The sequence below is a fragment of the Felis catus genome, chromosome D4 (genome assembly GCF_018350175.1).
Source record: "Felis catus isolate Fca126 chromosome D4, F.catus_Fca126_mat1.0, whole genome shotgun sequence".
Classification (NCBI taxonomy): domain Eukaryota; kingdom Metazoa; phylum Chordata; class Mammalia; order Carnivora; family Felidae; genus Felis; species Felis catus.
The window spans coordinates 53400790-53689147 of record NC_058380.1 but is presented as its reverse complement, the minus strand read 5'-3'; the positions used below and the strand labels follow the sequence as shown (position 1 = coordinate 53689147).

The 288358-nt window shown below is 35.2% G+C and overlaps 1 long non-coding RNA gene and 2 pseudogenes across 1 annotated transcript; 2 read left to right on the top strand and 1 right to left on the bottom strand.

Annotated features, from left to right (window-relative positions):
• Window positions 1-74274: 74274 nt before the first annotated feature.
• LOC101099667 lies at window positions 74275-75481 on the top strand (annotated as a pseudogene).
• A 45365-nt stretch (window positions 75482-120846) lies between these two features.
• LOC123381656 lies at window positions 120847-129407 on the top strand. The gene is made up of 3 exons (XR_006588943.1): window positions 120847-121139; window positions 124822-124912; window positions 129135-129407. It is a non-coding gene; the product is annotated as an uncharacterized LOC123381656 (long non-coding RNA).
• A 2642-nt stretch (window positions 129408-132049) lies between these two features.
• Window positions 132050-262916, bottom strand: LOC101099410 (annotated as a pseudogene).
• Between the last annotated feature and the right edge of the window lie 25442 nt (window positions 262917-288358).

Genomic DNA, 288358 nt, shown 5'->3' with positions numbered 1-288358 from the left:
CACTTATATACAACAGCCAGTGCTCATCACAAGTGCCCTCCTTAATCCCCATCACCTATTTAACCCATCCCCCCACCCACATCCCCTCCAGTAACCCTCAATTTGTTCTCTATAGTTAAGACATTTTTATAGTCCATTCTTCCTGCTCTCAGGCCCAGCAAGACTGACATTGTAGTCACTACAGATTAGTTTCCATTTTCTAGTGTTTTGAAAACAGATAATATTTGAAACCATATAGGATTTTTTTTTCCTATATGGCTTCTTTCATTGAGCCTAATGATTTTGAAATTCATCTATATCATTGCATGTTGGATTGTTTCAAGTTTGGTCTACTATTTAAAACCAAAGAAAAAAAATAATGAGAGGAGAAAATATGTATATTTGCATAGAAACAAAATTGTGAGAATTACTGATATCCTCACTTTAAACCCTATATTAAATGGAGTGAAAGCTCTGTATAGAACCATAGTAATATAGTAAAAATGAGCAGCAATGAAAATTTAACATGAAAATAAATGTAAATAAATATTTCATTACAAAACAAAACTTGAAATACACTTTGGAAGTTAAAATCCATGTAGCATCCAAACATGGAAAATAATATAAAATAATGTCCAAACTTGGACATACATGGCTATATAGTGTTCTAAGTTCCACTGTTATTAAGGTAGGATAAAATTAGCCTTTGGTTTATACTAGAGTTAGTACAGAATATATGTTTAAATCATAGACCAATTAAAATAACAACAAATAAAGTTGTTTTATTTTAAAAGAATGCAAAAATAATATTAAAGTAAAATAATAAAGTGTTTGATCCATCCAGAAGGAGGGAAACAAGGGGACAAAAAGAATAGAAGATAAGTTAAATATCGCACAAATGGTGAGAAGGTAGATGTGAAACCAAATGTATCACTAAGCACATCAAATTAATATGAGGCCAGAAAATCAACTAAAAGATGAATATTTCAAATTGGAATTTTAATATGTTGCTTCCAAAAGACAGGCTTTAAATGTAAGGAAACGAAATTCTTGGAAAGTGAATTGATGGAAAAAGATAAACCTTGTATATACCCACCCAAAAAAAGCTTCTGTAACTTAATATAAGATAAAGTAAACTCTAAGGAATAAAGCATTACTTTTGGCAAAGAGTAACATTTCATGTTGATGAAGATTCGATCCACCAGAAAGATACAACAATTCTACATAGGTATGCACCCAATTAACGTGGATTCAAAACAGATGACATTCAAAACGTGAGCTGGACACTGGGGTGTGCTGCTGTGATCTTCCTGCAAAGGTGTATTTGTGGTCCAGTCACTCAAATTCAGAACTTATTTGCCAGCCGCTACAGGAATTGCCTCTACAGCAGAAAGCCCCCTCACGCAGTGACTTAAGGCTAGGTTCCTTGGGAGTAAAATTGTGGGACATTGTTTAACCTGGTCCCTAGCCCTGCTTCATCAATTTGGCGGACACTGATTTGAGAAAGAACCATCTCTCTGCCTGATTTAAACAGCATTTGGAATCAAATCTTGTGGTATTATGAAAAAAAAAAAAATTTGCATCCGCATCTAGCCCTGTTGTGCTTCTTCAGAATCCATGGTTGGGGGAATAGCAGTTCATCATCTGTCATGATCAGGGGACTGAAGTCTGAATCTTGTGGCTGCTTCTTTATAATGTGGTAGACCAGTGATAATCAGTCTTTATCTGCCATCACTGAATGAGACCAGAATTCATTGACTTCAGGACTTGATTGGAGCTGTGCGTTAGGAAATAACATGTCATTTCTGAAATGGTTCTGCACTGCGGCCAAAATACAGTGAATCGTATTTGAATATGTTAAATCTCACCTCCCAGGTATGATTTAAAATTCAAAGTAAGGATATCCCTAAATGTGGTATTGTAATATTTGAAAGTTGAAACAAGCACCCAACAGTTTTCTCAATATATATCATACTCTGAGGCATTGGAATATACAGCAAGTCTCACTTATTCTGTAGGTTACAGGATAGTGAAAGTAGAGCTGTAGCTTTGCAGAGAAATGATCTAGGATGGTGGGCATAAACTAGATAGGAATTTGTGGGTAGACAGGCCAAAATTTTATTGGCTAAAACTAAGTCATGTTAGTATGTGGAGCTTTAAGATGGTAAGCAAATAGAATTATTGGAAAAGAAACCCTCCTTAGAATTGAATTAAAATGTGGAGTGATTTAATGGTGAGGCCTATAAGATCAGTCTTGGGCTACTCAAGTACCCATAAATTCCAAAATCTACTTAAAGTACTGAGGGAAAAGTTGAGTTAAAAAGAGAAACCAAGTATTCTCCCTGGAAGGGCAAAGATGAGACTACCAAGATCCAGGCTTGATTTTATTATAAGCCTGTGTGCCTTCAGGCTGTTTTTACCTGGGTCATTTCACCTTTATCAAGACCAAAATAATTTAGCTTAGTAGAATATGAAAAATATCAATGACTAATGAATTGATTATATAATTTGATCAGTAGTTGGAAACTGGTGGCTATTACACACAAACACACGGAGCCTCAGTGAAATAACCACTGTAAATATTTTCCTAGGTTACATTAGGCATGCATTGAAATGTTTCTTTCTTTAATTTTTAAACAGCTTTCTTCAAGTATACTTGATACACAAAGAACTGCACTTATGTAATGTGCACAATTTGATGAGTTTCAATATATACAAACATCTATGATACCATTATTCCAACCAAGATTATAGGTATATTCACCCCCTCCCAGAGTTTCCTTGTGTCTTTGTGGTGTGAGTGTGTGCACACGTGCACATGTAGTAAGAATACTTAATTTGAGAGCTATCATCTGGGGTGCCTGGGTGGCTCTGTCAGTTGAGTATCTGACTTTGGCCCGGGTCATCATTTCGTGGTCTGTGAGTTCGAGCCCCGTGATGGGCTTTTTCAGATTCTGTGTCTCCGTCTTGGGCTCTGCCCCTCCCCTGCTTGTGTTCTCTCTCCTCTTCTCTCTCTCTCTCTCTCTCTCTCTCTCTCTCTCTCTCTCTCTCTCAAAAATAAACATTAAAAGATAGGAGATACATCATCTTAGCAAATTTTGATGTGTTTAAGACGGTATTGTTAACTACAGGCACCATGTTGTATAGTAGCTTTCTAGGACTTATTGATCTCTTGCATAACTGCAACTTCATTATGTAATAGTTACCCATTTCCCCCACCCCATAGCCCCTGGCAACCACTTATTAAATTCTATCCATCCATAAGTTGGACTATTTTATATATCTCATGTAAGGGGAATCATGCAGTATTTGTCTACTTTGTTTCAATTAGCATAATGTCCTGTGGTTTCATTTATGTTGTCACAAATGGCAGGAATTCCTCCTTTTTAAAGGATGAATAATACCATGTATTCATTTTATCATATCCATGTAGTAATTGAAGTCCTATTTCTGAGATACTCTTTTATTTTTATTTAATGATTAAATTAGATTAAAATTGTGGACTCTTAAATCTGAATTCTTCATTGTCATTGCATTTAGATGGAAGGGACAGATGCATTCCCCATCATAAATTTAGTGGTACTTCTTATTTTAGATAGGTGATGCTTTGTGTAATTAAGTGATGATTAAATTTTAAGTTTAGGAAGTAGAAATATCCTCATTAAGTTACTGTTAATGGTCTTATTTTTTACTGTGGAGCTTTATTTGGAATCCACTGCAGATGTTTTTACTATAATCAGAGGACACTTCGCGAACAAGTGGCTAAATAAGGATGAGTACAACACTGACGTTAAGAGTATTGATATGGCGCTCCGTTTTGTGAGAGTATAAAATATTGACTTAAAAGAGAGAACTGTAACTATTGATTCCTCTCCAAGGAGAAGTATTTAAGTTTATGTTCCTTGTTTCATCTACAAATACTTAAAGTCTGAATTCTGCAATTTATAGCTGAAAAGAAAACACAAAAATCAACACACAATAATAACAAGTGCTACTTTTTATATAATGGTAAAGTTGCCTCTTTCTTCCTGCTGGTGAGACCCTTCAATATCATTAGTCTGACTGAGCTGCTGATCCTGTGCCTCTTTGCCGATCATTATTTTATTTTATTTGGTAAATCTCTATGACAGTTTTATTGCAGGCTGAGAGCAGAATTGATCTTAGCCCTAGTTTACTTAGAATGTCTTTTCAAAGGATACAGATATTGCCCATTAATGGGAACTTTGAAGAGAAAGGAAATTAAGGACAATCTCAGCCTAATCCAAAGCTCTTTTCTGTGCCCATTTCTTCTCTCGTTACGCAATATCAGCTCTTTCAGTGATGTATCCATTAAAAAGAAAGAGAACTTATTTAGAGTAAAAATTATATTAAGCATCTAATTCTTTACTTACATAACCTCAAAATGATTTTAACTTTTCTCATTCTATTTTGAATTTCACGTTTAAAAACTAGTCCATATGGTATGGAATACTGCATCTTGGGGCACCATAGCACCTGCAGGAGCAATCTGCTAACTTCAGTGAAGTTAGCAGAACTTACAGCAATTAAATGTATCTGCACACTTCCTAAAATAAATTATTTAAGAGTGGAGTTTGTGTCTTTTTTCTTCTTTCATGTAATAGTTAATAGAATGCTTGCTTATACTGTTACAGGTGTTATATCAGTAATTAAAGATACCTATGTCAATATCCTTGGTTTCAAAGATAAATGAACAGATATTTACCCGCCACTATGATAAATGCTTCAGTAGACGTTTGAAGAGTGTGCTATAGAACCACACTGAAGCATGTAACCGAGGATGGGAGGACACAGGGAAGCTTTCTGTAGAGAATGGTGACCTCACTGAAGCTAAGCACATATGTGAGAATCAGAGTCAGTCAGGTAAAGATCAATATTTAGAAATAAGGGCCCAAGTAATAGCCTGAGTGAAACCCTGAGGCATGAAACACCATAATAGATTTTAGTAACAAAGGAACTGGCATAATTCAGTTCAAGTATTAATTTGTGCTTGAACTAAATTAATAGTAATGGAAGTGTAATGAAGGGGCAATACTGAAGGAGCAATTATAGACAGACTTGATAGAATTTCATGAGTGGAGGCAGGGAATTAGACTTAGCCAATGACAGCTCAGTTTCTTAGCTTGAGCAGCTGGGTAGATGGAGTATAATTCAACAAATTCAGAAATAAATAAATGTGGGAGACGGAAGATAGCGTGATCAGTTTGGGAACACATAGGAGTTATCACTTAATATGCACCTTGGACCAGAAGTTGAGTGTGACATCCAAGCTGAAGAAAGATGTAAGTAATTTATTTGAATATAGATGGCAATTTAAACAATGGGACGGTGAATGGAGAGAGAGTGTTAGGAAGAAATATAAGGGGGAGCATCTAGAAAACACTAAAATGCAAAGGCCAGGGTATGGAAAAGGATGAGTTCCATGAACCATGATTATAGAAAGGAAAGCAGGAGCGACTACTACTGGAGCAGATGAGAGGAAATGTAGTTTCAAAAAGAAATGGATTGCCAATCAGGGGTCCTGAAGGCAACAGGTGGCAGACACAAATTTGGTAATTTGAAAATAACGAAGTAATTTTAAAAGATGTAGGCTATGTGCAGGGTAACAGAAGAGGTAGTACTATATCCCAGGGTTACAAATGGGGTAAGTGGGACCATGATTAACCCTCATATCCTCACTACTTAAAAGCCTAAGTGGAGGGAGGGGTTCTCTTAACTGGGGAGAGGCCACCTGATAGTCTGTGACTCTCTTATTCTGACCCTTCGTCCAAGTCTTCATGGGTGACCTTGATGAGAGTAATGGGAAAGTCTTAGGAGAGAATCTAGTTACAGTGAATTGAAAAATGAGTACGGGTAACTCTTCATCTTAATTAGCAATTTCTTGAAAAGTCCATTCAATTGTTAGAAGCAGCAGTGAATAATTACAAAAACACCAAGAAACATGACAAGTGGAGGCGAGGGCACACTAAGGATAATACCTTCCATCTCCATTGTAAATAAAATGTGGATGTAACTAAGTAATATTTTAGCATAGAATGGGTAAAGGTAGTAGTGTTTTCTTGTTTTTCTTTATGTTTCCTTGAGGTCATGGCATGGTAACAAGAGGGGAATTGAGAGATCAAAACAAAATAACCTGGGAAAAACATATTCTTAGATTTTGAATACTGTAAACTCAGCAAAGTCAACTAAGTTCACTTTGACCAGCCGTCATTCTGTCATTGTCATTTATTCACATTGGGCTTGCATTATGGGCAGTAGGGATAAAATCATTAACACTATTGTGTATGTATATAAATTTGGAAATCTATATCTATATCTGTATCTACTTATCTACCTGTCTAATCCCTGTGCATTAGAATACCTACCATCATGATAGAATTTACCATGACTTTGTCAAATGTAACAACCTTTCAACAATTTGGATAAAAATGACTTACCAATTCAGTTGAATAACCAGGCAATTTAATCAAAATGCATGAAGTAATACTATTTATATGCTGGAAAAATAACCAGTACACCTGGAGACACTCATATTTAGAAGAACTTAATAAAATGTCTTTGTTTTTCTCACCTACAGATCTAGGTCGCACTTTGTTTTTCCAGTTGTAAGCAATTTTTATGATGACTTCTTTATTTTATTGTAATTTAACTGAGAAAGAGAATACAATTTTTATCCTTTTCCTAAGAATTATTTTTCAGTTTTCCCAAAGAAGAAATATTGTAATATGTAAAAAAAAAAGTTGAGAAGGGATATACACTTATTTTTAAATAACAAGTGTATTAATAAGTATTAAGTGTATTATTATTGATTAATATTTATGGTTAATAAATATAATAATACATGTATTTTAAAATAATAAGTGTATTAATAAGTATTAAGTGTATTATTAATTATTGATTATTACTTATAGTTAATACGTAATAATACACTTATTTTAAAATAATAAGCAGTAATACTGCTTTAAAAGCAGTAAAGTGATAACTAGAAAAGTTACAGTCTCACTCTTGATTTCTTGGAACTCTTGTTCTTGGTCTTAAATGCTACGTGGATGTTCACACACATGCACACCGAAAGTTCCTCACACGGACTGTTATTACTACAGAAAAGCATAACACAAGAATTTCATTGACTGATACCATGTTACTGTGTTTCTGAAGTTGAACACTCCTCTAATTGAAAATATACTTATTTGCATTAGCATTTTCTTACGTTGCCTGTACTATTTCTTATTAAGCCTTGGTAAAAACATTGAATTCCCTTTTCTTGAGATGCATTTTAAAGAAATATATTCCTTCTTAGACATATTTTCTTCAGAAATTTAGAAGAACAACTTTGATCTTAGTCTTGTAAGCTTACAGTGCACACAATTAGAGATCTTAATTGTGTAAGATAAAAAATAAGATAAAAATAATTCTTATAAGAAATACTGAAACAAAGACTGTTAAAAGTCTTAAATTTGAATTTTGAGCCTTAAACTTGAATTAAAGTATTAAAAATATGTACAGAGAGTCTTTGTAATTATTTATATACATAATTGTGCAGGGGGATATATGTATGAATATTTATCCCTTTATTTTCTTTTAGTTATAGATAAATTTAATTATGCTGTCTTGAGAATGAATAAGCAGGGGTACCTGGGTGGCTCAGTCGGTTGAGCAACTGACTTCGGCTCAGGTCATGATCTCATGGTTTGTGAGTTCGAGCCCTGCGTTGGGCTCTGTGCTGACAGAGCCTGGAGCCTGCTTCGGATTCTGTGCCTCCCTCTCTCTCTGCCCCTTCCCCACTCATGCTCTCTGTCTCTCTGTCTCAGAAATAACTAAACATTAAAAAAAAATTTAAAGAATGAATAGGCAAAGGGGCGCCTGGTTGGCTCAGTTGGTTAAGCGTCCGACTTAGGCTCAGGTCATGATATAACAGTTTGTGAGTTCGAGCCCCGCCTTGGGCTCTGTGTTGATAGCATGGAGCCCAGAGTCTGGAGCCTGCTTTGAATTCTGTGTCTGCCTCTCTCTCTGCCCCTCCCCTGCTCACGCCGTGTCTCTCTCTGTCAAAAATAAATAAACCTTAAAAAAAAGAGTGAATAAGGATGAATGAATTTATTAGATCTGCAATAAGAAAAATATAAATATCTCCCAAAGAGAGGCTAGTGAGCATTACTATGTATAAACCAGTTCATACAGTTTATTTTAAATTGTAAAGGGTAATTACTATTATTTCTGTTTTTATTATTTTTCTCTATTTTCTTTGTAATATAACATTATAAATATCATTTATAATATTGTGCTTCTATGACATACATACATTGACATAATTTATCAACAAAAGGAAGCTGATAGAAGCTACATGTGAAGTATTTATCACATACTGTATTTTACTTTCTGAAATACGTGTGGTTTTTAGTCCTTATTGCCTAGGGAGAAGTTTGAATAAGAGCATATAGAACTTTTTCACTCAGATTAGTTTTATGGAGGATGTCATCTCCAAAGCATCCCTTTGCTAAGTATGTCTACTTATAGTGGAAAGAGAGGGAAAAACCTTATGTGATAGAAAGAGATAATAGCCAGATATGTGAATTTCTAGAGAAAGCCTGTTGTTTCCTAAGATAATGACTTTTTAGAACATAAAGGGAGAAAAAGGAGGTATGCAGACTTCAATTAAGTGATCTGCATAAGTGTCCATCCACCATCCATCCATCCATCCATCCATCCATCCATCCATCCATGTATTATACAATTTTTGGAAGATAAACTGGCATAGAACAGAAAAAAAGATAGTGCCTTATTTCTCTCATATACAGTTTTTCTACAGAGTAGTCATACAGGCAAAAAAAATAAATATAATATTCCATAATCTCATATGGGAGCGTGAAGTTCAAGAAAATGGAATAAACAAACAATAATGGAAGTAAAAGGATGCTTTTCAGAGAAGATGGCATCGAAGATGAGAATTAAAGAAATACCAGAAGCAAAGTTGATGTTTATATGTGGGGAGAATGTTTGAGCCAAAAAACCCAACATTTGCTGGTATCAAGAAAAAAAAAACCAAGATCCTGGTACAATAAGAGATCATATTTTTTTCTTTGTTTTTAACCACTTTGGCTTTTTGTGTGTATGTGTGTGTGTGAGTGTCCAAAAGAGTGATTTCAAACAGTTTTATGATACATGTGTAGTTTTTTCCTTCTTTATACTCTTTCAGTTTTACTGTTGAAAATGACTTAGTATACTTGAAGATTTGGCTCTAATCTCTTTTGGACCCAGAAAATCAATTGGTGAGTCTTGTAAAGCCTGGCATCATATGTTGTGCCAGTGTTTGAAAGGTGGACTCATCGAAGCAGGTATGATTACCCAATAAAAATTATGAGCACACAGAGCTTCATGGATTAGACGGGTCAATAGTCACACAAATGACTGAAATATATATGATACATACTTTAAAAAATTAAGATGACACTATCACAAAGGTCATTATAACGATTCAAAAGGGACCATGTAATGTGTCAAATTAGAATGTAAATAACTTGGCAGAGTTGGAGGAGATAATTTCCAAACTTCAATGAAAATGAATTTGTTAGAAGTAGGGTATAAAAATGAATGATTGTTGTCATACCTATCACAAAATTTTGCATTTCCTGAGAAAACAGAGTAAGTTAAAAACAAAGCAGATGCTATTTAGCATTGCGATGCTAGCCTATGTGCTGATTTATAATAGGATTGAAAGGAAGAAATGTGTTGTTTAGTAGAAATTTCTGTTTCTCGTTACCATTATATTCTTAAAATGCAAACACAGTAAGGTAAAATGGAACCATTAACTTACGAACTTCTTAGTTTAACAAAAACATTCAGAGAATTAGAAAAATATAATTAAGTTCCATTGAGATGTCTGAGATGAATCTATTTTGAAGATGGGGATAAAAGTAGGGAATGTGGGTTAGTCTCTTGGTACCATGTATGGTTGTACCTTGCTTTTAACCTTTGGAAAGATGCGGTCATGCATAAATCATAACATTTTAAAGGTTAAGGTAAATATCTTCAAACCTTAAAAGGATTGGATGTTACCAAATTACTTTCCAGTCTTAAAAGCTTTAGACTTATAATAAGATAAAGCTTACCGAAGATTAAATCACTTAAACTAAATAGAATTGAGGTATTTTATGAACATAGATGGCATTAAAATGATGTATATTTTAATGAGAACCACTCTCATAAGAGAAATATATTGATCTCAATATTGGAAATTATCAAAAGTTTACACCGATTTGTATTCATTAGCATGGTCGTTATTCGGGTTGTTTTCAAATTCAGTATATTTATATAAGCCACATGCTGCTTTCTCATTTTATCACATTGTGAAGGTATGAATAAAGATGGTCTATTTATAGTCTTATGAGATTTAGACAGACAATAAGTAAGGCTTAACATTTGGAAAAAGATTCAATTGGGATAATTTTTAAAATTGATTCATAATCCAAAAGGAAAAGTTAAGAAATTATTCTTAAGACATCAACTAAACATCAATACTATGAATATTTCTGAAAAACTGCACATATATCAAAACTAAAGAAGTGGGAATCTAAGTGAATGTGATGATGAATCATTTATATAGATAACAATGCTGTTTTTGTTTTTTCATTGCAAGAAAACTCCTTTAAGATCTGTACTCAAATTTCTTCTGTCTTCTACTTAGTAGGTTTTCTTATTGTTTTGATTTAAAATGTATTCAGGGGCACCTGGGTGGCTCAGTCAGTTAAGCATCTGACTCTTGATTTCTGCTTGGATCATTATCTCACCCTGAGTAGGTTTGAGCCCAGCGTCGGGCTTGCACTTACAACGCAGAGCCTGCTTGGGATTTTCTCTCTCCCATTCCCTTTCTGCTTCTCCCCTGCTCGCTGTCTCGCTCTCTCACTCTCTCAACATAAATAAATAAACATGAAAAAAATTAAAATGTATTCAAAGATGCTTTATTAACTTTTTTCTTAAACTTGCAAACTCTTGCGATACACTATTCAACATGTTATTGCCTCTTGATCAAGAGGAAAAACAAAACAAAAAACAAAACCATGTATATATATTGATAAATAGCACTTAAATGTATAAAATACTATGTAATTATGCATACTTATATCTATACGAAACAGTGAAAATATTAAGACATGGTCAGTAGAATCAGACTGTCGACATTGGGACACTGGCTCCCCTATTCACTAGATTAAGTAAGCTAGGGAAAGTTAACCTCCTTGCTTCAATTTCCTTACATATTAAATAGCAAAATTTTAGCACCTCCTTATTGCTGTCAGATTTAATAGTATTAATAAATATGAAATAATAAATAAGGAAGAAGTCACTAAGTGATAACTATTATAATACACAAATAGATAACTAGAAGTAGAACTTTCCTCGTGACTTTCAATTTATCTAATTAATTATTAACCTAATAAAATAGCTACGTAGAACATTTTGTTTTTATACTATAGTATTTTAAAATTGGGAAAAGAAAGTGAATAGATGTTTCAATAAATTATCCTGTTGTCACTTAGACCTTTGCTATATATTCTTTTTTTTAATTTTTTTTAATGTTTATTTCTGACAGAGAGACAGAGCATGAGTGGGGGAGGGGCAGAGAGAGAGGGAGACACAGAATCCGAAGCAGGCTCCAGGCTCCGAGCTGTCAGCACAGAGCCCGATGCTACGCTCGAACTCAGAGACCGCTAGATCATGACCTGAGCCGATGGCGGACGTTCAACTGACTGAGTCATCCAGGCACCCCTTTGCTATATATTCTTAAACGTTAATCCTTCTAGGAATTCACATTAGTAATAGTAAGGAATTAGCTAAGCATTCAGGTTTAGACTTTAGTTGTCATATAGCATCATTTCTGAAAACTAGCGTTCTGCCTATTACTATCAACTGTTATTTTTGACATTTTCAATAGTCAGCGATATTTGGATAGGGTTTCATGGTGACAGATGGCAGCTACCCTTGTGGTGAACATAGCATAACTATGGAGAAGTTGAATCACTGTGTTGTATAACTGAAACTAATGTAACGTTGTGTGTCAAGTATACTCAAAAAAATTTTTTTAATAAAGTGTTTATTGCAATTGGGAGCTCCAAATCTCTCAATTTCATCATTCCTGAATGAAGGAAAACGGCCGCTACCAGTGTGATCCTTAAAGCCAAGTATAGTGTCTGCATAGAGACCATTTTACAGATTGCCTGACACACAAAAGGTGATCCATTAATGTTTGCTAAATGAATTAATGAATAATTAAGTCACTGAATACAGATGGAATTACTAGGATTTTTCAATATGTTGCAAATGAAAGGATTCTGGGCAAGCTTCCAAAATTTAGTTGAATCTCTGCTCTGTACCTTTATTTTAAGATGAGTACATTCTGCTTAACCATCTAAATGAATTGATCCAAATGTTTCTTTGTGCTTCTTCTCAAGAATCAGATGGCATAACTGAAGTAGAAATTTTACCCCATTTGATGTTGATTCTCCATAGTTAACTATTTCCAGTAAGGGCTGTGTCACACAGGACAGTTTCTGATTAACACTAACCATAGGATATAATTAATATAGTAAAATATACAATTTCTAGTCTGAGGGATTATACACGTGTATGTGTTTATAATAGTATGGTTCAGTGCAGAGGAGTCAAATCCATCGATTATATAAATTTATAAAATAATGGATTAAAAGACATTGCATTGTTATCCCTAAGTGGATTTTTTAAATGTAATAATTTCGAGTATGTCCCAGATTTGGTTGAGAGTATGTCCCAGATTTGGTTGAGAGTATGGCATGTTACTAAATTAATATTATCCAAGAATGCTTTTATTATGAGTCTGTTTATGTATTTTCTTACTTATCAATGCATTTCTGTTGCTGACATTTGTTTCCTAGGAATCAATACGTTTATTAAGTCTTTCAGACCTAAGGGAGGCAAATAAAACCAGAATTTTCTTGTGAATTTTGATTTAGGGTCATACATTGGATTGGATTGTGCATGTAATATTATCTGGTCCTATTGAAGATGAGATACAGATTTACTCTAAAAGCAGCTAACAATGAAAGTATATTCAATATATTTGTTTTAGAGTTTGTTTTGATTTAATAAGACCCTAATATTTGAATGTAAGCGTAGATACAAATATTTTGTCCTTTTTCCTGGGATATGTAGCTATAGGAACTTTAGCAGGATGGAAAAAGAAAATTATATAACACGAATCAATAACCACAGATTCTCCTCTAGATCACGTTCTTATATAGTACAGTTTTTTCTCTTTCATCAATCAAAGTTAGTCTACTCTTCTGCCCAATGTCACAAGGGCACCATCAATCAAAAAGGGATGTTTTTTTTGAGCAAGTGAATATCATAAATGACTACTCACCTGAGAAAACCTTTTATATAAACTATTAGAGACACAAAAGAGCCCATTGAATTTTTCTCTAACACAGGTGTTAAAGGACCAGGACTTCTGATACCTCTAAAAGGAGTGAAAGTGTTTTGTCACAAGATTTTGAGCCTCATTGATAGTTAGGCTTATGACTGTAAGGTCATGCTTTGACGTACATTGAGATCAACCAAAGATGAGAAGTAGAACCATGTTTTGTTGTTTTTTTGTTTGTTTGTTTGTTTTGTTTTTTTTTTTTTGGTAATTTAAATTAATTTCTTTCTATCTCTGGCATTCCTAAATCCTGATAAATTGTGCAACTTGTATTATACATATTTATATTCTCTTTGAAAGAACTTTTGGGGAACTAGTATTATTTCTGAATATATATAAACCTTGAGTTACACAGTGAAAAATGAAGGAATAACCAGGGATTTTGTTTACACTGGCTTCTTCTTTGTACAAATGTTAAAGTTATGACATGACATATATTTACCACCTAATGTATGGGCTTCACCATTTTAGGTGCCACTGAGTCTTTGATATTTTAGATGTTCCGTGAGGAAAATATCTAAATCAAACTTTATCAAAGCAAATTTTTGCCCCATATTCCTATGTTACTGAAGTCCCAGATCATTTTTGTTTCATCCAGTGAAGCTTCACATTAATGGATGATACTTTGTTTTATTTTGGGGGTGGGGTCAGAATTCTAATTTTGTGATATTCTTTTTCTGTGGTTGGTATGTATGTATGTATGTATTTATTTTGCAATTTATCTATTTTTGAGAGAGAGAGAGTGAGCATGTGCATGAACAGGGGAGGGGGCAGAGAATGTGGAGAGAGGGAGAGAGAGAATCTGAAGCAGGCTCTCTGAAGCTTGACAGTGGGGCTCAATCCCACAACTGTGGGATCATGACCTGAGTGGAAATCAAGGGTAAGAGGGGTAACTGATTGAGCCATCTATGTGCCCCTCTGGGGGACTTTTAATTTCTACCTCTTGCATCCTTCTTTTTTTTATATATATAATTTTTATTTTATTACTGGTCCTCTGAGAGATATCTCCTCTTCAAAGATATTTTACCCTCCTCATGAAACATTGCCTTCCAAGATTACCTCCTCTTGTCCCATTCACTTTGAAGTCCTTTTCTTTGGGTTGTTTAATTGACACATATCTACTCTGTCAGATTCCAGACTAGTATTTGACATATAGGTTGAGACTCTCTTTTGAGGGTAATTATATCTGTGCTTTGCTTCTGCTAGGATTCCGCTGCCCCCTTCTCTGCACAATCTCTCAGACTACTTGTTTGTCTTGAGCTCTGAATCTAGTTCTGCTGATTTTACGTGTTTCCTTCACATGCGTATACAATGGCATTCTCCGCTTAGGTATATATTGAAGTTTACTGTTTTCTTTCTGATTATGATAGAGACCTGAACATTTGCATTTCATAAGGTTTTTTGAAGATTAGGCAGTTTTATGTCATGGAAAACTGGAAATTGAAAGGAACATACTAAGTCATTGCCTTTAGACCCGGGAACATTGTAGAGATACAATGATTTTAATTAGTTAAATCAATTTTTTAAGTTCTATAGAAGCACATCAATTAGAACACAAAGTTTAAAAGACTACATTAAAAGACAGGATTCTTCCTCTCTCCCTCCCTCTTTTCTTCCTTTTCTTTCTTTTCTTGTTTAAGTTGTTTAGAAAAGGTTTTTAGTTAGGAGAATGTGGATGAAATTATCAAAATGGGATATAATAAAATCAAGACCTCTATCTCTGTATGTATCAGCTTCTTTATTAGTCAAATGTGAGGCAAATGTGAGGTGTTTGTGTTTTAATTAATTATAGAGTATGCCTCTTGCAAGAGTTTTTGACTGAAAGCTCAGAAATAGTCTGTGAACCATAGATTTTTACTGATACAAACTCCCTCTTTTTTTTGTATTCTAAAGGCAGAGAAGACAAATCCTGTCATCATAGCAGCATTGCCAGAGTAACATTGATAAAATCCTCATATTATGTGACTTCTCAGAAAGCAGTTTGCCTTTTTCATACTCTGCCCAAGTGGTTCTTGGAGATTTTTAAGTAGCTTAAGCACATGTTTTCTGTTGTTGTTTGTTTGTTTTTGTTTTTGTTTGTTGTTGTTGGGGGGGGTTAAAATAGGCTTCATTACTACAATGAATTGAATGTGAATTGTTTGGAATTTCAAAATAAAATAATCCCCAATGCCAGGTAAAGCTACCTTCAAAGGTACCAGGACAGGTTGTTGTAATAGCAGCAGGCATAGTCAACTCCACTGAACATTTTTTTTCTTCCTGCTACTCTTAGTCTACCTACGAACAAATGTAATGAGAAGACTGCTAAAGTATGTTTCTGGGGCAGTGGCAGTGAAATTCTACTGTATAGGCATGGTTTACTTTTTTTTTTTTTTTTTACACTTATTTATTTTTGAGAGATGGAGACAGCGTGAGCAGGGGAGGGGCAGAGAGAAAGGGAGACACAAAATCCGAAGCAGGCTCCAGGCTCCAAGCTGTCAGCACAGAGCCTGACGCAGGGCCTGAACCCATGAACCATGATATCATGACCTGAGCTGAAGTCGGACTCTTAACTGACTTAGCCACCAGGCGCCTGGCATGGTTTACTTTTATCTGGTAATGGGAACTGTTTCTTAATAAGACTTTGAACATTTTTTGAAAAGACTATTTTTCCTCTCATTAAATTATCCTGGAACACTTGCAGGAAATCAATTAATCATATGTATAAGTGTTTATCTCTTGGTCTTAATTCTATTTTATTGTTACACACAAAGGACTGGTATTTTGATAAGAATTATGCTGAATTGGAAGCTAAATTGGGAAATTATTGCCATTTTTAAAATGCTGTCTTTCAATTCATGAAGATGGGGATCTCTCATTTATGTAGATCTTATTTAATTTCTTTTAACAGTGCCTTACACTTTTTAATGTAAAAGTCTTACACTTCTTTTTGTTAAATTTATTCCTAGGCATTTTATCCCATTTTATCCCTTATTCCTTTTCCATTTTATTCTGTACAAATGAGATTGCTCTGTTCGTTTTTAGCTGATTATTACTAGTGCGTAGATATACAACTGTTTTATGTATTTATCTTGTATCTTACCTTGCTGTCCAACTCATCTCTCAACTCTGTTTTATTTAGTAGATTCCTTTTGATTTGATCATGTCCCTTCAAATAGACATAGTTATAATTTTTCCTTTTCAATATGAATGTCCTTTGTTTCTTTTTATTGCCTAAGTGTGTTGTCTAAAATCTGTAGCAGAATGTTAAATAGGTACGGCAAGAATGGACATTCTTGTTTTGCTCCTCAATTTAACAGGGGAAGCATTTGGTCTTTTCCATTAAGTTTAATGTTAACCATAGGTTTCTCATAGATTCCTGATATTCAGTTGAGAGAGTTCCCTTATAGTCTTGGTTTGTTGAATGTTTTTATCATGAAAGGTGCTGGGCCTTTCTAAAATTGTATTTTGTGTGTGTGAATTCAAGTTATTCAGTGGCCTGACATTTCAATCTCAAGTACTTCTTTAGTTTTTCTTTCAGGGAAGTTTACTCTGTTTTTATACAAGAGTGTCAAATTCTTTTTCTGCTTTTATATTTTTCTGTCTTTGGTTTTTGTCAATGGGACTATCATAGGCCTAGGTGTGGATAGATTTTTCTGTGGGACTTTCACTATGTGTATGTTGGTATGTATGCTTTATCATGCCGCACAGGTCTATGAGGCTCTGTTTATTTTTCTTCATTAATTTTCTTCTACTTCTCAGATTGAAAAATACTGAGCTAGAGGGTGCCTGGGTGGCTCAGTCGGTTAAGCGGCCGACTTCGGCTCAGGTCATGATCACGCGGTCCGTGAGTTCGAGCCCCACGTCAGGCTCTGTGCTGACAGCTCAGAGCCTGGAGCCTGTTTCGGATTCTGTGTCTCCCTCTCTCTGCCCCTCCCCCGTTCATGCTCTGTCTCTCTCTGTCTCAAAAATAAATAAACATTAAAAACAATTAAAAAAGAAAAAAATACTGAGCTATCTTCATGCTTGCTATTTTTTTTTCTTCTGCCCAATTAAATCTACTGTTGAGCCACTCTAGTGGATATACCATCTGGTTATTGTATTTTCCACTGCAGAATCTTAAATGGGTAATTTTTTTTAATAATTTTTCTCTCTTTAGTGGCACTGTTTTGTGAGAAGTTTTTGGCATTCCTTCTTAGACATGGTATTCTTTAGTTCTTTGGACATGTTTAAAAAAGCTCATTTAAAGTTTTTTTTCCACTAAGTTCAAAATCTGAGCCTCCTCAGGGATATTTTACCTTTCTCACTGCCCCCTCTCCCCCATATACATACCATACTTTCTTGTTTCTTCTTCACATCTCATTTTGAACACTGGATATTCTAGGTAGCATAACAACTCTGGTGTCAGATTTTTCAACTCTTGAAGGTTTGTTGTTACTGTATTTTTTGGTCATTTTAAATATTTTGTGTGTGTGTGTGTGTGTGTGTGTGTGCGCGCGCGCGAGCGCGCGCATTGTTCCTGCTTGTTTATCAACTCTGTTGCACTAATTTTATAGATTCTGTATTCCTGGCAGTTTGTGGTCAATGAGTTGTTTATTAGCTAGTTGTTGTTCTTAAGTTCTTGTTTTCCCTTTTAAACCTGGCTTCTTGTGGGGCACACCCAAGTCAGTATACTTTAGTGTTCAGCCAATGATTACTCAGAATATTTCCTTAATTACCATGTCTATAGGTTTTCTACCCTTTGTAAAGTGATCTGTGTGAGAAGAGCACCTTCACATTTCAAGCACTTTTTTTAAATTTTGTTTTAACGTTTATTTATTTTTGAGACAGAGAGAGACAGAGCATGAACGGGGGAGGGGCAGAGAGAGGGAGACACAGAGAGAGGGAGACACAGAATCGGAAGCAGGCTCCAGGCTCTGAGCCATCAGCCCAGAGCCTGACGTGGGGCTCGAACTCACGGACCGCGAGATCATGACCTGAGCTGAAGTCGGACGCTTAACCGACTGAGCCACCCAGGCACCCTCATTTCAAGCACTTTATGACAGTCTTAACTTTTACTACTTGTGTAGTGTCTCAAGGTCAGCCTTTCCTTTTTCATGGTTTTTGGTTTTTTGTTTTGTTTTCTGGTAATACACACAGCCTTGCACATATAAGAAACCTTTTAGATCATCAGGTATGTGTTGGATCTTTCTAAAGTTCCCTGTTGTCATCTAGCTCTCCAGAATTTCCTTTACATTCTGGCCAAACTACTCCAATTGAAAGCACAGCTGCAGGCAGCTGAGATGTTGGCAGCAATTTTATTTTTTTCAGTAATGTTCTAGAAGTTGGCTCACCTTACCTTGCTGATCTGAATTCTGTGTCAAATGAAATAGGCACTACACCCTGAGGAAAAGATTTTCCAGGAATCCGAGTGTAGACAAAGTGTAGAGTATTTCCTGGGGATGGTGCTTTTAAAGGAACTCCAAAAGAGGTCAGTCATCTTCTTTGGCTAGAAGCCGTTGGCTTTTCTCTGCTCCCACACCACTGCTATGGGAGAGTGGGTGGGTGGGAATAGCTCCAAGTTAAAATGTCACAGACCCCACTGTCTTACCAAGATTAGTGTTTTCTCTGGGGTAACTGAGGTTTAGTTCATTTTGTAGCATTGGTTAGTTTCCAGAGTTCTAAAAAGGTACATTTTAGATCTTTTGTCTACATTTGTGTTAATTTTGAGGGAGAACAAGTTTATAAGTATACTTATTTGGCAATTCTGGAAGTCACTTGCAGCCCTACTTTTTTAATGGCACCTACTATGTCACCAAGTCCTAACTCCTTTCATTAAGTCTCTGTATCTAATGGGATCCAGATGACACAAAACATGTTTTCGTCTTGGTGGCCGGGAAACTCCTCTGCCTCACCTGAGGCCAGGGTGATCATCATGCTGTCTCCTGATGAGCAGATCAACACATTTTCTAAAGGGGTTCATTTTCTCAGTCACTTTAGTCTGGTCTTTTTTATACCAGTATTGATCAGGATGGACAAGTTTATGCTGTGTTGACATCTTAAAACTTAATGTAATAACTATTTATTTTTTTACTTACACTATTATTCATTTAGGTTGATGTGGAGGTATTCTGTTCCATATAGACACTCAGGGGCCCAGTGTGACAGAAACTCCTTCATGATATAGCTGTACCAGCTGGAACCTGCAGGATCCACTGGCTGCTGGTTAAGTGTTGCAAAATCAAGTTTAAGCCATTTCCTCTGAGTCTCCTCTGTGCATGGTCTAGCACTTTGCTTTTGAATGGGGGCATGCTCGTTATCTGTTATTTAATTGTTAATCTGCTGGTGCCTAAACTGGAATGAAAGAAAGAAAATCTCATTTTACTTTTCTGCTACAGACAGAAGAACATTTTATAGTTACGATATTTTCTCAGATGCCTTTTCAGAAACTGTCTTCACAACTGCCAGCAAAAATTGGCATGCTAGCCAACCCTAGTCGAGGAATGAGAGCAGTACTATTTCTTTTCATCTTTTTCTTCCAAACTGGTTCAGAGAATGAGAAGTTGCACTGATAGAATCTGACAGTCTGTCTGGAGGCATCTACCTAAACAAGAAATGGTTTTCAAACATTATTAGCAATAACTTTTGCATTGCTTTTCTAAAATTAATGTAGAGCCTTAGATCAGTCACTCTGTCCAATATAGAGCATTTAATTCAGAAAGACTATCCTGGCTAAACAAGCTTGCTTGGTTGCAATACATATGGGGCCTCTATCATCGATCATTCAATGATGCAGTAAACAGAGAGGTCTTGTGTTTCTACTACATGCTAAGGACTGAGCTACAACCTTAGAATATAATGAAATGTACACACATTATTCTCATGGAATGTTTAGTCTATTACAAATAATATTAGAAAATAAGTATAATATATCACCTTAATCAGTAATGCAGTAATTATGTATTTAATACATTGAACATTTATTAGATGCCAGCTTGTGAAATTTCAAAAGCAAATGTGGCATCGTCTCTGTCCTTAAGTTTTAAAAATTATGAAATCTCATTGATTTATTCATTTCCATTTACAACAACAAACAAAATCATATCAGGATTTAAATATGCCACCCAAAATTCCTAATATAACTCTATACAGATTCTGTTAATGTCCAGAAATTGTACTTCAGTTTCCTCTTGTATAGAGGGAACAGAATTTATTAATAGGAGAATACTGATTTTATTGACCCTCTCTCCAACAAAACAGCATTTAACTAGAGGAAATTAGAAAAAATATCATTTAGAGATGATAAAATTTTTCCTAAGTGCATATAGAAAATGAAGAAGTGTTTGTTTAAGAGAATCTACTAAATCTGGGGCGCCTGGGTGGCTCGGTCAGTTAAGCATCCGACTTCGGCTCAGGTCATGATCTCACGGTCCGTGGGTTTGAGCCCCGCGTCGGGCTCTGTGCTGACAGCTCAGAGCCTGGAGCCTGTTTCAGATTCTGTGTCTCCCTCTCTCTGTGACCCTCCCCCGTTCATGCTGTCTCTCTCTGTCTCAAAAATAAATAAACGTTAAAAAAAATTAAAAAAAAAAAGAGAATCTACTAAATCTTGTTAAGGACAGAGAGTCTGTGGCCTTTGAGCCCTCACCTACTCTCTTTGTCACCTCCTAGCCTGGTCTTATGAAAACTCTAGTTTGGACGGGTATGGTCAAGAGTATCAAGTTAGACTTAACAAATGAGATAGTCACTTAACAAATGAGATAAACACATAGCTTCTTACTCAGATAACTCAGAGTTAAAATGTTGAAAGGCAAACATGAAGAGAAAATTTGAAAGTATTATGAGAAAACCAACTCTTCACTTATAAGGAACCCCAATAAGATCAACATCTGATTTATCGTCAGAAAATAATGTGACAAGAGGACAATGGGATGATGTATTTAAAATATTGAAAATTTTAAAAAGCCAATATATTTATTGACAAAAATTTAATATCAATGATCATAGAATAACACACTTCAAAATACTAGTCTATTGCCAAATGAATTCTACATTTCCCAACTAAATGTTCTCCATACCACAGAGAAAAGAAGGCAATGTAGAGTAGTAGAAAGAACATAGTATTTACAGTTAAAGGAAACTAAATTTGAATGAATTTATTTCATTTCTTAGCTCTAATGTGGTGGGGAAAAGTTATATTCTCCATATCTCTAAAATAGGAATGAATATACCTATATCAGAGGGTCGTGATGAGAATTGACTATTGTGATGCATGTGTGGTGCCTAGCACAGGGTGGATGCCCAGTGAATGTTCTAGTAAACTATCCTTCTTAATAGATGATGTGCATTATACTAAGAACTTTGTATAAGTTTATCTCAATTATTTTACCTAAAAGCATTGGATGTATATTGATATTTATACTTTAAAGTAAATAAAAAACTCATCCAATATTTTATATTTATAAGACATTTATTATGAGGCTCCATATGCTTCTAAGTGCTGAGTTGTAAGAATTTGGTTGCTTTGTTCACTGCTGATTTCCCCCTGGTGGTTGATAACCGTAAGTATTTCTTGAGTGAATAAATGCAAATCTTAATCTCACTTCAGATATAACGCTGAGTCATGGTGAAACAGGAAATTGCTAAAAATTTTAATAATAAAACATAAGCTCTTTTCTTATTTAAATTAACAGAAAATCTCTGGAGGTTTCATGTATTCTTTTTAAATTTTGGCATATGTTCCAGTCAATATTCCAAAGAGTTAGTCTTTCTATAGTCCAGGAGAAAACAAAATCTAGCTATTCTGAATTTTTACCTGGCTTTACCTGAAGAATAGTTTGATTTTTGACCACCATATATTTACTGCATAAACTCCCCCCAAAATCTCACAAACCTCAACATGTCAACAACGTGATACCCACCAATTAAGAATGTGTATGTAAGATATATAATGGTATGTAAGCAATTATTAATTAAAAATGGACATTTCCCATTGGCTCACACTGGTATCATTCCCTGTCCTTGCTCCCACAGATGGTCTGAAGCTCAGCACATCACACATTAGTCCGTAAAATTCTTCAGGGAAACTATATCAAATTTTGTCTGATTAATGAACTGTCCACACTCAGGGAATTTCCACAAATGCTCTATTGCCAATTCTTGATTACAATACAGTGAGATGGTGTTTTGAAGTATTCTGAGTATTTCTTTATTCCATCATGTTTAAGGAAGCCCTAAAATGTGGAAATAAAGCAGGGCAGCTGGGTGGCTCAGTTGGTTGAGCATCCACCTTTGGCTCAGGTCATGATCTCAAGGTTGTGAGTTCGAGCCCTGCATCAGGCTCGTTGCTATGAACATGTAGCCTGCTTCAGATCCTCTGTCCTCCTCTCTATCAGACCCTTCCCTGCTTGGATTCTCTCTCTCTCAAATAAATGAACATTAGAAACAAATTAAATGTGGGAATAAAGCAAATGCTCTGTGGTAATTGACACCTAAAAATAAAGTCACTGGAATCCTATATCATGACTCAGCAACAGAGTATAAATCAGTACATGTGGTAATGGGCAGTTAAAAAAAATAGCCACTGGAATCCTATATCATGACTCACAGCAACAAAGTGTAAATCCATACACATTGACCATGACTTAGATCTAAGTTCTCACAGTGACTTCAAGCTTCTTCTAGAATATCCACTATCTTTTATTACTGGGCATCCAGAAATGCTATTCTCTGTCTTCTCTGTAGTTAGATGAGACCATAAGTCTGTGTTCCCACTAATGAAATAGAATTACGTGTGACATTCCCAGACCAAGACTTCATGAAGCTAGTGTGCCCACTCTGTATTTTCTTCTTCCCTGGTGGCATTGTGGGAATAGGAGAGTTATTAATGTCACTTTAGCTTTTTGTAGCAGCCAAGCTGACCCCCAATCAGATCTACTACTACTAATGGATACATGGTTGAGCATAAAATGTCTAGTATGTTTGACCCGTTGCATATTTTGGGATCTCTTTGTGTCTGATGTTTTTTCAATACAAACAAGGTGTGTATTCATAAGCAAGGCATTGATTAATACAAGCCCACTTTAACAATTGCAGTTAAAGGAATTTTATTGATCTATGGATTTGTAAGGTTTTTCATTGTATAGTAGTTACAGGCCTACTTTGTGTTAAGATTAGCATCAATATTACGGATAAAATAATAAAAAATAAAAAATAACTCTTGGTCCTAGCTGTCTGAAGATTTTATTATTTCATTCCCAGAATGAACCAATTCCTTCTAGTGACAACTCTACATTATGGAACAGTGAGCATGAATTTAAGTACACTGTCTCTGTTGCAGATATTTTTTACAGAGTCTATAGTAAACCTGTGGAGTACTTTGGAAAGATATATATTGATAGTTTCAAAGCGTTTATGTCTTCAATGTCTAATAAAGTAAGCACTCATTCAGGGGCCTTGGTTGGTTTAGCTCTTGTTTTAAAACTCTATGTCCAAAATAACCTATGTTAATATTGTGAGAATTATGAATTATACTAACTCCAGTCAAGTTGGACAACTATATGATGATGCTTCAGTGTGTGTGTGTTTGAAAGTGATCTAACAAAAGAAAAATGTCCAAGCTTAGTTTGGGGATGCATGATACATGATAAACTTCTATAATTTCAATGAACAGTAGAGTATTTATTGTATTATTTATGTTGGCAAAGTGAAATATTGCAAATTGGCTTTATTTCTGGTCTTTATTTAACCAGTCTGGAAAACAGGTGGAAATATATTGGGTGACAAATGGAAGAAAATCCAGACTTAAACTTTGAGCTGTATGAACAAGTAACATTCTATGTAAATATTTTATTTAAAGACAGAAAATAATATAATAGACTGAAAATTCCACGTAGAATGAAATGTTTAACAACAGCATTTTTCGTACACTTCTAGTTTGAGTGTAAATGATGAAACTACTTTGGAACTCTGTCAATTTCTTATATGTTTTAACATACAGTTACTCTAACTCTACATTTCTACTCCTAAGTATATATCTAAGAAGGATGATTAAGTCCATAAAACATTTTATACAAGACTGTCTACAACATTTTTATTCTTCATACCCAAACCAAGAAAAATTCTAAATGTGTTTGAATGGGAGAATAAGCAAATTATGATGTATTAATACAATGTAGTACTACATTGCAATAATAATGAGCAGACTAAACAGGTCAATGCAAATATGTTTCAAAAATGTGTTGAGTGGAATAAACTAAAAATAAAAGGAATTCAAAGTAGGATTGGATTCATTGACGTGTAGCTTGGGAACTGAAGAAATTAATTCATATTAATATGGCTAGAATGAACTCTCAGGAGATCGTTAACTGGGAAAAGGCATGAGAAAACTGCTCATAGGTACAAAAATACCCATTATCTTGACTTGGTTAGTGGTCACCTAGGTATGTTCATATGAACAAAGTAATTAAATAAAAATTAAAATACTTTTGGAAACATGGTATCACATCTTCAGTTGAAATGTCTGGGTCTCAGATGATGGATTTTGTCACTCAATATACATTAAATATTTATTAAGGATTTACTATGTATCAACCACTTGGCTCAATGGTGGGAATTTTAAAGTGAATAAGGTATTGATTCTGTCTTCAAGAATCTCCTAGTCTATGCAGAAAAGGAATAAAATAATTCATAACAAATCATTGATTCCTTATTAACAGTATTTGGTTGCATGTGGTACATCCCATGTAAAATGTGTGACTATGATGATGGCACAATGGAAAAATTGAGGCATATGGAACAGGTTTCATCCTCACTGTTACATAATGCACTTAATTATCACGAAAATAGCATCCTCCCAAAGCACAAATGTGGGAAAGCTATGTGGCTAACCGATCCTGTGTGTATTAGCTCCGTTTCCTTAGTTAAAACCAGTAGTCTCAAAATGAACCCCATTTCTTTCTAACAGCAGCCACCAGGAAAAATGGATTGCTCTAGAATGGCAGTTAATGAAAATGCTTCTGTAGACCCTAGATCTCAAATTCTTCATTGGAAATGTTAAGATGACATATTGGGGGAAAAATCCCTAACCAAATTTAGAACTTGAGGATTTAATAGAAACTTACAATGAAAGTATCTAAAACTAAATGACATAACCTATACATGGAGAAGATTTCCATTCTGGCCTCCAAAGGAAAAGCCTTCTTTCTTGCCATTCTACTCCTTTCTAGTCTAGAACACAAGGCCCATCTTCAATACTCTTTTTGCCAGCCCTCTGCTAACAGCCCTCAGATAGTCTGTTCCACTTATTTCTTTTAGTGGACTCCTCCCAGACCTTTTGTTTTCACTGCAGGTATTTACAGTTCCAGCACTCTGCATTTTCAGCTGCAATGAGAAAGGGCTGGATACAAGGAGGGCCATTTCATGGGTCCTTTCCAACTGACTCATGGTTAATGTGTAGTATTTCAAATTCCTTTTTCAAAGAGTAGTTTGAGTGTTGTAGTGTTCTGAAATAAAATGAGAACACATCGTTTATGCAAACTATAACCTCTCTGTCTTTAATTGCAACATCAATAACTTCAGTGAAAAATAAATAATTGAGCTAAGAGCTCTGGCAGGATAAGGGTTAGGTTTATTTTGAAATTTCTTTCTTAAAAGACCAAAGCATTAAACTGCATGGTTATAAACTCACAGCTCAAATAAAAAACCAAGTCATGCAAGGCAAATACTATTCCTGTAAAAAAAGTCATATAAGTAGAGAAAAGCTGAATCAAGTGCAAAGCTTGGCAAATATGTAAATATGCTAACAAAAGCTATTTTCTTACCAAAGCCAGATTGATGCTCCCTGTAGTTAAAAAACAAACTATATTACCACCTAGAAATCTCAAGCTTTATAAAAATGTATGGGTACAGAATGGCACATCATGTAATATATGCTGAATTTTACCTAGTAATGAAAATTGAAAAATGTAAAACCAAAAAACAGTGGCTTTCAAAGAATTTTTAGAAACAGCACTGAGTAGGTTCTATTGGTATTACCATTGCCAAGTGAGCCGCAAACAGATTCTGCACAGACCCCTGCTCCTTCACCCACTGTAAACTTTTCAGTGGCATACACATCACTACTGGCCAAGAAACAATCCACTTAAAGGCATCCATGAATGACGGGGACTGTGTATAAAGGCGGAGAAATAACTGTTACTTAATCTGTCAAATTGTTCTTTCAGAAGTTGTGTTTAGCACATTACCCTGGGAGCTGGGCTAGGGAACTTGATCTCAACAGGAAGTTGCCCCACTGTGTCTTCAGCACCTTGTTGTGGGCCAACAGTGGGAGTTTTGTTTTACCTCTTTCTTAATGAGAAAGCACCTCATGAATTTTCATCGACTATCCACACAGGCAGGCTGCTCTCTTGGCGGGGGGTGAGAGGGTAGCGTCATTTTAATAGGTACGGATGCATGCCCAGGAGGATTTGCTTGAGGTTTTGGGGATTTTTGTTGTCCCATTTGTTACCTGCTTCTCTAGAAGTGAAGAAAGTTGTCCCAGTATTTTTGCAAGGTCTTTTCTTCAATGCAAAAGAAAAAGCAAGGAATATTTCACTAGGGTGGAATTGATTCTAGACGTTTGAGTGCTTTCTTTAAAAATAAATACCTTCTTATCCTGGCGAAATCTTCAGTCATTTGGCAGCATGGGATAAAATGGTAGACTGTGTGAATAAAAGTGAGGTCTCCAGAAAGCCTGTAGTCTTTTCCAACCTATTCTTCCCAAAGTGCTTCCTTTTATTCTAGCAATCTCAGAGAAAGACTGGAAGTGCCCATTCGGCCTTTTTTTCAAATAAACATACAACGTATTATAACTCTTATAAATATAAACAGCAAAGTTTGTGTCCTTGCCAAGAACCCTCTCATTGTAGTACAAATTAACACTGAAGCAAAAGCTTTCACCTAGTTATCATATCTATTCCATTTATTCTCTTGTCTCCAGAGCCTTTCTTTTTTCTCTTCCTTCACCTCACTGCCAAAAGATTTTTACTTCTGAAGAAAACATAAATTTATATTGCAGAACTGAAACACTGCTGTATTGCAGATTGTCATTTAGTCATGGTAGACCAAGGCTCTTATAATATGTTCATAAAACAGAACATCAAATAGTTACATTGCCTACATGCAGTTTAGTGGAAATTATAGATTCTTCTATTTACTATAAGGACTGCTTATATTTCTTCAGTATCCCTTATATGAGCACTTATTCTTTTAATTTCTCTCCTTGGTTTTAGATGTTTTCACCTTGAAGAAAGGAGTTTCCTACAAATCCATATTTGTTTTCTGCTGTACTTGATAAATCACAACAGTATTTTATATAGTTTTAAAATTAAGCATGAATAATCACTCTTAATTATAAAGATGTATGCTGATGTTCTAAATCTATCCTAGTTTTTAATTATGCAGTTATTCCAAATAGAAAGGTTATTTTCATGAAAGGTTGCCAGATGTTTCACTGGCTTCTATACACTGAATTTTGATATAGTAGGAGAGGGGCACTTGGGTAGCTCAGTTGGTTAAAGCATCTGACTTCGGCCCAGGCCATGATTTCACATCATGAGTTGGAGCCCTGCTTCAGGCTCTGTGCTGACAGCTCAGAGTCTGGAGCCTGCTTTGGATTCTGTGTCTTCCTCTCTCTCTGCCCCTTCCCTGCTCACTCTCTGTCTCTGTCTCTCTCTCTCTCCAAAATAAACATTAAAAAATAGATATAGTAGGAGAATATATTTGGCGATAGTTTCTTTTTTTTTTTTTTAATTTTTTTTTCAACGTTTATTTATTTTTTGGGGGACAGAGAGAGACAGAGCATGAACGGGGGAGGGTCAGAGAGAGAGGGAGACACAGAATCGGAAACAGGCTCCAGGCTCTGAGCCATCAGCCCAGAGCCTGATGCGGGGCTCGAACTCCCGGACCGCGAGATCGTGACCTGGCTGAAGTCGGTCGCTTAACCGACTGCGCCACCCAGGCGCCCCGGCGATAGTTTCAAATTAATGGTGAATAAATATCATACGTTAAATAGGGACAGTACCAGGCTTACAGAGTTGATGAGTATTCTTTTTTATAAGAAATTTCCCCTTCAGGGGAAAAGTCATTATATAACATTTAATTTCTGATGAAACACCAATCAACACTTAAATCTATAACTTAAGTCATTGATTTCATTAAAGCACTCATACTTTCTTTTATTTAAGTGTCCATTTTAGCATGAATTGATGTGTATCCCTTTTTTTTTCTGGATGAGCAGAGAGTTTATTACTTCTTTATTACTTCCAGCGTTATATACTAAAGTTCATCCTTAGCAACAATTATTTGTTATTGGCCTTACCAATCCACTTTCTATCCGTAAGTAAGTTTACCCCTGCATTCCTTTTCTTCTCTATCCAGCATGTAGTCAGTAGTCTATCTTTATAAGCACTCTTTTCCAAAAACTGTTAGCTCCCTCCCTCTGTTTTTCCATTTTCCAAATTAGCAACACAGCCATCTCTTTTCTCTGTGTTCAAACATGCAGCTGAGTACTGATGTTGACAATTCCACAGCTCCAGAAAGTGATGTTTAGGTTCAGAGCCACAAATGTTATGGAAATCAAATAGGCAAGCAAAACTGCCTCAGTAAGATGACTCTCCTAATTTTAAAGGAGATTGTTTAACATCTTTTCTTATATCTAAATCTCATATCAACTTTTACTTGCAGCCAGTTTTAGCTTTACAGTTTTACATACAATACAGAGTCACCAGGTTTAGACTCCCTGGTCTTTCAATCAGCAATTCCAAGCTTTCCAAGTGCGATTCCATGTTAACTTGACTAAAACACCGGTCTTTTTTATTAGTTGAGCCTCTCCTGAGTCTTATTGTGTTTCTCTTTCCACCTGGTGCATTTGGAGACCACCAGTTTGCCTGGCACCTTGAATTCAAAGACAAATCAAACACAGTAATTGGAGGGTTGCTAGTGTCAGAATGGTACTATGAGCCATGCAACAGAAAAGGCAATAGAATGCTTGTTTAATTAATTAATTGATGACCCCCCCCCCCAAGATTAATGAAGGCAGGCATAGTGAGCATTTGTAAGGCTGTGGCAGAGATGTGATTTTGTTGTTTTAGCATGAATCATTGATTAGATAATCTGTTTAACAGATTACTTATTAGCCTCTATTCATTGTTAACAGAAACAAGGAAGACTTTAATCAATGATACAGTTGATGGAAAATTTTGACATTATTTTGGCTTGATGAGGAGCTATGCAAATGATAAAACCATCAATAAAACCAAGAGCTCTCTATTTTTCATCACTTAAGAATTTACTTGATGCCAGTCACTATGTAAGTGGTTTTGAAGTATTATATTATTAGATCTTTACTTCACTTTGAGGTAGATGCTCTTATTAAAATTCACTATCACACCACCATTTTATAGATGAATAGTTGATGGTTAGAGGCAGTATGTAACTCACCCAGGATCATTCTGCTGGTGAGAATACATCCAGGACCTTTGAATCCAGCATCCAAATTATTAATCATCTCTTCCTTACCTAATACTAAAATTTGAAAGTTCTACTCAGTCACATGGAGAAAGAACTTTATACTCTTATGTAGCTTAGAAAAGACCTACATTCAGATTAGATAGTAATGAGTACTGTCTAATAATTACACTTTTTTTTATGTCAACAATTGCGATATTCTCTCAATATAACCAGTGAAAGTTAATGTCTGAAACACTATTGTGTTCTAAATAATCTACTATCTTAAGACAAAGAGTCCTAAATGTAAATATCCACATATAGTGTTATCACATGAATTTGTTTCATTTTAATCTATTTCATTTATCTTTTAAATACCTAGGGATCTATGTCTCAGTCAATACTCTGATCTTTTCAAATTAAATTATCCTCCTTTAGGGAGATAGCCTGATAAAAGTGATTTAAGTAGCTCAAACAATTTGGGTTCATTTCCCTTTCCTAGTTTGAATCCTATTAAAATAGTTGGCTTTTTCACTTTTAAATTGAATTACTGATACCTGTAGACATTGCTCTGAATGACTAAGGACTTAAATTAGAAAAATAGACCCTAGATATTTAGGTAGTTACTTTTTTTTTTAACCTATTATTTTTTTTCCTGAAAGATGCTAGTGATTCTGTATGCTTTTTTTCTTTATTGTTTCACTACATTTGCTTTGCAGTTCGTAAAACCATGTTTCTGAAGATAATATAAATAAAATATTGTAGGGGCACCTGGGTGGTTCAGTGAGTTAAGCATCCAACTTCAGCTCATGTCATGGTCTCACGGCTGTTGAGTTTGAGACCCACACTGGGCTCTGAGCTGACAGCGCAGAGCCTGTTTTGGATCCTTTGCCTCTCTCTCTGCCCCTCCTCAGTGCTTGCATGCTCTCTCTCTCTCCCAAAAATAAATAAACGTTAAAAATAGAATAAGACTTAAAAACATAAAAGAAAATACTGCAGATTAAATGTTATTTTAAGCTTACCAAATTGTTGTTCTAAGTTTACCAAACTGTGTTTCACATTTGAAGTTGTCTTGAGATGAATTTTCTTCAGAAGCGGAAAATCTCTTTTGATAACCATCCTCATCAGTAAAATATAGGTTGTAAGTTGTGACATCTGGTTTAGTTAGTTGAGATTGTATCAGATGGATTTTGACTCTCCCTGAATATTAGATTTACTAGCCAATAGTTCATCTCACATGTACTTAATAAATAGAGCAGGTTCATATTTTTTTTTAATTTTTTTTAACGTTTATTTATTTTTGAGACAGAGAGAGAGACAGAGCATGAACGGGGGAGGGGCAGAGAGAGAGAGACACAGAATTGGAAACAGGCTCCAGGCTCGGAGCCATCAGCCCAGAGCCTGACGCGGGGCTCGAACTCACGGACTGCGAGATCGTGACCTGGCTGAAGTCGGACGCTTAACCGACTGCGCCACCCAGGCGCCCCTAGAGCAGGTTCATATTTTTAAGAGTACGACCTCCTGGGGCGACCTTCAGAGTCTACAATATAAAAAGAGAAGACAATGTAACTAATTAAATCAAATGGCAAAATAGTAACAGATACAGATTTTTCTCTTTAACCATAGTTATTAAAAATTTAATTTTTTAATTTAAAAATATTAGAGAAATAATATTGAAACATTGTTTTATTATGAGGTAGGATGTAGTTAAATTAAAATAACTCCTGCCCAGGTATAGCTTGCTAAAAGCTTTGCTCCCATGTATCTTATTTCTGCTGTTTAATGCTGACAATCAAGAAAGAATCATCATATGTTAATTTGAAACGAAATCAGAAAGACATGCAGAAAGTATATATGGGCACAACGAAAACCTAGGGAATGAATTGAATTTTAAAGGCTAACATTAAATATGTCAAAGTTTATGCTAGTTTTGTTCAAATATTCTCATATTTTTCTTTATATAAGTATAGGTAAATAGTTTGTTTTATTTTTTAATGTTTATTTTCTTAATTAATTTTGAGAAAGAGAGAGAGAGACAGGGACAGAGAGGGAGAGAGAATCTCAAGCAGACTTCACACTGTCAGTGTAGACCCAGATGTGGGGCTTGATCCCACAATTGTGAGATCATGACTGGAGCCGAAATCAAGAGTAGGACGCTCAACTGACTGAGCACCCAGGCGGCCTGATAGATAATTTGTTTTCATTGGAACTTGTAGAGTTATATTCATTTACTAATTCACTCCCCAAGAAGTGAGTTCTACAGTGGACCATTGAACTCTGAACATATTGACTGAAATGTCCCAAATTCTTTCTTATTTCAAAAGTTAACTGTAAAGGAATATCAGTGCAACTATAATATTATTTCTTATTTAACTTGTGAAGAATATGTGTTAGAGCAAACACAAATCCCTACCAAATTATACTGAGATATATTCAGTTAATGAGACTAACAGCTTGTTTCTTAAAATACAACAATATTTTTGAATTTTTGAACTAAAGGTATGAATGACTGTAAACTCACACACACACATCTAATATAAATACATGTTTGTAAATACTTAATGTTTGGAATTATATGGTTTCTACTGAATTTGACTACAGTCTCACTTAAATTTTGTAGTTGGTTGAGAAATTTTGTTTAAAATAAATTATTTCTGATGCAAGAAATTTCATTTTCAAGATGACTATATTTACGTTCTTTTATATGGTCTCTGAAGTCTCTAAGCAAGAGTTTTTAGCTTTTTTGGACCAAAACTGTGAATGCTCAAATCTGTACCTTTTTTTTTTTTCTCTTCTGTATAGTCTAGTGAATGGACAACACAAGGAGTGGTAATTATATCCCCATCCTAAAAGAGACATGCTGAGTTATCAGTTCAGTTGGTAGTTTATCGGGTTAATCTAAATGGTTAGTAATTTTTAATTTATTTTAATTTATTTTATTTTATTTTTTATTTTAGAGAGAAAGAGTACACGTAGGGGAGAGGGACAGAAGGACACAGAGAGAGAATCTTAATCTATACACAGCATGATAACCCACATGGGGCTTGATCCCATGACCCTGGGATCATGAACAGAGCCAAAATTAAGAGTTGGACATTCAACCAACTGAGCCACCCAGACACCCCTAAATCCTTAGTAATTTTTGAAGAGTTTGTAAACTGGCTTTTGTAAAGAATACAAAATAAATAATTGAGCTAAACCATGCCCAACCTAGAAATAAATATTACAATGTTCATTAAATAATTATTTTACCCAAAGTTGATCATCCACATCCCTCTTACCCATCCCTCTTAGTCCTGTTGAGTTTACTTTCTAACATTTGTTGAATCTTTCTCTTCCTCCTATATCCACTCTTACTGCTTTAGTTTATTATGCTGTCACAAACGTCCCTGTGTCCCTGCTTGTTGTATTTTGTCCTGATTTATTTCTCTAAATTTATAATCTTTTTTCTTCTATTTCATTTTGATTCCATTTTCCATTTTGTTATCAGAACAGTATTTTAAAAACACAGTTGTTCATTCTTTTTGAGAGGGGGGAAAACAAAAAAAAAACAAGAACAAAACTTGCCCTGGTTTAACAGTTCAATTACAATTGGTCTCTTGTTAACATGTCTTTAGCTCCTGCATTGCTCATACATTACCTGCACAAGGCAATACTCAATTATTTGATATTTCCCAAATATACATCCACATACTTTAATACTTTTCTATAATTTGCCTCTTTTCCAGAAAAGTCCTTTCCTTTCACATAGTTTACGTTCTTTGAGGCACTGCTTAACATACAATTCTCTGGAAACATTCTCTGGTAACCATACCTCTAATGGAAAACTCCTCTGAGCTCCAGCAACCCTTGAGCATACCTCTCAATATCAGTACCTCTTGAGTATTGATTGTGTTGTCATAAATGGGTCTTTGGAGTCTTCACTTCTGTATCACCAGCAAAGTATACAGCATCCGACAGGTCATAAGAATCCAAAAATATTTGTAGAATGTAAGATTTTAAAAATTGTATGTTTTACCTGTATGCTTTAGCGTGAGCTCATTGAGAATTAGCATCAGGTTTAATTCACCATTATCAATAATTGAGAAAGTATTGTTCTTTTTCTTCAATTTAAGCCCTATATAATTTTATGAATCAGAAGTAAAAACGTTCCATTTTCCCAATTTTCCCAGCTTTGCTCATACTCCTTAACTCATAACCCAGTCATCACCAGAAATAGTTTGTTAATAGTTGCCATAACTTTCTGATGTCTTCTCTGCCTATTCAAACAAATGTTTGCAAGCATACACAAACAGTAAGACATTTTTAATTTAAAAATAAATTTTATTGTATTATAATTATTATATATATGTGTGTGCATATATAGATAAGTATATATATATATGATTATGTATCTATATATCTGAAACTTGTCATTTTTCATTTTTATCATTTTATATAATAATACTAGACGCATTTTTCCATGCCATCCTATACAGATCAACCTCATATTTTTAGTGGTTTTTTAGTATTATATTATTTGGAAATGCCTTACTGCAGTTGTCCTGAGTGATAGTGAAAATAAATAGCTTTTTCAGTCATTTCTTCAAGATTGTTGAAGTGAGAAGTTTTACTTGAAAGTTATTTTTACATGATATTTTAATATTAGATAATACCACTTGGCTCCCTGAAAGTTTAAATTATGATTCTTTCATATTTTCCTCATATTTTTCTCTCCACCTCTGTTTATCATAGTGTTTATATTTATATTTCACTTGTAGCCACAATTTCTCTGGTGTTCAGTTATTTTTTTATTATTTGATATTTAGCCAACAATTCTTTGTTTTTCCTTTAAAAAATTACTTCTAGGCTTAATTTCATCACTAAATACATCAGACAAGAACATTCTGCGAATATATTCAAGTTTGAAAATATCCTCCCATTACAAAAACCCTGTCCAAACGTACTACAATATTTTCAGGTCATACTTTTTATCCTCTGGAACTTACAGACATGACTTAATTGCTTTGGGGCTTTGAACACTGCTTAAGGGAAGTCAGGGGCCAACCTCATAGGTAAGTTGTTTGACAACCTGGAAAACTGAAAAATCTTTTCTTTATTTGACAGTATATTCCCCAGAAGGACATATACCATGAAGCTAATAAAAATTAAGCTTCAAGATAACTCACTAACCGTGTATTCACATAGGTCCTATATTTGTGAAAAAAAAATTGGGAAAGTAAGATACTTGACTTTCAATCAGTTGAGACTTGGTGTCTTACTCTACTCTGACTTTCCCTTTGTTGGATAAAGTAAGGTGGTGTAGCCTTATTAAGCATTTTGGGAATTGGGTTAAGTAAAAATTTAGTTTGCTTTAGTTTTAATGATATTTTTATGTGATGCACAGTCAATTTTTGTGTATAGTTAATTTATTGACAGCTGTCCTGGTGTCACAGTTACTTCCAGGAATAACCCTACCTCTCACTCTAATGACTGACCAGGCATCAAGTCATTAAAATACAGACACATTGATAACAGTACAATATGAGTGTGTTCCGTAGCATCTAGTGACCGAATTATGTAGGTAGGAAAAAGGCAGTTTGAAAAGTATGAAAAAAGAAGCTACACTGTGAAAAACTCTTCTGAGTGTTGGGGGGAGGGGCTGCAAAAATCACCAAGAGTCCTAATAAATACATGACATTATTAATGACATGTTGAGAAGCTGAAATAAATTATATTTTCCAGTTCTCAATATTGAATAGTAACCTATACTAAAGGAAATTATAACCATTATGTTCTTTTAAAAAAAAAGTGGCAATATTGTTATTCTATGAAAGATAATAAAATTAATGCTATCTATAAGTGTAGGGGAGAAAAGTATTGTAATGGTATATCAAGAACTTAATGGAACTGCTATTTTGTTTTTGGATTTTGTGGTATTAGTCAAAAGATTTCAAATTTATAATTTTTCTTAGCCTGAATGTTTATACATAATTTTTTACTCGAATTTTTGTGGTCTTCCTCTTAAAAAGAGACATTAAATTAGATAAGCTTCAACCAGTCTCCCTCTAAATCTTTAAACCTCTCATGCTGAATTAAAATTTCTTATTTTAAGGTTTAATGTTTTTAATGTTTATTTATTTTGAGAGAGAGGGAGTGGGAGAGAGAGAGAGAGAGAGAGAGAGAGAGAGAGAGAGAGAGATGGAGAGAGAGAGAATCTCAAGCAGCAGCTCCATGTTGAGCATGAAGCCAGATGGGGGGCTCAGTCCCACAAACCATGAGATCTTGCCCTGAGCTGAAATCAAGGGTCAGGTGCTTAACCAACTGAGCCACCCAGACTCCCCAAAGTTTAATTTTTAATATGAAGATAAACTTTTTCTTTCATTTCAGTGAAATTTCTCTTTAAATTTCCCCAGTACTTTTTGGTTTCAGTTTCATTTATTGGGTATTCTACTTTGGGAATTATTTTTTGTTCTTTGCCCTTCATATATTATATTCTTCCACATAAATGCCTTAATATATATCTTAGATTATGGAGTTTATTGTGATATTTCTAGTCTTTTCTCTGTGTCAGATGCTGAAATTTCAGCCATATCTAATGTGTTCTTGGCCAGTACTGCCAAATCAACTCCAGGAAACTCTAAAAAATGGTCTCTTGCCTCAACTGCGGCTGTGTTGTTGTTTTTCTTTACCTGAGACTGTAAAGAATCTAATTTTTGATTGAAGTATATCAGTGAGAAATCTCAGAATTTGAATTTTCTTGTTGTCTTTTCTAAGAAGTGCTTTGTGGTATACAGGAAGAGATTAGAAACTTGTCATGGCAGAATTTCCATATTGGTGTTTCTTCATATGACCACCCATATTCTAAATGTTTAAAATAGATTTTTTTTAGCTTTTCTGTGTTTTTTTTTAGCTTATTAAGAAATAGAAAGCATTTGATAAAATTGTATTCCATCAAAATTATATGGATTTTTTATGGTTATTATCTTATTTTTCATGTATTTATGTTTAACCATACAAAATATATTTTGTTTGTGTAGATTTGCGTATAGTGTAACTCAGAGATTAAACTTTTTAAGATTGATTAATTGGCCAACTTGTGAATTTTTATACTGTTTTTTAATCATTTCTGTCTTTTAAGTAAAAAAAAATATCAAGTGTATTATATACTCGGTCTTCATTTTTCCAATAACTATACATGTACTTTCTGTTCCTTATCGTATTACAGAGGTTAAAGGAGTGATTTCTATAGTATGATCTGCGAACCCAAAGGTAGGAAAATGATGGAGCTTTGGGTTCATACTCTTGTTAAAGCTATGGCACTCTCACTCCTGTGTGATTAACCTATGACATCTACAAATGGTTTAATTTAACCAAAGTATTTAGCTGCAGAGTTGCTTATTTTTCATAAATAAATATAAAAATGATCTAAACAGTAGGCTCACAGCAGGAATTATTTTCTTTTCCATCTCTAATTAACATACATGTCAAGTATTTTCATATATTTTGGGAAAATCTTGATTTGTTTTCCTTCTTATAATAATTTTATTATACAGTTATTTTTGTTATGCCTCATAATCTCTCTTCGATGACCTGGACTCTGTTTTACTATAAGAGTACTAAATATTTACATTGCATATTAATTAATATTAAATTTTAATCAAATACACGTAAAATAAGCAATTAAGAGTTTGTAGCTGCCTTCCATTATGAACATATTCCCTTCATGCCTTCCAAATTCCTCCTCTTATTCAGTTACAAATTTTTTTTGATATTTCCTACTTGGAAAATTATATTTTCTGAATTATTAACAGATTATTCTGATTATTAACAGAATAACATATTTTCCATTTCTGCAAAATAGCCTTTTCTTGTTTGCTTCTTGTATCATTCAATTAACTCTCCTCCTATCCCACACCAAGAGTTTCACTGGAATAATTTGTGTGTGTGTGTGTGTGTGTGTGTGTGTGTGTGTGTGTGTTTGTTTTTATAATAGGTCTGAGTCACCACCAAATATTAGTTGATATGTTACTATGGAATAGTGCCTAAGCCATAGATATGTTGAGGAAGTTTTTTGAAAGTCATATTGGATTATTATTTTGCACATTATTATTATTATTATTATTATTATTATTTAGTTATTTGGCTATGATAAAGTAAGACTAGTACAATCTCACTCAAAACAACTTCCATATCATTGCACATGACTGTTAAACTACGTGGAAGCAACTTAGTACGTAGTGCTGTACATAGCTTGAATTGGTCATACAACAATTATGAGGATATATTTAATGATTTAATGTTAGTATTTCAATGCTGGAGTATGTTGGTTTTCAACAGTTGACACAGTGCAATATTGGTATATTTTTTGACCTATGGTTTTTGTACGTTCATTTTGGTGAAATGTTTTCAACATTTTGAGCTTCTTCACTTATCCACTGCAATTTTAGAGCAGTATATTGCCTCAGTAAGTTTTATGAGATAAGTTTCAGTCTTTGCATTATTTGAAAGACTTAATGGTTCACAGAAAATCAGAGATACATTTTATGTGTCTGCATTTAAAATATCCACTTCATTGAAAATGAAGCCAAAAAGAAACTGGATCTTATTATATTAGTGACAATGGTATCTGTGAAAGTATAATTTAGATTCATTAATGCAGTTTCATTAGAGACATGTTTATTGCGAACCTACCATTTTGCCAGGCACTTGGGATAGAGCAATGAAGAAGTGGTTAACCACACATATCCTGCTATAATGGAGAACATAAAGAGTATGTGTGTGTGTGTGTGTGTGTGTGTGTGTGTGTGTACACACATGTATATGGTGGTAGGGAATGATAAGTGCTGTAGGAGGAAAAAGGAAGCAGGAAGGTGGAGAATAAATTTGCAAAAGGGAGTTCATTTTTAAATAGCTTGCTTAAGGGAAAGCTCACTGAAAGCTCTGTGATAGAATAAAAATGAATGTGAATGAATGAGCAATGAAGGTATGTAGTAGAAATAACGTTCAAAGCTAAGAGCCAGCTCAAAGGTAATGATGTTGCAATATGCTGGGGGAAAGCCATGGAGGTCAATACAAATGTAGCCGAGAAAGTGAGAGAATGAACAGTAGGTGAATCCAAAGAGGTAATGGAGGACCCGACTGTCTTGATAATTGTGAGCAGTGATCAGATTATGAGTAATGGCATACTATTGCTGGTAGAGTAAAAATGGATAGACAAAGACAAGAACCGAATTAGACAGATGAATTGAAATATTATCATAATACTCATGACAAGAATTATAACTAATGTATCAACTCTGTGGTGAGAGAGTCATTGAAAGTTGTTGGGTTTTATATATATATATAAATATATATATATTTATATATATAAATATATATATTATTTTGTATATATGTATTAAAGTTAGAGCTAACAATTTTCTAATATATATATTTTCTAATATATATATATTATTTTGTATATATGTATTAAAGTTAGAGCTAACAATTTTCTAAGAGATTAGATGAGGGATTTGTGAGAAAGAGTGATCAAAGATGACTATAAGAATATTTTCACAAGAGTAACTGAAATCTGTAAGAACTTCAAAATGAGAAGGTTTTAGTTTGGGGTTAATTATTAAGGATCAGTTTGCATATGTCAGTGTTAAGAACATCAGGAAACATCTAAATGGAGATGTGTGCAATGTATAGGAACCTAGAGCTTACACATAGAGGCCTGAGATGAAGATATATATTTGGTGTTCATCAGCCCACACCCGTGAGACTGAATAAGATCACCAAGAGGCTAAATATCATTGGAAAAGAAAAGAAATCCAAGGACTGTATTCTGGTGCACTCCACATTCAAGAGATTGTTTGGATGAGGATATGGGGGGGAAAAAAGAGAAAGACAGCAAGAAAATTAAGCAAATGTGGTGTTTTGGCAGTCAAGTGAAAAAGGGTTTCAAAGACAAGTGAAGAGTTATATCAAATGGTGTTGATAGATCAATAAATTGAGGACAGAAAATAAACACTTTTTTAAAGGAGACTATTTTTCCACTTGATTATGGGTTTTTAATCCTTTATTTGTGACCCACCCATTTTGAAATGGCAGAATGTGAAAGCAAGTCATACGTTTAAGCTCGGAGACAAGGAGTAAAAAAATAAACTGCACCCACTGATGAGAGGACATTTAAATATACATTTCAAAAGAGTGGCATGCAGAATTGAGAAGAGTGATCAAGGCCATTTTTATAAGCACTGTAACATGAATTGAGATGCTATACATAGTAAAAGTTAATAAAATGACATTGTGGGCATTATGCTCAATATCAACTATTAGAAATGCAAATGAAAACAACAGTGAGATGCCACCACTTACCTACTGGCTGGAAAGTAAGTAAATAGAATGGTTAAAATTACGAAGACAGTACCAAATGTTGACAAGGGTATGGAGCATTTGGAAATCTCAGACACTGCTAGTGTGAATGTAAAAGAGTTACAGCTACATGGATAAATAGGTTGTCAGTTTCTCATGAAATTAAACGTATACTTACTATATGCCTCAGAGAATAAATTCATAGGTAGTTTTTCAAGAATAAGGAAAATCCATGTCTATGTAAAAGCCTCTATGTGAATGTTCACAACAACCTTATTCATAATTTTCAAAACTGTAAACAACCCAAGTATTCCTCACCATGTAAATCAATAAGTGAATTGTGGTATATCCTTGCAGTGGAATGTTACTCAGCTATAAAAAGACATATTAATACATACATCATCATGGGAATGTGAAAAGTACTCTGAAAATAAAAGAAACCAGACACAAAGGATTGCATACTGCTTTGTCTTGGAAATTCAATAAAAGTCAAAACCATAGGGAAAGACAGATTAGTGGTTTCCTGGGGATACGAGGTGGGGCAAGGGAATTGCCTCCAAAAAGGCACAAGATCACTATTTGGGGAAATGGAAATATTCTATATCTTGACTGTGATTGCTTTGACAGTATATATTTGAAAAGACCCATTGGTGAATTTTAAGATGACAAAACTATAGAGATTTCATATGAATTACCCTTGGGCAAAAATTACTCTTGCATTGTAGTGTGCATTTAAAGTGGGTGAAATTTATTATAGGAAACTTACCATTATTATAACTGATGACATGCTTTGCCTGTGTAACATAAACAAAACTAACATGTAACATGTTTAGCGCAAGCATTTTTTTTTAAGTTTTCAATTTTAATTACAGTATAGTAAGCATATAGTGCTATGGTAGTTTTAGATGTATAGTATAGTGACTCAACAACTGTATACGTTACTCAGTGCTTATCATGAAAAGTGTACTCTTTAGTCCCCTTCACCAGTTTCTTTATTTTTTTTCAAGTTTATTTATTTTGAAAAAGAGAGAGGAAGAGAAAATGAGTGGGGGAGGGGCAGAGAGAGAGGAGAGAGAGAATCCTGAGAAGGCTCCACACTCGTTGCAGAGCCCTACATGGGGATCAGTCTCATGGCCATGAGATTGTGACCTGAGCCGAAATCAAGAGTCGGAAGTTAAACTGCCTGAGCCACCCAGGCATCCCTCCATTCACCTATTTCACCCATTCCCCAAGCCACCTCTCCTCTGGTAAGCATCAGTTTGTTCTCTATAAGTAAAATCTGTTTCTTCATTTCTCTCTCTCTTTTCTCTTTGTTCATTTGCTTTGTTTCTTAAATTTTACATATGGTTTTTGTCTTTCTTTGATTGGCTTATTTTGCTGAGCATTGTAATCTATTCCATCCTTGTTGCAGATGGCAAGATTTATCATTTTTATGGCTGAATAATATTCCTTTGTGTGTGTGTGTGTGTGTGTGTGTGTGTGTGTGTGTGTGTGTACACAAAGACATATCACCTTTTGTTTATTCATCTATCAATGGGCACTTGTGCTGCTTCCATAATTTGGCTGTTACGAATAATGTTGCCATAAACATACAGGTGCATAAATCTTTTTGAGTGAGTGTTTTTGTATTTTGGGGGTAAATACCCAGTAGTGTGATTACTGAATCATAGGGTGTTTCTAGTTTCTATTTTCTATTTTTAATCTTTTGAGACACCTCCATACTGTATTCCACAGTGGCTGCACCAGCTTACATTTACACCAACAATACATGAAGGTTCCCTTTTCTCCACGTCCTCACCAACCCTTGTTGCTTCTTGTGTTTTTTATTTTAGCCATCTTGATGGATGTGAGGCGATATCTCATTGTGATTTTAATTTGCACTTCCCTATTGATGAGTGATGTTGAGCATCTTTTTATGTGTCTGTTGGCCATCTGGATGTCTGTTTTGGAGAAATATCTATCCATGTCCTCTACCAAATTTTGAATTGGATTATTGTCTTTTGGGCGTTGAGTCGTATCAGTTCTTTATATATTTTGGATGCTAACCATTATTGGGTATGCCATTTACAAATATCTTCTCCCATTCACTGGGATGACTTTTAGTTTTCATTGTTTATCTTGCTATGCAGAACCTTTTAGTTTGGGTTAGTACCAATAGTTTATTTTTGCTTTTATTTCCCTTACCTCAGGAAACATACCTAGATAAATGTTGCAATGGCCGACATCTGAGAAATTACTGCCTGTGCTCTTGTCTAGGATTTTTATGGTTTCACGTCTCACACTTAGAGTCCTTAATCCATTTTGAGTTTTTGTGTATGGTGTAAGAAGACCATCCAGTTTCATTCTTCACAAGTAGCTATCCAGTTTTCCCGACACCAATTTCCCATTGAGTATTCTTGACATTTTTGACAAAGATCAATTGACCATATAATCATGGGTTTGTTTCTGGGCTTCTGTTCTGTTCCATTGATCTATGTGTCTATTTTTGTTCCAGTACCACACTATTTTGATTACCACAACTTTGTAGTATAACTTGAAATCTGGAATTGTGATACCTCTAGTTTTGTTTTTCTGATTCAAGATTGCTTTGGCTGTTTGGGGTCTTTTGTGGATCTATAGTAATTATAAGATTATTTTTTGTAGCTTTGTGAAAATGTTGGCATTTTGATAGGGATTGCATTAAATCTGTATATTGCTTTGGGTGGTATGAACATTTTAACAATATTTGTACTTCCATTCCGTGAGCATGGAATATCTTTCCATTTGTTTATGTCATGTTCAATTTCTTTTATCAGTATTTTAGTTTTCAGAGGTCAGGTCTTTCAACTTCTTGGTGAAGTTTATTCGTAGGTATTTTGTTATTTTTGGTGCATTTGTAAATGGGATTGCTTTCTTAATTCTCTTTCTGTTGTTTCATTATTAGGGTATAGAAATACAGTGGATTTTTCTACATTGATTTTGTATCCTGTGAATTTATTGAATTCATTTATCAGTTCCAGTAGTTCTTTTGGTGGAATGTTTAGGGTTTTCTATATATAGTATAATATCATCTGTAAATAGCAAAAGTTCTACTCTTCTTTATTAATTTCAATTCTTTTTATTTCTTTTTGTTGTGTGATTTCTGTGGCTAGTACTTCCAGTACTATGCCAAATAAAAGTGGTGAGAGTGGACATCTTTGTCTTGTTCCTGACCATAGTGAAAAAACTCTCAGTGTTTCACCGCTGAGATGATGTTACTTGATAAATGGAACATTGCCAAACACCACCTAGAAAAGCTGAAGGGATAGCAGTTATAGTCAAACTATAAATCACCATCTAAATTAAGTAAGAAATAGTCACAATTGTTACTAGCTGAGCTTTGGGAAATCAATCATTAGTAAGCATAGCTGACGTATACATAAATCTATCTCACTCACTGAACCATTAGGTATCTCCCATTATAATCTGAGTTACATACTATGAGAAAGAGTTGAATATTAACAGAGAAAATTAAGCCTAGAGATTCCAGGTTTACATAGTTCAACAAATATTCACTGTATTCTTATTTTTAGGAAAGTGTGCTAGGTTATCCAGGGAGAACTGAGATCCATTTCTTGTCTTTGAGGAATTCATAATCTAGTGTGGAGAAAACTCACAAACATAATTACTTTAAGATGTGTTTCTGTACGTGGTTCAAGTGAAGCATAATTATGGTTCCAGAGGAGTACTAAGAAGGAAGGAGGAGATTTTCTCCAAATTTACTATGAAGGAAGATCTCATGAAATAAACACCATTCATAAAGGCTGAGGAAGGTTGTACTTGATGCTGAAATGGTTGTACTTCCCTCTCCTCGGTTGACCTAACTCCTTCCTTTGCTCTGTCTCAGTGTGTGCATCTGTTTCTTAGGGTGTCTTGCCTTGTTTTTTTTTAAACAGTTTTTTTAATGTTTATTTATTTTTGAGAGAGAGAGAGAGAGAGAGAGAGAGAGAGAGAGAGAGAGAATGAATGAATGAATGAGAGTGGGTTAGGGGCAGAGAGAGAGGGAGACACAGAATCCGAAGCAGGCTGCAGGCTCCGAGCCATCACCACAGAGCCCGATGTGGGGCTTGAACTCACAGAGCTGTGAGATCATGACCTGAGCCGAAGTCAGACGCTCAACCAACTGAGCCACCCAGGCGCCCCTTGCCTTGTTTGTTGAGAGTTTTTGGATGACTGATTCAGTTTCATTGCTGGTAATTGGTCTTTTCAATTTTCTATTTCTTCTTGATTCAATTTGGGGAGGTTATGTTTCTAGGAATATAATTGTTCATAATATTTCATAATATTCTTTTATGTCCTTTGTATTTCTGTGGTGTCATTAGTAAGAAAGAGACCCTACAATCAGGTGGAAAAATACTGAAGGTAGAGTTAAGATTGAAACCAAAGTCTTTTTTAATTTTTGTCGGAAAATCATATTTCACATGACTTAAAATTTCATAGCAATCAAAATCTTATCAAATAAATGCTGGAGTACTCATTTTACCAATTTTTTTTTCCAATTTAATATTCAGTGGGAAATGGCAAACAAGTAGAGTAAAACTAAAACCTAGTTTAGGGAAGAGGTCTTTTCTTCTCAAGTTACAATACCTTGTTGACTTAAAATTCCCCAATTTATTTTCAAGAATGAATGAAACATATGAATAGTCATATATTTGCATAACATTAATTATATAACTAAACATATTCAATGCTGACAAAACTGTGTCCATTTCAGGTGATTAAATACACATCTCAACATCTAAGCCGAGTTCATGTATCAGTTTTTAAAGTTACCATATTCAGAGCACGATTGCTTGTTAGAGTTAAACAAATCCCTGATATAAAATTATGTTCAGTTTAATAACATCTTCAGCATTATTCAGATATGTCAGGGACTTGACAAGCTAATTTATAGATTTGAAGTGTTGGAGAGTTTATTACAGACAGTCTTTTAAAGCCACATCTCATTAGAGTCTAGGAAATTGAGGACCAGGGAAATTAAATACTTTCTCAAAGATATAGAGATAATTAGTAATATAGCCAGCCTTATATATTCCGTTACCATTGTCTTTTTGTCTTTTCACGATACCTCAGGTGTGTATGTATGTATATGTGTGTGTGTGTGTGTGTGTGTGTGTGTGTGTGTGTGTGTGTGTATATATATATATATATGAAACATTATTGTCTCTGTTTCCTCATAAACTTCATTGGTTAAAGGGCAACTCCAGTAGGTTGACGCTGACCAGGATGACCTTAGCAAAGTTCTGTCTTTGTATAGTGCACCCAAAATCTCCATGCCATGTCTGTCCTGTTCTATCTCTGGGCTGGAAGAGAATTGTTCCAGTCCAGAATACTTTTTTTAAATCTTTCTTAAAAGGGGAAAGCAGTCTCAGAGGTCACTAAACCAATTTAGATTGAAATATTTTGTGCCTATTATTAAAAAAAAATAATCAGTTTGTACTTTCTCAAGAATATGTGGGTATTTTTTAATGACTATTGATGTGGAAAATGCTAATGTATAATGACCTGGCTTTTGTGAAGTGAAAGAAAATTTTGGAGTAATCAGGACTTGGCATATCAAGGACATGGTAATGTGACTATGGTACTCAATCCATAGCAGTAGCCTCCAACTTGATCCCTTTGAGAACAGATGAAACAATGTATGTTATTTTGGCTCTTCAGTGTTTGAGGCAACAGAAACTTCTTTGCTTCAGGAGATACGGACTAATTGCAAGGATACAAAAGTTATGTGGCCTGGCAGAGAAATGGAACGTAATTTATTTATATTCAGGATTAAATAATAGATCTGGGAGCCTAAAAATATCCTCAGTTCCTCTCCTCTCTTGTCATCTCCTCTCAAGTGGGTTTTACTTACTTTTTATAGTCGTGACTCGTCTGATGTGAATTTCAGCTTCTCCTGGAGTCTGATTTTCTTCCTGCCTATATGATTTTCTCTAACTTTGCTGCATTCCCTATGTGAAATTTACACTAAAAGCACTTGAGACGCTAAGGCTGATTAGAATGTCATCATCTATTTGGGGAGATTTACTTTGTTGGACACCTTAGTAAAACAAAGATATTATTTCCCTAATCCTTCTATGGTACTCTTTAGATAGCATGCTGGTTTCTGGTTTTCAGTCCCATGTGGCAAGGATAACAAGACCATATGACTGACTCATAGGCAAACACACGTAATTATGGTGATAATAATGAAAATGACTAATGTTTGTTAACTGCTTAGTATATACCAGCCACATTTCCAAGCATTTTGTGTATACTCTTCCATGCGATCTTTATGACCAATCTATGAATTTAGAACCACATGACCAATTTATGAATGAAGCTCTGGGAGGTTAGTACTTTGTACAAGATGGTATAAATACTGAGGGATTATTTTTCACTTAACTTTTTTTAACTTTTTGGCAGGAGACAGGAGCTCATTATTAAATTATGCTTAGATGTACACTCTTAGTTGTATCGTACTCTGCTGCTTATATTTATGTTCCTAAATTGTGCAATATCCATGTCCACACAAGAGCAAGTGTTCAGAATTTCTAATGTAGAAAACAAGAACAAAATGGGAGATATAATGGCCATCTGTTGCTTCTTTTCTTGGCATCTCTTCTTTTTTCTATATGTAAACAGCACCACTTCTTGTATGGAATAATCCACCAACCACCCAGTATGGTCTCGTTACAGTGGAAGTTAAAAAGCCACAGTATTCCACTTGTGGTCCAAACCTTGACAATCATGTTGCTGTTTCATTGCTTTCAATGCTCAGTACGAAAATGCAGACTTACAAAGAATCGTTCGTTCGTCCATTTCTTCTTGCACTTAGACAATATCTGATGCAGCAGTGAACAACAACAAAATGCCTGAACAGATGAGCTGTAAAAGAAATTATTATAAAGAAGGCATAAATTATATACAACAATCCACTAATAATACATAGGAAACCAAGAAAATGCATATATTAGTTTTTTATGCACTTTTATTAGTTCCTCACTAAGGGATTTGTGAAGCATGAGACAAAGTAATGCAAACTATAATACCCCTTTCTGGTCCTCAATGAAGCATTTCAAGTATTATATTTTTTCCCCTCAAGCTATTGTTTTACCACAAGGACCAATTTTATCTAATTAGTGTTCATTTACTATCTAAAAGTCAATAACTATCCATGGAACTGGGATTAAAGGAATCCCAAGATTCATTTCCAGAGTACATGATCAATGAATACAAAGATGGGAATTTGAGAATTCCTCTTTCTGGCAAATGAAACTTTATCACATGTAACTCATCCACCACAAGCTTGTATTCCTAAGCCCTTGACAGATTAAATGTTCATTGTCTAAAATTGATTGTATCTGCTTTTAAAATTTAATCTATATCGTCTTCTAATTTGATTTTAGAGGAACTGGGTTTTGTTATATTTTTCTTAATTTCAGAGTACGGCATATTTTGTTCCCCGCAGTGTTTTTCAGAGATGCCCATAACTGCCAAAGCATAGAATGGAATATATTAGGCCTTCTCCTCTAAATTAGAATAAATGGTATCTTTATATACACCATTTTATAGTAATAAGGAAATGGGTTTGTTGCAAAATCATACAAATTCTCTCAGAATCTGAAATCAGTAAATTCCAACTAATAATCTTAATCCCAAATTTGGTATAGCATATATTGTTTTATTTCACAAATATTCTTGCCTCTTAATTGTGAAATTCTAGAGATAAACCATTGATTACCAAGGTCAATGCCTTTATTATTCAAATGAATTACAGCTGTCATTTACACAGAGCTTTGTGTCAATCAGACTATTCACTGTGTTTGCTCTGAAATGAGTTTCACATTTACTCCCATGCCCAAGGGTTTTTCATAAATCCATTCTTACTCATGCAAATTTAGTCTACCTCTCTTTCTGCTTTCTTGGCATCAATACCAGTCAATACTGCCAACTCTTGATTGTCTGTGTTAATGAAGTGTAATATTAATGCAAATAATCCAGAACAGTGGCAAAATATCATGTGCTTTGGACGTCTGTTCCCACAATATTTCTTGGATCCTATGCTACTCAGGTGATTGTATAAATTAAGCTACATTCCCTTGACATAGAGCAATAGTGTGTAATATTGTCCTGGAAATGTTCTGTATGATTAGGACATCCAGTGTGAAATTAAACTGTTGGCATATAAACTCCTTCAGAAAATAAAACATTAAAATATGCCATATCTATATGACAAAGCTTGGCATAAAACATAAACTTTTTTGAAACTTTTTTGGAGGCATAAAAGAAAGAGGAAGTTATTGAGAGAGCTAAACTTCTTGACCTTTTTCATAGGTCTCTGTTATCCCTTGAATCTTTTATAGCTAAAATAAAGGCATATTCTAAGCATTGACTCACTGTGAGTTATCCTCCCCACTAACCCAGATTTCTTTATATCAACACACAATTCCTGCTACAAAACTATTTTATTTTTTCAAAACTTGACGTTCTCTACAGGCCTACATTAGGAACAAATACAGAAGTGATGTTATGTGAATGTCCCTGATTATTTATCTATCATGTTTATGAAAGAGAATGTTCTTTTCATCCACTGGTCACCTATACAAAAATAATTGACATATGGATTGGCTCCTGGTGTCCTGTCGAAAATCAGAATTTTAAGACTACCAGGACTGAGACTTGGGCAAAATTATCAGGTTAATACAGATCTGAGGGTTGCTCGTGTGCTGCTTATTGTTTCCTAGCTAGCACCTCTCTAATTTATTGCATACCTTGTTGCACTGCAGTGTCTCTATTACTTTAACTTGGAAATATTATATAAACTAATCTTGCTATTATGAATTTTATACTGAGAAGGGATATAGAATACCAAGATATTTAACATTAATTTTCCTTAAAATGATACTATATATAATGGAATTATTCTTTTTTTTTCTTTTTTGCATTTGATTACCTCTACAAGTCACTCAGAGTCATGAGCTTTTGAGGATTTATATAATTCAAAATTATACTAAAATCTATTTATTCGAGTATACATCAGTATCATCCTAATGGACAGCTTAACACCTATGCTTTTTAATCCATCTGGTCTTTAGATAGTCACCCTCAGGTGGAAAAACAAAACAAATACATACAAAGAGTTTCACTAGAAGAATAGTTCAATATAGTACTGTTTGTTTATTTATTTTTAATGTTTATTTTTAAGAAAGAGACAGAGCTTGAGTGGGGAAGAGGCAGAGGGAGAGGGAGACAGAATCTAAAGTAGACTCCAGGCTCAGAGCTGTCAGCACAGAGCCTGACCAGAGGGCTGGAACCCACGGACTGGGAGATCATGACCAGAGCCAAAGTTGGATGCTTAACCAACTGAGCCACCCAGGTGCCCCTATTTTTTTATTTTTTTCTTGTTTTTATTTATATTCTAGTTAGTTAACATATATGTTAAAATGGGTTTCAGGAGTAGAATTTAGTGATTAAATTTAGTGATCATAACACCCAGCGCTTGTCACGAGTGCACTCCATAATACCCATCACGCATAGCCTATCTTCTACCTAACCCCCTCCATCAATCCTCAGTGTGTTGTACTGTTGAAAATAACAAAATTTTAGGGGTGCCTGGGTGGCTCAGTTGGTTAAGCATCTGACTTCTGCTCAGGTCATGATTTCATGGTTCTTGGGTTCAAGTCCTATGCTGTCAGCACAGAGCCTGCTTTGGATCCTCTGTCTGTCTCTCTCTCTGCCCCTTCAGCCCTTGCACTCTCTCTCTTTTTCAAAAATAAGTAAACATTTTAAAAAGTAACACAATTTTATAGGAAAAATTTAATGTTCAACCAAAAAGGATAGGTTCAATAAATTATAGTCCAAGGGAATATTTTCAACTATAAAAAAATGAAATTATACTACTGACACCCCTTTATCATTGAATTACTAATTATATGAAGTAGCACACATTCTGAGACCTGGAGAGTGAGATGTAATTGTCCAAGGAAAAAACAAGAGGCGTGATGTGAAGAAGGGAATACTACGTGTAAGCCCAATCAGGCCATAGGGAGCATGGCATTTTCAACAGTTGGGAGAAAATCATACAGCTGCAGCATATAAAATAAGGCAAGTTGTGGGGGAGTCCTCACAAAGTGGCAGATTATACAAGACTACAGAGACAAAGTTAATGAATTGGGATTTTACTCCAAAAGGAACCTAAAGTCTCTAAAGGTTTTTTTTTTTCTTTTGGTTCAAGGGAGTACAAAAACAAGTTGTATTAATTGAATATTTTTTTGTTCGCTTCTCTAAGAAAATTGGGAAGTCAAGACATTTCTTGTTGTATAGACAGGAGATGATTCTAAGGCAGAGAAATTGGGAGAAAGGGAGATTGGGATTCATGACTAGATTTGTGAGATATATATATCTCACATAGATATATATAGATATATAGATATATAGATATATATGTATATATGTATGTGTATATATATATATATATATATACACACATATATATATATATGAGTAAAAGTATAGATGGTTTTTATTGTATCATTTTAATAATATCTGGAAGTCCACCTCATCAAAGTCATATAGTCATCCAAAAGTATAGTTCAAATAAATGCAGAAAAAAAGTGTAAATCAAGATCCTTGAGTTCACAATTTTGTGATTAAAGATAGGATTTTACTTTACAATTCACTTAAAAAATTCACTAATAAATAGGCATAGGGACATAGATTAAGTAATCTAGTAAATCAAGAGTTTTATAACATTTTGTTACAGTAATCAGTTCCATGTTTAATTCCTTATTTCTATCTACTGGCATGTGAGATTGCTCATTTAATCCAAATGACTTCTGGTATAGAACAGAGGCCTTGGCATTCATTTAATTAGAAAGATAGGTTGATAGGTGTTTTTGGTACAGTTGTCATTTAAGATTTGGCTTTCACCTCCATGTGAATAAATTTAATGAAATTTCAATATGTAGAATGTTAGGTAGTATTATTTTCTGAACTTTTCTTAGATGATGACATAGAGTAAATATAATCTGTATTATGTAGCTTGGGTTGCAGTCTGTTACTATATCACATGGTACAGCTAGGCATGTATTCACTAGACTGAATATAATTGCAAGGTTGCAGAGTTCATGTAGGGGGCTGACTGCAAAGCTGCCTGCCATTATCCTAACTCCTGATCTTCATACTCTTCTGTGATCTCCTCTCCTTAAGGCTGTGGGAATCTTGTGATTTGCTTTTAGCCAGTAGAACATAGAGAGGTCACAGGACATACTTGATTGTGTCTACATGATTATGAGATTATGTTACAGAAGACTGTTGCCCTCATCTTTCTGGAGTCTCTTGCTCTCCTTTGGTTGCTTCAAGGAAGCAAGTAGCCATGTTGGGAAATCCAGTATGCAAGAGAACTGTGGGTGGTCTCTAGGAGCTGAAAGCAGCCTCTCATCAAAAGCTAGCAAAAAAGGGGAAATCTTCCATACCCACAAGAAAGGTAATCTTACCAACAACGTGCATGAAATTGGAAGCAGATCTTTCTTGAGTTGAGCTTCAGGTAAGACTACATCCTGGCCAACACCTTGATTGCACAGGACTTAGCTAGGCTGTGCCATCTCCAGACTCCTAGAAACTGTAAGAAAATAAATGTGTGGTTTGTTAAGTGGTTAAATTCGGGACAGTGTATTGGCACAGCAATAGAAACTAACAGGGATGGCTTGTGAGGACCCTCGAGGACAAGTGAAATGATGGGCATGTATCCTCCAGCACAGTGACTTTACCTGACAGGGTTCCATTGGATTGCCAGATGGAGGCTACCTCAAACATGCTGACTCAGTGTAAACAGAGAAAACAAACAGTGATTTCATGCACGCTCCTCACATTTCCTGTTGCAAGGTGGTCACTCCAAATCGCAGGGTTGTTTGTGATTGAGATGCTCCTGGCAGAGACAAGTCCTTTTATTTAGCATTATTCTAAAGAAATGGCAACAGGAACTTCTTTACTTAAAGAGTTAACAGGGCACTTAGACGCACTTAGGACGAACAGCAGTTCCACATAAATTTTCACTGTCTTTTTATTATAATTATTTAAAGAAAAAAAACCATATAAGCAAAGGCAGATATGAATACTCTCTTTCCGGTAAAATTTCAGCCTGCACTGAGAAGAAAGTTAAATCTAGAATAAAAAGCAGTAGGGGATTGTTTGCCATGTGCTATTTGAAGCTTGTTGATAGTGCTGTGTCTCCAAAAACATTTTCTATTTTTCCTTATATGTTTTCTTTTCATTTACTTACATATAATTAAGATGCTTGCCATGCTTCTTGGGTTCAGCATCCAGTCCCTGTGATAATTACACTGAAAATGGAGTCCTTTATTTGATCACTGACACCTGAAAAGGATGACGAGCACAGGATTGATGTCATGATCTAGGCAAGGCAGGGAGCAAGACCGCTAATCCCTGCAAAGCAGCAGACATCGTTGGGTTATAGCACATGCAGGGCAGGCATAGGCCAAAGCGCATTTACAAAGCACCATGAAAGAGAGCAGCTGTGTGAAAAGCATAAGGGTATGTGATGTGTGATACCATGTTTGCACACAGCTCTGCTCTTTTTAAAAAAAAATTTTAATACTTATTTTTTGAAAGAGCGCAAGCAGGGGAGGGGCAGAGAGAGTGGGAAACACAGAATCCGGAGCAGACTCCAGGCTCAGAGCTGTCAGCACAGAGCTGGACGGTGGGGCTCCGACGCACAAACCACGAGATTATGACCTGAGCCAAAGTCGGTCGCTTACCCAACTGAGCCACCCAGGTGCCCCCACAACTCTGCTCTTTTCTACCAACCAGTTCTTGTTTCTGGAATTCCTTCTGTGTTGTATTCCATCCAGTAAACATCTACAGCAGTAGATTTTTCTATATTATTCAGGCATGGTTAATGTGTGTTGTCCTGTGGGTCCACAGTACTTTCTACCTAAACTCATTCTAATATTTGTAACAAAACTGTAGCTTTCTGTCTCCCTTTCAGTGTAGGAGATACAAAGCTTCATGCTTTTAAATCTGTTTTTAGCATGCTACCTGGCATTCAGTAGATACTCAGTAGATATTTTTTTAAAAATGTTCTTATTGCTGATTGAAAACCTGCTGTGCAGGAAACAGGAGTTCATACTAGATCACATTTGGCCACATCATATTACATATTCTTGAAAAAAATTAATATACATACACACTCCAGTACATGCTCAGATTTGTACTTTAAAATATCGGTTTGGAATATCAAGTGGTCACATTAGCTTTTTTTTTTTTTTTAAACTAGCTTTTACCTAATAAGAATGTTTGCAATCTTTTCTTTTTCTTTTTTATTTGAGAGAGAGTGAGACAGCGTGTGAGCAAGGTAGGGAGGCAGAGGGAGAGATAGAATCTTAAACAGACTCCATGCTCAGTGCAGAGCCCAGCAAGGGGCTCGATTTCACAACCATGAGACCACGATCCCAACCAAAATCAACAGTCCATGCTTCACCGACTGAGCCACCCAGGTGTCCCTAGAATGTTTGCATTCCTATGTGTTCTGAAAATGAATTATATTTCCAAATATATATTTCCAACATTATATTATATTCCAACATTATATTTCCAAAAGTACTAGGAAGATTATTCATAACTGAATAAATACATTCTCTATCACTAATTTTGGTTATAGACTTACATACTTCCTTATGGAAATCAAAATAATAAACTAACCTTTAAAAAAACCTTTTGAAAAATAAGAAAAAATATGCCGTCGCCTCACGTGCTTGTGAGAAATAAACAATATCAGATTTCTTCAGCCTTCTACCTGGTGTATAAATGCAATTTGTTTATTAATAGTATACTAAGAGTTCTTAATCTCTTTTATTTTTTAATTAAAATAATGTTTGCATTTCTCATAAAAATGTATACTCAGTATCAAAGGAAAATTCAGTAACCCATGAACATCATCATCTGGAAGTAATCCTTGTTTTTATTTTCATGTATTTATTTTTCTATTGTACGTGTAAACATATACCTTTAAATAGTAGAGATGATATTAGACAAACATTGTTTTTTATGTAACATTATACCATGAATAGTCTTCTGTCATTGAATTAAAATATTTTATCTTATATTTTCCAGATATTATTTGTATAAAAGGAATCTGAGTGGCATTTTTTATTTATTTGATGGGATTGTCTTTTTTAAAGAATTTTTTTAATGTTTATTTCTGAGAGAAAGAGAGAGAGATAGACAGAGTGTGAGCAGGGGAAAGGCAGAGAGAGGGAAACACAGGATCTGAAGTAGGCTCTAGGATCTGAGCTATCAGCACAGAGCTCAACATGGGGCTTGAACCCATGAACCATGAGATCATGACCTGAGCTGAAGTCAGACGCTTAACTGACTGAGCCACCAAGGTGCCCCAGGATGACTTTTTTAAAATGTCAGTATATTTTTTCTTTAAAATAATTTTTTTAATATTTATTTATTTTTGAGAGGGAGACAGAGTGTGAGCAAGGGAGGGACAGAGAGAGAGGGAGACACAGAATCGGAAGCAGGCTCTAGGCTCTGAACTGTCAGCACAGAGCCCGATGTGGGGTTTGAACCTACAAGCTGTGAGATCATGACCTGAGCCAGAATCAGATACTTGACCAACTGAGCCACCCAGGCGCCCCTGAAAAAATCTCAATATATTTTCATAATTTTTAAGAATGAATCCATGTGCAAGACATTGAAATGATATAAAGTAACAAGCTTTGTGCAAAAACATGTTTCTCTGTTTTGTTAATTATGACCATTTTGTTAAAAAGTATAAATATGTATAAAATCTTTAAGTATATTGCCAAATATCCATACATCTCACTATGTTTTTCCTGATCATATAAATTGCCAGTTTGAATACTGTATTCACACTGAAAAAAGAAACAAAGAATTCTTTTCCTTGAATAACTCATATTTAGATTACTCTGCCTATGACAAAATTGGTTCAAATTAAAACATTATGTAAGTCGTTTTTCCTTAATACTCTAAAATACCTTAATTTTCTAAGTCCAATGACAAATTGACCTAGTTTGCCTGAGACTGAGGGGATTCCCAGGACTTGGGAATTTCAGTGTTAAAATCAGGATAGTCCCAGGCAAGCTGGAAGCGCTGGTTGACTTATTCCTGTGTGAATGCTTCCTGCTTCTCAATTTTTGTGGCAGGGGTTGTTCTCTGTTCTGCAACTCCCTTTCTTCCTCTTCCTGGGCACACAGCTAGACTAGATCTTCTAGCTCTCATGCAGTTAAATGCAGCCACCTATGTGTAGAAGAGGAAGTGATGTACCCCACATTCGGGCCTGCCCCCCTGAGACCTCTCACAGGTGCTCCTTAAGGCCCTCTTTCCCTCTTGGCTGATTGGGCAGAGGAAGGGCACGGCAACCTTGGAAGTCACAGGCTGCGTAGCAACTTGGCCAGCCTGGGTTTCTGAACGACAGCTTAGAGCAGAACCTCTCCTCCAACATAAACCCCTACTTTGGACTGTGGCGTACGAGGAAATACACTTCTGTTGGGTTTGAACCACTACCAATTTTAGGACAGTATGTTACAGTAGCTGGAGTTAAAATATTCAATCAAATTTTTCACTATATACTTATTTACTCAGATACACAGACTATCACTCAGCTGTTTGTGAGGTTTACAGAGGGGAAGAGTGATCTGAGATTGCTACATTTTTTAAAGAAAGAAATCACTGTAGCTTGAAAAGGAAGTAAGTAGAATTAAAAGAAGCTAAATAATTGGAATTAGGCCAGAATGCCAAGGTTAAAAGCTGTTCTCTTCTATGTGAGATTTTTATTATTAGTACCAATAATATGAGCAATTTAATAGCCAGAAATCATTGGTATCTCAGTTGTATAAATTTGTTTTAAGATCACCCTTCACAATTCCATCTGTACATTTTATGACTTGCCCATAAAATTGGATTTAAAAATTCAGTCATTCAAAAAAGAAGTTCAACCATTACTGAAACTAAAAGCTTGTTCCCAAAGACCTCACAGAAAGCCACAGCTCTACTAATAGCCACAGAAATATGAGCTTTAGAGGAAAAAAAAAAAACTTTCAAAAGGCATAACCAAGAATAATGAATCAGAAAGTTTATTTTTGCATTACTTGAGAAGAATATTTTCTGAAGGTAAATCAATAGGATATAAATTAATAAAAAGATGAACAACCCAGATGTAACATTTATTTTTTTCCAAATGAAATGAAAGCTGTGTAGGGGAAATGTGGCTATTTTGTTTTAATCTTCAAGCTCCATTTTTTATTAAATATTAGATATGAAATTAACATTGAGGAATATAAACCTTCAAAGTTGAATAAAATTGACTGTATTTACAAATATTAATTTAAAAAATAGTTCAATCAGGGTGCCTGGGTGGCTCAGTCAGCTGAGCATCCCACTCTTGTTTTTGTCTTAGGTCATGATCCCAAGGTCTTGGGATGAAGCTTCGCATCAGGCTCTGCACTTAGGTGGAGCCTGCTTAAGAGTCTCTCTCTCTCTCTCTCTCTCTCTCTCTCTCTCTCTCTCTCTCTCTCTCTCTCTCCCCCTCTCCCCCTCTCCCCCTCTCCCCCTCTCCCTCCTTCCCTCTCTCCCCCTCTCATTCTCCCGCTTTCCCTCTCCCACACTTGCACACACACTCTCTCTCAAATAAAATAAGAGAACTGAGTCCTGGATCCTTAAAAAAAAAATAAATAAAATGTAGTTCAATCAATGAATTAACCTGATATGTTCTTACTGTGATTCTAGTGGTTTCAAATTTCTTACCAGTCTTCAATTTGATGATTATTTTTTCTGACTGAAAGAGAGATATGGATTCAGCTTTTCATTTAATATTTTTAGAGCATGCAGTATTTGTTGTTACGAATATAAGCAGTCCGGTGGCTCCATGGCTTCAGAAAGCTTCTTCTATTTTGTTTTATTTTTTCTTTGATACCCTTTTCCTGCCTGGTTTATTTCTAAGTCTCCATTCCAACAGCCTCTGCAAAATAATTAAAGGGAGCAAGATTGTTAAATAAGCAAAAGACCACAACTTGGATATTTGGAAAATAAGCATTTGAGTATTTATTTCTTTATTTAAATGTGTATAAGCAACAAGAAGACAGTCTAAGGCAAATGAAAAATATACTGCAGCACAATTAATGGTGCAGTGAGGAGAACCACGGCCAGGAAAACTTAAAGAGAATAATACCTCTGAATAAGCACGGAGGTAGAAAATAACAACAACAAAAGTTTCAGAGATCTGCTTTGCATTCTTAGTAAGTACAAGGTGATATTGCCTCTATAAAAATAAAACAGTGTAACATAAGACAGCAAGCGGAAATGCAAATACATAAATCTGAGAAGCAGGTTGCAAAGAGAGAAAGAACTTGCTTAATTAAAAACACAATGCAGGGGAATAAAAAATGCAATAATGATTATAATTCTCATTGGAGGCCATAAAATCTTGAATGGAAATTGAACAAATGGGAATAGAAATTTTAGAAAGTAAACTTTATTCATTCTCTTAGAATTATTGTAGTAAAAAAAGAGGCAAATATGAAAAGGCAATCTAATCAAAATCAAGGATTTGTAAGGAAAAATCCTCACTGCAAATAAAATAGCCCAATAAATACATGAAACAAACAAAAGGATAAAACAAAATAAATGGAAGTGAAGATAAAGCAAAAATATCTGTATTCTAAAATAACCTGAACCTGTAGGACAAAACTACTCATCTTATTCTCGGCAGAATCAATGCAAAATTAATGGACTCTGGCAAGATGCTTCGATTTTGAAGATTAAGGAAAAATAATCAGGTCAAGAGGTTTAACAAACAAACAAACAAAACAGAAAAAGAAAAAAGAATTCATTTCCCTTTGTGAAAAATCGATGTCAGCCAGCGATTTTCAAAATATTGCTGTTAACATTTGTAAATAGTAGAATACTCTAATACAGGTATTGAGTTATCACTTCTTTATCTCTGACTGTTCTCCACAAGCTCCCTGAGGTATGGCAATAGCAGCTTCCTTGCAGTTTGAACGTGGCAAGTGTCTTCCTGTCTCATTATCTTTGTACTTTTGTATTAGCTGAATTACCCTTTCTACAAATAGTCATCTGACTCCTTCAGCCGTACCCTTCAGATCTCAACTCAACCATCACTTTTGGAGAAGTCTTTTATGAATGTCTAGAGGGCATCCCCCCTCACTCATCATTTCTTATTTCTGCTTTGTTTATATTCTTTCAACTTATTGATAACTAGTGTCTTTTTAATGTATTTATTTCTGTTTTTCACAGAGATATTCACATATGAATGTTCACAGTTATATCGCCAGCACATAAAACAGTGTCTGGGAAATAGTAGGGATCAAAAAATCTTTGCTGAATAGTCAAATGAACAAAAGATATGTGGATGGGGGAATCACACAAATGAGTTTAAATACAGGCCAACTGGGGCACCTGGGTGGCTCATTGGTTAAGCGTCTGAATCTTGATTTTGGCTCAGGTCATGATCTCAGGGTTCCTGAGATCCGGCCCTGCATCGGGTTCAGGGCTGACAGCTCATAGCTTGGAACCTGCTTGGGATTCTCTCTTTGTGCTCACTTGGTCTCTCTCTCTCTCTCTCTCCCTCCCTCCCTCCCTCTCTCTCTCTCTCTCAAAATAAATAAACATTTAAAAATACAGACTAGAAGGATTTGTTAATCTTCCGGAGATTGAAAAAAATAGATGATTTAAGGTTATGGACAGTGTATAGAATAGATACTACCAAAGACAGCCTGATAAAAATAAGTAAAATTGTGAATAAAAGTAATTTACAACTTTTAAATAAACCACTAAGCTATCACTGTAATGAGGAATCCAGAAAAGGATTAGGATGAAGTGAAAGTCGGAACTTTAGAGGTTAGAAGATCACCAAGGTCTGGAGACTTTGAGGTCCTACTGCAGTGCTATGTTAACTGTAATACGTTTAAATATCTGTTTTCAGGCAGATATTTTCTGAACAAGAGCACTTAGATATTAATTTTAAAAACAACTAAAAATGCATATGTCAGACTTAAAAAATCAACCCTAACCCCAAATGAAAACACCATAATGGAAATAAGGTATTGAAAAAACTAATTGAAGTATTATATTTCAAAATGTCTGAAAGATAAAGTTTTACAAAGAAGGAAATATAGATTGTTCCTTTGAGAAAAAAGAAACACAATGAAGTATTCAGCTAAGAGTCCATAATAAGATATTAACTAAAGAAAGTAGATTCAGACAGTAGAAAGAAGGAAATAGCAAAACAAATTAAGTCATCAAAGCCAAAAGTAGGCTCTCTGAGACATATTAGATGAACTTCTTAAGACTGATCAAAATCAAAAGTGAAGATAAGCAAAATATAAATGAAAAAGGAGACACAACCATAGAACTCATTAAAAAATATAAATATATTTAGGCCAATAATTTGAATGTTTCAAAAAAAGAATTGCTTTGAAAAATACACATTTCTGAAAATGACTCAAAAGATGTTAAAAACACAAAATGTTTTTATAGCCATTGAGGTAAAATTTTGAGCAGTTAAAAGTCTTCCTGGAACAAAATACTAGGTTTAGCTGGCAAAATCAGTCATTTATAGGACAGCTATCATTTACACAAAATTTTAGCCAATAAAAGTAGAAAAAGGAATATCTTTACACTAAAAAAAGAGCATTTATAACACACACACACACACATTTTTCTATATCACATTTAATTTTGAATTAACAAATCATTTCCTTTCTTTATAGTCAAAGCAATTTAAAAAATGTTTATGATCCAACGTATCTATACGGCATTGTCACAAGAGAAATAAAATGTATAAAATTTGAAAAGGAAAAAGAAAAATATCATAATTTTCAAATTATCTTGTAGAAAGTCCAAGATGATTTAAGACATATTTTTAGTTATTTTCCCCTCCAGTTTTCTTATATGTGACTGACTTTTGTTGCCAGGACCTTCAGTATAAAACGTTGACTAGAAATGGCGGTAGTGGCTATCACAGTCTTATTGTTGACCTCGTAGGGACAGTTTTCTAAGTTCTGTCTTTAAGTACCATGTTTGCTTTAGTTTTTAAGATATATTTTATTGGATAATATAGTTTCTTTTTTTTAGTGTGGTAGTTTTTTTTTTTAAGGAATCAGTATTGAATTTCATCAAATGATTTTTTTATAATAAGATGCTTATATAATTTTATGTTTATCCTCTAAATATTGTGAATTAAATGTTTTGTTTCTATTTTAAAACTGCTTTTCTTTTCATTACATAAGAGTGTTGAGCATGTGATTTCATAACACTAGTTAGTAAATGTATCTGGAGCAAAATGACTGTGTCCCTGGAGTCACGTAAGGGCTGTGTATTGAAGCACTGTCCATAATTACCCAAAAAAGAAAAAGAAAATTGGGAAACAATTCATCATCTATCAAAAGCACAATGGAAGAACACAATTTTGTTATACAATGTAGCACTAAAATGGATGGACTTCAGCTAACATGTAGAAATGGAGAAATTGCAAAAATATTAAGCAAAATGAGTAAATTGCTGAACAATACATGTGCTATGATACCATTTTAATATTTATAATGATAGTGATATTAACTACATAGGTAGTAAAATTATGAAGAGGTAGAATAGAATTGGCAAAATATTTGTGATAATGGTTCCTTTTTTGGAGGTAGGGTAGGTAGTGCTTTGGGGGCGGGACACAGAGGAGGTGTGATGTGTATTGAGAAAATGTTACTTCTTAAGCTGGGTGTATATGAGTGTTGGTTTTATCATAAATCTTTGAATTATTCAACATTTATATGCTTTTCTAAATTAGCAATATATACCACAATAAAGACTTTAAAATAATAAATGTATGAATATATAGCTGACTAAACTATAGTATAATTTTATTTCAGTTAGAAAATAAGATTCTGTCGAAAACTAAATAGATAAATGTTAAAAATAGATACATCTCTGAAATAATCTCCTCTCATGTTTTCTTTGACATTTTGTCATAGATTTTCTTTATATATATATATGTGTGTGTATATATATATATATAAATTTTTAACTTGTTCTTGCCAGTCTTTTCCACAAATTTTTGTCTTCATGATGGAGATCTTGCCTGCTCTGTTCAACACATTGTACTACACATATACCATGTTGCCTGGTGAACAGTTGTTTGCTCAACACATATTTGTTAATTAATGAGAGGGATAATGCATAAAAAACTCATGAAATGCAAGTGGAGACATTACTAGATTGGTAAATCTATCTCTATGTAAGATATATATCTATATAAACATATCTCTATAGATATATCTATAAATAAGGCTCTCCTTATATTGAGCCTTATACCCTATTATTTAGGGATACTTAATTTTTCTCTACCCAAGGATAGATATTGTATAAACAAAGTATACTATGTCCTGTAGCCACAAAATGAGCCACAGTAAAAAATCAAAAATGTTTTCGGAATAAACTAGAAAATATAAGCTTACTTATTTAGCTGACTTTTTGCAGCTGCATTTCATAGTTCTCTTTGAATTATAGCCCAATTTAAAGGAGACATTAGCTTTCTGCAATGTCTGCAAAAATGTCTTTCTGCCATAAAACATTAAAACATCCCACATTTTCCTGGGGGAAATATTATTTCTCAATTTGTTATTGCAATAACGGAGACCATAGCTGTGAGTGATAATCTCAGAATGGGGAATAAAATTACTGATACTTTTTTTTCCTATAATGATGAATGCCTCAGCAGTAGAGTGGTTTTATCCCTTTTCAACAGAAGCGTCAACTCGTTTCACTGCTTATCTTTGTCAGAAGTATTCATATGGCCTCTGAGCATATACTGTAATTTCTGTTTAGATCCTCAATGAAAAACACGGAGCTTTAGTTAGTTGTGCCAATGATTAAACAATGATACATTTTCAGAAAGGTTATTCCAAAATGCATTTAGGGGTTTTGTATTAGGGGTTCTTCATTCTCCTTCATTAATTCTGTAAAGGGGAAAACATTGGCTAGTATACTTTCCAACTTCACTCTTGGCTCTTCAGCAAATAGTGAATTCAGTTGCTATGACACTGAGTTGCCAAATAATAAAGCTGCTTGCGACTGCCACATTAACATCGGTATTGGCAAGAAGGAAAAACCAGACATAAATATACCTGACCACATTAAGCTAATTAGGTACATTTAACCCTTCACACAGGGTTAGGGACACCAAGCCCCCCATGCAGTTGGATTCTGTGTATAACTTTTGACTCCGCCAACACTGAACTAATAGACTACTGTTGTCTGGAAGCCTTACCAACACCATAAACAGTCAATTGACACAGACTTTGTATGTTCTATGTATTATTATATACTGTGCTCTTCCAATAAAGTAAGCTAGAGAAAAAATGTTATTATGAAAATCACAAAGAAGAGAAAACACATTGATGATTTTGTACTGTATTTACTGGGGAAAAAATCCATGTGTAAGGGGACCCGCATAGTTCAAGGCCCTGTCTTTGAAAGGTCAGCTGTATTTCCTGAATATACCAAAGGTTTGGTGTTATGGTGAGTATTTTTTGTATCATAAGGAAGACATGGGGCACCTGGGTGGCTCAATTGGTTAAGCATCTGATTCTTGATTTCAGCTCAAGTCATGATCTCACGGTAGTGGGATCAAGCCCCATGTCGGGCTCTGTGCTGAGTGTGGAGCCTGCTTGGGAATTTCGCTCTCCTTCTCTCTGTGTCCCATGCAAATAAATAAATAAGCATTAAAAAAAAGAGTTCCCTTTTCTTCATGTACAATTGTATTCCACCTTCAGGAAAGGCTCCCTGAATTATAAAATGCAGAGAGAGAGATGGCCGCAGTTAATAGTATCCGGCTCAGAGGGACTGAGTGGTAACCCAGTTGAACGTACACGAGGAGGTAGAGAACAGGTATCTAAAGAATTAGTAGCGCATACTTCCTTTCCCCAGGACTCATCCTGTGGCTTGAGTTAATCCAATACCTGACTTTTCAAGTATTTATTAGGGCACAACCAAGGAAGACATGATAGTGTCTGCATCTAAGTAGCTCCCCCAAATAGACCTGATTCTTTGTTTGGAAGACTTTAAAGAAAGGGTGAGAGAAGTACAAAAATCATTTAAGACTCCAAGCACCAGTACATCTGTTGGAGAGTCCAAGAGAAGAATAAGTGGAATTTGGCGACAATTCAGCCTCTTGTAGGATTTTTAATTCTTGGTCCACCTCAGTAAATGCTTCTCTCGGTTGCCTTGCAGGCATTGGACAACAAAATGACCAGAAGATGGTAAAAGGGTCAGATGGTAAAAATGGTCAGAAGATGGAAAAAGCAAACTTTGCCCCAAGAACTTCTGTTTCATCAACATAGGGCCTCCTGGGAAGGAGAGCTAATGGGGTAGAGGTCATATGTATCTAGTTAGAGCTGAGATCTTGCATAAATGCACATGGGAGTTATTAATAAGTTTGAGCATCGATGGTTATATGAGCTCTTTGTACCTACAGATTGTCATGGCCTAAGGAAATTTTTGTTGCACTCATTTATAACCATATTCATATGAAAATGTTGTAAATTCAAGCCATAGTAATTTAAATTGTAGAATAATTGGCTAGAGTTAAATTTTACTGTAGTTTAAAGATACTGTTTCTCTGTAAGTCCTGTGCATTGATAATGCAATTCAGATATTGGTAACTGGTAGAATTTAAGCAAATTTCCTTCACTACACTCAAATACTTTATTTTATACATTTTGAAAGTTGCAGAATATTTCAAACAAAAAATGGACAGGAAATATATCAAAAACACCTTTGTACTCACACAATTTTGCAAATGTTTATGTATTAATATATTTACTTGAGATCTGTTTTTGAAAACAATAGAGATTCGATTAAGACAAATACAATCTTTTTTTTCCCATTATTTCTCCCCAGAGGCAACTATTATCTTAAAGTTATTAAGCTTCTTTGTGGCCTCTTTTTATGCTACCCATATCACTATGTTTCCACACATGATATATAACATTGCTATGTAAATTGAAAAAATTACATTTGCATTCAGAACTTATTCATTACTGCAAATTTGTGCCTTTTTACTGCCTTCTTCTAATCCCCTGTACCCCAATCCTCGGCCTTTGGTAACCACAAGTGTGATTTCTTTTTCTAGGAGTTGGGTTTTTTGTTTTTAGATTCCAAATATAGGCGAGATCATACTATATTAGTCCTTCCCTGTCTAACTTATTTCACTTAGCATAATGTCTTCCAGATTCATCCATGTTGTCACGAATGGTAGAACTTCCTCTTTCTTATGGCTGAGTAATATTTCAGTGTGTATGTGTGTGTGTATATATATACCACAACTTCTTATCCATTCATCTATTGATGGACACTTAGGTTTTTCCAAGTCTTGGCTTTTGTAAAGAATGCTGTTATGAATATGGTGGTGAAGATATACTTTTAAATTATTGTGAATATGATTTCATTTCCTTTGGATATATTCCCAGAAGTGGAATTGCTGGATGATATGGTAGTTCCATTTTTAATTTTTTAAGGATCCTCCATACTATTTTCCAGAGTGGCTGTACCAGTTTACATTCCCACCAACGGTGCATAAGAGTTCCTGGGGCACCTGGGTGGCTCAATTGGTTAAGCATCTGATTCTTGATTTCAACTCAGGTCATGATCTCACAGTAGTGGGATCAAGCCCCATGTTGGGCTCTGTGCTGAGTGTGGAGCCTGCTTGGGAATTTCACCCTCCTTCTCTCTCTGCCCCATGCAAATAAATAAATAAACATTAAAAACAAGAGTTCCCTTTTCTTCATGTACATGCCAGCATTTGTTATTTCTTGTCCTTTTGATGATGGCTATGCTTATAGGTGGGATATGACAACCCAGCGTAATTTTAGTTTGCATTTTCCCAACAGCTAGTGATGTTGACCATCCTTTCATATACCTGTCAGCCTTTTGTATGTCTACTTTGGAGAAATGTCTCCTCAGATCCTTTGCTCTTTTATTAATTGGGGTATTTGTTTAGCTGTTGAGCTGTTTGATTTCTTTATGTATTTTGGGTATTAACTCTTTACCCGATACATAGTTTGCAAGTATATTTTCTCATTCTGCTGATGGTTATGGTTTCTTTTGCTGTGTGAAAGCTTTTTAGTTTGTAGTGTCACTGGTTTAATTTTATTTTGTTGCTTGTGTTTTAGGTGTCATATCCAAAAATTCATTACCAAGACCTATGTCAAGGAGCTGTATTCTTATGCTCTAGGAGTTTCATGGGATCCATACCTGGATCTTCCTGCTTTTTTGTCTGAAGGCATTTTCTGTCTGCAGAACAGTGTTCCATACCTGCTTTTTTTTTTAATCTGAGAGCATTTTCTTTCTTTGGAAAGCGCAGCCATGATACCCCAGAAGTGCTAAAGAGTTAAAACCCTTGAAGAGTTAAAACCCTAAACAAATGAGAGATTACAGGAAAACATGAGGTTGATACATCCAACCATGATTTCATAGTCAGTATTTCCAGAAGGAGAATAAGTAGTTAAAGGATTTAAAGAACAATATTAACTAAATTATGCAAGGAGGATCACAGATACAGCAAAATTCACAAAGGTGGTTTGTGTGCATAATCTCGGAGCCCAAAAAAGATTTAATGCATGGAGGGGAAACTCGTCCAAGGATCAAGGCTCGGAATTATGCTGAGCTCCATCTTTAATTGATATCATTTTCCTATTGACGTATTCATTCCGCAAGCATTTGTTGATTCTAAGTTATATTTCACATCTTTAAGAGTTCCTAGAAGAAATAAGATTTGGCCACAACAGTGACACACTCATTTACACACCCTTTGTTGTTGTTGTTTTCTTTCCTTTATTCCTTTCTCGTTTTTCTACTTTTTCTTCTTCTTGTGCTTATCTTACAAACTACTTACACCCAAGTCTTTGCTTGATGATACATGTTTGTGTAATACCCCAGACTAAGGCGCATGATCTAAAATGCCTTCTATGCACTTACTCTCCTTTTATTTCTAGCCATTTGTTTTTAGCCCAGCCACATTAACAGTAACCATACAGAATATCATTTGCTGGTATTCTGGAACAGGTGATAGTAATTTCCATCCCTGTACTTTTGCCTGATCTCACATATGGTCTTCGTAGCCTAACTACGTGACATGTATGTCAGCAGTCAAGACAAGCCCTCACCCACATGCCTGTGGTGGTGCTGTGGTCATTACCCCTTGTCTGAAACGCCCTTTACCATTGCCTTTGAAGTCCTTCTTCTCCTTCAGTATTTCACTTCACAAAATAATTCTCAAAGCTGAATTATTATCTCCCCCTAATTTCCATACTACTTTGTCAAATTTTGGAATTATCATCATGTTTTGTTCAAGATACTGTCATTCAGTTATACATCTGTGCAAATTCCTATACATCAGGAATTTGTGAGTGCCTTGAGAGCACGAGCCGTGACTGCATCTATTCTGTATAGTTGTTGTAAATGTTGCATTGCTGTCTGTGAATAAGCTAATAATAATCTGATCAGATTAAATATCTATTTTGAAGATATTTTTAATAGTTTTGTAAGCTGGATTTAACTAATTAAATAGATGATAAAGTATAATTACAATTTTTGAATGCTTATTTATTTTAAGTAAGAAAGAGGGGAAGAGGGTGAGTATGTGCACGAGTCAGGGAGAGGCAGAGAGAGAGGGAGAGAAAATCCCAAGCAGGCTCTGCATGGTCATCGCAAAGCCCTCTGGGGGGACTCCATGTCACACACTGAGATCATGACCTGACCCCAAGTCAAGAGTCACATGCTTAACCTACTGAGCCACCCAGGTGCCCCTGTCATTACATTTTTTAATTTTAATATTGCTACTTGTCTTAACTATTCTGAAAAATAAAAAGTAACATGTGGTAAAATGTAAATCATATGATTTGCATAGTAGGCAAGTGTGTTAGATTGAAACTTTGTCCATAATCATTTATCTGTACCAACATCACACCTTTGTATTTGCTTTAGCATATGGAGAGCATTCCCCCTCATTTATAGGTTGTGGATTTAACTATGTTATTTGTTTTGGAAAGAAAGCATGTGTATGAAAATGGCAATGAACCATTGACGAATCAAGACCATAAGGGGACTTGCATGATTTTGTTTGTATGTGTGTATGTGCACGTCTCTATCATTACCATAGGAACAGCTTCCCTTGGTTTTTGACTACCCTTTGAACCCCAGCCCCAGAAAGATACAAATGGTGAAGACCAAAGCCATCTAGAACTGTATTCTGGAGAAATGAAACACTGGCTTGAGAGCATATGTCAGACTTTACCACCCGTAGAAATTCTAATAGATTTTATCATGTAAGAACTGTGAGTCTAAAAAATGGCATGATAAAAGAGTAAGTTTATTGTTAATGGCACTTTCCCTAATTTTATTATTTTTGCCAATTTTCTTTGATTAATTAAACTATCTACAGGTTCAGGTAAGTGTTAGCCAGGTCATGTTTTCACCAACTTTTTACAAAGAGCCTCAAAAAAGGTGAATTATCAGCTTTAATGACTCCATCTTTCAGTTAAAATCAACAGCAACAATAATATTAAAAAGCTCTAGATATTAAAAGGGAGATATTATCAGTTTCTATTGACTCACAGTTATAGGTTTATCACATAACCAACTATATTCCACTCAAATAATGCTTCTGGCACTGGAAAACTAATTATACTCTTTTTTTACACTTAATAAGTCCCATAAATCATAATGCTTAATTTTGTGGCACACTATTCCATCTTACACGTGACGAAAAGAAATGTAGCTATCCTTAGTGGGAAAATAACATAGCAAAACTATTATTAGTAAATAAAAATTAGTAAATAAAAAAATAGAAGTCTATAGATGCACATTATTAGTTTATTTCATTGTTTTGGCCGCTCAAGGTTAATGTTAAATCCTTGAATCCTTATTTTTCAGTACACTTCTTTATTAAAACTAGAATGTAACCATAATTCAAACTTAGAACCACAGCAACACTTAAGACAGTCACACCCATTTCAAACCAAACAATTCCGGTCCAGTTGGTCTCTGTAGGCTCATTCCTGCATTTCAAAATAAGACAACCCAGGGCATTTGAAACTAGCTGAGAGAGAGTAGCAGCCACGCTTTGAAAATGCTCTGTGGAAAGAGGCTGAGTGTGCAGTTTGCTGCTATTTGAGTTTCATATAGGTTTGAAAGAATCCTAAAAAGTTATTGAGTTTCAGAACTTGTTAGTGGAGATCTAGGAATATTTTTTAGTTTTTGCATCTTTTAAATTGTTCATGTTCACTACTTTCAAAAATACCTATAAATATGCCCCCCCCATTTTTAATTACAAATGTGTATTACCAAGAGACCAAAGTTATTTAGGATCATAGTGTCTCAGGGTTGGAAAACATATAAAATGTTATTTTTTAAGCTTTTCCTTCAGTCTTAGATTTCAAGGGTCAGCCAACTCCACAGCCTGAAGACCAAGTCTAGGTTGCCACCTTTTAGTGAACTTTTATGGGAACACTGTTACGCTTATATGTGCATTATATCTGGTGGCTTTTGTGCTACACTGGTAGAGGTGAGGAATCGCAACAATGCTGAATGTGCTACAAAGCCTAAAATGTTTACTGTCTAACCCTTAACGGAATATGTTTACTGAATCCTGCGGTATTCAGTAATATTCTATATACATATTTACTGTAGAATTGTACACAGTGCAATGAATAAAGTAAGAAAATTGGATAATTAGAGCATTTAAGTAGTTGCTTAAAATATATAGTCAACTAGAGACAATTCAAGTACTCAGCTGTTACTGCATAGTTGTGAATTCAGTGTTTTTCTCTACTCCAAGAATTGGAGATGTGCCTTGTTAAGCTTCATGAACTAGACTTCATTTAAAAATAAGGTATTTATAGGGGTACCTGGGTGGCTGAGTCTGTTAGGCATCTGGCTCTGGGTTTTGTCTCAGGTCATGATCTCACGGTTTGTGGGTTCAAGACCAAGAGGGGCTCTGTACTAATAGCATGGGGGCCTCCTTGGCCTTCTCTCTCCCTCTCGCTCTGCCCCTCCCCTGCTCATCCTCTCTCTCTCTCAAAATAAATACATACACTAAAACTATGGCACTTATAAAAATAGTTATTAGCTCTTTTATAAAATTGAGATTTTTATTTGTCTCTAGATTATTGTATGTATTTCATAAAATAAAGTATATTTTGATGATTGAATCATTTTGGCTACATGATAATCTTTATCGTGATAATTATTATTATGTTCTTAGTTGAAAGTAGCATCTCGTCCAATACCCTGATGTCAAAGCTTCTGACTATCGCATTTTGCTCCTGACCATGTATTATCAGGAGCAAAACATCACTCATAGATGCTGGATGCTCATTTGTGAAACAGCAAAATTATAGATCTCTCTCTGAGCTTTTATTATTACTCCAAATCTATTCCCTAAAAAACTGATATTTGTCTATCAAAGAATGCATATTCCTTTTGATTTGGAAATTTATTCCAAAGTATTTCCATCATAAGTTATTCTTGCACTTGTCCACAAAAGTATGTTTTATTTTGTAGTAGGGGAAAAAGATACCTGCCAACTACCTAAACGCCAATAAAAATAATTAAATTGGTATATCCAACTATTAAGAATAATGAATTAGCTTTTTATTAAGTTATATCTATAGCTGTTATGTGTATTATGTAATCAAAAGAGCAGGCTGCACAAGTGTATTTCTTTTCCCCTGTCTCCTGTCTTCAATGTCATTGTCTATGTATCTTCTTCTATTTAGCTTGAAGGTGTTGCCTGAGACAGGTGCTCCAAACAGAAACCCAGTCCCCTTTGTACCTCCGCAGCCCTTAGCTATTATGAGTCAGAAAGTTTGGTGAATAATGTCGCCAAAAAGAATCTCAAACACAAACTCAAACCTTCTACTTCATTCTGTGACAGCTCTTGTTTCTCTTTGCTGAGTTTCTGAACACCTGCAATAAACTCCTAAACCCTATCAGGAAGCAGTATTTTCTTCAGGTCTTACAATGAATTCCCCACAATGCCTTCAAGCAATTGTTCTGAAGAGACACTTGATTATGTCAATCTCCTTGTTCAAAACTTTGAATGACCCCACTGTTCCTTGCTACAGCCTAAGCTCCTGTCATGGTTTATCTTTTCTTTCATGACCTAGCAAGTGCTGACCTCTTTAGTAGGGACCACAAATCTCATATGCCGACAGGAACCAGGAAGGAGATGTAAATGAACAAAATGAACCTGATGGGGTGCATTTCCTGTTTCATTTGGAAAGCTGCCCCTCAGCATTGGCCAGTGTTGCCCTCTGAGTGTGCGTGTCCTGTTTCTGCCTTTTTGCTCACCGGTAACTACTGTTACTAAATAGGCAAGGCTAGCTCTAATATCACTTTACTTTCATAGCTGTCTGTGGCCAATGCTTCCTCTGTCTCCTGCCCAAGGTCAAATTAAAAGTCCCCTCATCTGTGTCCAGAACACTCCATATATAGTCTTAAGATTTTATTTATCACCGCGTATTTTAGTTTTTATTCGATAGGTCTTTCTTCCTAAAATGTGATCTCCATAAGAGTAGGAAGCATAACATTTATTTTGTATAATTCCCATTGCTGAGGCCTTGGATATATAATTTGGCATTTGAAATGTCGAAAAGTATGAATATGAGCAAAATGCTTCCAGGACTGTAGAGAAAAGGATGTGGTTAATTCAGTCTTAACATCAAGGGGGATGGTAAGTGCTTCACAGGGAGATGATTTTTCAAATGAATCTTGTAGAGCAAATAGGAATTTCCAGGAGAAGATGACAGGGTGAAGGATGGGGGAAAGTCACAGGAAGGGATTCTGCACTCAGGAAACAAGCATTTACAGACTGACACTGAGTGTGGCCTGGGCTGGTGATGACGGCCGTCCACAGTGGTCACTTGCATGGGTTTAAGAGAGTGGGAATTAGGGATGAGACAGCACTCTGAGTTCAAAGGGATGGGCACACTTTAAGTGTCAACATAAGGTCTTTGGATTTCATTTATGGGATGTGGGAAGTCAGGGATTTTGAAAGTATAATATTGGTGTGATTTATCTTGAATGTGTTACTTAGGAAAAAATAGTTCTTTCATCTATGCAGAGATTAGCTTTGAAGACAGAAACACAGGCTGGAGAGAGGACACACAGAGGGGGTTGCTGAAAATATGAAAAGTACAAAGGATGAACCTCTGAGTTTGAAGAGATCAGAATCACAGATGATAGACTCACTGAGCTTGCAGTGTATGAATTCTGCTGCCTTACCAAAGCGGACAAGACTTAACCAGATTTTTTTTTTTCTGGCTAGAAAGCCAACTGCTAACCCACATGCTTACTTCTTACTTATTCTTCAACACAGCCATGTCCCTTCTGGGAGGAAACATAAGAGGTATGAGCATCTTGAGGAAGTTGCCTGTGAGTTGATTTATAGCATCTTTTTTTTTGAAACTGTATTTATTTTTGAGATAGAGAGAGGGTAGAGAGAGAGGGAAAGAGAATCCCAAGCAGACTCCACGCTGTCAGCATGGAGCCAATGTGGCACTTGATCTCACTAACCTTGAGATCATGACCTGAGCTGAAATCAGGAGATGGCTGCTTAACCCACTGCACCACCCAGGTACCCCATAGTATCTGGTTTTAATACCAAGTGCTGTAGGTACCAATAGAAGTTCAGTGCATTAATAAATAAAAGCAGGACTGATGAAATAATTGTGGTAAATAGGAGACGCCAGATTGTTAATATAACTGGAGTTATTACTTTTAAATCTTTCTAGTTTTGACTGCCTTTCTGCTATTTTGCCTCAATGATTTGAGATAATGCTTTCTTTAATAATTAAGTGTACCAATGGATTGTTAATTTTTACTTAATAAAACACATATTGTGTTTTAAGTGCCACATCATCAAAAACCTGATACAGATTGAGCTTTGAAAATTTAATTAAATTTTCTCATAAAAGCTGTCTGAAAACTAGTCTGTGTAATGTAGCTATATTATAAAAGAGCTCATACTGAAATAGTGCTAAAGATTTTCAGTCAATTGAAGTAAAACCAAGAACAAAATTAAAATTTAAGAAGATAATTCATTTCTTTATTATTGAATTAAAATTACAGAAAAATGTACATTTGCAATCAATTAGCATATACATCATCTTCTATATATTTCAGCATATATTCCTTAATGCTTTAATATACACAATTAGGAAAGGATATTCAGTTCATTGTTTTTTCTTATCTAAAAATGGTTAGGGGTGCCTGGGTGGCTCAGTCGGTTGAGCCTCTGACTTCGGCTCAGGTCATGATCTCGCGGTCCGTGAGTTCAAGCCCCGCGTTGGGCTCTGTGCTGACCGCTCAGAGCCTGGAGCCTGTTTCAGATTCTGTGTCTCCCTCTCTCTCTGACTCTCCCCCATTCATGCTCTGTCTCTCTCTGTCTCAAAAATAAATAAACGTTAAAAAATTAAAAAAAAAATAAAAATGGTTAATCTTGTGAACTTTATCTGTTTAAAGAGGACTGTTTGTGTCATTTATGAATAAGCCCTTGGCATGTGTGAGCACCAGTTCTACGTGGCTGTTTTATGGTAACAGAAGTGAAATGAACACCATTTCTAATATATCACTGTTGCATACGTCTCTCAGTATGACCCAGCTAAACATCACCAAGGCCACTTTACTCATATCTATGTTTTCCTAATAATTAAAAAATATTATAGAATATTCATAACTAAAGTGGGGAAAATGAAATGTAAAGTCACTGTCCGTTTTGAGGGGAGAATGAATTGTTAGTGTTTTAGAAAACGTGGCAGTATATAACAAAAGATTTACCAAACTCTTCTGGAGAGGGTGTGGAGACAAACAGGCAGAGAGCATAGAGGATTTTTAGAGCGGTGAAAATATTCTGTGTGAGAATGTAAAATAGATATCTGTAATTATATATTTGCCCAAACCCATACAATGCACAACACCAAGAGTGAATTCTAATGTAAACAGTGGACATCAGGTGATTATGGTATAACAATGTAGGTTTATCCCTGGTAAAAAATGGTCCATTCTCGTGAGTGATGTTGATGATGGAAGAGGCCGTGTGTGCACCCTGGGGAGCAGGGGGTGTATGAGAAAGCTCTGTATCTCCTCTTAATATGGCTCTAAAAGAATGCAGTCTTTACCAAAATTATTGCTGGAATTATTTTTCATAATGCCAGAGCCTAGAACACGTATTTGTCTTCCCATCTGCCCAGAGAAACACTAAAGTGACTGTAACTTAGAGCTACAGAGTAATACTGAAAAGATTTTAAAAAATGAAAGTGAGAGAAACAAAAATGTCCTCTGTAGAGGAGAGACTGAGTTATTGTAAGAGAGGGAGCACATGATATCATTTTAGCATTTAAACTAGATGGAAACTTCTAGATTGATGGAAACTTAGTAGTAGATGTTTCCATCTAGTAGATGGAAGCTTCAGGTTGAAAATGAGACTGAAGAAGCTTTCAGAGAAGATGGGGCCTGTGTTTTTCATGGTGTCCATCCATTCCAAGATTAGGAAACCTTGCTAGCTACAGAACAAGATACAGAGAAGCAAGATCCAGTCACTTCGCGACCTCTGCACTGCAGAAGTCCTGATCTGGATCACCACTTCTGTGTCGGGAGGACTGCAGTAAGCAGGTCTCCTGCTTCGCTTGCTGAGTCCCTAGAGTCAGCTCTCAGCAGTGTCAGTGCAAGACCTTTCCAGCCAGATCATGTTGCTTCTCTGCCCAAATCCCACGAGTTACTGCTTCTCTTGAACTAGAGGCCACCTTCTTTGAGCAACCTCAGAGTCCCTAACCAGTCGACCCAGCCCGTCTCCCTGACCTCCTCACCTCCCACTCTCCTCCTTGCCTCGGCCCCTCTGGCCGGTGGCTTTGTTATATTCACATGGGCTGAGGATGCTCCAACTGCTGCTGTTTGAATGGACGCTTGTGTGGGCCCACACTGTTCTTCCCATAGGTGTTCGCATGGTTAACACTTGCTGCTTCCATGTCTGCACAAATGTTACCTTCTCAGTGAGATCTGCCCTAATTACTGGATTTAATAGAGAACTTCACCCTTTGTTAACCTCCACAAGCACCATGATGCTCCTTAACTTCTTTCCTATGTGTTTAAACTGTTAACATACTGAACGGTGCCTTTATTATACTTACTACGTTTTCTCTCTCTTGATGTAGTGTAACCTCCATAATGATAAGTATATTGATCTGCTGTATTCCATAGCGAGAATCCCAGAACCTAGAACATTCTTTGCACATAAGAGGCGTGTTACAAATGTCAAATCAACCAGTGGTGAAAGGATAACTTGAGCCTTTAGATTTAAAACCACCACAACAAAAAAAGCTCATTTCCTGTTTCTGTGCAGTTTTCCCCAGCTTTGGGTGGTGACCGCTGCTGGGCTCTGGCTTCTCGTTGGCCAGAGGGTGAGGTGGCCTGGACAGCAGCTCAGGCACCTTGTGCCCAGAGCCCTCTGCTTCTTGCTTCACCCAGCTGCCAACCCCCAAATCCCAGACATCACGGTCTGGTGGTGGGGGTGGGGCTGGAGGTAGATCTCACCTACTGACAGTTACACAACCAATGCATTTCCTGGAGAATATATCTCTGCTGCCTTTGTCAACTATTCTGTCAATGTTATGGCAGATGGAAAACCACTGAATCTGGGTTTAGGGGATACAGCCCGACATTAAGATTATGACAGATTACACCCTTTATCCTCTCTGCAAACAGATGTATTTCACTTGTGAGTCCTGCATCATTTGAAAATGTTCAAGTAAAGTGTTACCCTAAGGTGTAACACCACTGCCCCAACACACCAATTTTCCTGGTAGGGACTAACCTAGATCTCACAGACGACAAAGGCATGATTGAGAAACTGAAAGAGAAGAAGCTGAGTCCCATGATCCACCTGCAGGTTTTGGCCCTGGCTAAAGAGAGCAGCACTGTAAAATACCTGGAGGGCTCCACTCTCACTCACCAAGGCTTCAAGACAGTGTTTGATGAAGCTATTCAGCTGTTCTCTGTCTGGCTCCAGTCAAGACGAGAAAGAGAAAATGTCTGCTGTTGTAGATGTGTGGACCCTCGCCTGCCCTGTCCCCCTCGGAAGCTTTGTACATTTTGCTCAAAAATGATGAAGCCTTCTACTCAGTGCCTAGCTTCTGATACAGATTAGTTTTTTCATAGAACCATTTTGAACCAATCCACAGTTTTAGGTTTTATTTGTTTAAAGTATAAGACTTTACATAATTTGGCTATTGTTGAGAGTGCTGCTATAAACATTGGGGTACAAGTGCCCCTGTGCATCAGTACTCCTGTATTCCTTGGGTAAATTCTTAGCAGTGCTATTGCTGGGTCATAGGGTAGGTCTATTTTTAATTTTCTGAGGAACCTCCACACTGTTTTCCAGAGTGGCTGCACCAGTTTGCATTCCCACCAACAGTGCAAGAGGGTTCCCATTTCTCCACATCCTCTCTAGCATCTATAGTCTCCTGATTTGTTCATTTTGGACACTCTGACTGGCGAATTATGGAAAGAGCCTAAATGTCCATCAGCTGATGAATAGGTAAAGAAATTGTGGTTTATATACATGATGGAGTACCACATGGCAATGAGAAAGAACGAAATATGGCCCTTTGTAGCAACGTGGATGGAACTGGAGAGTGTGATGCTAAGTGAAATAAGCCATACAGAGAAAGACAGATACCATATGTTTTCACTCTTAGGTGGATTCTGAGAAACTTAGCAGAAACCCATGGGGGAGGGGAAGGAAAAAAAAAGAGGTTAGAGTGGGCGAGAGCCAAAGCATAAGAGACTCTTAAAAACTGAGAACAAACTGAGGGTTGATGGGGGGTGGGAGGGAGGGGAGGATGGATGATGGGTGTTGAGGAAGGCACCTTTTGGGATGAGCACTGGGTGTTGTATGGAAACCAATAAATTTCATATATTGAAAAAAAAATAAAGTATAAGACTTTAAACTTTCACATTATATTACATTTAGTCCTAAAATGGTAAGGTTTCTTAAGGCCTTTTGTTTTTTTTTTCCAAAAAACAAAACAAAACAAAAAAACAGAAAAACAAAAACAAAAACCCTATTGTTGCTCAGATTAAGAGTTGCCAAAATGCATTGTGAACCGAGTCACGTTGTTGTACTACGAACATCCAGCACTAAACCCTTGTTTTTAAGACCTTTGTTTTTAAGAAGAGATGACAGTGTGTCAAGTTTGGAAATGCAGACACTCTCTAACCAGTCTTTGCTAAAAAAGCAGCACAACCTCCTTCAAGAAATGTTGCCATCTAACCACCCGTAATTAATCAAGCAGTGTTCACTCCCTAACACTGTACTGTATGTCATAATGGAATGAGTGTAATGATTCAACTCTTTGGGTCAATCTTTTGATTGAGTGACATTAAAACAAAACTGTGTATTCACTTTAGCTGAGATTTTGAACAACCCTCTTACTCCCTTGTTTCTCTGATGAACCATCTGCTCTAGCGGTGGGCGGACCCAGGAACAGGGGGGCGGTGTGTGGGCAGCCCAAGTCCTGTCGTGAATGAAGAATGAAGACAGTATTTTGACAAAATATGGAGGTTAATTTATACTACATTGTACATACCATAATTAAACTGAGTAAAAGTGTCATGGGTAAAATTTTAAAAGGTTAATTTCTGTCTAGTGCAGTGAATGATGAAGAAAGGTTGGTCTTCTCACTGTGTGCTTTAAGTTTTTCCTTTTTCTTAGACCTGCCATCCCTCCTGAAATTGGGCATTTAATTCTTCTTTAAACTGGTTTTTCACATAGTTGCTTACTTAGTGCTTTTCTTACAGAAACCCTTATTAATGAGCAATATGCCTCCTTGTATTATAAAATCTTTCTGATAATGCATTAAACAATATTTTGTAGATTAGTAAAAGTACGTTCCAGTTTCCTTGTTACTTTATTCAAAGCTAATGCTTTTCTTAGTTCTCTAGTAACTAGGTGTAAAAATCATGTTTTGCAGCTTTACAGTTTTTGAAATCTTTTAGATATTCCTAAACTATGAACTTTCTTAACCTCACTATCTTGCCAGATCACCAACACTGTACTTGACTAATGCTGACCCTCCTCTTTGCCTCACCCCCTTCCCCCACCCCCCACCAGACACATACTTCTGTTGCTCTGCCTATCCATATTCCTTTGGGTCTTTGAGGTTCTATAAGCCTGTGCTCCTGCTAATGAAGTTCTGTACAGCTTATCCACTGTCAAGAATGCAAGGTTGGGCCTTTCAAACCCTAGCACAAATTTTTTTAAATTGACAGTTGCAGAATCGTAGAGTGTTTTTACAATTGATCTTTGGCTAATGCAATTAGCAGTGTGTTTTGCATGTATGACTTAATAAGTCTTTGAATCATTAAAAAAAGTGCCCAACAGAATGAATTAAAGAAAAGAGAAATATGTAGATTGTAGTGAAATTAAATAATATCTGTGGATAAACAAAAATGTTTAAAAAGCTTCCAGATAGAGAATCAGAATAGAATCATTTTGGCTCCAGATTTGTCCTCAACAGTCTGAGTCTTCAGGAGGCATTTGATCTGTGCTGCCCAGGTTCTAAGTCAAAATACATTGAAATCTAGACTTACATACTTTGGCAGATAGTAATCAAAAATGAATGCAGAATAAATATTGTTTTTAAGGTTCATAGGTTGAGGTAAGTTTTACTCTCACCAAACATATCTGAAATGAGTGTTAGTGAAAGGTATACAATACCAAAATGAAATTTTAGTCAATAATTGTGATTCAGAAAATAGCAAGTCACAACTAGAATGCAATGGAAAGTGAAGCAAAGCAGAGAGGGAAGCAATGGACCTCCATTGTAATTGGCTCAAATTAGCACACACAAGAGAACTCCAACAGATTTTTTGATAAAAGGACTAAAAAACCTTAATATTATAATTAAAAATACGTGTACATTTTGCCAATGAAAAGGCACTAAAAAGTCTCTAAGAGACACAACCAAACCACAGAAAATATTGAAAATATGGAGCAAAATCATGACACAATTTTGAGCTTTCACTGGTGTCTTAAAAAAACACACCCATTTGTTCTTCATGCCTGTGTTGGTTGGTCTCTTTCAGATTTCATAGGTACAGTTACATGAAATTATACACTATTCAGTAGAAAGGTGTATTTCAATTCTTCTAATATTGGGGCTATTTAAACTATTAAATATTAAACTATTAAACTATTAAACTATTGGGGCTATTGATGCTATTTAAACTGCCTTTAATATATATAATCAGCATTTATACAACCACAATAAACATACTTACAGATGAGATAATCAATTTTCTAAAAAAAGACATCATGAAATGGGTATATCTATCTTATATCTGGGTGGTAAAGAGGGAGATATAGTCTTGTGTAGAGATGATGCTTTTTCCTTCTTTTATAGTAGTGTGGAGTTACCATATCTGTTTAAAGATAATGATTCAAGATGGAAGTGTTTAAATATATGCTTACGGGGAACCCTTAGAACAGAAAAATAAAATAACACACAATGGGAAAAGAAGAAACTCACTGCACAGCTCACTTTTAATACAGAGTTAATAGAATGCATCTACACTTTATAACTTTAGGACAAGAGTCACAAACATTAAATGTAAAGTTATGGTGATAATTACCAGAAAAGCTGAAAAGAGAAATGGTTAACAGTTAACATAAAATATATGTTTAGCCTCTGAAGAATACATTAATGTTAATTGTGTTCTTTTCTAGTTGTGGCATTTCAGATGATTTCATTGATTTTTTAAAAACTTTGTGTATTTCTGTGTTTTTGCAATTTACAGCCAGGAAAAAAGTGATAAAATTATTAAGCTTAAATGTGTTCAGTCTTATAAAAAACCCTAATTTCAGTTCTAAAATTTATAGTGTGTCCTAACAAATTACTGCTCCATATTTTATAATCCGTTTCAGTTGTCCAGCTTTATCTGTGGCAGTATTAAAAGGAATATAAAAATCATATACTGGGGGAAACACGTTTATCAACAATAATTATAACTCACTGTCTCAAATGGGTGAACGATGGTATGAATACATTTTGTAGATACCAAAGAAAGAGAAAAATCCAATTCTGAAAAGCAGTTATACTGATCAAGGACAAATCAGGAATAGCTCCACAAAGAATGTAAAAATTTACTTGTGTTTGAAAAAAAGGAAGGAAGGCATCTTTATCTGAGGAAGGGAAGAGGAATATTCAAAAAGCATGCTACGTAAATAAATTTAAAAGCACAATTCACAGCTTGAGGGGATGGATAGCTGTTAAATTAATTTTAAAAGGTTACTAAGGTGACTTTTCTCCTTATATTGAAAATAGAGTACTATTCACTTTAATTCAGATTTAAATGCCTGCTAGAAAGAAATCTAGGCAATATGACTTAGCCAAAAAATACACGAAGACCACAGTGAATTACTACTGCATACTTAAATGAGTATATTACAGGTTAAAATTGTGTATATAATAGCTAAATTAAAAAAAAATCTATCCTTACCAGCTGTTGAAGTAAAGAAAGTAGACCTTTACACACTGCCAGTGGAAGTGTAAAACCATGTAAAACCATATAACCACTTAGAAAACAGACTTTAAACATTTTAGACCACATTCTTAAGTATTTGTTTCATGAAAATCCATGCAATTCGCTCTTCCCTAATAGTCATGAATGGGGAATTGATGTACTTTTGTGCTGTTTATAGTGTTTTATATTTGAATCATACACAAATCGTTTATGCTTCTGCATGTTAACATTTATACATAAATGGTTATCAATTCCATAGCACAGTTTATGTAAAATATCTCTATATGGCAACATTTATTTAAAAAGCCTCAATAATCTGAAAATATTATTTGTTTTTTTTAAATTTTTTTAATGTATGAAATTTATTGTCAAATTGGTTTCCATACAACACCCAGTGCTCATCCTAAAAGATGCCCTCTTCAGTGCCCATCACCTACCCTCCCCTCCCTCCGACCCCCCATCAACCCTCAGTTTGTTCTCAGTTTTTATGAGTCTCTTATGCTTTGGCTCTCTCCCACTCTAACCTCTTTTTTTTTTTTTCCTTCCCCTCCCCCATGGATTTCTGTTAAGTTTCTCAGGATCCACATAAGAGTGAAACATTATTTGAATAATACACTTTATCAAGAATCAAAACAGGGGCACCCTGGGAGGTTCAGTTGGTGAAGTGTCCGACTTTGGCTCGGGTCATGTTCTCATGGCTCTTGAGTTGGAGCTCTGCATTGGGTTCTATGCTGTCAGTGCAGAGGCCGCTTAAGATCCTCTGTCTTCCTTTCTCTGCACCTCCCTGCTGGCGCTCTTTCTTTCACAAAAATGAATAAACTTTTTAAAAAAAGAATCAAAATATTCTAGCATCTGGCCAGATGTGAACAATGAATAACCTCAAATTTCAATAATAACAGTTACTGAGTGATCTTAAAACCACGTTGTCTTGACCAAGCGAATTAAAGATTACATAGCAAAGTGACATTTTTAGTCTCACAAGGACGGAAGGATTCTGCCCTCAATGTACCAGACAGTCCCATTCTAGTGAAGCAAAAGTTAGCATCCAGCCTAGATGCACCAACATTTGTTTGCCTCTTCCCTGGGGAAGAATAAATATTGAAGAAAAAATTGTAAGTAATAGAAAGAAAATTGTGCAAGATAAAGAGCAGCACCAAGAGAAATCTCTTTTGCTCAGGGCTGCAACCGTTTTACTGATTGGTCTGACTTAAACTACTTTCCACTAACAATATGTGGATGTACCACAGTTTCTTCCTGAAATATGACACATATCCAACTAAAATTTTTGTTTAACCCAAACCCTGTCTTAGTAGCATTTATGTAGCATTCATAATATTTGTAAAAGTAACTTGAATATTATGCACAAGCAAGATAAATTGGTTTCTGAATAATAGACTTCTTATTCATTAATAAGCAAGCATATTAGCGAAAATAATATATCAGAAATTATATTCATTTTAAATAATGTTGAATCTAGGTGTTAGTAGGTCAAACAGTTTCAGACTTATTTTTTCAATACATATAGTCATGTCTGAACGATACACATGACTGACTCTATAAAAGGAAAGAAAAGGAGAAAAAAGTTTTGCTTCCATTGACTAGTGACCATGGATTCATTCTTGATTTGACCATTAACCCACAGGGTAATTTTTATCTCTTTTCCTTTATACCTGCAGGTTTCTGATAATCTCATATCATTTGTCTTTAAGGTCACTTTTATGAATTTGTCTTTAAATATATACTGAAATTCAGTGTAATATTTAACATATACTCAGTAATATGTACTTTTAATAAAAATATTTATCGTTAATAAATTATTAAACTGCATAATCAACCTAAACTTATCTTAATGCTCAGGACCTATGCATCTTGCCAGCTTAAATATTATCCTGCAATTTGAAATGCAGGAGAGAGAAGAGTAATTCTCATCAGTTCTAAACTCATTATTGTGTGAATGTATATAACATGACCCATTTATGTTTTCAAAAATCAAGACAATGCACTATCCACGCACACTATATAAAACCAGTTTAAGAATCTGAATTCATTCTATTGGCCTAAAATCACTACACCGTTAGTTGACTACTTTTCAGTAGCAGGGATAAGACTAATATAAAGCCAGCTATGCAAATTTTTATTTTTCTGTGACTTCCTGGGCCATTACCGTGATCTATGTGTAGATGGAATAATGGGCCAAGTCTCTCTGATCAATGGCAAAGACCTCAGCGTGTTACATAATAAAAAGCAGTTCATAGCTTTCTTACAGCATATTTATTTTAAATTAATATTCATTAGCTTCTGCATGCTTGACACCAAGAAAAAGTGAATGCAAAAGTCAGTTACAAATAAATTCCATATTATCCTTATTAGCATGTTTACATTCAAATGTCAAAAAAAAAAAAAAAAAGAAAAGAAAAATGCCAGGTTCTAATCATTCTCAATGGGATATGCAGATAAAAATCCTGGATTTTATCCTGAGAAATAAGTTAGTTAGTTTTTGTAAATAACATATATTTTCTAACCTAAGTAGGAAATGAAATGTCCTAAGAAATAAAATGTGAACGCACAATCATTCTTGTTTTATGCAACAAACCTCACTAACTTACATCTCCTACAGGGACTGCTAGTAATGGTAATGAAACAGTAGTAATATGAATGGGTACATTAGTGCTGAATATACCCTAATATTCATATTTTACTTAGGATATCTGAAAAAATGAAATAAAAATTAATTAGCATATTAAATATTATATATATGCATCACATCTACATATTTTATATGTGTGTATATATGTATATATATTTTATATGCAGCACATAGATCTTCTAACCAAATTGTTTCCACATGTACATTAAAAAACTCCTACACGGACACAGCTATAAATTATGAGAGATTTTAAATGAATAAAGGAAGAATTCATAAGATTTCAGCTTTTCCACAAAATGTCAAACCAGAAAGATATTAAGCAATTGAAACACAGTGTCCTAAAATCTCTACGTATCTCAGCTGAAAAGAGAGGGATTATAGAAAGTAAAATATATGATTGTTAATAACTGTTGAGTTTTAAGTCTTGAGTATAACTGGTGGTCTCTAAATAACCTTTCTGATCCTCATTTTCCTCAAATATGGGAATAATGATACTAGCTTTTTGTTAAGATTGTGACAATTAAAGAATAATATATAGTAAAATGTTTGGCATATTGCCTGGCACATAGGGGCGCTAGACATGATGACAAATACCATTACTATTGCTAATATAATTATAAGTAGTTGTAACAGTAGTATATTCATAGTTATAGTTCTTAGACTTGGAGTATTATAATAAACAGTCTGACTCCCTTTGAAATGTTTAAACACTGTTTTAAAAATCTCGACTTCCTTTTTCCTGTGGTACCACATTTAGATAGGTTGGTAAGAAAGTACTTGCATGTGTGTGTCTTCTAATTTGGCACCGATTGGAAATTTAAAACTCCCACGCACTGGAACTTGTCCCCAGTCCAACCTTCTTCTCGCTGTTCAGGCCCAACTCATTCCCTCTAGTTTTGAGACTGACCCTTATTGTACCTGATTCGCTCTCCCCAGGCATCCCTCTTGTGAACAATAAACTTTCCTTCAAATTTTTGTTGGTGTGCAGAATGTCATCAGTTTTGATAGTGAACCAAATTTCGGGTGTCAGTCCACTCTGCTTCCAGCCAATGACCAAAAAACCCCCAAACAAACCAACACAATAAAACAATTGGCATACTCAGTAATATTGTACTGGCATGCTCCAAGCTATGGCCACCGCTCCTCTGAGATCTTTTTTCTATGGCTCCTGGTTTGCTCTGCACGTATGTGTGGCATGGCTCTGCTGCTTGCCAACAAGCTTGCATTTTCGGTTGTGCTGCGCTGTGCTGCATTTGTTGAGTCCTGTTGAGTCTCTTTTAAAATGTTGCTGACTTATGCTGAAAGTTTTGATATTGGAGTTTAAGGACATGGGCATGGGATTGGGGCTGTCTTTAGAGTATCCCTGGGTCCCGCATCTCAGTCCAGGCCTATCCGTGGGACACTGAATGCACTGTATGTCAGTGGCTGATGCTGGGCTCAGGGAGAAGACTCATACTCTGTAGCCGATAGGCTGTTTGTTTTAGCTGAGTACTAGTCTCCAATCTATACAGGACTTAGGGAAAACAATGTTGCATCCTGTGATATGTGAGCCCCCAGAAGGTTCATTATGGCAAAGAGAGTAGAGACTCGAAAGAAAAGAAAAGAAAAGAAAAGAGAAGAGAAGAGAAGAGAAGAGAAGAGAAGAGAAGAGAAGAGAAGAGAAGAGAAGAGAAGAGAAGAGAAGAGAAGAGAAAGTGAGAGACTGTGGGCTCTTTCCAGGCACTAAGACACTACATTAATGGCATGCTTCTGCCGATTCACTAGTGACTCTCACATAGAACATCTAGACATTCATCATTGCATTCACGGAGAGGGTGAGCTGTTGCCCTACGTAAGATTCAGGGGCTTGCCATCTCATTAAGATTCTTAAGCATCATATTATTAATGAGAGCTGTTTTATTCCTCATGTAGTTAAAAGACAGCTCCTAACAGTGTTAACTCTAAGCACGTCAAGTAGGCCCAACACCAATTAGGTGTCTTTGGTTTCTGGAGACAACATAGTTCCCATTTAAATTTATACTACCAAAATCTACTTATGTGGTCACCCGCAAGTCATCTCACTTTATGCAGTGCCATTTATTACAGAGGGCTCAAGAAGTCAGTACAGATGACCATACTGCAGACACATCTTATAGTTCCTCCTGGAGATTCCTTTATGAAGGAAAATCTTGTGACTACCTGTGCTTCTTGGAGTCTCTGAACAGCTCTTAAGGGCTGCAAGTTAGTTTGCATGAAAAAAAGGTGTTTGGTTGAGTCCTGTATTACATGATATTTGCATATCAATTTGCATCCAAGACCCTCTGAGCAACTGAGGCTTTCATACAACTTGAACCTATGACACTCTACACTCCACCTCACTGTGCCTTGTGGTAAGAGCACTCCCACAAGGTCAGCACAGCCACTGAGGCCTCCTTCTGAACTGGAGATTGCACCGATGTGGTAGAGTCGAATCTGGGCCCTTTGACCTGCCAGAGGAGATGGTCTCTCCTGCCCTCAGCCCTTTGCTAGGTACCACTGTGCTAGGGAAGATCACCTCTCTCCTAGACTCCTTGGCTACCTGAGAAGCTTACTGGGATCAACTGAGTGAACAGTAAGTGGGATCATAATACTTTAAGAGCAGAAGTAACCCAATGACACATTGTAGAACTCACTAGAGAACTGCTGCTTTTCATCCCTAAACTGGAACATCCTGGTAAAGGATAAAACCCAATACCAAGCACAGTAGGCCAGACTTTAGGCAGTCACAATGGCATTGGAGGATGCCCTGGCTGACAATTGATCCAAATTATGCATCTTCACAGTCTCCTGAGCCATTGTCAGTAGTCTAGTCATTTGCTCTGGCTATCACCAAAACAAAGCAAAACACAAAACAAAACCCACCTTACTCAAGGCTGCCCTTTTTTCAGGTAAAGAACTTGGGGAATTCCTTACTCTTGGGTAACAAAAATCCAAATTAAGATCTCACCTGTCTCTGCCAACATCAGGCTTAATTTAATGCCAAAGCAGATATAGCAACACACAAATTCTTGGTTCGAGATTTTATCCTCCAAAGGTTATTAGTTTTATTGTTGTTCTGAACTAATTTATTAATTTTCCACAGATTCCTCCTCTTATTTTTATTTGTACTTGTGTGCATTTGGTGCTAACTGTATCTTCTTGTGCTCCCGTCCTTAAACAGACCACAGCAGTCTTGTTTCCAAGTGAACTGCATTCTGGCCAGTTACCCCATTCTGCTAACCACATTGTGGGATACTGTGCTGCCTTCAGAATCCACAATATTATGCAAAATCTTCTAAATTAATGCCACTCAAGAACTGTCTAAATCCACATATATGAGTCAAACCACTTCTACCCTCAAAATTCTAAATGAAGGGCAACCGTCTCGGGCAACGATGGTTGCTGATAAAGTTCTAGCATAGGACTATGCACCAGCCAGCTAAATATTGGAAATAAAAATACTAAAATAAAGTTTTCTAGTGATTGGGTACATGGAGTTTTGATGCCCTGAAATTTTCACATATGGATACAAAATACAGGCAAGGCTGTTCAGATGTTCTAACACATGAGATAACAAGTTAAAGTCAGCAGTATTGCTAGAGTATTTAAGCAATGCCTTGAACTTCACAGATACCTTCTCCTGGCTCTCCTCAACTATCTAGTGTAATTGAATGCTTATGTTCTTCCAAGGTCTTCTCATTTTCATTATAGATGGTTGCACAGGCATATGGTTCCAACATTTATACTTAAATGTAGCCTCAATTAAATGAGACATCGTACATGTCAGTCATCAATCAAACAACAGGGAGTGAATTATAATAAATGTAATAAAATAAATGACTCCATCATTGATATGACTACTAACTTCTTTTATGCCTCACTCTCCTTTTCTCCTTTGGCCTCATATGTGGACCAGCTGATAATAAAACACAAGCACTTTCCTCCCTGGGTGCAGACAGGGAATTTAAACCAAACTTAGGAATTTTACCCTAATCCCATCTCCTCACCTGTATAAATGTCTAGCCTCCAACCTCTGCTTTGCATAAGCTAGCCCAGACCTGCTAGCTTGTGTCTAGGCCTATCCACAAGTCCCTCATGTGAGTAATAAATTTTCTTTCAAATTATCTTGGGTATAAAATATCATCAACCTTTACATCCAAACCAAGTTTCAGGTGATGTCTACCCCAATTCTGCTGACCTGTTACAAAACATAGATCCACTGAAACTGAGAAAAATGTTTTCATCCAATGGAAACACCGTTATAGATTATTAATTCCCCAAACGTGTTTTATAGAGCATAGATTTAAAAAAATCAGGATAAATGAGTTGTCAAGTCAACTACTTTTAGGAAACACAGAAGTAAATATAATTAAACAGGTTTCATAAATTTAGGTCTTCCTAGAGCCTTAATATTCTTATGTTATTTATAAATCACTAAGAGAGGTATACGTAGAGGAAGATGTCAAAAATGCATTTGTTGATAAAATTGGGACTGATATTCAATTAAAACTTTCTACTATCACCTTAAGGTGGTTATGGCCGTGTCTATTTTGAAGGCTAGTATCTATGCTATACCAAATGTGTGTGTGTGTGTGTGTGTGTGTGTGTGCATGTGCACACTCATATATGTGTATCCATTTTATTGTGCATAACATAGTTATATGTGACATAACCATGTGCATGTATATATGTGCAATACACAGGCAGTATGTGTAATACATCTATGTATGTGACATACTTAATATATGACTATATATATTACTCTGTCATGGGACTATATTCAGTGGAGCATGAGTTAAACTAAATTTTCACCAAACATATTTTAAGAAATAATTGTTTTTGACAGTTATCAATCCTATTATTTTTCTCAAATACAAAAGTCTCTTAGTTTTCAGAAGAGTGTATTTACGTTGAACTGAAATTGTCCTTTCGACAACCTCTAGCCACTTTCACTTTTTATTTAGAGTTAATAAATGTCTTTTGATAAGAGCCTGTTTAATGTGTCTTAGTTATGACTTTATATCAGCCTAAGGGATGCATAATCCTAAGTAATCACAGTATTCAAGATGAAGTGTCTTTTTAATGAATTTAAACACTCTACTACATTGGAGGTCTTGAGAGATTTCAAATCATGCAACTATCTTCAAAAACTCCTGAACTCCTTTTTCCTTCTGTGTAACCCATAGTACTTTGTCCAGATACACATGAAAATGCAGAAGTGTTTCAGATTGCTACATAGTGTTGCTACACATTCTTTTTGTATCACAGCTCCATTTTTTTTATCCTAGTTTTCCTCCTAGTGAATAATAGGATCCCAGTAGAGATAGGTGTCTATAGTGCCTGTTACTTAGTAATTTGAAAATCTGCAAGTGGAGTGCACCAAATGGACATATATCTAATCAATAGAAAACTTCATTATATTTTTATTTCCATGCTTTAAGATTATATTTCTATTTAGTTTTAAGAGACATTGGATGTATACATGTACTGTACATTGTATGGTACTTATGAGACATTGGAAAGTTCTCAAATCTTAATACCCTTGTTGCTTGCTACACTTCATATTTGTTGTGAAATTTTAGAGGTACAAAAGAGGCTAGGGAAAAATATATCACCCAGTGTAAGCGTCATTCTAAATTAGCATTGTCAAAAGATTGTCCAGACTAAACCAGTTTTCTGTTAATTTTATGGGAAAAAATTAGTTCCTTGTTAGAATTTATCAAATAAAATTTCCATTTCTAATTTTGCTTTTTCATATGTTTACTTTTGTTCTCAAGCATGAACCTTTAAATTGTCATTTTATGGTATTTTTCCTTTTAAAAATGTTACCGAAGTATAGAATACACTGTTGTGTACTTCCAGGCGTACAACACGGTGATTTGACAATTCTGTACATTACTCAGTGCTCACCACGGTAAGTGTAGTCACCATCTGTCACCATACATTATGCAATATTAGGGACTATATCCCCTACACTGTAATTTTTGCCTCTGTGCCTTATAACTGGACGTTTGTACCTTTTAATCTTCTTCACCTATTTCACCCATCTCAATACCTCCCTCCCCTCTGGCAACCACCAGTCTACTCTCTGTTTTTAAGAGTCTATTGGTTTGTTCATTTATTTTGTTTCTTAGATCCCAATTATAAGTGAAATAATATGGTATTTTCCCTGACTTATTTCACTTAGCATAATATTCCCTAGGCCTATCGATGTTACAAATAGCAAGATTTCATTATTTTTATGGCTTAGTAATATTCTATTGTGTATATACATAATATATATCACATCTTCTTTATTCATTCACCTATCGATAAATGTGTATTTTGTCTTTTTGTTCCTCTCATCATCCCGATTATCCAGATCTTAGAATTCTTTCTAAAAGTTTCCCCACCCTAAAACCAGTGAGAAGTAATATGGGAAAATTTCCCTTTACTATTCAGGTTTCATCTTTGTCAGACCTCCCGAAAGAGTAATCTTCCCTTAGTGCATGTGCTTCCTTGCTTCACATGGATTTATTTATTCTTCGCCATCTGGCTTCTGATTTCAACACTTCCTGAGGGTCCTTGTGCTGAGTGCACTGTTGCTTCCTTCAGCATTCTCTTTTGCATTTTGGGGAGAAGGCCGAAACTACATTTCCCGGAATCATGACCCTTAGATTCAACCAATGAGAAGCATTTAACCAAATGTTGGAAAGTGGAAGGGGAATAAAGACCAATATTTTGTGATGGCAGAGTCAGACACATAGTTTAAGAATATCAGTAGTAGCTTCCCTTGACTTTGGACACCCATCAAGAATCACTTGCAGTCCAGCAATTAAAATCACGTATACCATGAGCAGACAGCTCAGAACATCTACAAGAACTTCTTTTTGATTCTGGAGGTGTTCAGGAGAATCATTCATTTAGATGCTATAGAGAGCTAAATTCACTGGCTACAGAGACTTGAGATATTTACACTTTGATATTTCCTGAGAGCAGTCTATTGTCCTTTTCTCTTCCAATCCTTCCATTGTTTGTGTAAAGTCTATTGTATATATTAAATCATTCTCTATTTAAAATGATTATAGTTGTTTGTCATCAAGCTGTGATAAAGTTATTGGTCATTTCCTAATTGTGTGATAAGACTGACTTCCCAGGCCAAGACTTTATCTTTCCCAACCTTCCCAGAATTTAATATGTTTGACAAGATCATCTTCTTGAAGCTGCTTCCCTCTTTTATATTTTATGACCATGAAGTTTTTGATCACCTACTTCTCTTGTAAGCATTTTTTTCTGACATACTTTTTAACTTCTCAGGGTTAGGGTCAGTGAAATACCTATCTATTATTCTATATGTGTGGGATCCCTTTAAACAATACTGTGATTTGGTTCCTTATTGTCTATCATAAAGTCAAGTTTTACTAGTAATTTATGTTAAATATTCTTTTCAAATATCTTATTTGCATGATCCTATACATGTTCTAATGAAAATAACATGGGCTTTTAGTCAGGGATGAGTATAGAGTCTGTATATGACCTTTATAATTGTATGACCTTAAATAAGTTGCATCACATTGTCATTGAAAAATAAAAGTGAGGGGGCGCCTGGGTGGCGCAGTCGGTTAAGCGTCCGACTTCAGCCAGGTCACGATCTCGCGGTCTGTGTGTTCAAGCCCCACGTCGGGCTCTGGGCTGATGGCTCAGAGCCTGGAGCCTGTCTCCGATTCTGTGTCTCCCTCTCTCTCTGCCCCTCCCCTGTTCATGCTCTGTCTCTCTCTGTCCCAAAAATAAATAAACGTTGAAAAAAAAAATTTAAAAAAAAAAAAAAAGAAAAATAAAAGTGAGAATACTACTATTCACCACATATCTTATTATATGATTAAGTAATACTGCATGTTACCTTGCTAGTAAATTGTTTGGCATGTAATGTTTTTAATACAATGTGTCTCTTCTTGTATTTAACAGCATTAAAGTAGCCTTCTTTTTAGTGTTTTTATAGATATTTATATTTGAATTAAGGAAGAACAAAATACATTTCTGACAATTCCCATTTTATACATAGCTTTCCTTTTTCATAATTGAAATATCTTAAAAGTCTTTCCACACCTACTGATTTACCATCTGTAGAAAGATGTGACACACATATGCAGTGATGGCTCTGTAGCAGTTCTCTGGAAGTTAAAGTTGAAAAGGCACTTGCAATACACACTTTAATTAACTGTTCATGGTTTCTTGTGAAATTTCCAAAAATATAATATCAAAACTTGAAATGTCATATTTTCCACTTTAGCAATTTATAAAGTTAGCCTAAGTCATTCCAAGCAGTTGCTGTTCTTTTCCTGGATCTCACAAATCATAATACATCTTCTACTTAAATCAAAGATTTCTAAATTGGACTTGGTCCTTTGTTAGCAGTAATACTGTTAGAAATCTATATTATTGATATGAAGGATAGTTTTGGCCAGTATGAATTTATGTGTTCTTCCTAAAGTTTCAGTTCTCAAAAATGATGGTAAATGAATACTCACCAACCCAAGTTGGATTAAATATCCCAACTATTTCTAATTATTTATCATAGTCGTGACACAGGAGAGTTATTCTTAAACATGACATGAAACTTTTATGTTTTTATTGACATATTTACTTCATTTTTAAATAGAGAGCTTATTTCAAAAGACAGAAGCATTCGTATAATATTATTCCTATGGTGAACTATGTTGCAAAAATAATCCTCTATAATTAGTACCTTTCTCTCTTATGTAATCTATTAAATTTGAAAGCTAATGTTATAATGAACTCAGATAATGACACAGCAGATGCATAAATGAAACCTGAGGTGAATAACCGATGAAATTATGGAAAATTGCTATTGAGTCAACATTTGTTGGATAATTTTTTTAGTCTATACACCTGTGCTAGCAGGATTTCAAAATGAAGATTGATTAAGTCTGTTTGAGAGTCTTATGCCTGTTCATTAGCTAAATTTTGTCAATAAAAGGAATGTTTTACAGGAAATGGAGATCCATAAGAACCTAATCTAACCTGTAGTATGGTGTTCAACGCCCAATACTGTAGTTGGGTGTTCAACAAATGTTCCATATTCTTTCCATGTGCCCCCGACTCCCTTCCATGTAAATTGGGACCACGTGACTAGTCAGTGGATGGAAAGCAGAAATAATATGCATCACTTCTCTTCTGAGGCACTTAAAAGCAACTAATGCCTTCTCCATCATTCCCCTTTCTTGCTACAGCGAGCGTGAAATCCCCAAGCATAAAAAGATGAAGGGAGCCCAGGAACCTGAGTGACTGGAGAGATGAGCATCCCTGCTGACTTACATTAGAATCTGAGAAAATGTGAAATTAATTTCTATTGTTTTAGGTCACTGAAGTAGCATATTGTGTTTGTGACAAAATAATGCCTATTTTCCTGAATGCAGATAATTAAAATGAAGTAAAAATATGTGGCTAGGCTATTCCCAGGAAATTTTTGTTACTGACTGTATGTTTTTAAGGAAACCAGTAAGAAGGGAAAATAATATGATCATTCAGTCTCATTGGTTAGCTAAACTTAGAGATACAGCTAACTCTAGTTTGTTTTTTAGGATATAATAAATGGAACATTCTCTCAACTCAAAGACCTCACATAAACATGGAAATACAAATTCTTAGGAATCCATTGAGCTTTAAATGTTTTAAACATTTCTGGAAAACAAAGGAATGTGACATCTCATATGATCATAGAAGCAACATCAGCTTTGTTTGAACTGTAGGATTTTAATGGGAAAAAAAGTACATAATATGGTTTAATCTAATGTACCACACATTTTAAATATTAGTATTCAAATTTAAAAAAAGTATGGCACAATATGAATAGATTCTCCTAAAGTTGTACAATGTAATGGCTCTGATTACTGACACTGTTTTTAACTCCAACAAGTTCCTATGTAGACATGCTAATGAAGAAAATATATACTTGCTAGAAAGCGAAGTATTTAATTAGTCCAGTTCTGTCATCTAAACAGCATTGGTGTCCTCAGACTTCATTAACTTCTTTCTTCTTTTATCTGATTATCTGTGTGAATATATCTCCATTGATAACCTTGACTGCTATATTAGTGACTTTATAGCCTATACTTCAAAGTAGATCTCTCTGTAAAACTCTAGATTCATTTTTCTAACTGCCTTCTGAATGTTTCCATTAGATTGAACTATTGGACAAAAACCCCAAACTCAATTTTTCTCTACACCACCAATATAAAATTATTGCATGTGGCTTTTGTTATGAGCTTACGTTGGTCCATTGGCTTTGGAATATTTTCAGTGGAATTCCCCTGTACCTTTTAGATGTCTAGCCAAGGTCTTTTTCTTGTCCTTCTCCAAATGTAGGCCTTTAAGTGTTTTTAGGCTTCTAGCAAGCCTCAGCAGAAAACAAAATCTAAATTCCAAGGATAAATTCTCCAAAAAGTGTCACCGTAACACTGATTAAAATTTCCATTTGACTAGTACGAAAAAACAGACGAAAAACTTAGTGAAAGAGTTTCAGTTTGAAAAGAGAGACAGGATTTATATGAACAATCTATCTAAGTAATATAATGCTTATATGTATGGCCACTGTTTCAGTAAATTTGTTTGTGTTTAAATTATGAAACAATAGATTATAATGGTATATAAAAAGCTTAATCACTTATTCTGCGAATAAATGGATATACAGTTAAGCTAGTGGTTTTCATGAAGTGGAGCTAAAGAAAGAAATACAAAATATATTTCCTCTCTTAAAATTATTATAAGTTGTTCATTCACCAAATCTGTTTCATCCTGTACTCAACAGCCTGATTTCTATTATGTTTGTTATGGGAAAAAGCTGTTGGGTCTCTTTTGCTAAAATGTCTTAAAAATTATCTGTTTATAGCAGCACTATCGACAATAGTCAAATTATAGAAAGAGCCCAAATGTCCATCAACTGATGAATAGATAAGGAAGGTGTGATGTGTATATACATATATACACACAGTGGAATACTGCTTGATCAAAAATAATGAAATCTTGCCATTTGCAACAACATGGTTGGAACTAGTGTTATTATGCTAAGCGAAATCCGTCAGTCACAGGCATATATGCTTTCACTCATGTGAAATTTAAGATACTCAATAGAACATAGGGGAAGGGAAGGAAAAATAAGATAAAAACAGAGCAGGGGACAAACCATAGAGTCTCTTAAATTCAGAGAATGAACTGAGGGTTGCTGGAGGGGAGGTGGGTGGGTGATGGGCATAAAGGAGGGCACTGGTTGGGATGCACATCTCTTATATGTAAGAGATGAATCACTGGGTTCTAATCCTGAAACCAATACTACACCATATTTTAACTACAATTTAAATAAATAAATTTTAAAAATTGTCTATAAAATCCTTATATCCACAAATCCTTTTGAATTTTATAACATTGATAGGTTTGTCTTTGATTTTCTTTGAGCTTTTACAGGTTAGGTAATTCTGTAAGAATTATGTGAGGATATAAGAACATATAAGAATTTTGTATATTACATTATAATATTCTAGTGTTAAAATTACAATGGACTGTTTGTTTCTCTTCCTTATATCCCAGTTGTATATATATTTCAGAAGTTTAATAAACAGTTATGTAAATGTAAGCCTTGTTAGGAAAGGACTGTGTCCATCTTTTTCACTGTTCTATTCCCAGCACCTAAAAAAGCACCTGCCATTCAGCTTAAGTGTTTAATAAGTAGTTTGTAAATGTGTGAATATAAAGGAAAATACTGTGATCACTGCAGTTTGCCCTCATTTTAAAGAAAAATTATATTCTACTTTAAAAAGAAAACTACAAACTCATATAATAGTAAGTACTCATCATGCATACATTCCTGAAATAAAAATACTTATCTCATATTGCTTTCTATACACAAAATTAAAATAAAAACAATATTACTTATTTCATTCACTATCATTGAAAAATTACTAAAACACAAGCTGAGGATATTTGAGACCTGTAACTCACTCAGAGGAAAAGGTTCATTTTCCACCATATTCATTTTACTTTACTTAGGTTGCTTTTCAGTGACAGATATTTGTAGGCAGACTAGCACAACATCCATTCTAACTCCTTCGTCACTTACCTTCCTTTACTAGAAGCTGGAAAGGGAATACTCAAATACCTTTCTGCGGTTGGATTGGCCACACGGCATCATTGGGGCTAAATAATTAAGGCATTTGTATATTTTCCTTCTTGTTCCTTGGAATACATATGCATATGTGTGCATGTGTGTATGTGTGTGTGCACACAGAGAGAGGGAGGGAGGAAGGGAGGGAGGCTACAAACACCACATGCTGATAGTGATGGAATGGAAAGGTAGAAGCAGTCTTATTTTTATGACTTTCTTTAATAGCTACATCATCCTTAAGATTTTTGCCTTTGAATTTTTATTAAAATGAAAAAATAAAATCTATGTCAATGTAATCACTTTGACTTTGTGTTAGGTTTTCTATAATTTGCACCTTAATGCACAGCTAAATAACTTACTTTCCTACATGAAATATATCAATGTTTCTTTTTTAATATTTACTTTTAAATAAACTTGTATACCAAAACATGTATTATATCACTCACAATATCTTTGTCCCACTCTTAAGAAATGCCTGTTTACTCTTTAATCTGATAGTAAACAGCTAACTTTATAAAATATTTGAACAAAGATGGTATTCTTAACCATACCTGTGACATTTTCTCTCTCTCGGTTTTCCTTTTTTTAGTCTTTCAAGGTATAATTGACCAATAAAAGTATAACACGTTTATTCAGTACAAGAACAATAATTTGATATACACTGTGAAATAATCTCCAATGGAGTTAATTAACACAAACATCATCTCATAGATAGACCTTTTTAAAATTTCTGATGATAATATTTAAGCTATACTCTCAATAAATTTCAGTGAAACAATAGAGTATTATTCACTGGAGTCACCTTGGGATAGCTTAGATCCTCAGACCTTACTCATCTTACAGCTAAAAATTTGAACACATTTACTAGTTTCTCCCTATTTCCACCAACTCCCTGGGCCCTGGAAATTACCATTTAACTCTCTGTTTTTGTTTGGTTTTGTTTTATTTTTTAAGATTCCACATATAAGTGATACCAAGCAATATTTGTCTCCGGCTTATTTCATTTAGCACAATGCCCTCCAATTTCATCCATGTTGTTGCAAACGGCAGAATTTCCTTCTTTTTTTTTAAATGAATAATATTCCATTATGTATAAGTACAACATTTTCTTTCTACATTTATCTGTAAATAAATGTTTGTGTAGTTTCCCTCCCTGAGCTATTGTGAATAATACGGAAATGAACAAGAAAATTATTTCGACTTTTTTGGATATATCCCCAAAAGTGAGATCGTTGGATCATATGGTAGTTCTATTTTTAATTTTTTGAGGAAACACCATACTGTTTTCCATAGTGACTCTACCATATTATATTACAACCAACGGGTACAGAGGTTCCCTTTTCCTCACGTCATCACCAAGTGTTGCCTTTTAGGTTTTGTTTGTTTGTTTGTTTGTTTTCAATGTTTTTTATTTAAGTATAGTTGACATACAATGTGTGTTAGTTTCAGGTGTACAACATAGTGATTCAACAATTCTATATATTACTCAATGCTCACCACACTGTAATTACCATCTGGTCTTTTGTCTTTTTGATCATAGACCTCTTAACAGGTGTGAAGCAATATCTTGTGGTTTTGAATTGCATTTTCTTGATGATGGTGATGTTGAGCACATTTTCAAATACTTGTTAACCATTTGCGTGTTCTTTGGAAAAATGTTTTTTTAGGTCCTTTGACCATTTTTAATATTTGCTGTCTGTTGCTAAGGAGTACTATGACCTCCTTGTTTATTTTGCATATTAACTTATCAGATTTATGATTTGCAAGTATTTTCTCTTCTTCCATAGGTTGTCTTCTTATTTTGTTTCCAATTTCTTTTGGTGTACAGAAGATTTTTAGTTTTATGTAGTCACACTTGTTTATTTTGCTTTTTATGCCTTTACTTTTGGTTTCAAATCCTAAAAATCATTGTTAAGACCAATGTCGAGGAGCTTACCACCTGTATTTTCTTCTAGGATTTTTATCGTTTTAGGTTTTACATTCAAATCTTTAATACACTTTAGGTTGATGTTTGTGTATGGTGTATATTGTAGTTGGGGTCCAGTTTCGTGCTTTTGCATGTGGATATCTAGTCAGTGTTCCTAATATCATTTATTGAAAAACTTTTTTTCCCCATTTCATAGTCTTGGCTGCTTTGCAGTCAGTGAATTAACCATGCATGCTTAGCTTTATTTCTGGAGTTTGTATTCTGTTCCATTGACCTATGGTCCGTTTTTAATGCCAATACCATACTGTTTTGATTACTATAGCTTTAAAATATAGTTTGAAACTAGGAAGTTTCTTTTTCTATTTGGAACATACATTTTTCTTGACTCTCTGTGCTGGTTTCTGCACATTATGTAAATCAGCCCCTTCTTCCAATCTTGACAGGCTGGCCTCATGTAGGAGATGAACCTTGTCAATCAGATTGGCCTGAGCCCCAGTTGACTCTCAAGGCTTTGTGACTGTACAAGCTTCTGTTTTTGTTTTTAGTGCCTTCCAGTAGTTAAGGGTGTACCAAGACATGGGTGTAGGATGATTAGAAGCTGAGCCCTCAGGTAGCAGTGGGGAAAGTATGCAGTTAGTCTTCTTGCTGGGAGAAGAGGAGATGGGCATTTTGTTTGCCTCCTAGACGTTGTGCCCAGGTGTATAGCCATATGGGGTGTGCTTGTGCCTGTTTTTATTTGTTGTGTTCGTGAAATAGGTAATATCCTATGTTGGATACTACTGTAAGAAAGGGGCCCAATCTTACTGTTTTAGACTTTGATGAGTTTAAACAGACAGTGGTGCATTTATGACCCATCAAGAGACAATAATAACATGTAATATGTACAATATATGAACAGATACCTCTTAGTAAATAGACGTCTTGTTTATTTTCGTCAAGTTTGTGATAAATCCTGAGCTTGTGATATATAGCCAGAGCTGGCAGAAAAAGGAAACCCACTTATCCATTTGTCCTACTTAGATCTAGCATTTGCTTTATGAATATAGAAAATGTGTAGAAGGATACATGCCAACCCTCACATCAGTTATTTCAAGAACGTAGGATTGCTTTTTGTATATTCCAAAAGAAAACAATAATAAAGCTTTGATATTTTAAAAAGTTAGTAATTTCCCCAGGTGGCCTTAATCTGCTAAAGCAGAAAGGAAGAAAAACTTGTTTTTCCCCTTTGTTTCAGATTACCCTTTATATCACATAGAAAAAGTACACATTCTTCAAACTTCCCCTCACAAAATACATACATCTACATCAAACATATTCCTTCTCGGATTTTCTGGGTCTAGAAACTAAATAGGAATACTGAGCCTTGGACCCAGTTGTCAGATACCAGTCACATAGCAAGAAAACCTTCTGCATTAGACCTAGGTAGATATCCAGCAGGTCTAAAGTTTGGGAAAAAAAATAATTGAAGACAAATTCTTACCCCACTCAAGAATACAAAAATTGTCATCATAAAGGGATTTTTCTTGCTGCTGCCAAATCATTTGTTCACTATAATCGTTACTAATTTGTTCATCGTTTGTCCCATTTGTTCATTCTTGATTTTTCTAATTTTGATTGAGAGCCTAATAAAGATTACGCATGGGCCCATGTGTAAAGGATAGAGGTGTGAGGAGCTCTGCCTACTCTCTGCCTCCTGAAGCAGGTAGTCTAGAGAAAAAATGGAAAATTTTTTACTGTCTTCGTGGCACTGTGTTCCAGCAACTATCTTTTCACAGTTTTCTTTCCTCATGTTGTCTTCCTCATGGAGATGACTGAGTTGGCAACCAAGTTGAGTGATGCTTTGAAGCTGCACCATGTTAGTCTGCTTGGCTTCCCTGTCTTCAAAAGACCTTTTAGGGCTGTGTTAGGAACTCTTTGACCATCTATGTTTGCATTGTCCTTGCTTGTACCTGGGTCCTTATCAAACCATTGTCCACCCCCACACTCTAAAGGCAAAATGACTAAGGTGAATACAGTGGAAGGAATTGTCTGCCTGTTTTGAGCAAGTTTTTGGTTCAGCAAACCAATTTTTGGCAAATGACTTTCTGTACATTTGTTTTCAGGGAACTTATTTTCAGGGAATTGATTTAAAGCCCAGCCAAATTCATGGTTTTCTGATCCTGACCATAGTCATTGAGATAAGGAACGATCACAGCAAAGGTCTCTAGTTTCTCTGCCTCTAGATAAGCTATTATTAATATAAGCACTGAATTCACACAAAATTGGGGAGCAGATAAGATGACCAATGGTCAGTGGGCCAGTGTAACCCCATTGTTTTACTAATATTCTCTACCCTACCAGGATTTGATGGACAAAATTTCTCAACTCAGTCATGTTAAAAGATAATGAGATCCCCAAATGGCTGAGACAATATCTTTCACCTTAGCACCTTCTGCCTTGTATATCTATGGTTTTGTGAGGTTAACCAGAAGAAGATGGATATACTAGGTGGTTAGATCTCATTAGTCTAGCAACAGCTCACTCAGAAATTATCAGAAGATTTTCCAGAAACACTAAAATGCATGTGATGGATTTCACTTCAAAGGACAGATATTTGTCACATCACGTCTCCACTCCAATTAGATAATTGTGGATGATATGATGATGACGATGGTGGTGGTGGTGGTGATGATGATACTAGGAATGTTACATATCAGGCATTTAACAGATTTGTCATGTATTAGATTTGATGACAGTTCATTCTGATGTCAAAGCTTATGTCCTCTACCACCACAGCATGAAAACTCTATAGTCTCTTCAGCTATAGGAATCAATTTTTGATTGCTTTATGTAATAGCGAGATAGTTGTAACTTCAGTATCTCTACCGCTGTTCCTAAGTACCAAAATGAAACAGAAAAGAATGAAAAAATAATGGCATGTGAGTATAAAAGGTGTACTTCTTTATTTTTAAGGAAAGCAAATGGAAGTTGACTTCTCAAAGGCCACATAGCAGTTGACTTCCAAGTAGAGGAATCTACTAACTTGTACAAGGTCTAGACAAGATTCAAGGCAATGACACAGAATCTCTCCCTTCTCTCCCTAACACACCCTACTCCCACCTCCTCACACACAGAGGTGGGGGAACTTCCTGGGAAAGCAACCTGGATTTCTGTCTGCTACATGAATCCTGACAGAATATGTTTAGAAACAAGGTCCTCTACAACCTATAAAGTTTCCTCAGAAGACTGTTTCCTCCAACTTTTAAAAAGTTCTGTGTGAATTTGAGTCTATATTCTTCTTACCTTTGGCTTCTCAGTGCCACTAATTCAGAGTGGTAGTTGGGAGGAGATTTGCTATGATAAAAATAAGATTTCTTCAAAAATAACAGGCACCATGGCTCCCATGGTCTTCAGCAAGTCTGTTTTCTGGTCAAAAGTGCAGTTTTGAAGGTCTCCACTAAGAAAGGCACAAGCCATTAAGGTAATAAAACAAGACCCAAGCCCTCTAAGATCTTGCCTTGGAAGCTACCTCCTTATCAAATGATGCGGGATGAGACAAGGCAGCATTGCCTATTTTCCTTGTGTTCCTCTTTCCCCATCACCTTAGATCCCAGACATTCTGAATACAAACAATACCTGGGGAACTTATTAGTAGTATATATTTGGAGTGGAAAAAAAAAACCCAGATCCTATCCACTTGATCGAGACTTTGAAGAATGGACAGTCATATAGAGTTACAAGTCAACTTGGTGATAAACAAATACACTGTAGGTTTTTACATTCTGACAACCTCTGCCCCACCTGTCTCCCACGTTCCCCCTGCCCAGGAGTACAGCTCTTCCTTAATTCAAATAAAGTTGTAAGTAACAGGGAGACCAGAAAGCATTCCATTGCTTCATATCGGAACACGTGGCTGAATTTTCCTGAAAGACTCTCAGGAAGGAAAGCAAAACAAAAGAGAGAGAAGGATCATAATCACTTGTTACAAAGTGTAGGTTTTGGTTCACAGAGTATCTTTCTTCTGTCTCAGGCCTCTGAGTGCCTTTATAATTTACCATTCTGTTTGAACTTCATGTTCTGTTTACAAGAAGGCAAACCTCAAATATGTACAACCATGTTAGGAGTACTATTCTCTTATTGACCGCAGAATCTGGGTCTCTGGACTGCTGATTGTGTAGTCAGTGCCTGGAGCGAGACATTGCTGTACACAGACTTTCCAACGTAGTTTTCATTTTTTGTTAAAGGGAAAAGTTTTTGTATGTTCTATTTTGTTTTGGGGAAATGTGCAAAATGACGTATTGAATGGTCTCATACTTTATGAGTATGCTGTAGATCTTCTATTTAATGCTATTTAAAGAGACTTATCAAATAAAATTATTTAAGAACATATAAATAAAAATAAAAAAGTCAAATTATTAATACTTAGAATTTAAAAATTGTGTTTTTGAAAACTCACAGTAATAGAAAAAGAATTTTTAGCTAGCCACCCAACAGCTTTATAATTCATAAGCGTTTAGAGAATATAATAGCCAAGTCTCATTCAGTACAAGAATACAAAATTAAAGCACATTAAAAAATTTAAATTTTTAAATACCTATTGTAATTATAATAAAACTTAATACATAGACTCAAAAGAGATGCCAAATAAATGGAAGTATACTATGTTCCTACGTGGGAAATTATATTATTAAATATAAATTCAATCCAAATATATTTATAAAGGTGCAAAAATCCAAACACAATTCTCAAGTTTATAAATGATTATAATCTTATATGGAAGAATTTTAAAAAGTGAAAATAGCCAGAAACATTCCAAAACAGAAGATTAGTAAGAATGAAATTTTCCTCATCAAAATGTAAAATGTAATAAATGTCATTTTAACTTAATAAGCATGGTTCTGGTTCAGGAATAGTTCAAGTAAATGATCAATTACATGTAAGAATTTTCTATCTGGTAAATGTTGCATTTGAAACCGAAATAAAAATGTTATGTAAATACATACATAATTTGTAATACATGATGTTAATGATAAAGTGAATTTAAAAACCATTCTGTATGTGAAGTATTAAATATACTTTACAACTAATTGCATTGCCCAACCATGAAAATAAAAATAAAATCAAACCAAATGAAAATCCAAATGGACACTTATATCAAATATCAAATACTTTCTATCTCTTAGTTTCTATTATGTACTTGAGGACTCTATTAATAACTTAGAAATGATATCTTCATGAATCTCCAGATCTCTCTTGAGAGCCTGGCAAATATAATTAATTATGCTTCATGGATAAATAAGCATGGGCAACAGAGTTACAACTGATGACCTGAAACACATTATGGGTGTAATATCTGCTCTCCATTTTATTCAACAGAGAATCTGGATGTATTATATTAATAATTCCATATAATGAACTCATAGTCGGTGAAGAGTGTTGTAAAACAAGCTTGTTTGTATAAGGGGGTAATTACTGGTATCTTACAGTATATTCATTCTTAATAAATGACATAAGGTACAAAAAAAGCCAAATAGAATACCTTACAACATAGCAGTGACAATTAGGCCATTATCCCCCCATATTTAAGTTTGGCCAATCAGATAATATTATTATCATTTTTGTTGTTCCTGATGTTGTTCTTAATTTACAGAAGAGGAGAATGAGTCGTCCTAAGTTTTAAGTATTCCTCATGTTTACATATCTAGCAATGGACAATGCCAGAATTGTAGCTGGTTTTTCTAAATAACATTCTATTCTAGTAGTCTAGGATCCTTTTCATTTTAGAAACCTAAATAATGAAAAAAGATAGAATATTTCAATACTACTACAGATTCTAGCTTTACCATAGTAATATAACATGCTTAAACAGGCTTAAACATACATCAGGCTATTAAGTGTAGGGAAACAGTTTCTTGGTTTCTTACTCTGTTTCTCAAAAAAGGATGGAATTTTGGACTTCTTTTGAGCTTTGGCTTTATTATTCTTCTGTGGGCGTGTAGCCTTTGTTTAATTGCAATTCTCATACTTTCTCAGTGAAGTGATACAGCTTCTATCATTGTTATGATTTTAGAGTCCTCCTCCTCTCTAGATATTTGTACTTTCATATAAATGGAAAATAGCTTTCAATAAAACAAATGTGAATAACACCACACACACAGAGGAATATTGATCTGTTATTCATTCATCAAAAACCAACTTGTCTAGCTGATGACATTTTTGTTATAAGGTCCTTAATAATTTCTAAGAAACACACAGAAATAATGTGTAAGAAAGAATCATGAAGGTACATGATTTAGTAAGTATTCATTCATTCATTCATTAAATACATGTACTGACCTCTTGTCAGGCAATTGGCTAAAGGATGGGGAGATTCAAAGAAACATGAGAACTCTGTATTATGAAATTCACAAAGAACTGGAGCTGTAAATCTGCCAAGCTATATTAAAATAATAACCATATATTTGTACAAATCATAAAAGAAAATTGGAACAACTAAATCCTAGTGGCTCTAGTTAGCTTATTTTAAGTAAATAATGAAAAACTTAATTAGAAAATGGTTAATCTCAGTTTGGTATAAATTGACCTCAGTCCAGCCTGAATTACTCAACATTAATCAGACTATGAGGGGTAAAGTCTTGGATTTGCCAAGATGAAATTACATTGGGTGTTTTCAGGAGGTGCCTAATTTATGCTTAAATCCTGACGAACATTTATACCTTAATGTCAGTTAATGCCATGATCTTGCAGATTGGTGAATAGGAGCCACATATATACAGCCCCGGACTCAGAGATAAACCTATAAATAAGTTGGTTTTCTAAATTACATTCTGATTGGGTTCAAAGTATAAGCTGAAAATATAATAAAACCAAAACATAATAATACAAGTTTTAAAAGTTAGGCTTTATGTAATCAATAGTTGTTAAATTCATAATAGCCCATTAAACTACATTTTCCTTAATTAATATGATTATTCTCATGTAATCTTAGAAACTACTTTGTACTTTTAATTATTCATCTATAAGTTTCCAAATGAAACAGAATAAATGTATTTGGATATATCTTTCCTTTTCAGTGTTTCTGATTCAGATTGCCAAAACACAAGATAATATTACTTTTACACGAATGTAGTCATATCATTAAGAAAATGAACTGCCCATATTTTTGAAACTTAAAATAATAAATTTTTATTTTTTATAGATACCAAGGTAAAAAAATGAAGTATTTAGAATTTTTTTAAAGGGAAAATCTTTGATCAAAAAAATTTAAATTACTGATTTGTTTTGTTTTGATTTGTTATGTTTTAATTTTGTGTGGTTGCTATGCTGTGTACAGATATCTTCCACTAAATACCAACATTTTATTTCCTTGTGTTTTATAAATATTTAAAATATTACTTATTGCTAAACAAATTAATAGAGTTAATGTTACTTTAACGAAGCCTTGTTTAACCTTATTTCATTATTTTAATAATGAAATGATATGAATTTCATTTTATCATAACTATTTCATTATTTCACTATTCACGATTCTTTGCTTCCTTAGGATGGAAAATCAAACTGACTCAAGTAATAATTGGGATATTAAGCCTTTGTGAACTTAAAAGTTCATGTTCAGTTTGGCATTTTCATTTGCATTAAAGTGGAGGCTCAAATAATACCATCAGCTGAAATCTCTTTCTGGATCTCCTGTTTCAGAATTCCTCAGAGTGGATTCATTGTCATGTATGCCTCTCTACCCAATAGCCCTCAGCAACTCCAAATACATATTACTTTTACAGTTAACTTTTGCAAAGGAAATAAAGATTTTCTGTCTCAGTGAATCCAACCAAATTCTTTTATTAAGTCTCTTATCTGACTCGGGTTAAGCAATTATACCTTCACCAATAAAAGTGAGCAGAGGCTTATAAATCTCTGAATGTCTGTTATTGGCCAAGAAAGGTTTGTTTACTCACTTTTGCTGCTGTAGGGTAGAGTCAATTTTATTCAAAGCTCTTGAGTCATAAGTGATATTAGATTATAATTTCAGCTACATTTGGTAAATAGATGTTCACAATTAGTATACACTACTGCACTTATATCAAAAAATATATGAAATAACTCATAAATGAGGAAGAAATGAAGGTTTGGTGCCATGAGAGAAAATGTAGACTACCAGAAGAATGAATGTCCATTTGATAGACACAAAATGTCCATCAAACCAACTAATTTTCAATAGACCTAACCATCTAAATGAACTTTGTGAGTACTAGGACTTGGCAGGAATAGAATAGTGGTTCCTCAGCTTTTCTAGCTTCTTTCTGCTAACTTATTTTCTGTACTCAGAGTCCTTTTTTCACTTTTACATCTTTTAACTCAAATTTCTGTGATCATCAGGTTTTGCATCTTTCTCTCCAACTTCCTAATCCTAAACGTTAATATTGCTAAAATCAGAAATGTAATCAACCACTTATGAATGGACCAGGTAGAAGCTGAGGAGCAGGGACAGAGACCCAGTCAGATTTTCATATCAGAGACAGGTGAAAGAGACAAGCTGGGAGCAGGCCACAGTGAGTAGCATGATCTGAGATATGGGTGATTGTGAGATAGAATAACAAACTGCAAACATTTCACAAGTTTTCTCATCAAATTCCTATGCTGTTTTCTTTCCTGCAATTATACTATTCATTATTAATTCATCCTACCGATCTATAGCTGTAGACACATTTTGAAAAGCCCCCTTTCCCCAACACCACCTTCAGGAAGTAAGTTTTAACATAGCAGAGAGACTAATTCCCTCCCTACTCTCACGTGTTCTCCAAAATAACCAGTCTGGAACTAAACTGTTCCCATACTTAAAAACTGCAGAAAAAAATAATCTTTCCAGATTCCAGGCTATTTTTATATTTGATGCATATAAACTCTAGCACATAATAAACTGAATTAAATTCTCAGGCTCAACAGAAACGCCAGGATTATTTCCTATTGCTAGAATTAATAGTAGATGGTATGAACAGGTGATAATTTTTTTGATCAATTTCTTGACCCCTGTGTATGCTTATATTTGCAAAGGACCATAGACACTTTGCCTTATTGATAATTTTCATGTTTAGCTACATCACAGCAAAATTCTACATTAGAGCTACGCAGACGCAACTTGTCTTCCCAGCGAAGAAAGTATATGTGTATATTGGGAAGTGGTTGGATGGATTTTTTTTTTGTCATTTCAGTAAACCCTCTATTTCATTTTTTTTTCCTGATAGCTAATGCACAACAGGCCAAAAGATCTGTGCTTCTTAATTGATTTAATTAATTCTGCAGAATTGAGTTGATTGAATTATTTTCTCCACATTTGGGACCCTTCAAACAATAATCAAAGGCAGGTGGGGCTTCTGCCTCAGTTAAACTTGCAGAGCTGATATTAAGTGTTTTCCATTTTGACTTGTTTTGTTTCCAGCACTCACTCTAGACTGATCCCTGCTAACGGGTAGAGGATATAATGTAAGCAGCAGCCTAATTTAATGCCCCTTGTCTAAAGCCTATTTACACCCATAACAAGGTTCTTCTAATCAAATAAAAGTCTCCATTCAGTTCATGGTGTCCATAAACTAAGGCAACATAGATGTTAACTACACATATTTTAGACAAAATAAGTGAGGGAAGTAAGAGGTATACATCCCTATGTGTACAGGCTCAATTTCTCACTTGGAAATATAATTCAGTTTTTGAGACAATAGAACAAATCAAACATCACCAAGTTCCTCCTGGGACATTTTCACAAAGTGTCTTTGAGTGACACCTTGAATTTATGTAGTCAGTCCGTCTCTAAAGTCCTCGCTTCACATCTATAACTCTGAATAAAAAATATTCCACAAGCCTATTAGGTTCTTTCTGTGTTTCCTTTCTTTCAAATTTATCTTTTAATAAATTCCTAAATCTTTGCTAGTTTCTGTGCATTGTGTAGTAATTGATTTCCCTTCTTTGAATTTCTGCCCACCTCCTTTGTATCATGTAAGTAGGGTGTTATTGGTAGCCTGTATTTTAAACTGCAACATTTTATAGATATACAGATATAGATGTAGTTTAGATACAGATATATGCTTAATAATTTAACAGTTGCTTTAAGTGAGTGATGATAATGCTAACAAACTAAGGTATTAATGTATTTTTAAGCAATGCTGTAATGTAGTAGTATTTACATCATATATGGTTGTATTATTTTGGTAATTACTTTGGTAATAAATTCCACTTGATTTAGAATTTAAGCAACTTTTTCCTAAGATTCTGGCAGTGAATTGATTAATTTACAAATATTTTAGGATTATTTTCATATTTTGCTTAAATAGTTTTCACCACACAGTATATTTGATGACAAATAAAGATGTGTCCTATGTCAATGACACTTTAAAATAATAAATATAATAAGAATAATTTAAAAATTCTACCAACATTTTTATGGTAAACATCTTATGAAGGGTTACAACCGTTATGACTGTTAAAATTCACTTTGAGATGTCCATTCTCGTAAAATTTCCTAAGTGTCTGCCTTGTTTATTGTTATCATATTTAATTTATCAAAAGTGGTGCTACCAGAATTCAAGGGGAAACGAATCTTCTCAGCCTTCGACCTATGTATGTGTGTATAACTATGAACTGAATGATTTGTAAATTGTACTACATATGCTTTTCTTTAAAGATAATACGAAATGTTTTAACTCCTTCTGGTCATTATAACATTGGTGTAAGTAGGAGTGAACCGATTCATCATAATGCATCAGACAGAATTTATTCTTGACACCCTGTCTCCGTTGTGAGTTTCACTTGGGGTCATCACTTCTACTACTTTCTTCCAAATCAGTGGTATGGCTCCCGACACCGTCTCTGCTCCAAAAATTGAATAACAACTTATGTTCACTCTTTCAGTTATTTATTTCTCCCATATCAAGGTAAAATAGGAAAAGAGAAACAGACTAGTCTTTGCTAAGGGTATCCATGGTCCAAATATTCTGCTGGTTCTCCCTCACCTTTTCATCATCTAATTAACATCATTGAGAAAGAAGATCACGGAGAATATCTGACTTCTGTGTTTATTTTTCCTTTTTAGTTTAGTATTCTCTCCTTTTAACATTAAAAATAAGTTAATTTGGCAGCAGCCAAGAAAAAAAAAGGAAACTATGAACTGTACAGAAGAAAAAGTGCTCTAGAAAGGTGGTAACAGTACACACAGGGATGAATGAAGTCTGCAAATGGCTGTTAATGGACAGCATGCTCCAGATGTTCATAGCATTCAGACTGTTACCTACATCTAAAAAAAAACATTAGTTACAATAAAATGATATTTTGTAAAATGATGTATGAATAGTTCTATAGTACTACTAGTAGTAGTTAAATTCTAGAATAAAGTCTAATAAGAACTGCAGAGTATTCATTGCAAAACGTAAATCTGATTTCAGAGGCTCAAATACTTAGCTCTATAGAAAAGATGATCTTGTTCCTTCTCTTTTGCTAAAAAGCTGTTTCAGGCATAGGGCAGAAAATATTGATCCAGTTTCCAGAGTAACAAAGAAATTCAGCTGAGCTTGATAGACTTCTAAGATCATATAGGATTTTGAGTTAAGCTATAACTTACAGAAGTTTTGTCTAAAATTTATTCCTTTAAATAATATTCTGTTTTTACTTATAATCTCCTTTCAAACTTTCAATAAAAAAGAACTTAACTAACCCTCGGTTCAAGATTATCTGAATTTCACTGTGTATTTCTAGTTCTTAATTTTAATTCCCTCCATATGAAAGCATGGCTTTTACCAAAAGCACAATCATTATCTTCTGAGTGAATATTAGTTGTGAATGTATTTGGAATTATATCCAATATTAATTTTTGTTCTAATTGAACAAAATTTATCAACAATAGATGATAGTATTCATAAAAGCAATTTTGACTGTTACCATTTTTTCCCAGTCAGACACCATGTCTTTTTAAACTCATTTAACTGCTAGTGGGAACGAATATTATTCCCGTGTAGCAGGCAGTCTGTTCTTGCTCTCCATTTCCTGTTCGCATACTGAAAAACTATTGATTTTCTCAGGACTCAGTTCAGAAAACTGTTACTGATCGTTTCAGCAGCTCATTCCATAATCCTGTGTAGTTTTGAGGATTTCTCATTCTGGCTTGTCTTTAAATTCAAACTCATTAACTTTTTATTTTCCAAAATGTTTCATTACTTTTACACAACTATTGACATAGTGACATCAGTAGTAGTCACGGCTCTCCAGAGGAAACAGAATACATTGGTCCCTGATCGTCATGGGAGGTGGGGCTTCTTCTACCTAATGAGTTTGGGAAAACATGCTCAGCCCTCTCTTAATCCAATGGGACATCTCTTTGTTCTCCCATTTCCAGTTTTAACTGTAAATTGACAAGGGGAGGTACTATGGCCTAATAAATAAGGTCATGGTGGAGGGCTCAGACCACTCAGCAGTGAAGATTTGGGTTATCCCACTAAGAAAAAACTTAGGGACCAGAAATAATAGCTGAATGTGAGGGAAATCTACAATGGATGACAGAGAAGAAAGATGGTATTAGGGACAAGCGGAGCACTGAGGTTTATAATTTATTGCACCAACTCTTATAATTTTCCCCACAATTATAACCAACCAGAACCTGTAGCAGCTGAGGCTAGATGGGGCGAAATTAATATGGTGATAGGGAACTGCATTCAAGTAATAATATACAAGTTTTTACAACTAGAATAGATTTTGGTGTAGAGGATTAGGGAGACTGAAAACAGAACATTTGCCTTGTTTTAGAAATATGGATAGATTGAGGAAGGACACAATGAGCTTTCTGAGCTATCAGATAGGTTTAAAAAGAAGTACAGATTATAGAAAACATGGATTTATAATGCAATGGTCCTACAAAAATCAGGAAAAAGTGTTAATTTAATCTATTTAGTAATACGCAATACATGTTTTCAAAGGGCTTTTATTTCCATATTATTGAATGGTCAAAATAACTGTAATAAAGGGGATGAAGACCATATGGTATGATAAATTATTTTTAGAATGAGCCTGATGAATTTCGAAGAAGAAAAAGATTCAAGATAAAAAAAAAACAAACGCATGTAAGGACATGAATAAAATACATGGCTATTTCTTTAAATGAAATAATCCAAATCTCTGGTTATCTAAATTGGTAAGATTATGTAGCACATGAGACAATTGAAGAGAAGTTAAAAATATGCCTCTTAGCCCAGTGGGAAATATACTGGGCTAAAGGGGATATTTTCCCTACTGGGGGTAGAGTGGGCTATCATAAACCTATATTTTTTGCAAATTTATAAGAGCTACAGGCTGGCAAAGAAAACCAGTCATTTAGAAGCAGTGATAGTCATAAATTACATATTTTTTTCACGTTTTTCAACAACATAATCTGATTTGAGGGCCTATGAAGGGAAAACTTGGAGAGAATGCTAGCAGAGAGATTCTATCTTAATATTTTACATTTAGCATTCCATTTAGCATTCCAAAGTGTCCCCAGATTTGGTCTTTTGACAATTTAAATTTCAGTCTTCAAAAAGGGTTTTTGTTTGGTTGGTGACTTTGGTTTCCATCTTGTTTTGTTTGTTTATATCAGTGAGCAGTTGGAGGTATAGCTACAAATGTACTTTAGAAAATTTCTGAAACTTCTTGGTACAGGAATGGGACTAAAATTTATGAAGATGGAGGCCGCTGCTGTTCTTGTCTCTGTTATTTTGTACAGTGTCCATCTTTGTTGCATAGATGGAATTCTTTATTGATGCTGTGAATAATGATTTCATTGGAAAAGAATATGGCTCCTAACGGCTGTATATAATGGAACAGTGGATAAACCACAGTTCTGCATGGCATGGTCTTTCCTACAAGAGCTTCAGGATGTGTTGTTAAAATGAGAAGGTAGAAAGTCCAGGAATGCTTTGTTCTAGAAGTTTAAGACAAATGATTGATTGGATTGATCAAGTGATAAGTAGTTGGCTTAGCAAAGTATCATTAAAATATGGAGAGGCACTTGATATGATGAACACTGGGTATTATATGTAAGTGATGAATTACTAAATTCTACTTCTGAAACTACTAATACACTATGTATTAACAAACTAGAATTTAAGTAAAAACTTGAAACATAAAAAAAAATTAGGTGAAAAAAGAGATTTGGTTCTGGAACATAATTCAATTTGGCTTGTCCCTTTGGAATAGCCTAAAGCATTTTTTCAAAAAAAATTCTGTGGGGTTGCACTAATTTATTGAGACAGCTGTTTTAAGAGCAGCTTGACTCATCATTGCATAGAACTCCAATGAAAATGTTAGAAATAAAAGGCTTTTATCAGAGTTAGAGTTCTTTAAGGTTATGACATAATCTTTTATTTTGCTTCAAATAAAGAAATTCAGTGTTGATTTTTCCCCAAGTAGTAGAGAGTGACATTATCCCTCCTCCTCTGAGAAAGCTTTGAATAATTCCAGTTTTTGTAAATGACCTTATAAGAAAATACCTGTAGCTCTTTTTGTTGAAATGAAAAATAAATACATCCTCTATTAGTAATTCAGTGATGAAACATCTATACCAATGGAAACTTTTGATTTTTTCTCTTAAGTTCTTAATAGCATATATGAACATTAAAATGCCATCAAATATAAAATAATAATATCAAGTTTTTTTTCTGGGTAAGATTTGGAAAGTCACACTACATATGGTTCTTCCTTAGATCTCATACAGAAAGACCTCATGCTTCTTCATTGTGTGCAACTGTCCTTGCTGCAATAAACATTGACTATAAGTGCGTTTTTGGAGATATTGGATTCATGGTTATCAACATACTCAAAATACTAAAAAGAAAAAAAAGCATAAATATCTATATCCAATAAGATGTCATTAAAATATTAAAATGAAGTAAAAGCATATTTACTCAAAAAGAAATATAATTTTTCTCCAAATCTCCTTTACTGTAAGAAGTACAAAAATAATTTTATATGAAAACGAAAAGAATTGAACAGGAAAAGTATTCTTCAAAAAAAAATAAAACATGGTGCCTGGGTGGCTCAGTCAGTCAAGCTTTTGACTCCAGCTCAGCTCATGATCTCACTGTTTGTGAGTTGGAGCCCCATATGGGCTCTGTGCTGACAGCTCAGAGACTGGAGCCTGCTTTGGATTCTGTGTCTCCCTCTCTCTCTGCCCCTCTCCCGCTCACACTGTGTCTCTCTTTGTCTCAAAAATAAATGAACATTAAAAAAAATAATTAAAAAAATAAAACAAAATCAGAGTTTTTGTACTGTATGTTTTTAAAGAGAATAAAAGGGTCTTTGTCTTACTGTCTAAATTCATTCACTCATTCATTCATTTAATTATTTATTTTCAAGTTTTTATTTAAATTCCAGTTAGTTAACATACAGTTTAATATTAGTTTCATGTGTGCAATATAGTGATTCAGCACTTCCATACTACATCCAGTGCTCATCACAGCAAGTGCACTCTTTAATCCCCATCATGTATTTTACCCATCCCCCACCCACCCCCACTCTGGTAACCATCAGTTTATTCTCTATAGTTAAAAGTCTGTTTCCTGGTTTGCCTCCCTCTCTTATTTTTTTCCCCTTTGTTCATTTGTTTTGTTTCTTAAATTCCACATATGAGTGAAATCATATGGTATTTGTCTTTCTCTGGCTGACTTATTTTGCTTAGCATAATACTCTCTAACTCCATCCATGTTATTGCAAATGGCAAGATTTCATTCTTTTTATGGTGGAATAATATTCCAGTGTGTGTGTGTGTGTGTGTGTGTGTGTGTGTGTGTGTGTGTGTGTAACTTCTTATATAACTTGGCTATTGTAGATAATACTGCTGTCAGCATCAGGGTACATATATCCCTTTGAATTAGTATTTTTGTATTCTTCAGGTAAATACTTAGTAGTGCAATTGCAAGATTAGAGGATCATTCTATCGTTAACATTTTGAGGCACCTCCATACTGTTTACCAGTGACTGCACCAGTTTGCATTCCTACTAACAGTGCAAACGGGTTCCCCTTTCTCCACATCCTTGCCAGCACTTGTTTATTTTATTGTTGATTTTAGCCATTCTGACAGGTGTGAGATGATATCTCATTGTGGTTTTGACTTGTATTTTCTTTTCTTAATGTTTATTTTTTTTTAATTTTTGATTTGTATTTTCTTGATGATCACTGTTGTTGAGCATCTTTTCATGTGTCTGTTGGCCAGATGTATGTGTTCTTGGGAAAAATGTCTATTCATGTCTTCTGTCCATTTTTTATGTAGAATATTCATTTTTTGGGTGAGTTTGAGAAGTTCTTTATATATTTTGGATATTAACCCTTTATCATATATGTCATTTGCAAGTATCTTCTCCCTTTTCGTGGGTTGCTTTTTAGTTTTTTTTTTTATTGTTTCCTTTACTGTGTAGAAGCATTTTATTTTGTTGAAGTCTCAATAGTTTATTTTTGCTTTTGTTTCCTTGCCTCAGGAGACAAACCTTAGAAGAAGTCGCTATTGCCGATGTCAAAGAGGATACAGCCTGTGTTCTCCTCTAGGATTTTTATCGTTTCCTGTCTCACACTTACGTCTTTAATCCATTTTGAGTTTGTTTTTCTGTTTGGTATAAGGAAGTGGTCCAGTTTCATTCCTTTGCATATTGCTGTCCAGTTTTCCCAACACCATTTGTTGAAGAGACTTTTTCCCATTGGATATTCTTTCCTGCTTTGTTGAAGATTAATTGAACATAAAGTTGTGGCTTAATTGGGGGTTTTCTATTTTGTTCCATTGATCTGTGTGTCTGTTTTTGCACCAGTACCATATTGTTTTGATGATTACAGCTTTGTAATATAACTTGAATCCAGAATTGTGACACCTCCAGCTTTCCTTTTCTTCTTCCAGGTTGCTTTGGCTCTTCAGGGTCTTTTGTTGTTCCATGCAAATTTTGGGATTGTATGTTCTAGCTGTGTGAAACATCTGTTGGTATTTTCAAAGAGATTGCATTAAATGTGTAGGTTGCTTTGGGTAGTATGGGTATTTCAACAATATTTGTTCTTCTAATCCATGAGCATGAACTGTTTTTTTTCCATTTCTATATGATTTTAAGACTTATTAAATGCTATAATCATTAAGAGAGTGTAATAAGGTTTTAAGCATTAGAAAATACATCAGTGAATCAGAATAGATTGTCCACAGATTGGCTGAAGTATGTTGCTATTTATTTGATCAAAGAAGTCAATTCAGTAGGTGGGGAAAAGGTAAAATGACTAGAATTCAGGTTTAAAAGATGTGTGTATAGTCAATAGGTACATGAAAAAGTTGATAAAATGTTTCATTAGGAAACACAATAAAAACAATAATTGTTGGATCTAGGGTAATTCTATTTTTAACCTGTTGAGGAAACTTAATACTGTTTTTTAGAGTGGCTGCACCACTTTGCATTCCCACTAGCAATTACACTACTAGGAATTTCCCCAAAGGATACCAAATACTGATTTGAAGGAGCACATGCATGCCAATGTTTATAGCTCCTCCATAAGCAATAGCCTAATTATGGAAAGAGCCCAAATGTTCATCTACTGAAGAATAGATAAAGAGCATGTGGGGTGTGTATATGTGTATATATGTTTGTGTACATATATATATACACACACACAATGGAATGTAACTAAGCTACCATAAAAAATGAAATCTCTCCATTTGCAATGATGTGGATGGACCTAGAGTGTATTATGCTGAGCAAATAAGTCAGAGGAAGGCAAATGCCATAGGATTTCACTCATGTGTGCAATTTAAGAAACAAAACAGATGAGCCTAGGGGAAGGGGAAGAAAAAAAACAGAAGGAGACAAACCGTAAGATACTATTAACTCTAGAGAACAAACTGCAGGTTGCTGGAGGAGAGGTGGGTGGGGGATGAGCTAAATGGGGGATGGCCATTAAGGAGGGCACTTGTTTGAATGTGCACTGGGTGTTGTATGTAGGTGATGAATCACTAAGTTCTACTCCTGAAACCAATATTACACTATATGTTAACTAACTAGAATTTAAATGAAAGCTTTAATAAATTAAATAAGTACGTAAAATAACAATTCTCTTCATATACAGACTGAAAGAGCTAAAATAGAAAAAGATTCATAATGTCAAATGTTTTTGAGTATGGGAAACGTAGGAAATGTTCATTCTTTGAAAGTGGAAAGTAAAATTGGTATATTCACCTTGGAGAATTACTTGATAGTTTCTTAGAAAGTTAAATATATACCTGTTTTATTGTCCAGCAATTCAATGTCCTGCCATTTATTCAAGATAAATGAAAATATACATACACATACACGAGTGTGCACACACAGAAAACGTTTTGAAGAATGTTCTTAAATTTAGATCATCAAATCTAGATAAACTTCTACATTTGAATACAATACAGCAATGAAAAGAAGGATACAGAATCAAAGACAAATTAAAAATCATTATGCAAATCAAAACATACCTAAATAATAAAACATACCTAAATAGTAAAATGTTTAAAAATAAAAAGAAGTAAACAGTAAGTCTTGTTAAGGTTGAGTAAAATATATATCTTTTTAAATACCAGTCCATAAAGGAGTAAAGGAGATTATCATCAATGTTATTAAAACACATCTTTCCAAATCTGATAATATATTCTTATTACATAGTTTATCTGAGATGTTCAAGAAAAACTCTTATCAGTTGTTATAGTTTTGTATTATATGATTTTGTATATTTTGTGAAATCCCAAACCTAGTGTTTTCCCATATGCGTCTTATTTATGTCTGTTCTGGTATTTTTTAAATTATTTTTATGAAAAGAAATTCTGCCCCAGAAATAATTTATATTAGCTAGCTGGACTTGCATTTTCAAAGGGATATAATGAAAAAAAAATACAAACAAACAAAAAGTCAATAGAAAATTAAACTCCCTTGCAGAGTCAGCTATGAATAAGCATCAAATTTTATTCTACCAGGTATCCAAGCGCTGTTCTGTTAGTTACTATTGTTACCACAGGCTTTTCTTTTAGGAAATAATTGGGATAATTAAACAGGTGAGTCATGTCTTACAGCCTAGTACTTTAATTGCACTGAGGATCATTAAATTTCACTCTTGACCCTTCACTACTTTTTTCAGGGTATTTTCTCCAATTCTTATCTCTAGACAGAAACCATTGCTTACCAGCCTGCTCAAAGAGCACCTATGCTACAGTTCTATAAATGAAAATTATTTGACTGAGTTCTGTTTGATGAGTGCTTTCTGTTATCAGTTCTGTTTCAGCTTCTCCTACCTCTTTTTACTCTTGAAATTCGTATCAACATATTGTTTCTTGTAATTTAAATGTGAAATATAATCGTGCATTTAGCTTTCTTTACCTTTAAATGTAGATCTATTTGGTTCCACATTTTAACCAGCTTTCTGACTTTTTTAGCAACCAAGTAGATCTTTTTTATTTCTATTTATTTAGGTGTTTTATAAAAATACATGCTCAAAATAGATAATCTGATAGCTGTCTTTATATAAAGTATGTTTTAGGGGAACCTGGCTGGCTTAGACGGTTAAGCATCTGACTCTTGATTTTGGCTGTGGTCATGATGTCACAGTTGTGGAACTGAGCCCCACATCGGGCTCTGTGCTGAGTGTGGAGTCTGCTTAAGATCTCTCTCCCTCTCCCTCTAACCCTCCCTGCTCACACTCTCTCTGTCTCTCTCAAAATAAATAAACATGTAAAAATATGTTTTTAATTACATGTAAAAATAATGTTCAGCTAAATATTGTTTTCTCTGTTACAAAGAGCATCAGATTCTTAATTGGGGTTGACTTTTCTGGGGACTTTACTTATGAAATTATATGAAAAGCCTGTTCAATTAATGTCTCTATTTTCTATATTTTAATTTCTCTATTATAAAGGTAATACTGAGTTATTAATGTTACTTGTTTTATGTAATTTGGTATTGTTATCAGTAATATTTGTTTTTTTTTTTTCAACGTTTATTTATTTTTGGGACAGAGAGAGACAGAGCATGAACGGGGGAGGGGCAGAGAGAGAGGGAGACACAGAATCGGAAACAGGCTCCAGGTTCTGAGCCATCAGCCCAGAGCCTGACGCGGGGCTCGAACTCACGGACCGCGAGATCGTGACCTGGCTGAAGTCGGACGCTTAACCGACTGCGCCACCCAGGCGCCCCTGTTATCAGTAATATTTGTAAATATTCTGCATCAGGTCTCCAACTATTAGAATACTCTTATTTAGAATATAGCTCTGCATAATATATGTGTAAGTATAATACACATACACATACACAAATAGATTAAATACATTTAAAATGGTATAGTTTATAATTTGGTAATGGGAGATGGTAGGGAATTTTGACAGTTCTTTAGCCAGCCACTTAAGATTACATTAAATGATTGTAGTTTGATATCTAGTTTTTCACTTATTTCTACATTTCTACACTCTTGCATGAATAAAATAAATAGCTCCACCACTGTAAGTAGAACTTTATATAGTCTCCAGTGCTCAAATAGCATAGACACTATTAGAATTGGGTCTGTGAAAATTTGGGGGAAAATAAAACAGAAAAATATCTCCTTTTTGACCAAAAGTGAAGAAGCTACGTATATTAGTTTTCTCTGCTACAAAGTGAATTACCACAAACATAGTGGCTTAAATCAATATACATATATTTCCTTTCAGTTATGGTGGACCAGGAATGTGGGTATGACTGGGCTGGGTGCTTTGTTTAGAATCTTCTAAAGCTATGAGCAGTGTGCCATCCAGGGCTAGATTCCCATCCAGGGCTTTACTGGGGAAGGATCTGCTTCTAAGCTTTCTTAGGTTTTTGAAAGAATTTCTTTGTAGTTGTAGGGCTCGTGACAGCTTGCTTCTTCAAAGCCAAGAATGAAGAGACAGACAGAGAGAGAGAGAGAGAGAGAGAGAGGGAGGGAGAGAAAGAGATTGATTTAGGCAAAATGGTGCTACACTGTTATGTAATCACATACACATGATTAAGTATATCTCACCATTGTTGCTGTATTCCATTGGTTGCAATGAAATCACATATTCATCTACATGGACTACACAAACATGTGAACACCAGAAGATGGGTTCAAAGGGGCTACCCTAAGATCCATCTGCAACACTGTGATTGCTGTATTTGTGTTTAAACAAGTACGAGAAAATAATGTCATCAGTGAGGTCCCCACTTATCAGGGAATATTGTGAGAGTCCTGAGCATCATTCAAACTGTAATGATGTTTGAGCCCTGAAATAGCCTGGCTCAGTGCTAATGACATTTCTCCATTAATTTGCTGAATGTACCGGAGGTATTTTGAGTAGGTCCTCTTCCCAGATGAGAAAGCAAACCTGCAACAAGGGCTTAACGACTCAGGCTTGAGTGAACCTTCTAGAAATTACTAGTGCTAATAAGTCAAAAACAAAATTATCTGGAAGAAGAGTTCAAGGAGAGAGAATCTGGGGAGGTGAAAGACAGTGTTGAGCATCTCTATGGCAGCAAGTGAAGCAGGTTTGTTTCCGTTTTTCCAAAAAAGGAAGTAAGCACTGGAGGGGATGTTACAGTTCTATTCCTGCAAGAAATCTACAAATATTGAAGTGTTTTCAAAGTTGATGGCTTCTCATTTGTTTACCCCTGAGAATATCTATTCTAGAGAACTGGGTCTCTGTGCCAAGTATAGTGTGTTGCCAGAATGCAAAGCACTTGAAAGAAGAAGAGAGCCACAATTTTATTAAAGATATTTTCCTGTCCCTAATTTCCTACATTTTTAAAACTTTCATTTCACTGCCTGTGGGAGCCAAGCGGATGAAGGCTAGAATAAAATGTCTTCCATTTTTGAGTTGCCTATTTTACAAGGGCCCTGAGGGCCAGAGTGCGAAGCCCCATGTAAGAAACTGTAGAAGAAAAACCATGGAAACACTTAATCTTTACCTGGACTGGTAGGCAGCCTTGTCTAAGGCAAATCGAGCTGTGGCTCCTGGACCACCATATCTTAACATGGAAATAGTTAGGATCAGCAATATCTTATGGCTCTAAAGCTGTGATCTGAACAGTATGACATGAGAAGGAGGAAGATATTAAATATGCACCGTAAATGGTGTAACCAGTTTAGGAGAAAAATTGAAATCGTGAGTCCTCTCAAGAATAAGCTTTGGTATTAGAAATCGATTCATTCCTGTTGCTATGCAGTATGGTCATACATTTGTGCTTGTGTAATCTTGTGTTTTAAAAATTTCTCAGCTTTAAATCTGAATACTGAAAATATTGAAAGTTAATATACCTAGATGTACAAAAGCTATTCGGTTTTTCAGTAATGTCTAAGATTGTAAAGGAGTTCTGAGAACAACCACACAAAAAATGCTACTTGAAAGAACTAGATAGATGATTTACAGAAATTTGTTAGCGTTCAGTTCAAAGTGTATTATCATTTCTTTCATGGTATTTCTTGATTCGTAGCTTAGTTTTTTTCCCAAATATATTTAAGTACATATTTTAATATTGATTTATAACTTTGGTTGTCATATAACTTATCATCCAAACAAAGACACTTTTGAATGTATTCTATTTTATGTCTCCCCATGGATATTGGATATTGGACACAAAAAAATGGGCTCAGTTTACACCAGTGTCTTCACTTGCTATGTGTTTAACCAAGATGTATTGTCTTTAGAGACCTGATGAGAATAAGCCTTTCATATTTTTGATATTGCGTTATGGCTTCATGTAGTCAGGTGAAAAAAAATGTTTCACATATGCTTGAAAAGAACATATATATTCTGTGTTATAGTGTTCATTACGTCCCAGTCCGACCAAGTATGTCATTTGTGCTTTTTAAGTATAGTACACCCAAACTCTTGTGTGTTGGCTTTTTGTCTGCTTAATTTTTATTTTCTGAGAGAGGTATAAAATAATGTTGTGAATTTTAACTTTATGTTTTATAAGTATATATTTTCCCTCTCTCTAAATTTCTCTTAACAATGGGGAAGAGTTATGTAATACTACTATGGCTGTGCCAAATTTATTTTGGTTTAATATTTGCTATCTGTATCCTTTGTGATTATTTTTTATTTTGTTTTTTGCTGTATACTTAATGTTTTCCCAAAGTTTCCCTTCTGAACTGTGGAGGGGTGCATAAAGGTTTCCTACCAGATCTGCACTTTTTAAAAGTAAATGTAATTTTAGCATGTCACAAACCAAGTACATGATCTTACTTCCAAGCTCCTTTGGAATGACATGTTTAACTTTCTTCTCAGAAGACAACTGTAATTTATTTATCTCATCGTACACATTCAATTTTCAGAATACAGTATTGCCTCTACCTTCAAAATAGATTCAACCACTTCTCACCATTTTACTTCTCCACTTCAAACTACCATTCTCTCTCCTCTGGATTATGTTTTTACTTATATATTAAGCACATCTTTCACTGAAATCGAATAGCCCTACAAAAAACCTGAATAAACTTGAGTCCATACATTTCCACCTGAACCAAGTAACTAGATCATGTATATTTCACTACCAGCGTCCAGAGGGTGTTCTCTTCCCCCTCCCAGTCACTAACCACACGGAATTAACAATCACTCCATCTGTCACAATAGATCAATTTCATCTGTTTACAAAATCTATAAAATTGGAATATACATTACATACTCATTTCAGTCTCCTTCTGTTCAGCATAACTTTTGTGAGAGTGATATGTTGTGGTGAGCACATATCTCTCTTTGATGTTCTAGAATATTCAAATGTATAGATTATCACAATTGGTTTTACTATTCATGGACAAGGGGATTGTTTCTAGTATTAGTCAAATTAAGCTACTATGAGCAATCTTATCCATGAAGTTTGGTACAACTGCATGCATTTCTTTTGAATATCTACCTCGGGGTGGAGCTGCTCAGTGAGGGAGTTAGTTTATATATTGGGACCCACAAATGGAGGCCACCCCAGGGGCCCAGTCCTCATCACAAACCCAAACCTAAGTCAGCCTCCACTCATAGGAAACACCTGTCATACCAGGAAACCTAACATACACCAATCACAATCCTATGACCCAGCTTGAGCTAGTTTGCCTTGCCGTAGAAAATAGGACGTGCTCTCCTTATAAGAAAATCCTTAGCCTCCTAGCACATCATGCCGTTTTTGAGATGCCTCTGCTAATGGTCTTTGAAACTCACTTTTGCCCCAGATCCCTCAGGAAGAGTGATCTGTAGCTTGAGAGGTACTGTACTCCCCCAGTCCATGGCTTACTTTTTCTTGAGACTGTTTTATTTTATTACGTGACAGTTTTGGTGTTGAGATGGGAAGACAGCTGCTGAAGATTCTGGGGATGGCTTCCAGACACAGGTGAAAATGCTCACAGAGGCCTTTGATTCTCTGCCTCCAGGGCCTCTCTCCAGGATCTCTGCTCACCTTCCCTCCTGTTGACTCTGCTTACTTTGTCTTCTGAGCTCTTTGAGTTTGTCTTAATATTTCTAGGTGAAAAGTTGGGGTGTGAGAGACTCCAGGTTTCTCGCAGTGAGACTTAGTGCACCAAAACATTTGGGTTTGTGTCCGACTCATCTATAAGGTAAGCACCTTTGGGATGTTCTGACATGTCTCAAAAACTGTAGCTAGCAGTAATAAGTCTGGTTGAAATAAGGATTATCTTAACAGGGGAAAAGATAAGTACCTCTTAATCTAAAGAAAGCAACATAACCATCATTAGGGGACGCACAAAGCCTCCAAGTAAGTTGACAGCATAAATCAATCACTGGGGAATGTGGGGAAATCAAGGTGAGAAATTCATACTTTTTTTGACCAATGACATATCAAAATCTAACCAGGCATATGTCAAACTATTAAAAGCCAACAGGGTATCTCCATTATAAATAAATTTCATGAAAGGAATAATAGATCTATTACTAATGGGAATCTTAAAAGCCAAAGCCACAAAATTGGTGGGTACATATCTAGCACCGTTCTTAGCACTTAGCACTTAAAAGCTGTTTGAGCACTCGCCATCTAACTTAAAGACTCCCATGCTAGGATAGGTTAGTCAAGGAATGGGTTAGATTGATGCCAAGTCACCAGTCAACGTCCAGAAAATTTCTGTGCAAAATCCCCAATCCAGTAGCACGTACTTCTTGGGTATTAATTTGTCTCTGAGATACCCAAGTCTTAGCCAAAGATATGAGATACTCAGGTTTCAAAGAATTAAGTGTGCCACCATTCAGCACACCTCTTTTTTTATGTCTAAAAACTGTGATCTCAGAAGCTGTCGATTTTTACAAAAATGGCAAAATATTGCTAAGACATTAAAGCAGGCATGTTTTTTAGAATTATCAATGTCAAATATAAGGCAGACATATAAGTCTCACTCTACGTAGATTTAGTACGCTCATGTTATCTCTTAGAAAATTTGTCAGCAAGAAAGATAAGTATTAAGCTGTTAATATTTCCAGTCTACCTGGAGAACAAAAATTTGAGGACTTAACAATTGACTGTGCTTCCTGTTGTTTTTATCAGGTTTTTGATTACTTAAGAAAACACAGTCTTACCAATACTAAAAGCTTTGTCCACAACTATGAAACCTTATGCATTTACCTTTAAAATCTTCTTTTGTTACTTTAGTTAAGAAGGTAGGGGAGAAAATGGATGTTCTAAAAACAGTTTCAATTTCTTGAAACATGTATACCACTGATCCCTGAAACTGTGTTTTGAATAGAATAGATATTAATAAGTACTTGTTGAATAAAACAGCAATTATAGAAGACAATGAGACACTACTAAGGATATATGTAGTATAAAAATTTAGAGCTATTATTGGCATAGATTCGTATCCAAAACTTATATGTGAACTTGCAGTGACTTAACTACATATCTTACTTAACCTGCCATACCAGGGGAAATAAAAATATATTCCAGTTATAGATCCTGCCTATGGTAGAAGAAATTCAAAATGGAATATGCTGAGAGAATAATTACTGATTTAACTGACATCAAAGGATCTAAAAAGTATTTCACCCTCAAGGTGCATGGACCACCCTCTCAGATTCTTCTTCAGGGAAAAAAACAAAAAAACTTCTAGAGACAGTAAAAACCTCACGTTGCTTGGTGTGTCTGGGGGGGGCCCAATTAGTTAACATCTGACTTCAGCTCACTTATTTTGAGTTCAAGTCCTGCATCGGGCTCCCTGCTGGCAGTGCAGAGACCCCTTGGATCTTCTGTCTCTCTCTCTCTGCCTCTCCCCCAGTCATGCTCTCTCTCAAAAATAAACATTTACCCAAAACCCCCTCACATTCCTTGATAAGACATATATATATATATATATATATATATACACACACACACACACACACATACACACATATATACACACAGACACACACACACACATATATATACACACATGTGAAATATGAGAGATGAGAGAAAATGTGAGGTGAGAAAAATGAGAACTAAATATACAGTATATGTTTATATATAGTTTGTGTATGCCCACGTACACACACACACACACACACACACACACACACACACACACAACCTTGGACTCCAAAAGTATAATGGCGGAAATTAGACAATGAAATGAGACTTTCTGGATTGGACCAATTCTGAATTGGCCACCTGTGTGAGGCACAGGAACCATTTCTTGAATACTGCCTTATCCTCAATAAATTGTCTTGTTTGCAAAAATTAGTTGATCAAGTATATATGTGTGTATATATATATATATATATATTAAATATAGATGCATATATTTTAAAAATACATGTATGTATGTTATATATATGTATAAGCATATTATATATATACATGTATATTATACATATAATAGATCAGGTCTAATTCTGGAGTCCATAACGTCCTATTGGTCTTTCCCCTCACTTAACCTGATAACCACACTTCTTGACCCTTGACCTCTGTACCACTTTTGTAAGCCTTGAAATAAGATCCTGTGCATCTTCCACCCAGTTTTTTTCTGGGTAAGATATCTCCTGTTTTCTTTCTTATTTGTTCATTCTTGCTGGGAATTAGTTGTATTAGTCTTTAACAATTACCTTTGAATTTGTTATTTTCATTATTGTTGGCCTTCTCTGTCATTGATTTCTATTTAATATGTCACTTTTTCTAGTTTTTGGGTTTAATTTCCTGTTACTTTTTGGGCATCTTGCAGTCAAAGGTTGTACAGGTTAGAATTACATTACATTTAGATCAGAATAGATTTATTCCCTGGATATCTGGCTTTGATTTGGTTAGGAAAAGAACTAACTAACCCACTAACAAATAAGCTTGAAGATGCTGGAAAATTCTAAAATTTTCCTTTTGACGCCCAGGGTCGGTTTGTTTGGTGATGACTTTCACCTGGTCTAACTGTTTTGTAAGTTTGGTTTAATTCCATAACTAGAGAAGTATAAACAAGGAGCACCTGTGTCTCTCAGGTGGTGAAATGACTGACTTTGGCTCAGGTCATGATCTCACGGCCCGCATTGGGCTCTGTGCTGACAGCTCAGAGACTGGAGCCTGCTTCTGATTCTGTGTCTGCCTCTCTCACTATCCCTCCCTTGCTCATGTTCTGTCTCTCTCTAAAAAGAAATAAACACTAAAAAAATAATAAAAAAAAAGACTGGGCTGGGAAAGTGTATACAAAGCTCTTTCAAAACCAGTATTCATGTACAAATTATAGCAGTTTAATCATGAAATGAAAATGCTCGAATATGAATAATAAAGTTTTAAGGGCACATACTTCTATGTATGTTGCTATATCACATATCATCACTAGAGATACAGATGCTCTCTCTTATAATTTTCATTTTTTCCTCTTCATTTTAAATGAAAAATGACGTTTATAATATTTTGCACACATTTCTTTTTTGAAAAAAACATCTGGGTTTGACCATCCTAGCAATAACCAGAAATTAGTATTTTCCTTTAGATTTCTTGTCTTAAAGATTTTTGCAGGAATTAAATATGCTAGCCTTAGATACTTAAAAATTTTCAAGAGTAAACAAAGCCATAAATGGATTTAATAATTATTTTTTAATGTTATTATAAATTAATCTCTTGTTTGTAAATATGTCAACTCCAAAGCTGGATTGGGAGGGTTTTTTTTTTCCTCCCAGAAAACTGTTATTAAGAGAAAAGTAAGTGTGATTTAATTAGGATGCAAAAACACTGTACAAATTGAAAATATTTCAAGTATTCTTATCACCGGGATGAGGACATGCTAAGCTTTCATTAAAGTATATTTTTTTCTTTTCCTTTGGTAGATCCGTGGGCTAAAGGAAGTTAATGAAGACACGCTACCACTATATTTCATCTTCAAAACTTTTAGATATGCTCTTAGAGTCTCATGAACAGGTAAGACAATGAGCAACCCTTCATTGTAATCTCAGAGAAGAAATAGATGCTGTTTCCAGTGTCTACTTCAAGTACAGTCCTTTGAAGTCTTCCCAAGCACCCCTATAAGTACCTGACCTTCAGATCAAAAGATTAAAGGAAAAAAAATAAAAGCAAAGAAGCTCCTTTCCCCCCACCTCATATTTTGTGGAAATAATATTACTTGTTTGAGGCCAAAATGTGTGTCCTTTTTTCCCGTTTTTTCTTTTCTTCTTTATTACTTTTTTTTAAATTTCATACAGATCAATTTAGGAATATATATATGGCCTTCTCTTTACAGGGACATGATTTATGCTAGGGATACAAAAGTGTCTAAAGCGTGATTATTAATTTTACTTTTCAAGGGTATGGGGATTACTGACAGGTTGTACATAGTCATGATTAAACACAGAGTTGTGTGATAAGACAGAACCAAGTTTGAATCTAAGTTTTATCTCCAAGCTATTAGCTCATTACCTGTGGTACTTTAAAAATTTACATTTTGGGGCATCAATCATCTCTATTTTAAAAGAAGAGAATAATACCTTGACTGAAAGATTATGTCAACAATTGGGTCATGTAATGAAGAATTAGAGGAAGTGTTTGCAGAACGCTTGGCGCATAATAAGTGGCCAGTAAGAGGAAGAGATTTAAATAACCTGTTCATTATTGTTGTCAATTTCACCACCATCTTTAGTTTCTCAGTGTTCAGTACACAGCAGTCTATCTGGCATAGTTATTTTGGAATTGGGGCTCAGTATTGCATATGATATATATTTGTCACTAATAGTATAATAGTTTGATGACCTTAGGAGGTGTTATAGGTAGATACACATCTGGTTAGAAATTTAATGTTTTCAACGGAAATATATAATGAAATATATTAATTAATTAATAGCAAGTGACTATAATTTTTGGCCTCTGTTTTTCTAAAAAGAAAAACAGACACTTGGTCTATGATAGCTTTCAAGACTTTTGTCTCTGTCTATTTTTTTGTTTTTTTTTTTTTTTTACTTTTTCTCATCTTAGGACATTTCTACTTTTTAATCAGTTAAAGCTGAGTGATACGAGGAGAATAAATAAATGAATATCAAACCCTCTGACTTGAAAAGCCCTAAGTCAAAAGGTTACATCTACTGTATTGGTACATGTTCTGTCTTCAACACTTAAAATAAATGGCACTATTCTCAGGTAAATTACAATCTACTTATGGATAAATACAGAGGAAGTGAATATATACATGGATTGGTACCAACTGAGTTAGATACTGAAGGAAGTGACCATGTCTTTCTTATTCACTTTTGTATATTTAAGGTTGGATCATGTTGTAGATACTGATTATATTTTATATGTAAAATCAGGCTTCCACTGTTCTTGTCAGTTTTCCTTATACCATTTTAATTAATATTTTTAAAAAAGTGATAACATTTTACATGAATTTCAAAACCTTTTTTTGATACAGTTGAGATATCATGAAATGATCAATTCTTATGTATATCACTTAATCAAATTGAATGACTAAATATTAAGATGCAGAACATTTCCTTTATCCTGTGGTGTTCCCACTGTACCTTTTCTAGTCAAGCCACACAAGGACCCTACCAATAGGAAACCCTTGATCTAATTTCTAACATCATTCCTTAGTTTTTTCTTTTCTATAATTTCATATAAATGGAATTAGATGGTATATACCCCTCTTTACTCCTATATTCATTTATTCATTTTAATATTTGTGAAGGTTACATCTATCAGTAACCTACTTGTTCTAGTTCTGAATAGTATTTCCTCGTGTCAATATATTATAATTTGCTTATGCATTTTCTTAATGGTAGATTTTGCATTATTTCTCGTCTTTGGCTTTCATAATGAACATTCCTTAAAAGGATTTTTGTAGATCTAGATTGTCATTCTTTTGGATAGATGTGTAGAACTGGAATTATGTAGCCTCTTAGAAACTAGAAATTGCGTCCAATATATGTGTGACATGTTTGCTGTCATCAGCCTTGTATGAGCGTCCTGGTTGTTCCACATCTTCTAGACAGTGTTGCCAATGTGTTCATTTCTCTGTATTGGTGTGTATCTCATGTACCTCACTGTCGTTAACTTTGCATTTCTATTGTGACTAATGAGGGTGAGTTTCGACTACTTAGGTAGAGTTCAAATCTTGCACATCCTTAGGGATTTTTCCTGTTTGTTCTATTTATTAAGAGGCATGCTAGCATATTCAGTTATGATTGGGAGATTTGTGCCTAGTTCCTTTAGCTTTGTCAAATTTTCCTCCTGTGTATGGGAACTTGGTTATAGGGTAAATGAACATTTAGTATTATGTCTTCTTGATTAACTGATTATTCCTTTACTGGAAACTGACTCCTTTATCCAAGGTAATATTCTTTATCTTGAATTTTATTTTGTCTGATATTAGTCACACTGTGTTCTGCTTAGTTTGTGTGGTAATTTTTTCCCATTGTTTTACTTTGAAATTATTTATATCTTAATATTTAAAATTGTGTCTTGAAAGCACATAGTTTGTCTTGATTTTTATGTTTTATGATGCTCTACTTTTTTGAAGTTTATTTTTAAGAGAGAGAGAGAGAGAGAAAGAAAGAAAGAGAGAGAGCGCACACTAGCAGGGGAGGGGCAGAGAGAGAGGGAGAGAAATAGAATCCCAGGCAGCCCCAGGCAGAGCTCAAACTCCCCAGCCTTTGGAGAACTCAGGAACCGTGAGATCAAACCTAAGCTGAAACCAAGAGTCAGATACATAATTAACTGAGCCACCCAGGCACCCCTGATGCTCTACCTTTTAATTGAGGGTCTTTGAGTCATTTGATTCATTTAACTTAATTATTGATATATTTGAATTTTAATAAATGTTGATGTTCGATTTCTGTACTTCCCATATTTTCTTATTCCCTCTATTTTAATTTTTTTTATTTTGATGAATCACCTATAGTGTTCCCTTTCATCTTCCCTAATGGATTTTTATCCATTATTCATCGTCTTATTTTGTATTGGCTTCTTTGCGCGTCACAAAATGAAGTTATCCTAGTCTATATCCAAAGCTACTATCTTAACTCACAAAAAATCTAAGGAGTTCATGATAATGTCTTTCTAATTTATGGACTTCATGACAATGTGTTTGGTACCCTGCTGTACTTATTTCTTATTTTCATATATTTTTGTTTGAGAAAAGCTATAAAATTTATTTTTTTATTCTTTATACTTTATACAGCTTATAGTATTTAAGGAAACTAATGTTATCCTTTGGATTTTGTTCAGTGGATTGCCTTGTTACTGTAGGTGTCTGATGGGTTCAAAAACAAAATTTTGTAAATTATCTGCTTTGAACTTACTGTTAGATTGGAAGCAACATTCTGTTAGAGCTTTCTACAAGCCAGATTCCTCATGGATATATTTAATGACTGGGCAGTTATTTTAAAGAGATGGGTCTTTTTCACCCTGAGTGCTGAGGCTAACTATGTCAGAGTAAGACAGAATCGTATCCTTGGAAAATATGTGTATATATATTCTCATGTTGGGGTGGAAGTAATGAATAAATAATAAATTAGTTAAGTAATCGAGTAACAGAGGATTGGATCAGATTTGATAATTTTTTGAGATAGCATCTCAATTGAATTCATGATGTAGGGTAACTTTTCAGAGTCATTTCTTGCATGTCTGGAGATGAGTTAACAAGGAAGAGAAAACTGCAGAAGAGAGAAGAACACAGTGAAAATAGTTTCCTAGATATTAAAGTAAGAACATACCCCTTAGCATTAATAATACCTTATAGTCTCCTCTGCTCTACAGCAGATAGAAGTCAATTGTCTTCAGTTCTTCATATCTAATAATATAAATTTCATATATAATAATACGTGTTGTTTGGAGGTTGGGAAATACCACATTTTGCCCAACTGGCAAAGAAGGTATAGGCCTTCTATGTGTTGAGAGCAAGAGTCACTGTTATCCCGCTAACACTGTACAGTTTTTTCCTGCATTTGGCAGTGGCCAATTAACAGAAGAGTTAAGTAACTTTCGAAGGTCATAGGAGAAGATAGTAAGCATGACAGATCTCAGTATTCACAGACACATTCAACTATAGCCTGTTGCTAAGTAACTGACCTTCCCTGAATTCCAAATAGCAAATTGAATTTATCTCGTAAATTTAACTGCCTAGTCATTCTCTTCCTCCACCCCTACTCTCCAGCTGAGCAAAGAAGATCAGGTCAGATCAGAGAATTTCTTGGGATGGCAAAAGATCATGAGAGTCATGTAGGTGAGAGGCAGACATGCTCTGCTCTATGATCAAAGCAGCACATATACATCCCATCCTTGGGGAAGAAGCCAGCCTCTTCAGAGAAAGAAGAAACAAGGAAACAGAGACTAACATCTTCCTGAAAATTGATGCTTGAATAATTGAAAGACTGAGATTGTGTCTGTAAAGTAGTCTGCATAATTAAAGCCATTTATCTGAAACACATCATCTCAAAGTCCTCAAAATCATTTCTTTATAGGTTTAGTACCTACAACCAATTTGGTGGCAAAATCTGAATGGACTTTATTCTATTTAAACATGTATTTAATCCATTTTATGTTTATATTGGTATGTTTTACTACAGAAATATTTAAGTGATTGATTTCATGTTACTACTCCTGATTCCACCATGTGGTGTTATATAATAGGTGGCATAAATTCCTTTCTAAAACATAAAACATTCCAAATTCTGTAAAAAAGACTGTATGTCCCTAGATTTGGTGTTTAATCTTTGCTTGTGTGTTGTTTGATTTCTAGTGAGTGTATGTCTCTGGAACACACACAAAAATCAGAAGTAACTATGACTCTGGGGTTGCAAGATTTATCAAATGTAAATACAGGACTTAGTATTAAATTTGAATTTCAGATAAACAGCAAACATTTTTTCACTACAAGTATGCATCAAATACCGCATTGGACATGCTTACCCTCAAAAAGAAAAATATACGTTGTTGATCTGAAATTCAAATTTAATTGTCTGATAGTTTTCCTAGAGAACCTCAACACAGAGTATAAAGATAAAATTGTCCTTAATACATAACGTTTATTTTTTTCATTAAAGTTTGTTCATTAGTGCATCCCTATCAGTCAAGAATATTTTAAGTTATTAGTAGTTCATAATTTGCCTTTATAAAAAAATTCACTGACTATGCTTTGTCAAAGGATTTATTTCTTCTGGTCTCTCTATCCTAAACAGAGATTCAAAATTTTGAAGGTATATCTTGAACCTACCTGAGAAGGGTTGTCTGATAGAGTGTCAAGAATTTTATCATGTCTTATAAGAAATGGTTGTGAGGTGGTACAAAATTTATTTTTTAATTGAAATTATAAGCTTATTAAAGGAACAGTCTTTGGGTTTTGCATGGACTTTCAAAAATATATACTAGTGACAAAGATCTAACACATGGAACACCTTTTATGAAGTTATTTAAGAAAGAATAAAACTATAAGTGGACTGTAAAATAGCTCAATGAGATCAATACAAATCTTGAAAAAATTCTCTTGTTTCAACCACACACTTGGCAGCTTATCACATGGCCTTTACTTCTTTTTAACTAGCTTGCAAACTCTTTAAAGATCTGGATGTTATCATACATTGCCTTTTTTGTTTGTTATCCATGCCCTTAAATGTTTAATTTTCAAAGTAATGACTTGTTATACACATAACAGCAGCTTATGACAAACCAAAGTGTCACTACTCATTGGAATAATCTATCCAAATTTACAGAGAAGAGATTGGTATTGAAAGCTCAGTGACCCACGTAAGAAACTTATTCAATGCCTAAAATTGAAACATTAGTCTTTGTTCTCTTCTTTCCTTTCTGGCACTTGAGACAATCAAGGCCAGAACTCTGGATTTACATTAAATATAAATTGAATCCTGTTGAGGGAGATGCATTTGCTGTACTTTTCAGAAGCATTGCTTCAAGCCTCTCAGTGATGAAATTTCAAAGATATAATTTCATTCTTGTTTTAAATTAATCTGCATATTAAAGAACAAAAATAATTGAAGGACACATTTCATATTTTTCAGACAGATACCCACTTCAAAAATTTATCAGCAGTTCAAAACTCATAAAGAAATTTGAAGTGTTTCATAGGTGAATATATTTTTTAAAAAGTACAAGACTGAATGTCTTCAAGATCAGACTTAGATTTTTATTAGGTTTTATTCTGTTTTTCACATATATGGTGTTATATCAATTTATAGATTTTAGTTTTTAAAAATATGAAGGAATGCAATTAAAAGTTATGACAATGATACAAGAACTTTTAAAACTTAAATCGGTGTTTTGCATGTTTATGCTAACCAGTGATCATTTCTGAGCTCTTCCTGGAATTAGAAAATAAGTCAAGCACAATTGTATTATTACCATTTTCTTTGAATTAAATATAAATTGTCCAAATGCAACTTGCCATACTCAATGCCAAGCCAAAAAACTTAGCAGTAATATCAGCTAAATCCTTAAGATGTGCTGAAAGAATTCTAGATTTTATTTGTTTTGTAAAATCTCCATAATATTTTGCTGAGAGCATTACTCACTTTTCTTCCAAAGGATTTGAATTTTGCATCTCAAACTCTTTTTAAAAGAGTTTTACTGATGGTGCAGTGTTGATCACTCTACTTCCTGTCTCTCCCATGAACACTAAATCATCACATCTTCACCCCCACTGTGATTGCCCTTAGTGTTTCATCAGAACTAGGAAAACTCAATTAGTCTATATTTATGAGGAAATCTTTCTAGGAATAGACTATGTCCCTCCCAAATGGTGTTTGCGTACGTAGAGTGACAAAACTTGAATTCTGCTTATAGTTCACTTAGATTAAACAATGGACTTGCTGCTGCCTACTTTACCTACATTTTGCAGGGATTGGATGACTTCTGTTTAAGACGTAAAACAAACAAACAAAAAACCTACTTTGTTAACATAAGTGAAGTTAAAATATGAGACAGTCACAATTATTAAGATTCATAACAATAGGGATCCTTTGTTTCATATATTTGTTATATAATTTATTCAGAATCTGTAGGAGATAGTGCTAGCTGTCAGAAAAACCCATTCTCTCATTTTTATAGGACGTGCAGCTAGACGACGTTTTGTAGCCTCTTTTGCTCTTGGGTAGGGCCATCTGCCTTAATTTTAACTACTGGAATGACAGTGGAAGGGATGTGTGCCCCAAGGCTTGTCACGCTGAAGCTTTCTATGTTTGGGCTTTCATACTTTTTTCCTTCTCGAATGGCTTCATACAGAAAATGACATCCTTTTGAGGATGATGTAGCCACTAGGTGAATGAACTTTCGGTGCCTGAATGAGGAAAGTTTATCAATGACAAACTGAATCTTTCATTTTCCTGGAAAATAAAAGTGTAGGTCTGTTTATATCCCAAGCGTAGTCATCTATAATTGATCAGGCCTTATTATTTTTTAAGTGGTTTCTCATGTCTGTAACCAGGGGTAAAGGAGGAGGGGGATATTACTTTTGTACCATTACAGATGTCAGAGAAATTATAAGATTTTTACCTGAAATGCCACTAAATGCCAAATGTTTGGGTTTCAAAGTTATACTATCTATGGCTAACTATTAGTAAAATTTGACATAGATAGGGGATTTTGTAAATATCAATAAGAACAAGAAACAGTAAGGTTGGTGTATAGCTCATATATTATTATAGTTCTTTGCTAAGAATATTAACATTCTCACTAAATTACCTCTGTCCTCCAACTGGTCTTGATTCTGTCATAACTGATGAGGGTTCATATGAATGGTTAGCAGAGAAAAAGATACATACTTAAGATTGATTGATTACATACTTAAGCTGCTTTTCATTTTTCATTTTTAAAGCAGTCCTAGTTTTTCCAGTTTTAAGTAGTTACAAATGGTATCACATAAAGCTTTACCAAAAGATAAAAAGGACAATTTAAATATTGTACGTTAGAAGTAGATGAGGAAGCTCCTTGAGAATACCCAAACAACATTAATGTCTTGAACTTCATAAATCATGAATACGTTACTATAAACATGTGAGTGCCTGGAAATTTCTCTGTGCTTCTCTGTGTGCTGTGTGTCCTACAGTGTCTGTCTGGTCTCCCATACATACATAGATCCACTGATGTCAGAGGAGTACTTTGTACTCAATTTTTGGTCCTCCGTTTTTTTACATACATGCTAATTTCCCTGGCTACATATAGCTAAACATCTTTGACTATGGAAAATGTGGTCACTTGTATTGACTTAACAATATCATTTAGGGCTTTTTAGGTTCTTTCTTGCTCCACACATTGGCTTTCAAAGCTTGAAACTTAAAATCCTCAATGTGATTGTTCTCAGGTACAGCCCACAAAATATAGAAAAAAAACAATTATCCTATCTATACCATACATTATTAGTAACTCCAAAGTATACTATCATCAGTCTACTGGAATATTCTCCCCTTCCCCTGACTCATAGCAAAACCCATCCGGTTTCTCTTTTACAGTCAGTAGGTTAAGTTTAACCTAAATTTTAAATTTAGTTTAATTTAAATATTTAAGTCCCTTTTTCAAAGTAAAAGTGTATTAATAGCTATACCATTCCTACATTTTGTCATATCGAAGAAGTTATTCAGAGTTTATAAACTTGATCATAATTTATTGTCTTCATAATGGGAATTTCTATGTGACTAAATAAGGTTTTTAATGCATAATGAAATCCCTTATCATAATAAAAACATAAAAAGTAAATGAACACAGATGGACATCAACAGAAAAATTTCATTTCGAACAAAGCTAAAATAATGTTTTTCCTTAAAAATACTTAATTTTTCTCTGCATTTGATTTATTTCTATTTAATTTTACCTGAATAATTTGGAATAATGTGCAGTTGATAATGGCACCTTCTTCCTGATGATCAACAGGAAGACACTCATCTTTAATGATATCATCAATATTCCTTTACACAGAAAACCTTTAGACAGAACTAAAGCTTTTGTTCATTTACTATCATTTAGGATATCTAAATTTTGTTTTCAGAAAAGTCCTGCACTTTAACATTCAAATGATATATTTAAATATGTGAATTATATATATTAAACAAGGTGGAAATGAAATTTAGCTAACAAGCATTTGTTGTCCCTGTGGTACTGACCTGTTCAGAACCACTTAGACATACACCATAGTTCTTTATGCTATAGGATAAGGATTACAAACTATACACATTGAAGCCAGATTTTCAGAAAGATTTCTAGGAGTATTTGACATCTGTGTGCACAGGCTGAATTACACAAATAGCTACATTTTACCTTAAACTTGTCTCATCTCAAGTATTCAAAACGCTCTGCCTCAAATAACCATGAAATTTAGAACCGACATTCAACACATAAAAGAGAACTTTATTCAAGTGTTAAGGCAAAACACTGAAAATTAAAATCAAGATCATATTTCCTGTCCTCCCCTAACATGATAGAGGTAGAGAATTATGAGTGAGCTCTGCCCCTTCAGCCGTGACCAGGTGCTAATGGAAGAAACAACTCGCTAGGTAGCCTAAGAGTTGTAGAAGGGTTCTTGAGGATAGCTGCCATTATTTTGCCTAACGATTTTTGTATAGAGAGAAGAGAGCCTGGTGATACATTTTCCTGAGCGATAAGTATCCAGAAAAAAAAAGTTAGTATCTTCTGGTGAAAAAGGGTTTTTTTGTTTGTTTGTTTTTTGTTTGTTTGTTTGTTTTTTGCTTTTTCACTGAAAATTGAGAGTTACAGGATTTATTACATCTCTGTCTCAGGGTATCATACTTGGAAATTGTAGCTTGTGCTGAAAACTATAGGTTTTTCCTCCCCCTTTACTACACATTACTTCTGTCATTTTTATTGAAATATAGTTAGCATACGACATTATATTAGTTTTAGGTGTACAATACTATTTTCACTGAATTGACAATCTATGACTTACACAATGTTCAACACGGGAAGCCTAGCCACCATATGTCACTTCACAATGTTATCACAATACTATGCTATATTTTCCATCCCTTTGACTTACTTATTTTATTAATGTTTATTTATTTTTGAGAGAGACAGAGACAGAGCATGAGCAGGGGAGGGGCAGAGAGAGAGGGAGACACAGAATCTGAAACAGGCTCCAGGCTCTAAGCTGTCAGTACAGAGCCTGACACGGGACGCGGGGCTTGAACCCACGAGCTGTGAGATCATGACCTGAGCTGAAGTCAGATGCTCAACTGACTGAGCCACCCAGGCGCCCCTGACTTATTTATTTTAACTGCAGGTATTACTTTCTTTGTTCTTAGTAAATTACTTTTTGGTCTTTTCTCTTTGTGGTTTTATTATAGTCTTCATGCAATTTAATAACATAATAGCACAAAAAGTAAATAAAAACATGCATTTGTAGGTGTGAATGTATGTGTGTAATTGTATATCTTTTGTTTAAAAAATCTAATCCATTTTCTAATTTTACAAAGCTATTATATATTTTCTTCTTTATTAATTTATACATTTTTAAATAAACCTGTAACTTTAGTTACAAGTAAGTTAATAGAGGTACTAAAGTAAATTTGGATGAAGAAGAGACCAAAGTTTGAGTGCAGGAAAAAAAAACGGTAAAGAGATTTTAATAATTTGATCCATCTCTAGCTTCACCTAATCCCCAGAGGAAAGAAACACATCATAGTGGGTATGTGATAATAGCACTTCTCTCTCTCTTCTATGACATGAGAAACTTTGGAGCTACGTTGTGAGAAGGTGAAAACTGCTCAGATTTTTGCCATCTTCCATGAAAGGTTAACTCTATCATTCTGAGTAATGTTAACAAAATAACATCTGTTTTGCTTACTCCCTGCTTTTGGGAAAAGGTCAGCTTTCCTAGAAATAGTATTTCGTATTTAGCACCCAGTTTTCCTTTTTAGTGATCCTATTAAAAATATTTCAACTTAATTAGAAAAAAAAGATGGTTGAAGATATAATAGAGATCTAAACTGAAGTTGTGCAGGCACACATATGAATATGGGCTTTATAAATTGATTAATATTTGGAAATAATATAGAGTCTATAATGTATTGAAGTTTGTAATATTATGCATACTATTTAATGTACATACTATTAATTTATAAAATAAAGCATTTGAATCATGAATAATAAATAGAAAACAATTCTATCTGCTTATATATTTATCAGGTCATATTTTTTTCTACCTCGCTAAGGAATGTCTTGTTAACAGCTTATGCTTTAGAATGTGCAGAGGCAAAGACATGTTTAGACTTAATTGATATTTTTGGGTATCTGTAGTGCAAGAAAATGCTAGAAAATTACCTCAAAGCAGCAAGTTGGATAAGGAATTATTGCCATTGGCTAGACCAGACAGCGACCCATTGGCAATGGCCCAAGAATCTGGAAAATGTTCAGATGGAGCCCACTGTTAGCCAGCAAATCCTGTAGGTGGATGGGACTGATTAAAATACAACCAATTTTGTTTGACTCTTGGGTACTGTTTTATTATTTATTTATTTTTATTTTTTATGCATTTACTTATTTTATTTTAGCCAGTGTGTAAATGAGGGAGAAGGGCAGAGGGAGGGAGGGAGGGAGGGAGGGAGGGAGGGAGGGAGAGAGAGAGAGAGAATTTTATGCAGGCTCTATGCTCAGCGTGAAGCCCAATGTGGGGCTTGACCCCACCATCCTGGATCATTACCTGAGCCTAAATCAAAAGTCATATACTGAACTGATTTAGCCACCCAGACACCCCACCTGTTCTTGATCAAGACGGCAGCACCTCCCCAACAGGTTTCATCATGTGTGATGGTGCCATTACCATACATAAAGTAAAAAGATTCCTTTTTCTGTCCACTTAGTTCATCTCAAGGTATTCCCTACACCTTGGGTATAGGGTCAGAAAGGACACTCTGGTGATGCGTGATGAGTGTCAGAGTGGAGTGACAACTTCAACAGTTTCATTACAACTGCCAAAAATCTCAGGGCAAGGGAAACCATTTTCCACTTGTGGTGGGATAGACATAACAGAGGTCCAAGATTCTAGTTTGTTCCATAAGTAACTCTTCCAACAAGGAGGACTCTAGGCTTTGCCGAGAGTGCAGGTGCTGACTCTGTGACCCAAGGCACAATGGACAGCAAGATGACAAATGTCATAGAATGAGGGTATGTAATAACCTCTGTCTCCAAAAGGGCTCACTATGCAGCTAGTAAATGGTGTTCTAATGGGGTGTAGTGCAGAGCCAAGAAGGGCATCTTTTGCCTCAGAAGTCCCTAGTTGGTCCAAAACCCCCAGAACACTTAAGAGGAGACTGCTACAGCCTTTACAAATAAAGAGTGCATGGGGTCATGAATAGGAGTCTGTTGTATTGCAATTTGGGCACTCTTTAGAGTCTTTTGGTGTAGTGGTGGCATTCTAACTGGACCAGTTTAAGAATAGCAGGATGGATGGGTTTAAGAATACTTTGTAAATGAGGAAAATTAAAAATAGACCTACCCTATGACCCAGCAATAGCACTGCTAGGAATTTATCCAAGGGATACAGGAGTACTGATGCATAGGGCCACTTGTACCCCAATGTTCATAGGTCCACTAACTCTTGGAGCTATTAGTCGCGATGTAAGAATTCCTACTCTTCTTGGGGGTGCCATGCCCAAGGAAATCTAAGCTAGACACTTGAACAAGGTGTGTGGAGAGATGCTTGGCCAACACTCAACCATTTGTATCATCCCATTTAAGACCTTAGAATGGCCCAAGTGGCCCTATGTTCTCCTGTCCATATTTCTAATAACAGATTCATGGCCAAAGTCAATGTTTGCTGTTGTTTTAAGCCACCACATGTTGGGTTTGTTTGGTACTGATAACTGTAATTAATAACTGGAACATAATTTAATACTTAAAATTGTTGCTGTGACAAAATCCTAAAACATTGGCTTCAGGTCATTTGTCTTGTTTACCAGTTTTGGGCTATTAAGAATAAAACTGTAGTAGACAGGATTCTACAAGTGCCCCCAACCCCAGTTTTTCTACCCTAATCCCAGGGATTATGAGTATGTGAAATATCACAGCCAGGATTATATAAGATTGAAAGGTAAAAGGAATTTTGCAGATGTAATTAAGTTTACTAATCAGTTTGCCCTTGAGTTAACCAAAAGGACGTTTATCTGGGTGGGCCTAACATAATCATATGATCCTTTTGAAGCAGAGATTTCTCCTTCTAATAGCAGAAGGGTAAGAGAAATTTAAAGTACTACAAGATTTTGGGACATCTGAATGGCCCAGTAGGTTGAGCATCTGGCTCTTAATTTCTGCTAAGGTCATGATCTTTGGGTTGTGGGCTCGAGCTCTGTTTCAGGCTCTGCGAAGATGGTTGGGATTCTCTCTCTGTCTCTGACCCTCCGCTGCTTGCTTGTGTGTTTCTCTCTCTCTCTCTCTCTCTCTCTCTCTCTCTCTCTCTCTCTCTCTCTCGATAAATAAAAAAATTTTTTTCAAAAATAAAAAATAAACTACTAGAATGATTTGACAACACTGTTGGGAGTTGAAAATGGAAAGACCTATCGGCAAAAACCAAGACTAGCTTGTAGGAGCTGAAGGAAACTTCCAGACAGCATCCAGCAAAAAAAAAAATTGGAGTGGGGGGGTGCTTCTGTCTTATACTATACAGAACTCAAACCTATCAATAACCTGAATGAAACTGGAAGTATGCTCTTTACCAGATACTTGTAAAGTAACCTAGCCAAGACCTTGATTTCTACCTTGTGAAACACTAAGGAAAGAATTCAGTCATGCCTACTCATACTTCTGACCTATAGAACTATGAGATAATAATTGAAAGGTGTTCTAAGATAATCAGTTTTTGGCAATTTGTTCCAGTGAAAGAAAATGAATATAAGCTGCACGCACATTTTGGACATGGCTTTTTTTTTTTTTTTAATACATGTTTTCTTTTGGGTGAATTCCTAGTAGTAGAATTGGTAGGTTATTGGGTAGGACTGTGTTTAACTTCATTAGACAATTCCTGTGAAAATGTTTCCCCAAATAATTGTATCACTTTATATTTCCACTATAAATGTGAAAATAAGATCTTCAATTTTTCCACATACTTGACAAAACTTTCAGTTTTATCTTTTTAGTTTTAGACATTCTTGGTGTTAGGCAACATTATCTTATTCTGATTTAATTTGAATTTCCCCAATGAGTAATAATGTTGAATTTCTTTTCATACTGTCTATATATTCTTTTGTAAATACCTATTGAGAATATTTTTCCAATTTGTAGTTATATGTCTTAAGTTGAGTTATTTGAGTTGTTTATATTTTATACATTCTAGAAAAGAGTTCATGATCAGGAATATCACCAACATGCAGCTTACATTTTTATTTGTTTAATGATAACTTTGAGGAACAAAAGTTTTTATTTTTGTGTGTACCCTCTCTACAAAATTGTGCTCCTTCTATTTATTGAAGATATTATATAATAAGAATTTATAATAATCATTTTGTAGATGTATTGTCATATCCCTTTTACTTTAAATGGCTTAATATTCTACATGGTCACATTTTTAAATAAAATCATGCATAGTATATAAGGTGTTAACATTTAATATCTTTAAGTGATCAGTATATTATTTCAATTAGCTATTTTCATACTTCTAATTAAGTGTGACCTTTTAAAAATAGAAAATTGTTACTGAGATAATATTCTTTGAATCTCATTAAAGTAAACAGATTGGCTTGCAAAAAATCAATTTCAAGATCTCTGTAACATATAAATAGAGGAATACAGTTAATTTCAGATTTCCTTGTAATCAGCAGCCCTATTTTCATACAATGTTGAATAATGAAGGTTAAGAAATTTTTAGCTTCGCTTTGTTCTTCCCACTATATAACTCACCTCAAACCACAATTGTTACTCATTTATGCCTGTCTCCTCCCCGCAAAAAGTTCTAACGGCCAGTATGAAAGGAATAAAGATGATCATTCGAGATTCACCTGAGCGAGGTTATCATGTTATATGTCAGATTCATGGGTTATAGATTTAAATTCTAACTATACCTCTTTAAAACATTTCAACTTGCATTGGATAATCAGCATTGTCTTGGACATTTTAGATTGGAGAAGCCAAAGAACGGTGCTGGCCTGAGGTATCCTAACTACTCTACGATATTTGTAGTTGTTTTCATTGCTGTTAACTTATAGCATTAATTCATTGTAATTGTTCTGTTTCTTTTTTTGTCTTCCTTTCTTTTTCTGTCTTCTCTAGTTTTAATTGAGCAATTTATATGATTCTATTTCCTCCTCTCAATTGGCACATCAATTATACATTTAAATTAGTTCACTTTAGCTTGTCTGAATCTGTGTTCTAGTGGAGCAGTCAGATGTAATTTGTGTGTGTGTGTGTTTAATCAGCCCATCTGTTTTGCTGCTGTTTTGATAGCATGTCCCATCTTGAGTAACTTCTCTCACCCCTTTAACTATATCCATCCTTTGTGTTTTGATCATAAAGCACATGGATTTTTGTGGTATTTTCGTGTGTGTGTGTGTGTGTGTGTGTGTGTGTGTGTGTGTCCTTGTTTGTTTTTCTTCACAGTTTGACTATTGCTTCCTTTTCTCTATGTACCAGTGGCCTGTCAAGCTGGAAATTTAGACCGTAAACCCACCTCACTTTCAAATTACCTGTTTGCTTTAGATCTGCGGTGGTAGATACATACATACTTTTGCTGACGCCATATTAGTATCTAAAGTGGAATTACCTTAGCTAGCCTCAGGATCTTAGCCAGGTAGAGCATGTGGCCACTCACTCAAGGAGAATGGGCAAATACAATGACCATTTTACCCAGGTAAACTTGATAGTCTTGATGGAAGTGATTTTAAAGGAAAGAAAGGCAAATGTAAATTAAAGTATGTTTGTAGTTTCTTCTAGCATGTGACCATACTAGTGCAAAAACATAAATGCCTTAGGAAATGAGTAAAAAAGAACATCATGAAGAAAACTGTGATGTATTTTGAAAAAATTATGTGTCTGAGATGTGAAAGTACTAGCTATATGCTATATGTGTATAGTTATATATAAATATAGATAGAGAGATTGATTGATTCTATATAGATAGATATATCCTATATAGATACATAGATATATATATGATGATAGATACATAATATTAGTTACAAAAATTTAAGATATCAATGCATTGCATCAGCATGGCCACACTTCCCCTCATGTTTGCATGAGATCCTAGCCATGGGAATTAGGAGAGCAATGAAATAAATAGAATATTTTATGCTTATTTTTTTACCAAAGAGAAAAAGAAAAAAACTTTTGTTATTTAAACCTCAGCTGATCAACAGCTCTTTTTTTTTCTTACTTTGACTTCAGTAGATTTACTGAAGATAATTTACGTGACCTCAATGAATGGGTTAACTGTATCACAGAGATCAAGATAATAGAGTCATATAAAATTGGACATTGACCTTGCCTTGAGAAATGGAAATTCTGGTAACTGTGTAGAACTGATTGTTCTGGAAAAACAAACACTACTGTGGTTCATCCCAAAGTAGAGTGTAAAGTGATAGACCTTGACTGTTGTGAATGAACACATATATGTAACTCCAGAAGACTTGTGTATAGCCAAAAGAGTGTAAATAACATTTTATTATGCTAAGTATTGACAAATAGTATTGACCTAATTCATGTTGATGGGTGTCTGGACATGGTGTTGAAGACTTTACTTCCCATGTGACCCAGCTTCATGGGGTCTTTCTCAGACATCATTGTGGAGAAGTCAATGACCTGTCACAAATAAGAGCCTCTAGAGATACTTAATGAGTGCCCATGGACCAAAGGTGGGCAGAAGAGACACAAATTTATAAGACTGGAGGCTCATTAACTACACTTTCTTAGTCACTTAGACCTGACTTAGCACATCTGAGCTAGCATGAGGAATAGAAGGTTTTTGTTTGTTTGTTTGTTTTTGTTTTTTATTTTTTGTTTTTGTTTTTGTTTTGGCTAGTTCCATCGTTTTCAATTCTCTTTGATTTTTTCTCCTGGTCTTCTGTTATCTTTTCTGCAGGTCGCTTCTTCAACCCCTTCATTTTCCTGGTTTGTAGTTTGCTTAGGTCTTGCTTCTGCATATGAATCCTTCCATAAGTTGTGCCAAAAGTGTCATGGGAGACATTTGTCTTCTTCTTTGGCTTGAGGTCTTTTGGCATTTTTATAGATAATTTGTAAAGATCATCTGATGCCAGATATGTCCTCCTCAGAACCAGATCCACTGAGGGCCCCGTCTCTTCCAATTCAATCCTTGGTGTTTTACAACCAGACTTCTTCAACAGCACCTTGTAGCCTCGAAAGTAATTCTTCCCATTCAGTGCAGTGAAGTGCAGAACATACTCTAAATCAGCCAGGCGGATATTTGATACTGTGGGGCCTCTGAAGAGATCAATAAGAAGATTTTTTAGCCTTCTGTAGTCTTCTGTTACATCAAAATCATCACCAGCAAATATTAACATGGTTTTGTTCCCTCAAAACATTTACTATTCTTGATGTCTTTTAGAGAGACAAACTTCTCAGTACCTAATTCGATCATATCCAGCACATGGTAGTCATACATATGACCTATTACTAGATTATTTGGCTACTTCTTATTATGGGAGCCAAACATAAATAAAGACCAATCTGACTTCTTTTAAAATAATTCCAATGATGTCTGATCCTCACATGGTCTTGTAATGTTTTTCTTTTGATACAGAATGCCATATGGTTTTGTCAGTGCATACACATCTCTAAGTACTTGTGTCACCAGTAAATTTGCATTTCCCCCTTTAATCAGCATAGCATTTTTAACATTTTCACTAAGTTTTTGAAGTCTGGCTTCTTTTAATAAGGCCAGTTCCAAGATTATGAAATTTGCATTGCTACATAGATAATCTATGTTAGATTGATGTTTATGGCCCCAATTATAGGCGCTCTTTGCCAGATAACTGTACAGAGTCCTGCTTCTCTAACTTTGCACTAAATCATGTGACTACCTTTGTTCACGGGAATCATTGTAAATATGATACTGTAAGAAACGCGGAAACTCTTTCACATGTCCACTTGCTGATTTTGAACTTTCTCACCTCTAACAAAAGATTATTTCCAAAGTAGGCTACTGGAAGAAAATAAATGCATGGCCCAATTACCTCTGTTTTCCTAAATGATACCCAGCTAAGTACCAGACATGTGAGTGATCCCAAACATGACCAGAAAAGTTACCTGGCCAAACCTAGGTAAATTGTCTACCTAAACTTTATAAGCTAAATAAAGGATACAATTTTAAGCCACTGAGATTGAAGGTTTCTTAAGCAACATTATGTGCAGAATGTAATGTGTGCAGGTTACTTCTCAATTGTAATGTTGACCACTGAGCATGCAGGCTATCTACACATAATTTAAAGTGTGGAACACTGAGAACTGTGGGTATTGTAGTGCGTTAAACTACTCCTCCGCTTCTAAGATTTTCCCTAGAAAGTTTTATTTAGATCTCTTCTCTTATGGCATACCCCTCTACTTGAGGTGTAGTCATACACTTTCATCTGACAGCATTTGATTATGCATGTGTGTGTTGGGGGGAGATAAATGTAATCAATGAAGTTATGGAAAATAGAAAATTAGGACAATAACAAAGATTTCTAGAAACAGTAAATCTTAGATTCAACTATAATCTCACCACCCAAAGAAAATTTATTGTCATTTTGTTGTTCATCCTTGACTATTTTATGAAAAGATGAAGATAGATAAATAGGAAGTTTTACTTTTATTAATGTTTGTTTAAAATGTTTTCTGGGACACTTAGGTGGCTCAATTGGTTAAGTGTCTGACTTTGGCTCAGGTCATGATCTCACAGTGGATGGGTTAGAGCCCCGTGTCGGGCTCTGTGCTGACAGCTCAGAGCCTGGAGCCTGCTTCCAATTCTGTGTCTCCCTCTCTCTGTGCATCTCCACCTCTCTCTGTCTCTCTTTCTCTCTCTCTCTCTCTCTCTCTCTCTCTCTCTCTCTCTCTCTCTCTCAAAAATGATTAAACATTAAAAAAATGTTTTCTAACTCAAGAAACTTGTATATTATTTATAAGTTTGCTTCATTTATCATGTCTGGATATATAATGCTTTATTTAGGTCATTTATATAATTTAATTAATTTACTTGTATAGTTAATTCATATACATGAAAGATAGAAACATGCCTATTATTACCCACGATTGTAGGTCAGAAGAGATTTGCTCCTACTGGACCTGACTGGGTTGGTCATTGTGTTGGATCTCAGCACGTGGATTAATTCAGTGGGTTTACTCAAAGCAACCAGTATTGACTTCAAGTTGAAATAATTGAAAAGTATTTAGGGTCAGTATAGTAGTGTCAAGAATGGTCCTAAAGTCCAAAACACTCCAAAGACTGAGTCTGAACACTAGAATGCAAAGGGAGTAAAGTTGGGTTAAAATGAAGAGTATTATTTAAAGGCTTCATCAAGATATTTAGTGACTCCTGTATCTTTGCATTGATCAGAATCAGGTCTCAAACATGTGTGTACTCGCAGAGAAAACCCTACCCATATGCTAGAGTTCTTCCTTCTCCCTGTGAAATCTGCACAAAATTCAACTAGGCCGCTTTCCATTTCCATCTTGGTGACTATCCAGTTGACAGATTTAATCTAAAGTTGTGATGACTGATTATAGCATTAACAATCAAATAGGGACTCCAGAATATATTACTTGAACTAAAAGAATTAACATCTACTTATGGAATTTCCTGGCTATAGAAAACCGATACAAGATAAATCAACCCTAAAATACCTACTGGCACTTAAGACTAGTTTTTCTACTTGGATGCAGAATATTTTGATTGACATTATAGTCAATTCAGTCACAAAATAGCTGTCAGCTGCTTTATGTTCCTGCTCATTCATGTAACCATTTCCCTGTGGCATTTATAGCAAATAGAATTCTTGAACATTTTGGTCCTTATAATCACTGAGAAGATTGCAATTGGATTTTGGTAATCAGTGGTTAACAAAAACTATTACAAACCATTTAAGATCTAGTTCGCTTATTGTGTGTGTGTGTGTGTGTGTGTGTGTGTGTGTGTGTGTGTGTGTGCGAATTAAAATCCCCCCTTTCCTTCTGTGCTTTCATTTAAAATGGATTGAAAGATAAGCTAATGGCATATTTCTGATAGTTTACCTCTATTGAGATTACAAATCCAGCTGTCAGTCTGACAGCAAACCTCCTTAGCATGAATGATTCAAGGAATTGCTTGGAACTATAATAAATTGCAGCAAGAATTTAAAACAGTAGCCTAAAATCTTTGTTTATCTAGATGAGTAGGAACATTTTAAAAGATGAAAATTAACATGCTGAAGTCCGAGGCTAAGCATGAGGGGTGAGGATAGCCCATAATATTTTGAGAAAGAACAAGGTCAGCCATGTGAATTAACAAGATAGAGATTTATGATGAAACATTAAACTTGGCAGACTACCTGGAATCTATGATGGTCAAAGGCAGCACTAGTAGGGACTGATTCAAGACTGAAGGTCCTAGTAACTGAATTATAGAATCTAAATCAATTCTGAAAATACCAACGCGTCATACTGTGAAATTACTTTTCTAACGTTATTGGGAGCAAGTTTCTCTCTGCTCTGTTAAAATTTAAACATAGCTTCCAGAGAAAGAAAATGAAGAATATATTTCAAGCTTAATCCCTTACCTAAGACATATTTGGACAATTAAAAGACAACTGAAACTAAATACAAATAATTTACACTATAATATTCTAAAATATTACAGAGTGGTAAAAGACTATTGAACTATACTTGATGATACTCAGTTAAAAGTGTTTGCAAATTAGGGGTGCCTGGGTGGCTCAGTCGGTTGAGCATCTGATTTCAGCTCAGGTCATGATCTCACGGTTTGTGGGTTCAAGGCCCACGTGGGGCTCTGTGCTGACAGCTCGGAGCCTGCTTCATTTTGTGTCTCCTTCTCTCTCTGCCCCTCCCCCACTCGCGCTCTGTTTCTCTCTGTCTCTCAAAAATAAATACATGTAAAAAACATTAATAATAAATACAAAAAAGTGTTTGCAAATTAGCTAACAATAAATGTATTAAAATTACTATATACTGGACTATTTAATACAGTACTCAGCAACTTAGAGAATAGGAAAATAAAGTTGTTTATAAATGCTTTTTAAGTGTCAAGACACAGAAGGTGGTTGTCATATTCAAGTTACCAGCACCCTACATATCTACTGGAAGATGGGACGAGTGATTATTATCAAACAGCTTGGATCAGTAAGATGTAACAGGATGTAGAATTTCACTGAAGCTAAAATTGAGACCCTGAGACTAATTTCTGAACTAGGCCTATTCAGTAATTAAAAAATCTCCCTAACACCATACATACTATATTATTGTGATGGTTAATTTTATGTAACAGCTTGGCTGGGCTAAGGGATGCCCTAATAACTGTTAAAACATTATTTATGGGTGTGTCTATGATGATGTTTCCAGAAGAAATTAGGATCTGAACCTGCAGACTGAGTAAAGAAGAATGTCCCCACCAGGAGGGCAGACATCATCCAGTCTTTTGAGGACCTGAATAGAACGATAGATGTAGGAACGGTGAATTTGTGTTCTCTGTTTGCCCTCTGTTTGAGGGCATCTTTTTCTGCCCTCAGATATTGACACCTCTGGTTCTCAGGCCTTCAGATTCAAACTGGGGTTTATACTGTTGTCTTCCCTGGTTTCCAGGCCTTCAGGATTGCACTGTAACTACAACCCTAGCTTCCTATGTCTCCAGCTTGCAGACAGTAGTAAAGTGGGGCTTACCCATAATTTCCAATTATCCATAATTTCATTTGCCAACCCCTCAGAATAAATCTTCCAAATGTATATATGAATGTATGTATTTGTTTACCTATTTATAGCTATATTATCTATCTATCTATCTATCTATCTATCTATCTATCTATCTATCTTACTGGTTTTATTCTCTGGAGAACCCTGGCTAATATAATCACTTCTAATTTGTGCATCATATTATGCCCAATCATTAGCCTAAGTGACAATTTCTTCAGCCTCTTGTTTCTAATTTAATTTAGCCTTATAAATGAAAACTTAACCTTATTAGTAATCCCCACCCTAATCCAAAACCAATGGGTTATATCACCTTGGGATTTGCTTTTATGGGACAAACATACTGAAATCTGCCACTTGGTTGTTTGTAATCACATCTTGTTGATTACAAAGCACCCATATCTTCAATATTTGGAGCTTCACAGTTGCTTCACTAAAATCTAAAGCTGCCTTTCAAAGAGAGTGCCACTTCTCTCATCTGTCTTACAAGCTGAAGAATGACATTTCTCAGTTTTCTACCTTCTGAGGTTAAGCAAAGTCTCTACTTAACCCTTAGATCCCAACCCTCTTCCTCCTTATCCCTTACCAGTGTGTATACTAGGAAATATTTATGGTTCTTTTATTGAACTTTGTGAATACTATAGACATATCAAAGATACTAACAATTTTTCACGCCTTATTTGCCAAAAATTTCAAATTTGGTTGGATTTTGTTCTGTTTAAAGTAATTGTGATGTTTTAAAAATACACATATATTTTAGATGTTTAGGTCACAATGCCTGTTTATTTATATTTTCCATTAATTTTAAGGCTTAAAATCCTGCCCCAGAGATTTTTTTTTCTACTTCTCACTACAGCTATGTAATGACATATGCCACCAGTGAATTGTATGCTTCCTTTTACATGGTTTAAGGATTTCCCAGCATCAAGCAAACTGACACAGTAAATACTTAATAAAATTCTTTGATTTAGATTTAATTTGACTTGCTATTAAAGGTAGCTGGAACTTAAAACTAACACGCCATTGTTTTTATCAGTAGTATATACAGACTTTTCCTATATTAAATTTGGTTCATACTGGCATTATTTAAGTATATAACACTAAAAAAATAAAGCAATATTAAATGTGCTTTATAATTTATTGAAGGATTTAATAATAAACATAGCATTGTATAAGAATCACATAATTTTATAATACTTTATATTTTTTAATAAAAGTGATAGGAATAGACCATTTTCCCACCAGCAAAATAAAGAAACAAACAAAAGAATGCTTTAATGTTAGAAAATTATCTAATTCAGAGAAAATTACCTAAGTACTTAGGACGTTGGCTTCAGCTAGAATTTTTTTGAACTTTGGACCAATAACTATTGGTGAAATTGCCTAAAACATACATAGTAGCACAGTGGAAAAATTAATCATCTTGTGGTTTAAAATGACAATATTTGCATATTAAGAATGTAGAACTGGGGCGCCTGGGTGGCGCAGTCGGTTAAGCGTCCGACTTCAGCCAGGTCACGATCTCGCGGTCCGTGAGTTCGAGCCCCGCGTCAGGCTCTGGGCTGATGGCTCAGAGCCTGGAGCCTGTTTCCGATTCTGTGTCTCCCTCTCTCTCTACCCCTTCCCCGTTCATGCTCTGTCTCTCTCTGTCCCAAAAATAAATAAACATTGAAAGAATGTAGAACTAAGATACAGAAAAACCCAAAATTGTAATAACCAGGTTAAGAATGAGTTAAGAATTCTAATAACCGAGTTATAAATCATAATATTTGCCAACGTGTCTTATTTTGGCATTTTTTCCTTATAGCACATCCTTGGTTTACTATACATTCAATATTTATTTAAATAAGTTTATGAAATTAAAAAAAAGCCTTTTATTTAATACACTGATTTTTATGATTAAATAATATTTGTTAAAGTGTGATATATATTTATATCTGTACTGGAGGGACTTTGCCTGACTTTCATCAATAATATTTGGTTATTCAATGAACAGAAAAGAAAGAATTGCTTTTTTACTGTGCAATCTAAAAATACTATTTCTCATTTATTTTTAGCCTATAAATATGTTAATAAATATATCAAAACAATATGCAACTGAAACCCTCAAATAGCTCAGAAAATGAACATAAGATTTCACATGCATTATTTTTGTTTAATTGTCTCAGTAAATCAGTCTCTATGTGTTCAAGGTTCACCATACATCATCCACAGAGATGATCATTCCAATAACCTAGAACTCCACCTGCTTACAATTATTTTTTTACCACCTTTTTTCATCTTCTAATTTTTACCAATATAATCTAGGCTTTTTCATTATCATTAAACTGCAATTTTACTATAATCAACTTCAAACATTGTATTTTCAAATACCACTCTCTCCATTTCCAGATCACACTCTCTGGTTTTGTGACTCTAACACTACCCCAAACCTCTAGGCACATTGACCCCAGGATCCAGCCACTTTCCATTATCTTCCACTCAGTCATGCCTTCACTTCTCTCCTTCCTCGCTTGGAATTTCATGATCAGTCATCATCACCGTTGGACTTCATACTTACATAAACCCTTTGTTCCTCAATCACATAACTTTGAGTTCTTAAAAATACAACCTAGTCCGCGTAAGTGTAACCGACTGTGACACTTAAACCACATACTCACAACACTGCTGACTGGCCCCACTCTAACTTCATGATTTGTATACCAGAAGTGGGGCCATAATGTATCATCCCATATTTCCTTTGTTTATGTACTCTCCCACTCTCTTGCTAAAGTGTTACGTACTTTGTCCTATCTCTCCAAACTTACAATTTCTACTACCCTCAGCTATTCTCAGATGTTGAACTTATTTCTTCTTTTACCAGTAAACTAAATGTAATGAGAAGGGAACCTGTCCAGCTTTTGCCATCATACCCACCCACCTTCTTAACCTATCCCTACCTATTTGCTACTATGGAAATATACTCAGTGCCTTTAGCTAGGGACAACCCCTAATCTTATTCAATAAGGCTTACTTATATCCCCTGACAATTGAAGAATAGTGCTTATTCTCTTCTCTCCCTTTCATGTACCATTTATTTTTCCTTCTATAATGAAATATTCCCCAAAGTATATAATTCTATCCCATTAAAACAGAAAAAAGAAAGCCCACTCTCAATCCCTCACCTCTCTAGAGCCACCACCCCTATTCCTTCTCTTCCCTTCTCTGCAAAACTTCTTAAAAGAGATTATATCTGTTACCCAGTTACCCCGCTCTTACTCTCTTAAACTCCTTTCAGTGAGTCTTTTGCCTGCAGTGTTCTAACAGTGGTCTTGTCAGCTTACCACTGACTTCAGATTGCCAAAGCCAATGACCTGGTCTTAGTCCTCATATCACTTGACCCATCAATAGCATTTGATAGGGCCAACCACTGTTTTATCCCTTGGCATGCATGCTTCTGAGTGCTTCTGGGTCAAGACTTGATTCAATTTTCAGCTAACTTTCTAGTTTCTTATGTCTTCTTTACTTTTGAATGTTGGAATGTTCCAGAACTCAGTCTTCTGAACTGTTGTTTTATGGCTGTGCCAAATTGAATCTCAAATCTATACATTCACTTATATCCACCGTAGATTCATAAATTCAACTGTTCAACATTTTCCTTGCATATTTAATAATAAAACTTAACTTGTTAAAAATAAGCTCCAGATATTGTCTTCCAAGCCTGCTTCTTACATAGTCTTCATCATTATGATAATGTAACATTATTTTTTTAGTTGCTCAGGCCAAAGACCTGGAGTCAACCTTGAAACCTCCTTTTTGACATATTTCACATTTGATCCTTGAGTGAATTGTGTTTTTTCTACCTTCAGATTACATTCAGAATCTGACCACTTTCCACTAACAGACTACTAGCTGAAGCAAGCTATCATCAACTTTTGACTATTTCATTGTTATAGCTTATTACCCTATATAGTTTTATTTTAGTTCTCTATTAGTCCATGCTTAAAATTGCCATCAGAAAGATATATTAAATTTTAATCACTTAAGTATAATGGTTAATGGAAATGTCATTTGTATAATTCAGAGTCCAATTAAGAGACAGAAACCATGGGGCGCCTGGGTAGCTCAGTTGGTTGAGCTTCCAACTGTGGCTCAGGTCATGATCTCACAGTCTATGAGTTCAAGCCCCCCGTCGGGCTCTGTGCTGACAGCTCAGAGCCTGGAGCCTGCTTCAGATTCTGTCTCCCTCTCTGACCCTCCCCTGTTCATGCTCTGTCTCTCTCTGTCTCAGAAATAAATAAACATTTAAAAAAAATTTTTAAAAAAAGAAACCACAGAGGAATTTAAACATAAAGAACTTTAATATAAATAAATATTATCTAGTCAAAAAGAGTAATGAAGGATTGGTAAATAACAAGTACAGATCATTCTGTCCAGCAATAGCAGATATAGAGAGCAGCCACTACTTCTAGATCTGAGTTACATCACTTGATGAAGATTGCCCCCAACCACTGAGCAGAGATCTAGACCTTGCTGGACAGGAGAACATGGTTCACCAGACAGTGGGGAATTGCTGAGGTTAAAATATAAGTGAGGGGAAGATAAAGTAACAGTAAATCTCAAATTTCTCAAAATTGCCATGGAAGATAGTGGTTAATTGTGCAGACCTCTGTTGTGATACTCCATGTCTTATGATGATGAGCTAATATCGAGGCAACTGTGTAGCACTGTTTGATAATGTCACCTTCAGGTTCTTTGTTGTTTATTAAATTGGCCATTAATTTTAATAATATTTTTTATGAATTAGTTCAATTGATTAAAAAATGTAAATTATTGAGGTATTTTTTCAAAGACTGTCTAAACCTTGCCTGCTATTTTTGTTGGTCTTCATGAGTTTGTGATCATTTGTTTATTCCTTGGGAAAAAAATCAACAAGGAAATCATGTAATTAGCATAAATCTAAGGAGAAGGGAGAAAAAAGCATTAATTGAATACAAATAAATATCAATGTATTCTTATGTGGAAAATGTATGCAATTGCATATGTGTATGTATAGATAAATATAAAAAATATATCTATATAAAAGATGTATATATGTGTAGACATGTTTATATAGAAGCTTACTTTTATAATAGTGATACTTTTTAAAATAAACAGATTTTTTTTTTTTAAATTTACACCCAAGTTAGTTAGCATGTAGTGCAGTAATGATTTCGGGAGTAGAATGCAGTGATTCATCCCTGATGTATAACACCCAGTGCTCAACCCAACAAGTGTCCTCCCTAATGCCCTTTGCCTATTTAGCCCACCCCCCACCCACAACCCCTCCAGCAACCTGCAGTTCTCTATATTTGAGTCTCTTATGTTTTGCCCCCCTTCCTGTTTTTATATTAGTTTTGCTTCCCTTCCCTTATGTTCATCTGTTTTGTATCTTAAATTCCACATATGAGTGAAGTCCTATGATATTTGTCTTTCTCTAATTTTGCTTAGCATAATATACTGTAGTTCCATCTACATTGTTGTCAATGGTAAGATTGCATTCTCTTTGATTGCTGAGTAATACTCTATTGTGTGTGTGTGTGTGTGTGTGTGTGTGTGTGTGTGTGTGTAATTATATATATTTATATATATGACACATCTTCTTTATCCATTCATCTGTTGTTAGACATTTGGGCTGTTTCCATACTTTGGCTATTGTTGATAGCGCTATTATAAACATTGGGGGGCATATGCCCCTTTGAAATAGCATACCTGTATCCTTTGGATAAATACCTAATAGTGCAATTGTTTGGTCATAGGGTAGTTCTACTTTTAATTTTTTGAGGAACCTCCATACTGTTTTCCAGAGTGGCCACACCAGTTTGCATTCCCACCAGCAGTGCAAAAGGGTTCCTCTTTCTATGCATCCATGCCAACATCTGTCCTTGCCCAATTTGTTAATGTTAGCCATTCTGACAAGTGTGAGGGGATATCTAATTGTGGTTTTGATTTATATTTCCCTGGTGAGTGATGTTGAGCATCATTTCATGTGTCTGTTAGCCATCTGGATGTCTTCTTTGGAAAAGTGTCTATTCATGTCTTTTGCCCATTTTTTCACTGGATTATTTGTTTGTTGGGTGTTGAGTTTGGTAAGTTCTTTATAGATTTGGGATACTGACCCTTTATCTGATAGGTCATTTGCAAATATCTTCTCCCATTCCATCGGTTGCCTTTTAATTTTGTTGATTGTTTTCCTCACCATGCAGAAGTTTTTTATCTTGATGATGTCCCAAAGGTTCATTTTTGTTTTTGTTTCCCTTGCCTCTGGAGACATGTTGAGTAAGAAGTTGCTGCAGCTGAGGTCAAAGAGGTTTCTGCCTGCTTTCTCCTCTAAGATTTTGATGGCTTCCTGTCTTACATTTAGGTCTTTCATCCATTTTGAATTTATTTTCATGTATGGTGTAAGAAAGTGGTTCAGGTTCATTCTTTTTTTTTTCTTTTTTTTTTAAACGTTTATTTATTTTTGAGACAGAGAGAGACAGAGCATGAACAGAGGAGGGGCAGAGAGAGAGGGAGACACAGAATCCGAAACAGGCTCCAGGCTCCGACCTGTCAGCACAGAGCCTGATGCGGGGCTCAAACTCACGGACCGTGAGATCATGACCTGAGCCAAAGTTGACTCCCAACCGACCAAGCCACCCAGGTGCCCCAGGTTCAGGTTCATTCTTCTGCATGTCACTGTCCAGTTTTCCCAACACCATTTGCTGAAGAGAAAAATTACACAGAATTTTTTAAAATCTAGTAATCTAAGTCCAAAGTAACAATTTAGCAAATATTTACATCTTAACTTTTACACTCAGTTCCAACCAACAAAAATGTGATGTATAAATACATAATACAAAAAAGGAATTTAACACACAAAATTTGGCATCTGAGTATAATAATAGACTCAGGCACATATTGGTTTGATTCAATTTAGTTCTATGGTTGAAAAAGAATAAAAAATGTGTTTCCTGTAAAACTATTTACAAAATAATTGTAATAAAAAGTATCCAGCTTGAAGTGCCAAATCCAGTTTTTATTTATATTTAATTTTTTCCAAATTGTTTTTAAACTGTAAATATAGTCATTTAGGGATAAAGATAACTGAAGCTATCAACTATGAAAATAAACCATCCCTAGATAATCAAGTTTGTGTACTCTTAAGGTGATGGTCAACATGATAGCTAATACTTAAAATAGAAATATAAATCCATACATATGATATACCTTATTTACATTATATATAATATTGTAATATATCTTGATAAAGTTTCTGTCAGTATCTTACGTGTCTATGCATATTTATGTAACTTAGATTTTTTTTTAATTTTTTTTTCAATTTTTTTAATTTATTTTTGGGACAGAGAGAGACAGAGCATGAACGGGGGAGGGGCAGAGAGAGAGGGAGACACAGAATCGGAAACCGGCTCCAGGCTCCGAGCCATCAGCCCAGAGCCCGACGCGGGGCTGGAACTCACGGACCACGAGATCGTGACCTGGCTGAAGTCGGACTCTTAACCGACTGTGCCACCGAGGCGCCCCATAGATTTAAAGTCATAATATATTTCTCAGAATGACCAAGATATACAAAATTTTTAAACATGGAATACCTATTGAAGCAAAAGCCTAAAACCTAGTCCAAAAACAATTATGTTTATACAAGATTATTAAATTTAATAAGTATCAAAAGCAAGGAGTGCTACTCCAAAAATGTAACAAGTTAAAAAGTACATTTTAAAATATTTTAATGTGGAATTTTAAAAATATGGGAAATAAAAGATACATTTTAAAGCTTTGTATATTATGGATTTTTATTCCCCCCAAATTCATGCTAAACCCTTGCATTTTCCTCCAGTTTTGCTTATAATTTCTACAATTGCCCCAGTTCTCACCAAATTTTTCCCAATAAACAAAGACTATTCAGTGTTATCTTTCAAAGGAGAGGTGAAGGAGCACAGTTGAAATCCCAAATCCTCAGTTTTCTAGCTCTTGCTTTAGGGAAATCCCTTTATCTTTTGAAATTTATTTTGCTTAGCCATGAAAAGAGTAGAGATAATACATCCTTTGTAGAATTTTATAAAGGCAGTGTACATAAGGCACTTGTGCATGACAAGCAGTCAGTGGGGCCACGTGTTAATTTAAAATTATCTTTGTGGTGCACCTGGGTGGCTCAGTCGGTTAAGTGTCCGACTTTGGCTCAAGTCATGATCTCACGATTTGTGAGTTCGAGCCCCGTGTCCTGCTCTGTGCTGCTGGCTCAGAGCCTGGAGCCTGCTTTTGATTCTGTGTCTTCTTCTCTCTTTGCCCCTCTCCCGCTCACACTCTGTCTCTCTCTGTCTCAAAAATAAAGAAGCATTAAAAAAATAAAATTATTTTTTGTATGTTACACACACACACGTGTAGAATACATTTTATTTTAGAAGTCCATTGCAACAGCTTACAGTTTTTCTTGTTCAGAATTCTGGACTAATGAAAGATACTTGTAGAGTCTATCTCATTAAAAACAAGGCAAGAAAGAGTTGAATCAAGATATTACATAAAATTTCTAGCTGTTCTTCAGTCAGTAAGCTAAATAATCCAAAATGGTACTGTAGTGCCTGTTAAAAACAAGCAGTAGACCTAATCTATACTAGTGACTATGTGGCAACAGAATATGAGGAGTTATACCCAGGAGTTTGCTATCCCAGACAACGTATGCCTGCTTTTGCAATTTGCAGCAAATGCTCTTGTGACATGCAATTTGTTTATATCGATATGATGATAGCATTAGCCAGATAAAACAATAAAGTTTAGACATTTCATACTTGTAACTGCAATTTATACACAAAGTAAAATACACATGCCATCAATAGCTGATACTTCCAGAGTGCCTAATATGTACCAAAACTTTTTCTAAATTCACCAGAATGCACGGTATACTTTTCACTATAACTTCCTGAGCTATTCATATTACCTTGCCTATTTTCTAAGGAAATTAAGTCAAAGAGTTTAAGAGAAGGGTCACAGTTCCCATAGCTAACAAGTGGCACATACATTATTATACCAGAGGCTGTGCTCTTGACCGTATACATCATTATTGCTTCTCACACAAGCAAAATGCCAACTCATCATGAAGATCATATAGTTTCCCTCCAACTCCCACTCCTTCCCTTTCTCTTAAAAAACAACATATTGTTTAATCCCTCAGGTTTCAATTAAAGTAATGTGTGCTAGATTGACATTCAAATACTTTTATTCAATTCCATTTTAAATGAAAACACAGACATAGCTATGAAATTAAGTAGAATCATTAATGAATATATTTGAAAAGCAATTTAATAACCCTGATATTTATCTAGAAACTGTCGATGATAATGTCCTTCATTCTCTGTGTCTTTTATTGGGAGCAAAACGTGATAAACAGAAAACTAGAATGAAGGTCTTAATGCAAACACTTCAAACACAAAAGTACAAGTTTGCAATGACCCTTAGACATTTCATGTTTTTATCTCCCCAACTACTATACCTCAAAGCCTTTTTAGTAATATTTATTTTATACAGATAATAGGTATAATGTAAATGATGTATTATATGTCCTATCATATTTAATTTGGAGGCAAGTTACTGTAGCATATAGAGTATGGTTTTAATGTCCTAAGTAATGAGTTAAAATATTGACTGGCAATTGTTACAGTGTGACCTTGAATGGGTCTCAATTTGTCTGAGCCTAGGTTTTCTAAGCAGTAAATTCAGATAATACATGTTAAATGTCATGAAATTTTTTGAATATAATGTATAGGAAAGTGCTTTGTAAATGTTAAAGTAAGTGAATATTTGTTACCATGCTATCATTATAACCATTCCCTGAAGCCCACGTTGAGGACCATCTAACCAGTGAAACTAATTCCATAGTACGTGCTCTCTTACTTCTGAAATCACCTTGAATTATGAGCTATAGAACTCTATCTTTTAGTATGTTATACTGTATTATATACTCTAAATAGGTTGTCTTTATTGTAATCATAAAAATAAGAGGAATATGTGGCAGAGAATAATATTAATAATTGCTATTTGCAAAACACCTTTTAAAAACTGAATTTTTAAAAAAGTGATACACAAATTGTAATCTCAAGATTTAATTCCTTGAACTCAGAAGTTTATGGAGATAGTAGTAAGATATACACTATCTCACCTTGATGTTGTAAAACATGAAATATTAATTTCTGAGTAAGAGCTAATAAGTATATGAATTCTGACAATTTTTAGGAAAACCAAATTATATATTGGTTTTATATAATATATATTGGTTTATATATTAAAAAATCAAATTATATATTTGTTTATATAATATTCCTGTTGGCATGTTCACTACCAATATGCACGTTAAATCTCAACCATAAGCTGAAATATAAATTGTCTATCCAATTGCTTCAGAAGACTTAAATTATAATTTTGATATTAAGTATTTCTTTTTTGATTGTAGTAAGTGATAAAAAAATAAGGCTTAACTAGGAAAACCAGTGTTAGGCAGGATCCACAGCCCTAGAGACAATGATGGAGCACTAGTGATAGAAATCTGTTCTGTAGGGATGCTCATTTGACAAGTCTGCAGAAGAAATTATTGCTTCAATATTTATATCTCTATTTCTCTGTGTCTAATTTAATGACTCATTTAACATGCTTGTAATTCCTGAGATAATATTAGAAATCTGCTTCATAATTATGCCTCGGTTCTTACATGGTATTTAAATTCTAGGCCATTATATACTGATCTACTGAGGTTATAATTTGAAACTTAACTCTTTATTGACTAAAATTAGCTAATGCTGAATGTGTATTTGTCAGATTTAAAATATGTCCTAAAATATTTTCATGGGGTCAGGGTAGAAAATTTCTAGAAATGATCTCTATGTTACATAAATGAAGTGGTGATAAAAATATCAATAAACTTTGGAAACACAGGATGGCCTTTGAAATCAAGTCTTTGTATAGAACACATTTTATTATGTAACTACATTTTAGGATCCTCTTCAGATGCATACATGTCTTGTTGGTCTAAAGCATCTGAAATAGCTTATGCCTTTGACCCAGAAGCCACTTAAAAAGTCGTTTGGGTTGTAATGATATCATCCACATGTTTTATCCTTCCTTTTTGAAGGCAAGAATCAATTAAAGCCTCCCCGTTGCTCTAAGAATTACTAGGTTGGGCAGCAGTGTTACTTATGTGAAAGAAAAAAAATGCCAAGAAAAACAGTATTTCATGTCATCCAGTATTGCTACAAAATATTTTTTAAATTATAATTGTGTTACCTACGGAATGCTTTTTAAAATTCTGGTTTTACTCAAAATGTATGTTCGCAACCTTTTTCAGAAGATCAAATTCACACGGTCCTCCAGGTGCTGCCTTAGAAGTTAAAAATGTTTACTCCACAAGGACGGCTGTAGAGTGCTCCTTAAACACCCAGCTCCGATAGTATTCAACAATAATTCATTTACATAAATCTACATTGAACTTATTAGCACAGCCACTTCCATATGCCCGCACATATTTCTGTCTGTTTCATGAGAAAATAAAAATCTGAATTAATTAAGCTACAATGAAAGACAAGATATTACAATACAGAGAGTCACAAAGCAGGCCCTGATTCTTTTGGGAGACAGGAATCAGACAGAGATTTTCTTCAGTTGGCTGAGCTATCTATTAATAGTCTCATAAAAGGAAGCCTGAAATATTTTGTTTTTCTCAGGATTAAGGTCTTTTGGGTTTATGTTTTACTGGTGCTCGAGCTTTCCCATAAATCATTTGTATTTTAAATTCTGTTATTTCTGTTGAAAAGGACAAGTTATGAGTGTGACAATAAGGAGGGAAAAGGGAAATCCATGGCATCTTTTTCTACTTGAAAAATGTACTTGCTCCTGTTTCTTCCTTCTTTCTTTTTTTCATCCTTCTTTCTTTTCTTTCCCTTTCTTTCTTCTTTTTGTATTTAAAAAATATATAGTTTTACTCAAATTATAGTTTTTCGAACTGTGTATTGTAATTCCATTTATTCTAACATCTGTTCATCGATTCTTTATTGGTTTAATGATGCCGTTATTCTATGTTAACCTAAATTTTCCTTTGGAAATCAATACTGAGAGCTATTTTGCAATTTCACAATGTAAGTGTCCCACCGAGGGAGGACAAAAAGGGGTTTTAGCTACAAAAGAGAAGTCTGAGAGCAAAATCAAAGTAAACATGGCTAAGGAGGAGACCTTAAGAAAGCCTTAAGATGATTTCTATTACTGCTTTGAGTACAAGACTATTTTTAGCCTTAAGTTCATTGTTTCTAAAGAGTTTGACAATTGCTCATCTAGCCCCAGCATTATCTCTGTGAGGACAGAGCAGAATGGGGTCTAGTTCAGAGCTGGAAGCTGGTGGCAAAAGTTTCACCAGTCAGGTAGGTTCACTTTTCCAATCCAGACAGTGTAGAAAGAGGGTGCAGTATGACGGCAGACAGTTGAAAACTGTTCAAAAAGTTAATGCTTCATTTGAGTCAGAAACAGTAATAGATCTAGAAAGACTTCCTAGATTCTGGATAAAAAGGAAAAAATGTAGGAACAGCATGAAGAAAAACATAAAGGCAAAATACCTCCCTAATCATGAAAGGTGATTTTTGAGGAAATAGATGATGAGATGTACACATATACAAGGACAGCAAGAGCCTTGATGTAGGGAAAGGCCTTTATAGCCTGTTTAAAGGTTTCGTTTTTATTATGAAGAGAGCACAAATCCATGATAGATTTTAAACTGGGAATGGGAAATGAATTTTGAATAGTCACTCTTGTTCATAAATGATTATGAAACATCAAATGAAAAGTAATTAAATGATATTTTCATCTCTGTTTTATAGTTGTAATCTTCCTGCTTCCTAGAACCCTAGACTGTTGACATACATATTGAACATATTTCCCACTTGCCTATGCTATACACAGTATTCTATATAGAATCAAGATGTCTAGTTTTTTTACTAACTCAGCCTGCTTAATAACTACCATTATGAAGGTAACAGAGGAACAGAGGGATACATTTGATGTGCTGTTTCGTTGGATTTTTCTTCCTCATTGCTTAGAATTATAAAAAGTGAAAATTTTCACATACATATCATTATGCTAATATTTAAAGAGCTAAATGAACATGCCATTTTTGCCCTATGAAACATAATTTTCTATCATATTTGCTTTTGGGAGTTTCAGTAACTCACAGATTTCATTGTCACTTGCAGCACAACAATATAATAATATATGGAGAAAGTTCCTGAGCCTTTTCTAAGTGTGGTTGATGCAGGTATTAACAGCTGTTTATTTCTTCTTATATATTTTTTAAAATTTTAATATTTATTTATTTATTTATTTATTTATTTATTTATTTATTTAGAAAGTGTTAGCAGGGGAGAGGGGCAGACAGAGAGGGAGAATCTTAAACAGGCTCCATATTCAGCATGGAGCCCAATGTGAAGCTTGATCCCATGACTATGAGATCATGACCTAAGCCACAATCAAGAGCTGGATGCTTAATTGATTGAGCCACCCAGGCACCACATAACAGCTGTTTAAAATTCAGTGTTCCACACTATTATTATTATTATTTAGTTTGCACAAATAGACAAAGAGGTGCCTTACCTAATTAAAATTTGCTAATAGATAGGCTGCCACTGAGTCACATTTCAGGGGCCTCAATGAGTTGCATCAAGCCCTTTGCAGTTAAAAAGCAGGGTTTGTTCCTTTTATCATTTGCCTGTCTTTCACTTTGCCTAGTAACATTATTTTTACTACCATTTAAGACCCATTGAAAAAATACATGCAAGTGCATTCCACAACCTAAAGCAATGAAGTCCATTATTATATCAATAAAAATGAATTATTTATATCTTACCAAGCTTATTTATCTGTTCTATGTCTTCAATGAGTTCAAAATAGGAAAATACCTTAAATATTTACCGAAAAGTATCCAAGAGATTTTAGCAAAAAAATTATTAAAGAATTTCCAAATTTAAAATAATTCAAGAAGTAAACACACTAAAACTTTATCAATAATAACCTTGGATAGAGCACTGTGTTTCTTTTTAATCCTTCATTGACTGTTCTTTTAACTTGTTTAAATAAGATTGTACAGAGTTAAGATGGCAGAATAGTAGGGGGACCCTACGCTTGCCTTGTCCCTCAAACACAGCTTGATAAGTATCAAATCATTCTGAACACCCAAGAAATTGATCTGAAGACAAATATGGACAACTAGAGAAAGAAAAGAGGCTACATAATGGACAGAAGGAGGTGCAGCAATATGATTTGGGGGAGAAAAGAATCCTGAGTGCTGTGGAGGGCAAGGACCCCTAACCATGGAGAGAGGTGAGAGAGAGAGATCAGTGTGAAGGAGTTACACAAGAAAAACACCACTAAAACCACTGACTGGGAAAACGAGAGGGGTGAATTATTGCAAGTTCTTTCAGCCCAAAGTCTGAAATTTTAGAAGTTTGTGCCATCACTGCCATCACCGATTTGGAGCCTGCAGGGCATGGTGATACTCTTGTTGAGAAGGAGGATGGAGGCCCAGGAGTGGACGGTGTGGTCTGATGATTCCCTGGATCTCACTGCGAGACAAAGTTCCCCTTTTGAGAGTGCATTTGGGAATAATGGCACTGCCTCTTGGGACAAAAGGGCCAGCAGGCACAATCAACCTGCCCCATTCGTTAGCATAGACAAAGAGGCACCTGCTGAAGACAGCTAACCTGTCTGCTGGCTTTTTGCTGCACTTTGCCATAAACTCCAAGCCCCTGCATGTTTCTGCAACTGCCCTTCTGGGACAAACCAACACCAGTTACAATGTAATGAGACTCCTCCAGAGGATCAGGATGGGTTCATACCACAGTGAGTCCTTAAAATTTGGAGTTTTGAAACATAGCTGGCCACCTGATATAAAACATAGGAACACTAACACTAGCTAGGCAGAAGGCTTGGACACAGAGTGAAGGCAGGGATCTGTGGGATCCCTGAGACATAATAAAGGAAATTGTTTGCTCTTCTGTGAAAGCTTCCTGAAGAGCAGCAGGTGCAAACTCCCTTCTCTTGGGACAAGAAAATGGGGCTGACACCATTTTTATACCCTGTACATGAACACAGATGAAACAGCACAGCCCACAGGAGGCTGGAGGCACTTAAATCAAGCCCCATCCTCCTGCACTCTTCAGGAGCTTTTTTATTGGCTCAAGCATGCCTGAGAGCCAGAGCAGCAGTGGGCCCGTCCCTCTGAAGACCAGCACAAAACCCCCTACACACACCAAGTCTTTTGACCATAGAGGTCTGCAAAACTTCAGCTCTAGTGGAAATTAGATCTATCCTCTTTTAACAAGCAAGCTAAAACAGATCTAGGAAAAACTTGCCACATACTGAACAAGGTCCAAACATTCCCCAATGCAAGCAAGGAGAAACTCTACAGAGGACTGACCTGAGGGAAAGAGCAGCCAAAACACAACAGCTGAGTGCAAATAATATACACAAGAAACACTTCCTGAAACTCCAGCCCCTGATAAGTCTATGACATCTTCTTAATATAGCCATTACTCTCAAGAGCAGGAAACATAACAGGCTTTCCTAACACAGAGAATACAGAGACCTAGACAAAATGGTCCAGGATAGAGTAATTCATTCTGAAAGAAAGAACAGGAAAAGGTCATAGGCAGGGATCTAATTGCAACGGATGTAGGTAATATGCCTGAACCTGAATTTAAAACAAGAATCATAAGGATAACTACCTGGAGTTGAGAAAAGCATAGAAGACACCAGGGAGTCCCTTAGCACAGAGATAAAAAAAAAAAAAAGTAAAAATTAATCAGGCTAAAATGTAAAAAAAATGCTATAACCAATATGTCAAACTGATTTGATGTAATGACCACATAGATGGAAGAAGCAGAGGAACAAATAAGTGGTATAGAAGATAAAATTATGGAAAATGATGAAGCTGAAAAGAAGAGGGAAAGAAAAATACTGGATCATGAATGTACTCCATAAAGCATAATAACATTCCTATCCTAGTAGTCCCAGTAAATAGAGGGGGAAAAGGGGCAGAAGGTACACTTGTACAAATTATAGCTGAAAATTCACCTAATTTGAGGAAGAAAACAAACATCCAAATCCAGGAGGCAAAGAAAATCCCTATCAAAATTAACAAAAGCCAGCCAAGACCAAGATATATCATAGTAAAATTTGCAAAATACAGAGAAAAGGAAGACATCCTTAGAGCATCAAGGGAAAAGAAATCCCTAAATTGCAAGGGATGACAAATCACATTAGTAACAGATCTCTCCACAGAAACCTTGTTTGGCCAGAAAGGAATGGCAAAATATTTCCAATATGCTGAATGGGAAAAATATGCAGCAAAGGCTACTTTATTCACGAAGGCTATCAATCAGAATAGAGGAGAGATAAAGAGTTTCACAAAAACTAAAGGAGATCATGACCACTAAACCAGCCCTAGAAGAAATATTGAAGGGGACTCTTTCCATGGTTAAGAAAGACTAAAAGCAACAAAGACTAGAAAGGAACATAGAAAATACCTAGAAACATTGACTTTACAGATAATATAATGGCACTAAATTCATATGTATTAGTAATCACTCTGAATGTAAATGGACTAAATGCTCCAATCAAAAGACATACGGTATCAGAATGGATAAGAAAAAAAGACTCATCTGTATGCTGCCTATAAGAGACTCACTTTAGACCTAAAGAAACCTACAGACTGAAATTGAAGGTATGGAGACCCACTTATCATCCCAATGAACATCAAAAGAAAGCTGGAATAGCCATACTTATATCAGAAAAAATAGATTTTAAACCAAAGACTGTAACAAGAGATGGAGGGCACCATAACAGAATGGGTCTATCCAACAAGAAGATCTAACAATTGTAAATATTTATGCCCCCAACTTGGCACACCTTAATATATTGAATATATATGTACACATATACATATACATATACATATACATATACATATATCACATATATACACATATACATATATATCACATATATATGACACATATATATTCATATTCATATATATATCAATAAAAAACATAAACGAATTCATGAAGAATAATACAATAGCAGTGGGAGACTTAAACACCCCACTTAAAGCAATGGACAGATCATATAAGCAGAAAATCAGCAAGGAAATAATGACTTTGAATGACACACTGGACTGGATGGACTGAACAGATATATTCAGAACATTTCATCCTAAAGCAGCAGAATACATATTCTTTTGGAATTCACGTGGAATATTCTACAGAACAGATCACGTATTGCATCACAAATCAGGCTTCAACAAATATAAAAAGATTTAGATCATACCATGCATATTTTCCAATGACAATCCTGTGAAACTTGAAGTCAACCACAAGAAAAAATCTGCAAATACCACAAGTACATGAAGGCTAAAGAATATCCTACTAAAGAATGAATGGGTCAACCAGGAAGTTAAAGAAGAAATAAAGTAAATATGTGGAAACAAATGAAAACAAGACAGTCCAAAACTTTTGGGATGCAGCAAAAGTGGTGATAAGAGGGAGATTTATAGCAATACAGGCCTACTTTAAGAAGCAAGAAAAGTCTCAAATACACAACTTAACCTTACACCTAACGGAGTTGAAAAGCCCAAGGGAAAAAAAAATAGAAAAAGTAAATAAAGCCTGAAGCCAGCAGAAGGAGATAAATAATAAAGATTAGAGCAGAAATAAATCATAGAGAAACAACAACAAAAAACAGTAAAACAAATCAGTGAAACTAGGATCTGGTTGTTTGCAAGAATTAATAAAACTGATATACCCCTGGCAAGACTTACCAAAGAAAGAGAGAAAGGACCCAAATAAATAAAATCATGAATGAATGAAGAGAGATCACAACCAGAACTGTAGAAATACAAACAAACATAAGAGAATGTTATGAAAAATTATATGCCAACAGATTGGGCAACCTGGAAGAAATGGATACATTTCTAGAAATATATAAATTACCAAAACTGAAACAGGATGAAATAGAAAATTTGAACAGACCCATAAACAGCAAACAAATTGAATCAATAATTAAAATCTCCCAAGAAACAAAAGTCTAGGTCCAGATGGCTTCCCAGGGGAATTCTAGCAGACATGTAAAAAAGAGTTAATATCTCTTCTTAGACTGCTGAAAAAACAAACAAACAAAACAAAACAAACAAACCAAAAAAACCAAAGGAAAACTTCCAAACTCCTTCTAGGAAGCCAGAATTACCTTGATTCCAAAAGCAGTCAAAGACCCCACTAATAAGAATTAGAGGCCAATATCCTTGCTGAACATAGAAAAAATTCTTAACAAGATACTAGCAAATCAAATCCAACAGTACATCAAAAGAATTATTCACTACAATCAAGTGGGATTTATTCCTGCGTTGCAGCCGTCTTTCAATATTTACAAATCCATCAACATGATACACCACATAAAAGAAAGAAAGGATAAGAACCATATGATCTTGTCAACAGATGCAGAAAAAGCTTTTGCAAAGTACAGCATCCATTCTTGATAAATCACTCAACAAAGTAGGGTTAGAGGGAACGTACCTCGACATCATACTGGCCATATACAAAAGACCCACAAATCCTCAGTGGGGAAAAACTGAGAGCTTTTCCTCTATAGTCAGGAACAAGATAGTGATATCCACTGTCATCATTGTTATTTAACATAGTACTGGAAGTCCTAGCCTCAGCAATCAGACAACAAGAAGAAATAAAATGCATATAGATAGGCGAGGAAGAAGTCAAACTTTCACTATTCTCAGATGACATAATGCTTTATGTAGAAAACCCGAAAGATCCCACCAAAAAATTTCTAGGACTGATACATGAATTCAGCAAACTCACATGATACAAAATGAATGTACAGAAATCTGTTGGACTTCTATATACCAACAAGGAAGCAGCAGAAAGAGAATCAAGGAATTGATCCCATTTACAATTACACAAAAACCACAAGATACCTAGGAATAAACCCAAATAGATAAAAGATATGTACTGTGAAAATTATAGAACACTTACCAAAGAAATTGAAGAAGACAAAGAAATGGAAAAACATTCCATGGTCATGGCTTGAAAGAACAAATATTGTTAAAATGTCTATAGCACCCAAAGCAATCTACACATTTAATGCAATCCCTATCAAAAATCCATTAGCATTTTTCTCAGAGATAAAAAAAATCCTAAAATTTGTACAAATTTGCAAAAGACCCCAAATAGCCAAAATAATCCTGAAAAAGAAAAGCAAGCCTAGAGGCATCACACTTCTGTACTTCAGGCTATATTACAAACTGCTGTGATAAAGGCAATACAGGAATGGCACAAAAGCAGACCTATAGATCAATGGAGCAGAATAGAAAACCTAGAAATGGACCCACGACTATATGGTCAAATAATCTTTGAGAAAGGAAAGAATATTCAATGGAAAAAAGACAGTGTCTTCAAATGGCGGTACTGGGAAAACTGGATAACAACATGCAGAAGAATGAAATTGGACCACTTTCTTACACTATGCACAAAAGTAAATTCAAAATGGATGAAAGACCTAAATGTGAGACCAGAACGATCAAAATCCTATAGGAGAACACAGACAGCAACTTCTTTGACCTAGTTCACAGCAACCTCTTACTAGACACATCTTCTGAAAGGAGACATCTTTCCTTTTAAGAGAAACAAAAGCAAAAGTAACTTTTGGGATTTCATCAAGACTAAAAGCTTTTGTTAAGTGAAGGTGCAATCAAGAAAACTAAAAGCCTACTGAATGGGAGAATATATTTTCAAATGACATATCTCATGAAGAGTTAGTATCCAAAATCTATAAAGAACTTACCAAACTCAACACCCAAAAAATAATCCAGTTAAGAAATGAGCCAAGGACATGAATAGACACTTTTCCAAAGAAGACACCCAGATGGCCCACACATGAAATGATGCTCAACATCATTCATCATCAGGGAAATGCAAATCAAAACCATGATGAGGTACACCCTCACACCTGTCAGAATGGCTAAAATTCACAACACAAGAAACAAAAGATGTTGGAGAGGATGTGAAGAAAGGGGAACCCTCCTACACTGTTGGTGGGAAAGCAAACTGGTGCAGAAACTGAAGAAAACATTATGGAGTTTCCTCAAAAAGTTAAAAATAGAAATACCCTACAACCCAGAAATTGCACTACTAGGTATTTACTAAAAGGATACAAAGTTACTGATTTGAAAGGGTATATGCACCCCCATGTTTATAGCACCATTATAATCAATAGCAAAATAATGAAAGAGCCCAAATGTCCATTGACTGATGAATGGATCAAGAATGTATTTGCAAATGATATATCATGAAGGGTTAGTTCAAAAATCTATAAATACACACACACACACACACACACACACACACACACACACACACACACATAGGTATACATATAATGGAATGTTACTCAGCCATCAAAAAGAATGATATCTTGCCACTTGCCATTTGTAATGATGTGATGGAGTTAGAGTGTATTATGCTAAGTGAAATAAGTCAAAGAAAGGCAAATACCATATGAATTCACTCATGTGAATTTTAAGAATCCAATGGATGAACATACGCGAAGGAAGAAAAATAGGAAAGAAAGAGGCAAACCATGAGACTCTCAGCTACCAGGAACAAACTGAGGGTTGCTGGAGGTGGTGTCTGGGGGAAGGGTCTAAATGGGTGATAAATGTTAAGGAGGACAATTGTGATGAGCACTGGCTATTATAGATAAGTGATGAATCACTAAATTCTAGCCATGAGACCAATATTACACTGTATGTTAACTAAGTAGAATTTATTTTTTTTATCATTTTATTTATTTTGAGATAGAGTGAATCCCAAGCAGACTCCATGCTGTCAGCACAGAGCCTGATGTGGGGCTTGATCTCAGGAACCGTGAGATCATGACCTGAGCTGAGATAAAGAGCCGGGTGCTTAACCCACTGAGCCACTCAGGCGCTCCTACCTAACTAAAATGTAAAAAAAAACTTGAAACAAAAATAAAGTAATAAGTAAATAAATAAGATTATATAATATAATGAAAAAATGATTAAGCTATTTATGTTTCTCAAAATTATATGTATTTAAAATAGTTGATATAAATTTATTTTTATACTATATGCAATACTCTGTAGAAAGACAAGAGATCGAGTTGTTGTTACTAATTCAACTTAGTTTATATAACTGGTGTAATAAAGGTAATGAAAGTATGAAAGGAAACAGTGTGCTGTTTTATTGGACTTGCCTCTTGGTTATTTAAAGGTGTGAGAAGTGAAAATTTTGGGATTTTTATGCATTGTATAATGTAGAATTGGCACTTAATATTTCATGGTTTCCTTTTAATTGAACATGGAGCAAAATTATGACTACAAGTTATATGTTAACATTGAAAGATGAGTAATGTAGCTATTATTAATTTAATTTTCAGATTTTTATGATTGAAGATGACAGACATTTAAATTATTGTCCTAAACCCCAGAAGCAGAAAAAAAAATTGTGTGGCCTACCCCATACTAAGATATAATTGAGGAATTGCTGTAAATAAAGTTTTGTAGTGCATACTACTGACTAAAATTGAGTAGAAAATGACTTCAAATCACAGCATTTTTCTCTTGTCCTATTTTGTATAGTATCATTACAGTTTTTTAAAGTAGAAAAAAACCTGTAGGGAACAAAACACTTGTGCATGGGTGAATTAGGAGTTTCTGACTTGCGTAGTCACAGGATATCCTGTGCTTAGAAGGGCTCTGCACTTGGTTTAATCCTCTGCAATTGCGATCTTGAAATCATTAATAATATTTGAATAAGGATACCCATTTTAGTTCTACACTGTGTCCCACACATTGTATAGCTGGTCCTATACTTATGTTCACAGAGTTGCATTTTCTCTCTAGCTATGAAAGGCCCTTGGGGTAAGGGGACTCCTGTAAGTAGCCTCAAATACCTCTTACTCTGATGTGTAAACTCTTTTACTTGTATTAATGTATTGTAAATGGGTTAAACCTATTATGACATTTTCCCATGATATTAAGGTAACTTCTTGAGACATCAAAGCCTTTCTGCAGACAGGAAGGGTGAATTATGAGGTGTATATGTCTCTTTGTGTATGTATCTTGTGTTGAAAACTTTTTTAAATACAGTAAAATCTTAGTTTGTGAGCATAATTTGTTCTGGAAACATTCTTGTAATCCAAAGCATTTGCCAAAGCAAATTTCCCCATAAGAAATAATGGACACTCAGATGATTCGTTCCACATCCCCAAAATATTCATATAAAACTGATTACAATACTGTAATAAAATACGAAATAACAAAATACAGAATATAGAGGAAAATAAGATTAACCTGCACAACCTTTGAAAACCTTCATGGCTGGTGTGAGGGAGACAAGAGAGAGGAGGGTTATTGTGTAGGACGAATTTCACTATCACTAACAGAATCACTGCTATCTATTGGCTCAATGGAATGTTTTTGTTTTTGTGCAGCTTTAACAAGGAACCTATCCAATGACACTTGCTTTTGTCTCCTTTTGAAGATTTTGTGGAAATGTGACATTGCATTGTCATTAAACAGATTCGTCGCCCACGCTGCTACAGCATTATTCGGGTGGTGCTTTCCTACAAAATCTTGCACTGTTTTCCACATTTTACACATCTCCCTAATTTCATTTTTTAAAAATATTTATTTATTTTTGAGAAAGAGCATGAGCAGGGGAGGAGCAAAGAGAGAGGGAGACATAAAATCTGAAGCAGGCTTCAGGCTCTGAGCTGTCACCACAAAGCCCAACACAGGGCTCACACCCATGAACCCTGAGATCATGACCTGAACCAAAGTAGAAGCTTACCCTACAGAGCAACTCAGGCGCCACTCCCTAATGTCATTTGAGGTGAGCAATTCCTCTGCCTTTCCTCCTCCTCTTCTGCAGATGAGATGGAGATGTAGGCTTATAAAATATTCCAATTTTGGCTACTTGCCTACCTCGTTCATACTTCTGATGAACTACTGATTTCCTTCTTAACTTCTACCGCAATCATCTACTTCTTACTGCCTTTCTTTTCAACCTTTTTTTTGCATGGGGGCCATTGTATACACTCATACAGATGTTGACTGCAGTACAGTATTAATAAAGCCTTGTCATATACTGTATTTAATGTAACTGGCGCGCGCGAGAGAGAAAGAACCATTGGCTCAGTTGTAATCATGTGATTTTTGGCGTCACGTACTATTCATCCTGCAAGACATCACTTGTTTCTCAAGTTAAAATTTATTACAAATGTTTGCTCATCTTGCAGAACACTTGTAGAACAAGTTACTCACAATCTAGGATTTCACTATGACTGATTTACATTAAGATCCTTCATCTGAGCTTCTCTGTCAGAAATTAGATCTGTTTGATGTTTAAAACAATGGTTTGTTTCACAAATTCATTAAAGAACAATTGGGATACTAAACAATGACAAGTTGAAATTATGTGTTTATAATTCATATACTTGGAGAAAATAGTGTGGCTTGTTTGGCTAGTCAACCATCTAAATGTTATTACATCAGAGAAAACTAGGTGATGGGGATCAAATACAGTCATCATTTCAAAACATTTATAGCTTTAACAATGATGCAAGATAATCTTTTCTAAAGAGAAGTAAACCTTTAGTTCCTTGTCTTGCAAATAATGTTGCCTGAGTCTGTTGGCAAATAATCTCTTTTGTTAGCAAATTTCATTTGTTCAGTGGAAAAAAAATTGAAATATATATTAAACTTCTTGAGAATCATTTTTGCTACATTGTAGAACCAAGATTGTAATTTTCTCCAATTTACATATATTTTCCATATAATATTGGGGTAGAGTAAGCATATAAAATGTGAAAATCATAGATACATATCCCAATGGATTTTCACAAACTGAACACGGAAAAAGACAATATTAAATCCCAAATCCCTCTTTTGCCATCTTCCAATGAGTAATTCCCAAGAAAGGGTAACCTCTATCCTGATCTCTAATAATATATGTCCCTTTGCCTGTTTTGAAACTTACACACTTGAAAGTAAATTGTATATACTCTTCTGTGACCTGATTCTACTGCTCACTATCATGTTTGTGATATTCATACATGTTGTCCTTACTGGCAATAGTTTTGTTCTTTTTTACTGCTCACGAGTATGCCCTTGTATGACTGAATAGTTTGTATATTCATAATATTTAAGACAGACAAGTTGGTTCTCTCATTTGGGATTGCCATAAATATATTTGTTTTGTACACTTTCTATATAATGAAAAAAAATATATAATTTGAACTACATTTGAAATGGGCAGAATTGTCTTATGGAGGTATTTATCATAGCAAGCTTATTTTCATGTAAGATGGGTTCCTTTCATAATCTTTTCAAGACCATAATTGCCATAGTAACACAGTAATTTACCAATTATAAAATGTTATCCAGATTTCTTCTTATCACAATATCTAAAATACTTATTTATATAAAGAAGATTATAGAACTTTCCACAAACTGATGTGTTTATCAGTATAGGCTGAACATTTGTTACTGTTTTCTAGTACTATCTTTTGATGCATTTGAATACATTGTGAAAAAAAAAAACATAAAGGAAAACATTGATCTGAATCTTTGCTCCAAGGTTTTTAATATGACTCATCTAAGCATAACTTGCCTCATGTATAAAGTAGCATCTTTAGGGTTTTGACACAGTCGTCTGTGCTTTTACAAGTAGTATATTGACAGTTATTCAGAAAAACCAATAACCTCAAGTACTTTCTTTTACTAATTCTTTCATAAATAAATGAGCAAACTAGAAAGATATTATAGTAAATTATAATTCTATTCCTCAAATAATCATCTTTCTAAAACCAATATTTCATATTTTTCTTTTATATATGGCCAAAAATATGGAAATAAATCATGACAGTCATCTACAAGGCCCCTGCTTCCCACTTTAATGTGTTTTCCCATTTAATGTCTTTGGGGGAGCTCTCATTGATTGATTAATTGATTCATTAGGTCAGTGATCTATTATTTTACATTTATTCAAAGAATAATTTCTGGGGTTATACTTTGTGGCAGTCTTCATTCTAGATATTAGAAATACACAAATCCTGTAAAGGATTTATTCATTAATATAATATTTGTTATAATTTTAAAATGTTCTTAAGCTATATCATTGATGGCTCAGCCAGAACACTAGAGATTTATAATCAAAGGTTCTTGACCTTGAGATCCTGACCTGAGCTGAAATCAGCGATGGCCTGACTGAGCCACCCAGGCACCCCTCCCCTGAGGATTTAAAGTGTTTACCTCACTGTCTGGATATGTTGAAGACACAGAGTTTGGAATATATTCTCATTTGGAGAATCATATTTACCAAATTTCCCTAACAGAAACCTATTTGTTTTTTCTCTCTGGTTAATTAAATGTTGGGTGTTAAGACTGAAGCTCTTGGATTAGAGAACATAAATTTTGTCTATTCCTTTTACACACCTTGTGGACAAAGCACCCTTCTTTTAAGTATGGCCACTCTTAAAATAAGCATAGTAATAGTGTATTTCTCGTAGTTAAATAGGATGAAATAACTGAAGCATTACACACAATTTTATTATCATAATTTCTGTCATGCTGTAAATTTCCACACAAGGCATTTCTTAGTCCTGACCTTTACTTCAAATCAATAATAGTAACCATTTCTTGGTTATTCATTCTTTGTACTGACTGACTGATGGTGCGTATTTTTCCTATAAGGATCTCTCTGGAAGATAATAATCTAACTGGTTTTGTTGGAAACCTAATCTGTAATATTAAATAGCCCAAGCAAAGTTCTGTCAAGGGATAAAAAAGGATGTCTTATTTTATTCATTAGTTCTGTACATCAGCTCTTTGGACACATGAAAAATACCAGTTGGTTTTGCTAATATATATGTAAATTGTTATCTAGGCACAAAACCTGCTGGGTTTCTTGGTGCTGGTGGTGATTAATGTAACCTGATTTATTCGATTTGAGAGAAATGTATTTTCTTCCAGAAGATTAGATCAATTTTAGGAAAACTATTGAATTTACTCTGAAAATGCAGTGCTTCAATTTTTCTTAAATATTCTGTATCCATACTGTACATCCCTTTCAAAGTTACGTTAATCTTGAGACCCTGTGAAATACATAGGTAGAAACAAAATCTATTTTGAATTAAATGTGAATTACCTAATTCATTTCTGAGGAATTAGGAGAGGGTTGTAAGATAACTCTACTCTTAAAACATTAACCCAGAATTTTCTTTTCCAAAGAAAAAAATAAGTGTTAAAGGAGTATACTGCCTCATCCAACACTATCTTTCTGGGAGAAATATTATTATTTTTTTACTAATTTGCTATGATTTAAAAACAGCAAGAACAAACAAAAATGCCCCTTATAAGATTATATATTGAATCTCATTTTCTACCACCAATCAGAATTTATCTTGAAAAATTAAAATAGTCCTAAAATTATTTAATGATAAAATAAAACTGAGGCAAACTTCAATAATATACCAAATAACTTCCCTTCAAAAAATTGTATGCCAACTCTTAAAATAAGGCACAGATTATAATGAACAAATTAATGACTGAAAAATGTTTGTTGTAACGTTTTTCATTATTTCAATAAGTACAGAAATAATCTTTGTGTTTCACAGCATTCTTCCTATATTCTTATAGAACTAGTAAATTTACAGAAATGTTTGTGTTGACCTTATTTGAAATGAGGAAGAGACAAAGACGGTATAAATTAAGGAAGATTATTATACTCATTTTTAAAAAGATTAATTCAAAACCACAGACATTTAACTTCCATTACGTATGAGACACTCTGTGAGGGGCTGGTGATAGATTCAACAATGAAGGAAATGCTCTCAAGGAATTTGTGGGATAACAGTCAGTGCACACATTTATATACACAGATAATCCTTGATGGGAGCAAATGATTAGTATATCCACCTATATAGTGTGTGTGTGTGTGTGTGTGTGTGTGTGTGTATGTATATATATATATATATATATATATATATATATATATATATGTATATATATATATATATATATATATATATATATATATATATATATATATATACAGAACCACAGGTCTATAAAAATTAAGTAGTTACAGAATTATAAAACCCATAATTTGCACCTATATTAAGTTTTGCTGTGCTTTTTTGTCCCAAACATACAGTGTTTCAAAGACTTTTTTCTTCTCTAAAAAATGTCTTAGATTAGCTTTGAAATAAAACTGAAACACATTCTAATTGTCATTATTGCCCATTCTGCTGGTAGTGGATAAATTGACTTATTTTTTTCAATCATGGAGTAGAACAAAATATATATTTCTTTCTAATATGTCATGCATTTATTTCCAAGTATAATTTGGAGACATGAGCCCTCAGGATCCAGAAAGGAAATTGTTAATATTATTTATTATATCCTTAGGGTCATAGATACACAGGGAAGAAGAGAACTAATCATATCAAGAAAGGCTTTTCTCTATGGACCTGACACAATAATGGAACATCTGATTTCTTTTTGAAAGTATCCAGCCCAAGAGGTTTAGTTGGAACCATTTTTTATTAAAATACTTGGAGGAATTAATGTTTTAGACAGAGAAGATGAAACTTGGAACTTAATTTTGTATACTTTAATTTAAAGTCAGCTTTACTTGGTAAAGTAGTAGAAATCTGATAATATGCAAAACTATTGCTTTATATTAGTAGGAGAAACCTGAAGAAATTGTAATAGGAAAATGAAGCAGGTACATATTTAAGAGTGAACAGTAACAGCAAAATGCCTTCACAGTGCTTTAAAAAAAAGCCAGTTTAGTTTATAGCACATAGGATAAATCAAAAGAATCTGGATTCCTTCAATATACAGCCAATTAATCTCAATATATCCAGTTAAAATTTTAGCTTCTTATCTGGAGGCAAAATAAAGTATAGCATGCATTTGAGAGACTGGAATCAAGTTCGAGCATCTAAAATTAAAATCTATGATATTGAGAAATACTTTCATGCCTGTTTTCTCACCTACAAAATGAGGATTAGAAAAAATTATATATTTAGACACTTGTTTGAGAATAAAATAAAGTACCAAATGTAATGTAGTATAATGTAATATAATTCCTTGTACTCAATGCTATTATTATGTCTAATTTTTACCTTTATGTAATCAAGATCTGGTTTATTTCAGTAAATTCTACTAAAGAAATACTTTTTAAATAAATGTAAAATACATTTTTCCATTGATATTCTTTTTTAATATCTTTCCATTAAATACATGTATATATATTAGAAATATTAATTTCCATGAAAATATATAGACATGGAATCAAAAGATTTATGATGTGTGTTTGAATATGTATAGTTTCTGTATGTTTCTAGTACTATGGTCTAATTAAAGTTTTTAAAATTACTTGAATTTTCTTATTAGATGGTTAATTTAGTTTGCTGATTCTGCTTAAAATTTCCTGCTTAAATATCATCATGACTCCATGTCATCCAGATAATAGTAAACAGCTGAATTTCTGCATTAGTTACAAGTCAGACATAACACAGAAAGTTGTGGGCCAAATATTAGTCTTATGCAATACCAACACCAACTCCTGTATTGCCTGTATATTTCCTACAGGAAATATACAGGAAAGCACTAAATACTAAAGGAAAATACTAAAGGAGGAAAATACTAAAGCACATAAGAAAGGCACTACTTGGAGCAAGGAAGCAAGATACTATCTATACTTCTTTACTTGTATCTATATATATTTCCAATATAAAGGCAGTGTTTTGTTTTAAAATAACATCTTTATACTAAGTAGATTCAAATGTATTTTAGTAATAAGAGTCAGAGTTTCAATCAATCAATCAATCAATCAATCAATGCAATATACTATGCTGACAGCAAGGGCATCTCCATTTCTTGACATGATAAGCTTAAAAAAAAAATCACCTGATATCTTCTATTGCCTGGGGTTGGAGAGGGCTGTGCTGCCTATCTCAAGGTGTATAACCATTTCTGCCAACCTTGCCATTTTATTTTTCTATGTGGGAAAAATGCAAGAAAAATTATATCTAATACATCTCCAACAGTGTATCCTCATTATTATACCAAAACCAAAGATGTATCACCTCCAACGTAAAATTTAAACAATAAATGAATTTACAATGAAAATGCAAACCTTAATAATTCAGTTTCTAGAACTATGACTCAAATTCAACGCAATAAATATAAACTAAGAAATACTGCCTGCTGTATTTTAGGAGCTGGAAATAAAAATATGAATAAAATATATCCTGTTCTCAAGAAACCAGTGTAAAAACCTGGCATTTGGATAAATAAATGAAATGGATAGTACATGTAAAATTGTAAATATATGCAATTGTATACATAGTTTTATCTATTCTGAGTGGAGTAGTAGTGAGAAGAGGCTGGTCCATCCTGATCAAGGATATCATACAGAAAAGGTAACAATTAAGTCAGGCTTGAATGTACGAAAAAGGTTAGGATGGCCATCTGGCTTACTGTTCAAAATAGAAAAAAATTTTTTTAAGAGTAAAAAGTAAAATAATTATAGTTATACTAATTTTGAGCAATTATTTACATACCAATGAACTGATTCTATTAGGAAAAATAATGCTTTTCAAAAATGATTTCCAATATGAAAATTGGTCTTGAAGTAAAATATATGTCAGTAAATTAAGGACAGCTACAATAATTGTAGGATAATTTTATGAATATTAAAAATCGCATAATTCTTATTATATGTTAATGCATTTATTTTTGATTCTTAGTTATATCTCTTTCTAAAATCATCTCAGGATTTTGTATTGACATCATCAGAAAAAATATATTTTCTTTTTAATACAGTCTTTTAGTCCATCCATAACCTGATTTACAATGTTTTTCACAGTTTGTTTGTATGGTTAATGCATTTAAAATTGTTGAAATTTTTTTATAAATTTTCTTTATGGATCATGGTAGTTTTGAAAAAATACTTCATCCCCTTTTCTATTTGGAAGGTAGTCTTCTAATTTCTGAATTGAATATTTTGGTTTAAATATTTAAATAGTTACCAATTTGCTTTTATGCTAAACATTTTTCATAATGACACATTGTTGTACATCAAAAGCCATCATATAAGATGTCTTTATAATTATTTTGATTGTATATCATAATTAAGTGCTATAAAATCACAGGTCCTCTCAATTTCATCTCATTCCAGTATAGAACATAAATTTCCAGGGGCGCCTGGGTGATTCAGTGGGTTACGGGTCTGATTTCAGCTTAGATCATGATCTCGTGGTCCAGTCCCTGGGTTTGAGTTCCATATCAGGCTCTGTGCTGACAGCTGGGAGCCTGAAGCCTGCTTTGGATTCTGTATCTCCCTCTCTCTCTGCCCCTCCCCCCCTCATACTGTGTGTCTGTCTCTCTGTCTCTCTCTCTCAAAAATAAACATAAACTATAAATTTTCAATTCAAGATAGAAACTTCATTAAAATATTCTACCCAAGTTCAATTGTAGATGTTCAAATTAAATATTTATTTGGATTCTCATACTTTGTCTGCAATTTCCTGTTAACTATTACTGGGATAAATTTTAACTTCCTTTTTGCAAGGTTTATTTATAATGAAATTCTACAGAGTCTTCCATGTCTAAAGTTTCTTTGCAGTTCATCCTCTGAATAATTTCAGAGATTTCCAGTTGATTTTGAAAAAGATTCAAACAAAATGTAGAGAACACAATTACATTAAAAGTTAAATACTGATGACATGATACTCTGCATGGAAAACCCAAAAGACTCCACCAAAAAACTGCTAGAGCTGATACATGAATTCAACAAAGTTGCAGGATATAAAATCAATGTACAGAAATCAGCTGCATTTCTATCCACCAGTAAGCAACAAACATCACTTATCATTAGGGAAATACAAATCAAAGCCACAATGAGATACCACCTTACCAGTGATCAGAATGGCTAAAATTAATAACTCAGAAAACAACAGATGTTGGCAAGGATGTGGAGAAAAGACAACCCTTTTACAATGATGGTGGGAATGCAAACTGGTACAGACAGCCACTCTGGAAAACCGTGTGGAGGTTTCCTCAAAAAATTAAAATGGAACTACCCTATGACCCAGCAATTGTACCGCGAGGAATTTATCCAAAGGATACAAAAATGCTGATTGGAAGGGGAACATGCACCACAGGGTTTATAGCCGCACTATCAACAATAGTCAAATTAGGGAAAGAGCCCAATGTCCATCAACTGATGAATGGATTATGAAGGTGTGGTGTGTGTATATATGTATATATAGGGAATACTCCTCAGCAATGAAAAAGAATGAAATCTTGCCATTTGCAACAACATGGACGGAACTGGAAAGTATTCTGGTAAGCCAAAGAAGAGAAAGATGTCAAATGATTTCACTCATATGTGCAATTCGAGAAATTTTACAGATGTTCATAGGGGAAGGGAAGGAAAAATAAAACCAGAGAGGGAGGCAAACCATAAGAGACTCTTAAATGCAGAGAATGAACTGAGGATTAATGGAGGTGGGGTAAATGGGTGAAGGGCTTGTTGGGATGAGCACTGGATGTCATATGTAAGAGATGAATCTTTGAGTTCTACACCTGAAGCCAAGATTATACTGTATGTTAACTAAGTAGAGAATAAATAAATAAATAGTATCCAAAAAAAATCTGTATTCTTAGTGTGCTATTTTCAATTTTTCTCCTTTGCTAAACATTTATTTTAGTTGTTTATTTTAAAATAAATATATTAATAATTTTTAAAAATAAAGTTAATTGCTGTTTCAGATAAAGTTGCTAGATTTAGGAAGGAAAATAAAAGACCCCAATAATGTTGATTTTTACTGTGTGATATATTCAATGTTTGGGTCATATTTAACAAATTTAAATTTATTTGATTTTTTTTATTAATTTTTTTCAACGTTTATTTATTTTTGGGACAGAGAGAGACAGAGCATGAACGGGGAAGGGGCAGAGAGAGAGGGAGACACAGAATCGGAAACAGGCTCCAGGCTCTGAACCATCAGCCCAGAGCCCCACGCGGGGCTCGAACTCACGGACCGCAAGATCGTGACCTGGCTGAAGTCGGACGCTTAACCGACTGCGCCACCCAGGCGCCCCAAATTTATTTGATTTTTATCTGAAATTGAAATTTAACTGGCATCCTATTATCCAGCAACCTTAATTGCAGTATACTGTTTGATTTATATAGTAATCCTTTAAAAGCTCAGACATTTTCAAATTTCCTTGAAGAGGGATAGAAAAAAGAGATATTGCATACTTCTATGCTGATTTGTTTCCTAGCATATATTTAATATCAGCTTTATCACAGAAGTTTTGGACTTTTGTTTCTCCAAAGCAGGGTCAGAAAAATATGCTTCCATATTAAACCTGCTGTGTCACCTGATTTAGAACAGTCAAGCAGCTAAGAATGAGGTTTGCATATTTCAATGGTCAGAAAAGTGAAAGAGCGCTGCTTTGTGACACATTTATAATTATATAGAGTTCAAATTTCAGTATGCATCCATTTTTATCAAAATATATGTATGTTATTCATTTTATGTTATATGTATGGCTATACCCATGCTGTAAGAGCAGAGTTCTGCAGTTATCAGAGAGACCAAATGATCCTCAAAGTTCTTTACAGAAAAAGTTAGTTCACCTTGCTTTAAAGTGTGCAGGTGGATGAATCTTCCCAACTATAGTTTCTGTTTTATATTGTTAACTATTTCACCTTATTTTGATTCGGTCATATTTCTTAATTGAGTAGGACCTTTATTCACCACAACTTGGTTCTCTACCAAACACTGTGGTATATTATCACTCAAAACCAGTTACTTTCTCTTTATATTAAACTTTTAACTGAATATGAAATAGCCAAGAAAATAATGTCAGATATATCTTTGACTGGAAAAAAACAAACAAAAACCAAAAAACCCTCCAAATCCTCTACTTACATTCATGTTTGGAATGAAAGCAAAAATAATGTAATTCACTGATAATCTTTGTGAATCTCTAATTATAATGATGTAAAAGTAGAGTCATTAAAATTTTTCTGAAGCTCTGGTTTTAGTAGAACCAGAACGTTAAAGATGGGCAGTGCACTTCTTAGGCAGGCACATGATAAATCATGAAATAAAAAAGCATTATATTCCGTTCAAAAATCTCATGTTTTTGAGAAGTCCTTGTTAAAAAAGTGATACAGTAATACACCGTTGTCATTGGTACAGTTATTTTGTAAAATAAACACAAATCCAGATAAGGTGGGAATTCATACAGAAAGACTATTGATTAGGATAATGCTCCTAATCCAGAAACTGCAATTGTCTCAAAATCAAACCAACAAAACAAAACCAAAAAAAAACAAAACATGTTTTTTTTCTTTCTTAGATAAGAAACATGTAAGGAGAATTTGAAAAAAGGGAGAAAGTAATGCATAATTAGTATGGTTTGGCAGGAAATGTGTCTCACTGTGGTCAGTCAATTCTGGGGCTAAGCTCATAAGAGGGGCATATCCTTATTTTAGTGCTTGCCAGCCTCGACGACAACCTAAAGTCCAGGGATTGGTGTGCATGAGAGAAACCAGACTATGGTTTGGTCAAGACAAAATGGAAGTTAGGAAATTGACGACTGTGGATACCTGGTCAACATTAAAATTGACTAATCAATTTTCAAGAAACAAATAATAGTTCATGAGCAGATTTGCAATTTATGCTTTTCATCATGACAAAACACACTACACCAAAGGTTGATGGTAAATTTTGACACACAGTGTGGGAAAATTACATATTCATCATCAATTTTCTTTAGAAATACTTATTAATACATGTTGGAAGGGAAAAATGAAATCTGTTCATACACAGCATAATGTCATGTAGAAAGGCTAAAATAATCTATGTACACAATCTGTGTATTAATTTTTTCTTTTTATAATGGAATCCTCAAATAGTAGCCTTCAGCCAAAACCCAAACCTGGGTTTTTAGGCTAGATCAATGATTAAAAAAATGAAAATGTGAGGCAAGTACTTACATAATTTTAAATGTCACATATCCATATTAACTATAAGATTGAGTATTGCTAAAATATTAATTCCTCCTGTCAAAGCTACGGATTAAACATTCTCAGTCAACACCTAGAAGTCATGTAGTGAAATATGACAAACTAATGCAAAATTGTATGGAAAAGTAAGGTAACTAAGCAAGAGGATTCTGAATATGAAGAATTAAGTTGGAGGACTCCTAAAAATCGATTTCACAATCACCATAATGTTACAGTCATCAAGACAGAAGCCTTCAGCTTCTGAAACAAGTTTCAGAAATAATGGAAAAACATTGGAAAGCAAAGGATAAAAGAACGTACAAATACCTAAATACATTAAATTATAGAATTACTTCCTTAAATTTGCCCTTATGAAAAATGATGTAATAAGCATATGGAAATAATGTTAGTATATTCTTAATTAACAGAATGGCTTTTATTTTTTGTTCCTTTTCCAAGCAGCATACTTGTGTATCAATAAAAAAAATCTTGACTTTATATTCATATTAATACCAAATGTTTCCCTATTGTAAGACTTCTAACATTCCAGCTTTAGTGTGTGAGTCAATGAAAAGTGTTTAAAACAAGATATACTTTAGATATAGTAATTACTGGGCTCATTTATGAAGTATTTATATAGAAAAATCATACAAAATACTTGTGAATATATTTATGGTGGTAGCAACTATTTGCAATTTCAATAAGGCAAACTCCTCTGAATCCTAAAAATCAAGATAGCTTCTTGACATAGACGTTGAATATTTCTTTTTGGTATTTTTCCTGGGTCCCCACCCATCAATCTTCTCTCAGTTGGAGAAGTCTATCAGCAGTTGATAAAAAGCAAGGCAACAGAGAGAAATTCAGGGCTAAGAAGTAGATGTGTGAAAACACTGATGAGTCCCTAAATCTAATTCTAACATTCTCTCTTGTTAAAGCAATTAAATACATTTTCTTATTTAGTGCTGAACTTCAATCATGCTCCATACACTGCTAAATAATTATTAATTTCAAATTAGTTTACTAGAAACTCAAGTCTTTTCATTTATGCAGATTACAAAAGAATACATAATACACATAATAATAATATATCCCCAATCCCACACGTCAACAATTTAGGAAACATAATTCTGAAGGAAAACAAAGGCAGTGGAAGAGCATATAACATAGGTGTTAGATTCCATTTTTTCTAGATCCGTATAGGTATTGCAGAAGATTATTTATAACAGGAGAACTAGAGCAAAAGGTGTGTGTGGGGGGGGGGAGGTCATTGACTTTTTAATTTTGATTTATATTATTTAGGTTGGATTAAGTTATACTGCCACAGTAATATACATTTTACTCTCAATAACTTTTTGGTTTTTTCTTATTTCTCACACATGTCGGCGTGTAGGAAGACTGGGAATTTGCTCCACCAGTAACTGAAGGGTACATATTGTAGCTGCATTTTATAGAACGTAGTTCCAGGTCACAATAGCAAGAGAAGAGAAACTCAAAGGTTTTAAATGCATTGTCCCAAAAGTGACAAATGGCACTTCTTTTCACTGACTGTTGGCCAGAAACAATCACATGGCTCTACCTAAGTGCAAGAGAGTTGGGAAATAACAGATGAACACATGCATGTTCAGGGCACCACTGTATACCTAGTATCCAAGCACATGCTGTCAGGGTTATAAATGGAAGGACTTCTTTTATGTGAATAAGGGCTTAAATGATACTCTAGTACCTGAACAAATGTGAATGCCATGAAAAATAATCGTGTATTTAAGTATTTCAAAGGTATTGTGCAATTATGTAATAATAATAGATTTAATTACATAATTAGCACAATATTTAATTAGATAATTAGCATAATACAGTATTTGTGAAATTAGCTTAGCATGTCAGTGATAGTTATTGTCCATATTGTCTTCTGCATGTTTCCTTTCCCCTAGGGCATAAATTATTTCCAGTTTTTTACAGGATCATATAAAACGACTTTCCCATCACTCTCACTAATGCCATCTGGAAAGTTTATCACTTCTTTTGAACCATCTAAGGGGGAAATTAAAGAAGTTGATTATGACAAGAACATGAGTAGTTCAAGGTTATTTGCAGTAATTGCATGTAGTAATTCTTAATTATTAAAGGTAGATGTCATATTAAAATATAATAAATAGTTTATACATTTTATGTGATCATTCATAGGTATAAAATTAATCACTCATTTAAAAATGAAAATACTTCAGGATTTGAAATTTAAATGTTAAGTGTCTATGACATTACTTTTAATAAGTGCAAGAATTAAAAAGATCAATGGTTCCTGAACTTCTATCTTAAAAATTGGAGGAGGAAATATAAGGCAATTTTTAAAATCTGACATTATACCATCGTTAATAAAATTAACATGACCAGTAATTCCTTCCATATAAAATTACATTGCAGGCTGACGATAGGAAAACACATAGTAAATTACAGGTTTGGCTAACTCGTTACCTTTAGCTTTCATATTATATCACTTATTTTGATGGAAAAGAACTACATTGTAAGTGATTACTAATCAGTAAAAACTGATAATTCATTAAGTAATTAATTAAAAACTTGTCATTTTATTATTTTTTTCCATCTCTGCCAAATGGATGAAATAAAATGACTTGCTTTTTGCATTGTAGTCAGTGCTTAAATAGAAAATAGAGATTTATTCTTAAAAAGACTAAAAAGTGTATGAGGCAACTGAAGGATTTTTGGACATGAAATTCAGACTCCTATTCTTGGTGTATAGGTTTTTCAGATTTCTCAACCTGTCACAATGGTTTTAACAGAAGAGGTCATGAAAACCACAGGAAAGTACTCATGTGATATCATTTAAAGGTAACATTCAAATAATATGGCAGAAATGACTAGTATTCTTCTTACTCTTGGACAGTGATGTTCACAAAAATGCAGTGTTTTCATCTTCATTTCATAAATATTATGCAACAAACTTGCTTCCATTCCTACCTTTGTAAGCTGGACAGAATCCTTGCTTGGCAGCTTCAAATTCAACCATCTTAATTTCTCTGAAAGCTGGTTTCACCATGCAAGTGTTACTTACTGGGACTACTCACAGAAAAGAAAATCCACTGCATTCAACAGTGAGGGAGAAAAGCACAGTTGGTATGCAAAAATCAATTGTGCCGACATAAATAATTTTTACATATAGAAAATGATATAGTAGATTAAATTTTAGCACCTAGATACCAATTTTGAATGAAGTGCTAGCAAGAACCAAGCAATGATATAAATAACTAAAGGTTTAAAGAAATGTAGATATATACAAAACTAGTTATCAGCTATTTCAGGTTTGCAGCAACATATCCAAAGATTTGGGGGAATGTAAATCAGTGTGTTGAAATGCAATGTTTGTAATAATGTAATTCAGTTTGACTTTAGAAAAATAATGTTTTTATTAAATTATATACTTTTGAATGTGCTTTTAAAATAGAATTTTAAAATGCTCATTCTTTTTTTCCTTCCTTTTTTCTTATCCTTCCTTCCCAGCTTCCCTCTCCCTACCCCCATCTGTTGCTCTGCCCTTCCTTTCTCCCTCCCTCCCATCCTTCTCCCTCCCTCCTTCCCTCCTTTCTTTCCTTCCCTCCTTCCTTCCTTCCTTCCTTCCTTCCTTCCTTCCTTCCTTCCTTCCTTCCTTCCTTCCTTCCTTCCTTCCTTCTTTGATTTCATTCAGGCATTAATTCACTATTCAAAAATGTATTGTGCATGATGTACCACGGACTGTATTAGTTCTTAGGAAAATACAGAGGAAAATGTAAGAATCCATAAGGAACTCACAAGGTAGTTGAATTCATGAATTGCCTTGGAATTCAATTTGAAGAATTTTCCAGAGCAAAAACATGCATGAAACAGCATCCAAGCAAAGAAACTTTATCAAAAATACAGATGCTCCTTTCTATTCCTGATACACATTTCATTAGTTTCCAATTTAAGGCTTTTGTGAATAGTACTGTCATGGGTTCACTTGTACCTCTTTCTTGTATATATAGATGTGTAAATTTCTGTTGCTTACTTACCTACTCATGAAATTACTGGTTCATAGTTATCTTTGTGTTCAACTTTTATGGATAATATCAAATAATAATACCAGCTAGATATGCTACTTTGTGTACTAGATAACAGTGTACTAGTGATCCAGTTCAACACCTTGGAGACACATGGTAATTTAGTTTTATTTATTTTCACTTCATTTTTAGTCAGGTGACTGGAAATACAGTCATCAGTAGTAGCATTCACTGAGTTTTGACAAAGTCATACAGTTATCACCACAATCAATATATAGATTATATTCATCAACCCAAAAAGTTTCATGTTCCTGGAAGTCAATCACACACCCCCACCCAGCCACTCATGACTCACCTATTTTTTGTCCCTATTGTCTGCATATTCCAGAAAGTCCCAGTTTAGAACCCTTTGAGTTGAGTTGTATTTACATTGCATAATACAGCTGGGATTCATCTTGAATAGTACAGTACATTTCTATAACTAATAATATATGCTGTTCTACTTTGTGGATATAGCATGATAAGGCTATCCATTCACCAGTTGATTTAGATTTAGGCTATTTCCGGATATCAGCAATAATACATTAAGCTGCTATAAATACTCATATACAGATTTGTGTGGTTGCATATTTATATATTTTTTGTTCTCTTGGGTAAATAGGAGTTCCATTTCTGGTTTATAAAGCAAATACAAGGTGAACTTTATAAGAAACTGCAAAATGGTTTTACAAAACACCCATATCATTTTTTAATTCCCACCTACATTAATTGAGAGTTCAGTTACTCTACATTCTTGCCAAAACATGGCATTGCTAGTTATTTTAATATTATGTCTTCTAATCGATGTGTTGTAGCATCTCATTGTTTTAATTCAGTTTCTCTAATGACAAATGATATAGAGGTACGCATTCTTTGGTGAAGTGTCTCTTTCAGACCCTTTGTCCAATTTTTATTAGTTTATATTTATTTTAAGAGTAATCTAGGGGCGCCTGGGTGGCGCAGTCGGTTGAGCGTCCGACTTCAGCCAGGTCACGATCTCGCGGTCTGTGAGTTCGAGCCCCGCGTCAGGCTCTGGGCTGATGTCTCGGAGCCTGGAACCTGTTTCCGATTCTGTGTCTCCCTCTCTCTCTGCCCTTCCCCCGTTCATGCTCTGTCTCTCTCTGTCCCAAAAATAAATAAACGTTGAAAAAAAAATTTTTTTTTTAAAAAGAGTAATCTAAATGTTATTGATGCAAGTCCTTTGTCAGATATGTAATTTACAAATATGTTTCCTAGTTGTTAGCTTCTCTCTTACTCTATTAACAATGAGTTTCACAAAGCAAAGTTTTTAATTTTTATAATGTTCAATTTATCTTCATAAATCCTAAGGTCACATATATTTTCTTTCATGTGTTTTTCAATATGTTTTATAATTTTCCTTTTTACTTTTATGTCTCCAATCCATTTTATTTATTTATTTATTTTGGCTTGCAAGTTCAATTTATTTTTCATTCATTCATTTATTCGTTTTTTCTCTCTTTACTTACAATTTTAATTTTATTTTTTTTTTAAGTTTACATACAAATTAGTTAGCATATAGTGCAACAATTATTTCAGGAGTAGATTCCTTAGTGCCCCTTACTCATTTGGCCCATCCCCTCTCCCATGACCCTCCAGTAACCTTCAGTTTGTTCTCCATATTTATGAGTCTCTTCTGTTTGTTCCCCCTCCCTGTTTTGATATTATTTTTCTTTCCCTTCGCTTTTGTTCATCTCTTTTGTCTCTTAAAGTCCTCATATGAGTGAAGTCATATGATTGTTGTCTTTCTCTGACTGATTTAACTTAGCATAATACCCTCCAGTTCTATCCACGTAGTTGCAATAGCAAGATTTCATTTTTTTTGATTGCCAAGTAATACTCCATTGTATATATATACCACACCTTCTTTATCCATTCATCCATCGATGGACATTTGGGCTCTTTCCATACTTTGGCTATTGTTGATAGTGCTGCTGTAAACATGGGGGTCCATGTGTCCCTTTGAAACAGCACACCTGTATCCCTTGGATAAATGCCTAGTAGTGCAATTGCTGGGTCATAGGGTAGTTCTATTTTTAGTTTTTTGAGAAACCCCCATACTGTTTTCCAGAGTGGCTTCACCAGTGTATATTCCCACCAACAATGCAAAAGAGATCCTCTTTCTCCACATCCTCGCCATCATCTGTTGTTACCTAGGTTGTTAATGCCATTCTGACAGGTGCCGGGTGGTATCTCATTGTGGTTTTGATTTGTATTTCCCTGATGATGAGTCATGTTGAGCATTTTTTCATGTGTTGGTTGGCCATCTGGATGTCCGCTTTGGAGAAGTGTCTATTCATGTCTTTTTGCCCATTTCTTCAGTGGATTATTTGTTTTTTGGATGTTGAGTTTGATCAGTTCTTGGTAGATTTTGGATACTAACCCTTTATCTGATATGTCATTTGCAAATATATTCTCCTGTTCTGTCGGTTGCCTTTTAGTTTTGCTGATTGTTTTCTTCGCTGTGCAGAAACTTTTTTTATTTTGATGAATCCCAATAGTTCCTTTTTGCTTTTGTTTCCCTTGCCTCCAGACATGTTGAGTTGCCGCGGCCAAGATCAAAGAGGTTTTGGCCTGCTTCCTCCTTGAGGATTTTGATGGCTTCCTGTCTTACATTTAGGTCTTTCATCCATTTTGAGTCTATTTTTGTGTATGGTGTAAGAAAGTGGTCCAGGTTCATTCTTCTGCATGTTGCTGTCCAGTTTTCCCAGCACCACTTGCTGAAGACACTGTCTTTATGCCATTGGATATTCTTTCCTGCCTTGTCAAAGATTAGTTGGCTATACGTTTATGGGTCCATTTCTGGGTTCTCTATTCTGTTCCATTGATCTGAGTGTCTGTTCTTGTGCCAGTACCATACTGTCTTGATGATTACAACTTTGTAGTATAGGTTAAAGTCTGGGATTGTGATGCCTCCTGCTTTGCTTTTCTTTTTCAAGATCACTTTGGATATTCAGGGTCTTTTCTGGTTCCATACACATTTTAGGATTATTTGTTCTAGCTCTGTGAAGAATGCTGGTGTTATTTTGATAGGGATTACATTGAATATGTAGATTGCTTTGGGTAGTATCGACATTTTAACAATATTTGTTCTTCCTATCCAGAAGCATGGGATCTTTTTCCATTTTTTTGTGTCTTCTTCAATTTCTTTCATAAGCTTTGTATAGTTTTCAGTGTATATATTTTTCACCTCTTTGGTTAGATTTATTCCTAGGTATTTTATGGTTTTTGGTGCAACTGTAAATGGGATCAATTCCTTGATTTCTCTTTGTGTTACTTCATTGTTGGTGTATAGGAATGCAACCAATTTCTGTGCATTGATTTTATATCCTGCCACTTTGCTGAACTCATGAATCAATTCTAGAAGTTTTTTGGTGGAATCTTTTGGGTTTTCCATATAGAGTATCATGTCATCTGCAAAGAGTGAAAGTTTGACCTCCTCCTGGCCGGTTTGGATGCCTTTTATTTCTTTGTGTGGTCTGATTGCAGAGGCCAAGACTCCCAATACTATGTTGAATAATAGTGGTGAGAGTGTACATCCCTGTATTGTTCCTGACCTTAGGGGGAAAGCTCTCAGCTTTTCCCCATTGAGGATGATATTAGTGGTGGGTCGTTGAGATATGCCTTTTATGATCTCAACGTATGCTCCTTCTATCCCTACTTTCTTGAGGGTTTTTATCAAGAAACGATTCTGTATTTTATCAAATGCTTTTTCTGCATCTATTGAGAGGATCATATGGTTCTTGTCCTTTCTTTTATTGATGTGATGAATCCCATTAATTGTTTTGCAAATATTGAACCAGCCCCGCATCCCAGGTATAAATCCCACTTGGTGGTGGTGAATAATTTTTTTAATGTATTGTTGGATCCTGTTGGCTAATATCTTGTTGAGGATTTTTGCATCCATGTTCATCAGGGAAATTGGTCTATAGTTCTCCTTTTTAGTGGGGTCTCTGTCTGGTTTTGGAATCAAGGTAATGCTGGCTTCATAGAAAGAGTTTGGAAGTTTTCCTTCCATTTCTATTTTTTGGAACAGCTTCAAGAGAATAGGTGTTAAGTCTTCCTTAGATGTTTGGTAGAATTCCCCTGGAAAGCCATCTGGCCCTGGACTCTTGTTCTTTGAGAAATTTTTGATTACTAATTCGATTTCCATACTGGTTATGGGTCTGTTCAAATTGTCTATTTCTTCCTGTTTCAGTTTTGGTAGTGTATATGGTTCTAGCAATTTGTCCATTTCTTCCAGATTGCCCATTATATTGGCATATAATTGCTCATAATATTCTCTTATTATTGTTTTTATTTCTGCTGTGTTGGTTGTGATCTCTCCTCTTCCACTCTTGATTTTATTTATTTGGGTCCTTTCCTTTTTCTTTTTTTCAAACTGGCTAGTGGTTTATCAATTTTGTTAATTTTTTCAAAGAACCAGCTTCTGGGTTCATTGATCTGTTCTGTTTTTGTGGTTTTGATAGCATTAATTTCTGCTTTAATCGTTATTATTTCCTGTCTTCTGCTGGTTTTGGGTTTTATTTTCTGTTCTTTTTCCAGCTCCTTAAGGCGTAAGGTTAGGTTGTGTATCTGAGATCTTTCTTCCTTCTTTAGGAAGGCCTTGATTGCTATATACTTTCTTCTTATGACCACCTTTGCTGCATCCCAGAGATTTTGGGTTGTGATGTTATCATTTTCATTGGCTTCCATATACTTTTTAATTTCCTCTTTAACTGCTTGGTTAGCCCATTCATTCTTCAGTAGGATGTTCTTCAGTCTCTAAGTATTTGTTACCTTTCCAAATTTTTTCTTGTGGTTGATTTCGAGTTTCATAGCTTTGTGGTCTGAAAATATGCACAGTATGATCTCGATCTTTTTATACTTGCTTAGGGCTGATTTGTGTCTGAGTACATGGTCTATTCTGGAAAATGCTCCACGTGCACTGGAGAAGAATGTATATTCTGTTGTTTTAGGATGAAATGTTCTGAATATATCTGTTAAGTCCATCTGGTCCAGTGTGTCACTGAAAGCCATTGTTTCTTTGTTGATTTTTTGATTAGATGATCTGTCCATTGCTGTTTGGGGTGTTGAAGTCTCCTACTATTATGATATTTCTATCAATGAGTTTCTTTATATTTGTGATTAATTGATTTATATATTTGGGTCCTCCCACATTTGGCGCATAAATGTTTACAATTGTTAGGTTTTCTTGGTCTATAGACCCCTTGATTATGATATAATGCCCTTCTGTATCTCTTGATACAGTCTTTATTTTAAAGTCTAGATTGTCTGATATAAGTATGGCTACTCCGGCTTTCTTTTGTTGACCATTAGCATGATAGATGGTTCTCCATCCCCTTATTTTCAATCTGAAGGTGTCTTTAGGTTTAAAGTCGGTCTCTTGTAAACAGCATATAGATGGGTCTTGTTTTCTTATCCATTCTGCTACCCTATGTCTTTTGATTGGAGCATTGAGTCCATTGACACTTAGAGTGAGTACTGAAAGATATGAATTTATTGCCATTATGATGCTTGTAGAGTTGGAGTTTCTGGTGGTGTTCTCTGGTCCTTTCCAATCTTTGTTGCTTTTGGCATGTGTGTATGTATGTATGTATATTTTTATCTCTTCTCCCCTCAGAGAGTCCCCCTTAAAATTTTTTGCAGGGCTGGTTTCGTGGTCGCAAACTCCTTTAATTTTTGTTTGTCTGGGAAACTGTTTATCTCTCCTTCTATTTTGAATGACAGCCTTGCTGGATAAAGAATTATTGGCTATATATTTTTCTGATTAAGCACATTGAATATATCCTGCCACTCCTTTTTGGCCTGCCATTAGGTCTGCTGCAAACCTGATCTGTCTTCCCTTATAGGTTAAGGACTTTTTTTTCCCTTGCTGCTTTCATGATTCTCTCCTTGCCTGAGTATTTTGTGAATTTGAATATGATATGCCTTGTTGATGGTCTGTTTTTGTTGAATCTAATGGGAGTCCTCTGTGCTTTCTGGATTTTGATGTCTGTGTCTTTCCCCAGGTTAGGAAAGTTTTCTCCTATGATTTGCTCACATAACTCTTCTACCCCCATTTCTGTCTCTTCCTCTTCTGGGACTCCCTATGATTCTGATGTTGTTCCTTTTTAACGAGTCAGTGATTTCTCTAATTCTTAAATTGTGCTCTTTTGCCTTAATCTCCCTCTTTTTCTCCTGCTTCATTATGCTACATAAGTTTGCCCTCTATGTCACTGAGTCTCTTTCTGCCTCATTTATCTGTGCTGCTGAGGCATCCATCTGTGATTGCAGCTCAGTTATAGCATCTTTTATTTCATCCTGACTAGTTTTTACTTCTTTTATCTCCACATAAAGGGATTCTAATCTATTTTTGACTCCATCTAGTATTCTTATTATTTGGATTCTAAATTCTGGTTCAGACATCTTGCTTGTATCTGTGTTGGTTAAATACCTGGATGTTGTTTCTTTGTGCTTTTTCTTTTGGGGTGAATTCCTTCGTTTTGTCATTTTGAAGGGAAAGAGTAATTAATGAGGGAGAAAAATTAAAATTAAAAAAATTAAAATAAAAACATATTAAAATTTAAAAATTAAACACACACACACACACACACACACACACAAATCGAATAAATGATGCTAGATCCTAGGTGTGTTTTGGTCCGGGTGTTGAAAGTGGTTTGATAGATTAGAGAAAAAAGGGGGAATAAAAGAAAGGAAATCATTTGAGAATTTGAAAAAATGAATACACTGAAGTAGACTAAAATGAAATGATGGGAGGAAAATAGAATTTGAAAAAAATTTACACAAAAGTAAATAATATAGTGGAAAAATAAGTTAAATAAAAATATTTTTAATAAAATTTAAAAATAAAAATGAATTTTTTCTCTTTCTGTATTCAAGAAAAAAGAAAAAAAAAGAAAATCGTTTGAAAATTTCAAAGTGAATACACTGTAGTAGACTAAAATAAAATGATGGAACTAAAATAGAATTGGAAAAATTTACATAAAAATAAATGTAGTAAAAAATTTAAACAAAAATATTTTAATAGAAATTGAAAATAAAAATGAAGTTTTCTCTTTATTCAAGAAAAAGAAAAGAAACGAAAAAGAGAAAAAAGAAAAAGAAATCGTTTGAAAATTAGAAACAGTGAATACAGTGAAGTAGACTAAAATAAAATGATGGAAGTAAAATAGAACTGGAAACAATTTACACAAAAGCAAAAAAATAGTAAAAACATTAAAGAAAAATATTTTTAATAAAAATTGAAAATGAAAATGATTTTTTTCTCTTTCTGTGTTCATGAAAAAGAAAAGAAATGAAAAGGAGGGAAAAAAAAGAAAGTTGAATAGATGGACCTGCTAACAGATTGAAATATGACTGAAATTACTTCGTTTTCCCCTAGAAGTCAGACTCTGAAGCACTTTATGATCTGTAAACTAAGCAGGCGGTGAGACTTGTGTTCCTGAAGAGCAAGGTTGGCCCAGTTGGGCAGGGCTCAGTGTAATGGCTCCATTCTCTACTAGATGGTGCTGCTAGCCTACTGGGGTGGAGTATTGTGGCGTTCCTTGGTGCATATGCGCATGCACTGGAAGGGTGAAAATGGTGTCACCCAGCTATCCAGTCTCTAATAATGGAACTCTCTTCTCCCGGATCAGCAGTTGCACACCCTTCCTCTGTCTTCAGCTTTTGTCTGCTCCCCTCTTTTACACTGTCCGTGACCAAGCCCCAGGTTGTACCTCTCTCCTGAGTTTTGTCTCAGATACACCTGTTTTCCCTGGCCCCTTACTTCTGAGGGACTGCAGCTTTGACCTGTTACGCCCCTTTGTGGGAGGGTCTCACTAAGCAGTGGCTGAATGTTGACTGCACCCAGGAATGCTTGCTGGACCCTGCTGCTGCAGGTGTCCCAAGCCTGTAGCCAGGTGCCGTCCCGCCCCAGAGAAAGTTTACGAGATAGTGTAGCAGCAGTGTTTCAGGGATTGTTTGAAAATCACAACACACATCTGGCACCAGTCTTCACCCTTAACAACCTTTTTCCAGCACCAGAAAATGTGGCCATTCTTTGGGGTCTGCTGGGACCAGGTGGCCTCAATAATCTCTACCAAATGTCCTTCCAGCAGTAGAACCACTTTTCCCCGTGTGGCGCAAGAACCTCCTGGACCCCACTGTGCTCCTGGGGATTCGCCGTTCCCACCAGAGGATGGAGACGGGGGGGGGGGGGAAGGGTAGTGGTGAATACAGGAAAATCACCCCTCCCCAGAAGCAGCTGGAGAGAAAGTGGAAAATTGGACACAACCGCAGGGACTAAACTAAAAAAAAAAAGGAGAAAGGAGAAATGAGAAAGAAGAAAGGAGAAAAGAGAGGGTTTACATTCCATTAAGACTGTAAAAAGGGGGAGCACAGAGTCTGCAACTCTGCAGGTCAATACCTGGCAGCTCCCTGCCTGCTGCAGCTTCTCACTCCCCAAGTTCACCTCTCCGTGCCATGTACCTGTTGAATTCTGTGGTTCAGGTTGTGCAGATTGTTGTATTAATCCTCAAGTCAGTTTTCTAGGTGTGCAGGATGGTTTAGTGTTGATCTGGCTGTGTTTCATGGATGCAAAACACACAAAAAACTTCCATGCTGTTCTGCCATCTTTACAATCCATTTTAAGTTCATTTTTGTGTACAGTGGGAGGTATGTGTGTTGATTCATTATTTTGGCATATGGAAATCCAGTTGTTTCAATCTTGTCTGTGGAAAACCCAATCATTTCTTCAGTGAATTGTCTTTGAACTTTATGAATAATCAATTGGCATGTTTAGGTGGGTTCATTTCTGGTTTCTCTCTTCTGTTTTACTAATAAAAGCATTTCCCCTTTTGTGGGTGCAGCCTTTTGTGAATAACACACTTCATTGATTATTATAGCTTCATAGAGTGTCTTCAAATTGGATAGTATGAGCCCTCAGATGCTGTTTTTGTTTTTTAAAATTATCTTGGCTTTTCTAGTCTCTTTGCTTTTCTGAGTAACTTTTAAAATGAGATCATGTGTATGTATAAAAGTTTCTTTGCTGTTATATTGGTCGAGAATACATTGAATCTATAAATCAAAGAGCAGAGAGTTGACATCTTAATATTTAGTCTCCCAATCCATGAGCGTTGTTTATCTTTCCACTTAGTTCTTTTTTTTAAATTTCTTTTATTTATGTTTTATAATTTTCAACATACAGACACTACATATATTTTTGATTTATAGAAAAGATTTAATTTTTGAATTGCTTTTCTAAATGAAAATTGTTTTCTGAATTTGGAAATTCCATGTTTCTTTGCTTTTTGTTAAAGAGTAATTCTTACCTTTTCAACATGCCCATGTATTGGGGTAGAATAATGTATATATTGCATTATATAGAAAAAGAAAATTTTCATTCTACTTTAAGAAAAAGTAGAAAAATCAATGTTTTAATTGAATGGAAACTGGTCATAAGTGAATTGTGATTTCAAAAATGGAAATGCTTTTAACTTTTTTTTAGATCTTTGATACAAAGATCTTTTAGATCTTTGATACGACAATTTGATGCTCTCTGTACCCAAGATATACTGCTTCCTAACAAAGTTATCTGGGTAGCAAATTATTACAAAAATGAATGTGAATTACTTGGCTTTTAAAACATTTCAAAATGAGCTTTCTTTATCATTTTTTTCCAAACCCCAGATTTTCTTTGATAACTGGAAATGGCTCATTATTTTTTTCTTTCACTAAAATAGACATTTATTATGCTTGTTTGCTATACAGCTGACCTTCTCCTGTTCTGCTTTCTATCACAAATCGCATTCCCTTCCAAGTCTATAGTGCACCTGTTTGCTGGATAGTTCTGGCCAATAGCAGGCATTTGTGGAAGCTAAGAGGGGAAGAGGAGAAAAGAAAGTCCTCTGTTACCTCTTTCTACTCACTGTGGCACACAGTAGGTCATGCCCCATTTCTCATCATATGGCCCTGCTTTTGTATTCTAGTAACTACCGCTGTTCCTCCAGCTCTTAGGATGATACGAGTTTCCTGCTGGTGCTAATCTCTGGGTTCCCTTTTAAGCCCTTCTCTTGCATGAAGCTTATCCTTTATATTAAATTCTCCCACAGGGAAATGCTGAGAATGGTTTCTGCCTTCTTTCCTGAAACATTTGTGATGTATTTTTAAATGTGCAATCCTCTTTATTATATCTGATCTAGTATTTCAGGCCCAAGAGCACGGTTAAGAATTTTTCAGGCAAAGGCACATTCCCATGCAGTGATGCCACATGTCTAAGTGATTCTACTGTCAAGTAAATTTGGAGAGGGTGGTATACATATGTCCTTATCTTAGGGATTTACAATAAAGTCATTTAAAAAATAATATTTTTGGGGCGCCTGGGGGGGGGCTCAGTCGGTTGAGCGACCAACTTCGACTCAGGTCATGATCTCACGGTTTGTGAGTTCGAGCCCCGCGTCAAGCTCTGTGCTGACAGCTCAGAGCCTGGAGCCTACTTCTGATTCTGTGTCTCCCTCTCTCTCTCTGCCCCTCCTGGACTCATGCTCTGTCTCTCTCTGTCTTTGAAATAAATAAACATTAAAAAAATTTTTAAAAATAAATAAATAAAATAAAAAATATTTTTCACTATGAACTGTGTGTCTGTAAAACAGACATGGGGTTTTTGTGAGATTTCTCTTAGGGCAGGGTTGAGACGGGGTCTTTTTGTGCAAGCCCCTTAACCAAGGTAAGAGAGTAGAGATGCTCTATGTTTAACCAGAAGCCTCTCATTTTCTTTTGTAGTGGACGTGCATACGTTAGGTCATTTTCATGTATTTACTTTCCTTTAGGTTACTAATACCTGAGTCCGTTCTGGAAAACCATGCTAATTACTCTCCTCAGAACATCCTTTTCTGTTGAATTAGGTTTCTACATGTTTATAAAATTAGAGCACTAGACTCAAATCTAGGTAAGCAACCTGATTTCTCCAGGCATTGGTGATTGCTTCATAGATGGTCAACCAGGAAGACAAAAGGAGACTTTACTATAAACCTGGTACAGGACCTCTAACTCATTCACATTTTCTCATTTAAGAAATGGAGGAGTGAAGAAGCTGCCAGTATATCAACACACAAACACTGTACCTAAAGAGGTAGAGCTAAGACAAGAGTTAGACAAGAAATGGAAAATATACAAACAAAATGACAACAACAAAAAACAGGGCTTTGATGAAACCTTTTTGGCCATGAGTCAAAACACACATGATGTCAGTATATCCTTGGATTTTTTAAAATTCCATGAACTAACAAATATTATTTCATGTAAAGTTACATGGATTTGATTGTTTTTACTTTATTCAAAACAGTAGAAGATTGCAGTGCCTGGCTGGCTCAGTCGGTGGTAGAGCATACAACTCTGGATCTCAGGGTTGTGAGTTTGAGTCCCGTGTTGGGTATAGAGATTACTTAAAATAACATAAAGTACGATCTTAAAAAAAAAAAAAAAAACAACAGTGAATGATTTTAACTGGTAGAATGTAATTTTTTCTTCCCTTTTTCCCCTCAAACATAAATACTTAACTATGTATAGTGTACGTCCATTTTTTCTAGTTAGGATCTATATCTTACAGAGTACCTTAATAAAAATGAATGCTTTTCTGATTATATATCCATTAATTTTAAGCCATATGTTAAGGAAATAACTTTGATTTTATTGTTACACATTGGTACTACAAGCTATAATTTGCTGAATTATAGAGATAAGTCAGAATGAACTAGTACTTCAGATTTCATTAGTTTTCTTCACATGATCACTTGGAAAGATTGTGACAAGATTGAAAACCCCTCATCACGAAGTATTATGAGGCGATTCTTTGCCTAGGTAATTAAATCTGACATGTTAAAATATATATTGACAAAAACTTCCCTTGTGTATAGTTTACAACTGAAATCTATAAGAAAAAAAATTGAAGAGAATAAAGACAATATTGGGGGCACATAGGTGGTTCAGTTGGTTAAGTGCCGACTTCAGCTCAGGTTATGATCTCATGGTTCATGGGTTCAAGACTTATGTCCGGCTCTGTGCTGACAGCTTGGAGTCTAGAGACTCCTTTGGATTCTATGTCTCCCTCTCTGTCCCTCCTTCACTCATACTCTGTGTCTCTCTCAAAAATGAATACACATTCCAAAAAATTTTTTAAAGACAATATTGTTATATTAGAAGATATTTGGCCCTCAGGTATGTGATGCAGATGCTTAACATGTACAATTTTAAAAATTATATCTAAAATGTAAACTGAAACACAGAATTAAGAAAGGCATGTTTACTATAGAAGTTTTAAGTTACAAAAATTAAAGTTGTACCAAAAAATTAATGACCCTTAGGATGGTTTATAATTGAATAATTAAACAAAAAAGAGTAAAATAACTTTTTTTAAAATGAAAAATGTGGGGGCACCTGGGTGGCTCAGTCAGTTGGGCATCCGACTTCGGCTCAGGTCATGATCTCGCGGTCCGTGAGTTCGAGCCCCACGTCGGGCTCTGGGCTGATGGCTTGGAGCCTGGAGCCTGCTTCCAATTCTGTGTCTCCCTCTCTTTCTGCCCCTCCCCTGTTCATGCTCTGTCTCTCTCTCTCTCTCTCTCAAAAATAAATAAACATTAAAAATTTTTTTAAATAAAATAAAATAAAATAAAATGAAAAATGTGTATATAGCTGACCCTATATGTGAAGACGTGAATGCCTGACTATAACTTGAAAATAGTACAATAGTGACATAGGGCCAAGAAGGGAGTATATGCAAAATGTAACCAAAAGGTACTTTTTTTTCCCCAAAAAGCTATTTTCTGAGAGGGGTATAAACTAGAATGGTTTGGAGCTTCTGGGTAGCTTAGTCTGTTAAACAGTCAACTCTTGATTTTGGCTCAAGTCATGATCTCACTCTTTGTGAGTTCAAGCCCCGTATCTGGCTTTGCACTGACAACATAGGGCCTGCTTGGAATTCTACCTCTCTCTCTTCCTCTCCCTTGCTTGCTTGTGCTGTCTCTGTCTCTCTCAAAATAAATAAACTTAAATACATACATACATACATACATACAGTAGAACGGTTCATCGTAGAGGCAAGAAAGTTTGATGTTTTGTGTTAGTGAAAATCTTCTGTTTGCAAGTTAAAAATAAATACATTTCAAACTAGCTGAAGGAATATCAGTGGGGAAATCGTTCTTTGTACACCAAATGGATTTAATGATGAATGGCTCAATGATAAGGAGCTTAAATGGTCTCATTGTGGCTCTTTCTTTTTCACTCACTATTTCTGTACTGCTTTTTTATGGATTGTTTTTACCTAACTTTTTCCTACATTAGCGGTTTGTTTTCCAAAATTCAAGCAACATTGTAACCAAAGACTTCAACCTTATATGGTTCCATTGAGCATTTACAATTGGAGAGAAGAATGTTTCCTTCAACAAATAGATGTCAATCGCAGTGAAAAATCAGAATATTGTATTTGGCTCTTCTAGAGTCATGTGGCTACCCCAGAACCAATTATTAACCCAGACAGAGAAGGTCATACAAATAGGCAGAATGTAGTCAAGAATCTTTGGTGGAGTTAAGTAGGGGGAAGAGGCCCTATCCTTTATAGAAAAGGTAGAATCAACTAGAATAAAGAAAAGATACTTCCCCCAAGAAAAAAAAAAAAAAAACTGAGGTACTAAAAGCATAAGGTGGGGAGAATGTAAAGCAGGCAGGAAAAAAAAATGTTCACTACAAGTCTCACATTGGCCAACATAGTCTGATAGTATGAATTAGTTTTAGAAAAAAGAAATAAGAACATGTGAAGATTAATCTTGAAATAGTTCAACCAAGTGAACCTGTGAAGCCTATGTCTGCATACACCCAAAGAAATACTCTTGGAGAAACAGCTTTCCAAGGTAGATGTACCCTTCAACCTCCTCAAAATCTGTTTTCCATCTCTGTTGGGAGAAGAAAAAAAAAGTGTTATCCACATTTGTTCACAATATTCTAAGATGACAGACATAAAAACCTAGAAATATTAAATAAAAAGAGAGCTATTTTATAAAAATGTGTTATCATCCTATTTTAACCAAATTCATTGACATTTCTAGAGGGTACATTACTTAGAAAAAGATGAAATTTGAATTCAAATTAAGCATTTATAAATAAATTAACACTAAAGAAAATGCAAAATAAAAATTATTTTCATATATATGGGTGTCTTAGACATGTAATGGTTTTTGAAAACTGAAGGAAGGATGGCTATATGATGCAGGAGTGAATGTGATTGTTTTCTCAAAGGATTGTAAAGTTAAGAAAGTTGGAAAATGGAACGAGAGATCAGAAAAGAGGCCTAGAGAGTTTTATTTTGTAGTGCCTTTATTTTTTTCTCTAGTAAAAGGCATCATATACCAAGAACTGTTTTATCCCAAGAATTTGTATTTCTATTTTACTTTCTCAATTTTTTAAGAACCTCTAGAATTCTTCATGGGCAATTCAAGATACTTATGACTGAAGGGTTTAAACCTTAGAATATGAATAACCTTTTTAACAATCTATTTAATATCACTCTTGCATACTAATCAAACTGTATTGTGCCATTTTAGTCTTTGAAATTTTTGAGAAATGGTATTTTTTTAATATGAAATTTATTGACAAATTGGTTTCCATACAACACCCAGTGCTCATCCCAAAAGGTGCCCTCCTCAATACCCATCACCCACCCTCTCCTCCCTCCCACCCCCCATCAACCATCAGTTTGTTCTCAGTTTTTAAGAGTCTCTTATGCTTTGGCTCTCTTCCACTCTAACCTCTTTTTTTTTTTTTCCTTCCCCTCCCCCATGGGTTCCTGTTAAGTTTCTCAGGATCCACATAAGAGTGAAACCATATGGTATCTGTCTTTCTCTGTATGGCTTATTTCACTTAGCATCACACTCTCCAGTTCCATCCACGTTGCTACAAAAGGCCATATTTCATTTTTTCTCATTGCCACGTAGAATTCCATTGTGTATATAAACCACAATTTCTTTATCCATTCATCAGTTGATGGACATTTAGGCTCTTTCCATAATTTGGCTATTGTTGAGAGTGCTGCTATGAACATTGGGGTACAAGTGGCCCTATGCATCAGTACTCCTGTATCCCTTGGATAAATTCCTAGCAGTGCTATTGCTGGGTCATAGGGTAGGTCTATTTTTAATTTTCTGAGGAACCTCCACACTGCTTTCCAGAGCGGCTGCACCAATTTGCATTCCCACCAACAGTGCAAGAGGGTTCCCGTTTCTCCACATCCTCTCCAGCATCTATAGTCTCCTGATTTGTTCATTTTGGCCACTCTGACTGGCGTGAGGTGATACCTGAGTGTGGTTTTGATTTGTATTTCCCTGATAAGGAGCGACGCTGAACATCTTTTCATGTGCCTGTTGGCCATCCGGATGTCTTCTTTAGAGAATTGTCTATTCATGTTTTCTGCCCAGAGAAATGGTATTTTTAATTTAAAAAGAAAAAATATTTTTCTTCATTAATGATATGAACTTACTACTATTGTCACCTCTAACCAGAAATTGCTTCTGAGACTCACCAAATAACACTTTCCATGTCAGATTCCATGTTTTTCAGTCTCTTAACTAAACCTAAAGAGAATCTGGAACACAGTTATATAGTACCCTCTCTTTCAAATGGAGAGACCAAAGATCCCATAGAGCAATGGAAAATGAATTTTTTATCTCATCGTCAAAGTTTAAAATTTCACAATCAATAGAAAACACAAACAACATGGTCTTTTTATATATAATATATTTTGTCTAAATTTCTCTATTTCTTCATTTCTGACTCAATCGTCTGTATATTTCCCACACATAAATTAAGTGAAGTTATTGTCACAAAATCACCATTGAACTGCATGTCAATAATGATAATACTGTGATCAAATTGTCAAGTATTGCAAACAAAACAGACTACTCTGTCCTTAAAACTGTCATCTCTTGACCTCTTTGCCTCTGTTCTCTCCTAGTTGTCCTCCTGTGTTGTCACTTCTGAGTCACTGACAACAGTTTATCCCCATGTGCCCACTCCTCTATTTCCAGTATTCCCGTGGACTTCGTCCTGACCCCTCAGCTTCACACTCTATTTCTCTCCAGACAACCTGTCCCCTCACAACTCTATACCTTGCTCTCCTTAACTTGGAATGTTACATTCAGTTGTGACTGAATAATTCTACTCAGCTGTATCACAGGAACCTCAAATACTATCTTTTTTTTTAATGGGAGGCAACATCTTCTACCTGAAGCTATCACTTTTTCATAGTGTTTACCTCAGTACATAAAATTATTATTCAACAGTTTTTGAATCTGAAAAAACATGAAACAAAAACAAAAACTAGATTCATACATGGCTTTCTCATCCCCATCATTCTTCCACATCCAGTTGATTTCAAGGTCTTGCTCTCGTCCAACTACAGAAACAAAACCTGAGAATAAACAAGTACCCTGAACATTCAGGAATGGATACCTTGTCTTCTATTTCTGAGGCTCCAGGTATATTACAAAATATAAACAAAACTAAACAGCTTTTAAAAATCTTGGTTTGTCATAAATCCCTATATGTATTATATTCATAGTACATATTTTACATGTGTGTTACCCAATTACATTTGTTATTTAATCTTACTTAATTTTTTGTTCACATCAGTTTATTTATAATAACATAATATAATTATTATATTATATATAATATAATTATAATTATAATATGATATAATAACACACAGTGCTTAGAAATTCAGAGTCTAGAGTCAGACTGCCTGAATTCAGAACCTTCTTTATTAGTAGCCTAGGATAGTTATTTACTCTCTCTGAGCATGTTTCTTTATCTGTAAAATAGATATAATCAGAATATTCATCTTAAGGCTTACTTTGAAAAGCATATAAATTAACACTTTAGAGCTTGGCACATTCTGCAAATCTTAGTTCTATATTTAATAAATGTTGGGTTTTTTTTTATTTTTTTTTAACGTTTATTTATATTTGATACAGAGAGAGACAGAGCATGAACTGGGGAGGGTCAGAGAGAGAGGGAGACACAGAATTTGAAACAGGCTCCAGGCTCTGAGCGGTCAGCACAGAGCCCGACGCGGGGCTCGAACTCACGGACCGCAAGATCATGACCTGAGCCAAAGTCGGACGCTCAACCGACTGAGCCACCCAGGCGCCCCTAATAAATGTTGGTTTTCATTATATTATGCTAATAGATTTCTCAGGTCACAAATTCAATTATATAGAAATAAAGCTTTTATACCTTTTAAAATTTCAAGCCCATAATTTGTCCAAAAATAGAATGTTTTACCTTGTCATAAAATGATTTCAGTAACATCAGTATTCTCTTAGCCAATTTAAAAATAAACTCAGTCTATTTAGAATTCCTATTGTCTACTTTTTTTTTATCCTAAGGAGGTATCTGAATTCCAGGTGCTTGGATAGCTTTGTGGTATTGTGGGCACATGGCTGGATCATCTGTCCCTCCATATTGGTACTTACGTTGGTAACTGGTCCTTTATAGGCTTCCATACCCCCATTGTGTCTGCCTTCACTACTACGGTATTTCCTGATACTCTCTTTCTCTTCCTGATCTCATAAATTTACACCTTTGGAGTATGTAATGTTAGTTCTAAACCCTTAGACATTCTGGGGCTGCCAGAAGAATGATGAGTTGTCTTTGGTCTTCTTTGCCTTGGACATCACCATTGTATCATTCCTCGCTCTGCAGATTTTAAGCATGGGTGGCTCAACTAATTCGAAGGAAGGCTCTATCTCCTAGGTGTTGACCTGGGATTGAGCTGTAGGTTTACTTTTGGAAATCACTTCTTTGGAAGTCCTTTCACTCTTTCCATTGAGGCTTACTCCCAGGGAGAGAAAATGCAGGCCTCTCCTCTAAATTCTGATACCATTAAGTCTATTGTTCTCTGCCTTAGTTTTTCATTTTTCCAATAGCCCAGAGGAATATGTTATTCCTTATATCCCAAGGAATGGGATCAGGGCAAATGACTTAATTTTTCTATTTAAAGTATCTACTCTATATTGGAAAATATTTTTTAAACTAAAATCTAATAGTTGATGCTGTTTTCTTCCTGATTCTTCTGATTATTGACTTTTGGGCCAAAGAAGGCTTTATTATGCCTTATATTTATTTATTCTTTAATTTTGGGGGGGCGGTATTTTTCTTAAATTTTTTAATGTTTATTGATTTATTTTTTAATTTTATTTTTTTAATGTACACCCAAATTAGTTAGCATATAGTGCAACAATGATTTCAGGAGCAGATTCCTTAATGCCCCTTACCCATTTAGCCCATCCCCCCTCCCACAACCACTCCAGTAACCCTCTGCTTGTTCTCCATAGTTAAGAATCTCTTATGTTTTGTCCCCCTCCCTGTTTTTATATTATTTTTTCTTCCCTTCCCTTATGTTCATCTGTTTTGTCTCTTAAAGTTCTCATATGAGTGAAGTCATATGATATTTGTCTTTCTCTCAATGACTAATTTCGCTTAGCATAATACCCTCCAGTTCCATCCACATAGTTGCAAATGGCAAGATTTCATTCTTTTTGATGGCCAAGTAATACTGCATTGTACATATATATACCACATCTTCTTTATCCATTCATCCATCGATGGACATTTGGGCTCTTTCCATACTTTGGCTATTGTTGATAGTGCTGCTATAAACATTGGGGTATATTATACCTTACGTTTATATCACTGTGTTAATTCTTTTTTTAATCATTTTATAATGTATTATTGTTTTAAAGGCCACAGTCTATTATTCCCATCTCTAAAAAAAAATACCTGTTTTAGAAAAGCCTAGTTTAAGACTATATTTTAAATTCAGGGTAAATCTTTCATACTGTAGCTAAAACCCATTTCCTTAAAGGATAGAAATAAATGTATGTAGTTGGTTTAATTTTAAATTCTACCCCATCCAAATTCTCTTTGTAAAGTATTCTTTTTCCCTTTCCACTTGTTTATTAAATGAGTCTTTGAATTTATTTAAAGAACAAGAGTTTAGGAATTAGAGGAAACTTTGTTAGAATATTTGTCAACATTAAATTCGCACAAACCTCTCACAATAAACCTAACAGATTTCTTCTCTTTAGCTGGGGTTTGACAATTTTATTATTGTTTTTACACAACAATGATATAAGTCCTTCCTTTTGCGCTATTTAATACATATAAACTCAAGAGATCTATACTGGGAATTCTATTTTCTTTTTGCCACTGGGACAACATAAAAGAAATAAAATATTCTGAATGTCATTACTCTCCAAAGCATTCAGACAGGGTAAGTAATATTTGCTCTCAATGGTAACATTGTTGGCATTCTCCACAAGCTGCTTGTCTTTTCTAAGTGCCTCGGTGAGAATTTACTTCAGCTTTAATATCTGAATTTATTCTGCATACATGCCCATGCTTTCTACATGATTAGTGAAGGGCTACTGTGGAGAGACTCGTGGGATTTTAAGGGAAAAAGCCTTTGAATAATGTGAAAATAGCAATGGTTTTTGTTCGAAAGTTTAAGAATGACTGCCAAGGTCCATTACATCTCCCAGAATGTTTGAAGGCTTGATGCTCCTCCCATTTTCCTGTCCTCAGATGCTACCTCACAAGGCAATAGGAACCTGTTTTCTTCCTTTCAGTTGAATTTTCTCAGAAATAAGTGGATAATATTAAGTACAGAGGTCAGTAGGTTCTTGGGAAAGTGTAATTGCCATACATGCATTTTAAGAAGCAGCCGATGCTAAACATTAGAAAAGCTGCCAAGAAACAGTAGCTATTCCAAAGACTCGTAGAAGTCTCTCAGGAGCAGGAAACTAAGGTTGTAAAGTGATAATTTGACATTCTCGCCAATGTTGGAGCAGCTAGGGTTTCTTTCCAAAGAGCAGTTAAGCTTTTTTCCCTGAGCAGCTTCAGGTTGCTCCTAACGCTCTCTGTCTGCTACATGGCTTGTCAGCGGAACCATTTTTAAAATCAAAATGTTTCATTTCTGAATTGCTAAACCCCTGGAGAGCATTGCCACATCAAGAACAAAACTCTTACATTCATTATGGAAAAAAGGAGCTTGTCAGCTCAAACAGTGTGACCTAGGACAGAAAAACCTTAGCTTCCTGTGGGGAATGAGTCCACACTCATTGTTGGTTCTTTGGGATTGAACTCAAAAATGCCACGATGTTCAGGGATTAGAAGACATAATATAGATCAATAGGTCCTCCCAGATCTGGTTTTAATGATGAATCCCAACTATTAGTTGTCAGACACATTTCATAAGCACACATTTTTATCCAAAATTAATTAAACACATTCCTCACCTCTCATGTACAAATATGAATTATAGACTAACTTCACTCATTTCCGCTAATCTACACAATTAAATAACATTGAGTGTTTTTTTTCCCGAAAGAAGCACCTCTTCTATTTTAAATATTATAAATATGAATATGAATGGAAATATGAATAGAAAATTCAAGCTTCATATTCAAATTACAGTTTATATAAAAATTTCATATTAAATATAAACTGAGCGAATTATACACATATATCTATGTATTTTTTGCTGTTTCCTGATTATCTGATAGCATTCATTTTTAATTTTTTAAAATAATAAATATTTTTTTTATTTTCTAACTATTTATTTTTTTTTATGAAATTTATTGTCGAATTGGTTTCCATACAACACCCAGTGCTCATCCCAAAAAATGCCCTCTTCAATACCCGTCACCCACCCTGCCCTCCCTCCCACCCCCCAACAACCCTCAGTTTGTTCTCAGTTTTTAAGACTCTCTTATGCTTTGGCTCTCTCCCACTCTAACCTCTTTTTTTTTCCTTCCCCTCCCCCATGGGTTTCTGTTAAGTTTCTCAGGATCCACATAAGAGTGAAAACATATGGTATCTGTCTTTCTCTGTATGACTTATTTCACTTAGCATAACACTCTCCAGTTCCATCCACGTTGCTACAAAGGGCCATATTTCATTTTTTCTCATTGCCACATAGTATTCCATTGTGTATATAAACCACAATTTCTTTATCCATTCAACAGTTGATGGACATTTAGGCTTTTTCCACAATTTGGCTGTTGTTGAGAGTGCTGCTATAAACATTGGGGTACAAGTGCCCCTATGCATCAGTACTCCTGTATCCCTTGGGTAAATTTCTAGTAGTGCTACTACTGGGTCATAGGGTAGGTCTATTTTTAATTTTTTGAGGAACCTCCACACTGTTTTCAGAGCGGCTACACCAGTTTGCATTCCCACCAACAGTGCAAGAGGGTTCCCGTTTCTCCACATCCTCGCCAGCATCTATAGTCTCCTGATTTGTTCATTTTGGCCCCTCTGACTGGCATGAGGTGATATCTGAGTGTGGTTTTGATTTGTATTTCCCTGATGAGGAGCGACGTTGAGCATCTTTTCATGTGCTTGTTGGCCATCCGGATGTCTTCTTTAGAGAATTTTCTATTCATGTTTTCCGCCCATTTCTTCACTGGGTTATTTGTTTTTCATGTGTGGAGTTTGGTGAGCTCTGTATAGATTTTGGATACTAGCCCTTTGTCTGATATGTCCTTTGCAAATATCTTTTCCCATTCCGTTGGTTGCCTTTTAGTTTTGTTGGTTGTTTCCTTTGCTGTGCAGAAGCTTTTTATCTTCATAAGGTCCCACTAGTTCATTTTTGCTTTTAATTCCCTTGCTTTGGGGAATGTGTCAAATAAGAAATTGCTGCGGCTGAGGTCAGAGAGGTCTTTTCCTGCTTTCTCCTCTAGAGTTTTGATGGTTTCCTGTCTCATATTCAGGTCCTTTATCCATTTTGAGTTTATTTTTGTGAATGGTGTGAGAAAGTGGTCTAGTTTCAATGTTCTGCATGTTACTGCCCAGTTCTCCCAGCACCATTTGTTAAAGAGACTGTCTTTTTTCCATTGGATGTTCTTTTCTGCTTTGTCAAAGATGAGTTGGCCATACATTTGTAGGTCTAGTTCTGGGATTTCTATTCTATTCCATTGGTTCATGTGTCTGTTTTTGTGTCAATACCATGCTGTCTTGATGATTACAGCTTTGTAGTAGAGGCTAAAGTCTGGGAATGTGATGCCTCCTGCTTTGGTCCTCTTCTTCAAAATACTTTGGCTATTTGGGGCCTTTTGTGGTTCCATATGAATTTTAGGATGGCTTGTTCTATTTTTGAGAAGAATGCTGGTGCAATTTTGATTGGGATTGCATTGAATGTGTAGATACCTTTGGGTAGTATTGACATTTTGACAATATTTATTCTTCCAATCCATGAGCATGGAATGTTTTTCCATTTCTTTATATCTTCAATTTCCTTCATAAGCTTTCTATAGTTTTCAGCATACAGATCTTTTACATCTTTGGTTAGATTTATCCCTAGGTATTTTATGCTTCTTGTTGCAATTGTGAATGGGATCAGTTTCTTTATTTGTCTTTCTGTTGCTTCATTGTTAGTGTATAACAATGCAACTGATTTCTGTACATTGATTTTGTATCCTGCGACTTTGCTGAATTCATGTATCAGTTCTAGCAGACTTTTGGTGGAGTCTATCAGATTTTCCATGTATAATATCATGTCATCTGCAAAAAGCAAAAGCTTGACTTCATCTTTGGCAATTTGGATGCCTTTGATTTCCTTTTGTTGTCTGATTGCTGATGCTAGAACTTCCAACACTATGTTAAACAACAGTGGTGAGAGTGGCCATCCCTGTCGTGTTCCTGATCTCAGGGAAAAGGCTCTCAGTTTTTCCCCATTGAGGATGATGTTAGCTGTGGGCTTTTCATAAATGGCTTTTAGGATGTTTAAGTATGTTCTTTCTATCCCAAAGTTCTCGAGGGTTTTTATTAAGAAAGTTTGCTGAATTTTGTCAAATGCTTTTTCTGCATCAGTTGACAGGATCATATGGTTCTTATCTTTTCTTTTCTTAATGTGATGTATCACATTGATTGATTTGCGAATGTTGAACCAGCCCTGCAGCCCAGGAATTAATCCCACCTGATCATGGTGAATAATTCTTTTTATATGCTGTTGAATTCGATTTGCTAGTATCTTATTGAGAATTTTTGCGTCCATATTCATCAGGGATATTGGCCTGTAGTTCTCTTTTTTTACTGGGTCTCTGTCTGGTTTAGGAATCAAAGTAATACTGGCTTCATAGAATGAGTCTGGAAGTTTTCCTCCTTTTCTATTTTTTGGAATAGCTGGAGAAGAATAGGTATTATCTCTGCTTTAAACGTCTGGTAAAACTCCCCTGGGAAGCCATCTGGTCGTGGACTCTCATTTGTTGGGAGATTTTTGATAACTGATTCAATTTCTCCGCTGGTTATGGGTATGTTCAAGCTTTCTATTTCCTCCTGATTGAGTTTTGGAAGTGTGTGGATGTTTAGGAATTTGTCCATTTCTTCCAGGTTGTCCAGTTTGTTAGCATATAATTTTTCATAGTATTCCCTGATAATTGCTTGTATCTCTGAGGGATTGGTTGTAATAATTCCATTTTGATTCCTGATTTTATTTATTTGGGTCATCTCCCTTTTCTTTTTGAGAAGCCTGGCTAGAGGTTTGTCAATTTTGTTTATTTTTTCAAAAAGCCAACTCTTGGTTTCGTTGATCTGCTCTACAGTTTTTTTAGATTCTATATTGTTTATTTCTGCTCTGATCTTTATTATTTCTCTTCTTCTGCTGGGTTTAGGCTGTCTTTGCTGTTCTGCTTCTATTTCCTTTAGGTGTGCTGTTAGATTTTGTATTTGGGATTTTTCTTGTTTCTGGAGATAGGCCTGGATTGCAATGTATTTTCCTCTAAGGACTGCCTTCGCTGCATCCCAAAGCGTTTGGATTTTTGTATTTTCATTTTCGTTTGTTTCCATATATTTTTTAGCTTCTTCTCTAATTGCCTGGTTCACCCACTCATTTGTTAGTAGGGTGTTCTTTAACCTCCATGCTTTTGGAGGTTTTCCAGACTTTTTCCTGTGGTTGATTTCAAGCTTCATAGCATTGTGGTCTGAAAGTATGCATGGTATGATTTCAATTCTTGTATACTTAAGAAGGGCTGTTTTGTGACCCAGTATGTGATCTATCTTGGAGAATGTTCCATGTGCACTTGAGAAGAAAGTATATTCTGTTGCTTTGAGATGCACAGTTCTAAATATATCTGTCAAGTCCATCTGATCCGATGTATCATTCAGGGCCCTTGTTTCTTTATTGACTGTGTGTCTAGATGATCTATCCATTGTTGTAAGTGGGGTATTAAAGTCCCCTGCAATTACCACACTCTTATCAATAAGGTTGCTTATGTTTGTGAGTAATTGTTTTATATATTTGGCAGTTCCCATATTCGGCATATAGACATTTATAACTGTTAGCTCTTCCTGATGGATAGACCCTTTAATTATTAAGTAATGCCCTTCTTCATCTTTTGTTACAGCCTTTAATTTAAAGTCTAGTTTGTCTGATGTAAGTATGGCTACTCCTACTTTCTTTTGGCTTCCAGTAGCATGATAAATAGTTCTCCATCCCCTCACTTTCAATCTGAAGGTGTCCTCAGGTCTTAAATGAGTCTCTTGTAGACAGCAAATAGATGGGTCTTGTTCTTTTATCCATTCTTTTTTTTTAAATTTTTTTTAACCTTTATTTATTTTTGAGACAGAGAGAGACAGAGCATGAACGGGGGAGGGGCAGAGAGAGAGGGAGACACAGAATTTGAAGCAGGCTCCAGGCTCTGAGCCATCAGCCCAGAGCCCGATGCAGGGCTCAAACTCACGGACCGTGAGATCGTGACCTGAGCTGAAGTTGGACTCTTAACCGACTGAGCCACCCAGGCGCCCCTCTTTTATCCATTCTGATACCCTATGTCTTTGGGTTGGCTCATTTAGTCCATTTATATTCAGTGTTATTATAGAAAGATATGGGTTGAGAGTTATTATGATGTCTGTAGGTTTCATGCTTGTAGCGATGTCTCTGGGACTTTGTCTCACAGGATCCCCCTTAGGATCTCTTGTAGGGCTGGTTTAGTGGTGATTAATTCCTTCAGTTTTTGTTTGGGAAGATCTTTATCTCTCCTTCTATTCTAAATGAGATTTGCTGGATAAAGGATTCTCGGCTGCATATTTTTTCTGTTCATCACATTGAAGATTTCCTGCCATTCCTTTCTGGCCTGCCAAGTTTCAGTAGAGAGATCCATCACGAGTCATAGTGGTCTCCCTTTATATGTTAGAGCATGTTTATCCCTAGCTGCTTTCAGAATTTTCTCTTTACCCTTGTATTTTGCCAGTTTCACTATGATATGTCGTGCAGAAGATTGATTGAAGTTATGTCTGAAGGGAGTTCTCTCTGCCTCTTGGATTTCAATGCCTTTTTCCTTCCCCAGTTCAGGGAAGTTCTCAGCTATTATTTCTTCAAGTACCCCTTCAGCACCTTTCCCTCTCTCTTCCTCCTCTGGAATACCAATTATGTGTAGATTATTTCTCTTTAGTGCATCACTTAGTTCTCTAATTTTCTCCTCATACTCCTTGATTTTTTTTATCTCTCTTTTTCTCACCTTCTTCTTTTTCCATAATTTTATCTTCTAGTTCACCTATTCTCTCCTCTGCCTCTTCAATCTGAGCTGTGGTTGTCTCCATTTTATTTTGCAGGTCATTGATAGCATTTTTTAGCTCCTCCTGGCTGTTCCTTAGTCCCTTGATCTCTGTAGCAAGAGATTCTCTGCTGTCCTTTATACTGTTTTCAAGCCCAGTGATTAATTTTATGACTATTATCCTAGATTCACTTTCTGTTATATTTAAAGCATTTTTGATCATTTCGTTAGCTGTTGCTATTTCCTGTAGATTCTTTTGAGGGGAATTCTTCCGTTTAGTCATTTTGGATAGTCCCTGGAGTGGTGCGGGACTGCGGGGCACTTCCCTTGTGCTGTCTTGAATAACTTGCATTGGTGGGCAGGGCCACAGTCAGACCTGATATCTGTCCCCAGCCCACGGCTGAGGCCACATTCAGACTGGTGTGTGCCTTCTCTTTCCCTCTCCTAGGGGAGGGATTCACTGTGGAGTGGTGTGGCCCGTCTGGGCTACTTGCACACTGTCAGGCTTGTGGTGCTGGGGATCTGGCGTATTAGCTGGGGTGGATTGACAAGGTGCACAGGGGCGGGAGGGGCAGGCTCAGCTCACTTTTCCTTAGGAGATCCACTTCTGGAGGGGCCCTGCAGCACTGGGAGGGAGTCAGACCTGCCGGAGGGATGGATCTGCAGAAGCACAGTATTGGGTGTTTGCGCAATGCAAACAAGTTCCCTGGCAGGAACTGGTTCCCTTTGGGATTTTGGCTGGGGGATGGGCGAGGCAGGGGGCGCTGGCAAGCATCTTTGTTCCCCGCCAAGCTGTGCTCTGTTGTCTGGGGCTCAACAACTCTCCCTCCCATTTTCCTCCAGCCCTCCTGCTCTCCGAGCAGAGCTGTTAGCTTATAACCTTCCAGATGCTAAGTCCCGCTTGCATCTCCATCCGGCCCCTCCGCTTTCGCAAGCCAGACAAGGGGCTCTGCTTGGCTGGGAGGCTGCCCCTCCACCCCGGCTCCCTCCCGCCAGTCCGCCTAGGACGCACCACCTCTCTGCCCTTCCTACCCTGTTCCGTGGGCCTCTCGTCTGCACTTGGCTCCAGAGAATCCGTTCTGCTAGTCCTCTGGCGGTTTTCTGGGTTATTTGGGCAGGTGTGGGTGGAATCTGAGTGATCAGCAGGATGCGGTGAGCCTAGCGTCCTCCTACGCCACCATCTTCCCACATCCTCTTTAATTTTTTATCTCTGTTATTTTAACATATTAATAGCAAATGTTTTATCTATATTATTTTTACCTAATAAAACCATCTAATTTCCTAAATTATTGGAATGTTTAGTCCCAGGAAGAATTAGTTCATGCTATTTTTTTTCAGAATTTTATGAGAATGCAGAAAGCTATATTCTGCACTGTTTGCTGTCAGCCATGGCCATAGGTCAATCAAAGCTTGCCTCCCTCACTCAACTTTCCTGGCTTGCCTCCCTCACTCAATTTTGTTTTCCCATTTTAGAGATAGTAGGAGTTCCTAGGCAATTTTCTCAGCGCAGATACTACCAAGAGTGGTGAGGGACATGAAAAAGATGCGTTAGAAAGAAAACATGAAGTATTTTCTGAACATTTTAAAGCTATGTAGGTTTTTGGAAGACTGAGACTAAATCCAAAGCACAGTGATTTAATTCTGACATTTTTCTACTGACCAAGAAGTCAGTCAGTCTGAATTAAACTAAGGGTTACAAGGGAAATGTTACTCTAAAAATCACATGTTAAAGTAACTCAGCTTCTATGAAATAGCCTTACTGGAACACGAAGTATCAATTATCAAAGGTTTAAAGTCAGCGATGTAGATTGGACTGCAATTTATATGGCTTGCCAAGGTTTCTTTAAAGGACTGACAATGTTTCTCAGCAGTTAACTGTACTAACTACAACTTTATAGCATTAATTACTTGTAGAGGAAGTTAGGAAACTTATGATAAATAACTTATTGTAAGGAACAGTTTATTTCAATTTGTTGGGCATGTAGACTTTAAAATACTTTGGCAGAGAGCCCAGATAGCTCAGTTAGTTTGAATGTCTGGCTGTTGACTTCAACTCAGGTCATGATTCCAGGATCAAGGGATTGAGCCTCACATCTGTCTCTACTTAGTGTGGAGCCTACTTTGGATTCTCCCTCTCTCTCGCTCGCTCTCTCTGCTCTGTCTCCCTCTGCCCCTCTCCTCTGCTCTTGTTCTCTTTCTCTCTCTCTCTCTCTGTATCTTTCTCTCTCTCTCTCTCTCTCTCTCTCTCTCTCTCAAAAAAAATAGGGTGATAATAGTTTGAAGGCTACTTTTAAAGAAGTGGTGATAGGATCTATTTATAAACAAAATAATGCAGTTGAAAATAATTCAGTTATTTATTTCAGGCTACTTTCAAAGATACAAATGCTATATCAATACTTAGAAGAAATAGCAACAGTGCCCATTATTTCTTATGTAAATCCGTTTCTGTTTTTATTTGGGTTTAAGTAGCACTTTTTTTTTTAATTTGATTGACAAATAGGGCTAATTGTAAGGAACAGAAGAGATTTCACAAGTTAAAGTAAAAGTAACAGAAAAAATTAAGTGCTATCAATTCTAATATCAAATGCCTTCTACATTATTTCTTGTAAGTTCGATTTTCTAGTTTTACAATGCTTCCCTCTTTTACAAAGTCTTAATGAACTTAAGATGTCCAGTTAGTATAAGATCAGGGCTAATTATAGCCATTTGCAAAGGTAGCAGTGTTCTATGTAATTGCCACTAGCACGATGTTTTATTATTCAAATCAGAAAGCAGAATATACAGAATCATTGTTAATGTATTTAAAATAGCAATAACTTTCTTATTCCCTTTCTGTCCCCTCCTCCTGCCTGTCCTCACCCCATCCTCAGGTAACCACTGACCCACCTTTGCCACTATACATGAGTTTACATTCCCATTTAAATAGAATCATGCATTTTGTACATATATTTTGAATATTTATCATTGGATGCATAAATGCTTAGGGTTGCTTTGTTTTTTTGCTCAACTGACCTCTTAAATTTTATGAGATGACCTTTTTTCTTCTGGTAATCTTTGATCTGAAATTTTCTTTAATATTAATATAGCTAACCAGCTCTCTTCTGACTACTATAAACACAGTATATTTTTTCATACATTTACATGTAACCTAATTATTTTTATTTAAAGTTTCTGTCTTGTAGGCTGAATTTATCAATTCTTGTCTTATATGACACCTGGGTGGCTCAGTCAGTTGTGTCCTGACTCCTGATTTTGGCTTAAGTCATGATCTCACAGTCGTGGAATCAAGCCATCCATAGGGCTCCGTGCTAGGCATGGAGCCTGGTTAAGATTCTCTCTCCCCTTTTCCGTCTTCCCCTCTAGTGCTTGTGCACTCTCCTTCTCTCTCTCTCTCTCTCTCTCTCTCTCTCTCTCTCTCTCTGTCTCTGTCTCTTAGATAGATAGATAGATAGATAGATAGATAGATAGATAGATCGGTCGATAGAAGGAAAGATAGATACAGATAGGTAGTCAGTAGGTAGGTAGGTAGGTAGGTAGGTAGGTAGGTAGGTAGGTAGATAGATACTCTTATCTCTACCCAATCTGACAATTTCTGCCTTCTGGTAAGGGGACTTAGATCATTTATCTTTAATATAGCTTTTGATATGATTAGGTTTAGTTCTACCAGCTTACTCTTTGTTTTTTACCTGTTCCATAAGTTCTTTGTCCTCATTTTCCTTAGGCCTGATGTCTCTTTGATTAAGTAGTTTGTTTGTTTGTTTGTTTGTTTGTTTGTTTGTTTGTTTTATGACTCAATTTTCCCACCTTTGTTGGCTTACTGGCTAATAGCATTTTTAAAATTTTGGTGGTTGCAGGGCACCTGGGTGGCTCAGTTGGTTAAGTGTCTGACTTCAGCTCAGGTCAAGATCTCACAGTTCCTGGGTTCAAGCCCCACATTGGCCTCTGTGCTGACAGCTCGGGGCCTGGAATCTTCTTCCAATTCTGTGTCTCCCCCTCTCTCTCTGCCCCTCCCCTGCTTGTGCTCTGTCTCTTTATGTCTCTCAAAATATAAATAAATGTAAAAAAAATTTTTAAATAAATATATAAAAATAAAATTTTGGTGGTTGCCTTAGGGTTTATAGCATACAACTGTAACTCATCACTGTTTAACCTTAAGTGATAGTAATCCACTCCACATATATGAATATTATAGCAATATATTTCCACTTTTCCTAACGTTTGTGTTGTTGCATATACTTCTACATACATTATAAACTATGTATTACCTTATGTTTATTTTTGTTGAAATATTTTTAAGACATTTAAATAATAAGAAAAATAATAATATATCTACCTATATGTGTACGATGTGGTTTTTTGTTTCCTTGTTCATACCCATATATACATTTGTTATCATTTTTCTTCTTCATTAGGGCTCTTTCAGTGTTTCTGCTAATGGTGATGAATTTCTTCAGTTTTTGTATCCTTGAAATAATCTTCAATATGCTTTCATTTAAAAATATTTTTTATTATATGTAGAATACTAAACTGACAGGTCTTCTTTTTCTTTGAGTATTTATTTTAAAGACCTTGCTCTACTGTCTTTTCACTTCTGTTTCTAACAGGAAATTTACTCTCATTTTTACCTTTGTTCTTCTGCATGTACTATGCCATTTTTCTCTAGCTACCTTTAAGATTGTCTCTTTATCACTGGTTTATGCAATTTGATTTTGGGTGTGTGTTTTGCTCTAGTATCATTCATGGTTAGTTTTATCTCTTCCTCTTTACTCTTTTAGGAAACTCCAATCTTTTTTCTAAGTTTAGTTAGAGAGAAAGAGAGTGAGAGGGAGGGAGAGAGAAAAATAGCATGCATGAGAAAGAAAGATTGGATGGAGGGGCAGAGAGAGAATCCCAAGCAGGCCCCATGCTTCAGCACAGAGCCAGACATGGAGCTCAGTCTCAGGTTTGTGAGATCACAGCCTGAGCCGAAATCAAGTCGATGCTTAACTGACTGAGCCACCCTGGCACCCCAGGAAACTCCCATTTCATGTATATTTTGCAACTTGAAGTTATACTGCAGTAACTGAAACTTTCTACTGTTTTTTATCCCCTCAGTAGAGGGTCTTCTGTGTTTGTTTTATTTTTTATTGTTTTTCTTGCTGTTTATCTACTCAGGTTCCTAAATATTTTCTTCTGTAATGTCTGATTTGCTGTTTCCCATCATCGTATATTTCATCCCAGACATTATAGTTTTCATCCTTAGAAACTTCATTAGGGTATTTTTAATATATATTTCCTTTCTCTACTTAATATGTTTGATCTTTAGCTTTTTGAACAATTGGAATACAATTAGAATAACTTTTCTGTGACATCACAGACTTAGTCTGATATTTCTAAAACCTGAAATACTTCTAAGTTGGTTTTGATAGATTTATTTTTCTCCTTATATGGGCCATATTCTTCTTTCTCATTGCAAATCTGGTAATGCTTTATTGGATTTCCAGCACTGTGAATTTCACCTTATTGACTTTTGGATATATATTTTTTTTATTCCTAATAGTATTTTTGAGCTTTATTCTAGAAGACAGTTAAATTACTTAGAAAAAGTTTCATCTTTTCAGGTCTTGTTTTTAGTTAGGTGTGAATAAAGCAGTGTTTTGTTTATGGCTAATGATTACCCACTACTGAAACAGAACCCTTTGTGACTCGTGTGGGCTAGGAACAATTCGATTCTGGCTCTGGAAACAATTGCTCTTCACAGTACAATGTGAGCAGCAGGTGCAATTCTCTCTTACCATCTTGTATCTCTAATCCTTTGGGGTGTATGCTTTCTCACCACTGCTGGTTAACACGCATGCACATGTTGATTACTTTTTTGTCGAATGCTTGAGTGTTCCCTCTGCAGATTTTCAGAGTTCTCACTCTTTTTACCTCTGCACTCTCCATGACTCTGCTATCTGACCTCTACCCACTTGTCTTGCTAGATTATCAGTTTTGCCTACTAAACTCAAGGAGAACAACATGCTCCATCTGGCCCCACACCCACAAAGCCCTTCACTGCAGCCTGGAAACTTTCTAGGCAATAAGCCAGGGTAATTGTAGAGCTCACCTTACTCATTGCTCTTTTCTCTGGATTACTGTGCTTTGTTGCCAGAGGTCATAGAGTATTTTGCAAGCTGTTACTTCACATTTTTTTCTGTTATTTTAGCTGTTTCATGTGTATTGATACATCTGGTCTCTGTTATTCCACCATGATTTGAAGCAGAGGCATCACATCAATCAATTTCAATAAAATCTTTAAAAGTGACACCCATAGTAGTAAAGTCATTTACAGAGTGAACTAATATTCTAGCCAGAACTTTACTTCGTATGTTAGCGTACACATCAGTGATGGTAAATTTCATAGGTCAATTTGACTGGGCTAAGGACTTCCCCAATAGCTGATAAAACATTATTCCTGGATGTGTGTGTGAAGGTTTTTCTAGAAGAGTTTAGCATTTGAATCAGTAGACTGAGTAAAGATCATCCTCACCATTGAGGCTAGGTCATCCAATCTGTTGAGGGTCTAAATAGAACAAAAAGGCTGACAAAGGGGAGATTTGCTCTTTGCTTGGGGTTTTCCCTTTTCTCCAACATTTGCTTTCTTGTTTCTTGGGACTAGGACTTCCAACATCTGCTCCTGATTCCCAGGCTTTTGACTAAGACTGAATTATACCACCAGCTTCCCTGCTTTCCCAGCTTTCAGACAGCAAATCAGGGGCCTTCTTGGCCCCCATGATTATGCAGATAAATTCCTATAATAAATCTCTTATCCATATATCTATACTACTTCTACATCTGTATCTATATCTGTATCTTATACTTTCTGTTACTCCGGAGAACTCAGACTAATAACAGCATCCTGATCACATCTTACTTCTGAAAGAGTAAGAATTTGTGAAGAATCCTTTAGTGATGACAGAATGGATTATGCTGCAGTGTTCGGTGTGATCACAATTCTAGGAAAGTTACTGTACCAGGAAGCTGAAAAGTGAAGATATTTGGTCTGTTTTGGAATAAAAATAAAATACACTAGCAAAAAATAGAGGAGGAAACACACAGAGAGAAACTCAGAAATTATTTTAGACTTTAAACCTGCTGAATCTACTGCCTTTGTTTCAAATATTCATGAATATTATGAAGGAGAGGGAGAGATAAAAATATAAGTACTTTCTGATAAGGAAAACAAAGGCAAGTGAAATGTAGCTTAAATTAAATCTCCTTACAGCCTACAGTCCACTGATAGGCACCTGAAACATGCAGAGAGTGACCTTCCTCAAGCAACTCATGGCTGCCTTACTACCTTAACGTTTTTATTTTATTAAAGACTAAAAGTAACCTTATCTTAACAGCACCAAGCCCCTCAAGGTAAAGCCTTGCCTGCAAATTCCATAGAGACTTACATTATCCCTAATCCCTACTAACTTAAAAGTATATAATCATTCACTCCTCACAACCTGGCTGCAGCTCTTTCTGCCCACAGGTCCTGTCTCGTGTTTTAATAAAATCACCTTTTTGCACAAAAGACATTTCAAGAATTCTTTCTTAGCCATTTGCCCAAGAATCCCATCACTTTCTCCATGCCCTATAGAATTCATCTTCCGAGGAAGAAATAATGTGTCACATTTTGGAGATGGTAGCAGGAGTTAACTAACAGCACATATTCTCAGGAAATCTTTAGTGTGAGAAGTCTTCTGAGAATGCCCATCGTGGGCACTCCTTTTGGCGACTTTTATGTAGCCCCAAGTCTGTATTATGTATGAGTCTGAAGTGACCTGAAATGACCTAATGAAATAACAGAAAACTTTAATACAATCCATACTAAATTATTACTTCTAATATTTATCCTGATGCTAGGATGGAATTTTTAAGTAATTATTTTAATATTTATTTGTGAAGGTATTATTTAGGTTTATAGAAACTAATTTGTCATTGTCATGGATTCTCAAAGTATTGATACATAAGAAATAATCTCACTACATATATAAAAGCAAAACAATTACTTTCTAAAATAAAAACTGGGTGCCTGCGTGACTCAGTTGGTTAAACATTGGGATCTTGATCTTAGGTCAAGTCATGGTTTCACAGTCGTGAGACCTAACCCTCATCATGCTCTGCACTAACAGTGTGGAGACTTCTTGGGATCCTCCCCTCTCCTTCTCTTTCTGCCCCTTCTCTAATTGCACATGCACACTCTCTCTCAAAATAAATAAACATTAAAAAAATAAAAACTAAAATTATGTAGAAGATTATTTTCTATATAATTTTCTATATTTTCTATAACTAAAAATATATAGAAAAATTATTATATACCTTCTAAAATATTTTGTTTCTCTGGGAATTTCAGCATATATTTTAACATTACATGACCTAAAATTTTTGTCATTCAAACTTTCATGCAATATCAAAGTCTTCAAAATATAATTTATATTTCTTCTCTCCCGTATTCTCTGCTAGTTTTGTCATTCATTATACTCTCAAATGTTGTCATCTCCCCACCATAGGGATACTATTTTTTTAAGCAGTCGATTATCTTTAGAACAATGAAGAATTGTGTGTTTTAATTCTTTTTATCCTTTCTTGTGCTCTTTATTTCATTATCTAGTTTCAATTTCCATCTGTTTTCATACTCTCTTTGCTGTAAGAAATTTCTTTTTAACATTTATTTTAGTGCAAACCTGTTGGCTGTGAGCTCTTTCAGCATTTCTCTGGAAATGTCTTAATTTCATTGTTATTTTTGAGCTATATATTCCATGGGTATAGAATTGTAGGTTGACTATTTTGCTTCAGTTTTTTGTTTTTGCTTTTTTGTTTTGTTTTGTTTTTAACATTTTATATGATTGGCTTGTGACATGCATAGTTGCTGATCAGCAATTCATTGGAATAGTTGTTCTGTTTGCCTCTAGGCAATGTTCCCTTTTCCTTCTGTGGCTGAATTCAAGATTATTTTCTTTTTGTTTGGCTTTTAGCAGTTTAGGTATGATTATTCTTGGTATGTTTAATTTCATTTTTGTTTTAATCCTTCTTGGGGGGTTCTGAATTTACTGATGTATGATTTGTTGTTTTTCAATAATATTCAAAATTATCTGTCATCTCTTCACATTTTTTCCCTGTCCCATTCTCTCGATCTTTCCCTCTGAGTCTCCAATTAAATATATTTTAGTCCATTTTATATTATCACTTAATTTTTGTATTTTCTATGTGTTTTTGTTTTGCTTTCTTTTGTATTCACCTATTATAAAATATACTGTTTCTTTTCTCAGCTCTGACTAGTTTCCTAATGAATGTGCTGATGTAATTCTTCATCTTGCTGTCATGCTTTCATTTATTTCTAGCATTTGCATTTGACTTATTTTTCTGCCTCTGCATAAATTCCCCATTTGTCTATGCATGATGTCTATTTTTCCCCTGGATTCTTTAACATTTTAATCATTAGTATTTTACAGTACGTGCATATGAATTCTAATATCTGTGTTATCTGAGTCTAATTCTGTTGATGTCTTTATATCTTGGCAATGTTGTTTTGTTTTATTTGTCTTGCTTTTATGTGAGTCTCCTAAACTCTAAAGGGAGGCACAACATCCAGTGTAAAAGAATAGATCATGAAATACATATTTATACCCAGGGCAGGGGAGGAGTCAATATATTCAGTTGTTGGCCTGGGTTGGGTTTTGCTGTAGTTGTGGTAACAATCGGTAAACCATATCATTGAAACTCCTCCAGCAGTAGACTACTACTATCTTGTGCCCAGTGTGTGGCCCGAAGCTTTGGAGGGGATATGTCAGTGCTCATGTGGCATGTTAGCTTTCAGCAGTGTGTGTACCCCTTCATCACAGAGAGGCTCTCCACATTCTCTTACTCCTCTAGCCATAGTACACCATTGCTGGGACTAGGCACAAAATCCATGTTTGAGGCAGGTGGATGATTCATGGCTTTCAGAAGCCAGCCTGAGAACCAGACTCAGAAGTCCGGCATTCTCAGCACTCCCTAACTTTCACTCCCCTGGGAGCCAAACTATGCTTTTTATCTATATTCCATTTCTGCAATAAAAACATTTCTTATCCCTCCTTCATCCTCAGTGGTAACAAGCCTCTGAATTGGGTCTTTGGAAGTTTCCTTCTCCACACATAAGGGGAAACAGTTTATCTTGTCCTTTAGCAGGAGCAGGGTCCCCTTTGCCTGATACCACTGGCTGAAGGTGTTCCCACTCTCCACAGCAGGAGCGCATCTCTGCATTTATTAGTTCAGGATACCGGGCCTCAAAGTATTTCCTGTCCCTCTGATGGTGCGGAAGTATTTTGCTTCTATACCTGCCCCTCCCCCCAACAGAGCAGTGATCCTTTTCCTGGACCCAGAACCAGAGGAAGGGAGAGTAATGTGGGGCTTCTTGAGCTTCTCTGCAGACCGGTATGTCTTCTCCCACTCTCCCTCTGAAACAGTCGGCTTTCACCTGGATTCATGGTATCAGATCATTTCCTGCCCTTCTCTCCTAAACTTACGGTTTTTGATTCCCAGAAGAGAAGCAACTGTTCATATAATTACATATTTTGTGTCTTCATTTTTCTTATTTCATTAATGATAAGTGGAATTGGATCATTATTTTCAACTTAAATTTCTTGCAACTCTAACATTTAAGTTACTTAAGTCCCGGTTTGGTATTTCAGCACTAAATCAAATACATATAGTCATCAGTTATGTGAATAAAGTGTGTTGATTGAGAATACGGGTGCCAATATATTTGGGATATTAAAGTTCTTAGCACCATACGGCCCTGGTTCAAAATGTAAAAATCCTATCTAGACTGAACAAAAAATGGCCCCTCAAACTATTATCCCCCTTCACCAAAACACCACTTTTAATGCTTACAGTCTCATGCTTGGATTATTATGACAACTCCATACCTTATCTTCCTCATTTTATGTTCTCTGCCTTCATGACATTCCTTAAAATTTACTTTGAGTAGTCTTCTCTAAACAGCAATAGACTGTATTTTTCTCACAAACTCATCAAGATCAATTCTACCTTTATATTCTTTCCATCACTTTCAAATCCCAAGTGAGTGAAAAGATTTCCAATAATTCCCTCTGATGCCACAAGGCCTTACATCATTTTTCTATCCTTTTTTCTCAAGTTCACTTATGAATTCTGATATTAAAATATTCATGTACAATTTTTTACCCTGAATGTAGGATATTTTCAATCTGAGCATAATAGTGTCCTAACCTGGAAATACATTTTTCTAGAGGCAGTTAAATGTCTTACATATCTTTTTTGTTCACTCATGGGCAAGCATGAAGAGAACAACATCATTATTTCAACTCCATTTTTCTATCTGTACTAAAAGAGTGGTAAATATTTATTGAGAAATTTCTATGTGCCAGGGACTGTGATTCATTTGATATGTATCACATTTTAAGAACTGAATAACTAGATACTCTTATTCCTCTTGTATTAAAAAAAGAATAGAAAATCATAGAAATATTAAATATTGTCCCAAATAGCATAGGGAAATTGGAATTCTGAACTTTACACTATGATGGACATTTGATGATAGGAAAATCAATGCTGGCTAAATGTACTTATCAAGCTGTCCTAGATGTTAGGAGGCCTCTGGGTTGCTAGGATCAAGTACAGCACAGCTTTGAGGTTGTGGTTAACGTGGAAGATTTTTTTTTTTAAAGAATAACTATGTTTATAAGTTTTCCTATGCAAAACTTGGCTAGAAACCCAAAGCTGCTATTCTTTTCACAAAATAGCCCTTTTTGGGAAATGCATGGTAAGAAATCCTTGTTCATAAAAATGTTGGCATGACATAGAAGTGTAAATTTAAATAAAGAGTTTTAAGGGATAAAATTTTCTATATCATCTACTTCAACTTATATCCTTTATTTGACATGACATTGGAATTTCAAGTCAACTTAAACTCTTCAGCAAATTAATTTATTTATGATTCTAAATTTATCTTGAAGATGCAAATGTTAAATAATATCTCTAGTTTTAATTAGATTAACAGAAAAAAATTCTGATGTTTAGTTACAATGACAGAAATAGTCTCTCTCCCCCCTCCCCATCTTTATTTTTCTAGGTTATTTATAATCCTATAGCTATGAAGCATTTTTGGAGCTCAGCAAATGCATCAGTCATGAAAATTAAGTTAAATATCAGAGGAACCGCTTCATCTAAGATGAAATATTTTGTTATTGCGGTTTAGGTTAAATATCTAACTATGGTTTATAGAGGTTTCATACTGATATATGGGCACTAAACGGGGAAAGGGTTCCCCTGAGAATCTCTGCTTCCAGTCAGGAATCTCAACCACCTTTATTCATGGGGGCCCTAGGAGCTTGGCCATACACAGAGATCTATCTGAAAAGAAGTTGTGAAGGTTATAACTTTGGGAAAGATGCTTAGGCCTGTCAGTGTTTCTGTATTTTCCCCAGAAATTTTTCTCCAGAAGGGTATGACACTTTATGAGAATGTTTCACTTGAAGAAAACAAATATCAACATCTTCCTATAAATTATTTTTTTAGGAGCAAAGCTTTATTCCACGTTAATTTAGTTGGCTAACACTGTAGCTAACATTGCATGCCCAACACATTGTTTTTAATTCTGTAAAAGGACATGATAAATGTGTGGAGAACCAGTTGTCTTTTTAGTGGCTTACAAAGAAGTTAAAAAGAAAGGGCATTAGAAGAACTTTTTGATCTTGTAAAAAATCATTAAACATAAACGGAAGTTTAGATGATTGATTTATTTGAAGGACCAAAATCTTAATAAGAAAAAAAAGTGTGTGTGTGTGTGTATGTGTATATATATATATATATATATATATATATATATATATATATATCAGATAAAGAAATCAGGTCAGCGTTATTTCACTTGCAATCTATTATTTGTTTTAATGTTTTATTTATATGATATAGGCTATATGATAATTCAATGTTGGTCTACTTAGTGTGTTTTCACACTTCCATTGCTATAAATAAAAATACAGCAATAATGATAAAATGGGCCAGTTTTATACATTTTTCCTAACAGATCTGATTGATGAAAGACAACTGTATAGCTTATGTTTTCACTCTACGTTGGAAAGTCTTAGACTATCTTATCTGAAATTAGGGCTCTTGAAATGCTAAATGTGCAAAAACATATATAAAATATTATCACCAAACTCTATAAAGTATATTCTATGTCTGCGTTGGGTTTGGATTTTTTATTCTTGTAAAAGAGACATAATATAATATTTACTTTTTTAACCATTTTTAAATGTATACTTCTGTGACATTAACTATATTGACATTGTTGTGGAACCATCACCACCATCCATCTCTGAAACATTTTTCTTCTCCAACTAAAACTATTGCCTATTAAACTTTAACTCCATTCTCTCCTTCCCTCAGTTCCTGATAACCACCATTCTGCTTTCTGACTCTGAATTTGGCTGCTCTACGTAACTCATATAAGTGGAATAATACAGTATTTGTCCTTTTGTAACTAGCTGATTTCACTTAGCATAGTGTGTTGTCAAGGTTCATCCACATTGCAGCAATTGACAGAACTTTCTTTTTAAGGCTGAATAATATCCCATTGTATGTGTATAACACATTTGTTTATCCGTTTGTCAGTAGACACTTGGATTGCTTCCACCCTTAATTATTGTGAATAATGCTGGTATCGATATGATCTGTTCAAGTCCTTCCTTTCATTTGTTTTGGAGACGTGTTTGTAGTTTTAATAGAAAGTAAAATACAGTGTTTTAAAATAATAAAAAAAAGCACGATCGCAAAACAATAGAAAGTAGGTTATAGGAAAAGAAAGAAGAGGGATTGAAACAAAAGTCAATAATCAGTGTAAGAGAATTCCAAGAGGAGGAAATAAGGAATGAGAATACCAACATAGTTGGTATTTAAAGGTAGTTAGAATAATATACAGATAATTTTATACGTAGGATGCATCTACCTAGGAGCTGGTATTTATATTTTTATTATTCCAGTTTACAAAGGTATATGCAATCTGAGAGATTTGTAACATTTTTAAATAAACTAAAACATGACTTGTGTTTGTATATATTGTCCTTAAGATCCTGCTGAGTGGTAATGAATGAAATTATAACTTAACTATATGATAGCAGAGTCATTTTCCAAAACTTAGAAAAAATGTGCATATATACCTACACACCTATTTTTGAGGTTCAATTCTAGCACCCAAAATTGTTACTTAAAATGACCTGGCTATTGGGGCGCCTGAGTGGCTCAGTTGGTTAAGTGTCTGACTTTAATTCAAGTCACGATCTTGCTGTCCTTGAGTTTAAGCCCCACGTCAGGCTCTGCACTGACACCTCAGAGCTTGGAGCCTGCTTTGGATTCTGTGTCTCCTTCTCTCTCTGCCCCTTCCCGCTCACACCCTGTTTGTCTCTCAAAAATAAATAAACATTAAAAATTAAAAAAACAAAAAAAACTACCTGGCAATGAACAGTAAGAGAAAAAATTAAAATAGCAATAGCATTTATATAGTATCAAAATACGTAGTACTGAGGTATAAATCTGAAAGAGGTGGAGAATATCTGTACACTAAAAGTACATTAAAAAAATTCTATATTGTTTAGAGAAATTAAAATGATTTATGTATTTTAAATTTTATTATATATTTTGTTTCAATTCCAGTTACTTAACACACAGTGTTATAATAGTTTCAGGTGTATAATATAGTAAGTCAACACTCCATACAATATCTGGGGCTCATCACAAATACACTTCTTATTCCCCATCACACTCCTTTAACCCATCCTTCTACCTTGCCACTGGTAACAATAATCAGTTTGTTCTCTATGCTTAAGAGTCTGTTTCTTGATTTGCCTCTCTCTCTTTTTCTTTACCCTTGTTCATTTGTTTTGTTTCTTAAATTACATATATGAGTGGAATCATATGGTATTTGTCTTTCTCTGACTGATTTATTTCACTTAGCATAATACTGTCTACCTCCATCTGCATTATTGCAAATGGCAAGATTTCACTATTTTTCTGGTTGAGTAATTTTCCATTGTGTGTGTGTGCGTATGTGTGTGTGTGTGTGTGAGTGTGTGTGTGTGTGTGTGTGTGTGTGCATATCACATCTTCCTTATCCATTAATCAGTTGATGACCATTTGGGTTGTTTCCATAATTTGACTATTGTAGATACTACTATTGTAGTAGATGATACTGCTGCAAACATCAGAATGCATGTAACCTTTTGAATTAGTATTTTTGTATTCTTTGGGTAAATACCTAGTAGTACAATTGCTAGGTCATAGGGTAGTTCTATTTTTAACTTTTTGAGGAAGCTCCATAATGTTTTCCCAGGTGGCTGTACCAGTTTGCATTCCCACAGTGTAAGAGGGTTCCCCTTTCTCAACATCCTTGCCAATACCTGTTCTTTCTTGTGTTATTGATTTTAGCCATTCTGACAGGTGCAATGTGATATCTCCGTAGGTTTTGATTTGTATTTCCATGATGATAAGTGATGTTGAGCAATGATGAACAATAAGTGATTGATTCATGTGTTTGTTGGCCATCTGTATGCCTTCTTTGGAAAAAAGTCTTATAAGTGCTTTATATATTTTAGATTCTAACCCTTTATCATATATGTCATTTGCAAATATCTTTTCCTATTCGGTAGGGTGCCTTTTACTTTTCTTGATTGTTTCCTTCACTGTACAGAAGGGGCTTATTTTGATGAAGTCCCTTGCCTCAGGAGACATAGCTAGAAAGACGTTGCTATGGCTGATGTCAGAGAGGTTACTGCCTGTATTCTCTTCCAGGATTGGTGTTGTTTCCTGTCTCACATTTAGGTTTTTCATCTATGTGGAATGTATTTTTACATAAAGTGTAACTAATGGTCCAATGCCATTCTTCTGCATGTTGCTGTCCAGTTGTCCTACCACAATTTGTTGAAGACACTGTCTTTTTACAATTGGCTGTTCTTTCCTGTTTTATTGAAGATTAATTGACCATATAATTGTGGGTTCATTTCTGGGTTTTCTACGCTGTTCAATTGATCCATGTGTCTATTTTTGTGCCAGTACCATACTGTCTTGATCATTATAGCCTTGTAATATAACTGAAGTCTAGAATTGTGGTACCTACAACTGTCCTTTTTTTCAAGGTTGCTTTGGCTATCCGAGGTTTTTTGTCATTCCATACAAATTTTAGGATTTTTTCTCCTAGCTCTGAGAAAAATGCTGTTGCTATTTTGATAGGGATTGCATTAAATGTGTAGATTGCTTTGGGTACTATAAATATTTTACCAATATTTGTTCTTCCAGTCCACAAGTATGGAATGTTTTTCCATTTCTTTGTATCGTCATCAATTTCTTTCAACAATGTTTTATACTTTTCAGAGTACAGTTCTTTCACCGCTTTGGTTAGTTTTTCATAGGTATCTTAGTGTTTTTGGTAGAATTGTAAATGGAATTTATTCTTTAATCTCTCCTTCTGCTTCATTATTGGTGTATAGAAATGCAACAGATTTCTGTACATTGATTTTGCATCCTGTGACTTCACTGAATTTAACTATTCTGGCTGTATTTTGGGGGAGTCTTTCAGGTTTTCTATATAGAGTGTCATGGCATCTGCAAATAGTGAAACTTTTACTTCTTCCTTGCAGATTTTTCATATATGGCCTTTATTATGTTTAAGTATGTTCCCTTTAAACCTACTTTGTTGAGAGTTTTATCATGGATGTAGGTTGTACTTTGTTAAATGCTTTCTTTTCTGACCTCAATACTATGAAACTAGAAGTCAACCACAAGAAAAAATTTGGAAAGACAACAAATACATAGAGGTTAAACTTAATATGCTACTAAACAATGAGTCGGTCAACCAGAAAATCAAAGACGAAATAATAAAAATGGCTGGAAACAAATGAAAATGAAAACACAATTATCCATCACTTTTCAGTTCTAAAAGGGGTCCTAAGAGGGTAGTATATAGCAATACGAACCTACCTTATGAAGTAAGAAAAAACTTAGATAAACAACGTAAGTTTATACTCAAAGGAGCTGGAAAAAGAACAACAAGTGAAACCTAGAGCCAGCAGAAAGATGCAGATAATAAAGATTAGAGCAGAAATAAATGATATAGAAACAAAACAAAACAACACACACACACATACACAGCAGAACAGAAAAATAAAATCAGGGTTGGTTATTTGAAAAAATTAATAAAATTGATAAACCTTTAGCCTGACTTCTCAAAAAGAAAAGAGTAAGTACCTAAAATAAATAAAATCATAATGGGAAGGGAGAAATAACAGCCAACACCACAGAAATACAAACATTATAAGTGAATATTATGAAAAACTATGTGCCAACAAATTGGACAACCTAGAAGAAATGAGTCCATTCCTAGAAACATGCAAACTACCTAAACTGAAACAGGAAAAAATTAAAACCTTGAACAGATTAATCACCAGCAAAGAAATTGAAACAGTAATCAAATATCTCCCAACAAGCAAAATTCCAGGGCCAGATGGCTTCCCAGGGGAATTCTACGAAACATGAAAAGAGGAGTTAATACCTATTTTTCTCAAACTATTCCAAAAAATAGAAAAAGATGGAAAACTTCCAAACTCATTCTATGAGACCAGCATTACCTTGATATTAAAACCAGTAAGACTCCACTAAAAAAGACAACTACAGGCCAATATCCCTGATGAACTTGGATGCAAAAATTCTCAATAACATACTAGCAAACCAAATCCAACAATACATTTAAATAAAAAGTTATTCACAACAATCAAGTGGGACTTATTCCTAGGTTGCAAGTGTGGTTCAATATTTGCAAATCAATCAGTATGATACACTACATCAATTAAAGAAAGGATAAGAACCATATGGTCATTTTATTAGTTGGTTTTCTTTGTTTTTTATGTGTCTTCTTTTTAGAAATTAAGAAGCTGATTGTAAAATTCACATAAGAATTCAAAGGACCAACAATGCCAAATCACTTTGAAAGAAATCAGTGAGATGTAGAGAACTAACACCACCTGGTTTCAAGGCTTATAAAGTTACAGCAATCAAGACATTATAGTACTAGTGTAAAGATAGACCAAAAGGAACAGCAGAAACAGACCAGAAGTATATTTTGTATATGGTCACTGATTTCAACAAAACTTCAAAGACAATGCATGGCATAAGGCTAATATGTTAAACAAATGATGCTGAGTCAATTATATATCCATATGTAAATTAACGAGTGGGGATTACAAAGGGGAGCCAGGAAGTTTCTGGGGGTGTTGGACATGTTCTTTTTGTGGAGTGATTGTTTAATGGGAATATACAAATGTCAGTTTCCATCTTGTACGCTTGACATATGGGCAATGTGTTATGTGTTAATTATACATAAAAAACTATGAAAATGTCCTCCAGATATACACTTAATAGATATTTTCTTGTGTATAAATGAAAAATTCATATATAAAAAACAACAAATATGTAGTCCATAGAGCCAAAAGATAAATACAGGCAAGAGGTGTTACTCCTAGGGCGTTTTAGTGCATGCTGAATTTCTTACGATCGAGGGGTGTCCATATGTGTGGAAGCAATGGAAAAGAAAAAGATTTTTGTCAGGTAGGCATGATTTCTATCTAATGAAACAGATAAACTGCAAATATTATGACTCCTGTTCTTGTTACACACTAACTGTGTCTATAACAAGCTAAATCATAACTTTGGCTATAAACAGCCAACTTCTTAAATGTTTCATGGAATGGTTTTAATGTGTTATGGAAACCTCATCACTTAGTCAAGTACCGTTTCGGGTAAGTGCTTATTTTATGTTTCCATTAGTCCCAACCTTACCTGTTATAAAGTGATATTTTAACAAATAAAATAATTAAACAATACCTGGTATTTGATCATTTGTAATGTTTCAACTGTATGCATTTCATTTCAAATTTTATTAAGGAGAGCAAATATACAGTGAATTTTATAAATGTTAAGGAAAGCATGACTCTTGAAAAATGTTAAAAACTGGGCTGCAGGTAAGATTCCATGCTAGTCTCCTTCTGTGTAAAGCATCTAATTTAAGGGAATTTTCTTTGAATCTGTGGCATAATGAACAGTGTCTTATACTTTGGTAGCAAGTACATCCTTAAAAAGCATTGTAATCAGAATGCCAATATGTATGGATCTATTATTTTGTCTGAATTTTGATCAGCATGAGAAACAATACTACTTTTATATTATTTTGTTCTAGTGCCAAATTGCAATGCAGTAACATTCACTTTACACTTTGGGAAAAACAATTTCAAATTTCCAGCTTCCAGCAGGTTTCTGTTATAGCTTCAAATACAATATCTTACCAAAAGCCACAGTCCTTACAACTTATAAACTATGCATTTTTTTCTTTAGACATATTTTTTAAAGTGCATGTTAACTCCACCCTGTCATGTTTTAACACAGACCTTTAGCTTTTTGCATTTATTATTTTTTAAATTTTTTTTAATGTTTATTTATTTTTGACAGAGAAAGAGAGAGAGAGAAAGAGAGAGAGGGAGAGAACATGAGCAGGGGAGGGGCAGAGAGAGAGGGAGACACAGAATCCTAAGCAGGCTCCAGGCTCTGAGCTGTCAGCACAGAGGCCGATGCGGGGCTCGAACTCACAGACCTTGATATCATGACCTGAGCAGAAGTCAGACGCTCAATCCACTGAGCCACTCAGGCACCCCTTTGCATTTATTATTAAAAGACAGATGTTCATTGAATCAGTCCCCTCTCACATATCACATGTTGGAAAAAAAACAACTATGTGTGTCCATTGTACATTCTGCAGATTAGTCTATTTTACAAGGTAGTCTATAATTTATAGATTAGTGTATTCAATCTTTATATTTACATTTGAATAGACTATAATAGTGGTAGCTATGAGATAAGTTATGAAAATAAAATCAAAATGAATTCTTCTTTTTAGTAGTATGGTTAATTACATAACTTATGCACTATCCCAAATAAAAAAGTACAAACAAAATATCGAATATTGTACCTATACATATATATGGTTGTGTGTGTATATCTATCTGTATTTATTATCTTTTATATATCTAGGTATATGTGCATACTATTTGTATATATAAATGTACATATATTTTAAATGAATATATATATAGTGTATATGTATGTGTGGTAATGTTTGTAATGTTTGTGTACATATAATAATGCATTGTGAAGCTGGTATGAAAGTATCCATAGGACCCCAATTACAAAAATTTTTGGAGGTACAAGATCTCTCCATACTTTTATGTTGGAGGAGATCTTGGGCTTCTGTTTTCCTGGTTGCTTGGAGAACTGACAACAGGATATTCATAGGTTTTCCCAACTGAAGTGTTTAATACACATAACCAACCATAAAGCTCAGACTTTCAGTGGAATACATTTTCATGGACAAGATAAATGAGAAATTTACCTATGTCATAGAAAGAGACAACAAGAAAATATGTCTCTACCTTGGAACTGAGTAGGAGGAAATAAATTACTTCTGAAATTTCTAACCATAAGATAGCCCATAAGCAGGAGTTTTTGTGTAACTTCATGCTCCTTAGTCTGAAAATCTTAAGCAAAATAATAATAAAATAATAATAATAATAATAATAATAATAATAATAATAATAATAAAAGTACTTGCAGTTTGATAGTACTTCAGGAAGGATTATTACCAGCAAATCTTAAGTTCTCTCTGGAGAAGCTTAACTTCCACCTACTTCTAAAATAATTCTTATGGATAAACTTAAAGAAAACAACAGCTCATAGTTAAAGCAATAACAATTCAACATAAAAGAATCATATGACAAGCATTGACAAGATATCTCAGAATTAGATCCACAAAGGCTTTAAGAGAACAGATTTTTCAGACACTAAATATGAAAAAATGTGTTTATATATTCAAAAATAAAAGAACAACTTGAAAATGTAAGCATGTACAAGAGTCCATAAACAAGAAGATTTGAAATTAAGATAACAGTTAGAAATTCTTGATCTGGAAAATGTAATTATTGTAAGCAAAACACAATGTGGAATTTTGCTTCCAAGAAGGAATATAGTATATCATAGCATGCCAACAGTCCAACTGCAACAACTAAAAAAAGTGAGATAAAGTTAAACTATATTATAGTCCTTAGGGAGCCATGACACGAGGAAGAACTAAATGATTTTAAAACATCGGACAGGAAAAACTCTTCTAAAATGATGTATTATTTCTATGTGCTTTTTCCCCTTGGACATTTGCTTATCTCAGGCATCATTAAAAATTTAGCTTTAGCTTGGGAAGACCCCTGATGGGGTTAAGAGAAACCAGCAAATCTTCTGGTGGTTGCAAGTGACTAGATACAAATTGTAAAGATGTAGCAACTTAAAACTCACTGCTTTCCTCAAGGCTCATTTGTTTATTTGTAGATCTACTTGGGAGGCCAGAAAGCTAAGCCAAATGTATAGGAAAGGCAGAATGAAATCTTCTACAGTCCCTGGAGTCTCAGATAAGAAAATACCAGCCAGAGGGAGGTGACCTGCTTGGAGCACATAGCTGGTTTTTCACTCAAGAAATCTGTCACATTTTGAAATTGAGTGTTCAGGAGCCTGAAGAATTAGACTGAACACTTGAAGGGCAAAATTGAATTTCTCACAGTTTTTAGGGCTAGGAAGAGACAAACCTGTGACATTTTTAAATTAAAACCTAGGAGATTCATGTATCAGAAAACAGGGTTAAGCAGAAGTTCACTACTTTTCCTAAAACGTCAAATAAAACACAACAAACCCACTAAGTGTTTTGAGATTACCAATTCCTTATTGTCTTGGTATATGAAAAGTCAAACCTTTTCGGTAAATGATAATGTGGTCAAGAGAGTCTTCTGTGTGTCCAGTCCACAAGACAACCTAACATAGCTAGATACATGAAGAGGCAAGACTGTAGCAGGACTGTTGCACAGAGAGTCATGTCAGCGAGGCTTTTCTTTCCATAAAGCACCTTTATTCCTGCTGGCACCACTCAGTTGGGTTCATGCTCGAAGAACTGACCCCGAATGCCCCGTGGCATAGTTTTTTTATTTTTTTTTACCTCCTTGTCTGCCATATATGGTAATACATAAACATGCAGTCTGATTAAGTGGTCTCATGTTACAAGGTCATGAGGGATGTTGTCATGTACGTGTATAGCCAGGTTGCCTTGTGTGTGGTTTTTCTCTTCTTTCCTTAGGGAGGGGACCCTATCACACAACCATTACTAAAAAATAAGAGGAAATGTAAACGATAGAGGCAGGCCCACAAATGACTGAGAGGGGTATTTAGAAGATAGACTTTAAAATAACTTTGATATGTTCATGAAAATAAAGAAAAATGAATAAATTAGATGAATACATAGATCAATTCAAAAGGGAATTCAACTTTAAAAAAATAATCAAGGGGCGCCTGGGTGGCTCAGTCGGTTAAGCGGCCGACTTCGGCTCAGGTCACGATCTCGCGGTCCGTGAGTTCGAGCCCCGTGTTGGGCTCTGTGCTGACCGCTCAGAGCCTGGAGCCTGTTTCCGATTCTGTGTCTCCCTCTCTCTCTGCCCCTCCCCCGTTCATGCTCTGTCTCTCTCTGTCCCAAAAATAAATAAACGTTGAAAAAAAAAATTAAAAAAAAAAAAAGAATTTGGAAAGGCAGCGCTGGCTGGATTTTCAAGAAAAGAGTACTAAGGAAGAAAGAAGTAACTAGAGGACAAAAGGCCGGAAATCTCCATAGATCCCTCTCGAAAATGTTACCAAGTATGATGATAGGAAGAAACATCACATAGCTTCACAAAGGACTACAGGCAGGGAGGGGTATAAACTGAACAACATGGGAACTGTTCACAGAGCTGAGAATCTTCTAAGTTCTAATCAACACTAAAAATACACATTATCTAGGGCAATTTTGCACATGCTTAATGGACTGCAGACAATAAAATGTACAGAGAAATTTTACAAAGATACTTTAAAACAAGTCCAGTTAATCTCTCCATTGTAATATGTGGGACATATAAACAGAGACTTTGTCTTATTTCTTTTCTGACTCATCAATCACTTTAAAATTGCTTTCTACCTACCTTTTAGAAATTATTTGTTGTGTGAAGCAAAAAGAACTGTACTGTGTTATTTGATAAACATATTCAGCCATTTCCAGTACTATTATGGGCTGTCTTTCCTATTCTCCATTACCAAATTCCTTAAAGAATGCTAAACTAACTAAAAAATAATAATTCTCAGAAAAATTAAGTGACTTATCTAGGTCACACAGATATTAATCGTAAACCATGGTTCAAATTCATGGCTTGTGAAACCTTATCTAGAAATGTTTCACTACATCATGCTTTCAGGCCAGATTATATTATGTGTACGTCTATCCATAAGCATATCTAAACCATTGGTTCACCTAACAAACACATCCAAATCAAAATGGCAATTTTCAGCCTATTCCTACTGTCATACAGGAGAACATGAAAAGCCTGTTCTATATTATGCATATGTGTATATGGTGATGTTTGGCTAAAACTCTTGCATTTTTCCATATATCCTAAAGAAGATAAACTTGCAATTTACTTTTCATCCTCTCTGTATGAATGTGTGTGTTCCATTATTAAGTTAGTAAAAGTTGTTTGATGATGTTTTACTTGATAGGCACCTTTGTTGTTTCACATTACAAGTAAGTTATTGTTGATAATCTCTTCTATTTATGACATCAACTGAATTTTTTTCTATTTGCCTATTAGGAGCACACCATATATGATAGCCTTAATTTTAAATTTTTTAACGTTATTTATTATTGAGATATAAAGAGAGACAGAGCATGAGGAGGAGATGGGCAGAGAGAGAAGGAGACACAGAATCTGAAGCAGGCTCCAGGCTCTGAGCTGTCAGCACAGAGCCCGACGTGGAGCTCAAACTCACAAACCGCGAGATCATGACCTGAGCAGAAGTCGGACACTTAACCAACTGAGCAACCCAGGTGCCCCTTGATAGCCTTAGTTTTAAAAATTAAATATATATGTGTAAATATATATACACATATATATACACACATATATATATACACATATATATATATACACACATATATATATACACACACATATATATATACACATATATATATGAATTTTTTGAGTAAATTATTACAAATTATGTACCTAGTAAATGGAATTTTAATTTTTAATAGTTAAGTAAATTTAAATCTTTTGGAAATACATATACTATTTCTTAAAAAAAAAGACAAACTAAGTATCTGAAAATTTTATTAGCTGATTTTAAACAAATTGTATAATTATAAATTGAGGAACATCATGTGTATTACTGCAAAAATGAGTTTCAGAAATATGCACATATTAGGGCACCTGGGCAGATCAGTCAGTTGAGCATCCGACCTTGGCACAGGTCATGATCTCACGGTTGGTGGGTTGGAGCCACGTGTCGGGCTTTGTGCTGACCGCGTAGTGCCTGCTTTGGAATCTCTGTCTCCCCCTCTTTCTGCCCCCCCCCCGCTCATTCCCTCCCTCTCTCTCACTCCCCCAAAATAAATAAACTTAAAAAAAGAAAGATATATGCACACATCAATAAACTAGGAGAGAAAGTTGAACACAGTTGACACAACAGCTCTCTGTGAAGGCCACTGCTGTCCAGAGCAGTTGTTTTAGGCACTACTGTTTTCTTTCCACAATGATAACATCTCTAGTGTTCTTCCCAAATATCACTGGAGATGTACATTTGTTGCCACTCATTTTTTTTCTTCTTTGTAACATTGTCTGCATCAACACTGTTTTCTTTTTACATTGTCTACCTAACCTTGCTATATTGCTCACCTGAATTATTGCAAAAAAATGCTAGCATTTATGTTTGACCTCTAATGTTTGATTTAATAATTTGCTACCTGCACAACTGCCAGAGTTAACTTCTTAAATTGTGTAACGTTTTTCTGTTGCGCGTGCCTTTCAACAGTCCTGCCTTCCATGTTGATAGGAAGCCCTAACTTCTGTGTCGGGCAACTCAGGTGAATTGAATGTTATTTCCACCTACCATCCTACTACACCCTTCATTTGTTACACTTACTCTACTCTTCCTTTACAATTTTCCTAGATTTCTTACAGTAGTTTATTTTATCCCTCCAAGAGTAGTTTTGGGCAAGCATGAAAATTAGTGACCTGGTGCACTCATCTATATTTTTTTCTCCACTGTACTATTATTCAAGGTTGATAAGATATGTTGTTTGTATACCCAAAGGTATTTAATGAACAGCCTACAGTAAGTGCTCACAGGAAAACTTTTTTCAATTAAATAATTAATATGTGAATATACATCAAGAAAGGTTGAATGTGTGCACATAACATGCACATATTGTCACATAGTTTTAAAAATTAAAACCTGAATAAAATTTCCACAGCTAATCCTCTTGTTTTCATCAGTGTGTTCCTGTGGATTACTTTACAAGACATTGAACTGAAGCAGTAGTACTTTTTCTAGTTACCTCACCAATTTACCTAGTCACTAAGTATTGAAAAGTCACACACATCATAATATTAGGCATTACTGATTTTTCAAAATTTTGCCAAAAGTAATAAAGTATTGTTAACATCTTCACTGTATCTACCACCATTCTTACCATAGTACTAGAATTCAGAATTCTCCTTAGATCATCATATATTTTCAGAAGCTGTAAACATGCCACCAATGATGGACGTGATATGTAATGAGGAAAGCTCGTTTCCTGGTGTCTTAACAAGTGATTCAGCAAAGGATCAATCATCCTAGGCAATTTCAAGACTATAACCAGCCCTAATGTCCCTAAAGTGAAGTCTATTGGAGATTCAGCAACATGTAATTTGATGATAAACCAATTTAACCTAGAATTTTCTGGCTTCCATGTCTTTCAGATTTCAACAATAAATAAACTTTGTTTTCTAATAGAGGATAACGGGGGGGGGGGAAGGGGAAAAAAACAGTCTGGTTAATTCAACAGAGAATTTTGATCATATCTTTCTCATTTTACACAAGTTCTCCGAACTGGAAATGTTCTATCTTCATACTTACAAAAGTATTAAAAATGTTTAATTAAGATGAAATAACTGGGGTGCCTGGGTGGCTCAGTCACTTAAGCAACTGACTCTTAATCTCAGCTGAGGTCATGATCTCACAATTTGTGAGGTCAAGCCCCACTTTGGGCTCTGTGTTGATGGTGCAGAGCCTGCTTGGGATTCTCTCTTTCTCCCTCTGTCTCTGCCCACTCTCTCTGTCTCTCTCTCTCAAAATGAATAAATGACTTAAAAAAAATGATTAAATAACCAAATGACATAGTTGCCCTTCAGAAATTTTTCCATCTCATGTATTTTCAGAGATTGAATACATATATGCATTTTAAGTGTAAATACATATGTGAATCTCCTCTTTAACACTGTCTTATGGTTTCTAAACATTTAATAAGTATTTTATTTTATTAAACTTTTATAGCAGAAAATTTGCAAGGTTTGTTCAGGTAGTTCCCATTACCTGAGTCAGTTTGAGAATGCACTAATTAAATGGATGACGGCATCCCTAAATCCAATGTTGGTTCTTTTCTTTAGAATAGGGCTGATGGTAGAAAAGATAGTCCCAGGATTTGGCTTATTAATAGCAATGGGGATGACAGATCCCCAAAGTAATAAATACCAGATAGGAGCACATAACTCCCAGAAGCCATGATGCTACATTTCTCATAGCAAATGGCAAGGTTGGAGGGACTGCGATGGGCTGTACCTGCAGAGAGTTCTGGAGATAGTTAATATAACATGGTATTCTGTCTCAGGGGCAAAACACATGAAACAAATGAAGACACTACTTAACATCTACAAGTGAAAGAAAACACACATTTAGGAGCAAGAAGTTTATAGAAATTGCCCTAATAATAAATCGCAATCCATTTTTCAGTTACTTAGCTTAGGTCAGTATTCAGATAGAGTTTGTTGACTGAAAGTAAACTCCTAAGAGGAATGGCCCTACAACACTACATCACGTATATCTTATAATGATTACTCCAGCCCTGCCCAAAGAGACCTATAGCCGTTTACTTAGTTATATTTATTGTGGGCAATGGGTAAAAACCAGGACATTTCAAGACTGTTTGCACAATGAGTCTGAGTTGACATCGATAACTAGAGATCTCAGGCATCAACCCCATACCCTCTTGCAGTAGAAGCATATACGGGTCAAGTAATAACTGAAGTTCCAGATAAAGTTCACTGGCTTAATGTCCCACTTATAATTCTGACACTGGATCCTTGGCCTGTGGGATAAGGGCTGTCATAGTGAGGAAGGCCAAATGGAAGCCTCTGAATCTGTTCCTCCCACCAGTCAAGATAGTGAATAAAAATAATATGCATGCCAGAGTGGGAGGAAATGGTGATGGTGGGTATAAGTACCACCTTTAAAGATCTAAATGGTGTGAGGATGGTTGTCCTTATCATATTTTATATTTAATGAACCAGTCTGTCTCCTGTAGAAACCAGAAGGATTCAGGAGTAGGGGTACTTAACCAATTGGCAATTCAAATCACAGCTACCCTGTAGAACACAGTCTTGTTGCTCAAACAAATTAGTAAGACCTTAGATGCATGATATGTGGCCACTGATATGGCAAATGTATTGTTTTCTATTCCTATTAGAGAAAAGAAACTAATAGTATCCATTGATTTGAATGGACAACAATATGCGTTCACAATTTTGACCAGGGTTTACGCCCTGGCTATTCCCCTCTGTCATAATATAATCACAAAACATCTAGACCACTTACACATCTCGAGAAACATCAAAACATCACATTAATGTACTACACCAATAACATCATGCCTTGGTATACTAGATGCCATGATAAGACACCTGAATGGCAGATGGTGGGGTAAAGTCAGGGATTTGCACTTCAGGAAAAAAAATAAATAATTGGGAGCCAGTACTTAAGGGCAGGCATAACAGGACAATCCCTCCAAAGTAAAATACAAGTTGCTAATTCTCTAAGTTTCTAAATGTTGGTTTAAACTTGATATATGTTCTTTTTTTTTCAATAAAGTCTTAGAATAAAAATAGCCATATTCTTACACTTAAAGGCAGAGTGAATCTTAATCTGATCTAACAAAAAATATGTATATGCAATCTACTTATCATTTTCTTGTTCATTGAGCTTTCCCAGCTTGGATATCCAAATACATATAATTTAAATATATTAAATGAAATTATATTTAAATTTAAATGAAATTTAAATTTGGATGACTCCAAATTTAAACAATTTTAAATATATTAAATGAAATTATATCAAATTATCTTGATTTTATTATTTTTTTTAATTTTGGTTAAGTTCTAAGCAAAAATTAAATTTACTTTGACATTTTTGACCTGATTGTCATAGAAATTCATTTTTCAGTTTACTAGATTCTCATGGTGTTTGGATTAGCAAGGTCCTAAATATCACTGTTTAGTACTTTTCAGGTCAGTTTAACCAATGAAATTGGTTTTCCATGCGAAATACTTTCTAAACATTATAAAAAATAGGTTGAAACAGACTTGATTTTATTAAAGTAAGGGTTGCAATGTGTTTCTGGGGACTTAGTCATCTCTGAGAAATCCCAAGGCTTCACAGAATTCATCAATTTCAGTGACTTCATTTTTAAAAAAATGAAGAAAAACTTATTCATGAGAGTGACATAGTAGATAGTGGCAGGACTAGGCAAACTGTTCAGAGTCTTGCTTTTTAATTCTGGTGTTTACATTATATCAGAGTAGACAGGCACTAATGACTCCAAGATGATAAAAATTTGAGGTTAAAGTATTTCTGGCATATATTTCAAAATAATCCATTTAAAAAGGGTATATATGGCTGTAAACATCATTCCACATTTATGGCTCTAACCCCAATAATTATTTTCTGATAGAGTAATTAGCCCAATAAAAGTCATTTTCATTAGCACTTATTCTATGGTGCTGTAATTAACCCTTTACATTCCATCACCAGCTGCAATATAATAAACATAAACAACCTGAAATTTATTACTCCATGCTTTACCTAGCATAGAAATTGAGAGCTAATTATAACATAAGTAAATATTTGTTGGACTGATTAATCTTACAGTTTGTGCCATTTCTTTATACCTTTGTAACTAAAGGGATATTGACAAAGAAATAAGTATTTGTTAATGTTTATTTAATATTTGAAAGGTTTTTTTTCCATGTGAAAGTTTTCTTTTTTTTTAATTTATTTATTTAATTTACATCCAAGTTAGTTAGCATATCATGCAACAATGATTTCAGGAGTAGATTCCTTAATGCCTGTTACCCACTTAGCCCATCCCACCTCCCACACCCCCTCCAGTAACGCTGTTTGTTCTCCATATTTAAGAGTCTCTTATGTTTTGCCCCCCTCTCTGTTTTTGTATTATTTTCGCTTCCCTTCCATTATGTTCATCTGTTTTGTATCTTAAAATATTCATATGAGTGAAGTCATGATATTTGTCTTTCTCTGACTAATTTTGCTTAGCTTAATGCCCTCTAGTTCCACACATGTAGTTGCAAACGGCAAGATTTCTTTCTTTTTAATTGCCGACATATATATATATATATATATATATATATATATATATATACACACAGACACATATGTATATATACACACCACATCTTCTATATCCATTCATCCATCGATGAACATTTCCATACTTTGGCTATTGTTGATAGTGCTGCTATAAACATAGGGGTGCATGTGTCTCTTTGAAACAGCACACCTGTATCCCGTGGATAAATGCCTAGTAGTGCAATTGCTGGGTCATAGGGTAGTTCTATTTTTAGTTTTTTTGTTTGTTTTGTTTTGTTTTATTTACTTTTATTTTTTGTAATTTAACTTTATTTTTTATTTTTTAAAATTTACATCCAAATTAATTAGTATATAGTGAAGAAATGATTTCAGGAGTAGATTCCTTAATGCCCCTTACCCATTTAGCCCATCCCCCCTCCCACAACCCCTCCAGCAACCCTCAGTTTGTTCTCTATATTTTTGAGTTTCTTTTGTTTTGTCCCCCTCCCTGTTTTTGTATTATTTTTGTTTCCCTTTGCTTATATTCATCTGTTTTGTCTCTTAAAGTCCTCATATGAGTGAAGTCATGTGATATTTGTCTTTCTCTGACTGACTAATTTCACTTAGCATAATACCCTCCAGTTCCACCCACATAGTTGCAAATGGCAAGATTTCATTCTTTTTGATTGCTGAGTAATACTCCATTGTATATATATACCACAACTTCTTTATCCATTCATCCATCGATGGACATTTGGACTCTTTCCATACTTTGGCTATTGTTGATAGTGCTGCTATAGACATGGGGTCCAGTGTCCCTTTGAAACAGTACACCTGTATCCTGTGGATAAATGCCTAGTAGTGCAATTGCTGGGTTGTAGGGTAGTTCTATTTTTAGTTTTTTGAGAAACCTCCATACTGTTTTCCAGAGTGGCTGCACCAGCGTGCATTCCCACCAACAATGCAAAAGAGATCCTCTTTCTCTGCATCCTTGCCAACATCTGTTGTTGCCTGAGTTGTTAATGGTAGCCATTCTGACAGGTGTAAGGTGGTATTTCATTGGGGTTTTGATTTGTATTTCCCTGATGATGAGTGATGTTGAGCATGTTTTCATGTGTCGGTTGGCCATCTGGATGTCTTCTTTGGAGAAGTGTCTATTCATGTCTTGTGCCCATTTCTTCAGTGGATTATTTTTTTTTGGGTGTTGAGTTTGATGAGTTCTTTGCAGATTTTGGATACTAACCCTTTATCTGATATGTCATTTGCAAATATATTCTCCCATTCTGTCGGTTGCCTTTCAGTTTTGCTGATTGTTTCCTTCACTCTGCAGAAGCTTTTTATTTTGATGAGGTCCCAGTAGTTCATTTTTGCTTTGCCTTGCCTCTGGAGATGTGTTGAGTAAGAAGTTGCTGCAGCCAAGACCAAAGAGTTGTTTGCCTGCTTTCTCCTCGAGAATTTTGATGGCTTCCTATCTTACTTTGAGGTCTTTAATCCACTTTGAGTTTATTTTTGTGTATGGTGTAAGAAAGTGGTCCAGGTTCATTCTTCTGCATGTTGCTGTCCAGTTTTCCCAGCACCATTTGGTGAAGAGACTGTCTTTATTCCATTGGATATTCTTTCCTGCTTTGTCAAAGATTAGTTGGCCATATGTTTGTGGGCCCATTTCTGGGTTCTGTATTCTATTCCATTGATCTGAGTGTCTGTTCTTGTGCCAGTACCATACTGTCTTGATGATTACAGCTTTGTAGTATAGCTTGAAGTCTGGGATTGGATGCCTCCTGCTTTTGTTTTCTTTTTCCAGATAGCTTTGGCTACTGGGGGTCTTTTCTGGTTCCATACAAATTTTAGGGTTACTTGTTCTAGCCCTGTGAAGAATGCTGGTGTTACTTTGATAGGGATTGCGTTGAATATGTAGATTGCTTTGGGGAGTATCGACATTTCAACAATATTTGTTCTTCCTATCCAGGAGCATGGAATCTTTTTCCATTTCTTTGTGTCTAATATTTGAAAGTTTTAAAAGAAATATTTTTTAAAAATTTTATAGAACCTCAGGGCGCCTGGGTGGCGCAGTTGGTTAAGCGTCTGACTTCAGCCAGGTCACCATCTCGCGGTCCGGGAGTTCCAGCCCCGCGTCAGGCTCTGGGCTGATGGCTCAGAGCCTGGAGCCTGTTTCCGATTCTGTGTCTCCCTCTCTCTCTGCCCCTCCCCCGTTCATGCTCTGTCTCTCTCTGTCCCAAAAATAAATAAACGTTGAAAAAAAATTAAAAAAAAATTTTATAGAACCTCAATTTCATTTGTTTAATCTCTCTGTCCCATCTATTCCATGAGCCAAACTTTACTTTCAGACATAGTTTAAGAAGACTTTGATGCCTTATGTGTATTAGAAAATGCATTTTCTGAACAAATATTGAGCAATGACCAGGCAAGGCTATTTTTGTATTCATAATGGCTATTGGAAACACAGCAGACACACACAAAAATATGAAAACGTAGTTAGTATGAAGCTTTATCCTAAGTCTAATAGTCAAAAGAAAAGACTTAATCTTGTTACTGGTTGCACATTCAGAAGTGGGCATGTGTTTTGTATCTGTCTATGTGTAAATGTCAGTTAATGCACATGACAAGACTGGATTAATGCAATGTGCTGGAGAATGCTCACACATGTACAAGAGGGATACCCAACAGTGTCAATTATCGGTGGTCCAAAAAGTAATTTCACTAAATGACAAAAAATTCTGGATTTTTCTGTATTGATCCCATAGAAAAGCATGGCCCATATTGTCTTAATTATACCAGGAAGAAGCATCTCCTCTTCTATAAGAGAATCACTTTCCTTGTTCTCCCACTGGTTTCTTTGTCTATGATCAGAGAATGTGTAAATTATCTTTGCAACTACATAAATACATTTAAAGTTAGGAGTCCTTTACTTAGTAGTCTTGCCAAAAAATCAATTCTATTTTTACTCATAGCTATGCTTTCCGTGCTTTTTGGAAAGAAATACTTTTGCTGAAAATTCTAATGCATGCAAATTATAACATGGGTAAAGAATAGTTTTGTATAGAATTATGACCTAATCTGTACTTGAAACAATAAAGTCTCATGGTCCTTAAAAAGAATATTATTTGGAGCTAAGCAGCACTTTCTTTATCAAAATAACTAACACTGCAGCAATACTTTTTAATATGCATAGCAAAGTTAGCTTTCTCACACCTCAACCCTATCATAAGCAACCAAAGTCAACTGTGAAAATTTAAACACATTTTCAGATATTAGTGTTTAAGGCATAGACAACCATACCTGTGATACCACCTGAGCTATCCTACCTTGTTACCTTCTGCCCCACCCTTTCTATTTGTCATTGAGCTATCAAGAAGTGGTCCCTTGGTGTCCACCTTGGAGAATCCAAGTATGATAGCATCAACATGAGTGATCCTCTCCTGAAATTTTTGGAATTTCAGGTTATTTATTTATCTATGGAGATAATGCCTGTGTCCTCAAATTGTGATTTTCTTTTTTTCTTTTTCCAAAAATGTATCACACTGTGCACTGCCAGCCACTTCAGAGATTTCTCTGTGCAAACCATTGCATGAGTTTTATTTAGTTTTTATTTATTTTTAATTTGGGGGACTAAGTAGAGGAACTAATAACATAACTGATTGTTCCTTCTTTGGATTTCACTTTCATCTGTTCCTCATGCCTCTTTTTAAAATTATATTTAAATATATAAATATGTAATGTGTATCGCCTGGTGCAATACAGGTGCCTGGATGGCTCAGTTGGTTATGCATCTGGCTCTTGATTTCGAGTCAGGTGATGATCTCAGGATTCGTGAGCATGAGTTCAGCACCAGGCTCTGTGCTGACAGCATTGAGCCTGCTTCCAATTCTCTCCCTCTCCCTCCCTCTCTGTCCTTCCACCGTGTGCACATGCTCACTCTCTCTCGCTCTCTCTCTCAAAATAAACCTCTCAAATTTCTCTCAAAATATATGAAAAATATATATTTTAAAGTTTCTATGTATAATGTGTATGTATTTGTGTTCTCCTTTACTCTGTTAGCAGAGAAGGCAACTGAATACACATAACTCATCTTGAGGATTTTCTCCCTGAGCACAGAATGCTGTTTAAATTCTTATATATATGTATAGATTTCACTTTCAGGCACCTGGAAAACTACCCCCCCACACACACCTCCTTGTATGTAAGAATCTTTCCATTCTCCTCAAGCCTTGATATCAAGTGTCACTAGTTCTGTCATGAGGAACTATCCTATTTCCAAATTTGCCTACACAGGTCCAAAAAAGTGCTCAGCAAAACAGACTCCTTCATGGCTTCAATATCTTTCTCCTTCTGAATAGAGTATGAGATGGAAAATCAAACCAAGTAAACAGTGACGAAACATTTTCTATCACAACGGTATAAACTGTAATCTTGAGATGCTTCTCCAATCCTCTACCTATCTCTGAGAACTACAGTTCTACTTCAGAAGCATATAGATCTCAGGGGTTCTCTTCTCTGTCTAGACTCTAACTCTGTATTCTGTCATAGTGTGTCATGTTTCATTAAGCCTTGCTCTTTGTATGAGGAATACATCTCCCGATTGTATTTTTAAACTACAAGGATTTTGTTTTCTAAACTTCCTCTGGTAACCTGACCTTAGAACTTAAACCAGTCCCTCCCTCTAAATATTAAATTCCAGGGGCACCTGGGTGGCTCATTTGATTAAGCGTCTGACTTTGGTTCAGGTCATGATTTCACAGTTTATGGGTTCAAGCCCCATGTCAGGCTCTGTGCTGACAGCTCAGAGCCTGGAGCTACTTTGGATTCTGTGTCTCCCTCTCTCTGCCCCTCCTCCACTCACGCTCTGTCTCTCTTTCTCTCAAAAATGAATAAATGTTAACTTAAAAATAAATAAATGAATAAATGTTAAATTACCAATTATTATAAGTTGCCAGCACCTCTTTATAAAAATCTGGACAATTACCTTGATGATCTAATAAATATTCCTTTTAGGTATTTAGGCATCTTATACTTGAACTGGTTAAAAATCAAGTTCATCAGTCTGTACTCAGTAACTCTCCTGACTTTGTATTAAATAAAATTGTAATAATCCTGACTTTGTATTAAAGTTCTAAATATCCCTATACTTGAAATTTCAGAATACCCATTGGCACCCAATTTTGGTCCTCATATGTGATATCCAACACTTTCTTCAAATCATTTGGTGTCTAAATCACACTATCAGATATATAACAATATTTTTTCTCATTCCAGATATGTATTTGTGTTTTCCTTTACTCTGTCATCAGTAGAGGAAGGCAGCTGGGTACACATTACTCATCCTCAGTATTTTCTCCTTGGGCACAGAGTGCTATTCACATTCTTAGAGGAAGAAAAGAGCATTCTAAGATTACACTGAGAATTCATTTTTAATTGGGGATATAATAGATGCTTGGAATATATTGCCTTATTTAAACTTTCTAGAAATTGTAAAAGATATATAGTATTATTTCTTTACTTACAAATGACAAAAAAAATAGGTATGAGGGAGGTGTATTCATTTGCCAAGGTTGCCATAACAAAGCACCACAAACTGGGTGGCTTAACCAAAGAAATGTATCTTCTTATAGTTCTGGAGGGTAGGTAGTCTGAGAAGAAAGTGTTGGCAGGGTTGGTTTCTTCTGAGGATGGTACTCTGTCTTTAGCTTGTAAGGAGCCATCTTTTTTGTCTTCACGTGGTCTTCCTGAGCATGTCTGTGTCCTCATCTCCTCCCCTTACAAGAACTTTAGTCACATTGGCTTAGGGCGCACCCGAAGGACCTCATTTTACTTTTTAAAATACCTTATCTCCAAGCACAATCACCTTCCGAGGTAGTGGAGGTTAAAAGGGGACACACTGTGGGAGGGGGCACAACTTAGCTGATAATAGGAGGTCTTATCCTCAACAAACTGTCAAAGACAGAAAATGGTAGAGCCACAGAGTCATAGATGTATGCAACCATGCCTCCTGGTAATCGGTAAGGTATAGATTAGGAGTATTTAAGAGAAAAGTAAACTATCAATTATATCTCAGCATAAATGCACTGGGGATATGTCTACCAATTATATAATAACAATGCCTGTCTTAGCAAATGGAGTTTATACTTTTCTACAAAACTAAAGGCCAGAATGAAAGCACTGTTTTCTTTTCTTTTTCTTTTTATATGCCTCCCCAAAGAGGACAATTCTTCAGATGCTTCCTCTGTTAGTCTCCCAGACTTATTGAATTTTGCCTTTAATGTAGTAATTCAGGTAATTATGCAGATCTCAATCACTTTTCCATTGAGCTAAAACAGTTTTTATTTTTACTATGACATGCCAATCCATTTTATATTAAATTTCAAAACTTAGGGTTATAAACTGTAGCAGGATTTATAACAGATTATAACTGTTTATATGCAATTTTTATTACAAATATGTGGCCACAGTATTGGTTTTTATCTCATTTCTTTTTTAAAAAATTTTAAAATGTTTATTCATTTTTTAGAGAGAGATAGAGCATGAGGGGGGGAGGTGAAGAGAGAGAGGTTAGAAACAGAACTAGAAACAGGCTCCAAGCTCCATGCTGTCCGTACAGAGCCTGAAACAGGGCTCAAACCCACAAACCGTGAGCTTATGGCCTGAGCTTAAGTCAGACTCTTAACCGACTGAGCCACTGACATGCCCCTATCCCAACTTTCTAATATAGCATCTAATGAGAACCAATGAGTATTTGGGAATTTGTATTGGGTACTTTCAAGAACTTCAAAGAGTCTGAGATTTTTACCTTACTTACAGTTAGCTCGACACAGTTTCATGGATGCTGGTAAGAGACGTGAGACTCTTGGGTCAGAGACAAAGATTTTATACTCATTGCACAGCAAGCCCCATGAGCTTCATGTTCATAGTAGTTCTTTATATCTTGTAAGTCCCATAGGGAAGACTTGGACAAGCCCATGTGGGTAGTGTGCATACAGTAGATTTGTGTCACTGCTGAAGAACTCAGTACAGCTTATGAACCTTTGATAATAAGCTTCAGTAAATCTGCCTGATCTTTACCCTGCAGGAAGATATGAACAGAAAAAAAAAAATCTCCCCTTTAGTCTGGAAAGTGACACTATTTCTATCGTCTTGGTTTTCGCTCTTCAATCATTCTTGAAATGATAATGTGAAAGAAAAGTTGTCAGTGTCTCTGCTCGCAAGATGTGTGTAAATGCAAGAAAACCATACAGAATTGTGTTCCATTAGATTAATAAGAAAAGGGATCTTGTATCTGCTCATTAAAAGTCATGCATCATCTAGTATTTTTCATTCTGAGTAAATTTGTTTCAAAAAGTAAATAGCTTATCTTTAATTTAATGCTGCTTTTTAGGCCAGGCATGAATGATTTCCAAAGCAAGTCATTTCTGAAGCGTTCAGCAAAAAAAAAAAAAAAAAAAAAAAAAAAAAAAGTAATATGGTACAACTTCAGTAATTGCTACAAAAGTTGTATTTCACTCATGTATACTTACGCATAAAAGTCAATAAGAGTTTCCCCACATTCCAAAATGTATGTGTACATCTAATGCATCATTTAGTTCAACTCTTCATCTGAAAGGTAATATTTGGATAAGGTCATGTGTGAGCCATTTTTGTTCAAATAATGTTCTTACATTTAGTTAGAGCATGATATCAAATCCCTATTTATTGAGGAAGTACGTTCCTTATTTTATCTATTTAGTAGTGAACTGTAATTTGTAACTAATTAGATATGTGGGAAAGAAAGCTACTATTTTCCCTGTTCCTGTGTACATATACTCTAATTTCATGTTGGTTTTGTAATGGGGTGTGTGTATGCCATGCAATTAGATGCTGTCAACAAAATTGTTCTTTACTTAAGCTTATGAGGTCAGCAATGTAATTGCTGTAATGTGGTTGACCAAAGGAGTCAACTAATTGGACAGTAATGAATGATGCAATATCCCATTATCTCATCAAGGATGAAATTCCTTGAGGCTAGAAAACTTTTTTGTCTCTCATTTGTTTGTTTTGAGAGTCCCTACAAAGCTTTTATATTGAGAGGAGAAATTTGTTTAGTATTCACTTCTGGTTGGTAGAAATATTTGTGATTGTTTTCAAGTTCTGAGAAGGTTTTCTAGCTGGTTGTAATTAACAGGCCTCATTTCTTTATCTGCCTCCAGTTCAATGACAACTTAACATTATATGATGACTAAGCAATGTATCAACATGTTGCATGGACAGCTGTATGTTTGGGTTTTTTTCATGTGAAAGTGGTTTATTCTGAACACCACTATGTTGCCTAAAAGTAACTCTTTTAATAACATTTCCAAATAATTCCTCCTGTCCCTGTTACCTTATATAGAAATTTATAGATTAAGGAAATTTTTATCATAAACATCTTCCCAAATATATTACACATTAAAAGATTATAGGTTATTTGACTTTTATCTATCTAAATCTCATACAGAGGAAAGAGATACTTTTAAATTCCTCATTTTTTAAAAAAATTCAGTGTATTTTTAAATTATTGGAAGTCAATCTGATACTATAACTTTGATCTAAATCTGCTAGGTTACCCAGAAGCAGAAATGTTACAATCTTTATGTGTTTTATCACATAGTTTTTATCGCTTTAATATGATAATGGGTCATTCTCCACTCAACCACTGCCAAAGCATGACATTTTTACAATCCCCATTACCTCAGCAGTACACTTAAATTTGATTTATAGCTACTATTTTATGGCATGTTTGTCCTTAGGAGGCAGTGAGCAATGAGATAAAGAATATTAATGTGATTGGTTTTCAGAATAAATGAATATCTTGGTTGTCATAGTCTGGAGACACAATGCTGACAGCAACAACAAAAATATCAAATTGCCAAGCAAGAGAAAACCAGCATTTTGCTTATTCACAAATGTAAAAAAAAGAAAAAGAGAGAGAGAGATAGGCTAACACAGAAACAACTGGGAAAAGATGGATGAGTTATAAATAGAGATTCTAATAAGAAAGAATACGAAATGGAATTATATAAATGACAGAAACCATACCTCTCTCTTTTCTCTCTCTCTCTCTCTCTCTCTCTCTCTCTCTCTATATATATATATATATATATATATATATATATATTTATCAATACCTCTACTGATATATGTATATATATACATGATTTATAAATACCTCTATCAATACTTCTATTGATATATATATACATATAGATAGATAGATAGATATAGATACACACACACACACATACATGATTTACGTGCAATATGACAGAATGAAGAAATGACAACTGTATCTGGTTTAAAAATATGTGGAATCTTGAACAATTCTGAGTTGTAGTTGTCAGGGAAATGGAAGAAGAGGAGAGTTCACCTAGAAATAAGCCATGTCTTTCGAAGCATTTTTTTGAACTCTTAACACCTTTTCTCTTTCATGTTTTCCTACTTTGCATTCATATCCATGTCTAACTATATATGAGATTTTTATCTTTACATTGAATGTTGACTGACTTAAACGTGATCTGCGTATCATTGCCTGACTCATAAATGAAATGGCTGTGATTTGGAATTATTTTATGTTTCTTGTAGTGGATTGTTAAGGGTTATTTTTCATTTATTCAACTGGACTAATAGTCATTGACTTCAGCATACTATATGTTTAGATATCTTATTTGTAGTATTCATAATCAGTAGGAGATAGAATCTGTATTTGTAGTGTATGTTATGTTACAGGGAGTAACACATCCGATCAAGGGTGAATGAGGGATAAAAGTGAAAATGTAAAGTGGATTACAGTAAACTAATGCAGAATTTATCATTGGTTTCCATTTTAGCATTGATTTCAACATTAGTTTTTATTTTGATCTCATAATCTGTGATGAATAGACATAGCATATACCTGAATATCTTTTGCTAATTTAAACTATAATTGTGGAGTCCTCACCCTTGAAAAATATAATATGAATTTGACAAGATCATATATATATATGTGTGTGTGTGTATATATTTATATATATATATATATATATATATATATACTCACACACCTGTGTCTATTTATTATTTGTATCTACACACACACTAGCACAGGTCTGAGGCAGAATGCTTATATATGTCTATATCTATATATATACGGAGAGAGAGGGAGGAAGAAAGAGAGGAAAAGAGACAGAGACAGACAGAGATATATAGCAATATATAGACACAGATCTATGCAGATATATATGTAAATCCCCTTACTGCTACATAAGCTTTAATTTTTTTTAAGTTTTTATTTAAATTCCAGTTAATACACAGTGTAATATTACTTTCAGGTGTAAAATATAGTGATTCAACACTTTGATACAACACCTGGTGCTCATCACAGCAAGCACACTCCTTAATCCCTCCTCCTCTCAGGGTTACCTTTCCTTTTTTAAAAATGTTTTACTTATTTTTGAGAGAGAACATATGAGTGGGGGGTGCAGAAAGGGGGACTGAGGATCTGAAGTGCGATCTGTTCTGACAGCAGGGAGCCCAGTGCAGGGCTGGAAATCATGGCTCAAACTCACAGCTCAAATTCACGAACGATGAGATCATGACTTGAGTAAAAGTTGGGCACTCAACGAGCTGAGCCACGCAGGCATCCCTCAAGGTGACCTTTTCCTAAGGACACATAAGAGCATTCATACTTGATTATGCAAGTGAACTTTTTTCCCCTGGATATAGATCTATGTCTATGTTTTTAAGACTCTGAGGTTAGAATATATCCATGGTTAGCTCTGATTTCTAACAGTTCCAGGCATATTTCTTTACCAGATATTAATGTTATAATTCAAACCTTTTTTTAAATTTTTAAAAATTTTATGGTTGTTTATTTTTGTTTATTTTTTTAAAGTACATTATTTATTTAAATTCAAGTTAGTTAACATACAATGTAGTATTGATTTCAGGAGTAGAACCCAGTGATTCATCATATACATACCACACCCAGCACTCATTCAGACAAGCTCCCTCATTGACACCCATCCCCCATTTAGCCCATCCCCCTAGCCCCCTCCCCTCCAGCAACCCTCAGTTTGTTCTCTGTATTTAAGAGTCTCTTATGGTTTGCCTCCCTATCTGTTTTTATCTTATTTTTCCTTCCCTTCCCCTATGTTCATCTGTTTTGTTTTTTAAGTTCCACACATTACTGAAATCATAAGATATTTCTTTTTCTGACTGACTTATTTTGCTTAACATAATGCACTCTAGTTCCATCCACATTGTTTCTCATGGCAAGATTTCATTCTTTTTGATCACCAAGTAATATTTCATTGTATATATAATTTATATATTATATAAAATACAAATTATATTAAATATATATTAACATTATATTAAAATATGATATATTTTATGTTATATATACATATATTATATTATATTATATATATTAATGTAATATATTTATATATATTAATATATTAAAATTATATAAATCACATCTTTTTTTTTACTTTTTAAAAAATGTTTATTTAGTTTTTGAAAGAGAGAGAGAGCAAGTGGGAGAGGGACAGAAAAAGAGGGAGACACAGAATCTGAAACCAGCTCCAGGCTTTAAGCTATCAGCACAGAGCCTGATGCGGGGCTCAAACCCATGAACCATGAAATCATGACCTGAGCCAAAGTTGGTTGCTTACCCTACTGAAGTCACCCAGGTGCCCCTGTATCACATCTTATTTATGTCCTACGACTCATCAATTGCACTACTAGGTATTATCCAAAGTATACAAATTGCTGACTCAAAGGGGCACATGCACTCCAATGTTTATAGCAGTACTATCAACAATAGCCAAATTATGGTAAGAGCCCAATGTCCATTGAATGATGAATGGACAAACCAAATTTATTTAAATCAAATTATATAGGGTTCAAATTTAGATCCAATAGTATGACTGTTTTATCATATATAAACTTAACAATAGTTTTGGTTGAAAAGAAAGTACCACAGGTTTTTGTTTTTGCTTTTGCATTATTTTTTTTTTTTTAATTAGAAACTATAGGCATACCTGGGTGGCCTAGTCAGTTAAGCAGCAGACTTTTGATTTTAGCTCAGATCATAATCTCAGGGTTTATGATATGGAGCCCCCTGTTGGGCTCTGTGTTGACAGCAGGGAGACTGATTGGGATTCTCTCTCTCTCATTCTCTCTTCTCCATCTCGGCTCATGTTCTTGTATACACACATACACACACACACAAACTCTCTCTCTCTCTCTCTCTCTCTCTCTCTCTCTCTCTCTCAAAATAAAGAAACATTAAAAAATTAAAATGTACAGAAGATATTTTAAAGCACTATAGAGTATCAATTACCCAAAATAAATAAATGTTGACATTTTATGTTTTCACATGATATTTGAATATATTAAATATTGCATACAAAGTTTAAATAACTTTGTTTCCCTCCCTGAGTTCCCTCCCCTGTATTCTAGTGGCACCTGGGTGGCTCAGATGGTTGAGCATACAACTTCACCTCAGGTCATGATCTCATGGCTCTGAGTTCAAGCTCCACATTGGGCTCTGCACTGACAGCTCAGAGCCTGGAGCCTGCCTCGGATTCTGTGTCTTCCTTTCTGTCTGCCCCACCCCTCTCAATCTTTCTCTCTCTCTCCCTCCCTCCCTCCCTCCCTCCCTCAAAAGTAAATAAATAAAACATTAAAAAAAAAGAACAAGGTATCCTACAAGTCCATCTTTGTATATTTAATATATGAAAATAGACACATAAATGATAATAGTTACTAATTATATTCCTTGCTACCATTTATTTACTTATCTTTTAAAAATTTTATATATTTATTTATATTAATATAATTTATTGTCAAGTTAGCTAGCATACATTGTATACAGTGTGCTCTTGGTTTTGGGGGTAGATTCCTGTGTTTCATTTGTTATTAAATATTTAGTGTTTATTTATCTTAATATTTCCAGTATTCTGCTGTGTTAAACAGATTCCCTTTTCCACTGTTATCTTATACTGGCTTCAAGGTCATCTATTTCTCTTCTATAAATGGTTAGTTTATAAGTTTTAATTTTTTTTTAATTTTAGAGAGTACAAGTGGGGGAGAGGGGCAGACGGGGAGAGAGAGAGAGATTCATTTTTTAATGTTTATTAATTTATTTCTTTTGAGAGAGAGAGCCTGAGTGGGGGAGGGACAAAGAGAGAGGAGAGAGAATCCCACCCACACAGCACAGCTCCACACCCAGCACAGACCCCACTTTGGGCTTGATCTCACGACTGTGAGATCATGACCTGACCCAAAATCAAGAGTTGGATGCTCAACAAACTGAGCCACCCCAGCGCCAGTATAATTTTTTTTTCAGTGTCAACTAATGAATTTTCCTTTCTTTCTTCTTTCTTTTCTTTTGTTTTTCTTTTTTTTTTTTAAATTATATCCAAGTTAGTTAGCGTATAGTGCAACAGTGATTTCAGGAGTAGGTTCCTTAATGCCCCTTACCCATTTAGCCCATCCCCTCTCTTACAACCCCTCTAGTAACCCTCTGTTTGTTCTCCATATTTAAGAGTCTCTTCTGTTTTGTCCCCCTCCCTGTTTTTATATTATTTTTGCTTCCCTTCCCTTGTGTTCATCTGTTCTGTGTCTTAAAGTCCTCATATGAGTGAAGTCATATGATATTTGTCTTTCTCTAGCTGACTAATTTCGCTCAGCGTAATACCATCTAGTTCCATCCACATAATTGCAAATGGCAAGATTCATTCTTTTTGATTGGCAAGTAATACTCCCTTGTATATGTATATACAACATCTTTATCCATTCATCCATCGGTGGGCATTTGGACTCTTTCCATACTTTGGCTATTGTTGATTTTTATCAAATTGTTCTTATCTTACTATATATAAGGACCTTTGAATATAAATCTGATCACCTTTCTCCATGTCACTCTTAATCCCCATCACCTATTTCACCCATCTCCCTACCTACCTCCCCTCTGGTAACCATCAGATTGTTCTCTATAGTTAAGAGCATGTGTATGGCTTTCTCTCTGTCTCTGTCTCTCTCTCTCTGTCTCTCTGTCTCTCTCTATTTTCTTTTGCTCATCTGTTCTATTCTCAAATTCCACTTATGAGTGAGATCATATGGTATTTGCCTTTCTCTGACTTATTTTGCTCAGCCTTATATTCTCTAGCTCTATCCAAGTTGATGGAAATGGCAAGATTTCATTCCTTTTATGGCTGAATAATATTCTGTTGTGTATATATACCATCTGTTCTTTATCCATTCATCGATCAGTGTATACTTGGCTGCCTCCATATCTTGGCTATTGTAAATAATGCTGTAATAGACACAGGGGTGCATGTATCCCTTTGAATTAGTGTTTTCATAGTTTTTTGGGTGACTATGCAGTAGTCAAATTACTGGAATGTACGATAATTCTATTTTCAATATTTTGAGGAACCTCCATACAGTTTTACACGATAGCTGTACCAGTTTTCATTCCCACTAACATTTCATGAAGGTTTCTTTTTCTCCACAACCTCATCTACATCTGTTGTTTTTGTGTTTTTGATTTTAGTCCTGCTGACAGGTGTGAGATGATATCACATTATGGTTTTGATTTGAATTTCCTTGATGATGAGTCATGTTGAGCATCTTTGCATGTGTCTGATGGTCAACTCTATGTCCTCTTTGGAGAAATGGCTGCTCATGTCTTCTGACCATGTTTTTGATGGATTATTTGTTTTTTGGGTGTTGAGTTGTATTGGTTCTTTACATTTTTTGGATACTAACCCTTTATCATATATATCATTTGCAAACATCTTCTCTCATTCAGTAGATTGCCTTTTAATTTTGTTAAACTTTTTTATTTTAGTGGGGTCCTAATAGTTTATTTTTGGTTTTATGTCCTTTACCTTAGGAGACATGTCTGGAAAAATATTGTCACAGCTAATGTCATTGGCATTACTGCTTCTGTTCTCTTCAAGGATTTTTATGATTTCAGATCTCAGATTTAGGTGTTTAATCTATTTTTAGTTTATTTTTGTGTGTGGTGAAAGAAGTGGTTCGGTTTCATTGTTTTGCATATGGCTGTCCAGACTTCCCAATACCATTTGTTAAAGAGACTGTCTCTTTCCCATGGCATATCCTTGCCTCCTTTTTCAGAGATCAATTGACCATTTGGTTGTGGGTTTATTTCTAGGTTTTCTGTTATATTTCATTGATCTACATGTCTGTTTGTATGCCAGTACCATACAGTTTTAATTACTAATGTTTTGTAATATAAAATCTTGAATTGTGATACCTTCGGTTTTGTTTTTCTTTTTCAAAATAGCTTTAGCTATTCAAGCTTTGTGGTTTCATAAAAATTTTAGGATTATTTCTTCTAGTTCTGTGAAAAACACTTTTAGTGTTTTGATAAGGGCATATTTGTAGATTTCTTTGAGTAGTATAGATATTTTAATAATATTTAAGTCACACGTTCTTGGTGTGTTAACCAACTATCCCAGGTCCAGTGGTAACCTAATTAGTGCCCATGCGCCATGGTGGCAATTGGTAGATATTATCCAAACATTGATAACATCAGAGAATGTAATAAAATTAGTAGTAAAAAAAAATAAAATAGTAGTAATAAAGTTAAAATTCTTCACCTCCAGTGACAATTTCTACTCAATTTCCTAACTTATTTACCATTAAACTGTAAAACTCTGTAAAGGATGCCTGGGTGGCCCACTCAGATGAGCGTCCTACTTCAGCTCACGTCATGATCTCACCGTTTGTGGGTTCAAGCCCCGTGTAAGGCTCTATGCTGATAGGTTGGAGCCTGGAGCCTACTTTGGATTCTGTGTCTCTCTCTCTGCTCTCAAAACACTCAAACTCGTGCTCTCTCTGTCTCTCAAAAATAAATAAACATTAAAATAACAACAATGACAGAAAAACTGTATCCAAATACAAGTTCTTTGAGGGAAACAATATATCCAATCAATCTTTGTATCACTCAATATCTACTGCTGTGCCTAAAACAAGGTATATAATTAATCTATGTCTGTTTAAATTAATTGAACTCAGCTTCCTTATCTCCCAACCTCAGAACCTCAGTTTTTTTCTGCAAACATTGAAAAATGATTATACAAGTAATACTAAAGGATTAGATAAGTGGTAGAAAGATTTGTTAGTAATTATTTCTAATTTTTAAAAAACATTTATTTATTTTTGAAGAGAGAGAGAGAGAGAGAGAGAGAGAGAGAGAGAGAGAGCGCGCATGCGTGAGCGGGGGAGGGGCAGAGAGAGAGGGAGACACCGAATCCGAAGCAGGTTCCAGGCTCTGAGCTGTCTGCAGAGTCCGACCCGGGGCTCAAACTCATGAACTATGAGATCATGACCTGAGTCGAAGTCAGATGCTCAACTGACTGAGCCACCCAGGTGCCCCAATATGTTAATAATTATTAAGAAGAAATGGACTACTAAGAGCTATCATATTATAGTGAGTAAATAAAAATAAAATAAGCGTGATATTTAATATCTGAGGACCTGGAAATGATTCTAGTCAAATCATTTTAAATTCCCAACTGTTATATTCTTATTTTAAAATAAAAGTATTAATAATGCTTCCCATGTATAAATTTTAAAGTTAGTGTGAGAAATGATTTTGTGAATTATATGATTCTTGTTAAGTGTTAAGTTGGATCTGGCTTACAGCGTGCCTAACCATATCATTTACTCCAGGACCACTTGTATTATATAAAAAGAGGACATCTGTAGCAGGCACTGCTTAAGTCAAAGCAACTAGACAGTGAGAGACATACATCTTGCATATATTTCCATATGGCCAATATTATGGCCATAATAGGACATCATTAGTCTTGCCACACTCTTATTTAAAAGCTGCTTTAAAAAATGGTCCTACCTCTCATAGGTATAAGCATTGTTATAACTTTAAGTTGCTCTTACGCTGTGGTCTCAAACATTAAGGTTTACCGAATCACCAAGAAGTCAGGTTAAAACTCACACCCCTGCCCTTTCCACTCACTCTGCAGTTTTTGTTTCCATAGCTCTGGGATAGGGCTCAAATATTTCCATTTCTGAAAGATCCCAAAGAATGCTGATGCTCCTGGACTGGGAAGTGCATTTTGAGAATTTCTGCTCTCAGGCAAATATGGTCACTTTGGTAAATTAATAGGAGGTAACAAATATTAATTGCCCAACAATGTTTTAAGAATTTTAAGTGTCTTATCTCAGAAACTGTTGGCAACGACTATATAAAATCGTTATGCAATTTCTTTACATTTAAACAATTTCCCTAATGGCATGTAGCTTATAAATGCCAATGCTAGGATTTGAACCCAGGGATTCTGGCTCCAGAATCAATTCAGGACTCAAGAATCCATGTGCTATATCATCACCTTAAGCTACTTTTCAAGCGTCAGAAGAATTGATACGAGGAATCCTGTCACTGAACCCTCCTCCCATGGCCTGTTTCTCTTCCCTTTGACATTTCTAGCTCATCTGTGCTCTGGGTTTTACATTACAACTGGAATGGATTTTTTTCCCCAAATTTTTATCAACCCTTCATTGCCTGCCTAGGGCAATAGATTTTAAGTCACATACTAAACCTGACTGTGATCAGAAAATTATTATTATTATTATGTTAGATATATTTTTAAGTGATCTATCCACCTGATAATGAGTCTCAGACTCACAGCCCTGAGATCAGGAGTCACACGCTGTCCAATTGAGCTAGCCAGGCGCCCCCGACCAGAAGATTATTAATTCCCACGCTTGTCTCTATTCTTCATTTTTGTCATGTTAAATTTTGGTAATTCCAAGTAATATTTCTGTTCTATTTTTTTTTAAATAATTCAATCCTATGTCCTTTTTTGCTAGTGGTTCCAAGACTTTTCCCAGGATACCCTGCTGGCTCATGCTCTTATGCTTCTGCCTTGTCTACCTGATGAACTACTACTTATCTCTATGACCTTAAATGAGTCATCTCCTCTATGAAGCCTGAACCTTCTCCTTCAGGCAATTATTTCTTGCTGATTCTTAGTCTGTACATGTAGATTCTGCAAGTCAAGGGCTAGTGTCAGATCAGTATGGCAGAGAACTAGCCTAGAAAAGAGATTCGGGTATCAAACGGCAAATGTTTATTTATTTTTTATTTTTTTAATGTAATTTATTGTCAAATTGGCTTACATACAACACCCAGTGCTCATCCCAACAAGTGCCCTCCTCAATGGCCATCACCCATTTTTCACTCTCTCCCCCACCCTTCCATCCACCCTCAGTTTGTTCTCTGTATTTAAGAGTCTCTTTTTTTGTTGTTTTAAATTTTTTAATGTTTATTTATTTTGAGAGAGAGAAGGAGAAAGAGGGGGAGAGAGAGAGAGAGAGAGAGAGAGAGAGAGAGAGAGAGAGAGAGAGAGAGAGAGAAAGCATGAGCTGGGGATGGTCAGAGAGAGAGGGAGACACAGAATCTTAAGCAGCCTCCGGGCTCTGAGCTCTCAGCACAGAGCCCGATGCAGGGCTTAAACTCGCGAATCGTGAAATCATGACCTGAGCTGAAGTCGGACGCTCAACCGACAGAACCACCCAGTTGCCCCTGTATTTAAGAGTCTCTTGTGGTTTGCCTCCCTCCTTTCTTTTCGTAACTATTATTTTACCCTTCCCTTCCACCATGGACTTATGTTAAGTTTTTCAAGATCCACATATGAGTGAAAACATAATATCTGTCCTTCTCTGACTTACTTCACTCAGCATAATGCCTTCCAGTTCCATCCACATTTCTGCAAATGGCATGATTTCATTCTTCCTCATTGCCAAGTAGTATTCCATTATATATATAAACCACATCTTCTTTATCCATTCATTACTTGATGGACATTAAGGCTCTTTCCAGAATTTGGCTGTTGTTGAAAGCGCTGCTATAAACATTGGGGTACAAGTGCCCCTATGTATTACCACTCCTGTATCCCTTGGGTAAATTCCTAGCAGTGCTATTGCTGGGTCACAGGGTAGATCTATTTTTAATTTTTTGAGGAACCTCCACACTGTTTTCCATAGTGGCTGCACCAGTTTGCATTCCTACCAACAGTGCAAGAAACTAAATGTGAGACAGGAAACCATCAAAACCTTAGAGGAGAAAGCAGGCAACAACCTCTTTGACCTCAGGCACAGTGATTTCTTACTCAACATGTCTGCAAAGGTAAGGGAATTAAAAGCAAAAATGAACTATTGGGACCTCATCAAGATAAAAAGCTTCTGCACAGCAAAGGAAACAATCAACAAAACTAAAAGGCAACCAACAGAATGGGAAAAGGTATTTGCAAATGACATCATATAAAGGGCTAGTATTCAAAATCTATAAAGAACTCACCAAACTCAATACTGAAAAACAAGTAATCTAGTGAAGAAAGGGGCAGAAGACATGGATAGACACTTTTCCAAAGAAGACATTCAGATGGCTAGCAGACACATGAAAAGATGCTCAAGGTCACTCATCATCAGGGAAATACAAATCAAAGCCACACTGAGATATACCACCTCACACAGTTTACATTGGCCCAAACTGTTAATGTTTAACACAGACATGGCAGAGGCTCTCTACTTTCCCTTGCCATCAAACTTTCTTCCTTCTCCTTTTGTCATTTTTCTCTCCAGACTTTTTTTTTTTTTTGGCAACTCCTCCTGAACATTGATAAGGCATAAGGTTTGCCGAAAACAATTTAAAAAAAAAATAAAAGCAAGCTCTTGAAAGGACTGTTTGGTCAGGATGGGATTGTGGCAGAGATACCGAGCAAGAGGCATGAAAAATTGGGATAATGCTCAATATCCAAACTCCAAGCACAAGCGTTCTAGCAGTTGTAGATGAAAACTGATACTTGAGCCCTATCACCAGAACAAGTTCCCCTGTAGGCTCCGCATCCTATAGAAGTTCAGCCCTGCTTCTACTGGGAGAGCACCTGCTACGCATGTCTCCCTCATGTACGTTCATGCATGAGCTGAATGAAGCCTTTAACATCTTTTTGAGTTGCTCAAATTCTTTTGACAAGAAGAGAACCCTAAAATTTAATCTCAAGGGAGCTATTTAATAGCTGATTCATCTAGGGAAAATTAACCCACACTTGAAAGTTTTGATCATTATCCAATAAAGTATAGATTAGAAAATTAGACACTATGTATAAAACATGAGGTAGGTAACTCCCCTTACCCTTTATTTCTCAATTATTCCATGTACGATAATTATTTAAACATTTATGTTTTTTTTTTCCTCTTACTGGATCATGAGTTGTTAGGAAAGTGAAAGAATGGGTTTATTCATTTTTTTGGGTATAATGATCACTTACCACATACCTAGTATGAAAGACACAGCAATAACTGCTGTATGTTTTCTGAATAAATACATGAGCTGTGGGGCATTAATCTCTGCCATATATATATATATATATATATATATATATATATATATATGGCATATATATGGCATATATATATATATATAATACATATACATACTTGCAGCACATACAGCCATTTAATAAAAGAAAATACTAAAAGTACAAATTAGATGTATGTTTCTAAAATAAGTGTATGTAACTTATTTTGCGGGAAGAATTGGAATGTCTTATTTAACCTTCATCTCTTCCTGTTCCTTTTGGTAAAGAAGACACCTTTCCAGTAACCAGTGCCAATCCTTCCAGTCCTGCCCCCAAATTCACAGATTCTTCTTCATTCTCGTTGTCGAGAAATGAACACATGCTTGTTTCTAACCCTGTCACTGTACAGACGAGCACATGTCCGTGAGGAGGAGGATACGACTATCCAAACAGGGCTGGGAAGGAGGTAGCATTGAAAAGCTGCTCACTGGCACTTGATACTTTCCCCAGGTCATCTCATCTCTCCCTATGTCTTCAGTGATTTTATAAATGTATAGGGCAGTTAATTTCAGAATCTATTTTTCCCGTGCTCCCAACCCTTCTGGATTATAATACCGATTTTCGATTTGAACACATTCTTAATTAGACAGTGAAACCAAGAGTGATGAATCAGCAAACATCAAATTTAGTAAGTCCAGGGGCACCTGGGTGGCTCAGGTGGTTAAGCAACCGACTCTTGATTTCAGTTCAGGTCATGGTCTCAGGGTCGTGAATACAAGCCCCGCCTCGGGCTCTGCGCTGAGCGTGAGGTCTGCTTGGGAGTCTCTCCCTCCCTCTCTGTCTGCTTTTCTCTCTCTCTCTCAAAATAAATAGATAAATAAATAAATAAACTTAAAAACAACTTAGTATGTCCAAAACGGAACTCATATTTCTCCCTCAAATATATTCTTCGTTAGAGTTTATATCTTGTTAAGGGAGTTTTTCTAGGAATCCAGCTAAATCTTGGGGGTCATCACGACTCCCTCTTCATTCATGTCATCGATTAGTCATATTATCTTCATATTCCACCTCATCAATATGTCTAGATTCTGTCTCTTGCATACCTCCACTACCTTGCTTCAGAACTTCGTTATTCCTTAACCTGGCATTTTACGGCAATTCCTTAACCAGTTTCTCTGCTTACATGTAAATATGACTTTAATTTTATCCTGCTTCTCATTTACCATAATGTAATATGCATTCCTCCTCCCTCTGTCCCTTTTGGACAGAGCCTGTGTTCTGGCCGTATTTATCTATTTAGGATTCCCGGAATGTCCTGTGCCCTTTGACAAAGTATGCCATTTATGCAATGTTCTCATTGCTTGGCCTATTTTACATTCACATTCTCTTGCTGGCAAGGTTTCTAATTACCCTTCAAGGCTCAGCATTAATGTCACCTTTCTCTGATATCTTTCCTGGTACCCTTGACAAGATTAGTTTTTCCTCCCTCTCTAATCTCAGAGTAATCTATACATATACCTACTATGGAGTCTATCAACACACATGGCCGTTTCTTTATGCGTCCTTCACTCTCTCCCAGTTAGACAGCACTGCTATTCTTTGAGGTTCTGCCTCGCATGGACTGTACAATTCTTTTTCCCCTCGGGGAAAAGCAGATAGCTTCAGATATCTGAAGCTCTAAATTAATGTTTGAAATGTTTTTGAATGGATCAACACATTCCTACTTTCCTGTTCCACGTAGTGCGGCCAAACAGTGAGGCTCTTGAAAACCTGTACAATTTTTAAAAATAAGAATATGTACATATATTATGTTATTACCAAATATTTCTCTAAAGGAATATGCCTTTTTATGTGTGTAATAAATGGACACCTTTCAGACAGAATTGTATTAATATCATATTACCGACATTGATTTTTCAGTTCAGACCTCTGTGCTGATGCATTGTCTATATTAATATGCCAGATATATTTTATAACTTTTTATTATACTCAAAATTCCTATATTAAGTCCTATTATTGATATTATATTGTAAGCCATAAAATTTCACTAGAGTTTAAAAAAAAAACAAACAAAAAAAACAGTTCCTGAGAGTTTGACACATAAAATTATAATCCTATCTGCTGAGTTAGACTTCATCCCACTGACTGATAGCCCAAAGTAGTTCAGACCGCAAATAGGAGGCAAATTGTATCCTACAGCAAATTGAGCTCTGGATCTGCTTGGACAAGACTGCTGGGCACCAGTGCCTGATGGTACTTGAAACATGTGCTGTGGACTGTGGCCTGTCGCTGCTCCTGAATGCCGCCATTTTGACAGGCAGCACCACCTCCTATGGTCATGGACCCTGCAGCTAGATAGCATTACATCCATCAGCATCAGCCAGGAAGGTTCACCATTGCACTGCTTACAGGGAAGAATTTCAACTGTTTTGCAGAGCACTGGTGCATCTTACGAGGTACTGTGTTCCTAGGCACCCTCACGACTGCTTACTACCGTTGCTCCTTCTTTCTTCAATGCACCAAAACTCCTGCTGAGGACTAAGAGGCCTGCAAGGAATCACTGCATCTGGGTCCAACTGTATTGTCTGAAGTATCCAGGTGTTTGGTCAGCACAGACACCAGTGCTAGGGTATGCTGCCAGCTTTCACTAGGCATTCATTGCCCTGCTGGGGTTTCCCAGGTGGGAAGGAGAACGTGTGCTCTAGAGACTTCATTTTCTTGAGGCTGAGCTGCGTTCCTCAGGGAAGCGCTAAAAACCCAACAGTATAGGTCCAAGCAGTGTTAGTGGCATTCCTTATGCTGTGGTGTCGCACAGCTCTATGAACAATTCGGTATCTTCTCCTGTTCTTCCCTCGCTTCTTCTTCCTTCTGTGATCTGTACTCACAGGAGTTCTTACAAGTCAAGAGACATTTAATTCTGAAACTTCATGCCATAAGTCAGACTCACTCCATCCTCCATTTTTCAGTTCAGTATTTACTAAATGTTGTTCTGTGACACATTCTTGATCAGATAAATTAGGGGGAACATGGCACACTAACAGCTTCATCATGACATTTATTACACACACATATGCCTGTAAAAATCTCTGTGAAATGCTGTAGTAAGGGAATCAGAACGTCTTTGCTTAATCTGTCACATTTCATAACTTTTACAACAGAATTTTCTGTGCATGTGTGGGTGTGTGTTTGTATGTGTAAGCGTATTGATAGAGTCTGTGTCTGTGGACACATTGGATTAGTAGGATATTTATTTATTTATTTATTTATTTATTTATATTTTTAATGTTTATATTTAAGAGACAGAGAGACAGAGTGTAAGTAGGGAAGGGGCAGAGAGAGAGGGAGACACAGAATCCAAAGCAGGCTCCAGACTCTGAGCTGTCAGCACAGAGCCCGAGGCAGGGCTCGAATGTTATATCTATCTAACATTTGCTCTTTGGGGAACTACACAAAGCAATAAAAAGTTTTTTGTTGTTGTTGTTTATTTGTTTATTTGTTTTTCCTGAAGCTCACTATTACTTTGATTCTACAGATGAAGGAAAGGCAAAAAAAAAAAAAACCAAAAAACAAAAACAAAATCACAATTCAATAGGATTTTACTCCTGTAAAACTCATGGGGTTGAGAGATTGCAATTTCAATCCATTTAATAAATCAGTCTTTCCTCTGCCAACTGGATATCACATCTTTAGTTAGGTTGTACTTCCCATCATCAAGGAAGAAGAATGGTCTCTTTGATCCCATGCCAACCTGGAAGGCCTGGAGTGCAGCCTTTCCACAGATGTCCATTTATAAGATGCATCTGTCCCCACATCCCAGCCTGCCAGCTGGCCTTGACTAAGCTAGCTGGCAGTGTGTACAATCTCAGGCTGCTGGCCAGCAGGCTACAGCCCCAGTGCACTGGCTTCTAAGCCTTATGGCTCATATCCCCTAGGGGACCAAAGAAACTTGGGAACGCTATAGAAATATTGGCTCCAGGGAAGTCGCTTCTCATTATAGGAATATCAAGAAATATTGAAAGTTCAACATGAATGTTGGCATATTCATCAGGGACAGTTTCAAAAAAGTAGTCCAGACTAATTGTTATAAGGTAGCTGTATGTCTATCAAACCTTAGCATGGACGGCATTCTGCCATGACTTTGAGGAAAACATCAAATGCATATGATAAACAAGAAAGGCAGAGATGTAACAAGCTTCCAGTGCTAGTCAGACATGAACAGGTGGTGTTTCTCCAGAGAGATTTCGGGGTAAGCCTCACAGAATGGTTGGCTCAGCATTCTTAAGTTTGAGCCCTGCCTCATCTTCTGTTTTGCTGAAGAGCCAGAAACCATTGAACTGGAATAAAGTCCAAGGTTACCTTGACCATTCTATTAGTGAAGGCACTCTATAAACTCTTTCAGGCAGGTGGATATTTATGTTACACCCTAAGCTTCCAGGTGGAATATATCCTTTTTTCTTTACTCTCTTACCTGCCAAAGTTGCCTGAAGAGAGTGTTCAAGAAACGCCCCATGCCCGTCTCTGCATTTGATAGTCATATGCAGGTGAAGATTCAATGAAACCTGGTTGAATTTTATTCTCTCGCTTGCTTGGGACACAAAAGAGACCACTGTGTGCCAGCTGGAGGCTGGGGAAGCTGCATGCAGAAGGCAAATACCACGTTTCAAGATCGAAGCCCTGTTTACACTCTAAATTTTCTGCCCCATTTTCAAATACCATACTAGTCTAACCTTACTTTCGGATTAACAGTTGGGCTTTTGTCATTCGAAGCATTAATAAGCACACTATGCAAACAACGAGCATTACAAGCAAAACCATAGCTTTGGCGCAGCAATATCTCTTTTTAACACAAATACATGTGTCCTTTAATCCTCTGTCTTCTGTCGTCTGGCTCCCACAGTCCTTATTTCTCAGGTTTCCCGATGGCCAAGGTGGTTTCTGGTTGGGTTGTCCTCCCATTTTCAGGGACTCTTACCCTCAGTAGGCCTGTTTATATTGCCACACATTCAGTTGCTGTTGGTTTTCCCTTGTCACAGAGGTGAGAGAAAGCAGATGGACCACTATTATTAGACATTGACAATAGCTAATCCCATTTTTGGCCCACCTCCAGAGATAGACCTTGGAACATCTGAAGGTTTAGATTGCAGAAAATCACATCAGAAAGAATTTTAAATATTGCCTTAACATTGACTAAAAGCTCTCTGCATTTCTTTAGGTGACAGCCACTTTGGCACCAATATTCGGTCACCTTTGTGGTGTCTGTGAGGATGACGTGTAGAAAATTTTGTAAAGAATTTGGGGACAGCATAGTTTGTTGTATAAAACTGAGAGAGATATCTTTTATTTTACATACAAGGCCCCCATGAGGAAACTACCTTGTCATATGCTTAATGTTTGTACTGTCATGAATAAAATTATCTTTTTCTAGGCCAGCAAACCTTTTGTTCTAATATTGACAAAATGATACTCTCTTTCATTGAACATTAGTGGAGCTCTCTTAGTCTGTAGAGGATGATGTAGAGCTGTTTTCCCTGCTCGTCCCCATTCCTATCTATAAGCACAGTTATAAATCCTGGAAATAACACAAGAGTGAATCAGAGAAGAAAGCTTGTAAGAATATGGATGCCTGGGGGGAGTGGGGGACGCCTGGGTGGCTCAGCTGGTTAAGTGTCCGACTTCAGCTCAGGTCTGATCTCATAGTTTGTGACTTTGAGCCCCGAGTCAGGCTCTGTGCTGACAGCTCGGAGCCTGGAGCATGCTTCGGATTCTGTGTCTCCCTCTCTCTCTGCCCCTCCCCCTCTCAGGCTCTGTCTGTCTGTCTCTCTCTCTCTCTCTCTCAAAAATGAATAAACATTAAAAAAAAGAATATGACATCTAATTTTGGACCCCAGGACTGGGGGAATAATAGAATAGAAGGGTACCTTATATACCCCCACCCAACAGAAGGAGAAAATCTAGATCTGATGGTTCCTTATCCCTGCTGTAGGAACAAAAGGCAGCTCAGATAGATGCATTTCTCCTGTAGATGAAACAGGAGTCCCTCTGACATTGGGTGACCTGACACCACCTGAAAGGAGGATCAACAGGGAGAGCTAATGAAAAGAAGTGGGCAAAGAAGCACTCCTTTTCTCACCAAGCTTGAGGATTCCCTTTTGTGCTGACAGACAGAAGTGGGAGGATGGAATGGGCAGAAGATACTCAGCCACAGCAGTTGGGTTGGCCCAGAAAGCCTCTTAGTCCCTTAGGACTGGGACTTCTCTTTCACACCCAGGAAGAGCGAGATGCATGGGAAGTGTCAGCAGGATGGACCCTCAGAAACAAGCATCCAAGCCCAGGAAGTCTCTTAGGCCCCAAGGTGAGATTACCCTTTGCCACCAAAGGAAATATGATTATTCAAACTATAGAAGCTCCTCTGACCCCTGTGGGTAGTACTAACGCACATCACTGAGAACCCCAGCAGCATCAGATACCAAAGAGAAAATAAAATTGCAAAGACTCTGAAAATTAAATTGTCATTGGAACCACAGCATACAAATGTAGGCTAGGACCTGCCTGCTGAAGCCTCACAGGGTGGCATCCTCTTAAAATAAAAGATTTAAATAAATCCAGAGTTCTAACATCATATAAAAAATGTCCATTATAAATTAAAAATCACCCATTGTGCCAAGAACCAAGAAAATAACAATTTGCATGACAATTAACTGATGTAAACACTGAGATGAATTGTATTGATGAAATTATCTGACAAGGATTTTATTTTTTTTTTAATTTTTTTTCAACGTTTATTTATTTTTGGGACAGAGAGAGACAGAGCATGAACGGGGCAGGGGCAGAGAGAGAGGGAGACACAGAATCGGAAACAGGCTCCAGGCTCTGCGCCATCAGCCCAGATCCTGACGCGGGGCTCGAACTCACGGACCGCGAGATCGTGACCTGGCTGAAGTCGGACACTTAACCGACTGCGCCACCCAGGCGCCCCATGACAAGGATTTTAAAGAAGCCGTAGAAGAAAATTTTCAACAATCAATGAAAAGATATCTTGAAAAAAATGAAAAAAAAAAAAGAATCTCTTAGCAAATAGGTGTTGTAGAAAAGCTACAGAGAGAGAGGGAGGGAGGGAGGGAGAAAAGCTACAAATGAAAATTATGCAACTAAAAAAAATACACTAACATAGTTTTTAAAAATTCAGTTTGCTGAGTGACTTTGTAGGAAAGTGAAGATGACAAAGAATAGAATAATAAATTGAAGGAAGGATCAATAAAAGTTACCCGATCTGAACAACAGAGAGGAAGTAAAATTGGAAAAAACAATAAGAACAGGGCTTCAGTGACTTTTGGAACATCAAAAGATCCAACATTCATATCATGAACACCAAGGAGAAGAGAAAGAGTGTGAAGCTAAAAGAATGTTCAAAGAAATAATGGCTGAAAACTTCCCCCATTTGACACAGGACACAAATCTGAAGATTTAAGAAGCTGAGGGAACCCTAAAAAGGATAAAATCAAGGAATCCATGCCAAAACACATCATAATTAAATTTCTGAAAATTAAAGATGTCCTCTAAGAGCTAAGGGGAATCAATATATTGCCTATAGGAGAACAAATTCAAATGACTCTGGATTTGCTGTTAAAAAACCAGAGAGGCCAGAAGAAAGTCACACAGTTTTTTTCAAACTCTGCAAAGAGGAACTGTCAACTATGAGTTGTATATCCACTAAAACTATTATTCAAAAATGAAGAAGAAATATAGACATTCTAAAGCAAAGTAAAATAAAAAGACTCTGTCACTCGCAGAACTGTCTTTCAAGTCTGGCTAAAGAGAGTTCTTGAAGCAAAAATGAAATGTTTGTAAAAAAAAAAAAAGAAACTTGTAGTATCAGGAAGAATAAATAGTGGAAAGGACAGATATTTGTATATGCAATAGACTATATATTTTCCTCATGAATTTTATAAATTGCATTCTATGATTAAAGCAAAAACATCACCCAATACTCAAAACAATATTATTTAAGGGACACCTGGATGGCTCAGTGGGTTAAGTGTCCAACTCTTTACTTGGGCTCAGGTCATGATCTCACATTTGTGAGTTTGAGCCCTGCATTGGACTCTGTGCTGACGGCGTGGACCCTGATTGGGATTCTGTCTCCCTCTCTCACTGCCCCTCCCCCACTGGATCTTTATCTTTCTTGAAATAAATAAAAATAAACTTCAAAAAAAGCAATATTATTTAAAAGTGAGGAAGCTAAATGGACTTCATTCCACGCTTCACTTGAAGTGTAAACTGTAGATGTTGGAAGATTGCATTAAGTCATATATGTAATGAAAAATATACTGGAATGCCCAGAGAAAGTATACAAAAACACACAGAGATATATACCAAAAAAAATTCACAAATAAATCAAGCTCAAATAGATGAGGGAAGGAGGGGCTCAAGTAACCCACAGGAAGGCCAGGAAAAAAGAGAGAGAGAGAGAGAGAAAGAAAGAGAGAGAGAGAGAAGGAGAGAGAGAAAGTGAGAGAGAGAGATAGGGAAAACAGAAGAAAAAATTTTTACAAGGGTACACTTGAGCAGTAACATAATAATATTAACCTTAAATGCATATAATCTAAATGTACTAATCAAAAGACAGAGATTGGCATAGTGGGTAAACCCACTTGAGTTCTAACTTGGACTTGACAAGGTTTAAGGTTCACACCTCTGTGGAAATCTGCTACTCCAATCTTTAGACTTTTCAATCTTCCTTCTATAGGAGGTAACCACCTCTTTATATATTGCCAAAGAAGTCTCCTGGTTTTCACACTTCACCTTCAGTTGGCAATTAATCACCCTCCGTTTTTCTCTGCCTGTCTTCGATGCATTAATTCCACCCAGCAAGTGCCACTAACTTCCATTGTATTTAGAATTACTACTTTTATTTTGCCCTTGTAAAGCCTGTCAGTGCATTCTTTGCATTGGAATCCTTTTACATTCTGTTACCATTAAAAGTTTTTGAAAATACATTGTGACAGATTGCCAAAGGTTTTCAGGGCTGCACCTGTCACTCATAATGTGCTCCTCATTATCATCCAGCCAATAAGTGATCTAATTCCCAAATTCCGTTTTAGAGTTTGCTTTCCTAGACCATGCCTGACCCCACTTGTTGTAGATCTCACTTCCCCAGGAGGAAGATGAGGATTCACAGGCAAGAGGTATACTGTGGAGTGCCTCAGGGTCAAGACTTGGGAGGAAGTGAAGGAGAAATATTGGGCAAAGGTAGGTGCTCGTCTGTGATGCAGTTTTAACAAAGATCTCACGTAAGCCTGTTCCTAATGTGTCTTTGAGGTCAGGGTTTATCCCTTTCACTCCACACTATGGATGCTCATTTGACATGGACTGCTCTCCGGAGGTTTTGTGTCCTTGGAGAAGAGTCTTTCGCATGGAGAGTTGCAAAATAATTCACCTTGGCCAATCAGAAGGAACATTTCTAGCTGCTCAGCATTTCAGTAGTGAAGGGGATCCTAGTGATGCACTGTATCCCCCATTGTACGCCATTGGAGCTTAAAAGAAAAAAAAGAAAGGAATGGAGAAATTGTACAAAGGTAAACAGTAAAAGAGGATAGGAAAGCTAACAAGCCTCCAGAAAGCGATTATCATGATCTCTTAGCAGAAACAAGAACATTGTAGAAATAATAGCATCACTTTTCTGATCCAGTCTTTAGGTAGCTGGTAGGACCTGAACATGGTAGTGTCCTTTAAGCAGGAACGATAAAATAGGATCTGTAAAATATATTCATATTTAGCACAACCACTTTAGAGGACCAGGATTTCCATATTGCCCACCATTTAGAGACAACAATTCGGATCTCATTCTGTCTAGTCTGAAAAACTGTGGAAGACATGACTTTCTGTGGTGAAAGATCACCGGGGAAGGTGAAGAGAAACAATTAAGTGTATCTTATCTATATTATTATGCATTCTTGCTGTATTGTGATTTATGTTTACTTGATAGCTTGTACTTTTCTTTAACATTATTTTTGAGAGACAGAGCACAAGCAGGGGAGGGCCAGAGATAGAGGGAGACACCGAATCTGAAGCAGGCTCAGAGCTGTCAGCACAGAGCCTGAGGCGAGTCTTGAACTCATGGACTGTGAGATCAAGACCTGAGCCGAAGTCAGACGCTTAATGGACTGAGCGGCCTAGGCACCCTGATAACTTGTAAAATTAAGAAAGTCCCCATTGTGTTTTGGTTTCGTTTTGTTGTGTGTTGTTTTGTTTTGTTTTTTGGTAATAGTGATAGGGTCTGGAAAAATGGAATGTCTTTGAAGAACATTTCTCTTTAGATACCAGAAGACAATATCAAGAAGAAAATTTCACCTTATTCCATCTTAGATACTGAAATTTGGTATTACATTTATTTGTTTCTTAGCTGCTTAGATCACACAAATAATTTCACAGAGTTAACAGTCTTAAATTTTCAATTTGAAAATGTGTTCTCAAATAGTATATACTTACTTGGAATTCAACGTCCAAGAGTAAAATGGATGACTTTTTATTACTTTATTATTAATACAATTCATTTTAATGAAGGTTGAACATGGCACATATTTATATGTAAGTGTTTAGTAAGTTCTTTATTCAGTCTTGTGAAATTACAAGAACACCAGTGGGAACAGAAAATATTCTGTTGCGTTAGAGAAGTTGCTCATAGCTTTTTATTATGTCCCAAATGTTTTATTACCCTACCATCACTTTCATCATTGAATGGAATAATATATTGAAAGCACTTTTTGGGGAAAGGAAGCAAAACTACTCAAATTGGATTTTAAAATAAGATAGTTTCAATTTATTCCAGATTTCTATTAGAGAGTGAATTGAGTTTCATAAATGTGAACTTTTAAATAAATTTTTCAGAGTGGACAATTATTGCTTTTTCTGCCAGAGGCAATACGAATTAGCAAGCTGTGGCCTTATTTAACACCACATTCAGCCGAGGACTCGTTGCCTCCTTAACAGCACCCCTAACAAATTCAGATATTGATTCTACAGAAAAGGTGTGGTTGTAATTCTAATTCTTAGCTTTGAACATGCGGTCCATTCTTATTTCCACAGCACACAAGGTTACTAATGATTCAATGAACATTAAAAATAAGGTAAAATTATTGAATCCAAATATGGTATTTCACTTTAGCTTGTGAAGTCAGGTTCGTCTTATGTGCTTTCAACCTAGACTTAACCAATGCAGATTAGTTAAGCCTAAGAAAAACAGCCTTCAGGCGCCTGGGTTTCTCAGTTGGTTAAGCGTCTGACTTTGGCTCAGGTCATGATCTCATGGTTCAGGAGTTTGAGCCCCAGCCGAGCTCTGTGCTGACAGCTCAGAGCCTAGAACCTGTGTCTTCAGATCCTGTGTCTCCCTCTTTCTGCTCCTCCCCTGCTCATGCTCTGTCTCTGAAAAAATGAATAAATGTTAAAAAAAATTAAAAAAAGAAAAACTGAACCATTGTTTTTGAATGAGGGTGAATATTTTTGTTGTTTTTCTTAGAAATGGAAATAAAAACAGAAAAAATATTAACCTTGAGCAGAAAGATCTATATTCTCATTTTTTACATAAGAAATCCCAAGGATACTGGATTATCCCAGGTCCTTGCCAAGTGGGGCAGTCACAATATCACATTTCTTTAAATGTTTGAAGGAAAGGTGAATATAGCAAGCTTTTAGCTAAGATTTCTTAAGATTAGCATGGGCCTTGCTTTCCTAGTGCAAATTTTAACTTAAGAAAAATTTACTATTTTTCAGCCATAGAAACCAGAAATAAACATTTTTGCCACTGAATTTAGTCATTCCCTCTGTTAATGTTATGCATTGTGACAGAATTGCTGCTGAAATATTTAAATTATAGCTCACCAAAGGGCTATTGAAGGATAGGTATTATTTGAAAAAAATAAATAATTGTTTCATCTTACTTCAAGAAGTCAACAGAAGATTCATTTCTAAAGCAGCAATTTTTGAACCTTAGCACAAGAACTGAAATAATAGGTTCAGGGGAAAGAACAGCATGTGTTTGTTAGTATAAGAAAGGACTTGGTCAGGTTCAAGGAGTGGTCTATCCACAGAGGATTTGGAGTCCTTCCCACTTTGAAGTCCCTAACTATTTAAGCACAGGTTGAGCACATGAGGATACATGAATACTACAAGGAGCTTGGATTATCTGTGAAATGAATTCCATACAAGTATTGAAACTATCTTTTGTAATATTAATTTTGTATCCAGTCTGAAGCAACTTGTAAATCAGAGCTGGGGTTAGGGTAGGACAAAGATAAAACAAGTTTATTATATGCTTTGCTGGTTTTAAACGCACAATGAAATTGCTTACATTAACAGGCCTGTTGATTTGATTTCTCTAACAGAAGTTCTTGTGCTTCTTATTGATTAAGTTTTATATATTGATTTGAATTTTGGGTAATAGTGTTCTTGTTCATTAAAGAAGGTTTAATTTAATTACTCCAGGAAAGTCTAAATTCTGTGTTCCAAGTTTATTACCATTCTCAATTACACGCTCCGCACAGCTGCCAGAGTGACCTTTATAAAATACAAAACTAATCATGTCACTTTCCAGCTAAAAACCCTTCAAGAGCTCCCCATAGTCTTCCAAATAAAGTTCAAATTCCCTAGCTTGGCCACAAGATAGTTCATGATCTAACTCTTGACGGCTGCCCTTTCCTGGCTTCCCAAGGAGTAGGGGCAAATTGTGAAATCTGCCATGCTATTTTTAACATTTATACTAAGCATTCCCCAGTTTTTCTGAAACTGTTTTTATCCCTACACCATTTGTCCTGACTTGCAACTCATTCGATTCTGCCTTTATTTTTTTTTTAGTTAAAGAAAAATGTTTTAATGTTTACTTATTTTTGAGAGGGGGGAGAGAGGGAGGGACAGAGAGAGAGATGGAGACGCAAAATTGGAAGCAGTTCCAGGGTCTGAGCTGTCAGCACAGAGCCCAATGTGGGGCTTGAACCCACCAACCATGAGATCATGACCTGAGACAAAGTTGGACCCTTAACTGACTGAGCCACCCAGGTGCCCCTCTGATTGTGTCTTTAAATCTTTGGAACTTCAACACTCTCTCTTGCGTTGTTTACTATTCTCTATTTTGTTTCCTATTTCCCTCTTGACTTGTTCCATTGCTGACTCCACCAGTAAAACTCCTCACTCTGGGCCTTGCCTACAGACCCCGTTCCTCACATTCCCTTAAAAGGGTCATTTAGATGCTGTCTTCAACCTTACGTTTCTGACTCCACTTCAAGTTCCAAATTTACAACAGAGTTTGATACTTGTTGAATTTTAAAAACATCTTTTCACTTTTATATCTTAACATTTGTTAATCTCAGTGTTCTGAAAAAATTTTTCCCTTCTTTGTAGAGGGCAACATGTTTAATATCTCCAATAATAACTTTCTCAAAAGGACACCCACTTTGATCATTCTTTCAAGAAATATTTATTTAGTATACATATGCTGTATCCTCTTTGTTGGGGACACTGCAGAGAACAAATTAATGGAATATCAAACTAATGACGCTTATAGTATCACATTGTGCCAGACTTGCCATGCCTCTAAATTAAATATATGTGTTCATTGATGGCTTTAGGAAGATACAACCTGATAACAGATTGCAGAATCTGATTGCCTTTTTATTATCCCATTACTATTCCCATATGTAAAAAGAAGTCCCTGACATAGTATAGGTGATGTGTATTATATTTCTCTGTGTCGATATGTGTTGTACATTGTGAGTGATGTTTGGAATGAAGCTCAATATGATGAGACTTCATGTGAAACTTTTATTAGTGATGTAACTCTAGGCGTTGAAGAAACTCTGAACTTCTAGGTCACAATTTACAAGTGCAAATGACAAAATAAGTGCTATTTATCCATATAAAAACCTGTGAATTGTGATTATAAAAAGAAGTCTTTGTGACAGGATTTTAGAATCAAAGATTTCATCCATAAATTTGATACTTTGAGTTCAATCCTTTAGGTTGTCATCCTGTCTCATATTAGATGTGGTAAGGGAAGGGGCATTGTCCAAATGAAACACAATTAAGTATAGACTTTTCTTTGCAGTATGCTTCCAGGATAATTTCGGTAATCCATTTTCACAAATCAGGAAGCCCAGCTATGTCTGAACTTTTCCTTCATTATCAGTTTATTTGGGTTAAAGGAGTTTTCTATCAAGAAGTACATCATTATTTATAGTCATTATGCCGCCTTCAGTTACCAGCAAACTGACATGAATGTATTTAAAAAATGTTTCCAACGTGATACCTAGAAAAGAGCGTATGCATTTAAAATAACTGAAGTGTGAAGAGATGGTTAGAGAGATTGTTGTGAGTCATTCAGCAGGTTCATGTCTCTGAGATTCCAGCTCTGACGGGCATTACACAGAAGCATGAGAGCATGTTTCTTATGTCAGTATATAATCCCCAAGGAAAGATGGTGTCAGTAGCAGAACAATATGCAAAGATGACTGATTCAGACAGACCTAGGTTCAAGCCTGTTGCTTGCCATGTAAAAACCTCAATATATTTGGCTAATTAATTACACTCCCAATCCACTGATGCATGCAGCAAATAGTAATTGAACACTTAGCATTGTCAAGGTCTGTCTAATTGAAGTTCATATTCTAGCAGGAAAAATAACCCATACGATTTACATAGACTTAGTACAGTTGTGATGAATATTATGACAGAGGAATGTAAAATATTATGATAGAGGATAAAAAGTAAATTAGTCAGGGCCCTCATCTCTAACCTGTGTTTAATAGATGCAGTATACCTACTTCATAGGGTTCATATATATTACATATATTACTGCATTTAATCATACGTATAATCACATTTATTATATATTTATAATATTATTTATAATAAATTATAATAAAAATTTATAAACAATTATGTTATATATATATATATAATTCACAATGTTTTAGCACTTTTCACTTGGTAGATTTTCAAATATAGAACAGATAAATTATCAGGGATGTGAGACTCAGATTTGGGTAGCAAACATCAAATGATCAGTTAATGACTAAACACTTAGGATACAGGGGTGAGAAATTACTTGGTGGAGATTTCTATGTTCATTAGAGACTTATAGCACCACCATCATGAGCAAAGTTCCAACAGCCTTAACAATGTAAGTTGCCTATTATGGCCTCTATCGTTAGGCAAGTATCAAAGTTAGTGTTCGTGGATAAATTACCTACAGGGGGAATATGAGCATGATGAACCTATGAGGGAACAAAATGAGAAGATGAAATATATAAACATCAGTAAAACTCAAAGAAGCTTGGGTTTTGCTATAACAATTTTAAAAACCTTGAAAATCTCAGTGACTTAAAACGATAAAAGTTTAATCAAGTTACATATCTATTAGGATGTGGCCACGGCTTGTGCTTCAATCTGGGAGTCAAAGTAAAGGGAGAAAATATCAGCTCTTTTAAGTTATGCACAGAGGCGACACATATCATTTTCTGTCATATCTTATACCTAAAGCAATTCATATGGCCAAATGTTCTGTCCTTCCAGATGGAGTATAAAATTTTCTCCAAGTGGGAGGAGAGAATAAGTATAAGCAATATTACCGTCTACCATGAAATTATAAAATAGAATTTTCATGATACAAACTAACAAAATTCAACTCTTCATAAACTATAGAATTCACTCTATTATTTCTTCATAATTTCAGTGGTTAAATATTGCTTTGTGACTTTTAAAGGAGTTCAGAAAAACCAAAGTAAAATATATCTTTTCATGCTGTTCTGGACCCACAGAGTGCAAACATTCCATATGGCACCAGGATTGTTTCTTAATGTTTGGTGCATTGGGATCTTACTGATTGACATTAGGCAGAATGTATGAACATGACCTTGGGAAAATATTGTGAATTTATTTGCAGAAGTTATAAGAAGATTATTTTTCCATTTGAATTCCTGTTATTATCTTTTCAAAACAATAAGAATGAATTATAATCATCTTTTATAAATAAACTGAAGTTTGAGTCCTGGTTATACAACTCTTCCATAATGAATTCATTTGAGACTATCCACTATGAGATATGGGATTAATATATCTAAATGTAATTATAATTATTTGAGAAAAATAATATGAATATAATAAAGATGAAGTAAAATATAAATATTAACTGCATTTCAAGCGATTTTGATAAAAATATCTTTTCTCATTAAAAGATGTATTTTTAAATCAATTTAGTAATACTGTGTGTTCAATCAAGATTCAGGAAGCTAAAGCTAATTGGTAAAAGCAAAGTGTGAACTATTTCTAACTATGCATTTAATATAATTACCTAAAACATGAACTTGTGCACATTACTTAATTTCTCCACTTGTTTCACTTCCTATGTCTACTTCTATCCTTTTAATCTCTTCTTGTTATTGAGCCAACTACAGAGGATATTTCAGGTGTTCAGAGAGTCGAGAGCTAAACATTATTCACTATAGTACATACATTTTGCCTGAAATTAATTTTTGTTGAAGATAGTTTTAAATGTTGGAGAATCATTCAATTATGTGTACCTGAGTTCAGTGTTTCAATTCCAGTTCTGTCCTTGTGTGAATCTCTAAAGATCCCTAAGCCTCAATTTGCTAGCTTAAAAAACGATTAAGATAATTAAAGAAATAACAATTTTATACAGGTATTTTGAGAATTAACATAAAATACAATCCAGTAAGTGCCTGACACGTAGTAGGTCTTTGTAAAGGAAATGATTAGCAGCCAACCTTCAAGTCTTTCTTTTAGGGGACTCTAGGAAGTAAAGGAAAAAGCATATGGTCAAATGTCTTATAAATCTTCAATAACAGCTCCCTAGAAAACTGTCCTCATCAATGGAATGCTTTGACAGGACATGCCTAGTTTGGAATACTTAAGGTACATAAACCGAATCTGTAGATTTGTGGCACTTGACTTTCTGCAAAATGTCAAGCAACATGGATCAGTCTGAAGATAAAATGGAAATTTTCATGATCAAAATCACACTCTTTTGATAAGCAATGAAAACATATGTCAATTAGAAATCTCAAATTTTAATCTGAGCCAGTGCAAATCCTAAAATGCAAGGAAATATGGAGGAGACATAATGGTGGTCCTAGTCTACTCTGTTTTGTATGTGCCTGTAAAATAATTGTCTTTACATTTGTTAGTAAAGCTTGGTCTCAACTTTGTATCTGATTCTTGTGAGGCTAATTTTACAACCTAATCCTTTGTGTTGTATCAATATTTAAAAAATAATTATTATTTTGCTCCAAATTAGAATACTATAGACATCATACAAGAGAAACAAGTGGTGAATTTTGTACTTTAACATGTAGAAATCATGTCATTGTCCCAATTTCTTTTTCAATATAGTTTTATACATAATTTTATAACAAAACTATAAAAAACTATAAATGGGAAAATCATTCAGGGGACAGTGAGTCAGACTGTATATAGCAGGATGCCTTTATCTTCAATCAACACAGATATTAATAAAGAAAATCATTGATCATAAATTTCCAGATTGTTATATTATCAATGCAAGTTGGCCAAAAGATATAGCATATGATTTTGTCATTTTAAGCATTTCTGTTTGTTAAATATATTTATAAATTAAAAGAGGGAATGAAATGTTCTAAATTAAAATTAACTACTTTATAAATATTGGATGCTTTTGCAGAATCATATAAGTAAGCATCTTTATTCATATCTATTAACAGGTTTTTATAAGATGATAATAAAGCATATGCTGTTGATACATAAGATATTACCTGAGAAGAAAAATATTTAATTATCTACATTGCCAATAGGAAAATTATTGTTCATGTGGTTAATTTAAGGGGACTTGCTGCCATTATTTAAAACCATGTTCTTATTAATGTTAATATTTTCAGTTTATCTAAAACTTATATTAGCTGAATTGTGAATGGGATGATATTTATCCAATTGTCTTAAGTTATTTTCTTCTTGTGTCAAGCTAAGATCCAATCAACCAAAAAAGAGCTTAGGCTGGCATTCTATAATGGTGTATAAAATAATACACTGTATGTCATATTACATTGATTAAGTTTTGAAATAACTTAAGTTGCATATGTTATACTTTAAGGATAAAAACATGCACCTAGCAATATTACCAAATACATAGAGAAATACTGAAAGGAACCACAAGAATCTATTCATTGTATTGCTTGAATCCAATGATATAATACGGGCTTCATCTACCTTCAGGAATACACTTAACAAATACAGAGGCAATTTAGCATTTTCCCAATTCACATCTAGTACAATATTTAAGAAGATTTCATCTAATTGAACACATGTTGGAACAAATTTAATAAAAGTGTTCTTGTAAATGCTTCAATGGCTAGATGGGAGACAAGCTAGGCAGGCAGTGAAGTGAACATCATTCTGGTTGGGCTCTCCAGGCAAAGAAGTCATTTGCAAGATGTTTTGACTGCTGAGAATGTCAGCCATAATCAATCTTAGAGATAGAAGGCGGCTGCAAATGGGTGAGGTAATGTTCAAATTCATGGAAAGATGACTAGTCATAATAAAAAGAAATGGATATGGCTCTACCGCCATGAAAGAATTCGAGAACATTTAGGTTCGCAAATGGTAAATTTCTATCTTATTGGAGAAATGTAGTCAATGTAGTTATGTAACATAGTTATCACCTTCCAGAGCTGTGTGTATCTACCCTACATCCTTTAGCTTTGGGGAAGAACACATATTGTAAAGAAGCACACTTTAATACAAGCGGTATCGATTCTTAATAGAAATACAAAAAACATAGACTTCCTATATATCTTTTTTTTAAACAATAAAGTTGTATTTTTCTTTAATGTTTAATTCAAGTTTCTTATTTAATCGGATCATTCCCCGGAAGGTACAAAACTAATATATCCACCTTTTGTAGGTTTATCGGGGAAAACATATTGGAATGTGACTGCTTCACTAGGATAGGGGAAAAGCAGTTCAGAATATTAACAAGTATGTGAAACATTTAGTCTTATTATATTCAAGCATTTTAAACCCCTGTAGCTGGACTTGGGTAAGCATGTTTCACCGAACAGATAGCAATGATTTTAGAATATTACCAAGTTTTGTTTTGTAGAGAAATATTCTGTTTTACTTAATAGTGCATTTTCTCAACCATTTTGAAGATTGTGTGCAAACAGTTTCACCTAGTTTACAGAGAAAAAATTTACCTTCAACATTAATTCAATCCACAAACATTGCATAAGTACTTGGTATAAGGTTCCATCCTGGGAATTGGAGGTACAAAGCCACACCTAATCCAGGTCAATAAGTAGATGAGAACACAGTCGTGGAGGAGCATAGCTCTCATCTGCACTACAAAGAGTGGCAAATCAATGATGTACTGCTACAGAAAGGTATTCACACTTAGTCACTGGAACCCGCAAGGAGTTTCCTTTTAGTTTTGCACTTAGGAAAATACTTGAGGCCAGATGGGGTGGTGTATGGTGGAAGGTGGGGGATAGAGGAGAAAGAAGGTAAGTGGTACCTTATCTTTTTTCCCCTCCCCTTTTAATAACATAGACTCAAGCCACTCTATCTATTGCACCTCTGTCTATAAATGAACAGAATACTATTGTAAGGAAAAGATAACCCTAGACCACACACTAATAAAAGCTATTCTGATCATTGATAGAGGGCTTCTTCATTATTCTATCTTGTCTCAGGATGTATGTTAAAGAAAATCACTAGTAAACATTTATGTGTGAAAACTTCAATGCCAGTACTCTCATCTTATAATGGCAAAGCCGATTCAATAATGTTCTTTATAGGTTTTATAAATGAAACTTGCTTAAAGTTCTACACTTTCCAAATTAGAAGGTAATTAGTGCATTATCTCTACTCTTTATCAGCCATGACAAGTCCGTAGACTTCTTTCTCAGAAGGAAATTTGAGAATTGGCTTACAATGATTTTCTTTAATCTGATCTCATTGATTACAGACATTCCTCAAAATTTGTGGCACTCATAGTTTCTTAAATGAATGGAAGTTTTTTTTTTTTTTTTCTCTATACACATTTCTTTGGTCATTTCAGTGTATTTATTTATTTATTTATTTATTTATTTATTTATGTATTTATTTATTCATTTGTTATTATTATTATTATTTTGTTTTATTTCTATTTTTTTGAGGGGGAAAGATGGCAGAGGTTGGGTTAAGAAAAGAAGGCTTCTTTTGTCTTATTTAGATTTTGTTGTTGTTGTTAGGGAGACAGTGTGTGTCTAAGTCCCCCCTATACAGAAATAAGTAGCTGTGAAGCTTGAAGCAATTCAGCCAAAATCTCAATCCAAAGCAGTATTCTCTGTAAAATGGCCTAGAAAACTAAAATTCACAGAGTTGAGAACGGTGATGTTAGAGATCTCCCCAAACTGGGCGTTGTTACCCAAACTGACACTTAACCCGTTTTTCCTGCAGACTTCATTGCTTTGAGAGACAAAAGTACTGCGAGCTTGATGTCCAATCAAGTGTACTCCTTTGTATGACAAATACAGAAAACAGTTTCTGGTATGGCAAGATACAGCAGAAAGAACCAGAAAGAACTTCTGGTGCCATGAAGACCTGATTTCAAGTTGTGTTTTCACTATTTAATGGTTGTGTGTTTTTGACAATCTGATATACCTTAACTCCAAGTTTATTCATTTCTAAAATTAGAATAATAAAAAGACTCCAGTAAGTTTTTGAGATTAAGTTAGATAATGTAGAAATTACATAGGCTATAACATTTTTATTTCATGAACATAACTTATTCAGCTGTTTGGGTTAGCCATATGAGCATATTTTTAACAACGAGTACAAAAACATCACTGTGGTTATGTGGATAAGTTTAATGTATACAATGGCTTAACAACCAATTTTGCTCTTCATCCTGCCTTCAAAATTAAACAAAAAAAATAGCATCAGCCATATTAAATTGTGGCATATCAAAGGAAACAACACTTGAATTCATATTTCCTAGAAAAAAATTGTTTTTTATTTAATAAGAATTTATACGCCTTCAAGTTTATACTTTAACTTTCTTTTTTCCATTTTAAGGTGTAGCAACATATCAATTCAAGTTGAATATGAATGTTGACAACTGCATTTTTACAAATAGAATATTTCTACCCAAGGAGAAAAGAGAGAAAAATTAGTTTTAGAATTTCATTATTGCTGTGGGACACAGAAATACATTTCTGTGGCTATGGGATTTCATGATGAATCATTGCAAGAGTTGATTGAAAAATAATATGTGAATATACTAAGCAGGATGAGTGGTTTTAGGAAAGAAAGTATTAAAGTGATCCCCTATATGACCTGAATATTTCACTTTAGGGTTATTTTTTCATCACTTCTAAGATATTAGCATACAAAAAGTAATGAAATACACTATGAAGAAAATCAAGGCAAAGAGTTCTTTTTTAACTTTAACACTTTTATGTTGTCCTCACTATGAAAAATGAACATTAATGTAACAATTCAATCCTTACGATCAGTTTTTTGGTCGGAGCTTTCTGCTATTCCAATTAAACAAAAGCTGTATTTCTTTCCTCCTTCCTCAGACAATAAAATAAGTGTGCATTTTGGGAAATATTCACATTGTTTATGAAAAATGCACATGAATAACTAATAAAAGGGATTTTTAAAAAGCAACTTGTGGAAAACCAAATAATTTGCATTTTCCCTAGGGAATGTTTATTAATTCCTTTTTTTTTTAATTTCTTGGAAGTATATGTTGTTACTTCTCACTCACTCTACATTCTGTGCCATTGTTGAACATCTGGCTTTCTTGGAATTTCATTCTACTTTCTACATGATGCTTCTCCTTTCTCATTCTTCCCCTACGTCTGTGATTATGTATCTAAATCTTCCTTTATAGCCGACCTTCCACTACCAAGTTCCTAAAGTATACATACATCCAACAACCATATATCATGATTCTCTTCTCATCTGTCTGTTTTGTAGCTTTTTTAAAATGAAGATTACTTATGGTTTCTTGGATGATCTTCTCTAATTCTGTTTCAATGATCAAAATTGTAATTATTTACTTACATATCATTGATTCAAAAAGAACGGTGTTTCTTGGTTATAGAATTATTATGTTTTCTTTAAGTTTATTTATTTAGAGAGAGCACAAGCAGGGGAAGGACGGAGAGAGGGAGAGAGAGAATCCCAAGCAGATTCCACACTGTCAGCACAGATCCTAACATGTGGCTTGAACTCATGAACCGTGAGATCCTGACCTGAGCAGAAATCAAGAGTCAGTTGCCTAACCAACTGAGCTATACTGGTGTCCCTGGAATTATTATGTTTTTATACTTCAAATCCAGAAAGTTTACAGGATTGTATCCATTACTTCACCTTATATTTAATAAACCCATTATTCTCTAAAATCAGTGCTTTGGTAATCTTGGTTATTTGGTTTTTGTAGTCTTGTAACCAAGCTTCCAGGAAAAGAACTGTATTTTTAAAACCTTAAGTCCTGTTACTCCTTAGTCATCCAGTGAATTACTTTGTTTTCTTATTATCATAATAATCTATTATAATAGATTATTATTAATAATCGGACTTTCTTCATTTACATGTAATTCCATAAATGTCCTAAATTCTCCATCTCCCAAGTTTTGGTGTGACGTTGGTGTAACGTAACCCTGCTTTTCTGATTCGGTCTCATTGCCCCGCAGGCAAATCTGCGTGGTGGGTTTGGGAAAACTGTGGAAACTCACAAGCCTATTCTGACATACAGTGAAGTTTAAGAAATAGTGCTAAAAATACCAGAAATTAGGTGAAAGTTTAACATTGATCAATATCTAATATTGTGAGCATTCCTTAAGTTATTTAAGTATAACTAAGTACCTTCACCTGCAAAATGAGATCACTGAGTTAGTGATCTCAGTCTCATCAACTGAAGATAGGAGTCACTGTCCCATCCTCCCAAAATTAGAAAATTCGATATAAGATAATGCAAGGAGGGTTTATTATTTTAAGCTATTTATGAAGACGTAAGTGTATGGAAATAATAAGGTGGCAATAGTCATACGTTACCTCACCTGGGCTTAAAAGGGAGCAAATAATTAGTCACTCCACCCCGAGTAATGTTATATGGCCACTTTAAGGCTATTTGTAGCAAGGAACGTAAAATCGTAAGAAAACCAGAGGTACTTTTCTTTGATATAATCCAGTAGGAAGACTTTGGGGATTAAAGAAAGCTGAAGCATTGAGAGTTCACTTTAGGGATGCTGTGCTGTGCTGTGGTTCTAATATTTTTTTATGTAGATACTGAAAACTGTGTGGCTCTAGTTATGCCTTCTGTTCTATCTTAAACTTGGCATTAACTCCAAAATATATTATAAACATTTCTTAAAGTCTCTGTCACGTGGATGGCACATTTTCAGAAGTGACACTGATTTTTGTGGCTATTATATTTGTTTTTCTATATGATTTCTCTCCTTTTGTGAAACACTGTCTTTATGAAAATAGAAAATTTGTCAATAAAAGTATGTGAGTTAAAAGAATACAATTTGCATTCAGGTAAAAGACAATGAAAATTGTGAACATAGCTTTCTCATAGAAATGGTTCTGTATCCTAGAAACAAAGTTAAAATTACTTTAGGTCAAGGTTTGTCATTATTTTCACTGCTGTTTTTGAACCACTGGAAGTTCTGGAAGATTAAATATGCATTGTGCTATGTAGTCTGCTCATCTTAGTGGTGTCAAGGTACTTAAAAGAGAATCTTTATAAATACTTAGAATTGTCTAAAGTTCTATTTTTGTATCTGAAATTAGGGAATGGGAATCTAAGAAACAAATGAATTGATTTGCAAGAGTATAGTCAGGGTAGTGTCAAAAAGAATAAACTTTTAAGCATTAAGTTATCATGCCTTGGCTTAAACATAAAATGCTAAGTATTTGATATTTGAAAAGACAGATTACTAATAAAAATGCATATTATTTCTGAAAACATCTCTAGAATATTCTGAATCCAATACAGAAAGCACAGGAAGCTGAGTGCAAGAAGTGAATGGGCTTTTTCCAGAGAGTCATAAGTTTTTAAGAAAGAAAGAAAGAAAGAGAGAGAGAGAGAGAGAAGGAGGGAGGGAGGGAGGAAGGAAGAAAAAAGAGGGAGGGAGGAAGGAAGGAATGAAACAAAGAAGAGAAAGAAAGAGAAAGAGAAAGAAAAGAAAAGAAAGAGAGAGAAAGAAGCAGAGGGAGCAAAGAAGGGAGGAAGACAAAGACAGCATAAGGTCTTTTTTGTGGGTAAAATAACACTTTATATAAAAATTTTAAGATGTGGAACTTTTCTAACAAATTGTTTTCTCCTTTAAAACACATTCTTCCTAAGTCACAAATCTCTTTTTTTCTTAATCTTTATTTCATATGAGAGATTTGTAGTATAAATGAAAGCCATTTGCCTTTATATTTTTGTGTAAATTAGGCAAAGCTTATTTGGTATCCAGTATGAATAATAATATTAGGTAATTTTTGATGTATGCATATTTTGCTTATACTCTCCAATAATGTTATTATAATTAAAAAATGCACATAATTCTGTGCTCCTGGGAGCATAATTCTTGTTTGGCAAAAAAAAAAAAAAAAAAGTGAGTGGCAATCAGAAACTAGTAAGAAAGTAAGTACCTACCATTGGGCTGTTTGCTAACCATGATAAACATATCGATCATGGAAAATCCGAGAAAACTGAAAATTAAGCTTTCTCTACTATAAAGTTTGAATTTGGAAACTTGATTTGCTTACTTTTTTTTAATGACCCCAGATGGTACATAATGATAAGTTTGTAGTTGAGGAGAGGCTATGCGTAAATAATTTTATAATGTATGATGATATTAGTAGACATATTTAGAAAATCGTACAAAGACAAATCATTGAATATGACTTATAACTTAAGAACTAGGAGTAACGTGCTACACATGTAACATTTGCTTATACTTTCTATATTACATTGCAGATTATTAACATTTCTTCTCTACTAGGTTCTATAAAAATCTCTACTCTCCTCTAGGGTTTTAAATTTTTATTTTAGTCTAATATTTTTATTAAATATTCATTGATTAAATGTAACACAAACATAATTTTGGTAAGCTCATTTTTACATGTCGTCTTCTTTTTTTTTTTTTTTAGGTATCCTAAGGGAGCTCTCTAATATCCAATTCTGATTACTTGTTTAAACATTTAACATTTTTAATTATCATGGCAAAATTTTTAAGAATATATTCTCATTTCTTTCCCATTCTGCATGCAAATAAAGCAGCTTAAGAGTCAAAAATAGTAGCTATTATCTAATATTGGATACTAAATGAAGATGTACTAGCTAAACTGAATTATTTTCTAAAAATGCACGCATGTCATTTATTATCATATAAGTTTAATTATTCAACTCTTTTATTAACTCACAAAATGTCTTTGTCTATGTTACATGCACTAAACAGATTTTGCTTGCATACTGTCAAAGAGTGCTCTACGCCCTGTAACAACTTTTGTTCAGGACTATTGTTTAGAGGGGTGCGTGATTGTGTGTGTGTGTGTGTGTGTGTGTGTGTGTGTGTGTGGTGTTCACACCTGCTGTATTTATCTCCTGCTCTTATATTGATTTGAAAGATGATGGAATTTTTTATTAGAAATAAAGATACATCTATTAATCTTGTAGTGATCCTATCTCTGCATAACATTTTTATAGAATTCTTCCTTAATCCTCAAGAAAAAAGATGATAAAAGATTTAAGTCTGATTCAAGGTAAGGTGGTTAGGATGGTCAGGATCAATGCCCTGGGTGTCTTCTGCCTATCTCCTTTATTCCTGGCTTTTTAATACCTCCCCTTGTAGGAGCGAATAGAGAGATAAGTTATATTTAGATATTAGGATATGAGCACAGAAGAGCATTTTCCATTCATCTTTTGTTTGCTAGATCATAAGGACCAGGGTCTTTGAAACCTTGGATTAAGAATTGTGTGACCTTGGGACCAAGGAGTGAGCAAAGGAATGACAAATTTAATGTTCCTATTTGGTTTTCTTCATCACTGCCCTGCCACACAGAAAACAGCTATGTATAAAGGTCTGGAGTGTGAAGAATGTTTTAATTTGAATGATCACGTAGATGATAAGATAGAAGGTATAAAAATTGTGTTTACTTCTGGGCACCTGGGTGGCTCAGTCAGTTAAGCATCTGACTTTAGCTCAGGTCATGATCTCATGGCTTCTGAGATCTCATGGCTTGTGAGTTCAAGCCCGCAGCCGGGCTCTATGCTGACAGCTGAGAGCCTGGATCCTGCTTCTGATTCTGTCTTCCTGACTTTCTGCTCCTCCCCTGTTCTCTCTCTCTCTCTCTCTCTCTCTCTCTCTCTCTCTCTCTCAGAAATAAATAAACATTAAAAAATAGTGTTTACTTCTAGAATAACTATGCCTATACTTGTACCTGCTTGTACCTGGCTGGAATCTGATGAGATACGCCAAGGAGGTCAGAGTCTCAGTCTGTATAAAAGTCAGTGACCACAAAGAGGACAGGAGGGGGAGTGCTCCAAGATCTCCAGAGGCACTTAAAGTTGTATAGAGAGAAAAGGAAGATGTTTTGTGGAAGTGTATGTTGTTTCCTGTCTGTGATTCCCTTCAGGTGTTCATATGGCTTTCTTCTGCTGCTCTGCTTTATGTCACTAGTAGGAGGGGGACCGCTTCACCCTCCGCCTGTTGTCTGACCAAAGCCTCATAACCGAGCCTCATTTATTAATGGGTATGTCAAACAAACACTCTTGGGACAATTTAAGTAGATTTTATTTTTAGAAGAAAACTTTTTATGTACGTTTAAATTATATTTCTGTTTGTCATTTTCTTTTCCAAAATAGTAATGAAACATTACAGCATGAACCCAGATGGATCTGTTAAAATACATGTTTCACTTGCAGCTGATACAGAGGCCAGTTTGCTGCATCCCATACTGGCCAGGCACACCCTCTGAGCTCAGCCTTTGCCTTTACTCTTCTATTCAGTCTGTCTAGAATGCTTTTTCCCAAGGTATCTGCTTACTTTATTCCTTCATATTCTTAAGAGGTTTTACTCCAAAATGTCTTCAGTGGAGCCTTTTGTAAACAACCCTTTTTAAAATTACTAACCTCTCTTCATACTCTTTGTACAATCACTGCTTTTTTTTTTCCTCCAACAACAGAGTCTAAATCTGTTATTTTGTTTATTTCTACTTCCCTCTAATAGAACATAAGCTTCAAGAATTCACAATTTTTTTGTGTTTTGTGTTCAAGACTTTGTTTAGAACAAAGCACAAATTAGTAGATGATAAATAATTCTCAATGAACACAATTAATTAGTGAAAGGATCCTTGATTGTGAAACTTATATTTCAATCTTTGATCACAGCGATCTGTCTTGCCATCCCTTTACTCTTTTCTTTCTCACTGCTCTTTGATTTCTTACAGACTTTAGATGCCTAAGAACTTCAATATTTTACTTAGACTCTAGCATACCGTGCTCTCCTTAAAACTGTGTGCTTGATCATTTGGACCATTTCCTCGTCACCATCCTCAATCCCTTCCTATCAGTGCCTGTTTGCTGCGCCTGCCTACAAGTTCCAAGTCCAAGATCCAATACCCAGTCTGCCATAAGTAATCTTAGAATTATATTGCTAAGCTGATGGATAATAAAATAAAATAAAACAAAACAAAACAAAACAAAACAAAACAAAATAAAATAAAATAA